The 256,568-nt window shown below is 45.0% G+C and overlaps 9 protein-coding genes across 10 annotated transcripts; 4 read left to right on the forward strand and 5 right to left on the reverse strand.

Annotated features, from left to right (window-relative positions):
• Positions 1-1,745: 1,745 nt before the first annotated feature.
• On the reverse strand, positions 1,746-5,358 carry LOC119181718 (uncharacterized). The gene is made up of 2 exons (XM_037432960.2): positions 3,730-5,358; positions 1,746-2,250 (listed from the first exon to the last, which is right to left on the reverse strand). Exons 1-2 carry the CDS (start codon positions 5,236-5,238, stop codon positions 1,942-1,944), a joined length of 1,818 nt encoding a protein of 605 aa, XP_037288857.2. The 5' UTR covers positions 5,239-5,358; the 3' UTR covers positions 1,746-1,941.
• An 8,369-nt stretch (positions 5,359-13,727) lies between these two features.
• Positions 13,728-16,691, reverse strand: LOC142774712 (uncharacterized). Its single transcript, XM_075875613.1, has 2 exons — positions 15,203-16,691; positions 13,728-15,009 (listed from the first exon to the last, which is right to left on the reverse strand). The coding sequence occupies exons 1-2, from the start codon at positions 16,562-16,564 to the stop codon at positions 14,701-14,703; spliced, it is 1,671 nt and encodes a 556-aa protein (XP_075731728.1). The 5' UTR covers positions 16,565-16,691; the 3' UTR covers positions 13,728-14,700.
• A 4,916-nt stretch (positions 16,692-21,607) lies between these two features.
• Positions 21,608-23,462, reverse strand: LOC119181716 (putative ATP-dependent RNA helicase DDX5). The gene has a single exon (XM_037432959.2). It carries the CDS (start codon positions 23,283-23,285, stop codon positions 21,765-21,767), a length of 1,521 nt encoding a protein of 506 aa, XP_037288856.2. The 5' UTR covers positions 23,286-23,462; the 3' UTR covers positions 21,608-21,764.
• A 2,553-nt stretch (positions 23,463-26,015) lies between these two features.
• LOC142774372 (uncharacterized) lies at positions 26,016-31,121 on the reverse strand. The gene is made up of 3 exons (XM_075874755.1): positions 31,031-31,121; positions 29,125-29,277; positions 26,016-26,366 (listed from the first exon to the last, which is right to left on the reverse strand). Exons 1-3 carry the CDS (start codon positions 31,095-31,097, stop codon positions 26,155-26,157), a joined length of 432 nt encoding a protein of 143 aa, XP_075730870.1. The 5' UTR covers positions 31,098-31,121; the 3' UTR covers positions 26,016-26,154.
• Positions 31,122-35,603: 4,482 nt separating this feature from the next.
• Positions 35,604-167,372, forward strand: LOC119181715 (receptor-type tyrosine-protein phosphatase kappa-like). 2 transcript variants are annotated; one of them, XM_075875614.1, is made up of 41 exons: positions 35,604-35,888; positions 49,022-49,091; positions 49,817-49,880; positions 56,210-56,340; positions 58,171-58,229; positions 59,614-59,769; positions 60,164-60,283; positions 65,057-65,278; positions 72,513-72,644; positions 74,960-75,121; positions 82,821-82,967; positions 86,028-86,161; positions 92,001-92,187; positions 94,971-95,041; positions 97,891-98,092; positions 99,910-100,221; positions 100,790-101,083; positions 102,802-103,061; positions 105,767-105,842; positions 106,888-106,994; positions 108,276-108,456; positions 116,352-116,448; positions 120,781-121,084; positions 122,063-122,105; positions 124,644-124,737; positions 125,531-125,604; positions 128,868-129,031; positions 129,165-129,252; positions 131,723-131,799; positions 131,878-131,914; positions 136,710-136,807; positions 137,478-137,743; positions 138,884-139,019; positions 147,162-147,311; positions 150,126-150,225; positions 153,294-153,352; positions 154,948-155,085; positions 156,397-156,516; positions 162,231-162,373; positions 164,621-164,756; positions 167,249-167,372. In XM_075875614.1, exons 1-41 carry the CDS (start codon positions 35,816-35,818, stop codon positions 167,324-167,326), a joined length of 5,562 nt encoding a protein of 1,853 aa, XP_075731729.1. In that variant the 5' UTR covers positions 35,604-35,815; the 3' UTR covers positions 167,327-167,372. The 2 variants fall into 2 exon arrangements, with proteins under 2 accessions (XP_075731729.1, XP_075731730.1); XM_075875615.1 differs by lacking the exons at positions 35,604-35,888; positions 49,022-49,091; positions 49,817-49,880; ... (3 more) ...; positions 60,164-60,283; positions 65,057-65,278 and having other exon boundaries at positions 74,960-75,071.
• A 9,422-nt stretch (positions 167,373-176,794) lies between these two features.
• Positions 176,795-206,113, forward strand: LOC142774713 (lysosomal protective protein-like). Its single transcript, XM_075875616.1, has 11 exons — positions 176,795-176,859; positions 187,601-187,772; positions 191,480-191,642; positions 193,101-193,346; positions 194,252-194,343; positions 195,935-196,037; positions 197,364-197,555; positions 199,322-199,449; positions 202,429-202,588; positions 203,415-203,507; positions 205,657-206,113. The coding sequence occupies exons 2-11, from the start codon at positions 187,603-187,605 to the stop codon at positions 205,738-205,740; spliced, it is 1,431 nt and encodes a 476-aa protein (XP_075731731.1). The 5' UTR covers positions 176,795-176,859; positions 187,601-187,602; the 3' UTR covers positions 205,741-206,113.
• Positions 206,114-209,007: 2,894 nt separating this feature from the next.
• LOC142774224 (lysosomal protective protein-like) lies at positions 209,008-212,574 on the forward strand. The gene is made up of 3 exons (XM_075874617.1): positions 209,008-209,253; positions 210,447-210,646; positions 212,334-212,574. Exons 2-3 carry the CDS (start codon positions 210,471-210,473, stop codon positions 212,572-212,574), a joined length of 417 nt encoding a protein of 138 aa, XP_075730732.1. The 5' UTR covers positions 209,008-209,253; positions 210,447-210,470.
• Positions 212,575-217,682: 5,108 nt separating this feature from the next.
• LOC142774714 (lysosomal protective protein-like) lies at positions 217,683-228,420 on the forward strand. The gene is made up of 8 exons (XM_075875617.1): positions 217,683-217,949; positions 219,103-219,194; positions 219,789-219,885; positions 220,712-220,873; positions 222,485-222,603; positions 225,116-225,275; positions 227,652-227,744; positions 228,285-228,420. The coding sequence occupies exons 4-8, from the start codon at positions 220,754-220,756 to the stop codon at positions 228,366-228,368; spliced, it is 576 nt and encodes a 191-aa protein (XP_075731732.1). The 5' UTR covers positions 217,683-217,949; positions 219,103-219,194; positions 219,789-219,885; positions 220,712-220,753; the 3' UTR covers positions 228,369-228,420.
• Positions 228,421-229,458: 1,038 nt separating this feature from the next.
• LOC142774226 (facilitated trehalose transporter Tret1-like) lies at positions 229,459-237,517 on the reverse strand. Its single transcript, XM_075874618.1, has 4 exons — positions 237,277-237,517; positions 235,575-235,796; positions 231,711-231,914; positions 229,459-230,013 (listed from the first exon to the last, which is right to left on the reverse strand). Exons 1-4 carry the CDS (start codon positions 237,466-237,468, stop codon positions 229,459-229,461), a joined length of 1,173 nt encoding a protein of 390 aa, XP_075730733.1. The 5' UTR covers positions 237,469-237,517.
• Positions 237,518-256,568: the final 19,051 nt, after the last annotated feature.

A 256,568-nucleotide genomic window follows, 5' to 3' on the forward strand; every position in this document is an offset into this window, starting at 1 on the left:
ATGCAGCCGCCCCTGCGTCCGTTCATGCGTCCATCCATGCATCGGTCTGCGTGTCTGTTCGTCCATCTATTCAGCACTCCAAGTATCACCATCTCGCATCTTTTCATCATATATCCTCCATATAGAAGCACCGCCATCCAGCGGACATTTCAAGAATTAAACGGGAGGTGGCACATGCACACTTTCTTACGGCTTGCGCTTCGGGTTTACTTCCCACCTTTAACCACCTCGAGTTCATGGCATATACTAGTTCACTTTATTCATGGCTATGCGGCCCAACGCTCGCTAAACCTTTCTAAAACGAAGGAGGTTACACCCAGCGAGTATAACGTAGCAACCCTTTCTTGTCAGATCGTGCTCAATGTACATGCCAATAGCTGCTAATGGGGATCGCAGCGTGCGCGTTACCTAAAGGCCGAATGCTCCTGTCTCTCATTCCCCCTTAGCAGCCATTAACATGTGCATTGAGCACATGTGCATTGAGCACTTTTATTGTTCAACAACGCACAGAAGAAATCTCTCACCGGAACCACCTTGGAGGTCAAAATCGTAAGGACTGCTATTTCGGGTATGTGCCACTGGTGGTTACGTACTACGAGGGACGCACAAGCCACGCCATAAGGAGCTTCGCCCCTAAAAACGAATTTTGTTTACCGCTTATTGTGTACTCCGCGACATCTCTTCGGTGCAGTTCCATGCGCTAGCGCTGCTTATCTATCGTACCGGTGTCAAGGCTACAGTTTCCCTTCTCTAAACTGGTTCTTTATTCATGATGCTTCGCTTCTAGAAGAAAAACGAGAGTGAACGCTTAGCGCTCCACCCATACAGCAGAACCCGGAGGTTACAATTTTTTTGCAGAATTGAAGTGCTTTAAGTTCGACAGAACGTCCGTTTTTTCAAGTGCTGCAAAAAGATGATGATGGAAAGACAGGGATGATGTATTGTGACCCAGGATAACCCCACTACGCGACAGAAAAGACTGGCTTATAAGTAACGGTATCGAGAGTTTCACGGGCATTTTGGGTCGTTCTTAGGGCTGTGTCCACTAGCATCCCGGCGACACAGCCTTTACAAAGGTGCACGACCATAAGTTAAGTCTGAAAGCCGTGTGGGCGCGCCTGTGTCACGGGGAGTAGTAATCTGAAGTGGCGGCATGGTTTAAGGAACTCGCTCGCTAAAGTTACACGTGAGCTAGCATAAACTTCGGTTGAATTATGAAGACATATATACTGCCAGTGATAATCAATGACCCCGCCCCTAGCCGGCCCTCAATATAGCCTACATATTTTGGTGCCGTAGGGCTAAGTTCGCAGTGGTCCTCCATGAATACCAGGCGACGCAGTTCTTTGTACGCAGTTCCACAGGTCCAGGTGAAGTCCGCATACACGCACAAAAGCAAACGAGTTCAAACGCGACTCGCACGTACTACTACTATCGCGCGCCCCGCGCCTGAACATCATGGGAATTGCCATTTCATTGCGCCGAAGAACTGCTGTCTACAAAACGCACAGCATGACGGGCAGCAAACGAAAAAAGGAAAACCCGCCGCACGCGTGTAAACCTACGGGCGGCGCTGCGCATGCATTGTTACAACCAAATCTGGTCCCGCCAATTTGTCAGGATATCGCTCGTCGCCATCTTACATCTATCCCATGTCGGTCAAACTGTGTGAAGTTTTAGATACGTTGGCGGTACACGTTAGGCGGTCCACACTTGGTGTCCTCGAGCAACGAGCACACCACATCGCAGAGGAGCAATAAAATTTATTAGTTGTTTGAACATTCGCTCGTTGGCGATGAAAAGCGAGTGTTATCTTCGAGGTGTTACGATGAAATAACGGACATGAGTTTTCGCGACGCACGTCAATCTAAGAGCATAAAAGTGTCTGCCTAAGACTGGGGTGTTGATGCCGCATTGGCCGACTGAGAGGTGATGTTTGTTCTACTGAAGTTCACGGTAGAGCGGCTTTGCGAGGGCCACGAACGTCTGTGTGGAGCACATGATGCAAGGCTTCCCTGGCATCACACTTTCTCTAACCGGTAGTCCTGCTGCTATGCCTTCGGTTCGGCGAATCCAGGTCATGCTGGTGTCCATACCCGTGTGACGGTCCACGTAGTGAATGTGGATGTAGATGATGGATGGTAGCCGGCGGGCCATGGCTTCAACAATAATTCGCACGTTTGGTGACTGCAGCTTTTTCTTTGTGAGCAGGCACACGCGTTCCAGAGCTCTCGCCGGATATAGGAAAGTCTGAAAAAAACAAACAAACAAGAAAGCTTTGTGAACTGATATTGGGCCACTGCAGCGCTGAAATGGCTAAAGTATTTTATATTTTCACACATTTCTTAGTCACCACCTAATAGCCATGCGTACGTTAACCCCTGAAGCTCGCCTATCTCACCGTATTGTGCACTTTCGAACAGGTGCCCACACTAAAATATTTTGTTTTTTTCCCAGAGCAACAAAAGACAAACAACGGATTGCACAATATGTTGCCACCTTCACCTTCCATGAAAAAGAAACCTCATTATTTCACGTCCCGTATACTCAATATCATTACGCAATATGAAGGACGCAATATTTCCCAATAGGCAATCTGTGTAATGTAACCGCCACTGCATATTTTTACAACCCTATTGATTTTATAGTTGTCTAATCTTCAGGTAAAACACTCTCGGCATCATAAGGAGATTAAAATAGAATTGGTAGTTACCTAATAAGTACAAAACACAAAGCTACTAGTGAGGCATGTGTGGTTCTGGGGACCAGGGGGATTACAATCTAAATAGATGGGGCGTGCAGACATGGACACAAGAAGGCAATTGAGTCCGGACAGGACCAACGCCTACTAACAACTGAGAATGCGGACAACGACAGAAAAGAAAAGCCGGGAAGCTCATCTGCGCTTGCCCGAATATTACGCGAACCTATCAATTTGTGTTGTCCCGATGAAAGATAAGCGCTAAAGCATATAATTTCATCTTCATGCAACTTAATATACGGTCGACTCACACGTCTAACACTACAACTGTTATGTAATGCCTCAACGATCGGACGCGTGTGATGATTCTTATGGTAGTACAGCACTGCGTAGTAATGATGAAACGCGTGCGCGCTATAGATATAAAGCTCCAAATTTGAGTACAACCCCATGCACGTCACGTCATCTACTTGCGGTGAAGGCGCAGCTTTAATGGTAAACGTAAATTATACGCGGAAAACTGTAGGAATGTTTCATTTACGTTACCACCGTACGTGATAGCAACGTGATAGCATATACGTGATAGCAACAACGTCGCATTTACACGTCGCATTAACTTTTTCATCGTGGTACCCTATGGTGACATCCCGGGTTTAAAGTGCGCCGTAGTATACAGCCAGAATGACTCAACGAAATTTAGGATAAAATTTGTATGTTAAGTGTACGAATTGCTTTCAGGACAATGTTCTTCATTGTCAGCGATTGGGAACTACGTAGCCGGGAAAGAGGTGGTCAAAATTCAGGACGATATACGTTGACTGGCGCGGGAAACACAAGGTGGCATCTCTGTCCACGTTTTCTTCGTACACGTTTTCCAGCCTGTTAAGTATCTTCCAACAGTGAACGTTGTCCCATTGGCAACGAGAAAGAAGAGCAATTTAATAACACAAAAAAATTGTGTTGTCTTCTCAGTGTGCCTTCTGACGAGAAAGCGCCGCTGGGAGAGAGATGGCTCTCGAAGTACATACCTCGAACGATTGCTCGTAAAAGTCGATGAGGGCCATCTTCACGATGAGGGAGCGGAGGGTTACGCTGGAAGACAGAGCACTCGATAGAGCCCTGTAGTTGAAACGCGGTACGTCAGAGTCGTCAATGTAGCGCACGTGGGAAACCGATAAGCACTGTAAGAAATCCAGAGAAACCAAGTTTGGCACGTTGCTCAACGTAAGACGACCGGAACGGATGCCAAACGCGATCGCATCCGCAGGTTCGATGACCAGTTTGTTCGCGCAGCTACGGCAACTCTTGTGACGGCCGTCCAAGTTGAGTCGGACGTCCAGGTCTTCAACACTGCCGAGCATGAGGGCCAGCCGGCGCACGGCACCTTTCGCGCGTAGGCCACAGGGCGGAAGGGACAGCGCTCGGAGGCACTGCAGAGCGGGCACATCCACCACCTGTGTGAAGTCGAAGCCATCGCCGAAGTGAAAGGAGCTGACGTTTAGCTCAACGAGGTTGAGAAACGTAGCGAAAAAGCAGCGCAGAGCCTCCTTGTGCATACGGCTGATGGTCGGGTACGCCGTTCGATCAAGGCTTTGATCGTACAGCAGGACGCACAGGCTCGGTATCTGGCTCCAGTTGTGCCGAGAGCCGGCATTGAAAAACTGCTTCCCGATATCCGGTGTGTCGACGGCTGCAAGAATTACTGGCTCAAGCGGGAACACCGCATTGCGTGAGAAGGCCAGGTCTTGCAGCTGGGCGCAGTTGAAGGCCTGCGATGTCTTTCGGAATACCACGTTTCCGTGAAGGTTGATGCAGTAACGCAAGTCCACCGGCTGACCACGGTCTAATTGGGCCGTGCAGGGTGCCTCGCAGGTGCACACAAGCGTCTCAAGATTAAGCAAGTGGTCGGCCATGGATGAACACGTCGCCGCGCAGAAGTACGAGTTGACTTCTTGCGCGAAGTGAACGTGTAGGTCCTCCAGAAGTGGGCAGTACTGCAGGAACTGCAGCAGCACCTTCACGTTAACTTTGTCCGCGACCTCGACGTACATCTTGCGAATCTTGGTCTCTTTACGCTCTTGCACGTTTGCCAAATGCCGCAACTTGAGAAGTTCTTCCTTGGCGTCATCCTTGGCGTCGACGAGCGAGAACTTGAGCTCCGTGACGTTCGGCAAGGAGACGAGTAGCCGCTCCAGAAGAAGGCTAGCCTTCAGGGGGCATGCAATGCACGAGAGAGTCCGTAGGTTTTGTAAGTCGGAGACGACCGACAGCAGTAGTGCTGGTACCGCTACGATGCAGTTGGATATGTCCAGGGAATGCAAATTGCTTTTTACTTCGGCTATCTCGCGTCGGAGCACGTCCTCGCTGGCGTTGGCGGGCAATTCGTACGACGACATTGCCAGCACATCTGGGGTGGGGCTTTGTACGGCTTGGTCCGAAGTTACACTGGTCGCTGGTACGACCACACTGCTGCCAGACTGCCCTGCTAGTGACGGCTCACTTGTTTCACACAACTCTCGCGATGGTTGGGAGCCCATGTCGCCAGAGAATATCTTGTGAAGGGGGCGTTTACACCCCTTAAAGAGTGTCTGCTGACTTTTGATAACGTTGAGCGCAACATTTTGTCAATGCGATCATGTTCCCCGGATATCGTCTGTGCGAATTACGGCGCTACAGATAGCAGCTGTTGGTGTGTGCCTAACGCCTGCACATGAACATTTATGGAATGCTGTTTGCAGCGTTTGTTTGTTATGAGTGCTACTCGACGTAATTGGTCGCTATTGGCCGCGAGGGCCTCCACTAGAGAGGCCAGCGCTGCGATCGTTTTGACGTCACATATAAGATGCGTCGTTGTGGAATAGGACAGCCTTGCTTTCGCGACACCACTTGCATCGTCCTCCATGACTGCACCGGCGGTTCTTAGTCACAATTCTACGATGCAAATTAGACACGAGAGTGTCACCGGCAGCACCTACTCGTACTTTGCTCGCCCGTACTATCAGGTCTTACCGCTTCTTTAAGCATTGAGCTTCAAAACAAAGGGAAGCACGCGTGGTGTCCACAGCAAAAGCGCAGGAAATGCTGTTTTCTAGCAGACAAAGCCTACCGGGCATATTATTAATGACGTCATCACGTAGGTGGCGCTACGGCATGTCGTCGAGGCCAGTAAACAAGAACTGGATTATGATTCATGTATACTTACGCATTCGCGGGGACAGTATCGGTGTGGTTAAGCAGTCGCGTTTGATCACCATTTACTGCTTGTTCTATGTATGAAGACGAAAATGCTGTGGGCCCGCGTGCTCAGATTTGGGTGCACGTTAAAGAACCCCAGGTGGTCAAAATTTCCGGAGCCCTTGACTGCGGCGTCTCTCATAATCATATAATGAATTTGGGACGTTTAACCACACATATAAATTTATTCTTAATCTGTGTCTCATAGCTTCTCGTTATTTTTGAGAACTTACCCAGAGAATCTTTCATGGGCCTCACATATCGAGTCTACCTGTGCCACAGCATCACGTTCACTGGGCTACCTACGCCGCAACTTGAGAAATTCCCCTACTAATATTCGAAAACCAGCCTTTCTTACCTTTATGCAGCCAATATTTGAATTCGCCTCAGCAATTTGGTCTCCTCATCAAAACTACTTGATTATTATGGTAGAAAGGATTCAAAATAGAGGTGCCCGCTTCATATCACGAACGAAACTACGACATCACGTCAAACATAACGCAAATTAAATCAGACCTTCAGCTGCCGTTATTGGATAGCCGTCGCAGTATTGCTCTTCTCTGTCTGTTCCAGAAATATATTACCTCTAATAAACGAACGCGGCTTCAGCTTCAAACACCTCACTCTTTTTCACGCAGATTGCATGATCAGTTCAGCTTCATGCGCAAATACGGGTCAACTAATGCATTCAATTCATCACCACTGCCTTGGGCCGTTCGTCTTTGGAATGACCTCCCTGATTGCATAGCCTCCATATCTAATCCCGATACATTTCGCCGTCAGCTACTCACTCTGTTCACCATGTGACCCTGTTTTTGTATTCTGAGTGCATTGCGTAACGGTGCTTTATATTCCCCTTGTCTTTTATTTTAAAATGTATCCCTCTGTCGCCATGTTCATATCAACAAGTGCTGTATTCCCTCAAATTTACCTCGCCCTGTATAGCCTAAAATGTGATCTCATTAATATATATATATATATATATATATATATATATATATATATATATATATATATATATATATATATATATATATATATATATATATATATATATATATATATATATATATATATATATATATATATATATATATATATATATATATATATATACATATATATATATAGTTTTTCGTTGTTTTTGCACTGATCCTGCCTGTAAACTGTTGGTTACCTCTCTTTACCATTCCGATTCCTCCCCCCCTTACCCAATGCCCTGTTCTGTATATATATATATATATATATATATATATATATATATATATATATATATATATATATATATATATATATATATATATATATATTTATATATATATATATATATATATATAGTTTTTCGTTGTTTTTGCACTGATCCTGCCTGTAAACTGTTGGTTACCTCTCTGTACCATTCCGATTCCCCCCCCCCTTACCCAATGCCCTGTTCTGGGGCCTGTAAGGTTTTTTTTGAATAAAGAAGAAGATACGACGTAGCGATTCCAAGCGGTTTCACTTGGGCAGCTGCTATTTTTTGTTCGCGTTTAAGGATTCGCAACACCATCGTGATAATGCACTGAAACCACTCTTGCGGATTGCGCATGTGCTCGAGATATTTCCGTTACTGAGAACCTACATAAGCAGTCTGGATTTATTCTAGGAAGCGGGACGAACCATCATTTATTTTGAAGGAACGTTCCCGCTCTGTAAATCTTAAGAAGGGACTTCGCATATGCTCTAATGTTAATTCTATAACAATTGATGGGGTCGTACGCCTCAAAAGCACGACATGATTTTTAAAAACGCCGAAATTGAGAGCTTCGAAAAATTGAACCTCGTTCACTGGCTTGCCTAGGTTTTCAATATAGGCGAGAATATTTCCATTTTCGTTTTACCAGATGGAACTGTAGTGCTGCGGTCATTCGGCCCTCACGCGAATGATGGATAGTACGTCAGTTTTCCCATAGCATACCTGTTCGAGGCTTCGAACGCATGGTGGATCGAAAATGATGAGTATAGCTTGTCTTAGCGCGGTGCATACAGGAGAAAAAAGTAGAAGGCGCAGACGTAAAGAAAGGCAGGCGCTCAGCTTCCAGCTGTTCGCAGTCTGCTCGGCTTTTGGAATTTCACGTGTCAGCTGATTCCGAGAACGGCCAACAACGATGCAGCTGTACAGATTAGGGCAGCACCCACAATCTCTTCAGTGCGCTACCCATTCGCCCGAGTCCCTACACTTCCGAAAATGACGTTTTGTGCCGTTCTTTTGAAGTGGTCCCCGCCCTGGAAAAGAGGGCGCGTTGTTATTTCCGACCACGTCTGACGAAGTGGGTTTCGCATAATGGGACGTAAGGATAAAAAGGGTGGTCAGTTGGTGACATCAACTACTGCGGTTTGGCAATAAACATTATGAAGACAGTTTGATCGAGTGTACACGTTAACCGTCAGCGATGCTGCGCCATGTACAGTGGTGAGCACTGTTAGGGTGAACACGCGAGCGCGTGGCTGACGGCACTGTCAGCGCCACGTAACAGCCATCGTTGGAAACATTGCACATGCGCAGCAAGTGCTTTGCGAAACACGCTTTCCACCGCGCACATCACGTCATCAATACGCTTGTTCGTCGTCTGCTGGCCGCATTTTTTGTTCGCTGAGCTGATACCTTCTGCATTTTATGGTCCATCTGGATTGAAGATTGGCGCGTGAAGGAAAAAAGTGAGTGTAAGAGGGATAATTATTAAACTTATTATTCAAGAAAATTGCACTTTTGCAATTGAAGTTAAACAATACCATGAGAAAAAATATAAAAACATGAGCAAATCTAATAGCGAGTCATGTGACTTCTTACAGCAAAGCTATTCTGGACGGTAACGAGTCGTAAAGTGATCGAGAATATTCCCGATCGGCTTTCAGCCTTTCCCACTTATTGCTGACTTGCACCCACAAATGGTCCGAAGTCGCGGAATAGAGGGGCTTCCTTGCCAAAGAAGCTTCAGACGGCCCCACACGTTTTCTATCACATTCAGGTCCACTCCTTTCGGAGGCCATTGTATAGCTGCATGTGCTGCTCCACCTGGAACTCCTTGACAGCCCGCGCCGTGTGTAACGGTGATCGGTCCTGTTTAAACAGGTAATCACTGTCTGGGAATAAACTGCTCGCATATGGAAACAGCACATTGTTCAAAATGTTGCAGGATTGTTCTGATGATAAGTGTCCACGTATACGTTGCAGGGGCCCTAAACCATATCTTGAAACAGCACCCCACACGCTCACACTCGATCTCCCACTGGCAGAAACACCTTGCACGTTGTCTGGGTCGTTCCTGCGTGGCATTTTGACGTTAACTGAAACAATTGTTTTTCAAAGCAGGAAGTTTGCCTCACCGTGTGCCTGGTAGTCTCCAAACACGCAATCTTTGGTCTTGTCGCGTCGAAAACGTCGACTCATCCGAAAAGATGACGCGACCCCACTCTTCTGATGTCCATGCTTCGTGCAACTCAGCGAACTGCCGTCGTGCGTCCTTGTGTGCCGCCGTTAGTAGTGGCTTCTGCGCTGCGACGCGACTGCGAAGGCCTGCGACGTCGAACAGTGGTGTCCTAAACGTCCAAATTCAAGCCCTCGCGTATTGCCGGGGCTGGCAAGAAATGGTTACGAACAGCAGCTGCAACTATGAGGGCGTCTTCATCGTCTGTGGTAGCTTTAGGGCGGGGCGCGCGGGGTGCATCCTGAATGCGACCTTCATACTTGTAGGCTTGAATTATCCTGTTCACAGTCTTCAGGGGCCTATTAACTAAAGCGCCAATATACCTCTGGGAATAACCTTTCAGGGAAAGATCAACAATTGAGCGCCGTTAATCATCAGGAACCCTAGCCATAATACGATCTGGCGACAGAATTAACGGCTGCAAAAGATGTTTGGTTGTTTTTATGCAAACACAACAACCAAACAAAAGATGTTTGGTTGTTTTTATGCAACGGCGTTGCATGCACAACAAATTTGAAGGGAACTAATAGACACGCCCACATAGGTAAACAAGTTTTTTTTTTGTCTTGTTCTGTTCAAACACGGATGTTTAAAGAAATCTTAAAATGCAGGATGCATGGGCTTAGAAAACAAAAATGCGGCTAGCAGACGACGAACAAGTGCATTCATGACGTCATGCGCGTGGTGGAACAATTATTTAACGGAAGGCGTGATGCGCATGCGCAATGTTTCCAGTGATGACCGTAACGGGGCGCTGACAGTGCCGCCGGCCACGTGCTCGCGTGTTCACCCTAACAGTGCTCACCGCTGTACAAACACAACTGCCCGAAAAAGAATCTCGTTCTTACGTGCTTTCGCTGAACGAATATAAAGCGGGTGTTTTTCAATTCTTGACATTGCAAGCTAATTCCTCAAGATTATGTCTTGACAAACTGTCGACAGCACGTTGCCCTTCCGGCCAACCTTTAGGAGCGACGTTCCTTAGGGTGCCGGCCTGTCCATCCTCCGACGGTGTATGTAGCCACGAAACTGCACGAATCTATGAGAACAATATCTGCAATGTAGACAGGCCTGACTTGTCATATTGTTGCTGCCATCCGGAACCACCACTTTATAGCAGAATGCCTGTAACATAATGGCAGGCACTTGACACACCACCTGGGGTTCTGTAACGTGCACTCAAATCTGAGCACACGGGCTTACAACATTTCCGCCTCCATCGGAAATGCAGCCGCCGCAGCCAGGATTCGAACCCGCGACCTGCGGGAGCCACCGGTGGCACGTACGCGAAAGAGTGGTCTTTATAATGTCCGCTGGATGGCGGCACTTGTATATGATAATACATGATGAAAACCTGCGAGATAGCTATACTTCGAGTGTTCACTAGATAGACGGATGGACATACAGATAGACAGATAGACGGATGGACATACAGATAGTGTTCCGGCATATTTTTAAACTCTGGCTAACATACGTAAGACACCTTGTATACTTCTATATTCTTAAGAAAAAGTAAGGACACAACTCACGGAGATAAAATAAAAGAGGACAAGATAAAGTGTCAATCTGATACTGAATTAACTTTAAAAAAAAAGGCTTCTTTGCTATATACACGCGGACATGTGGGCAGTTACAGTCGTAGAGGATGATGGCGAGCAATATAAGGCTTATGACATCACGATACTAATGCACTCTTGCTTTACGCAGCGTGCAGACGTGTCACTGAAGCAGACCTCTCGTTTCACATTGATAAAACACGCCCCCGAAAGTTCACCTGCTCTAGCGTTCTTGCTCTTTCCGAGTATGTAAGTATTGGTAAGGTCCGGCCTAGACCTGCTGTGTTCACAGTACATAAGTAAATGAAGACTTATCTTATTTTAATCGTACGTCGTACGTTCTTGACCTACCATAACGTAGCGTGTGGTCTCGCCGATATAAACTTTGCCGCATGTAAGCGGAACTTCGTAGACCACGCACACCAAGCAATGTATAATAACCCTGCATGCTTTTTGCACCAAAGGTGCATTATTCAATAATAATAATAATAATATTATTAATAATAATAATAATAATAATAATAAGGGGGTTTAACCACCCAAAACAACCACATGAATATGAGAGACGCTGTAGTGGAGGGCTCCGGAAATTTCGACTTCCAGGGGTTCTTTAATGTGCGCCAAAATCTGAGCAGACGAGCCTGCAGCATTTCCACCTCCCTCGAAAATGCAGCCGCCGCTGCCGGGATTCGATCCCGCGACCGGCGGGTCCGCATCCGAGTGCCTTATCCAGGCAACGAAGAACTTTTACGGCGCTGTGATGCGTAGACAGAGGTGGGCCAAATTCTGTGGAGCTGAAAAACCAACAGGCATCGCGTATTTGTTCGCATCTTCCATTCAGTATAGAGAATACGGCGAGACCTGTTTTTTTTTTTAATCCACCAGTGGTTTGTTTGCGGCACCTTCAGTTTCTGAACCCCGCCGCGGTGGTCTAGTGGCTAAGGTACTCAGCTGCTGACCCGCAGGTCGCGGGTTCGATTACCGGCTGCGGCGGCTGCATTTCCGATGGAGGCGGAAATGGTAGGCCCGTGTACTCAGATTTGGGTGCACGTTAAAGAACCCCAGGTGGTCAAAATTTCCGGAGCCCTCCACTACGGCGTCTCTCATAATCAAATGGTGGTTTTGGGACGTTAAACCCCACAAATCAATCAATCAATCAAACCTTCAGTTTCTGAAAAAAAATTCCTCGACCACTAATATCAGAACAAGTGTATCCGGCTGACTTTAACCTCTCTATTTGGTGGTTCAAACTTTCCTGCATTTTGCGACCACGGGACAGCGTCAGCGCAGATTCTAGGCACATTGAGGCTATTGCCGTCGCAACAATAAACTTCGTGAGCGTCGATTCCTAGGGTGCGAGGTCTTCAAGAGAGCGAAGGCAAGTAGGCCTAGCAAAATTGTCGTCGACGTGCCAGTCTGATAGCGTCGAGGTTAACTAGACAAACTGCAAATCGTCAACTAAAGGCACCTCAAGGGTGAAGAAAAGCCCTTTCACACGCTATTTAAACAAAAGAACACCGTCCACTGCAGCAGCGATAGTTCCGGAAGGGTTTGATTTTAAGATCACTAAGACATTGTAAACGTATCTCAAAAACGTGTAGCACTAGTGCAGCGTGAGAAATAAAAACCAACTTTCAGTCAACAGCAGCTCGGAGCAAATCGCATAAAACTGGCGCAACAAACAACCTATACAGATACTTTGACGCTAGATATAGTACAAATAGTCGTTCGAGGAAAGAAAATTTCACAAAGCAAATAAATTATCAACTGAGATACCAGCATTGACCTCGACAAAAACTACTCTATTTTGCTCAGTATAAGCTCGAATGAAATGGTAACAGTGCCTGCTTCGAATAAGTTAAGGCCAGTGGCTTAATAAAAAAAACTGCTTCAACGTTTATTTCTGCGGCCGTAGTGTTGGTTGGAAAGCTGCGAAATTCTTACGCCTCTGACAACAACTTCACATATTGTACAGGAACTACAGTACACGTACACTGAACTTGTAATATTAAATTAGACACAGTTGCAGTGTTGAAGTGTTGCGGAATGTGGTGTATGAAAGTTAATGTTAGACTGGAGACAACAGCGCATGCAGAACCGACGAAGACAGAGGCAGTGATGGCGGTCAACAAAAATGTTTATTTTACATGTGCAATAATCAATTTTGCTAAATATACAAAAAACACCCCTGCGCACCAGCTTCACATGTCGCTGTCACTCTGGCATCTTTATCTGGAAAGTCAGAGCTGTTCTTCACACAAAGATACGAATTCGTAGCTTACACAATTTCAACAAGCACGTGAAATGGCGCTGCAGCGACAATTTTTGTTGCGAGAGCCGACTTACGCCGATAAGTTTAGGGCATCTATAAAAAAAGAAAAAGGTTGGGAAAGTGCACACCGATATGCCCTTCAGATTATTTATTTGGTGTAGTGCTCTTGCAGCCGCTCGTTAATACAGTGGCCACATTGGCTGATATTAATTTATTAAAATTTCCAGGCACACAAAAAGAACATAAATATTAGAAGTCCGCAGAACATTCTTAACGTAGTGCAAGATTTAAAAAAAGGGAGTGCCTACATTCCTGTTATTAGCCCGACTTCACTCTTCCGCAGCTCGTGCGCGAAGAGCAAACTTTACCTTCTTTCCGCTACAATAAATTACAATCTTCAGGTGATTGATTGATATGTGGGGTTTAACGTCCCGAAACCAACATATGAATATGAGAGACGCCGTAGTGAAGGGCTCCGAAAATTTCAACCACCTGCAGGGTTCTCTAGCGCGCGTCCATATCAGAGCACACGGACCTACAGCATTTCGGCCACAATCAAAAATGCAGCCGCGATTCGATCCCGCAACCTGAGGGTCAGCAGCCGATTACCTTAGCCACTAGACCAGCGCTGCGGGGCACAATAAGCAGGTATATACATGTGAGGTGACGAACTTGAAAGCTTTACCCTGCACTATGGGCGTGAGATATCTCGACAGACTTGGTGAAAACAAGAATCCACAATACCCTTGAAGAGTGTGGCGAGTCAAATCGAAGTAGTAACTTAGTTTTGCCGCGTTCAAATATCCTGCACACGCGACTTTCCAAAAGCTGGAAAAGTAATCCGTAAGCAGACTTATTTCTCGTACGGAAACTGATATGTCGGGGGGTGTAGAAGCACTTATTAAAACCTGAAGTCATGCTTACCGAAGGCTTCATATGAGAGAGAAGGGCTGTAGTGCAGGACTCCAGAAATTTTGACCACCTGGTATTCTTTAACGTGCACCAACATCGCACAGAATATGGGCCGGTGGCGTTTTGCTTATGCAGAAGATCGTTTAAAATTTGCAGTATAATTTGCACTGGTACAGTGAGGTCCCAGTGGTTAGTGCGATCCTAAAGAAGTCATGAAGGTACCTAAAAACTGTGTGAATGCTTGTCTCCCACAAACTGCTGACAAGATCCCTGCCTCAGATATGTTCAGTTTTAAAAGAGGTCACGTTACTAAGTAACAAAGATACTAGTAAGCAGGAGGTATAAAATGTATATAGCCGTTCGGCAAGTCAGTATTTCGCGGTTAAAAGAGAATGTCGTGCTCGACGTGTACGGACAAAATTTGTGTAGGTGACGATTACGAATGGGTGAGAAATGTGTTACGACGACTCACATAAACCGAAGATCACCAAAGTATCTCTTCAAGACTGATGTCGTGAATTAGCGATGACCTTTTCAGAAGTGCCGTAGCCGTTGTTCAGTCTAGTGCAGCTCACGGTAGTACGGCTTTGCCAGTGCTACGAATGTCTGGGTCGAGCACATGATGCAAGGTTTCCCTTGCATAACTGTTCCTTGACTTGATGAGGCCTCCGCTTCGCCTTCGGCACGGCGAAGCCAGGTCGCAGTGGTTTCGGAGCCAGTTTCAACGTCCACATAGTGGATGTGTATGTAGAAGATGGATTGCAGCTGGCGGGCCATGGCTTCCACGACCTTGTGTGCTTTCTCGGCTTGCAGCTTAGTTGTGGTGAGGAGGCACAGGTGTTTCAGGGCTCTGGCAGGGGATAGCAGGTTCTGAAAAGAAATCATGAACAGTAGGCCAGCTTTGTTAAGCACTTCTACAGCGCTGGTACGTAGTAAGGCTATATTATTTACTCTGAAAGCAAAAAAAAAACAGATATGGGGCGGTGAGGCAGTTTTTCTCTTGTAGAGGTGCCAGCTTTAATAATGCGCCACTGCGAGAGCGATGGAGCTATGAAGTACGTACCTCAAAGGACCGCTGACTGAAATTTATGAAGGCGATCTTGATGACAAGGGACCGGAGAGTTGCATTGGTCCTTAGAGCCCGTGAGAGCGCCTTGTAGTCGAAACGTGGCGCATCAGAAGCATCGATGAACCGAACGTGGGACACCTGCAAGCTTCGGAGGAAATTCAAAGAAACCAGATATGGCACGTTGCTCAACGTAAGGCGGCCGGCCCGTAAGGAAAACACTTGCGCATCCGCAGGTGCGATGTGCAACTGGTTGGCGCAGGAAACGCAACACTTGTGACGGCCGTCCAAGTTCAGGCGTATGTCCAGGTCTTCGACGTCACCAAGCCCGTGAGCCAGGCGGCGCACGGCGCCTTTCGTGCGCAGGCCACAAGGCGGCAGGGAAAGCGCACGGAGGCGCTGTAGAGCGGGCGTGGCCAGGAGCTCCGTGAAGTCGACGCCGCTGCCGAAGTGGAAGGAGCTGACGTTGAGCTCGACGAGGTTGAGAAGCTTGCCGAAAAACTGGCGCACGGCCGCACCGTGCGTTGCACTGACGGTCGGGTACGCGACTTGATCAAGGCGTCGGGCGTAGAGCAGTACGCACAGGCTCCGCAAATAGTTCCAGTTATCCCAAGAGCCGGCAGTGAAGAAACCCAGATCCGGTGTATCAACGGCCACCACGACGACTGGTTCAACCGGGAAAGCCTGATTCGGTGTCACGGCCAGGCTGCGCATCAAGGCGCAGTTGAAGGCCGGCGGCCTCTTGCGGAACACCACGTTACCGTGAAGGTCGATGCAGAAATCTAAGTCCACCGGCTGTCTTGGGTCTGACTGCGCCGTGCACGGTGCCTCGCAGGTGACTGTAAACATCTCAAGATTGAGAAGGTGTCGGACGATGCCCGAGCACGTCGCTGGATTCAAGCCAGATCTGACTTCGTGCACGAAGTGGATGTGCAGTTCTCTCAGGTGTGGACAGTAATTCAGGAAAAGCATGAGCACGTTCATGTTGTGTTTGCCCGCGACCTCGACGTACATTTTCCGGATCTTGGTCTCTTTACCCGCGTACAGAGACTGCATGACCCGGATTTTGAGGAATTCTTCGCTGGCGTGACTCTTGACGTCGACGAGCGAAAAATCCAGCTGCGTGACGCTCTGAAGCGACCTAAGCAGACGGTCCAGAAGTATGCTCGCCTTCAGAGGGCAGGCGACGCACGACAGAGTTTGCAGGTTCGGCAGCTCGGACGCGAGTGACAGTAGGAATGCCGGTATGGCGACAATGCAGTTTGATATGTTCAGCGATTGCAGGTTGTGTCGCACTTCAAGTATCTTGTGACCGAGCGTTGCCTCGCTCGCGTTCGGGGGCAACTCGTACGACGACATCGCGAGCGTGCTCGGGGTGATGCACCAAGCTCGATCGACGGCAGAACTGTGCTCGGGACGACGGTGCTCCTGGCAGGTCGCTCTACGTGTGAGGGCCACGTTGTCTGACACACATATCGCGAGGGCTGTGATCTTATGTCGCAAGTAAGGAACCGGTGATGGGGGCGTTTAAACACGTTTAAAAAAGCCTATCCCCTTTTGATAACGTTCGCTGGTGCCCTTTTTGTCAGTGCTATCATGAACCAAAGAAATCTGAATGCGAATCATCGTGCTACGTATTGCTGGTGTTCCAACAAGACAGTTGCATTCAAACTTGTATATTTTGATGACTTACGTTTGACAAAAGCATTGCCCATTGCGTTTGTTGTTTATCAACAAGAACTCTGTTATGAATTATCTATCGGTAACTATTCACGAGTGGAACATCACTGTTAGTATATCTTTGCAGTTTCCTTCCACCACGAAGCAAATGTATTTCTATTCCTCATGATAGTTGATTAGATTTAAGGAGTTACGGAGTGACCAGATCCTGTTGCGAGCTCTTAATATCACGTGCTACGTAGCGCCAACAGAGAAATAACGGGTGTCCCACACTCGCCGCAATGACAACGGGCAGTGCTCACTGGCGCCACCGTGTTTAAAGTGGACATACATGCCCCCCTAAAGTGGACAGGGGGGGAGGGGGATAGCCCCCAAGGTAGTCAAGTTGGTAGAGCATCAGACACGTGATTAGAATGTCGAAGGTATGGTCCCCACCCCCAGTAAGTTCCACTTATCTTTCTTCACAATTAAATTACGATTACTTCTAACAACATCTCATATACGTTCGATGCGGTGGTCTAGTGGCTAACGTACTCGACTGCTGACCCACAGGTCGCGGGATCAAGTCCCGGCTGCGGCGGCTGCATTTCCGATGGAGGTGAAAATGCTGTAGGCCCGTGTGCTCTGATTTGGGCTCACGCTAAAGAACCCCGGGTGGTCGAAATCTCCGGAGCCCTCCACTACGGCGTCTCTCATAATGACATGGTGGTTTTGCGACGTTAAAACCCACATATCAATCAATCACCTCATATACATTTCTTGGCATAGTTGTCTGTCAGAGAGAGTGAGAGAGATAAAGATGCAAGGAAAGGCAGGGAGGTTAACCAGACGCACATCCGGTTTGCTACGCTGCACTGGGGAAGGGATAAAGGGGAGAAAAGAGGTTGCAGAAAGATGAGAAGGTACACACAATCACGAGCACAGTCGGGGAGTACACACAGTCTACTGGCGGTCGCTCAGGTTTGTTGACTTTAGGTAAAGTAGCAGTGTTTTAGTTAATTTCTGCGCAACTGAGGCAGATGCCCAAGGTCCCAGTATCTTCTGCACACAAAATGGTCCAGGGTCAAGTTGATTTAAAACCATCCGGAGCCGGCATCGCTGTGTGTCGTAGCAATCGCAGCTGCACAGGACGTGTTCGATGGTCTCTTCAGCTCCGCAGTAGTTGCATGTAGAAGTGTCTGCCATACCAATGTGAAAGGAGTACACATTTGTTAATGCAACGCCCAACCAAAGGCGGCATAACAGTGTCGCATCGGAGCGGGAAAGTTGCGACGGTAGCTTTAGCTTGAGCGAAGGATCCAGTTCATAAAATTGACACCTTTGGAAGCTGGTAGACGACCAGAACGTGCGTGTGAGATCTCGAGCCAGCAGGTAAAGTTGTCTTGCTGCATCCTAGTTGTTATTAAGATCCTTCCACGTAACTTTCCTTGGTGACTGCTCTTTTTTACGTTCGCGTTTAAGAATCTGTAAGAGTACATTCGCTTAAGGTAGTGTAGCGGATTGAGCATGCGCTCAAGATACTGCCACGGCCTTATGGAAATGCCACTCCGTCACAGTAACTGAAATGGCGCCGAAAGGACGAAGCTGGAAATGTTGTTTTGGGGCTAAGTATCGGCTCCCCTGTTGACCTGTAATTATGTGCGGTATATCTAGTGTCATTTCCATTAGGTGCTGGCTTACATCCATGAAATAAATAGCACTCGTAGCATACTTACATGCATAAAAAAAGCATGGGCAGTTTGGTTCTATTTTTAGAAAGCCAATCGAATGATCGTGATTTTGCGAGAAGGTGCCTTTTTCGCAAGCTTAAGCAACCCCAAATTATCTTCAATGTTCACTTACTTCGATGAAGTTTTCAATATAGACCAGAATATTGTTTGCCCTTGACCCTACGTTCAAAGCAAGTTCACATAATCTTGACTCAAGTTATCACCTCAAGTGACCAAGTGACCAGGGGAGGTAGTTTCGGTATGATTACGTCACTTGTGTGATGAAGGCTTGGGGTGGTGAGATAAGGCTTTAGAGCTTTTTAAATGATGGCCAGTTTGAAAAGTAAGAAAAAAATAGGGGGCGTAGGTAAAAATATATTTCGGGGGTGTGGGTACCTCTTCAATTTCGGGTAGAGTGGGATCTGCTATCCCCTTGAAATGGCTACTTTTGGCTCCGTATGCGATGGCGAAAGAAATTTCGGGGTTTGGGACACGGCTCCGGTGCACCCCTTCCTGACTACGCTACTTGGTTTGAAAAAATCTATGTGCTACCCACCATTCTGATACTGGCAACTTTGTATACACCAGCGCCGAATCACCCTGTGGTATGATAATGTGAAACTGGCGGTAAAGACAGACCGGATGCTTTTGAGGTCACCCTTTCGACCTGGCATGGTGCCGTCAACCAAAGAGGACTGCGCCTTGCATGCGACACAAAATTTTTGTGTATATATTGCCAGTGATACTGTGACAATATTTCCCAGACAGCGGAATCCAAGTCAATCAGTTTTTCCTCTGACAGAAAAATGAAACCGCCACCTTAAGTGAAAAGAAGATAAAAGTAAGCCCCATAACTGTCTCTCAAGGGGAGGACACCTCAACAGTAGCTCACGAGGAATGGGGGTAAGGAGAGATTAAAAGGATAGGAATAAGAGATATAGAGATAGAGAGAGCGGAAGGAGAAAGCGAGGCGCAGGGACAGCCACATACAGAAGTAAGGAGAAGATAGGAAAGATGGACACGGTCGAAGGAGTCGGAGGACGGCGCAGCACTCAGCGAGAGCTCTTGTCGGCGTCACGAGTTGGCGTAGGGCAAGCCAGTCGGTCAGAGCTGCGCTGTCATCGGAGATCACAGGGGCAAAACCGGTCGGCACGAAATCCAGTGAGCGAGTCCGAAAAATGAAAAGAGTTTTGTGCGCGTTCTTGAATTATGTGATCAATAGGCATAACTGATACAAATTTTTCAAGGCGACGCTCGGCCGGGGAATTTAAGGGTACATACGCGAGGAACCCTAACTGGGTGTAAGGTGTCACTTTTTGTGTTGTTAAAGGGAACAACAAGTATCTCAACAAAACGCGAAGATGAATAGTCGCTTTCGTCCGCACCACAGTGGTTCAACCGGTACAAAAAAGTACGTCCAAGTAAACAAGCCAATTTCGCTCTCAAACCTTCAAGAAAGTATTTTGTTTGGTCCAATGTCACATGGCTTCAGGTTAGTTGAAGAAAGACAGCGCAAAAAAAAACAATGACGGGGATGCAGGGACACAGTACGCTATAGGAGCGCTGAACTTACAACTGATATCTTTATTGCCCCAACCGCTCGTCTTTACAGCACACCAAACCACGTACACCATTGCAACAATACCACCAATGAAAAGCATCAGGCAATCAAAAGTACATTGTCACTGAAAGCAATCACGGGGTCTAGAATTACACTATGCACATGCTTCTTCAACACTCAGACAAAATGAAGACAAGTGAAAAAACAAATAAGCCATCCCTTGACAAGAGTTAAGAAGCAACAAAAAAATCAAAAAGCAATCACCAATCTACTATTTTTGAGGCATGCGTTCAGTGCAATAATACAAATCTTTGTGATTGAACCGATAAAAAACTAAAAGATAGAGGAAGACCAAGAATAAACAAAAAATGAAATGGCCCATTCCCCGCAGTGGATGTGAGCCATGTTTTTTAGGCCATCATCATCATCATCATGATCATCATCATCATGTATTGAAACAATTTATACAAACCCTTCGAGATATTAAATCTCACCATCAGCTAGCGAGAGGGATGGCTTGCATATGAAACTGTCCTCTGCTTCCCTGATGAAAAATGCTTCCACGATTTCACGGTTCGTTTTGCCATTGGCCTTCTTGAAAAATTGATTTATATATGGGGTTTAACGTCTTCAACCACCATACTTTTGAAAAAAAATTGTGTGTCCTAAAAAATGGGGGCAGATCTGCACTTTTTGCAATTAAAGGTTCTCGCTTTGTTACCCACATTCAAATTGTGTTCCATCGCTCCCTAATTGTAAGAACTTCCGGTCAGCCTGGTATACTGGCGTTTACAAGTAACACGTAGTTTCTAAACCACATTGGAAACGCATGATGTGGAGCACGTTCTGTGCTTCGTAGTACATAGCCGTCGTGAATGTATTTGTCAATTCATCGCACATAATGGAATCTTTATTTGCCATCGCTTATCAGACCTGGCTTTTCTTGCGATGCTAGGTCGATGTAACAGTTTCTTAACATGCTCGATACTGAATGTGAAAATAGTGGCGGTTAAGTCAAGTAAACATCTGAATCTTAATGACCAAGGAGGCGTTTTCAGCTCTAGTGGCTAAAGTATTCGGCTGCTGATCCGCAGGTCGCGAAATCAAATCCCGGCTGTGGCGGCTGCATTTTCGATGGAAGCGAAAATGCTGTAGGCCCGTGTGCTGGAATTTGGCTACACGTGAAGAACCCCAGGTGGTCGAAATTCTCGCAGCCCTCCACTACGGCGTCTCTCATAACCATATGGTGGTTTCGGGACGTTAAACCCCACATATCAATTAGCCGTTTTCAGCAGCGCAAAACAAGGGATACGTTGAACTTCACGCATGCAAATATTGTTTCTCGGTTATAGTTAAGTAGAAAAGTCGATTGATGTATTTCTTTCTGGATTTAGTCGTATTATTTACCTGTCATCTTGGACACGACGGAAAAAATAGTGATAACAAGCGTGCTTTGACAATGACCATCATTGTTTCAATTTTATTCTGGCGGGCCTGATACTGCATGTCAATGGGGAGTGGTTACCTTCCTGTGGCAATGCCCCGGGAAAGTTTTCACTCTGCTCGCCACACAGCAATGTAGAACGCACTGGTACAGGCAGTCTGCAGACTATTTTCGCACCATCTTGTTCGCCACTTTACGTAGCCCAGGCGGAAGTGACAGTTTGTTGTCCCGGAAGAACCGCATCAGCTCCCTGGCCCGCACGTGGTCATCGGGTGCTAGGAACGTGTACGTCCGGCCCCTCCCATCAAGTCGAACCGCGTGACCATAGCGGCGTCGGTAGTCGCTCGAGTGTACCGGGTGGTCATAACTGACGACGAAGCGGACGCGGTCCAGCTCTATGGGCTTCGTCGCCATGTCGGTTGCTACCAGGACAGACGCCTTGCCAGAGCGCAGGGCGTTGAATGCTTCTTGGTGTTCTTGATCCGTCTTTTTCGCGTGAATACCGACAGCCGGCCAGCCCTGAAGGCGCAAGACCGACGCAAGGTGTTCTACCGTCTGCTGCCTCTCGACAAATACGACGGTCTGGCCAGTCTCGTCTCTGAGGATGTCCTTTAACAGGCTGACGAGTTTGTCCACCTTCTTAGCCTTCTCGCATATGAGGACAACATGCTCTACAAGCTTATTCTGCTGCTCCTGCGTCGCTGTGCCGACGCTGATGTTGACGGGATTATTAGTGAATTTCTGCGCTAGTTCCCACGACTCCTTCGTTGCGCACGTCAGTTTCACGAGCGTCTGTCGGTCCGGTCGTATGTTGTCCGCGATCACACGAAGATTCTTGCCGAAGCCCATTTCCAGCATGCGGTCCACATCAGCCATAGCCAAGAGTGTGCAGCGGCCCAGATTCACCTTGCCTTCCTCCATGAATGCTGTGAGGCGACCGGGAGTCGCGACGCAAATATCAGCACCTTTCTTCAGCTGCTTAATTTGTGGAGGCTTGGCGTCACCGGACAAAATATACATCGTTCGAATCCCCAACTCCTTGATAAACTCTTGAACAGCGGTTCGAACCTGTAGAGCCGCTTCTCGCGTCAGTGTTAGAATCACAACAGCAGGTCCACCATCGCCCAGTACTGACGACTGATGTTTTGCATGGACGAGGGCTGGAACGAGGTAGGCCAGTGACTTCCATTTGGAAGCTGTGTGATCAACGGCCACGACGTCTCTGCCACTGAGCGCCACAGGCCAGCACTGAGCCTGCAATGCGGTCAGCGACGAGTCAGGGTTGAGTTTGTCGATTGCCTTTGTTAAGGATTCCGACAGGCCGGCTTCGTTTACGTGCAGGATGGGCTTGGGCACGTCGCGTCCTGTGACGATTATCTCGTTAGCGTTGCGGTACGCATCCACTTCTTCGGAGGACCTCTGGGCAGTCCGGGTATGTTCAGTGTAAAAATCCCTCTGGTACGATGGCAGGGGAACGGTGCTCCAGTCCGGAGGGCGTAAGTTGCGTGCCGCCCGGCGGTTCCGCGCGCTGGGATATGGCTCGTATCTTACGGGGAACTTTGGTAAGTTGACTTTGTTGCGGAGTTGCCGATTCCTGCTGCTACGTTTTTTGCCACGCTGAACGTTTGCTTCCGGTGCCCCTTCGTTCGGTCCATTGCTCGGTACCACAACGTATCTGGGGAGCATGGTCGGTGGCGGCTCGAGAACGATCTCTTGGTGCGTTACCACATCCAGGCCTGCGCTTCGCGTCTTACTCTTTCCCTGGATTCTTGGCTCGCTCGTCCAACGTGCTCCTTAGTTCCAAGTGCCTGTCCTCGAGTGCATTTCTTATTCGTCTTCCAGCCTTCGCACCGCCAAGGAATGGTTCTTACCCACTGCAGCAGGGCTCTCAAACACGTGACCCACTTGCATCTGGCTTGGGGCTCGCGGGCTGCAAATGCCTCCAGTCCACAGTTTTTTAAAATGTTCTCAAATAGTAGTTTCGTGAGCTACGCAAGCTTGACTGGTCTAAAGAATTTTTCTCGTGCGACACGCCATGTCGTAACGATGTGTGGAAGCATAAAGATGAAACAAGGACTGCAGCCTACAGTGAACGATGAGACTTTAGTCATTTGGGGGACTGATATCGACACGTAGTTAAAATCCTGGCACCGAATTTCCTGCAGAAATGAGCCGCTTATGACACCGGGAAAGTTTATTTTTCTTTTCAAATGAAAACCTTTGTTGACAATTTGCGCCAATTTCTATTCCCCTCCCGTCCCGCTATTACTTTTTTTAATGTCTTGACCCTAGTGCGATGGTTCGCACATGCAGCATTTATTGTAGACTTAAGTTGCATTGAATATGTTCAGATTCATAGTCCTTGAAGATTTTGCCGCTTGGTTCTTGGTCATACCTTTTTTTGTAGGTGCGCGCCTTCCATGACAGATGAACACCAACACCCCCTTACCTCAACCACCACCGCCATCATCTTCATCATCATCAGTTGCAAACAAGCCTGTGGCTCGCTCGCTCGTGCGAGTTTCAGACCCCTACACTACAGTGTATTGTAAAATGATATTGAATTGAATCTGATATTGACAGTGTATTGTAAACTATATTGAATCGCCAATCTACTATATTGAAGTTTTTAATTCAAGGAAAACCCTTCGAAACATAGTGCCGCATACGATGCCCACACGGAACCAATTTCCAAGGCTCTGAAATTATTTCAGTAAAGAAGCTATATCGCACAATTTTAAACAAACGTTACAAGTTGGCTACGAAAAACAAAGACCACATTTTCAACAGAATTGTCAGCGCTAACTCACGCTGAATTTGTGCGGAATTTGCGGGTTCGTGATGTCTGGAGATTACCCAGAACGCGAACCAATTACGGAACTCTGATGTTGAAATACCAGTTACCGATAATACTCAATAATTCCGAGCAACATACGCAACACCTAATGTACCTAATTGGCATCTGTATGATAATAAAAGTATCTGTGAATGTCTCCCCCCTTTTGTTTTTATTGTGTAGATTTTTTTATTGTGCACATTTTTCAGTTTTATTATCTCATTTATGTTGTTCCAGTGAAGAGAACTGCCATGTGCGTTTTATTAGCTAATTTTGTTTTGTGTAGCTCTATTAGCTTAATAATGTTGTTCCAGTGAAAATAAGTGCCATGTGGGTTTCATTAGCTAATTTATGTTTTTTGCGTACATTTTTTTCATTTTATTAGCTCATTTATGTTGTTCCAGCGAAGAGAACTTTTGTGTGACCGTTTTTTGCTTGACTTTATACTCTGTATAATACACTTGCCAAGCCTGGGGTTATGGACCCTGTCAAGCCCGATCTATGGATTTTTGTCTGTACCCATCAAGCCTAATTGATTGTCTTTGAAGCTGCAAATAAACCCTGGTTGATTGATTGATTGAATGAATTTAGAACCAGTTTGCATTCTTTGGAGACATTTCGTTCCATGACATTAGCAAGGGTGCTTGTGCTTTATTTCGGGAATACTTCTAATAGAGGGTGAAAAACTGTCTTCTTCGCAACGTTGCATTAATTATATCTCCCGGTTGTAGCATCGAGGTCCTGACGCCTTGAAGCTCTCACTGTGCGATTACCCGCCATCAGACTTCTTTGACTGGCTCCCAAGTTTCCTACCCCCGATCTTTTTCTGTCGCTTGCCTGTCGTATTTATTTATCTATATATTTCCACTATTGTTTTTATACCCACTTCCGCCCTTCCTTACTAGGCACTGCGCCATGTCGCCCAAGAGGCAGATAGAAATTGGGTGCCTTTCTCCTCTTCTCAAGAACCACTCACTCATTAAAGCGCATGGACAAGTTGAAGAGCTTGGCATAGCTAACTGTACAATGGTGACTTGGTATACAGCAAAGACGATGCTGCAAATCGTGCTCCTTTCCTCGTGTCGTCGTTCGCGGTTGTCGCCTTGCCTTCTAATAGTGTACCAGCAAGAAAAAAAAGACGCAAAGTGATGATGACACAACAGCGAAGCTTCCTGTTTAAAGACGATAGTCTTTCTGGCAATGCTCCAACATAAAAACTTTGGTACGTGTGAGTATTTCTGTCAGTCTGGCTGTCACTCGAACGATTAAGCCAACCGGCCAATTAGTTTAAGCACTTCCTTAACGCCCAGCCATCTTGATCTGGTGGCGGCGTTCACACTTGCAAACATTGTCGATCACAAAGCAAATATTACGCATCTCTGAGGCACAACATCAAGACGAAAGTATTAAATGCTGTGTTTCTTCATAGAAAACGCATAAATATGTAGTTTTAAAGACGCTACTGTCTCGTACGCTACGCTGACAATGCGATGCTATGTCCATAAAATGGGATGTTTCCCACGCATCACTAGGAAGGTACGGTGCTGCCACCTACGAGTGCACATGCGTTTAACACAAGCTTCTACTTCTCGACTTTAATTCCAGATGGCGTCCATATCTCACGCGGCACCTCCAGACAGGACACTATTGTTTTTCGAGGACATTTGCAGCGAATGATGAAGATACGCGGCCAAATTTTTTTTGTTGTTTTACTTGGAGTCATCGAAACAGTGCTACGGCGAAAGCCACCACTGCCCACGACCAGATGTCACCGGTGACCAAGCGAGGCGCCATGTTGCACGCTTCCGTGAAGCATTGGCACACCCGGAGGTACATTCCCGGCGGGTAGTAGCTGCGGCAGGGCTCCTCGTGTGTGTCCTTGAGGTAGGCGCACGAGCGAGACACCCGGTTCGGCATTTCGGGCTTGTACACTGGGGCAAAACGCGTGAAGAAATGACTGTCCATTGCTATAACAACAAAACCAAATTTCCTATATGCAGGTTATAACTACGTGGCTTTGCCCGCATAACGCCACGAGGACTGTTACAGCAGTCCTTTCGATAATACACTGAAATGTTTTTAAGCGTACATAAGAATAGACACTCGACTGAGTTCGTAAGGTTAGATGATCGTAATTATCATAAACAGCACAAGGAGAATGAGACAATACGAGTGCTCTTCAGCAGAGACTGCCAGGAATCTTAGCCAGGAATGTTGGTCAAGAGATACTCTTGAACTGTAGTGAAGGCTACTGTTCTCGTGCGAAAAGAACTTGCAGCAAGAAATATGCCATTTTCGCGTCAAAAGCAGCTAGAAATCGCTTGTCTTTTATTCTCCGATCTCACCTGATGATGCAGCAAGAAGTCTTGAGCTGGCGAGAAATCTCAAATCTCGATACTGAATGGCTTGAATGCCGACGGAACTTCTGGGTAAGTGCTTCATATTTTGCAATTCAACTGTATACGTTCCACCCAGGTTGTGGCGACAAGACAAAAGAAAAGGCGCACGGATGCTAGCGCAACTCTACTGAAGCTGTGCGAGTAAAAAAAAAAGTGACTGGAAATTCACAAAGCAGCCGAGTTGGTAATGTGATTCTAAATTAAAAAAAACTGTTGCAGCGCCTCTTTAAGGAACACTTCAGTTACCTGTTCATGTGGCGAAGACACGTTAGCTATAGGTAATGGCAATAACATATTAGCTAACAAGCAAGACAATACGCTTCGGTGATCAATAAATACTGTAACATTCATACTTCAGTCACTAGAAGAAGCAATAAGTGTTTTATAGGTCGGCAATTCGTTTTCCGCTTTTGATACCGCATTTGAAACTTTTGCGTATATAACATTTATGCTACAGAAGCTATTACGTCTCATGCAGCATAATACAGAAGCGTGTAGTAAAGTGAAATGAATTAATGGATTTACATCTTTTAACACCACGAATGGTGCGACTATGTGGCACGACACAGTGAACTGTAGCTGGTTTAACAAACTGGCGTTCTATATAGGGTGCCATTCCGTCTACGCATGTATGTCGATAAGAAGTCTGAGAACAACTATCGAACCCACGTCTTCGAACTCAGTAGCGGAGCCCCGTTATCCACTGTATAAGCTGCCGCGGTAGGTCCTGTGCCTGACCCGGTAACGCAGCAGTAGAACAACAATAACCATGCCACGATTATGAGAAACGCCTTAGTGGAGGACTACGGAAATTACGACCACTACCGGGGGTTATTTAACGTGCACCTGAATCTAGGTACACGGGCCTCAAACATATTCGCCTCCATCGGAAATTCAACCGCTACCACCGGGATTTGATCCCGTGACCTTCGGGTTAGCAGTCGAGTGCCATAACAATTATAGCCACCTTAACTACCAAGGCGCGGGCCAACGCAGCAGTATGCTTCTGTTGTTAAAGAAGAATTCGTACTAATGGCGTGAGGCGGGTATTAATCTTCGAATGCGATAACTCACCAGTAATTCAATAACCTGCCTATTTTTTTCATTAAACAGCCAGGTAACGAATAGCCCGTAGGCAAGATAACAGCTAGTCACTATGGGATGTTGACTGGATCTGGATTCCATAAGTAGGCAAACGCGTGAGAGGGAGACAGAAAATCCGGTGGGCAGATGAGATTAACAAATCTGCAGGTATAACGAGGCAGCAAAGAAGCACAGGACCGGGTTTACTGGTGAAACATGGGAAACGTCTTTGCCTTGCTGTAGGCCTAGTTCGGTTGACAATAATGACGACGAATTCCGAATGCCAAAGTGTTACACTAGAATATGAATGAAACGCACAACACAACCATTGCATAATAAAAATGACGCAATGCCAAAATGATGCACGAAATTAGTGTACCAGTCAAATATAAAATACGATACGAAGGCAGAAGATCGTTCATCTACCCTCTTTTCTGATAGTTTCTCTCGTGTATGATACAAAAAAAAAAAGGGCAGACGTCTACGGGGCAGATCGAAGGCTGAAAAGACGAAAAGTTCGCAGACAGGGTATGGGCGCTGGAGCGGACGTTTCGACATGCGGGTTCGTGTTCATCCGTTTTCAGCAGAGGTTCCATAGAGTCGCTCTCGCACGAGATGGTCCACCTCTTCTAGGCCACTCGAAACAAAATACCTTTACTACACTCGCGGACAGCTTTTTCTGGCAATGAAGTGAAAGATACTAGGCGGGAAATTCCGCACATGTGCCACTACGCGAAGTAGTCCGGTATTCCATGCATTCCAGACCGCTGTGGAAAGGGATGGCTCTGCGTGACGAGCGTTTCATACCGAAGGTGACACCACTTGGCGTTCGAGATACACGCAGAGGGCGTGGCTTTCGCACACGTTAAAAAACGTGAAGTGACAATAAACAAGCTAAAACAAATGCGAATATCCTGCTGATGTGAGCTGCGTAAAGTGTCAAAGAGGTACACGCAAAAAAAAAAGAAGGCAGTATCTTTCATATCGCACGTAGAAAATAAGAACACATTTGTAGGGATACATTCATTAGGGGTATGATACGCGCGGTTTGGCCCTGTGTCTTCACTGCATTGCCAAGAGTATAGCATAGGTCGCAAGTGAATTTAGTGCTTCATCGTTACTTTGTAGCACAACGCCTAAGCTTGTTATGTCGTCACGTGGAAGTAGTTAAAGAGACGAAATGTCAACCAATAGAAGCGCCACTCACTTTCGAGCCAGGTCTTCCGGCAGAAGGGCTGGTAGTCGCTGTCGTTGTACATCGCGGGTGGCACGCACTCCGTGATGTACTTCTCGGGCGAGGTCATGCAGTCCTCGTTGTAGACCGAGTTGCACACCGAGCAGGTGAACGCCTGGGCCACGTCTGCAGGGCAAACGAGGAAAGTGACGTCAGAACAACTACTACGAGAATTATTCTCGAATGCTACTGTCAGAATGTCACTACGGGAGCATCCGAAGACTACGACACAATAAAGGGGCGCTAAAAGAAACACCAATTTTTCTCCTACTACCACATTTTTCTTTCACAGTTGTGTAATAATCGTGCTTACCGCAAGAAGATGCTTGTTGAGCGAGAAAACGCATGAAGAAAAAACAAATGTGGATGTGGCGACGCCACCTAGATGTTCCCGCACTAGTGAACCCAAAGTCCTATTTTGACGGCGTCCACTCAAGGCTGATGATTGATTGATTGATATGTGTGATTTAACGTGCCAAAACCACCATATGACTACGAGAGACGCCGTAGTGGAGGACTCCGGAAATTTCGACCACCTGGGGTTCTTTAACGTGCACCCAAACCTGAGCACACGGGCCTAAAACATTTCCGCCTCAATCGGAAATGCAGCTGCCGCAGCCGGGATTCGATCCTGCGACCTGCGGGTCAGCAGCCGAGTACCTTATCCACTAGACCACCGTGGCGGGGCTGTCCACTCAAGACTACGTATTTTCCACTAGGTAAAAATTAAGTATACCGACCATTGAGAGAGAAAGTGAGCACGTCAAGTTTATAGAATTTTCCTACGAACAATGTCGCAAAAATGCGGAAAAAACACTTTCAAATCCATGATGTCCTAATCGGAGACTCATGCACAAAATTTAAGGATGCAACTTTCATTTTGACTTTCCCATGTATTAAGAAATATATGATACTGAAATTAACGTCACAACAGTGACTATACTTCATCATTGTGAACCATTTTATTGTTTGACTTTAGTGTCTAAGCTAAAATGCGAAGACATCCACAGTCGCGACTGCTGTAGACTTGTTGTATGGTTAGTTGGCGCATATCCTTGAATCTATGAGCCAGCCGAACGCATAGAGTGATGGAATACAGAACCGCTGGACTAAAAACTGGTGGTCCAATCGTTGCGTGCCACTTCTGTCTCCTGAGGTTCTTCTCCAAGGGCATGCAAGAGCGCCCATACGGCAGACAAGAATTCTTCGCACGCTGTGGGAAGGTGGACAGGAGAGTTAAAAGATGTGATATAATGACTTCAGCACACTGTTTTCTGGTATTCTACAGACTCTGCAGAGTGCTCGGGCATAGAGGCGTTCCTCACTGTACATGCACCTATGCTTATATGCCTGTTATGGCGAAAAAGACAGCCCTTGTGGCGTATTGCACTGAACGTCTATCGGGAAACACCAAAATTTTTTTTCCGTTACTCCATGACACTGTTCTCAAGTGAACCGTGTGCAACATGTACACATTTATAGTATGAGGAATGAGAGTAATACTAAACTGTTCGAAAATATCCGGCAAATTTCGAAACCAGAACGTGGTAGCTACATTATTCGTCGTAGTTTTGGTTTACGAGCAGTGGGAACTAAAGCAGTGCCACTCGTATCAACCATAGGGCCACCTCGGAGTGAATGGTGTGTTGAGGTGAAACGGTGGTCTCTGACGTCATGCTGACCCCACACGGCGGCCAGTAATACTCTGCAAGAAGTCCGGTCTGAAATTTTGTAACTTGTTACATTACGTAGTCTTCCGTAGGCTTACACCTTCAATACTTGACACAGAGTGAAACGTGTGGGCGATATTTGTTTCTCCGATGATCTCGCGCGATTTGCCCGCGACTACAAGAACCAGTGAAAGAGTATTGCCACTCACGAGGCGACAGTGCCAGCACCACAAGAAGACAGGCGACAGATGACGGACGTGGAGAGCAGGCGGCCATCTTCGATCACTTCTTCTTCTTGCTAGCGCGCGACCGCATCTTCACATGCTTGAGCCTACGGTGAGCGCAAGCCTCGAAAACAAAACCCGAAGAAATCAAGTTTTACACGGCACCATGTTTTCAGGCGAAAACCTTAGACGCCTCATTGAAAATAGAAACTGACCGCCGGGGTGGACGGCGTGGGCACGATTGATGATAAAAATGATTATTATGAAATCACAGTTGATGATGGTTATGATGTCATAGCACGGCATCATCGCTTAGTCTAAGGATGGGTTGATCACGGAGGTAATGCAAACCCAGGTGAGGGGCTGAACGCTGTCGGTGCCTTAGTCTCGAAGGGGAAAAAAAATTCCGAAGCTACGCAAGGCTTAAAGCAGCAAAGCGAGGCGACTCTGAAAATTGACCTGGTTGCATCTATGTTGCTTCTATACGCTGTTGCTTCGGTTTATTTCTAGGTGAAGCCATGTTGTTTATATGTTGATTCTCAGAGGAGAGACGTAGGAGCCAAACCACAAACAACCACAGCCACGACGCGGATATCGAAACTACTGAGACAGAAACACGCCGTTCAACACGCGGTTTGTTCAATGGCTGCGCTGTTAAACATAATGAATGGTACCGATCATTTTGTGAAACACGTTAACTTAAAGTTGCAATTACGAAGCTGTGCTGCAGGTGCCGAAACCGAATTTCTGCCAACACAGGTGGCTCTTTCTCCAATGTGGGCTTTCTCAGGAGAGCTAACAGCAATGGATCATTCTTTTTTTACATGTAGATGATTTACTACAGCCGTAGATCAAAGTTATTAAGTCCCTTACGTCCTATTAGAATGAATTTATCTATGCCCATGATTATGTCTTTCGAGCATCTATTTCTGGGTTTGCGAGTGTGAAGGTTTGCGTGGTTGAGCGGAATTATCTGGCTGAGACCAAACGACTAGCAAACTAATCTATGTCATTATCCCTATGTGTGGACCTATGTATAGCATTTATTGTTTATTTATTTAGATTTTTAGGTTAAGTTTTCTATCTATAAGGTATAATCTATTACTATAAAAGAGATTTATGGTTGCTTCATTTCCGTGAGCATCAAAATTCTATTCTAAGGCTTGTAACTTTTTTTTCTTTAACCTCCGTTACAATAAACTGAATAAGGCTTTATAAGACCACACTATTATTAGCCAATCCCCCACAGTGGGTATGAGCCACAAGGGAAGGTCAACAAGAACAAGAACAATACCGAGAGCTTTTGGAGGGACGGGGGGATCAATACGTTGACTGAGAACAGGTTGCAGAAGGAGATGGTAAAGATGGCCTTGCAGTTTTCTTGGGTGATTTCCTAAGAAATGTAGCGTGTAATATTTTACTCATTATCTATCTACTCAGAGTGGTCATAAGAGCAGCCAAGACGAGGTAATCAAGCAATTAAGACTTCCCGGGCCTTTTTTGAGAAATTATTTACTTCGATTCATTTTTAAATGTCTGTCCCATAAAACAATGTAAATGAAATATCCTAGCAGTTATATTAAAAAGTGTACAAGGTGTAAATTAAGTGCGAAATTGTACAAATTGTGCATCAAAACTCACGACTAGCTCTACGAGTGTAATGCTCCTTCATAAATGGTTCTAACGGTTCGACGACAATATAAATAGGGCTATGCCTCATATTTACAAATAATATATTTTCGATAAAATAACTACAATCGTTGTTATTAAAAATGAGGCTGCTAGTTTCAATATTAAGTTGCACTTTCCATCAATAAGGCTGACTATGCCGATGAGAAGTCGATGCTTTCAAGATAATTGCTTCGTTGACACCATCATCGCAAAAAACGTTTTTTTTTTTTGAAGGCTGCTTCATTGTAACTTATTATTGGTGGTGTAGTCAGTGGTGTGCTATACGTATTCGGGGCATATACGAGAACGGCCTGATCAAAATTGTAAAGTGGGAAGAATGTTGTTTTTGGGGTGAGTTTTAAATTCATTCTTGGAAGGGTAGCCTTAGTGAACATGAACTAAAGGAAGCCACACTGTCGGAAATGGTCTAAATCCTGTTTTTTTTATTGACAATCCATCCTACCTTGTGCCGCATGGATTCGTGTGTGAGAACCACACATGAAAGAGGACAAAAAAGTTCAGAATGAGCTGCTCTTTAAATATCTAGCTAAGGAAGTATTTCATTCATTCATTCATTCATTCATTCATTCATTCATTCATTCATTCATTCATTCATTCATTCGAAGTTTTATTTTTCAACTAATTTACCAGTCTTGTTTTACAGACCTGGCGCTGTGTAGCTGGCGCTGTGTACTAAGCTGGCGCTGTGTACTAAGTGAAATTCTAGTGACATTGGCCTGCCCATGCGCCCAGAGATATTACTCCTCCTCTTTGTCTTGCTGCTCTATTTTTTCGAGTTCGTAAAAAAATTTGCCAGCCTATTACACACTTTTTAACAAATGAGGAAGACAGTTTAAAGTCGTTACAGATTGTGTATGAGTTTTTGATTTTCTGCACTTTGTGTAATTTATAAGGCCGTAAAATCGCGGGTCAGACAACTTCCGTGACATAAGCAGCCACCGTGACATTGACTCGCATTGAATTATTTCGACGTTGCCAGTCACGTGTGTTTGTAAACGAGGTTCTGATCACACTCACGCACGAAGAATAGCCTTGTATTCAAATTTTGAAGAGCCGGTAACCTTCACAACCCAGAGGCGTGAGGTTCATTTTCTTGGAGCCGTGATGTGTTTATGAAAGCGCAAGAGATTGTTTTTTGCCCCCCCCCCCCCCCTTCTTTTCTCTCAGTGGTCGCGCTTTTCTCTTTGGAGATCCGAAGGAGACATAAGCAACAACTGAGGCTGCCCCAGAAGGAATGTTCTGGTAAGGCAGCACCAGAAGAAATGTTCTGTTGCAGTCTCAATTGTTATTTCGCGAACGAATGTGCGCCACTTCACATATTTGCGGGACCGGGAGGCAGCGACTATATACATAGAGGCAAAAGCGTAGGCGAAAGCACCGCCGTTTATCAGCGCCAAAATGTACCCTGACCATGCGGCGGTCGTGTTCGGGACACTCTAGGGTGGGTTTTCCTTTTTCAAGGAGTGCTAACAGAAAATTTTGAAAGCGATACTGTTTGTAGGATGTGTTTGTGGATCTTATCAACAGAAAACAATTAAAATCAATTTTAATGCGCCTATCAAAGCAACAGCCTCCTGCATCATGAATTTGTGTTGACTGTCACGATCGCTGTCATCACTCTCTCACGAAAGACCCCTTAGCGGAGAGAAGAAAAACTTCTTCATGGACGTGCACAGGAATAGTAAGGGTGGTGTCCGTTCTTGCCGGGGAAGTGCTTTTCGGGGTGGGTCTGAGGAGGGGTCCAACATACTTATACAATATCCTGGAGGAGACTCTAACCGCAGCAAGGAGGCGTCCGTGAAATAAAGCTGTCGACGCAGTGTTCACGTACCCGCGATGTTGTGTGCTCACGTAGCTAACCACGTTTACAATAAGACCGCTCTGGTTCACGCCTCACTCGGTGCTCCCTGAAATCGCAACTACGTCTGGCCGCTATAATGTTCTCTCCAAACAATTACTCACCACGAGCTTGATTAAGTGGGTCGGTAGCTACCTCTTATAATGAAAAATAAATCATCTCTTTAATGTCTGGTGTCAGTGCAATAGAAGCTTCTGCACAGCAGTTTGTGAACTTCCTAAAGACTCAAGAAGGTTTGCCTGTAAGGCTTCATCTACTAAAGAAATTCTAGTTCCTCGGAATGATCATTTATTTATTCATTTCAACTAATATATCTTCACCTACTTTATACGGAGGTAACCTTATGACTGTCCAATTCTATATTCCTTAGATGGCCGAATAATTATTTTTTCGTAATCAAAATTTCAAATTCCGTTTTCCTCCTTACATTAGCCACCGGTTTAATGGCCAGTCCCCCGTAGTGGGTACGCGCCACAACATAGGAGCAAGCAAGGAAGCAAGCAAGGAAGCAAGCAAGGAAGCAAGCAAGGAAGCAAGCAAACAAGCAAGCAAGCAAGCAAGCAAGCTGTTTCAACGCTGCTCCGCTCCCCTTAGTATTCCTCGGCAAAATAGTTTCGGAACGCTTTTCTCTGGTTTTCAATCATGCAGCGAACCAAAATTCACCAATGATTACGCATGACCACTTGTTTTACGCAATAGTCCTGTATTTTCACAGACATCGTGCCATATGAACACGTCTCTACCCATGCGTACTCTTCTTTCTAAAGTTGTGACACACAACGTACAAGGAGGCTGTGACATCCTCTTCGGGCAATGCCCAGACACTCAGTTAACATCTTTTTTTTTTGTTTCGAAATAAAAGCAATGACGGCCGCTGAAAAATTCTTTATATTACAAAACCGCGTGTTGAAGCGAGCTCTCAAGCAACGGATACTTCCGGGATGTCACCATGCTGGGCCTCCGTGGCTCTCGGCGTATCGGTCCATCGCGACGAAGGCAACATCCGCGCAAGCCGCCGGATATGCGACATGCCCTCAATCGCGGCAACGGCTTCTCCGGGCGAAAGCTTGGCCGTGGCCAACTCGACGCCTGTGATGTGAAATGCTCACCGCGGCTGCGTCTGCAGATTGTGCCCGCTGCGGCTAACAACGACGGGTTGAGCTACTCACTCACGGAAGGATTATCTCCGTTCTCTGGATTACCCTCGCCACCTAACGCCCATGCGTGGGACACGCGCGACGTGGGTTGCATGCCTGCTAATCGCTTTCCTGACGCCCGTGGCTGAAGCACAGGGTGAGTACTCACTCTTTAAAAAATGTAGAAAAAGGCTTGTAACGACGTGCGAAAAGTCAGTAACTGCAGCTGCTACCAACTTTTCACTACTGACTTTTGCCTACCTTTTCACTGCCTATACGTTAGCAGACACTCACAACTTGTAATGGTCACAACCTCCACCGTACGGTTACTATGTCGTGTCATGCACCTATAACAATACGAGATTTTTGCTACCTATTTACTTGCACAGGAACACACTCCTATTCATTTAGGCGATATCAGTAAACTTAACACACAGTCTTAAATCTTGAAAATTGGGCATCATTGATGTGGTATTACGCTAAGTAGGCATGAGATACTGTTTTTCTTAATATGTTTAATTTAAAGTCCTACGCCGCGTTAGTTCGCCCACCTTATAAATTTAGTTACTCGGCATGAACTGTGCATAACAGCATGACCAAAACTAGAAGGTGTAGACAAAAAGTCCCAAACACGCGTCCTATGGTCATGATCAGACCCGGCCCCAACATGGCGGTGCCCGTCCCATTGCCTTCTTCTTAAAATCAATAAGTATGCTCATGAACTGTGTCGAAGTTGTTTTTATAGAGTAACCCATGTGGTCAGAGAGTGTAGAAACAAAACCATGGAACAAAAGATGTATATGTTGGAATTGGCGTCCACATTCCAGTAACTCTAGAGAACAGCACCAATAAGTTTCTCAAATGGTAATGCGAAATTCCTCTCAAAAATGACCCTTTGAGATTTGGGTGGCGTGAGCCATCAGGCGATGGCTCATGCCACTTAGCCATAAATTTAAGTACAATTACTAAGTATTTAAGGATTGAATTTCACTCGCGCCTCGATTGTAGCCACCAATCAGCCTCCTCCTGATTATTTCTACCCATTTAAAGTCTATTTTTCCTTCAGTGTCCCTAAACCCCTATGCTTTAAAAATGTCGGCGATATTATCTTCGACTATAGGGAGGAGCCTTTTACAGAACATTATCAAATGTTCAGCTGTTTCCTCCTCCTCTTCACGCGCACTACATACCGTGTCTGTGCCTTCGTGTTTTGCTCTGTACGTCTTGTTCCGCAATACTCCAGTTCTAGCCTCAAAGAGCAGAGATCCACGCCGAGAATTATCGTGGAACTTTTCCCTTGCAATTTTTTGCTTAAAAGTTCGGTAGGTCTCCAATGATAATTTCGTAAGCATTCCCATCTTCCACATGTCCCTGTCTGTTTCCTTCACCTTGTTCTTAACCGATGTTTCCTTTTGGCCTGGTATTCTGCTGTTGTCTAAATACTTGCTTGACAATTTTCGAGTTCGTTTCCTCCATTTAGTATCGACATTCTTCATGTACAAGTAACTGAGAATTTTCCTAGCCCAACGCTCGTCTCCCATATTTCTAAATCGCTTCTCAAGTTATATCTTGCTGCTAGCTTCCCTGCACCCAAACGATGTCCATCCCATGTATCTCTTATTTGGGGTATTCCCGTGTGCTCCCAAAGCAAGTCTACCTATGCCACGTTGTTTATTATCCAATCTTGCTTGAACTTCGGATTTCATGCACAAGACCGCATTGCCGAACGTCAAGGCCAGGGCCATGTCCCCTTTCCAAATCCCTCTCACAACGTCATACCTATTGCAGTTCCACAGTGTCCTATTTTTATGACAGCTGCATTCCCGGTGCCCTTAGTCATTACGTATCTTTTATGCTCGCTTAGATACTCTGCCCCGTTATTTATTTTTACGCCCAAGCATTTTTATTTATCCACTACTTCTAGGGTGACTTCCTGTATCTTATGCTCACTGCCTTTGTTATAATTAAAAATCATGATTGCCAATTTTTTCCTGCTGAACTTCAACTTTAACCTATCTTTCTCATCACCACATATGTCTATCAATTCCTGCAGATCTTCCTTGTTGTCGGCTATTAATACTATATCATCTGCATACATCAATGCTTGTAATGACTGTTAAATGTGTTTCCCTTGCTTGACAAAAGTGAGGCTGAATCCGAGTCGACTCACCTATAATTTGGCTTCCAGTCCCTGGAGATACAGCATAAACAACAAAGGTGACAAGGGACATCCCTGTCGAAGCCCTCGTTTTATCTCTATAGGTTCAGATACCTGTTCTTTCGAATATCGCGTTCGATGCTCTAACCACTGAGCTATCACAGCGGCCTTACCAGTTCTTTCCATTACGTAACTACCGTGTTACTTTTATAGATTTCCTTTAGAAGATTAGTTATTCTATCTTTCACATCTAGTGTGTCCAGTATTCCCCACAAGTCTTCTTGAATCACACTATCGTAAGTCCCCTTCATATCTAGAAATGCCAGCCACAAGGGCCTGTGTTCTTTTGCAGCTCCTTCAATAAACTACATCAATGAAAACAGATTGTCCTCCAACCTCCTTCGTTTACGGAACCTATTTTGTAGTTCTCCCAGCACCCCCTCCTTCTCCACACATGTCTGTAGTATTTCCTTTACAATTTGCATCACCAGCCTGTGAACAACCCACGTCGCTGTTATAGGACGGTAGTTGGTTTTTATATCGGCTTTGTACCCCTTAACTTCATAGATTATGCTCATCCTGCGTATCACCCATTTGGAGCTTCACCATTCATTATTGCTTTGCTCGCTGCCTCTCTTAATGTTTGCTAATAGTTTGGTTCTAGATTATTTTATTTATTTATTTATTTATTTATTTATTTATTTATTTATTTATTTATTTATTTATTTATTTATTTATTTATTATTTATTTATTGGTACTGCAATCCCCTGGAGGGCTTTTAGCAGGTGGGTACAAAAGACGTAAACATCAGCATATAACACCAGGCAAACAGATAGAGCAGGCTATCACATTTCACGTAGTAGGCAGCCATATAACACAAAGCAAACAACTAACTATCACTTGCGTTTTACAACGTAAATAAACGTAACAAAATTTTACCGATGACACATCACTCTCAATTTAAGAAAAGAAAACAGAACTAGCACACAAGTAAAATTATTTTCTCTGTTGTTCTAGACCAGCGGCAAAGGATGTTAAAGACTGTGTTGTGACATGATGGTTATTTAAATTATTCCAATCCTCCACAATTCTGGGGAAAAAAGAATATTTGAAGCAGTTTTTGCGGCTACAAAAGGGAGTTATTGTATGATCATGGCGTTGTCTGGTGGCGTAACCTGAAGAAAAATGAAATAATTTTTCCAATATCTATCTTGTAATGCCCATTAATTATTTGATATAAATATTTTAATCGGGATATGCAGTTTCTTTCTGAAAGTGAAAGTAAGTTAGCTCTTACTAACAGTTCATTTACCGAGGTTCGTTCATAACTGTTATATATGAAGCGAACGGCTCTTCATTGTACTTCTTCGAATTTATGAATGTTAGTTTGAGTAAATGGATCTCAGATCACTGCAGCATAATCAAGTATGGGGAGGACTATCAATTTGTAAGCAAGAACACGGACAGATGGAGGGGGAGTTTCGAAGTCCTTCGTAAAAAGAACAGTTTCTGATTAGCCTTGGAAGTTACCATGTCAATGTGTTTTGTCCAGTTAAGATCATTTGTTATCCATAACCCAAGATACTTGTAGGATTGAACCTCGGAAAGAATGGCATTGTTTGTAAAGTATTGAAAATTTACTTTGTTTTTCTTATGAGAAATGGACATGTACACTGTTTTTTCAAAATTGATGGACATTTGCCAAGCCTCGCACCAGGAAACAACCCTGTTAAACGACTCGTTTAACAAAACTTCGTCCTTTGAGGATTCTATTTCAGAATAAATAACGCAATCGTTCGCGTAGAGCCTTATATTTACAGGAATACTGTTTACTATGTCGTTAATATATAAAATAAATAGAAGGGGACCCAGAACCGACCCTTGGGGGACGCCAGAGTCAACGGAAACCCTGTGAGAGGAATGATTGTTAAAATCTACAAACTGTTCTCTGTTTTTCAAGTAGGCCGATATCCATTTAATGAGTTGATCATTCCAGAGAATTTTTTCTAATTTGTATACTAATTTATTGTGCGAAAGCTTGTTGTCAAAAGCTTTTGAAAAATAAAAAAATGCATCTGTTTGTTTTCCATCATTAATTGAAGTAGCGAAGTCGTGTATTGTTGATACCAATTGTGTCGTTGTTGAAAATCCCTTCCTGAATCCATGCTGATGTTGGTTTAAGATACTATGTTCGTCCAGAAAACATGAAATACTGTTGTGTATAATGTGTTCCAAAAGTGTACGAACGGTTGAAGTTAGCGAGATGGGGCGATAATTTTTGACACTCTGCTTGTTGCCCGATTTATGGATAGGCTTGACTCTAGCTGTTTTCCAGTCGTCTGGAACCTGGCCCTCACGCAGCGATTTTGTAAAAAGAACATGGAGGTATTTCGACATCCATTCAGCGTATCTCTTTAAGAACGCATTAGGGATATTGTCCGGTCTAGAGGACTTTCTGATATTAAGGTTCACAAGCATGTTCAATATGCCCTGTTCACTAACAACAATATCGGGCATTCGCGGCGAAACAGTTTCAACGATCAGTAATACAGAGTTGTCACAAGAAAAAAACCGATTTGAAGTGATCGTTAAAAGCATTTGCAATTCGAGCAATATCGTGCGTAAGAATACCATCGACATTAAAAACGTCACACTCTTTCGAAGCGGGCGAAATGCTCCTCCAAAATTTCTCGGGACACGAGGTCAAGTAATGCGGCAAGGATCCCCCAAAATAACGCTGCTTATCTGTTTGAATTTGATTTTTCAGTTTTGCTGAAAGCTTAGCCATTTGTTCTGAATACGCTACGTTCAGACTTCGTTTTTTATTTAGACGCTTTATTTGCCTTCTTAACCTCAGTGTTGTCCGAGAAATCCACGGATTTTTTTGCTTCAATTTTTAATTACCAAAGGCACAAATGATTCAATGCAATCTTTGACAATGTCCTTGAACCAGTTACATAAATTATGTATATAAGTTTCATTATTCGCAAAGTTATCAAAGTTGAATGAAAGGAGATCTATATTAGCAGTATCATCTGCACGATCGAAATTAGGGAAAGATAAACAGGGCAATGTCTTATCGAACACTGTGTCACTTAGAGTAAATAGCACTGCAAGATGATCGGAAATTCCCGGATATATCTCAGTCGTTGCTTCAGGTGTAATTGCCTGGTTAACGAAGAAAAGGTCTAGGGTTGACTGATTGGTCCTTTGAATTCTTTTGTAGCCTTCAACTAGCTGAAGGAGGTCAAAAATGTAGCAAATATCAAGCATAGCTTCACCCAAAGGGACACACTGCTTCAGGGCAAACTTTTTCCAATCTACATTAGGTAAATTATAATCACCTGTCATTACAATCCGGTCATCATGCTTAATATTCAGTTTCCAATAGTTTTTCAATTCATTGAGTACGTCAACAGGAGCGTTTGGGGGCCTATAAACACCTCCTATAATGTAACGGACATCGTTGTGATAAGCCTTCCAAAAAATACTTTCTACTCCTGGCACATCAGCCATTCTACATATTTTAAGGTTATCCTTGAAAAGTACACAAACGCCGCCGCCTTTACTAGCCCGGTCATTTCTGTATGCGCTGTAGCCAGACGGAACAAATTCACTATCAAAAACCGAGTCGCTTAGCCACGTTTCCGTCAAGACAGCAATAGCAGGATCATGAGAAAGTAATAATGCCTCTAATTCAGTGGCCTTATTAAGAACGATCCTACAATTTACATTAGGTATCTTTAGTGCGCCATAGTGCTTGTTTTTGTGTCAGATTTTTTCTTCAGCCGATAGCGTGACCCCTTTCCTTCGTCCCATGCAAACAAGACTTCATCGACCTTAAGCTTATCGTAAACTAGCTTTGTCTTACAGCCACGCAGCCTTTCCTCCTCTGAACTTTTCCACAATTGCTTCCGTATTTCTCGAACTCATTTGGAAAAGTCTTCAGACAGGGACAATGCGCTTCCCTTCAATTTAAATGCACTCGACAAAACGTTAGTTTTTTCCCGGTAATCAAAAACATTTTATGATCACAGGTCGTGGCCCAGCCTTTGTTTTTTTGCCAAACCTGTGACATCTTTCAATGCCTGTTACCGTTATTTCCAACTTCTGCTGAAAAATATCTTCCTCTATTTCAGCTTTCAGGTCCTCATACTTCTCGTCAGGGGGTTCCTCTAACCCGTAAATGATTAAGTTACTTCTGCGGCTTCTATTCTCAAGGTCATGTACTTTGTCAATAAGTGTTGATACCTGCTCTTCAAGCTTTGATGTTGACACCTTCATATTCTTAACGTCGGAAGACAAACTGCTAAGTTCATTCAATTTCTGTTCGAGGCTGTCTATACGATCTGCTAAACTTGAAATTCTTTTTTCAATCTTTACTTGCGATTCCTGAACGCGTTCAAAGACACAAGTAAGCTTCTTTTGTCCTTCCAACAGTTCCTTCAACACGTCTTGGTTAGGAGGCCCTGGGTTTGATTCAATATCCCCACATGCCAAAAGATCCCTTGATAACACAACAACACTGTTAAGAAAGCAATGAACACACTGTGGGCAAGGCAGCAGCACTAAAAATCGGTCATCACTACGTATCCAATAAGCAAGATGGTGATGACTAACCTGAAGCACAAAGCAAAAAGAATTGCTCAGCATGTTGCCCGTTGTGCTGCAGCCATGCCCACTGGCGAACGACGGAACCGGGGGGGGGGGGGAGAGCTTTTATAGCCCTTGAATACGGCACGTGATGTGACGCCATAGTCGTAAATAGCCACGCTGGCACGATAAAGCGAAGTTCAGCCATGTCACACGTGTTGTTCTTGACATCCGCCGTCCATTTCAGCGCAGGCCCCGGTCCGTGTTGTGCGCATGTCCTTTGGAGATAGTCTGGTGCCAGATGGATACCCAGAAAAACCTGAAGCACAAAGCAAAAAGAATTGCTCAGCATGTTGCCCGTTGTGCTGCAGCCATGCCCACTATTAGAATGATTGAGGTGCCGTCTGGGCCTGTTGATGTGCTATTAGGAACTATTAGGAAGAGAAATCGTCGAGCAAGCGAAGAAGTTGGTCTCGTTGTGTCGTCGTAATGTCCCTGACTCTAGCTGGTGTGAAAGATAGTGGTAGTGGCCGAGGAGCTGATGTCTCGAGGGTGGCCATATCAGTGGGGTCATCCATGGTGTCGAATATTGAGGATGGCGCCAGCGGCTCGGCTTTGCCGAGGGTTTCCCGGCGTCGCAAAGGGATTGGCTCTGGCGATGGATTGGTGATTTACATGACAGAGGCACCTGAATAGAACTCGAGAACGGCAAATGGCAACTAGAAGTGCAGACGGTGCGAAAAGCGCTGAGCCGCCGTCTTCAGAGACACAAGAGATGGACACAAGAACAGTAGAGTGGGCAGGCACAATGGTGTCGTGAAAGACTGTGATTTTGCGACATGTGTCCTTGTCATTGATGACATCTGTTTAAAATGGGAATAACTCGAGTTCAGCGCGGGCGCATTTAATGATGGCATGATGTGTAGAGAGAAAATCCCCCCCTAATATGACGTCGTGAGAGCAAGATGGCAGCACAATGAATTCGATCACATAAAAAACATCCTGGATGGCGACACGGGCTGTGCAGGCATCGGATGGTTCGATGGGCTGCGCGTTGGCTGTACGAAGGGATAGTCTATAAACAGGCGTCGTCACTTTTCTGATATGGCGGCAAATGCGGGCATCAATCGCTGAAAGGGAAGTGCTGGTGTCGACAAGGGCTAGCGTCCATGTTCCTTTTATGGCGACATCAATAACGTTTCGGGGAGAAATTTGAGGCCTTATGCATTTCGCCGGAAACGCAGTTCTCGCCTCCTGAACTGCGCTACTTAGTTTTCCTGGCGCACAGGGCTCCGCCGTCGGTGCATGGGGGAAAGGGAGCCGCGGCGAGGAGAAGGTGAGCGGCGAGAGGAGGGTGGAAAAAAAGTGGGCATGGTGAGTGGCGGCGTCAGCGCCATTGTCGCGGACTGCCAGGTACCTCAGTGTTCGTGGCCCAGGGGCAGGGTTCTTCCCGTTGGGCACCAAATGTGCAGGAGCTTCTAGGCTGCTCGGCCCAGAACCCCGCTGGGAAGACACGGAGCCCGACCAGTAACCTTCTTCATTGACCGGAACCCGGGCCGCAACTGCATTTCAGAAAGAGTTCCTGCTGGTACCCTACGATTTCCGGCCCCCATTGGGCCGCTCCTTCCTTTCCCTCAGCTAGCTTGCGTGCTTTCCTCACACAGTTGAGGAGACTGTCTTTCGGGAGCATGGCTACGAGCCACGACTTAACGACGAGCTGCGCCTTGTCAGTGTAGCGTATCAGCACTTGTGTTCTTACATCGCAATCCGCTACCCACGCAGGCCATGGATGGCATGGCAAGCTCGTTCGATAAGGCGGCACCATGACACAAGCAACGAGGTGGTGGCGCATCGTCCGCCAATGAGGCTGCCGCTACCCGAAACGATGTCAGAAAGTCCTGCGATGATCAAGGCGGCTCGCTGGCGCCAAACAAGCACCGAAGGGTGGACGACAAGCACCTCAGCAAAGTGGCTGCATGATGGGATCACAGGGGGCGCACATGACGCGGTGTCCTCGTCCTCAGTGGCTGCACCACAGGACGACAGCAACGAAAGCGGCGACGACGCGTGCGCTGAAGCGTGCCCAGAGAAATTGAATGCCGCGCAGTCCACGGCGATGGTGAAGGATCTCTCCGGCAATGAACCGGATGACCTCCGATGTGGTAAGAAGGACACCGGTGAGTGCCGGACCAGGGAGCAGGATGTCGCTGTATTCAGCGTAGTGGTGGACGCCAGGTGTGGAGACGCCATGCGACGAAACAACGTTGCATATGCGGAAAGAGCAGCCAATTACGCCAACGCGGAAGTCCAGAAGACGAAGAAGAGAAAGAGGAAAAAGAAGAAAATGAGCGATCACACAGGGCGGCGCATTGAGGGGGAGGCGGGAGCCAAGTACCGCAACAGCGCTGCCGAGGAGAAGGACCCCATGACTGCCGAGACCGAGAAAAACGCTGAAGGGAACCTGGGGGGCATTGCTGACATGGAGGAGGTGGGCGATGAGACGGCTCCGGAGGACGAAGACTGGTGCAGAGAATGCGAAGGTGCAGAGAACGCGAGTGGTGAGGAGTATATGGAGGTGGAGAGGAAAATCGTCGAGGAAGAGGCCGAAGAGTCCTAGCAAGGTGAAGGAGAAGTTGGGCAGTCTCCTCGTTGCGAAGAGGAGGCCTGGAAGCGTGATGGTGAAGAGGCCGAGGAGTCCTAGGACATGGAAGAGGCCGTCCAGTGTTGGGGTGGTGAAGAGGAGGTTGAGGAGAACGTGGGAGAAGAAGACGGCGTGGAGGAAGAGACCACTGAAAGCTGGGAAGCAGCCACCGATGGCGAAGTCGAGTATTAAAAGGAGCGCGATGGCACCCCGCCACGGTGGTTTAGTGGCTAAGGTACTCGGATACTGACCCGCAGGTCGCGGGATCAAATCCCGGCTGTGGCGGCTGCATTTCCGATGGAGGCGGAAATGTTGTAGGCCCGTGTACTCAGATATGGGTGCACGTTAAAGAACCCCAGGTGGTCAAAATTTCCGGAGCCCTCCACTACGGCGTCTCTCATAATCAAATAGTGGTTTCGGGACGTTAAACCCACATATCAATCAAGGAGCGCTATGGCATGCCGCAAGACGCTGAATGAAACGAAGAAATGGAATGCGTGGACACTGACAATGTAAAGGTCATGGATGACGTAAACAGTGCCCCCGATGCTGTGGAAGGGAAAACCATTGTAGAAGCCTCAGACAAGATAGCCGAGAAGTTCGAAAAAGCGGAAACGCCGGAAGGGGGAGAGCCCGGAAAGCCCGGGAAGCCATTGCTGCAACTCTGGAAGGGACGATTTCATTTCAATTAAAAACGATGGATGTGGTCGGAGCTGAGCTGCTGCCGAGATACAGTATCAGGGAAACCAAAGGAGTGATCACAGAAGGCACAGGCAGCCAAGCCTTGTATGCCCACGTCACACCTCCATGGCGGCCCAGGTCACCAGTGAACGACGACTACCGTGTGGAAGAGTAGCCGCCACCTCGACACGAATGGTACGGGCAGATACCTTGGCAGGAGATTACACAGCGAGACGTCTGCTACAACAATGGCACAATGTCGCAACACCAGCATCATTAAGTCTATTTTGATTTCTCTGGGCCAGTTGGCTCACCTGGACCGCATCTACACCAGAAGCGTCGGCTTCATGTCATCAACCTTTCTGTGGTTGTCAACTTTAGCGAGTCCAGTGCGCCTCCATTTGCGGGCGGCGGCCTTCACTGCGCTCATCAGCAGTTTCCGCATCCTGCAGACCATGAGGTCCCACAGCGAGTTGTTGAAGAACTTCGCCTGCATGTGGGCTTGTGCGCCACGTGCAGTGGTGGTGGTTGTAGTGGTCAGAAGATGAGAAAAGGCACCTAATTTCTGCAACCCGGTAGAAAGCACGGCGCAGTGCCTGCCACGTGCAGTCCGTCGTGGCCAGGGTTAACTTCTAACACAGCACGTCCCTCTCTACATTTTCGCCGAAGGTGAGGGGGCAGTATGGAAGCGGCGGCCGCGAGCGCGCTCACAACAGAAGGAAGAGGAAGACGACGATCGGGTGTGTGCCGAGTGGCACGTGGCAGCCGCTGGCAGCGGGAAGTTGTGGCCCAAGTTACTGTCAATAAAGAAGGTTCCTGGTCGGGCTTAACGTCTTTACTGCGTGGTTCTGGGCCGAACAGCCTCAAAATTCCCCTAGAACTTTGAACTTGAGTTTGAACATTTTCTAAGCTATACTTGCAATTGATATTTACTGATTGTTGTGTATGTCTCCGCATAAATCTATCTCGCTCATTTTCTCGCATTCAAAATTTCGGGTCAGTGCTCTTTTTACTCATGAAAGGACAATGCACCAGACAGTTTACAATTGAAGAAAATTTCTTAATCTATTCAGGAATTCGGGTTTCAGAAACTTTGAGACGAATTCAGGTGTTCTGAAGAGGATTAGAAGCACCTCCATCAAAGAAAAACTCACTGGATCTCCCTCATGCATTCGCCTAGAAGGCTTGAAGGAGGAAGCTATCTTTTTTGTCTTTTCGGTTGGTGTAATGACCCTCCCTCTATTCTCACCCCGAATTGTTTCAATGTTTCTGCATCCGACGCGGCCTTCCACTGCCTTAGGATCGGAGGCATTGCAAGTTTTTTAGCAGATATCCTTGTTGTGCACTGCTTTTCTAATGGATGCCCACCTTCGACTTGGTGAAGATAGGATGGAATGAAGTCGTTACAGGGCGTCATGGTATCGTCAGAAATACTGGCTACATCTGATTTTACCTGAAGGAGATTTTTTTCCCCGCGTCCCTCGTGTTGACACCGACATAGTGACTGGTCAAATTTCTCATTTGATGAGACACCTACGACTTTCACCTTAAGATATAATGTAAGAAGTTGGCTTATCATGGTGGTTGCGTCTGAAGTAGCAGCAAGAACTGGGTGGACGCAGGCAGCGTTGGAAAAAAACAAAGTATAAGCTCCCAAAGCAACGACAAGCGTCGTCACTGCGGTTACCGTAGCTTGGTGTATCCACAATGCCCTTTTCGCCACAACACCAACACCCACAGTTCCGCGCACGCGCAGAGTTCTCAGGTTGCATCTGTGGTGCGTAAAATGCAACCATTGCTGATTAGCAGGTGACAGACTTATGCAATGAACGAGTATCGACAAGGGAGTGCATCTTGCATAGCATCTTATTACGGCATACGCCAGTCACTGGTTGTTTGTCAACGGAGTCTGCGGCTGCGCCCCGCATCTTGCACCCCGCTCGTTTGACAGGGACCGAATGAATAGCGCATGCACGCACGTGTTTTATTCCCTGCCGCGGCCAAATGAAAAACCGCCTTCACCGGCTGCGCATATTTCCGGTAACGTATACAGCTCGGCCGCGTTGGCGTCGCCCCCGAACTTGTCCTAGGGTTTCCTATAATCGGCTCCAGCTCACAACACATGCAGGAGTGGTGATATGGCTGCAGAACTGAGAATTCCCCCTTGAGTGCACATGGAAACGCCAATATGCGTCCCTTCAAGTAATTACCTATCCCGTCGTAATGCCTTCGACAAATAAAAATGATTTGCACGACCTGTTATTGCTACGACATATATTAGGCCCCATGCACAGTGTTTCCAAACAGTAACGTGTTTTCGCATTTAATTACCCATTCGAAATCAGCCGAAATCAGTGAATCTTTAATGATTTTCTATCTCATATAGAAAACTGGAAACTGACGTAACATCGTAGTTGTAAAGATGAGCATTGGTTTCACTTGTAGATTTCATGTTTGTTTATATTATTTTGTTATGCAACTTTCCCTCTGTTCTGTCATCCTTCAATTCCCATTCCTATCACTGTACAAAGTGGTTTGCCAGTGGTTATATACAGGTGGACAAAAACCTGTTTTTACAATAAAAAGCCTCCCCCCCACCCCTTTTCTCTCTCGATGCCTGTTGGAGGCGCTGTAGGAAGTCAACTGCTCAGTCAGCGTTTGTCCAGCGCTGCTGAAGGTTGGCGTAGTTGGCGTTTTACTCATGCGCTTATTTCTGTGATGCCATTTTCGCACACCATGACTGTGACCGCAGAGTCCACATGCCATTTTCGCATCCCATTCCTAACGTTTACCTAATTACGGCTTTGCTGATTAGCAAGTGCCTAGGAGACCTGAACCGCAGCTATAACTAATACACCGAGACGTTTACTTGAGCGCTTCCTGTTTCTCTACAAACGCAATACGATCCTTATCACAACCACCTCAAAATCTTATTTCGCGAGCTTTGTCTGATAAAGCTACTTCACTGCATGGTTCGTCACGTAGACGCTCTTTGTCATCCCGTTCCCCGCCACTCGAAATGGGGCGATCACTCACTCCAGTTAGCCGAACAACACGATCTTTGCCTTCCAATCTCCGCCTCAATATTTCCTCCCGCAGTTAGATACCCTTCACAAGGTACTTCCTATTTGCTCCCCCCCCCCCCCCCCCCCAATACATGCATGTTGGGCGCGGCTCAGAAGCTTCCCTTGACAGCTACCTTAACTTGTATTTCAGACGAAGCCCAAAGGATTACCTGTCAGACCGACGCTCTAACTTCAAACTGCGCAGAAGATGCTGTTTGCTGGTAAGAACATTTTTCTATGAATGTTTGCTCGTAATAATCGAAACCATTGATTAGAACAGAAGCTACAGCCCCGAAATCTTGCACACATCCAAGCCTTTAGATATGGTTGGTTCACATCTACTTCGTTGAAGCTCAATCCACTTGCATTTTGCGGAAAGGAGCAGTTGTCATCCTAGTAATCAACGCTAACGCTAACAACAGCAGCATTATGAGAAACTTATGTAAGACGGCATTGCTATTTTTTTTTGCCAGAATACAACCACTTCTTTGCAGTTTTACCAATAGAGAGCTTTCTTGTCTCGAATGTAAGCAATCCCGATTCGACTAATGTCAGATAGAGACGTGATGTTCTTATATTGTTTTATTTTGGAAAATAAAAGAAGTGGTAGGAAGGAACAATATAGCCGTTTCTCTCTTGCGTGCGTGCGTGCTTGTGTGTGTGTGACAGTTTTAAAGTTCGAAGGACATGCGGCGAAAAGATCGCCGCTTGTTCGTGACGAGCGCAGTAAGTACATTGTGGTTTTTGCCGCCATTGCCTTCACCAAAGTGCGGCAACAGTGGCCCCCGCGGCAACCCTCCAGCCCAGTAGAGTAACACATTTAACTCAATTACTTACAAATTCAATCGGATTCGAAAACTTATCTGCCTTTTTATTACAGCAAGCATGTATTTTATTGCCTTTCTGGTTTATTTCCTGTGTATTTTATTATTTTATTTTTCTGTAGGGTGACATGTCCGGATAGGTGCATCACAGGCGTCGAGCCTTACGGCACCGAGGTTTACACAGACGTAAGTCTCTCGATCATCATCGCTTTCACTTAAGTGTTGTCACGCATGCGCACAAATGTCACGCGAAAATATAAGGAAAAAAATTGCATAAGCATCTCGGCCCATTGATGCTGGTTACAGCGCCACTGTATAGGGGAAATTCACGCCGAGGGAGGCGCTGCAGAGCCTGGCACTGTCACTCAATGTGGGGCGCAAACTGGTTACTCAAGTGTTGACCCTTCCGCTGTCCCCTTCAACCTGCCTTGAAAATGCGTTGCTTTTCCCGCACGCTGCACGCGTTCTGCACGTGTTTTTGAGAGTTTCGCGACGCGCGGGGTTATGATGTATACGCTTTTGTTCGCGTTTAATAGGATTGCCACAATTGAGAATTTTTTTCTTGGCAGCAATTTGGTAAAAGGGCAGCGTCTGCTCAGCCATGTAGCCGATGTGAAGCAAATTATAGCAGACGACGCCGTCCTCGTCAGAGGGAAGTGCGTTTCGCAAGTAACTCCATGACGCTGTTTACGACGTGGAGTTAGAGGCGAATACAACTTTCTGTACGTTCATAAATATATACCTGTTTTAATTGGTTTGCTATATGTACTATGTACTATGTTTGTTACTGGATGCATGGGTAAGGCCGCTTCTCGTGCTTTAGATTAAGCGGCTCTTGCGCTGTGACTGCTATTAGTTGGGATACCTTAATTTACTAGCACCCACCCAAGTTATCGTGGGGTATATACACAGCACTTCAAAAATAAATCGTCTATTTGGGGCTTCTTTCTGACCCACAACGAAAATTTACATCTGTCTCGCGTGTCCTTCTTTGCATTATCACCGTTCTCATCACGAGTACTTCGAGTTCACGAATAGCGTGCGTACCATCATTATTAGCGCCCAGCTTTCAGAAAAACTTTTTTGTGTGTGTCTAATCCGCAGGGGAAGAGCACATTGCTATAAAGGCATTTTATCTTGGTCACTAAATGCACCGTGTTGTTCGGGCTACCCCTGCACACTCAGTAACAACTAGTTCACTGTGTCTGCCAATGGACGTGCAACAAGGGCTAATGCATTTTTTTTATTTTTTTCGTAGTTGTCGTGGTCGTGTTTACTCAAACGGGAGCTTCACATCTCCAGCGGCAAATGTAATTGCATCGCTGGCGTTTCTAGCGATTCTAAATCACTTGAAAGCGTGTCATAGACATCGAGGAAAACAGAGTTCTCTTGATCTTGCATTGCTGGGTCGTCTTGAGCAATACCTTGCGGCACAGCCTGCTCCACAGAATTTTGTGCTGATCTGGCTGCCCCCACAGAATGACGCTTCCACCTAAGCAAAATAAGGTTGTGGCAGAGATTAGATCGTGCCGTTCACAACAACGTTCATACGTTGAAGTTTTTTTTATTCAGATATTGTAGAGTGATCAACATTGAGCATATCTGTAGTGCGCCAGATATTAATTTTTTGATCATCTTCAGGTATAAAATGTACAAGAAGTCTGAAAATGAGTATACGTACGTTTAAGGGTTTTCCGTGATCCTGTTAGCAACGCCTTACATTCACAAAATAAAACAAATACTGCATATGAAATCAAACTCTATGAAAACATGAACGATGGCAAAATGCCCCATTAAAAAAAACACCAATTGTGTCCATCTGTGAGCACAGAAACATTTTATACGAGAACTTCATGGAGAAAGCTACGTATAAAAAGTTATTGATTAAACATTTTGCGTTGTTCGTTGCTTGAATCATTTTACTTTGCATAAAAACTATCAAAAAAGCAATGTGCTTGTTACTAACCGCGTTTCAATCTTACCCCTAAAATGTGGGGGTGTTCGCCCCGCCGCGGTGGTCTAGTGGCTAAGGGGCTCGGCTGCTGACCCGCAGGGCGCGGGTTCAAATCCCGGCTGCGGCGGCTGCATTTCCGATGGAGGCGGAAATGTTGTAGGCCCATGTGCTCAGATTTGGGTGCACGTTAAAGAACCCCAGGTGGTCTAAATTTCCGGAGCCCTCCACTACGGCGTCTCTCATAATCATTTAGTGGTTTTGGGACATTAAACCCCACATATCAATCAATCAAAATGTGGTGGTGTGAAAGTGTCATGTTTGATCATAACTCTTCTATTTTAGCTTTACTTGATAATTGCGCATACGCGGAATGAATTCTCGCTGAGCTTGAAATCAGAAATCAACAGTCTTCAGGAAATGCTTTAAAATGCATAGATAAATATGCAGTTCACTGCCTATCATACCTCTGCGCCATTTCTGCTTGAGGTGCCCGTTTATTGCAAAATACTGGAAACAATGTAGGCACATAAGACGAGTGCAGACTTGTGTTATTTTTGATGTTTCCCACAAAATGTCTGCTACAAATCATTGTCCAAGCTTTAAATTTGGCAACAACACACTTCCGTCGGCGCTGCGTAGATATAAAAAAATATATAACCACAAATCTCCAACACCACATGTGTACACAGCTTCTACTACTACGTCCCCTACAATATACAATAATAGTAGCAGCATAAATATATTTCTTCGCAATTTTTTAGCATTGCTCTGAAGACAGAAGTTGAAAGTATTATGGTAATTTATACTTTTAAGATGGGGACGCGCATCTCCCAGTAACTCGATAGATAAGAGGAACGGTGACGCAGGAATCGACACCCGTTGTGATGAATGCATTGTGCGCGTGCTAATGTTAATTGAAAAATTGTTTTCTTACTTTGTTTCAGCGCACTGCTTTAATCAATTCCTGTCGTCTGCTTGTTTCGTACCATCGGTTTGGGAATCGGTAGAATTTCACTGGTGAAGTCGACCCTTCGTGTTTGCATGGTTATTGTGACTGTTGACGACGCCGCAATAGTTCCCCTTTTTCTCTTGGGGTGACATCGCGGAACGAGGGACGTTTCACGTGCAGCACGCGCTTCATAAATGCGCGGAAGCCAAAGGGAGCGGAAGGGTCGCTACACGCTATTATTGTGCGCTTTTTCTGGCAGGGGTAAGGCAAGCGCTGGCGTCGCCGGGCAAACTTGAGCGGGTCTCCCCTATTGTCACAGAACGAGCGCTAAAAATGGGGGCGCCGCCAAATTCTTGCGATAACGCGCGGGAGAGACGCCGCGAGGTCAAAAGAAAAAAAGAAAGCAAACATCCAAGGCTATCGGGCGCGCTCTCTCCCCTCGAAAGCGTGGCTTCGCCGACGAACCTCCTCACCCCACAACGGCGGCCGAGCAAACACTCGATCTTTCTAGATGGAAAGGGGCGTGGTCATACCGAGTCGAGTCATGCGTCGCGGAGGGCATTCGAACCGACTCGCCCTCTCCCCAGCCTTCGCTGCGTATCGCGCCGACGAAATGACGAGAACCTTCTGGAATCTCTCGCGGAAGGTATTTAATCGAGCAGCCGAGACGACAAAGCAGGAAAAGACGTGAGGTTTCCTGGAAGAGAAACTTCGGAGGAGAAGACGGAAGTTAGCGCCAGAGCGCGTAGGGTATCCCGCCGTGTAGTCGGCGAAGGTTTTGTCCGTAGGGACAAAGCTGGAGAAGAAGAGGATTTCCACCTGAGGGGTGACGACTCGAGCTACAGGCAAGAGTGTGTGTTTACCGCTATCGAGCGAAGACGCGTGGCAACAGCTGCGTGTGTAAAGCCGACGTGTTTCCGGCGAAGAAGTTTGAAGCTTGGAGAGTGGCCAATTGAAGACGCGAGGTTTCCTGGAAGAGAAACTTCGGCGAGGTTTCCTGGAAGAGAAACTTCGAGGGCAGCGGAACGAAAACCCTGGACTCTGAGTGAGTGATTCTCGGAAGAGTATCATCCAGACTTTCGTTCCAAGAAATTTGGACTGAATAAGTTTTCGAACTCTTTAGTCTTCAAGTGTCTTGGTTGTTGGATGCATGCGACTGCATTGTAGTGCGTATTGTTGTCTGTGTTCGTTGTTTCGAGTGTGGCTGATTGTACCGTGTAGTACGTCGTTTGTTTGGTGACATATTGTACTCAACTATTGTGGAGTGTGCATACTTGTGTGTTGTTCTGATCTGCCATTATTGAGAATATAATTTCGTTTGTTTATCAACTCTCGGCTCTGACTTGTTCTTTGGGCCACAGCCGGCGTCCGCTGGCGCGCCAAAAAGGACCACTTCTAAATTGTCCACGCTTTCGTGGTGTGGTTCGGGGGGCCAATACTTCGGCCCTTGGAATCAGCCCGGCGATCGCCTCCCTAATTAACGGGATCTGTGTGACACCTATAACACCGAGCCCTTTCGACTTTTTCTGTCTGTACCGGCTTTTTGCCTACTGCCGGGTGTCGTTAATAAACCCCTTTGCAGACTGGTGGAGCTGCCGGAAGCAGCTTGCGCGCCGCGTTTGTAAACTGGTTTAGAGGCCGGAACGAGTTGTCATGATGGATATGTGGGGTTTAACGTGCCAAAACCACCATATGATTATGAGAGACGCCGTAGTGAAGGGCTCCGGAAATTTTGACCACCTGGGGTTCTTTAACGTGCACCCAAATCTGAGCACACGGAGAACGAGTGGTCAGGATATCTTGGTGCCTCCGGATTTACAGCGAAGTGCCAACGACATGGGCGTGCAATGCAAACTGGAATTCCGCAAAAGTAGCAGGTGGGCCAGTTCTCAGCAGTGCGCCTGGGATTTCCGGAGTGCCCGACATCGGTAGCGTGACCCAACGAAGACATAGAATAAATGTCAGTGTGAAGAAAACCTGACATAGGCAGCGTTGACACCCCGACGAATTCAAATAATAACTTTCAGGGCCCCTCCAGGAATCAAACCCAAGTATTATGCGTGGAAGTCAGGCATTTTACCACAAAGCTACGCCAGGTCTCGGAACTACTTGTCAAATAGACGCTAATCTTCATGAAACATCAATAGCGGTTGCAGTGCTGCCTACCCAATTTTATAAACATTACATATGTACTTCTTTGACACAGCCGTCACGTCGGGTTAACGTCAATTGTGGTTAGTTGCCATGTGGTGAAGTTGATTTGGGTAGCGGTGTCCAGGGCCAGTATGCTTGCGAGCATCAGCGCTTCATATCAGATTTTGGGTGTTGTTAATACACATGTTACAGTTGGCATCGTTGCGCCAGTGCAAACAACTGGTCATATAAACACCTGCAACTCTTCATCACATGTCTGTGCGTTCAACATTTTTACACATATTCAGCGTCATTTCATGACATGTCGCACAATAAAAAAAATTGCAACACGGTCATCTTCTCTCCGCATGCTTCGCATAACGCCGATTCCCAGGTACGTGGGATCAGCGAATTTTTTTTTACATTGGCATTTGCCTTTGCGGAACCGACGGATAACAGAACAGTCACCTCGTGACAACAGCGTCACCTGATGACGGCAGCCACCGGGTAGCCATAACATCCATTGATTTGATTGATATGTGGTGTTTAACGCCCCAAAACCACCATATGATTATGAGAGACGCCGTAGTGGAGGGCTCCGGAAATTTCGACTCCCTTGGGTTCTTTAATTTGCACCCAAATCTGAGCACATGGGCCTACAACATTTCCGCCTCCACCAGAAATGCGGCCGCCACAGCCGGGATTCGATCCCGTGACCTGCGGGTCAGCAAACGAGTACCTTAGCCACTAGACCACCGCGGCGGGGCATCCAAATTGGAGAATCCTTTAACTACGACTTTAAGAGTTCGACGCGGTAGTGATATTTTGTTTATAGTGCATTCTTCAACCACTTAGTGCACACTCTTTATTGTTTGATGTTACTCGGGAAGTTTAAATTGTGGGTTGCTACCATGTAATTGATTAGGATAAAAGTGGCTTTTTCTCGCTTATTGCTGCATTCGGTGTAATGAATAGCATGCTTTAAACCACGCTCAATTATTCGCGTGCAATCTTGTCCGACTTGCTTTGCCCGGCTCGTTATGTGGCCTTAAGAAATCAGGCGCAGTAAATTGTGTGCCTCTTGCTGACCCTCGTGCAGTGTTACATCTCCAGCGCAGTCCGGTCCATGCCTCAAGGCGCGCACTCAAAAAAAAAAAGAAAAAGCGAGAGTCACCTAACTCGAGGTCGTCGAACCATCTCGCTACTGCTGACAAGAACGCGGTGAACTTGAGGAGCTCTGATAACTGCGAACAGTATATGGTTTATATAAATGGCTTGCTGTTAGCAAACTTCACTACATACGCTTCGTGGCATCATGGATTAAAAGTGAGAGGTAACTGGTTCCACGCTCCGCTACGGAAGCTTTCCTCCTCATTTCTTTTCCTTTTTTATGCTGTAAGCATATATTTTACTACGACATGTTCATGACGGAAATACCTCCGTGAAGCCGGTTAAATTTGCCGACTCTTTCCCTTCCAGAACACGCCCATCTGCACATCCGCGACCCACGACCAGAGACTGAACAGAACCCACCGCACAGTGGCCTTTCGACGATACCAGGACGCCAGACGTTACCGGGGATCGTGGCGAAACGGGATAAAGACGTTCAGGTATCACAAACACAGTAGTGTTCCGAGAACTTCAAGCTAGACTTGAGAGACTGTACTTACACAAATCCGAGCCATTGCATACATACTGCGAATTCATAATTACAGTAATTTACACTGAAAAAATGTATTAAAAAAGCTTTATCAAAAAAGTTTAGCAATAATGTGTCGTTGGTATGCGCCAAAATGCCCATGCTGCCGAGCAGGTTGCCATTGTCCAAGCTCTCATAGATCTATATCACGCAAATATATTTCGTAATTCCAGAGGGCCCCTAGGGCTTTCAGTGTCGGAGTTGTGTTCAAACAGGCCAAAAACGTGCTTGGTGAGAATTCGCAACCCACACTGTTACATGGTTCCCGGCTCATACGGGAATATTGGGAACTAGGGGGAAGTGCTTATGTTTAGAGGATGGAAAAGAAAAGAAAAGTGAGACCCGCAACTGTCTGCATCAGGGTGCGACACCTCAGCAGTAGCTCACAAGGTATGGTGGTGAGGAGGAATTAAAAGGATAGGAATAAAGGTGTAGAGAGAGAGAGAAAGAGAGATGAGGTAAGCCAGAGAAAGCGACGACAAATTGAGGGGATAAGAGAGATAGGAAAAATGTAAACACGGTCACAGAAGTCCGAGGACGGGGCACCACTTGCGAGAGCTCTTCTCGTCATCAGCAGATGGCGTAGAGCAAGTACAGTCGGTCAGAGCTACACTGTCTTCAGAGGTCGGCGTCAGGAGATGACGTAGGGCGAGCCCAGTCGGTAAGAGCTACGCTGACGTCGGAGATCGCGAGTGCACAACCAGTCGGCACGGAATCCAGCGAGAGGCTCCATTGGTAACTAGCCAATGGCTGTTCATAATTTGCCTATGCTATGATCATTTTGATTTAGGACATGATTTTAAAGAGAACCGCGAACGACAGGGAGCCGGTTTTGAGAATTCTTTGTAAATTACAGGACGCGTACTAAACTATGTTTGGTTCGCATGTTTTCAGGAGCCTTGACTACCGGCCGCCGGCTTTTCCTGACCACGATGAAAAAGTGTTACAGGGCCTCTTCTACAGTTTTAAATTAGCATGACGAATGCTTCGTTGCAAAATAAATTACTCCATTGTGGGCTTTGTGCACATGTATTAATAGTAAATGTGCATTATAACACAATTTAAAACGACCTATGTTAGGTTACCTACGTCACTCTATTTACGGCAAAGTTGATGCGTCCGTTGTGAGGCCAAGCCTAGTTTAGAAAGTAGAAGGCAACCGAAACGGGACCTGACTATTTCATCGGCATTTACAATTTCAAGTGCAGCTTATGTGCCCTACACGTTTATTTTTTACATGAATAACACTCCTTCGGGGACCCCCACTGCTATTACTTTACCTATGAGATTTATGTGAAATAGTGTTAGCGTGGGGTCTTTCTCAACATCGCCAGGGGACGAACTGTGCGTACAAAAATCGATTTACCGTACAAGAGCCGACCAATTGGCTCTACAAATCAGTGCTTTTTTCAGTTTAGGTCCTAGCGCGTGTTCCCCTTGGGGAACTATGAAAAGGGTAATACATTATTTCGGGCTAGTTCGTTCACACTAGCACTAAGACAGCGCCAGCGAAAACAATTTGCCTGACGGGAAGGAACAGCGGAAACACAGTGCACTGCGTGCATGTCATTCCTTCTGGTCTGGTTTGTTGTTTTCGCTGGCGCTGTTTCATCAGAACGAAGGTTTCAATGCTAAAACCTGAACTGTCAAACGAGCATCAGTTAAAGACTTGCATTTCGAGTTTTTAATCCATAATACTTCACCACGCATTTATGCGAGTTTACATTTACCCGCATTTCAGTTACATCAGTTCGTACATTGGCCCTGGAAGCTACCGCTTTGTAAGTCCACGTGTCCAAGGTGAGTGTATGTTTTTAAAATTTTAGGCCGAAAGCCATAAACGCGTCATCAACCATAGAATTCGACCCTCGTATGACGCGGAAAATTATTAACGCGATAGCGTTAATGAGCTCGTGTTGCAGAGAACCCCCCGGCCGGCATCGGCCCTGTTGATTGTGAGCGAAAAAATGTCTGTGCGTCTGTGACCGAAAAATCAAGTTACCGAGATAGCCGCGGGAGGCCACTACGTGTCCACGCGGGCACGCGTGATCACACTGAAAAAGCCGTGCATTCGAAGAAAAAAAAGTGCTCAAGGTCACGAGGCGCGGTAGTTTCTTTGCCTTGCCACCCCTCCCTGCTTAGCTTGCAGCGCCTCAGTCAGGATAAGAGAAGATATAATGCAATTGCAGCATGCGACAAACCTTCGTAACGTTAGTCGCACTGGGCGGATTCTTAACATTTTTGCGGTGTTGCATTCATGAGGCAATCAGCTCTTCTAGTGAATTCATTCCATGGTCACTCGAAGAAGTGTTTCAGCGCCCCTTTGCTGCATTTTGTTTGACAGGTGTCACGACGAAAACGAGCCCATTCGGTGATAATAGCGCGCGCTGGTCCAATCTACTGTGTGCGTGTATTGTGGGTACGTGAGCATGTAACAAAACATATGAATAAGTATGCACTTAGTGGTTGAAGGGTGCACTAGGGGCAGGATTTCGCTATCGTGCTTCACTCTTAAAGGCGAAGCTTAAGAGTCCCCCAATTTTTTTTTATCATCGATGACGTCCGTATAAGAGATGATAATGGCATCTCAGTATCTGAAATGTGTGACGTCGCTACGACGTCACATAACGTGAGGTCGCTTGATCACATTGTCGCTTGGGTATATACCTGAGCCAATCCATGAACTGCGTGAGATGCAGAAAACTTGCAGTGCCTCCTTTCCCGTAGGCAGTTGAAGACAGCGCTATACGTACAAGAGCCTTCGGGGCGAGGATCAATTTAATAAATTGACAAGAGGAGGAACACAAGGGAGTGTTCGCCATCAAGTCTTCTTATGCGGATGCATAAGAGAACTAGCGAGTTTTTCTCATGATTAATTTCTTACTATTGCCCCGAGGCGCTTATCGTTGATGACTGGTGCCTCCTCGGAAAGCCTGAGGAGGCCAGTCATGTGACCATGAATGGAACAAAATGCATGGACTCCGAGCCGTATACCGCTTCGCTGCAGTATTATTCGCCTTTATGGCCTCTGTGTCAAAGCACTTCTCCACGAGAGTGAACTCTTCAATTGTGGTGACGTAGAAATTCATTCAGTCCGCCTGGTTCCTGCTTCGCAAGGTTACGAGAAACAGTGGTATCAGTGTGCAACGTGGGCGTTCCGAGTTTTTTCGATTATTTATCCCAGAGCCCGTACTTGACCTGACTTCGGTTCACGTACGGTACCGTTTCGGCCCGAACGAGAGACACGTGCAAGTTTGCTTCGCACCGCCGGGACGACTTGTTGATTTCACGCACTTTGGCTGGGATGTCCGTCCGCACGCGTCAGGATATACGCACGACGGTGAGTAGGCCATGTTTCTTGTTCGATATTGCTCTGTTATTAGAGGCCTGGAATTCCCACCATGTGAGCATTTATTCGTTGCTTTACGAACAAGAGCAAACTGCTGGTTTTTTATATTGAAACGTCATATAAGACTTGACAGGCAACCGACGCTTTTAAGTGTTTCCTTTTTTTTTTTTGGATATGTGGTACACTTTGTTGCCTGTACTACCTAAACATCGAGGGATTTCGTAAGTGTGGGTCCAAATACAGCAAAGTGAAGCACATTCGTGCTCGTATCCTGAATAATTTGCCAATCGACCGTTGTCCGTGTCGCTCTCATTCTTAGATATATTTTAGTTGTCGTGTCTGTCCTTCTGTTTACAAATACATGTGCACGGCGTCTCATACGCAGGTGTGTTTAAAAATGACTGGGTCTCTGCCGACGGCCGGCAATACATTTTCGGGGCGTTTGTCTGCTCAGTGCGGGACAGCGTGTTCACTTCCGCAACGTCAGTGGCCATGCAAAGGACATGTGAGTATACCTAGGCCCTGTATTGTTCCCATAGTACACGATGACAAACACACGTTGTATACAAAAGATTTAGAGAAGCGTTTGACGATATCCTGCGTAAGTATTGGTGGCACTTGCAATCGAATTAACACTCTCACGTGCTGCTGACAGAAATCATTATAGAATTCACAAACGTGTTGCATTAAGTAATCAATCAACCAACCAATCAATCAGTCAATGAATAAATCATTTAAAAAACCAAAGGATAAATTTGTAGTTCAAAGTATCGATTGATGAACTAATTTTTAGATTGGTCAAAATAGCGCAAATGATCGCTCGATGAATCAATCAATCAATATATGAAAGAATTGATGAGTGAAGGAATCAGCCGATCAGCGTATAAGTTCATCAATCAAACAAACGAAGAATCAATTGATAGACACGTCCTAAGGCTCAATTATCGGCAATAATAGCTGAAGAATGCATTGATATCTGCTATGGTCTCAAGGCACAGCATAAGATTTGTCGTTATCGTACCACCTGTTGTCGTCTCCTTCATGCTTACACTGAAAACACGCGCGCACACTTATGCCTCATGACAAATACATACCCGCCAGTGTAAAATTCCCACGAAGCAAAGAAAGATTTTTCAGCGAAAGCCTACACAGACGAGCAGGCAAAATTTCTTTCCAATCGGGTGTCAGTTTGACAATCCAGCTGCTCAAAAAGCAGCGCTGGTTTCTTTGACAGTAGCAGGCGTGTTCAGGCAGTATGAGCTCATGGCATAGCACATTATAAATGTGATGCTCTGCTGGAATCAGCTAACAAGAAGGTCGGGAAAATTCAGATATTTTCACGTGCTTCCGCAAAAAGGAAGAGTATGTGGGGAAAAACTATAAAATATAAAACACATGTATCTTTACACAGAGCTCCGACATGGATACATGCGGGCTTTCCAGAAAAATAAAATGATGTTGTACCAGCTCCGTAGTGGCAGCAAATAAGGGAATTTTCATGTTTCCAGTTCTAATTGTATACAAAGATGGGCACACTTCACTACTATGTAATATTTATCCTTATGAGCAACGCCAAACTCTAGCAATGTCGAAAATGGAGCTGATGGAGAGCTGCGTGAATAAAAGTTTCAGCTTAAGGTTCATAAAACCAAAATGTTTATAGTGTCTAAAAGTAAGCAAATCGTATTTAAACCTATCAACAAGCCCTACGAGGACGTCATTAACATCTTTTTTTTGAAACCAAACCCAGGAGCAGGTTAAATAACAAACATTTCTAGGAATATGGTTCCAAGAAATTTTGTCTTGGTATACCGATGTCGATAGTCTTGCATCCGAACTAAGCAAGACTGTTGGGTGTATATTTAAAATTGATCCACTAATATCATGTTGTCTAAAAAAATATACTAAGCTCTTTTTCATTCGCGTTTTCATTATAGTATGCTTGTATGGCGCACTACAAGTGAGAAAAATATAAACAAACTTGAAATCATACAGAAAAAAGTCCTCCGTCTATTCGAAGATTATTATGGCAACGCACGAAAGATGTCTGGCAGTCCGATATTTATAAAACATGATATACTTAAAACAAGGCAGGTGTATGAATATAAGCTATTACTTTACATTTATAACAACAAACTCTACACTATAACAACACAGGAAGGCGCACACAAAACTCGCTCGGTAGGCAACTCATTCACGTTCCTGCTACCAGGACTGGCTATGGTAGAGCCCTATTTGCATATCGCGCCCCACAGCTTCTATATAATTTAGGTGAACAAGTAAATTATAACCTCTCATTAACGCAGTTCAAATATCACATTAAAGTTGTGGTCATTACTGAATTAATGTAAACATTACGTCTATTCAAAACTCCTGGCTGGGTATCACATATATTAATGTCTTGCTTTTAGGTTGAAAAAATAAAGGTATGTATATGTAATTCAGTACTCTAAGTGTGTTTATTTTGATTTGATTTTATGTAATGAAAAGAGCCACGATGTGTGACTTTGTATATCTATGTATCCTATTTTGTATATGTTTGTGCTATTGTTGCGTTCTGTTATTCTGCTGATCCCTGTATTTTGATAATTATTATTCAATATAGCACTGCTTGCTGAACGTTTGTGACATTTGGCGTAGCGAAGTCACGTCAGGCCAAATGGCCTTTAGCTTCGCTTCGTTTTTCTGTAACTTTTCAAAAAAAAAATATGTTCAGAAATTAAAAAAAAAAACAAAGAAAAGATGAGCTTATGCATACGAGTTGTTTCACAGAGATAAACAAGCAGTGATTAAAGGTGAAAAATACTAAAACTTGGCCGTTACCAAGATGCGACGCTCCTTTTGTCAGAACTATTTATCTGCTTCCCAATCTAACCTTTATGCAAATTCAGGACTATAGATTATGTTGTTAACGCAACAGAAAATTGTTCGGTCACCGGTTTCTTTACAATAGGCAAACATTTCGAATACGGAAAGTCTCACAAAACCTCTACATTAGATCGACCACTGGACCCGAAAAGGGAACAAACCAGATACTGCGAAGCCTAGAAAACCAAGCCATCACAATATGCACGGAACACGTAAACCACATGTGGAAAACTGGCTACGTGCCTGAACAATGACGCACGGCCATAGTAGCCCTCCTCCCAAAGCCAGGTAAATAACTCAACTTTAAAAGTCTACGCCCCATGTGTTCCTAACCTCATGTACAGGCAACGCAGCTAGCTCTGTTTGCTTTCCTCCACCACCTACAGCGCTACATAGACGGCTACAAACTCTTTCCACTTAGTTTGGTAGAGTGCCGACCTCTACACTCAACAAAAGGCGTCGTGTTACAACCAAACAACCAGCCGTTTTTCCTTGCAAGACAGAAGAGCCCCACTAACCGTAACACAGCGCACAGCCGACGTATACACACACTATAGGTCAAAATGGAACCATACAAAGGGTAGTCACTTTTCCGCTCCTTTTGAACGTGGTATGAAGAGACTGTCCGGCAAACTTCGCGACATCCTTAACGTAACAAGTACTCTATGCGTGGACGACATTAAAATCTGGTGCTCGGAAGGCTCCCTGGCGGAAGTAGGGCAGGCCGTTAAAGCCATTTTCTATACCAAAGAAGCCTATTTACAAAACCCCAGACAGTAACTGTCAATCACAAAATCATAATTGCTACTGTAGCGTCAATCTAACCACGGCGTTTGTCATCTAACCCAGTACGATAGACATATCCTCTGCTCACAACTGCACAAATGTAGGAAAGAAAAAAAAACTGAACACACTCATGCACAATAGAATTAAGCAAGACATCGGCCTACCCCAAGACACGAGTGGCTCTCATTGCGACCACCTGTAGACATATCCAATAATATCAGCGAAGTGATTGAGGACATACACGTGCCCCGTACCTTGGACGAACTGTAATCCCCCCTCCCCGCCCACGAGAGATTCCCCAGATACTTACATCGTAAAACCATTCCCATGAAATGTCGACCAAGAACACAACAGACGCGGACGCCTGACCCACTCTCGCGCGATACTCGACCGCAATGCGTGAATCGTTATTCTACCGTATTCGTTGATGCGGCGAAATACGGCAACACCTCCACCTTTGCAGTCCCGTTAGTAAACGGTGACAGAGCCCTACTCTCGACCGCTTCGGACAGGCTAACAACGGGCACCAGAGCCAAGTAGGTCATCATAGCTTTAGCGATGATCGAGCCCTCGCAAACCTGCGTTTTCACAGACTCCTGCACACCATTCGAGCTTACGAAAGCGGCAATGTCGTGAAGCAGCCCACAATCTACGAACACATGGGCTTACACCACCTCTCTTGGTTTCCTGCCAACATGGGCAAAGATGTTCAGTGACGACAACCCAGCCTCAATCAAACTGTTCATGACTGAGCGCGAGAACTCGCCTGCCAAGGTCATCAATCGGTCATGGAAGAGCTGGGCCCAGATGCACACTTTACGAACGCCTTTTCTCATTTTCCTCTTTTCTCCCATTTATCCCTTCCCCAGTGCAGGGTAGCAAACCGGATGTGTGTCTGGTTAACCTCTTTGCCTTTCCTTGCACCTTTATCTCTCTCTTTCTCATTTTCAACGAAATCATTTATTGATATCCTAATGACAAAAGGCAATACGCCTTACCACACAAAGCGTGAACGTGTGCAATGGGTAACCGTTAGCATGGTGCAAACGAGACCGCTCCCGTCCCGGGGCCGACTCAGCCATTGCAACTAAGATTGCACAGAACATTACTGTTCACTCTCGCACGTGTTCTGGCCATGCCCCGTGTTATATCAGGGATTTCTCGAATTGGAATATCCAACTGGGAATAGTCACTCAGAAGTTCCAAGCTACACCACCGCCGCGTTTCCACCTCGACTCTGGTTTCGCCTACAGCTGCTAGGGGGCTCCTCGTGGAACCTTGGAAGCTTATACTCCTTAGGACCTTTCAATAAGTACTTGAAAGACTGAGTGACGACCAAACAAAAGAATATTTCAGCTGGAACTGCTCATCGTATGAAAATGTTCATAATTTCTTTCTCACTATACCGTTTTTTCATACACGTAGTGTTCATCGAATAAGTTTCCTGATGAACTTGTAAACACAGCTCAACATGTGATGAACCTTAGCCAAAATGACAAATGCAAACAGATTTCTGAACGAACTTGAATTTGCGTACTGCCCACACGCTACATGAAACGTACGACTAATTTTTGAACAAGAGTTTACTGTGACATGTTTTGTTCTTCGACCCGGGTGCTTGCAGTTTATTTCCCAACCATTCTGAGCCAGACGATCAGCGTGAATGAAGACACTAATCTACAGGACGCCAATGGAGGACGCTACAATAACTGGTACAAGGATGGAGATAAACTGGCCATCACAGGACACACGATTCCAATCCAGAACGCCCAGCTGGGTGACGGAGGCTTGTACACATTCAGACAGGGGAACGGGTACATGCAATCTTCGAGACTCATCGTGCGTGGTAAGTCAGATTTCTTTTTAAAAATGCGGTGAACATCAAAATTTATCGCCAGTTAGGAAAGCATAAGCGATATTGCGAAATGCCGCACCATGCCGTTTGTAACTAAACGCTTGCTAAATAATACAACCGCCTGAACACCTTACGATTCGTTCATTGAAAAATTACTGCGTACATGATAAAGTCTACCTTTAAAAAATTATACCGTATTCCGCTATAGAAAACCATTTGTAGATGTGAAGCAGCGGACATTAATGCTTAAACTGGCGGCGGCGTTGACGCTGGCGCTCAGCGCGGCGTTGTGCAGGAGAGAAACCTCAATGAAGCAGATGTGAAGCATTGTGCATGCACAATGGTATTGTAAACGCCACTGAGAGAGATGCCTAAAAGAGAGAAAATGGGAGCGAGTGTATCTGCGTTGCTTGCCTTGCTGTTGCCAGGTGAGAGAGCGTGGAGCGCAGGAGAGTTCATTGTGCATTGTTAGGCCACAAAGGCGAAGGAATTAATGCTATAGCAACAAAGTGCAATGTCACGCGGAGAACGGCAAGTAGCCCGAAACATGCAGTGAACCCCTCAACGAAAATGAACGTACGAAAAAAAAAAACATTAACAGGAGGAGCGCGTACTAGCCACTGTCACAATTGTTCATTCTTTGCGTATTAGCCGCATACCTACATGGCGAACGCCGCCGCTGCAGTGAGCGAACTGACTTTTGTGCCCTCTGTAACTTGCGGTGAAAAAATGCCCCGCCGCGGTGGTCTAGTGGCTAAGCTACTCGGCTGCTGACCCGCAGGGCGCGGGTTCGAATCCCGGCTGCGGCGGCTGCATTTACGATGGAGGCGGAAATGTCGAGGCCCGTGTGCTCAGATTTGGGTGCACGTTAAAGAACCCCAGGTGGTCAAAATTTCAGGAGCCCTCCACTACGGCGTCTCTCATAATCATATAGTGGTTTTGGGACGTTAAACCCCACATATCAATCAATCAACTTGCGGTGAAAGCACAAGACGCACAAACCGCCCCCATAACGACATAAGCGCTTTAGCACGCCCTCACTCTCTCAATAGAGAGAGGGAGTAGCGCTGCGTCATAAAGACACGCACTGACGCCCTGCCATGGGTACCAGGCATTACGCCGTGCTCCCCACCGGGCTGCAGAAATTAGGTGCCTTCTTCCTCTTCGAACCATTACCACAACCACCAATGGGTGCGTGTGGTCAGGCCTTAAGTGCTAACCACTGGCACGCGTACGCTCGCGCCTACGCGTCAAAAGTGTCCAGTCGCGCCAGTGGAGGTAAAGAATGCGCAACTACTGGCACGCGTTGAGCGCGTGTACGCTGACGCGTCCAAGGCTGATGCACAGTGTTACTTGATCGTCTAACTTAAAACTGTCCAAGTTAATCACAGAATGGTGCGTTCTCAACTAGAGCGGGTTCGTACGTTGCCGGAGTTATGATAGCATGTTAAAATATTGATTGTGCTTCATGCGCCACAGTTTTGACTATTTAAGAACTAATTGACATCGCACTGAGCGAAGCAACCACACTGGTATGCACCAGAAATCAACATCGCTGCATGCTCCGCTCCTGAAAATGAAAATTCAGGTCTAGGGTAATTTACGTCTATCATAGGCGTGCGCAGGGTTCGCCTTAAGGAAGGGGAGGGATGTTTGCCACAGTGCCCCCCTCCTTATTACGTCTATGTCATGGCTGCCTTAGATCCCATTCCCTAATATAATATTCTATAGAGCTGACATTGCGCCCCTCTTCCTTCGGTGACGAAGGGGGCGGCTGCCTGCTTAATTAGGTTTATAAAACAGGTTTATAAAAACCAAGGTGTATAAATCACCAGGTTTCTATACCTACGCCACCGAATTCATTATTGTTATCGTGAATATCCTGGTACATTCAGTACATTTACACTTCATAATTAAAAGCACTCATTACCCCAATAATCGCGTCTGAAACTTCATCATGTGTCAGATTGAGGTCATAATATTACAACAGAGGCCTTTGTAGAGGGCTTTCGGATGATGTCTGCGATAGAAATATCCTCTGATGCAGCGAACTACACCTGGCTCTTAATGACGCAACAGATATTGGTCATAAGATAGGACCTATACATTGCATATATATCTTGCGGCCTTTTTTTTTGTAGTTGAAATACGCTTTGACACAACTAACTGTGCCTGACGCTTCGTGATGTGACAGATATCGGTCATCAGATTGCAACTGAACCTTGTGCGGAAGACTTTTGAACGCTGCCTGCAGCTAAAATGTTGTCCAAGCCAATAAACCACACCGACACTTCATTACGCAACATATATCAGTCATAACACCGGAACAGAACACTGTGTGAACCGCTTTCGAATGGTGTGTTTGTTTAGTTTCAAACACTGTAGCCCAATGCGGGGCTACTACTGGTGTGGTGTACATAAGTACAAATTGAAAGCATTTAAACAGTAATATCACAATAAGTGTGCCAACGTAACAAATATCACTGCCTCCTGACTGCAGCCCGGTAAAAAATGAGAAAAATAGAACATTAATAAGATACAAGTGCCTCCAAAAAGTCAGATTCATTGGTATCACGAAGCAAACCTAGTATATCTATACAGTGTTTGATAACTTTATTTGAACGTGTTAGACGGAACTAAAAATGGCTCTAAGCTGGATTGTGATCGCAGATAAGTGCTGTGTTGGTGACTTTTGCACTTTGTTGGTAGTTTAAATATCCTTTACCATCTACAAAATGCATCTGAAACTTCTTGATGAGACAGATATTGGTTTTGTGACCGCAGCCAAGCACAGCTTAGACTGCTTTCACATGTCATCAGTAGTCGAAATACCCTATAATGCAATAAAGCGGGCCCAAAATTTTCAATGCGACAGATATTGGTCATAGGATTGCACCAGGGCACTGTACAGAAGTTTTTAGCAAGTTTTTTAACATCGCTAAACTAAATATCTTGATATTTTGAATATGCTTAAGTGCATGCATATATCCTCCAAGTATTGCATATACTAAATAACTGAGCAGAAATGAAGCAGTCCTTGCAAGCACATACAAATTATCTAATAATTTCTTCAGCTAATTACAGTCTGAAGGAACAGATAAATACATGTACAGTTCTGAATGGTCTCATAAGTCACATGAGGCACTGTTTGCATTTCTTTTAAACAAAATGCAGTACAGTACTAGTGCACTTTCATTTATTCTGTTCATACATGTGGTGACATTCTCTTCCTACTATCGTGTCATCGTGTACCTGATTTTAAATCGGGTGCTTCTTACTTACAATGTTTTCAGTTATCTGTTCGGCTGTAAACAAAACGCTTGTTATATTATAGTAAACTGTAAAATGACGGAGAAACATCATTGTATGCCTATAGTTATGAGTATCAGAATGAACTAGAAAGAATGTGTGTGTTAGAATGCTGCCTAACAACGTATGTGTTGCTGAGCGTGGCAGAGAAGCAGAACAAGAATCGAGAAGTGAAATAGCAGGCAACACCAGCAGCAATTAATCATGCCACTTTCTTTTTCGATCACCACAGCAACACACGTTCGAGTTTCTATTTTGTACATGAATGGAAATGAGACCGCTGACAGCTGAATGCGTCGCTGGTACCCGACACGAAATCACATCACACCGCTACCAACCAGCGCACGCTTGTTGTTAGCTTGGCAACACGTGAAAGATTTGCACCGAAGCTGACGAATGTTTCAGCGTCGTACAATCCGCGAATACACTTATGTAAGTACGTACATTTTCACATCATCGAAATGTGTTTGCTAGTGCGAGGTTAACTTTCAGCGATGATTAATACCGATGTTGAAAACAAACACAGTGCAGATAAAAACTCCTCCGTATACACTACGCGATGTTTCGTATATGTTGTCTATGTTGTGACGGAAACTACCGTCGATTTTTTTTTTCAGCGGATGTTCTTCGCATGAAGTGGTTCATACGAACTCGATGGTTGACGCCTACGCTGGAAGCAGATGACACCGCTCTGACTTGCCTCCGCGGTAGGCGAGGGCTCACGCTCAAAGCTCCGAACCTCCGAAGCCTGTTTACACTTGTTTATAGCACAGAAAATCACAGATCGAAGCACAGGAACACCGACATGCCCCAGTAGTCCACGATGTTTTCGCTCGGCCTACGATCGCGCTCAGGACCGGCGCAAGCACAGCCGGCCGGCATTCGCTGGAATTGTCGGCGTCAGTGAAACTCGGCACGAAACCGTGTCACGCTGGTAGCACTCGCAGTCGTTTGTCGTGTCGGTGCAGTTCTGAATTACGAAGCGGTTATTCAGTAACGTTTGGAGTAGCTTACGTGCATGCTTCCAGCACTCGGCCGTGCCTTCGAAGCGGTGGCGATTAGGCACAGCATTCGAAGGCATCAAGGCCTATGGCTGGTTGGGCACCACTGTACGCGTGGTGACGTAGCGTACGCGTGGCAAAAATATTGTTACGGGGAGAAGGCGTCTGAAAAATGCCTTTACTTTTGGTAAACAGGCAGGCATACAATATGAAGCCCAGTCTGCACGAGCTCGCCCTAAACATCGTCCTCTTTTCTAGAATGTTCATTTGTGGCGCCCCGTAGCATCACCCCCGGCGGCGAAGGCACCGTCTCGGTGCTTGGCTGGTCTGAGTAAAATCGTTTCAGCCGAGTGACGTGAACAACGTCAGAACACGATCGCGCGCTGGTAGCGTTAAGAGGTTCAATTTCATATGTCACGTCGGTGACTTGGCGCACCACACGGTACGGACCCGAGTACGGTGAAGTCAGCTTTTCGCACAGGCCAACTCGCCGCGACGGCGTCCAGAGAAGGACTGTATCACCTTGACTGAAGTGGACATCACGATGGCACGCGTTGTAGACCTGTCGTTGTCGTTCCTGCGAATCGCTCAGACGCCGGCGAGCAATCTCACGTGCCTCTAGAGCTCTAGAAATCACATTGCGGGCATATTCTGACGTGTGGCCAACGGCAGGAAGGAGCGTGTCGAAAGGCAACGTAGGTTCTCGTCCGTACAGGAGGAAAAATGGCGAGAAACCTGCAGTGTCATGCCGAGACGTATTATAGGCAAATGTTACAAATGGAAGGGCGAAGTCCCAGTCACGATGGTCGGAAGAAACGTACATGGCGAGCATGTCCGTGATGGTTCTATTTAGCCGCTCCGTGAGCCCGTTGGTTTGAGGATGATACGCCGTTGTGAACTTGTGCTTTGTAGCGCAAGAGTGCAATATGTCTTGGATAACTTGTGATAAAAAGTAGCGACCCCGATCGGTAAGCAGTTGCTGAGGAGCGCCGTGGTGTAATATGACGTCTTCTAGAAGAAAGTCAGCGTCGTCGGTTGCACAACTGGTAGGAAGGGTCCGTGTGATTGCATACCGAGTGGTGTAATCCGTGGCGACTGCTATCCACTTGTTTCCGCTCGCCGATAAAGGAAACGGTCCTAGTAAGTCAACACCTACCCTATAAAATGGTTCGGATGGGATCTGAATGGGTTGAAGGCGTCCCGCTTTAAGGGTTGCTGGTTTTTTGCGGTGTTGACAGGATTTGCATGAGGCGACGTAACGGCAGACGGATCGGTAAATACCGGGCTAAAAGAAGCGACGTCGAACGCGGTCATCAGTTCTTGAAACTCCCAGGTGACCAGCTGTCGGAATATCATGCAACTGTGCAAGGACAGTCTGACGCATATGTTGTGGTATGACCAACAGCAGCTCAGGTCCGTCAGGATGCATGCTGTAGCGATATAAGACGCCATCTTGGAGCAGGAACATACGGAGAGACGGAGGAGTTGTGGGACCACTAAGCCGAAGAACCACTCCAGGTCTCAGAACTATTTTGGAAAAAGAACCAAAGCGCGTGTCAGGTTGATGAAACATCAAGCGGTGTCAAAGTAATGGCTATAAAACTTCATGAATATTACGTAATATGCCCGCTAAAAAAAAGTCGTCACGTCAGGTTAACGTCAATTGTAGATAAGTGTCATCCACTGAATTTGGTCAACGCAGGGCTATCATCCTCGCAAGCCGATGTGCTACATATCAGCGTAGCGCTTCTGGTGTTGGTAATATTTATGTAGCTATTGGCATTTTTACGCAACTGTAAATAACTGGTTACAATAACCGTATGCACCTGTTGAACATAGGTCTGTGCGTACAACATTTGTACGTATGTCTGGCGTCATTTCGTAAACTTTGCTCAATGAAATGATACCACAGTCACCTTTCTTGCGCATTATTCGCATAACATTGATTCTCATAGTACGAGAGATCTGCCAAATTTTTTTATTGCAATGACAATTATAAGGACACTCTCGGCTGGATTTTGCCGTTGACGCCGGTGTCATTTTCCGTATTTGTAAATATCTATTGATATCAAAGCGCAAGAAAAAGAAGTAATCCAGTATAAGATTCCAGCACGCGGAGTAGAACGTCCAACCTCTTGCTTGTGAGTGCGAGGCGTTACCCACTGAGCCACGAAGGAGCACCTCCTTCAACATCGAAACGGCAAGCTATTTATATCTACCACTTACCGCTGGCGATGACCACATCGGGGGAACTACCGTGTTTTCGGCATTACCAGCGAGATGACACAATGAGCGCGCGTTGCCAGATCGCCGCGACACAGTGGCGGCGCGTTCTTGTGTGCTTTGCCCCGCGGAGAGCCAGGGGTATGGGGAGGGGGTTGTGGACGCTCACGTGCGCGCGCTCATCTTAAGAGGGGAGAATCATAACCTTGGGTTTTTACTGGAACTATTGTGTTCTAATTACCGGGCGCACAGAGGTCACTGCACCCACTGCACCATCTCCGTTTGCGAAAAGGGCGCGCTTTGGAAACACAGCGAAGTGACAAATGAGACGCTTATTCGCGTTCATATGTACCTGTGAGCACGTTTCATGCGTCATTTATGCGTGACAAACGCGTGGCATGTTTTGATCTGCTTGCCATTCTTCGCGTGAACCTCCGATTTCTTGCTGTCGCGTTCACCCTTGCTTCACGTTTGCGGCAAAGCTCTGACTTGTTTCATATCATGGCAAAACGGTATTATTCGTGAAACACTCCTGTAGATAGATAGATAGATAGATAGATAGATAGATAGATAGATAGATAGATAGATAGATAGATTGATGGGTGAGGGGTGGGGTCACGTCGATGACTGACACTTCCCCCTTTTGATGGGGAGCCCAGCAGACAGCTATCACAGTACACACTTGCTTTCAGCTTGCCCGAACGGAAAGTATGGTGACGGGTGCCGAAGCGTGTGCCCCACGTGTTTTAACGGAGGAGTCTGCCACGACATCACCGGAGTCTGCGTCTGCCCTCCGGGATTTCGAGGGGAACACTGTGAAGGATGTGAGTATAGCACGTGATGTGGACATTGCGGGCTGATGTGATAACCGCTGAAACCAATCTCAATATATTCCCCACAAATAAAAAGGCACAGCTTAAATCAATAGTGTTGAAATTTTCAAAGAGAAGAGAATTCGATACACCGAAGTTGTGGGGAGGTATTTAATTATACCGGTGACCCCCCCGCCGCGGTGGTCTAGTGGCCAAGGTACTCGGCTGCTGACCCGCATGTCGCGGGATTGAATCCCGGCTGCGGCGGCTGCATTTTTGATGGAAGCGAAAATGCTGTAGGCCCGTGTGCTCACATTTGGGTGCACGGTAAAGAAACTCAGGCTGTCGAAATTTCCGGAGCCCTCCGCTACGGCGTCTCTCATATTCATATGGTGGTTTTAGGACGTTAAAACCCCACATATCAATCATTTACACTGGTGAACACAAGAATTTGCGGGAGGATTGTCAAGGCGAAGAGAAAGTAACAATGTTTTGCTAAGGAATTTCGCGAACCACCCAAGTAGAGGTTCTAATAAATTGGCTAGTGAAGATACTCTTCTTTTGAGAACTTGTTTTCTTCCTAGCAATGTCTAGCAAGCCTCCCTTTTAAGGAGTCTTGAACCAACCTTCGATCATGGTGCGAAAAATCCGGGGAGGTACGAAGCGTATATGAAAAGGATGTTTCAACTCTGGTAACATCAAGCCTAGGAAGGGGTGAAGCACGTTGTATGCACCGGTGTTTGCCACAGCAAAACTTCTGTTATTGGTAATGAGAGACAGAAGAAGAGAATTGGCAATGAGAAACAGAAGTTGTTGATAATGATGATGATAATGATGATGATCATTATGATAATGGTGGTCCTTACAGAAGTAATTTACTCTATGGTTTTGAGATAAATTTCTTGGATGAGGTACTAGTGGTCGGGCACGTAGGGAAGGGCGCCCAAGCTCCACTAACGTCACCGGAAAACTGGAGTGCAGCCTAGCGTAACATTCCATATGTGCTGTCTTTCATTGACCAGTAACATCTATTGTTCCGTAAGTTGTTTTTGTGTTATACACCGCAACATACGACGGAACATGCTTTACAGAAGAATTCAAAGCTAATTAGAAACAATTATTGAGGCAGATTGTAACAACATTTTTTTGGTATTAGTGCAAATAATTTTTACTACGTCGTCAGCCACAAGTTTGGTGAACTGTTGCCTTCTTCGTTTTTAGTGGATGGGTGGCGAGTAGCGGTACATACCCAATTTTTTGTGCGGTGCGTAACCGTTCATAATGGACCATGACGACACCATGACACACAGACAAGTCAAGACCTTAAGGTTCTTCGCACCTAAACCAGGTTCTACAAAGAGCAAACTCTTCTATAAGCAACTCAGTTGAAGTTTGTCGTCGTACATGCACGTAGAATTTACAAGCAGAGCGCGAAGTTCTTAAGCACCCATTCTTAAGGGCCCTGTGTCACACGGAAAACCATGCTCGCTTCTTTGCAAGCTGCTGGCAACAGCTCGAAAAACCGTGACGGCGGGCGTCCTTGCGTCAGAGGACACTTGAGAAAGTGCCAACTTCGTAGCAGCTGTACTTCGTCATTAAGCTCATAGCTGCGATTGTCCTATCAAAAGCGGTGATAGAATCTGATGAATTTCTTGCCATAGAGAAGGGTGGGTAGACCACTTCGTGCCGACACCTAGGGGCATAGGAAAAATTTTTAACGGAGAGTGGGAGAGGGGGGGGGCACCTTTTTAATTTTGAGAGTAGCCCCTCTTAAAAATGGTCATTTTTGCTCTGCATACCACGGGTAAAACATTTTGGGTTGGGGAGGGTGCATGGGTATGGTGTGCCACCCCCTTTATACACAGCTGCCAATACATCGCTCTATAAGATGCAATATTTTTACGATGTAGCAGTCATAGTGTGCACCAAAACCCCACCAGAAGTGAGTCAAGAAGTTTAATGGCGCCTGTTGTCGTGGTCTCCTGAACCTTTTTTGTACGCCCCTCTCTTTCCATATGATTGGACATTCGTGAACCCGAATTTACATTCGAGGGCACGTGTGTTCTTGTTCTTCGCCCTAATCACGATGCGGCTACCTTGTTTGAGTCTACAACCAGAACTTTCGAGCTTAGCCGAGCAATCTATCACCCGAGTTTCCACAGTTGCAATGTAGTAGGTGTAGTGCATGTTCGTGAAGCAGTTATGCACCGCTGCTTCATCGTCGCCACAACTGTAATGTTTATTTTCCGAATATCGCAAAAAGGATGCAAGACCAGATATCAGCCGTACCCGTATCACTCCATCTCTCTCCTTTTTTTCATTCGCAGTTTGCAACGAGTACCACTTTGGGCAGACATGTGCCCACAACTGCACCGAACTTTCAGCCCTGGCCTTTGGCGATCCACGTTGTCGGGGCATGCTGTTCTGCCTGCCTGATCCGTACGGTTGCTCCTGCTATCCGGGATTCCGAGGAGTAGATTGCACCGATAGTATGTGATCGCGCTGCATTCACCATACCATTTTGCGCACAGGGAGCCGAATGAAATTCCTATATCCTGCCTTATAGCTCATTCTGCTGTTCCTTCATATCCTTTTCGTATAATAGAAAGCTTGCTTGTGAGTTTTATGATGTGCCCGCCACAGTCGTTTGTGATACTGAAAGCACCCCGACAAGCTTCAGCTTAAGAAAGAAAACTCGTTGCCATGCTCAACTATAGTCCTATACAACTTAAGATGTCCGGAGAGACTCCGCCCAGACGACTGAAGCGCGATAGGCGGTCGCCTCTGCTAGTAAAGAAGTAGTTCCGCTCATGAACGCGGTGATGTACTCCAAAGGGGGAGTCACTTGGCGTCTGACAAATGACGTCGGTTCAAAGTGCACGTCCACTGGTTCAGGATCGTACCTTAGTGCCTTTCGGAAAGAAATGCCGCGGACTTTTAAAGCTGTATCCGACTATAGTTGTTATTCATTGTGAGGTTCAATAGGGCCTTTACTTAAAATAGATAGTTGTACGAAAACCCGTATCGTAAGCAACAGATATGAAGACAATTTAATTGTATTCAGCACCCTTTTGATCTTCACTTGATCAAACCTCAGGGATTAACTTTCAAGTTGTCGATCGAATTTTTCTCGTCTTGCTGTGAACAGTTCATGGGGGGAAGGGGGTGGAGGGGGCATGATCACATATTTTTCGTATGTTAAAGCACGTGCTTGTATGTGCGTGCTCATATACTCACACACAATGTAAAATGTTCGGGGGGGGGGGAGAGTTTTTCATCCCGCCAAATGAGACCCTCTGTCTACGCCTCTGCTATCAGATAGAGCAGATATAGCAGAAAGTTGCGATACTTTTTCTATCTTCTTGGCATTTTGTTTTAGAATTTTGAACTAAAAAGAGCATATCTGAATACCGGAGACTCTTTCTGATCTTCATGTAAAGTTCAGGAAGATTATTTCTTGTAGACAAACATTTAGATACAGCTTCTTCCCGTTGCTATGGTGCAGTTCAGTCGCCTTTATAAATTTTTCTTGCCCTTTTTGAACTTCTTTAAACATTGAATGACCAATAATTTTCGGAACCTTCCAGCCTGCGTTGCTGGTGTCCATTGTTTGAGTTGCTTATGTAACGTGGTAGTAGGAATGCTTTGAGTCAATTGCTTTTGGGTGCTTCAATTGAAGTGCTTCAAGTAATAGCAGAACGTACGTGTTGCCTTGAACTGAGAAACAAATATTTAGTCGCGAATGGTTTCGGGAGGTGTCCTCCCATTATGAGGGATTAGTGGTAATCCTTTGTAATGAAAGCCCGCCAGTTCCAGCCATTTCGCGCGGCGCGGCCAGTAAGAGCAGCGTCTTAAGGCCATGGCAAACAGCGCCACCAAGCGCCACAGACTGGAAGGTTATCTACCAAATATGAACCATAGAATGAATGGCTATCTACTAAATTTGAACCACAGGCTGAGCACTTGTCTACCATATATGGACCATAGACTGAACGGTTGTCTACCAAATATAAATCAAACTGAACGGTCGTCAACAGAACATCAACCAGATACTGATCGGTTGTCTACCAAATAAGAAGCACAAAGTGAGTGTTGTCTACCAAATGAGGACCATAGGCTCAACGGTTTTCGACCAAATAAGAACCACAGACTGAACGATTTTCTACCAAATGAGGACCAACCAGACGAAACGGTTGCGTACCAAAAAAAAAAGACTGAGCGATAGTCTACCAAATAAGTGCCAAAGACATTATGATTGTCTAACGAATGAGATTCACAGACTGAGCGATTGTCTACCAAATAAGGGCCACAGACTTAATTGCTGTCCAACAAATGAGAACCACAGACTGAGTGGTTGTCTACCAAGTAAGTGCCACAGGCTAAAAGATCGAATAAAAACCACACACTGCACGGTCGTCAACAGAATAGCAACCACAGACTGAGCGGTTGTCTACCAAATAAATGACTGTAACGATTGTCTACCAAATAAGACCCACATGCCACACCGAACGGTCGACCACCAAATAAGAACCACAGACTGAGCGGTTGTTCAACAAATGCAGTCGTCATGTCTCGCGAATGCTTACGCCCTCATCTTCATTCTCATCGCTAGGAGCCCCGCGCTTGGAGTATCGCCTTTCGGGAGAGGCCCCAAGGCTTCTGAACGTACGAACTGCCGTTTTACGTTATTGCTTGAAGTGAGCAATGCAATTGCTAATAATAGACGTCTGCTAACTCCGGCGTATTTCAGGTGTAATTTAAGTCTCTTGATCAGTTTTCGCTGCTTCCTTGGAGGGGATGGATGTAGACCACCCCGGGCGCCTGCCGGCACCAGCGGCGTCAGCGGCGGCCGCCTCCAGGAAGCGGATGGGACAAGCGAGTGACAGCGACCGTGAAGATACTCATGCTTACTACCTCAGCAGTGAGGACTTTTCAGATGACGGTTTCCAACCTGTGCTGAGCCGCAAAGCGAAGAGGAGGAACATGAGGACATTCTCATCCTCAACTATTCAAACTGTAAGTGAAGCGCCAAAATCGAACACTTATACCATCCTGTTTCTGCTTGCACTTCCTACCGTCAGCATGAAACGCCTTAACAGACAGTCTGTGTCGAGGTCTCTGGAAACGCTCGTGCCAAATGAGATCACGGACATAAGAGTGAACGCCAGAAATAATATACTGGCTGTGGACGTTTTGCACGCAAGTGCGTTGGGCGTTCTGCGCAGTGTAACTGACTTGGACGGCAACCAGGTGCGCTCTCATGTTCCCTTGGGATGTGATGTAGTATTCGGCGTGATCTACGACATAGATGTGGCTATTTCCATTAATGACTTACAATTTCTTGTCAAGTCAACAACTGATACTCCAATTGTTGATGTCACCCGGCTAGGCAAGTCTCGCTGTGTGAAGATTGCGTTTAAGAGCACATCACTCCCCTCTCATGTGAAGGTGGGGTACTTCAGACATGCTGTGCGGCCATTCATTCCAAAGCCTCTCCAGTGCCGTAAATGCATGAAACTTGGACATGTGAGCAGCGTCTGTGAGAATTCGGTGGTATGCCACCGCTGCGCCGGGCCCCATGAAGCGGATAAGTGCGTCGCAAATGTCAAGAAATGCTCTAGTTGCAATGGATCCCATGAAGCCACATCGAAGGACTGCCCGCAGATTCAAAAGGAAATTGCCATTTTGAAGGAGATGGTGCGCGATCACTCATCTCATCGAGAAGCCGCAGCTAAAGTCTGAAAGCGTCGTTCACGTCGACGTCGGTCTTCAAGGACGCCCGCTACCTCCTCGACACGCTTGCCAGATCCCTCTTCAGTACCACCTCCTTTGCCTCCCAGACCACATGCCGTGGGAAAGGCTGTAAAGGACAAAGCCAGTCAGCATACCCTAACTGCGACAAAGTGGCCTGCACTTCGAAGGGAAGCAGCATCAAGCGAACCGAAGGAGTTTCATGACGGCCAGTCCGCGATCCCGGTTCGAGATCTTTCCAACCAAGACAGGCAAGTGACTGCAATCGTGCAATCTTTAATTGCCACGATTCGCACGCTACTGAGCAGCATACAATCTCCGTCTGCTAAGAGTGCACTGCAAATACTGGATGCACTGAATCCAGTTCTTGCTAACTTCGTATAAGCACAATGGCTCAACGAAATCTCATCTTCCGCACTGAAGTTAAATGTGCATCGATTTTTCAGTGGAATGCCAGAGGCATGAAGTCCCGTATCTCGGACTTTCGCCAATTTGTCCGGGCCAATCAATTCCCTATACTTGTCATATGTGAAACAAACGTATCAACGCCTTATAGATTGTCCGGTTATGAAGCTTTTTGTTCAGCCGCTTGCGAAGAACGAAGCAAAGTAATTGTTTACATTCGCACAGACTTGACTTATCTCTCACACCCAATAAGTTCAAATGACGGCAATCAGTACGTGTGTCTTCGTGTGAAGAAGAATGCAGTTTCCTTCACGCTTATTGGTGGATATATATCTCCGTCATCGCGATTTGACTGCGACAGATTAAAAGACATCCTAATGAGAACCGATGGGCCTTGGATCATCACCGGTGACTTCAACGCCCATCACATGCTTTGGGGGAGCACTAGGATGAATGCCAGGGGCCGGAACATTGTCACATTCGCTTCCGATTACGATCTTTCCATCATGAACGATGGTACCCCCACGTATCTGCGGGGTCTCACGTATGGCAGTTGCCTTGACCTGACATTGGTGTCACGGTGCTTCTCTCACAAAGTTAAATGGTTTTGCGATATTGAGACTCATGGGAGTGATCACGTACCCACCTACGTGACGATCGATGGTATCATAAAAAATTTCTCTTCCGTTGTTGTAATTGGCACTGACTGGTCGATGTTTACATCGCGTGTTGAGGACGCTTGCCAAGAAGGCCTCGCCTGCAGCCTGGAAAATACCATAGCGGAAGCTATGCAAGCGTCCAAATGTAAAATATCATTTTCGTCTAAAATAACACAGTTTGACATCGAACTGGAAAGATTACGAGCTATACGAAGGCGTGCTGAACGACGATACAGACGCACAAGATCAATTTACGATCTGAGGGAAGCAAGGCGGCTCCAGAAAAAGATTCAACGACGCATTTACAAGCTGGAGAGCGAACGCTGGAAAACATTCTGCGAATCTCTAGACCCTGATAAACCGCTGTCATATATCTGGAGAACAGTTCGTGGTCTTCGCTCCTCTCCGCAACAACGGCACCCTTTCAAAGCTTTGGCACTCCATCATGGAAAAACAGAACTCGAAGTGGCTGAAGAATTTTGCACGAGAGTTGCCGGGAATATTATGAACGAGAGCATCGACGCCGTGATCGTTACTGAGACGTGATTACCAGAAATGGATATTCCGTTCACCATAGAAGAACTGGAAGGTGCTTTAGTCGCTTCTAAGCGCATGTAATCGCCAGGTCCTGATGGTATTACTTATAGTGCGTTGGGACACCTTGGACAAAAAGCCAGAAAACAACTTTTAACATGCTTCAACAACTCCTGGCTCAGCGGCAGTGTTCCCCGAGAATGGAAAATAAGTCGATTAATACCACTTTTGAAATCGGGAAAATCACCATTGGACTTGACAGCGTATCGCCCTATTGCCCTCGCAAGCTGCCTCGGAAAAGTGATGGAAAGAATGGTTCTATTTCGACTCGAGTGGTACTTGGAACGATACACAAAATACCCTTCTTGCATGGCAGGCTTTCGTCGGGGCCGCTCCTCAATCGACTGAACAAGAAAAAAAGTCGCAAGCGCATATCAGTGGCACTCTTTCTTGACGTGAAGGGTGCATATGATAATGTAGCTCACGATGCCATCCTCACTTCTCTCGCAGCAATGGGTATTGGTGGACGAATGTTTCATTGGATAAAAGATTATATAACTGGCAGGTGTTTCTTTGTGCAAACATGTGAGGGTACAACTGCTGAACATTACACCTACTGCGGAGTACCTCAGGGAGGTGTTTTAAGCCCCACACTGTTCAATGTTGCCCTCATTGGTCTGGTGAAGGTTCTGCCAAAGTCGGTGTGCCTATCCATATACGCCGATGATATTTGCCTCTGGAGTGCTGCAGTTACTCGCCCTCAGGTGCGTGCACGAATACAGCGGGCAGCAACCCTCACAACAGCCTACCTTCAGAAACAAGGCCTAACTATATCAACTGTGAAGTGCGCGTTGATGGCGTTCACACGCAAACCAATGACGCCATACCCTGTTTACATCAATGGACAGAGTGTCAAATATGCACGGACGCATCGTTTCCTGGGCATAATAATCGACAGAAGTCTTTCGTGGATCCCACATTGTGCGTACTTGAAGAAGAGACTGCTATCTATTGTGCATATAATGAAATTAATGTGCGGGAAAGCATGGGGAACTTCTGTGGCCTCCATGCTACAGCTGTACAGGGCCCTATTTCTGGGTCTATTGCGCTACAGCTTGCCGGTACTGACTAACACTTGCAAATCCAATACTCAGTCATTGGAGAGTTTGCAGGGTCAGGCATTGCGTATCTGCCTAGGGCTGCCCCGATGCGCTTCTACTTATGCCACAATCATGCTTGCCAAAGACCATCCGGTCAGGACATATAGAGTTGTGGATTGCCTCAGAGCGCACATTCGACATGCTAGCCGTGTCTCCGACCACCACTTGACCCTTCTACCCCCCAGAAGACCACGTGCTATGTTTTCAGACGTAATAGCCAAGCACCTAAACAGCATTCCATCAGGATATACGCCAGCTGCGAGAATGGCATGTCCTTTGTGGTGCCTCGACCAGCCGCAAGTACGTCTAGAAATTCCGGGAATAAAAAAGAAAAGCAATCACTCCAGAGTTGCATTGAAACAAGCAACACTGCTATTATTACATGAGTTGTACTTAGACCGAACGCAGATATACACTGATGGGTCCGTCTCGTCCAGCAGCTCATCAGGTGCCGCTGTAATTCCGGCTGCAGCAATGACAATCAAGTTTAAGTTGTCGCATATGACTACATCTACGGCATCAGAGCTTGCTGCTATAAGAGCTGCTTTACAATATCTCGTTCAAGAACGTCCAGGAAAATGGGTCATATTCTGCGATTCGAGGGCAGCGCTTCAGAGTTTGCAGTCTGCCATGCGTAGGAGGAGTCATGACCAATTCGTACAAGAAATAAGACGTTGCCATCATGAAGCTCTAGCACGAGGGCATGATATTATATATCAATGGCTGCCTGGACACATCGGTATTACCGGAAATCAATTAGCCGATGATGCAGCCCGCTCAGCCCATGAGGGAACCCGTGTAGTCCCGATACCTCTATCAAGGAATGATGCAGCAAGACAACTTTACCTGCTGGCTCGAGATCTCACACGCACGTTCTGGTCGTGTACCAGCTTCCAAAGGTGTCAATTTCATGAACTGGATCCTTCGCTCAAGCTAAAGCTACCACCACAACTTTCCCGCTCCGATGCGACACTGTTATGCCGCCTTTGGTTGGGTGTTGCATTTACAAAGGTGTACTCCTTTCGCATTGGTATGGCAGACACTCCTACATGCGAATACTGCGGAGCTGAAGAGACCATCGAACACGTCCTGTGCAGCTGCGCTTGCTACGACACACAGCGATGCCAGCTCCGGATGGTTTTGAATCAACTTGACCCCGGACCATTTCGTGTGCAGAAGATACTAGGACCTTGGGCATCTGCCTCAGTTGCGCAGAAAGCAACTATACCACTGCTAATTTACCTAAGGTCAACAAACCTGAGCGACCGCCTGTAGACTGTGTGTGCTCCCCGAGTGTGCTCGTGATTGTGTGTACCTTCTCATCTCTCTGCGACCTCTTTTCTCCCCTTTATCTCTTCCCCAGTGCAGGGTAGCAAACCGGATGTGTGTCTGGTTAACCTCCCTGCCTTTCATTGCATCTTTATCTCTCTCTCTCTCTCTCTCTTTACCTTTCTGAAATAAAGACGTTGTTGTCGTGAATCGGCCCTTCAGGACAAACAACAACAACAGAAAACGACAAGAAGAACAGCAATAAGACATTTCTTCCCCCCCCCCTTTTTTTTTAATTGTGCTCGGCATTTGTTTGGGCTTTCTAGGGTTAACCATATTTGGTCATTGTCATCTTGTGCATGCAATGCTGATATTTTTCAGCACTAAAAAATGAAATCCCGCGCATTTAGTGTGTGCAGCAGGAACCTACGGTGCCGACTGCAAGCAGATACGGTTATGTCACTGCCAAAATGGCACCGGTTGCCACCCGCAGTGGGGAGTGTGTACCACCAAGATTTGCGAAGAAGGCTACAGAGACCCACCGTTTTGCGAACAAGGTAAGTTGATTCAAGTCTATTTAGAAACAGTAATATCTAAGCGTGGTACGAGTGATATAACGCAGCAAAATAAAAATAGGGTGATTGTAAATTACTCAAAACAACAACAAAAAAAACATGTCGCGAAACTGCACTGAGAATTAAACACGTGACGTAGCTTGACTTTGCCGTCCAGTAAGAGGGCCAGCCGATGTTAAAGCCAAGGCGGACATCATGAATGCACATTTTGACACGACAAACGAAAATTAGGCTCGAATGCGAAACACGAGTGTTCCGCATTTGCGTGATTCCCTCGAATTTTGTTCCCGTTTTTTTTTTATTTTTCTCTACCTTAAAATGGCCCTGCGACACTTTCTTTTTAACATGCTCAGAAAACGCTGCCGATTGATAATCGAGGCTGCGGTGAACCCGCGAGCCAAACATTACAGCGCAGCACTGGACAAAGAGTTTATTAATTATGCAGTAGCGTTAAACGGCTCGCAGCGCAGGAATTGTGACGTCAGCGTCAGTGTCGGCTTCAATAGCCGTGAGCGAGAAATAGCCGTTAACCATCAGCACAAAAATCGAGACAGGTGCAAAAAAAAAGTTACAGACCTTGAATTCGCGTTGGGATTGAACGCATACGTTTACCTTTTCTAGCAGGTGTTTTACCACAAAGCCACTTCATTGCATAAAACTTGTTCGATTAAAAAAAAAAACCGCTGTGGTACTGTCATATAGAGGGAGTAGTCTCTTTAACATATGAAGGAAAGTTGTGTACACTTAAGGACTCGTTCTTCTTTGTTAGCCTTAATATTATTGATATCCAACCGACAATCATGTCAAGGAAAGTATAGGAAATGTTATATGAGGTAATTGTAATATAAACGTGAAGAAAGAAAGCTGGATGAAAAGATAACTTGCCCCAGGCAGAGACCGAACCTGCGGCCTTTGAATAACGCGTCCGATGCTCTACGAAACTGAGCTACCATGGCGGTTTTGCCTCTCAGCTTTATTGGGCATATATGGAAATTAATCGTTGGGGCGTCAGTCAGCGCCACCTGTAGCCAGGACGGCGAGTATCGAATACATTTTTTCTGCCTGTTTGGCGTCACGTAGCACTTATTACGAACTGTCAGCTTACCAATGATCCCTGATATACTACCTGAAGGCACCAAGTCTGTCAGAACGAGACCCGCGCGCGCTATGCACGAAGGGAAGAAGTGTATACTCACGGACTCGTTTTTCTTTGTTAGTCACAATAATATGTGGACCTAACAGACAACCATGCCGAGGAAAGTATAAAGAATATTGTATGAGCTAAATGTAATGTAAATGGGAAGAAATCAAAATGCATGAAAAGTCAACTTGCCGTAGGCATAGATTTAACCTGCATCCTTCGAATAACCAGAGCTTAGTGCAATTCTAGAGAATTAGTGGCAATCTATTCGTGAGCCAATGAGCTACAATAAGAAGGTAATTCAATGTTCGCTTGGAAACCTTAAACGTAAGCACGTAAGAATATCTTTCTGGCTGGCTGCACTATTCTTGAGCCTACAACAGTAACTGCCAAACTTTAGGGCAGTCTCGATGCAATGCATCCGGTCAAGTACTTTTTCTTGGTCACGTGGTTTCACAGCCTGTTTATGAAAAAAAAAAAAGTTTAATGCACTGAACGTTCTTCATTTGCGTTGAAGCGTCAAACAGAAGGTGGTAAATGTATTCTTTCTACTAAACAATTTGCGAATCCACTACGCGGGTCATAGGTAGACACCAGCCAAGGTGTGGTAGTGGTCGTGGCGCTCAACTGTTGGTGTGACGGTCGCGGGATCGAATCAGGACTGCGGTGGCCGCATTTTCTGTACCAGCGAATACGCTTGCCCTCTCTTTATTTAGATATAAGCCTACGTTAAAGAACCCCAGGTGGACGAAATTTCTGGTGCCTCTCGTTACAGCGTCTCTCATACTCACATTGTAGTTCGGAGGCGTGAACCACTCTCCCCAATTATTATTCTAGTTGGGAAAACAACCAAATAACAATGCTCGATTTGGTTTAAACGTGCGTAGTAGTAGTTCAAATGTGTGGATACGCGACAGCTATGGGACTTGGGCCTAGAAGAATGAAGGAAAAAAACCTCTTCGTCCAGCGCTTTACCTAGCGATAATTCTGCTCAAACATAGCGCTAATATTTTGGTTATGTAGCACTAATACAGTTTTTGTGTAGGGTGTTAGGTAATTTTGGGTCTTGCGCTCAATCATGTGATAATTCTGCTCAAACATAGCGCTAATATTTTGGTTATGTAGCACTAATACAGTTTTTGTATAAGGCGTTAGGTAATTGTGGGTCCTGCGCTAAATCCTGTGATAATGTCGTGCTTGTATAGGTTTTTGTGAAGTTCGAAATCCCGCGCTTAGTGCAGCTCTGATAACACGAAACCATGAAGAGTGCGCACCACAGGCAATCCCACAATTTCTTTGGAAATGGAGTGCTGGCCGAGGTAGTGGCGCCTTCTCTGGCGTGGTGAGGATATGAGCCAGATCTTTCACAACCAAGTTCTCGTAATAATGGGCCAATCATGGTAATTAATTCTTGGTTATTACAGGATTGTATAATACCTTAGACCTTGTTATAGATTATTTTGAACCTGTAATATTGTAAGTCTTGTTTCCGGCCTTTATTCACAGCCGCGTAACCATGTGACATGAGACAGTGGATTGACAACAAACCAGGGCCATGAAGTGCTACTTAGCAAAAGTATTGACGATAGTTACCGCTAAAAGAAAAAAAAATGATTACGTAACGCTCTCTTAAGACACCCTGTGCCCCACACAGCAGCTAACTGTCAAGCCATATGACGAGAGAGTGATGCGATTAGTTCAAACAGTTTGCCGGCTAAGAACCACTAAAAAAGTGTGGTGGCGTTTGGCAATGTCATGTGTATTCTAGTAGCCATGCTCAAATATGGATAATATGCCCGTTGTAATTAACATTCCAAACTTATCCACGGGAAACCTTATAGCGCCACTGGAAGGAGTGCGTGCCCAGTCTTTGACATGCTTTACGAATGCTGTTGTTTCAGCGTATCCCGTATTGACATCATTCTATGTCAGTGTGATCGATGATAAAACCATCAGTGTGAATTGGGAAGCCTGGTCGCCAGATAGAGGAGACAAGGGTGTCGGAGAGCCTAATGGCTACATCGTACAATTCAAGGTAAGTATTACCTCACGGACGTCCTTGTGCCAGATTCTTTTAGAGGATGTCTATAAACATTGAAGACGTCGCAACAGCCTCTAGTTCGGAATACGAGGAGGCGTTACCTTTTTAAACATGGGCACGCGCATGGAAAGTGCCAGCCCCACCTGATCACCTCAGGAGGGGGGGGGGGGGGGCGTGCTTTTACTTAGTTGTACATGCCCCGTTATTCATGAAAGCTGTATTCACACGACGGACGTGATTGCGGACGGATCAGTCACGTGGCATGTGACGTAATTCAGATCTCTCCGCAGGCAGCATTCACAGGACAGGGGAGGAATAACGCTACAAACGCGGATTTCGGCATTGCTCCCCGAGGATAACAAAAGTGATTTCGGCGTCCGTCTTTTCACGAATCGGTTGCGCATGGGCCGAAGTGGCAACGTTGGAACGGCTGACGTATGGTAACGTAGAACGCCATCCACAGGCTCGATTCACAATTTGATCCACCGTGTGAAATAGCTTAAGGAGCAGAGTAAGGACAAGAAGTTTCATGAGAATCATGGTGATCGAGGGCACATGATATTCTGCATGCATTCAAGGAATTGTTCGCTTCTAGTTTTCGCTCCCAGAAAGCCAGGGACCATTGTGAGATCCACGTCATCACATTATTTCAGGTCTTTTTTTTTTCAACACTTATGAAACATGTTGTCCTAGTCGAGTATTCCCCTCCACCAATTTATTTTTCCAAGGGGAGTCCAGCAGACGTTTAAGCTTTCGTGTATGAATAGCGAAACACAGACGGCAACACAGTATGAAATTCCCGCTTTATTCGGACGCATCTCCCAGAGACAGCCATTCAAGCTATTGCATTGCATCGTAGCCTATAACGCGCATCTCGAAAATCGAGTTCTGCTTCATGTGTCAGACGCCCGGCCTTTCGCATCCTTACTTTTAAACTGTCGTGCCTCAGCGCATCGACCCTCCTATACGAGTACGCGATTCTAACACACGTAATGTTCATACAAGAAGCAATGCCTCGTTATGAAGGCCTTTCTTACACCGTTTTTATTGTAAAGCGGCCCCCCAACACTTTTCAATCATTTTCAGAAAAAAGCTGCCGATCGGTAGTCGAGGCTCCCGAGAACATCGAGTCAATCATTACAGCGCAGTACACGTCTTTGAATGTACAGGTATTTCATTGCGATAGCAATTATGTGGACCCTCTCAACTGATTTTGGCCGTCGTCTTCATGCGCCCGGTATGCAGATGTATTTATATATGTAAAGAAGGCACAATGAAAAATAAATCAATGGAAAAAATTTCTAAAGCCTCTTATCGGGGATTCGAACAAGCGAACCCGCGCTCCGCAACCTGTTGCGCCAGGCAACACAGCCAAACCTCGTGCGTGTGCCGGTGATATAACGGTGTACTATTCATAGGCATCCTTTCTCAATTACTTGAGGTGATTTATCGAACGACTGCTTGATTGATAAGTGGGGTTTAACGTCCCAAAACCACCATATGATTATGAGAGACGCCGTAGTGGAGGGCTCCGGAAATTTCGACCACCTGGGGTTCTTTAACGTGCACCCTAATCTGAGCACACGGGCCTACAACATTTCTGCCTCCATCGGAAATGCAGCCGCCGAAGTCGGCAGCCGAGTACATTAGCCACTAGACCACCACGGCGGAACGTTCCTTGAGAGGTTTCACAGCGATTATCTGTACCCATTCTTAGAAACTACGTGCGAAAATGGTGACATAACTAGAACGACATCACTGCCTCTTCTTGATTTAGTTATCTTGATTTAGTTATCTCTCGGTCCGTATTTCTACTAGCTTGGTTTTTTTAGGACAATTTGCTATATTACAAGACCACTCTCTTTATAGCTGTGTGTCTGTGATAGCATCAATAAATCACTTTACAAAATTAAACGATATGTCATGTTTTTTAAAGGAAATTTTATGCAGAGGGTCTGTTTTCGTGCATACTCTAATAACCTTCGCACGATTCCTGGGTTTTATTTGCGCAGCATAATTCCGGATTCGCATATAGTTGTGCACCAGTCAATTACAGAATCTTGGTGCTTTTCAACGAGTATCATTAGATGTCGATCGCGTGTCATTGTTTGTTACTACATTCATTCGTTATCTTTCGCTTAGTGGTAGCATTCATCGCAGGCCAACGATAGTCTGTCTAAGCTAAATGCGAAATAAATCAGATCATAGTTGATACTTATTTACAACAAGAACAACAATTGGTCTATTTCTCCACACAAAACAAAAAATCAAACCGCAACTTCGTTTCGCCGATACGTTCATGATTCTATCCGATAAAAACACCGCGTTTTGCCATGCCTATTCCCCGTTACTTCTCGTTCATATTCTGATGAAGTGATAAATACGGCTCCACCTAACCGAGGAAGAAAAGGAGACACCAAAGCAAAGGAACACGCATGCACGTACGAACGCTTATGCTTCGACGCGATACATTCACACACACAGCATGTCACAGACACCGACCACCCAGCCCCCTTTTATCAAAGCGTGAAGGGCGCTACCGTTTTGTAGCAACGCAAAACAAATCTACGTAGACTAGGCCGCGACGATTGCTGTCTAGAGAGACCACGCTAGCGCCGAGCGTTGGACTACTTTTGTGGGCACGCTCCGCAGGCAAGCGGTGGCGGAGCGTGTCGCTTCCTTATACCCAGAGCATGGTGGCGATTGCAAAAATTGTCCCCGTTTCACTGCAAATCTTGTCGAAAGACGATAGTCTTGCCTCTGGAAAGAGTGAACATAACGTTTATTTGATGTTGTGCGCGAGTGGATTGCTTAATTGTATTCTGTAGGCGCTGCGTTAGAGTGCCTCGATCTGTGCAGCGAAGGCGAACGAGCGCATAGAGGCACGTTAGACACGAGTGCTATCTGGCACTTATCTTCGAAAACTAAGGAAGGTGCGCGCGCCTGTCTCGGAAGCGATAATAAGGAGTGTTAGAATAGCGCACGGCGAGCCTTTGCGGTGCGTTCGCTGCCACTGCGCATGCGTCGTAACGCGAGTCGGCGTTCGCGTTCGCGGACCGCACGCAGAAAATCCGAAACTGCGTGTGGTGATGGCGGCCCGCATGTGACTCGCAAGCACTGGTTTCGAGGCTACGGTGTCGCTGCGATCGTGCTTTGCGGTTCGCAGCAGGGCAAACGCTATTCTAAAACTGTTATGGCGCCCGCAACGCCCACAGCGCTTGCAAACGGTATACTCTAAAACTCCCTAATGTGTAGAGCGCAAGGCGACGAGCAGGCGCCACAACCACGTCGTTTTAGCAAAGCGTTGGAAACACTTGCCTTTTTGAGCATCGCGTTGCGCTGTCAGCGCTGCGTGATAAACGCTGCGGTCCTTAGAATTACTTACATATGCCTTCTCTAGTACAGAGACACCATACGAAATATTGACGTGTTGTTATGGCGCCTCAGATATGCACAATAATTGCTTTTTATTTGACAATCACACAAGTATGAACACTGAAACTTGAGCAATATTGAAGGGCGCCGCCGATAGGGCTGTCCGTTTCGGGTGTCGTTCGGGACCGTTTGGGGTAACGTTACGGCAGACAAACAGACAAGCGTACAGACAGACAGATAATTTTTTTTTTTGCGTCGAAGTAAACCAAGAAAGACTATCGTCTTCAAAAGCAGCGGAGAGTGTCCATATTGGAATAAAAGGAGAAGCATGGCCGCCTGTATCGGCACGCGTCGATACAGGCGATCGTGAGAGAAACGAGCACCGAAATAAACAGCGACAAGCGCGGCAAGGTCGTACTCGGCACAGCGTATGGGTCATGGCATATGAAAGCGCCGCAAAGCCCCCCAAGCTTGCTCCTTGGTTTCATCAAGATCAGAATATGCTACAGAGAACAACACTCACTGCGTAAGGCCCAATTAGGAATACATGACAGCATATCATGCTTCCAGTCACCACGCGCACGATGTCAAAAGTCCATTTCTCCAAGTGCGTATACCGCTTCGTACGGCACCATGTCATCGGCAAGAGGGAGAGGGAGGAGAAGATCGCTGCGTTGCGGCGTCTCTTCCCCACTTCCCTTGCGGAACTTTTATTTTTATTGCGATAGCAATTATAAGGACACTCTAGGCTGGATTTCGCCGTATATATATATATATATATATATATATATATATATATATATATATATATATATATATATATATATATATATATATATATATATATATATATATATATATATATATATATATATATCTATGAAAACGCAAGAAAGAAAAAAAATCTCTAAAAAATACTCCAGCGCGCGGAATCAAAGGGGGACCTCCGCGTCGTGAATGCGAGGTGTTAACCACTGAACCACCGAAAGGTGCCACCTTCAACGTTCAAACGGCAAACTATTCATATCTACCACTTACTGCTGTTGGCGGGCACCTCGAGGGGGGGGGGTGAACTATCGTGTGTCCAGCATTATCAGCAAGATGGCGCAGTGGGCGCCCGGCGGCTCTCATCTCTTACGCGTACTATGGCCCGCGTAGAGAATAAGGGGGTGTACGCTCGATCGCGCACCCTTATCTTTCAGTGGGGAGAACCGCGCGTCTTCGCTAGCCTTTCGGTTTCGTAGGGAGATTCCGTTGTAGTTACCTGGCGCACAAAGGTCACTGGAATCGTTGCAGAGCCTTCGTTTGCGAAAAGGGCGTGCTTCTCAGACACAGCGAAGTAACAAGTGAGACGCTTATTTGCGTTAATCTGTACCTGTGAGTAGGTTTCATGCGTCATTTCTGCGTAAGAATTGTGGGGCACGTTTCGATCTGCTTGCCATTCTGCGCGTGACCTTCAAATTTGTTGCTATCGCATTCATTGCTTCGGCTTTCTGGCAGAGCTGTGACTTTTTTCAATAAGAAGCAAAGAAGCGTACGTTTTAAGGACCTGTTTTCTTTATTAGGCACAATAATAATGAGATCTAACAGACAATCGTGCCAAGAAAGTATAGGGCATGCTAATAGACGTAATTATTATGTGAAGTGATAAAACAAAGTTTGACGAAGAGATAGCTTGCAGTGGGCAGGAACCGAACCTGCGACCTTCGAATAAGGTGCCCTGTATGCTCTACCAACTAAGTTACCGTGACGGCTATCTCCCCGTTCACTTTGTGGGGTAAATACGCGCATTAAACGTGGGAGCGCCAGTTAGCGCTGCCAGTAGCCATGACAGCGAATAACGGGCGCTAAACGAACGGGATGCCCGGAGCAGCTCCGCCGCGCGCCCGCTATCTTGGAGGCCATGGCTCGAATCGGCCAGTTACCGCGGCCGTCATGGAATGCCGTCACGTGCCCACGCTAGCTGTCTCGATGAATGTACATCGGGCGTTGGAAGAAAAAAAGAAGTGTTCAGTGTCATGATGCGCATTCCCTACGGGACGCATCTTCTGGACCCCTTGTCATCACCCTCGTGGCGTGCGATTGATTGTACTGAGAGAATAAGAGGAAGTTAAAAGAAAAGTGCACCCCGCAACCATCTCTATCAGGGCAGAACATGTCAGCAGTAGTGCACAATACAAGGCATAAGTGGCGACGCTTCATCTTAGAATATTTCAGGGACGAATCTCATGGAAGTCACCGGGAAGGCAATTGCTTAGTTCAAGCACGGGAGGTAAACTTCTGCTGAAAGTATTGGTACGCCCGGAAATACTTGTTTCACTGATGTGTAATGCTTGCCGTACGCGCAGTACTGTTCTTTTCATACGTCTGCACGAGGCACGTCTCCAGGATTTGCCTAACCTTGTTCGTTTGCAATTCATCAAATAGTATTTGTCCCATGTTTTCCTTCTCTTCGCAGGAGCGTGCGGCCAACAGTTGGAACCAGACCGATATAATTCCGGACCCTGAAAATGGCACTCTGTTAGCCGACATCACTGACTTGAAGGCAAACACGGAGTACAGGGTTCAGGTGTTAGTGCATGACGTCAGCGGCCACGTCCACTCGCAAACCGCCCCGACTGCTACGGTCAGGACGCAGTGCGGTGGTGAGCACGGCCAAGTACTTTCTTACTACGTTGCGTAAAATACTGTTTGTTGAAACCGTATGATGCAAAAGTGACCTGTTGTACGCAGTGTCAAAGTGATTCTAATTCATAAAAAAGACAAGATCAACCTAACACTGGAAGCTTACCTCTGGGAGGCAGAAAGAAGCACCTTACATATTCCGTCCGTTGAGCGTAAAAGTTACTAGTTATACAAAAACAACTTCGAGGGTACATGAGCTTCGCGAATAAAAGTAGAACGTGATAACGTATTGGGGCCCGTTGCAGATCATCTTCTTAGCTGATAGTTTGGCTCCTGCTCTTTGTGCACGCTCCAAGAGTGCCGTAAGGAAACGAACGACTGTGCGTGTATAGCTATTTAAAACTATCCCTGATGAAAGTACAGTTGTTAAGTGTCAAGTGCATTGTTAAATGCATTTAAAGAAATGACGCTACAGGCACTAAAATCACCAAGTGCTACGCCAAGTATGAAACATTGGCTCATTTGTGCATAGCGCGGTTGGTCGTTACTTGGGCTGCCGCGGGATGGCGCAAGTTGTCCACGCGTGCACGCACAGGGAAGACGCGCATCCGAAAGAGAAAGAGAGAGAGAGATAGCTCGACGTTACGAGGCAAGAGTGACTTATCTTCTTCCCCCATGCATCCCTTCCTGCTTAGCTTCCGGCGTTTTCATCTGGACGGGAAAAAAAGATATTGCGATTTCATTGTGCGACAAATCTTCGTAACTCCGCTCCTACTGAATGAATTCTAGAAAAATTTGCGGCGGTGAATTCTTCAGGCAATAAGCTCCTTTAGTGAATACATTCCAAGGCTGCTTGAAAAAATGTTTCAGGGCTCATTTGAACACCCATTCTTCGTGCAATTCACGTGTTTTGACGCCTGACGCTATCCTGTACTTCTGCGAAACAGTATTACACTCGTTAAGTGGACTCCTTGCCCTACATGACATTGATATATACCTTTTTTCTTTTTGAAGCAGTTTGAGGCACTAGCGCCCCTTTGAGATAAAACACCTGTTTCGCTCGCAGTCATCCTAGATTCAATCCCCACACAAGCGAAAACCTTTATCATTGATTTTATTTATATCTTTCTCATTTTTTTCGTTCACAGAGAAGCTAGTGGCCTCTCTCTCACAACCAACAACATCGACGCAGACACCGACATTTTTTTTTACGAAACGAGCTCTTTAACATTATCTTGTTAATACTGGCACAAAATATGCCGCATTACTTCAACATTACTCTAATGCCCACAAGACTGTGTTAATTAAAAAAAGAAAGAAAATTTTCCCACAATTTTGTTTTTGATTGAATGAATGTATAAGAACCTAATTGTGGTCCTATAGGGGCGTTTTCGATACAGCTGGTCATTCCTACATTGGTAAAACTGCTAATGTACTGCGACGTAAGGTGTGTGTATGTGTGTGTGTGCGCACTTGCACGGCGACGTCACTTCCGGAATACCTAGCCCTGAAGAGGGCGGTGGCTTCTGACCACTGACGGTGCCGACTGCTCTTGGCGTGTGCGTACGTTGCCCGGATCCGCATTGGTTTTTCTGCATTTCGGACCGGGTGGCCACCGCAGCGCTGGACTCCCATGTAAACGAACCTGTTTCACTGGGTGTTTTAGGGTTGAGGCACTTTTAGAGCACTTTTAATATTTCCCCGCCTATAAACCACCACCCGGCATACACAGTAAATGTAGAAACTAAAACAATTGTGAACCACGACAAAGGATATGATTAGATTTGTGGGGTTTAACGTCCCAAAACCACCATATGATTATGAGAGACGCCGTAGTGGAGGGCTCCGGAAATTTCGACCACCTAGGGTTCTTTAACGTGCACCCAAATCTGAGTACACGGGCCTACAACATTTCCGTTTCCATCGGAAATGCAGCCGCCGCAGCCGGGATTTGAACCCGCGACCTGCGGGTCAGTAGCCTAGTACCTTAGCCACTAGACCACCGCGGCGGGGCTACAAAGGATATGAAAAGGCTGATACCCCGAACAAAATAAAAGGCCACAGCACCGGAAGAACACTAGCATTTAAACGCTGATCAATCAAAGCATATAACAGAACAAAAGGTTAACAAGAACAAAATAAAAGGATAGTGAGCGGAACAAAATAGAAGGCCAGGCTAACCTCGACTACGCAACACCACCACAACCACCACCACTTGATCCGATGCAAACTGCTTCGCTCCGTATTCAGCCTTCATTTTGTAGATTTATATAGATTATGTCAGCTCCCCACAAGCGGCGTGGGGCAGTCTTCGCATCACTCGACATGCGAATTTCCAGCTGCGATGACGTCGTCGCACTGGAGGCAGTTTGACTGTAGGGCATCTCAATTTGCACCTGGCGTAGCATCGCCGACTAGACGTCACGAATAGTAAAGGCTTTACGCGCGCACATCGGAATAGTTGGAGTGTAACAGAGCCTTAAGATCGAGCTTATCCGCCGTGCCAATAGCCCGTTGGACAGTCAGAAAGTGCGCATCAACGGTGGGGCTGCGTAGAACGGCATCACAACTTGAAGAAGTGTTGCTTCATCAACAAGTAGCACCGACACAACATGTGATCCAAATCCGCTAAGTCGCTGTACAATGCATATTCATTTGTTGCTTGTATCTCGGGGTAGATCGTATGAAGGAGCGGCAGGTTGGAATCGAAACTGAAAAAAAAAAAAACTTCTCAAGAACTCACCTGAACGATGCTGAATGATTAGTTGGACCTCACAGCGCTTTTGCTTGTGTTTTATTTCAGCACCGCTGTCATCACCTATCAACTTTAGCCATAAGGAAATGACGGACGGGATGGTCAACGTGACGTGGCAGGTGAGATTCGCTTAAAACTGTTGCTTGTGTGCAGATGATAGACATATGGTCGTGAAGAACTGTGAATAAAATATATACTGCGTGTTTTTCGAGCAATACAGATTTTTTTAAAAAAAAGCTAATAGGGTTAGGTAGTAGCCACCTTTACATAAAATTTCTAGGAGGTGGCGGGAACATTTCCCCACTAGTTAGATAACCCACAAATCGTTAAGTAACATAAATATTTCAGGCTACCGAGGAAAATACGTAGATACTTAAAAACGTGGCTGATGTCTCTCGCGCATTGACTCCCGCAAAGGTGCTCGCCGTTGGCTGGACTAAGGTCCCCAGAGATCTTAGAGACCTTTTAGGCGGGGCAGGGCAGGGCAGCTGTTTGCAATTGGCAACACACACTAGCACTGGTAAAGACGATTCGTCGACGACGCAGTTAAAGCATGGCGTCCGAGATTGCATGCCGGTGCGCAAGCTCGGATTGTCACACGTTACCGATGATCTTCTACGCCGGCGTAACCATGCAGTGTTCAACGCAGTTTTCACCACGGTAAGCATGTCTCAACTCGTATTCCGCGCGACTGTACCGATGCACTAAAACCCACACAATCCATGTATGTCCATACGGTGTGCAGTATTCTGGCACCCGTGAATAATCGCAGCCGTTTCTTATAGCGACGAATTACCGCGGGTTGACTGGTTCCTTGAATATCTCACGTGGTCCAATTCATTCTTCTATAGCGAAAAATCTGAATACAACTGACGAACAAGAAACGCACCTGAGATAAATATCTGACATCGGGCAGCTGAATGAACCGATATCATCGGTGGCGCTCAAGAAATTTGTGTCAATTAGAATAGTCCTGAACGCTCAGACGGGAGGCTTCTACGCAATAACACAGGAAAATAGTTCGAACGTTTATTGCAAGTCAGCTTTTACACCATATTTAAGAGTTGTAAACATTCCAACTCGAAGCGCGCAACAGAGAAGATTTGATCTCAGATGTTGCTTAAAAGTAGAGGGGGCTTATGGGTGACGATGCTCTGCTGTTGAAAGCAGGCGCGCGCTAAATCACGTAAAATGAAATGCAAGAAGAAAACAATGCACTGTGGTGGTGCTGACACACCCTGTAAAGTTGTTTTCGCCACGTGGCGCACGCGTTTCGTGCATAAGCCGCATTTCGGGTTCAAAATCACGAGCTGAGCAGTAGGCGGCGTTGTGCTTGCGAGCGTTTGTTATTCTCGCCACTATCATCATCATCATAATTGTGAACCCTAAATGCGGCTTATGCGCGAAACACGTGCGCCACGCGGCAAAAACAACTTTACAAAAGGTGTAGCACCCCTACAGCCCTTAAATTAAAACGTGCGTTGAAGAACACACGATAAAAATGAATCTGGAATTTTCCACTATAGGACGTGCCCCACAACCATCACAGTGTTGCTTTGAGATGTAAAGACTTCGTAAAGTAAGACGTGCTGCTTCTGAGGTGCCGGTAATAAAGTGTGTGCTTGGGTGTTGTGCAGGTGATGTGCTGCAGGGGATAACCAGTGCAGCGCTACAAACGCCGTGATAAGCACATCACCGAGTGAATACGATAAAATGTGTTGCATTAAGGAAGCTGGTGGCAGTGGTAAACTTAGTGGCAAAAATAGCGCAGCGAGTGATTCGGACGGTGGTAAAAATTCCCTCACGCTCCGCGGGTGAAAGAAAAGCGGTGTCTCGCAAGCGGTGAGTGGTGGGCAGGAAAACTGCCGAGCCGCCAGTGCATTTACTTCACAGATGGTATTGATTCGATTGAATCGTTTTACCTTTTGTCTATATTGCTTTGCAATACATTTACTAATACCCCCCTTACTCAATACCCTTTATTGGGCCTGTAAGGCATTTTGAATAAATCAATAAATATAATAAATAAATAAACAAATAAGTACATATATAAATAGGTAAATAAATAAAATTTACCACGTACTATTCAGTGCCCTGTAGTCACGACAGTCCGCTAGGGAAGCTGATTTCGCAACTATAGGTTCTGCTGAACATCGCATGCTGGCTGAAAGGTCAAGATGGGAACTTGGCAACCACCGGCTTGTAGCACGAAATCAGACGAAAATTCACATGAATTTCCTCTTAAGAAAACTACCTACTTAGTTTCGAAATATTCGTACTAGTCCGAGATACGAACAAGGAAAAACATTGGTCCTGGTTTCAATCCCTGAATCGACAGGAATTTTTCGGCCGCTAAGAAATTTTCTCACTAAGAAATTCGTGGTGATTTCGTGCTACAGACGGGTGGTGTTCAATAACTCGTTAAGACGCTGATCTCGAATGACAGGCTTTTGCTGACCTCACGCGATGAAAGTGACTGCTCCACAGGAAGTGCTTCACACAGCGCCATTTTGGAAGCCTCATTCAAGCCTGCGACTAGCACCAGTAGCGCGACCATTTCGCGACTTTCGACCAAAAAAGCTATATATACCCAATGCGACCCATGTCCACACCTGCCTGCGACCTATACACGCCACCAAACCAAATTCACGTCTGGTTGCTTACGGCTCGCATTCTCACTGCCACGCAAATTATGTTGACGTCCTGGTCCTGCGCATGTCATTGGTTGATACATTTTAGATTAAAGTCACGTGAGTACAAGTTCAGTCAGCGAGTGACTGAGCCAAAGCAGTCACTTTGCGATCAAGGTGACTATTCGTGATGTGTTATTTTAAGACTAACTTAGCCGCATGACCATTGCTAGAAGTAGATGGGACCAAGCCTGTATGTAGCCTCTAAAGATATTTATAACAGTGGCGCAGTTCCTGGTCTTCGATTCTTGATTGCTGACCACCACACCTTTGCGCAGCTTCCAGAACGCTCCCAATGGCAGTGTGCTGCGGTGAGCGTCGAGGCGCAGATCAACGACGCGGATCCGCAGCTCTCGAACAAGACCGGGTTCATCTTTCGGACGACGCCTTTCACCACGTACCACATTCAAGCTCGCCTCAGGACGTCCCGCGGGGTTGGGCCCTGGTCGGACCCTTACGAGTTTACCACACCCGAAGAAGGTATATGCTCGCGAATCGGCGCCGTCATTACTTCAAGTCCGACGGTATTATATGGCACCTTCGCAATAGCTGCGCCCAAACTAGAGGAGGACCAGAACATTGCGACCTTTCTTGTTTCTCTATTTTTCTCTTACTTCCTTCTTTCTCTTTCTCCCGGCACTTTGTATCTCCCCTGTCTATTTCTTCTTAATTGTTTTTCTCTTTTGATCTCTTTATCACTATTTTTATCTTCATGGTTTTTTTTGCCTTTCTGTATCTCTCTCCATTTATAACTTCAGTTCCTTTTTAATCTATGTTTTTCTCTCTCCTTGCTTCTTTCCTTCTACTTCTACAGTTTATCTTTTTTCTATCACTTTCTTTATCGTTTTAGTTTTTTCCTCTATCGATGTTCATTATTCTGTTTTTAATTTTCTCTCATTCTTACGTTTCTTTCTTTCTTTCTTTCTTTCTTTCTTTCTTTCTTTCTTTCTCTCTCTCTCTCTCTCTCTTTCTTTCTTTCTTTCACTTGTATCGTAAGGTCTACTTCGCCGGGCTGGGTTTTCGTTTGACGCGCACACCTGTGGTACTCGGTAGTGCGGCTAGCCCGAATCCTAGGGCACATACGCGTATGTCGGACAGAGCACAACCTACCGATTGAGGAGCTTCGGTGTTGAAATACACATACGAGACGCTGCTATTCCAGAGCGCGCTGATAGCAATAAGATCAGCCACATTCCATTTTCCAAAGCGGGCGTGACCGGCCGGTAGCGATCTATCTGAAAGCCTGCCTGTGAGACGACCTCTTATGCGTTATCTTAACGAAGGATCAAGCGCTGCGTATACGTGGCCCCATGTAATAAGTAGACATACTTACAAACATTTGACACTGTGCTGAAACAACGAAATAAACTGTCTTCCGAGCACGTGCATGACGTGCGCATATACGCGAGCATGCTGCGACTACCAGAAGATGGAAGGAGCGTTCCACAACGCGAAGTTTCGTCCCCTCGCCGCTAGGCACCGGCTCTGTTCGATCTCGCGGCCAATAGTGATGAAACCTTCTTGCATCTATACGATGAACAGCCAGAGCGCACAAACGCATATCATCACCATGTAGAAGACATGTCGGCAAAATGCAGATTAGGAAACCGAATCACCGTTTTGTTTGCGCATCACCACAGTAGCATCAGTGACACAATCGTTCCTTCAATTTCTGATACGGTGTGCTTCCATAAGTTTTCTCAACATCCATTGTTTACTCTAGCCCGATATACGGGTACTGGCAAGCATTGCTGGCTCACTATCATTCTGCAGAGCCGCTACTCGTGATAGCAAACTACAAAACGCAAATTAGGTATGGAACATAAAAGGACACACACCACTGGACAAACTTTCGTCCTTTTGCTGTTGGTATTTTTTTATCTGTCGTTCCTACTTTATGCTCTAAAGTCGACTACTATATTCTTAGGTACAGTACTCATAGTAACATGATGCTATGATGACGTTACTGTGATGTTTACCTTGATATAATAATAATAATATTATTATTATTATTATTATTATTATTATTATTATTATTATTATTATTATTATTATTATTATTATTATTATTATTATTATTATTATTATTATTATTATTATTATTATCCTATTTATTCTTGTCGAGACAAGATGGGGCCGAGAATGAACCACATAAACGTGATTCCGTCTCGAAAGCAAGTCAATATGTTTACACGAACATGGTGGTTCATCTTGATCTGCTTTCCTCTGGCATTTTCTTATTGACAATGAATTTTTTACTTCATCGCATGGGCCCATCATGAATATTCGGTGGACAGCTCCGGGCGAAATGAGCAGCCCGTACAACGAACGGCTGTCAGCAAAAACGTACAAGCTTCGCTGGCAGCCACCAGCTGTAGCCAATGGCATTCTGCGGCGATACGACCTGCTATTAGACGTGGACGGTCTCAGGGGTGTGCAGTGTCCCGAGTTTCAAGCCCCAGACGGAATCAACGTTTCTTTTCCGGCCAACGTGACGTCAGCCGTGTTCCAGAACCTCACGGCATCGGCTCGGTACAGTCTACGCATTCGGGCGACGACGGTGAAAGACGGACCCTGGAAGTACGACGAGCTGTCCACTCTTGAGGAAGGTTGGTCACTTTATTAGATTTATTTGCGAAGCCTTCACTGTGGGGACTTTTCTACCACTTTGTTTACCGTTGCAGCAAGCAGCCGTTGTCTAACGAATACATCACATTTCAAAAATTTAAAGAAGCAGCATATCACACCCGCGCCCCGCCGCGGTGGTCTAGTGGCTAAGGTACTCGGCTGCTGACCCGCAGGTCGCGGGATCGAATCCCGGCTGCGGCGGCTGCATTTCCGATGGAGGCGGAAATGTTGTAGGCCCGTGTGCTCAGATTTGGGTGCACGTTAAAGAACCCCAGGTGGTCAAAATTTCCGGAGTCCTCCACTACGGCGTCTCTCATAATCATATGGTGGTTTTGGGACGTTAAACACCACATATCAGTCAATCAGCATATCACACCCGCGCAGCCTTAACGACGTGTATAAGCGCTATTTTATGAAGTATTTATGAATAATCTATGTGGAAGCAAGATTATTGATTCTAGGAGGAGCTGTATTTTTTTTTCATTATGTTGGAACCAAGTATAGAGTACTGTAAGGCCTTCAGGTAATTAATAACGTTTTTTCCACCAGTTCCGGAGGCCCCTCCACAAGCTCTCAATGTGACAAAGGTGACTGGCCGGTCAGCCGTAGTGTCTTGGCAACCACCGGACTGCACAAAGGTTAACGGTCAGGTCACCGCCTACCACTTGAACCGGATTTCCACGGCGAAGTGGGCGTCGAATGAATTCTCAACCACGCAACTTGAGAACGGGCTGGAAATGGACGACCTTGTTCCATTCACGAAATACAAGATCACCGTCTCGGCTGAGAACAGTGCGGGCGTGGGCCCCGCCGCTGCATTTTCGTTCAGGACGGCACCCAGTGGTACGTTAAAAAACTGTCTACAAGCGCTTAATAATTCGGTGCTAGCGCTAATACACAGTCCTAGATGTCGCTTGTAGAATTATTGTTTTAATTAACCTGAACCTTTCTAATTACAACTGCACGCTGTCGCTAGAATGTTTGGGTCTGTAGGCAGGCACATGTCTGCAGAAAAGAAGAATGAACAGCCTTTGATCTGCCTCCGCCTTGTTTTGCTGAGTCTCATGCTTCTTCTCATTTCGTGATGCTGTAGGCTGCTCAATGCGCGTCCGTTGTTACGTCTTTCTGTAAATAATGGCACACTTTAAGCTAGTGGAGGAACTGGAGAAAGAATTGTCTTGATTTATATCAGTTAATCAGTCAGTCAATAAAGCCACTACATGTATTTCTTTTTCATATGCTACATTTACTGTGTACCTTATAACAGTCTTCAATTGCCATGTCCCGTTGCTCCTGTTTTCGTGAGAAACTGGTGTGTCACATGCGAGATCCCTTCAAAAGCTAAAATTATCCGGTGCTCGATTGGTGCAAGAACGTCTCTTGACATTATGTTTACGGGTGTCAATCAATCAATCAATCAATCAATCAATCAATCAATCAATCAATCAATCAATCAATCAATCAATCAATCAATCAATCAATCAATCAATCAATCAATCAAATATTTGGGCAGTAAATCAATAAATCAATTAGTTAAATAACTAGTATACACAGCTGCATGTGAAAGCCACACATTTATTCCTGTTTTTTTGGCGGCACAGCAATGGCAATACTATCTGAATGGTTCGACGCACGCACACTTGTCAATAATGCATGCGCATACATGCGCTGCGTTTTTAGCTATATCCTTACGCTATTAGTAAATAAATGTTGCACTACACTCCACATACATTGGTTCCATTTTTCTGTTGTAACACGTCTATGCTTTTCTAGCCCTTGATTGCCATGTCAATTCGGGCTACAAAATTTAGCTACACTGACGTGCACTGATTAGATATATTTCTGTGACGTAGCAGCTATGACATCGCAAACTAAGAGGTGGCCCATGCAGAGGGCGCACACCCCTTTTGGTTCCTAGTATTACAGGCCACTTGAGTCGGCGTCCTTCCTTTTTTTCGGCGCAGCGAAAATTACTATCGATGCCGTAATCATCATGACAGGAACCATAGGCCTCTCAAATGAGAGCCGATGTAGTAGTAGGTTTTAGGGCTAGCCTCCTAGATAGTTGCGTTGCAACTCCCCACTAGGCTTTTTTTTTTTGTCTTGCTCCGTGGCTTCCATTAAAGCTTGGTTAAGACGATCTCACAGTAGCCGGAGACCCCCGTTCAGGCGGTTTTAACTGCCACAACGCAGCTGGCTTCAATGGAACACGATCGTACGACATAATGGGGTTTCAGGTGTTTTCAGACTATAGTGGAAGCACGTGAAAAAAAAATTATGATTCTAGAATACTTAGGACAAGTGTACCTCACTTTTTGTGTCTTTTTAAAACTGTTCGTATGCATTTATTGCAACGTACATTCAAACAAACTAAGTTGGAAGTTTGCTTTTGTGCACCTTCTGCGCTTTTTACCTCTTCGTTCTGGCGCGAAAACGATGTTTTGGATAACCGACACCAACCAGCCCTAATCCGTAGTCAAATGAGAACATAGATGATAGCGGACTAATCTAAACCCGACATAGACGCTAACGCAAGGTTTCTTTGAACCTTTTCCACGCAGCCCCTCCAGCCCCAACTAACCTGACTGTGTACAGCGCAAGTAGTGAACACTTGGCCTTCAGCTGGCTACCACCGTATCCACCGTACGGAATGCTGGAGAGCTACACAGTGCTCTACAAGCCTGCGCAGGAGTCGCGTTTCCGGTACACACCGGAGCTGCCAGCTGAACAAGCGACATGCGACGGCGATGCCGAAGCCAGAAGCGGCCACCACTGCGCCATCATCGCACCTTTGGTCCCCAACATGGAATACCACGTCGTCGTAAGCGTTACAAAACCAATTGATTAAATGTTTCCAGGAATTAAGTCCTTCAGTAGTTTGGTTGTATTCTGAATTAGTCTACAATGTTTTTCTTCGTGGTGATTCTCACAGAGGCGCTCAGCGTTCGACGTTACAGGGAACTCCCTTGCCCCCACCACACCTAACAATTTGTCCCGCCTGTTCGTTCTTGCTTCCGTCTGTCCATCCATCTCCCGAGGAATTCGATGTGTTCACCTTGTTTTGAAACATAATCGGGGAGAAAAAAATCACGGCATATCCACAAAGTGAGTGTTGATCAGTGGGCGAAGCATTGGGACCGTTCGGCGTTACCGTAAATCACCCGCGACATTGACCATTCACGCTCCTAAATGAGAGCCGAGTAAGTGTACACATATACGCGATGTTTATTGGTCTTAATTTGTATGTCGTACTGAGTTGTGAATTTCATTTTCCCTGAATTACTACTAATTCTTCGTGGTATGGGATCTAAGCTGAAGTTGTGAAATACGATATCTGGACACCTTGCCCTGCCGATGATTGGTAGTTGTTTCCAGTCATACGAAATGCATCGTAGAGCTTATCGTTACGCCATCGGCTGCACACGCCAGTCTTTGTCTGTGATCATCATTGTCATGTCGTCTTCATCATCATCCTCCTCATCGTCGTCACCGTCATGACGTATAGCGGGTACCTTGCATGTGATGTGTCTTGATGGCAGAAAGAGTGTGTGGTCTAGAGCACGCTCGTTCTTCTTAGTCATCAGCATCATCGTCAGCAGCGGCTATGGTGCAGAACGCCCACGCCAACAGACAAGCCTCGAGGGGAACTCCGGCGGCTGCCTTTCCGATGGAGGCGGAAATGTCGTAGGCCCGTGTGCTCAGATTTGGGTGCACGTTAAAGAACCCCAGGTGGTCGAAATTCCCGTAGCCCTCCACTACGGCGTCTCTCATAATCATATGGTGGTTTTGGGACGTTAAACCCCACATATCGATCAATCGAGGGGAATTCCGGTGATTTTTCGATATTCACCAATTTCAACGAAGCTTTGCATATGTCTTCATGTCGGTACCATGGTGATATGTGCCACATAATATAACTGTAAATCTTCAGTTTTTCTTTAGTAAACCAATTTTTAACTAAATACACAATCTCCTACTGAATGAAACTATGACTAGCATGCGAAGCAGCGCATGGGTCGCCTTAAATGTTCCGTTTATCGCGGGCATCTTACCCGATGTAGTTTCTATTGCTATTACTCGTCCCGAACTCTAGTAGGAGCACGCCACGCGGAAGCACATGAGTTCATCGCACGTTGGCTGAATCTCGTTCCCCGACGCCATCACGTGATTGCTGAGAAAGTGTTAAAGGGAGGGGGGAGGTCACAACCTTTTACACAGACAATAACGCGGGCCCGTAAAGAGAAGGTGAAGAAAAGCGAACGTAAAGATTAACGCACAAGTTGGACACATGTGCATTGCCCCAACACCTTCATGAAATCATGGTCATCATGATCGTAGGTCTAAGACATGTTTCAAAAACTCGACCTTTATGTAAAATGCATGATACGTATGAAATGGGCAGACCCAGTTTTTTGTAATAAATAGAATGCTAAGAAATTCCGCTTGCTATTTAGAGCTAGCTCAGCTGAAGCTCACTCAAGTACGAAAAAGCTTGCAGGTTTGTATGTTTAATTAGTATGAAAAACCTATAGCGTCTCTTCTGCTACGTTCAGATTGTAGCAATAGAGTACCATTCATTTTCATCCGTAAGGCTAATCAGGAAATTATTGTCTAAATGAGCTACGATAAAAAAGCTACGTTCCAATTACAATCAATTCCTACTTGTAGGTTCACAAATATCCAAGACAATGTGATCAAAACTGGGCTACGGAGTTGCCTGGTATCTGCGTTTAGGCTACTTGAAATTAAATACAAACCATGGCTGCAATTAACTTCTTTCTATGCACGTCCTCGTAAGGAGTATCAGAAATCACTCTGTTAACACCAGCAACATTTTTTGGTGTTTTAACGTTGTAATATGCCCTTGAATAATGCATATTTATGGGTGAGCCAGACATCATCATTAAACAAGGCGTTGCGGAAAAAAAAGAAAAAGCCATCCACGAAAGGAGAACGAGGACAGGCAGAGATATTTTTTTTTTCGTCGCACTTGTATACCAGCAAACATCAAGTTCTTCGACGCCCATGCGTAAAACCTGCTTTTATTCTGGCGGAATCTATATGCTTTGTCACTGACACAAACATTTCTTCCATTCGTAATGAGAAGCACTCTCAGAGTCAACTCATATGTCAGCTCGTCACAACCGCGTCTGATAACTTTTTTTTCTTGCCAGTGAAGACTGGCATGGTGGGCTGCAAGCAGCCAAGGGGCATGTGCCTCAGAACATGGATGTATTAGAATCTCGTCAGGTTTTTTTCTGCGCAACCACTTGTTTAATTATATACCCTCGTTTCGTTTACTACATTGCTATTTGCTTGAAAATGGCCCTGCATGTAAATTAGGAAGACAGTGGCACACATCTGATCACATGGAGCTACCGTGCTGCGGTGGATAGCACATTCAAAATTTTGTTTAAGAATTAAACCTTTGAAAATATTTTGCTAGACTTATATGGGAAGATTCCTCTGCAAGGCACACGTTTTCTAACGGTATTTCTTTTCTTTCACTCTTCACTAATATACGAGGTCACCGCGAAGAACAAAGACGTGAGTGCATCCAGCCTGCAGAGCAACATGGTCACTGCAGTGACACGGGAGTCAAGTAAGTTCTGCTGGCTATCACTATCACTAGGCTATCGCAATCTAACCAATGCGCGGCGTGCTCATTAAATACACACCAGAAAACGATTAGAAGCAGGCAGATTAAAGTACTTTTTCAATGTGCTATTAGTTTAACGCAATGTTCACAGTCTCCTGATTTCTTATCCTCACCCATTTTGAGGACGTCGGCTCTTTCTAATCGAACTCGTTCTGTCTCGAATGAGGACATCTTTTGCGAGATGCTCTATCCAGAAGCGAAGTAGAAACATACTGAAGGTGCGTACTCTAAAGTAAGGTGACCAAGCAGAAATGGAAACACAGTTGTTGAAACGGACGCCGAAGGCCCATCACGAATGGGGAAAGCAATGACAAAGAAGGCATCTGGGAAGTGCAAAATATGGGCAACATACTATCAAGTATGAAGTCATTCAATTGTCATCGAATAAGGTCTTCAATTAACGGCTATTAAGTGTAGTTCAGTCAATATTTGTTGATTCCGTGAAAACGAAAGAATTTACTGTGGAATGCACAAAAGCACGAAAGAGCCATGGAGAAGGCACCAGAAACGTATTACGGGTGACAACGCCGCCCTTTAAGGCTCTGGTTGATTTGTAAGGTTTTTGTTAGGTTACAAACATCTTTTTCTGCAAAAAGAGCTACTATAAAAGAATCAAAATACTAAACCCCATATTCTACCACAGCTTGTGCAAGCTGCCTACGATCAATTACCGGAACATGTTTGAAATATAATGTTCCATTGGAGTACTGCTGCGAGAGAATTTAAGAAACGGATAAGATTTCCTCCTTTTCTACTTTTAAAGTGGCTACGACAAAGTTACCACCAATAGACATTTGAAATACAAAAACAAGAACTTAATTAGTCTAGACAGACTCGGCGTTTGCAGAGCCTGTTTATGGTTTAAAGTGTTAAGGGCAACGTAGCATCACACAGAATTTTGTTTAGGTCTTTCAAACGTATTCTGTGAAAAGTGGCCCAAAATGTTCATCATTGGTGATTACAGTTTTTATTATGCATCATTTGTCAGAGCCTGGTCCACCCTCTAACATCACGGTGAACAAGCGAGAAGAGACCGAAGTGACCATATCCTGGAAAGAACCGATCTTCCCCAATGGCGTTATTCACGGTTATAGGGTAAGTCGCGATCTTCTTCCGAAGTCAGCTACTGACCTCATTCGGCAAGTTCAATTACTTTCTTTGGCTAGACCTGATTCCTGGATGTTCTGCAAACAACTTGAAGGCACCATTTATGTCCGGTTTGACCTTGCTTAGTGCAATTGTAATACAAAAGCTGTCATCTAGACTCTAATAAGAGATATGCCAAGGTAAAAAAAAAGTGACGTGTGCTTTCGATGAAGCTTCCGTACAATACAGGTTCTTGTAACCAAGTGACGAGTCGATGCGAGCAGGAAATAAAACAGAATGCACTGTAAGAGGTCGGTCCACCTCCAATCCCTGTTTTATCCGTTTACCCCGCTATTAAAGCAAACCGGAAAACCACCTGATTCCGCGTGTATTACCTGGTTGGTCTTTTTCCCCTATCTTGCTCTTCAGACCACCTCGTCCTCTTTTCAAAACAATTTTTCGGAGAATGCGCGCCTAGTTTACTGAATTGGAAGCAAAACAATAAGACCTAAGCGTGACCCTGTTTTGCTATAAACAACACACATGTACTACACGAGGAACCAGCGTCGTACTTGTGATATCCTGACGGGACAAAACCGTAATTGTCCTCGTTTGCGTAGCTTAATGAGCCTTTGCTGCTGCATTTCAATCGCGTGGCGTTTCAGGATGTTGATTGTAGACGTTTTCATAATCTTAGCAAACTTGAGTCATTTTCCTGCAATATATCTTCACACAAGGACAAACGCAGATCCCACCAGTATACTTTTACATCTCTGGAGGAAAACGTCGGATGCTCAAGTACCACCAGAAGAAAGACGAAGCACAAGAAACCAGCGTCGTTCGCAACTGATTTCAATCGCAGGAGAACAGCCGAATGTGTATTCGCCGCAACCCCATATGCGCAATGAGCACTGCCTCACCTAACAACTTCGCAAAAAGTTCTAAGACCTAATTAAAACCCAGTTTTCAGCAAATATGGCACCGTCGTCTGTGCCTGCACACTTCCAAAATCATCTAGTGAGCCAAAAATCAGTAGTCGCAAATGCGTTTAGCTAGCCTTGACATTTATAATTTAGACAAACTGTAACGCAGAGCCACACGCCTTAATCATTACATAGTTTATCTGAGCCTGATCATGCAGTCTCAAATACCGAGTTCTATACGCAATACTGACTTCCTGAACCATTTCTTCCTTGTTATCATTTTTTTCATTAGCCCGTTACAGTGCGTTGTTTAGAGTTTCAAAACTACATCTGTAACAACCTATAGCTATTTGTGAACTTGTTCTAGGTTACCTTGAATAACCTACTTTCTTCTGAGCACAACGTTTCGATGGACGTGTCTGCCGAAGAAAGGCAGGCGCAGTTCAGGAACCTCACACCTGGCACCCCCTACGTCGCTCGTGTGGAAGCAAGAACGTCAGTGGGATACGGGGAAACGGTGGAAATTCCCGTCCACACAAGACCTAGCCGTAAGGAAACAGCCTCTCAATCCCTTGCTCGTGGTCAATTGTTTACTTGTATCTTTCGTTTTGCTCACAGAATTTTTAGCGTGACATTTCATGCGAGTCGGTTACATAGTGACGCTACAGTATATAGTTATACGAGAATAGCTACAACTTCAATTAAGAAGCTACAACTGGTTGAAGAAGTCGACAATCCATACAAAATTAGAACGCAATGGGCACCACATGACACGCAAGCATCGCATGCTTTTAGAAAGTAAACCAACAAAATACTACTCGTATGAGTTCTTTTGAGAGTCGGTATAACGTAGCTGCTAAATATGAAGCAACACTGATATCGGTGAAGCAGGGGTGTGCGGGGTGGATAGAATTCAACAGGTGCGCATGTGGACACAAGCACGCGCACCTACATGGAATAACGTAAGCACCTTATACGCTAAACTTTCATAAAAAAAGATTTCAGGCTGCATCTCTGCCCGTTGTGAACCGAATACTGACCACGAAGTACCAGAACACAGCAGTTGGCACATAAGTCCTACGCGAGGAAGTGAAGTGGGCTCAAGTTGGTATGAGTGAATGTCCCCCACTCGGCTGCGTACAGAATGCAGATACAAAAAAAGTAAGTTTAGGATAGGAATTCCTTGAATGTTTTTGATCTAACCCAGCTAAACATCGTGGATAGAGATTGAATGGCCTGGATGTTCTAGATTTACTCATCATCACATTATCACATCACTAATGCTTATGTTCCTATTTTGCTATACTTTTTACTCCAGTTGAACTCATAACCACAGGGTGGCGTCACTAATGTTTATGTTCCCACGCGACAATTCGTTGCTCTGTTCATTTATGTGCCCATGACGGAACCGCTAGTGCTTACACTTCCTTCTGATTCAGCAATGTTCAAGCGCAAACGAAACTGCAAGCTCTAGCGACATGATTGTGGTACTAATATTAGTGACACCAACTACGAGCAACGCTTTTTTTTCCTTCAAGCAATTCCGGCAAAGCTCTTACTTACAGTTTTCAGAATATTCAGAAGAAAGTCCTAAAAAATTAAAATTGGTGTCAAGTCGATGGTCATGGTTGAAATTAAAAGTTATATTTATGCATGGCATAGCGGAGGACAACGACACTTAATAGACAAAGACAAATAACTCTACGTATCGCCAATGAAATCAATTGAATGCGTTTATTGAAAGTGCAGAGAGTTTTGTTGATATGAGCTATAGGATAGTTACGGAACTAAGTTGCGGGCCTCTGGGATTTGCTTCAAGAGCGCGTCAAAACATAGTGAACCCCAAGAACATGCCCTGGTGTACGAACATCGTTGCACTATACCAGACACCTAAGTTCATAACTTGCCTTACATACTTTTATATATTATGTTTTGAACTACTGCTGTGACGCTTACGGTGTATAATTAAAGAGATAAAAATTTTAGTCTGAGACAGGTATGATTTCATTTGTAGTTTGTGTGTGATAATCCCGAAATTATATCGTAAATCGTCAAACGTATCGTATAATTGAAGCTAGCTTCATTCATCATGGCCCATTGTGGCGTCTTTCATAACAATCACCTAATGCTGTAATAAAATAGCACACCTCCGTGGGGAAGCAACGTAAAGTCGATTGTGTCCCAGTTCTGATGATGCTGACAGTTTGCCCTTTGTATTGGGGCACCATATGCTATAGACGGTTTCAAGATTGCAAGCGTTGTACCCCAGAAAACTTCCGGTCACCTCATTAACCAGCTCCTAATGTCGAAACTGAAAGCACGTTTCCAAGTTCCTTTTAAATGTAAGAAATGCCTCTCTCTAGTTTTTCAGATAAAAGGAACGTGCGTAAACTTCAAGGAAATCTCGTATATAATTTTTTGTAGCTTGAGAGAACATTTATTTTAATATTGCTACATGCATGTGTATTGACATTATAGGGGGCGACGCGCGTGTGTGCCTGACGAGGAAGACGAAGGGTTGTCTCGGCTCGATCGCTGGTGAACCGGGCACGCCATTACCGCTGGTTTGGAATATATTTCATCCCCAGCCTCGTCGTTACGGCGTCTCTTCTTTTCCGTAACATATTTGGTGAAAGTGAAACGTTCCCCGTCTTCACCACGAAGCTTCGCAGTGGCCGCACCATTCAGTCTCCGGCCATGGCTACCAATGACAACAGCCTGCCAGCGTCTCCATCTGTAGCTCCAGCCACCACATACCTGACGATGCCCACACCCCGTGATCCAGGTACATTCTCCGCACAACCTGGGCTCGACGTCGACTACTGGCTCCGTATGTACGAGCGTGTTAGCCACACACACCGATGGGACCCTACCATGATGCTCGCCAACGTAATATTTTACTTGGACGGCACCCCACGGGTCTGGTTCGACGCCCATGAGACCGAGCTCACCAGCTGGGATACCTTCAAAGAGCGACTACGTGACATCTTTGGGGACCCGTCCGGTCGCCAAATGGAAGCGCGAAAAGAACTCGCCACTCGTGTGCAGTCGTCAACAGAGTCGTATGTCTCGTACATACAGGATGTGCTCGCGTTGTGCCGAAAAGTCGACGAGCAAATGACAGAGAGTGACAAGGTGGGCCACATACTTAAGGGCATAGCGGACGACGCCTTCAATTTGCTCGTCTACAATAATGTCACGACCGTAGATATGACCATCAAGGAATGCCGTCGCTTCGAAATGGCCAAAAGCCGCCGTGTTCTGTCTCAATTTACGCGGCTATCAAACACGGCTGTTACATCCACTTGCACCGATCTCGGTGCCGCACCACCCATGCAGGACAGCGTGACACGAATAGTTCGACGGGAGCTTGAGGCGTCAAGTCCGGCACCATTTCCTTCACATCCGCTCGACCATGGCGCCGCAGAAACGCCTCCGCCGGTCTCCGTTATTCAAGCCGTCGTGAGGCAGGAAATTGCAAAGCTTGGTTTTCCTGTGGCCTGCTCTGTCTCCCGACCCGTCTCCAGACCAATGACAACAAATGCACCACGCCATGACTTACACTTTATTCCGCGATCCCGCAATCCGGCGGAATGGAGAACTGCAGACGACAAGCCGATCTGCTTCCGCTGCCACCGAGTTGGCCATATCTCCCGCTACTGCTGCAGCACTTGGACGCCCTCAAACTGGAGCCAATTTTCCTCTAATTGACCATACGAGGACTCCTGTCGGTATTCGCCCAGTCGTGTGTACCCTTCTTCCGACATCCCCAACAGCCGCTCCACTGCTCGTTCACCGCCACCTCAACGTCGCCGTTCCCCATCGCCCCAACCACGCCGCTATCCGTCGCCGGTCAACTGTGGATCCTCTCGAACGGAATACTAGATCATGCAGCTCCGGGAGGTAGTGCTGCATCGCTTGCGAATGATCCAAATCCTCCATTGACGGTCCCCACTAATACGAACTTGATTAAGGTGTATGTGGACGGTATTTCTTTGACGGCGTTAGTCGATACCGGAGCTCAAGTGTCTATAATGAGTGCTCATCTGTGTCGCCTGCTCAAAAAAGTCCTCACGCCTGCAGCAACTAAAGCCCTCCGTGTCGCTGATGGTGGAACTGTGGCCATCACTGGAATGTGTACCGCTCGTGTTAGTATTGCCGGCCGCCATGTTCCCGTTTTATTTACGGTGCTTGAAAATTGCCCCCACGACCTAATCTTCGGCATGGACTTCCTATCGATGCATTCTGCCCTCATCGATTGTGCCGCCGGTACTGTCTGCCTAGAACTTCCTCTTCTCCCGGATTCTCACCCTGAACTCCCAAACAGCTTGTGCACCACTGACTTCTTCCGGATACCGCCTAAAGCTCTCACATTCATCGAATTGGCAACACTCTCTCCCGTGCTCGACGGTGATTATATCGTGACGCCGATTACTGATGTTCTGCTGGCACGTGACATTACTGTCCCACACTCTGTCGTAAGCATGGTCTCTAACCGAACATATTTACCTGTTATCAATTTCGGTTTCATAAAAGAAGTGCTACCCCAAGGAATTTCGGTCGCCACACTAAGGCCCTTAATTGACGACCACGTCACCTGTTTTACGGCAGATGTATGTCCCGAGCACCCACATCACTCGCAGGATGTCACGTGCCTCGATTCGACCTTACGCTCCATGATCACCCCAGACCTCAAACCTGAGAAGTCAACCGCGCTATGCCGCCTTCTGGCTTCATACCGCGACATATTTGACGTCGACCACCGTCCACTCGGCCAGACTTCACTCGTCAAGCACCGCATTAACACAGGTGATTCCCATCCCATTCATCGGCGACCATACCGGGTGTCTGCCACCGAGCGTAAAATAATTCACCAAGAAGTCACCAAGATGTTAGCCAAAGGAATTATTGAACCCTCTTCGAGCCCATGGGCGTCCCCCGTTGTGCTCGTTAAAAAGAAAGATGGCACGTGGCGCTTCTGCGTGGATTACCGTCATCTGAATAGAATCACGAAAAAGGACGTTTACCCTTTACCCCGCATCGATGACGCTCTCGATTGTCTCCACGGCGCCCGAAACTTTTCCACAATAGACCTACGTTCCGGCTACTGGCAGATTGCTGTCGACGAAAAAGACCAAGAGAAGACCGCATTTGTAACTCCAGACGGCCTATATCAGTTCAAGGTTATGCCATTTGGGCTATGCAACGCCCCAGCCACGTTCGAGCGCATGATGGACTCTCTGCTACAAGGGTTCAAATGGTCAACATGTCTTTGTTATCTTGACGATGTCGTTGTATATTCCCCAACATTTGAGACCCACCTTCAGCGTTTGTCAGCTATTCTCGACATATTCCGCACTGCAGGCCTCCAATTGAACTCGTCGAAGTGCCGCTCCGGACGCCGGCAAATTACAGTGTTGGGCCACCTTGTCGACGCCTCTGGTGTGCAGCCGGACCCCGAGAAAATTCGTGCAGTTACCAGTTTTCCTGTACCCCAGTCAGCCAAAGACGTCCGGAGTTTTGTAGGACTTTGCTCCTATTTTAGAAGGTTTGTGAAAGATTTCGCAACAATCGCTCGACCCCTCACGGAGCTTCTAAAGAAAGACATCACATTTACGTGGGGTACCGACCAAGCTGCTGCTTTCTCTCACCTAATCACGCTACTGACGACTCCACCCATAGTGGCTCACTTTGACCCATTCGCTCCGACGGAAGTTCGAACCGATGCTAGTGGTCGCGGAATCGGAGCCGTGTTAGCCCAGCGCCAACGGGGACACGACCGAGTTGTCGCCTACGCTAGCCGCCTCCTCACAGCTGCTGAGCGCAACTATTCTATTACGGAGCGTGAATGTCTTGCTCTTGTTTGGGCAGTCTCAAAGTTTCGCCCATATTTATATGGCACTAATTTCTCTGTGATAACTGACCATCATGCGCTATGTTGGCTTACGTCACTGAAGGATCCTACTGGCCGGCTCGGGCGCTGGGCTCTGCGACTCCAAGAGTATACCTTTACGGTGACGTACAAGTCCGGACGCCTACATCAGGACGCAGACTGCCTGTCACGCTACCCGGTCGCTGGGTCGAGCACTATGCATGACACCGACACCGAGCCTTGCGTCTTTTCCCTTTCACAAATGACATGCATCGGTGACGAGCAGCGCTATGATGCGTCCTTGCGTGCTATCATTGAGCGCCTCGAATCACCATCTTCCAGTCAGTCCTATCGCTCGTTCGTGCTCCACGATGGGGTATTATACCGCCAAAGTTTTGAGCCGGATGGACCGGCTCTGCTGCTTGTCATTCCGAAACACCTTCGCTCGGAAGTTCTACATGAACTTCATGACCTTCCGACTGCTGGTCACCTTGGTGTGTCACGCACTTACGACCGAATACGCCGACGCTTCTACTGGCCAGGGCTTGCACGCTCAGTCAGAAGGTACGTTGCGGCTTGTGAGAAATGTCAGCGCCGTAAAACGCCATCGACACTTCCCGCCGGACGCCTTCAACCACTTGATATTCCGTCAGAACTTTTCCTCCGCGTTGGCTTGGACCTACTTGGCCCTTTTCTCTTGTCTTCTTCGGGTAACAAGTGGATAGCCGTGGCCACCGACTACGCCACGCGTTATGCCATCACACGAGCTCTCCCAACAAGCTGCGCCACAGATGTCGCCGACTTCCTCCTCAAGGACGTTATTTTGCAACACGGAGCCCCACGGCAGCTGCTTACAGACCGTGGCCGCACCTTTTTGTCGAAGGTCATGGCCGACATCTTGCAGTCCTGTAAAACGAGACACAAGCTGACTACGTCATACCACCCGCAAACCAATGGACTAACGGAGCGCCTAAATCGAACTCTTACAGACATGCTCGCTAAGTATGTTTCTACCAACCACACCGACTGGGATCTCGCGTTGCCGTACGTCACATTTGCCTACAATTCTTCGCGTCACGACACTGCCGGCTACTCTCCATTTTTTCTGCTGTTTGGCCGAGAACCAACATTGCCTCTAGACACCGTCATACCGTCCCCTGGAGTACCGACCAGTGAATATGCCATGGACGCTATCACTCGGGCCGCTCACGCACGCGAAATCCCCCGTACTCGCCTTCTGACCTCTCAAGAGAAGCAACGGCGCTTGTATGACCAACGACACCACGACGTACACTTTCCACCTGGTTCTTTGGTACTGCTCTGGTCTCCGACCCGTCAAGTTGGCTTGTCAGAGAAGCTGCTTACTCGCTACACAGTCCCATACCGAGTCCTTCGTGTGGTTACGCCTGTAACATATGAAATTGGTCCTGCCACCCCGTTGCCTTCATGTGCCCAACAGGCTACCGATATTGTACATGTTGCACGCTTGAAGCCCTACAACTCTCCTAGTGACGTTGACATCTAAATGCGCCGAGACGGCGCTTGCGCCGCCGGGGGTTATGCTACATGCATGTGTATTGACATTATAGGGGGCGACGCGCGTGTGTGCCTGACGAGGAAGACGAAGGGTTGTCTCGGCTCGATCGCTGGTGAACCGGGCACGCCATTACCGCTGGTTTGGAATATATTTCATCCCCAGCCTCGTCGTTACGGCGTCTCTTCTTTTCCGTAACAATATATTTTTGCCAAATAAGAGACAAATGGTGTAGAAAACTAGCGGGATATTTTGTAAAGCTCTTCTTGCCCACTGATGCCATTAGACTATATATTAGGGCACATCGGTGGAGAAAGCCGTATCCCTTAGTAGAGTGTCTCGTACTATAAATCGTTAACAACTTTTTCCATAGAGTAATTAGGCGGCTATGTTTTAAAACAAAATGAAAGGACGCCGGTGGTACGATATCAGAGTGTGACGCTGAAGGTCAGGTGCTTTACCGAACTTTCTTCGATGCGCCCGCTTGCCAAGCAACCATTATTTTATTATAAGGGCACCTCGTCAGAAAAAAAAAGTACTGGCATAGTTAAAGAATTACGATTTATTCTGAAATGGTCATCGTCATAGTGAAATATGTCCGCACTGCTCAAAATCCGCCTTTCTCCACGATTTTATGACACACGACGCTTCCTTCTCCTCGAAGGAAAGTTTGATCTCAGAGGATTTTGTTCTTGCCGTACCTGTCGTCCAGGCCTTCACCGAAACACCACTAAAACGGCAGAGGGGAGCACAAAAAAAAGTAAATAGAATATTCCTTCTATGACTGCCGATTCGGCCATTACACCAGGCTCGCCTTCTTTCACCACTCGCAGTGCGGTCAATGCCGTAGAGTACTAGACTTTCGTGTAGTGTTCGCCCAAGAAATAAAATAACTTCAACGTTGCGGATGCAATTCGTACTTGTTCAATAAACTCATGTATATGAGGCTGCCGAATGAAAGCCACATCTCCGTGAAACTTTGTCAGTGCTCGTTAAAGCCAGTGGCGATCATTTTCCCTTTTGGTCATTTTATGCAGTGCCAGTCATTGGGACGAAGGTCGAATTGAAGGATGTGGACGACAATTCGATTACGTTGCAGCTGAAAAGACCGAACAGTCCGCCCGAAGACATAAAGTGAGTATCATTTATACTCGAAAAATATATGCGTTTTTCTGTGAAGAACAACAAAAAGCTTTGAGGAAAGCACTTACCGATTTTTTGATGCACGATAACTGCTGGATAAATTTCTATATATTCTTGTGGTCAGATTATGGCTATAGCACGGCAATCGTTTCGGTTCTGTAGCTACGACACTGCCTAGAAAAGGTGTCGCCGAGCATACAGAGCAAACTTGTTTTCTGCAGTCCGAACAGGAAGTTCTGTTATTTTCAACTTGATGGAGCTACTTCTAGCAAACTTTGCATTATAGAACGTGTGCGTAGCTTGTCCGTTTACGTGTGTGCTTTAACATGCGTATAGATGCCCATTTATTTATTCTGAACGCGCGAGCATTGATCGCCGAGTCTGTAAGCGCCTGTTCCAGGTGTCCTGGTGTACAATCACCGAGAAATCCTAGCAGAAGACACAGTCACATGACTGGTCATAGCAAGCAGGCACGTATTCTCGTTCAGTTTGTAACTGTGCTCCGTTAAACGCCGCTTATCGACAGAGCGGTTGATGCTCAAGCATTCAGGTTTCTAAAAAAATGGGTGGCTGCACATATTAGTTACATCTCACCATTTGCAAGCTATGGGTGAACCCTTCGTGCAACTGGTAGCACATACATTCGTTCACGCTTGCAGCTGTATTTTTTCTTCATCAGCGCCCTGTTCATTCCATCGTTTTTTTTTTTTGGTGCGTCCTCCTGCGCGCACGTTACAGGTGTTACAGACGTACCTAACCGCCCCGAAATCCTTGTCGCATTATATTGCACGAATCGTGCGGCCGTAAACCAGCAACAAGATGAAAGAATTTCGCCGATGCTAGCACCTGTTCACTGTAGATGGATGCAGCTGCTGCATATTGCGCCTACTTCCTGTCACGCTTCTGCGACGTTTATTAACCAACGGTTGTTATTCGAATGAGACATTCCAAATGTGAATGCATAATAAAAACAATATAGGAAAGAAATATGAGTGCTGGGGAATAAAAAAAAAATGCAAAAGATGAAAAGTACAACGGGTAAATAAACGCATAGCACGGCTTTGCGATATTCGACCTGAGGAGGTTAAAAAAAAATGCTGGAGTGGAAATTCTTCTCCACGAGTGAAGCCGTGCGAACTGTAAGATGGCGGCTGCGGCAGCCATATTACTAGAGGCATTATGAGCTGTTCGCGTTCGCCGATAAGGAAGAAGCATTTTTCTCGCACACCCAACGAATTTAATATGACAACCTTTTCGGGTGAGATAGTGCTCAAAGCGCGTCCTTGTGTTGCTAGTTTTCCTTAACAATCCTCAAATTCAAGGTATAACTATCAGTTAAAGCGCACGAAAAACAGACAGGAAGAGAGGACAAGCGCTTCTCGCAATTCTTCTTTGAAATGTTTGGGTGCATCGCATCTCGCGGCTCATTGCAAAGAGTGTGGTTGTTATCCTCTTTTTCAGGATACTGAATTGGTTTTTTGGTCTAAAAATAAAATAACTCGTGAGTTGACAGAAGCTTTTCACATAAGAAAAAAAGGGGAACAATGCGTCAGCCAGCCTTCGGTTTTGCTGCACGATAAAGAGTTTGTTTTTCTAGATCATGTTCCGAGATAATCTGTCTTCTTTTACCATGTGTTCACGATGTGCCACGGATGTACTTTTTTGCCTGCACACGCATGCGTCGCGTTTTTCAATTGCCTGTATTTATATTCTGCCCTTTCTAATAAACAGTTTAGTTGCGAGAAGCGCTTGTCCTCTCTTCCTGTCTGTTTTTCGTGCGGTTTAACTGATAGTTATACCATGCAGATCCAACTAGCCCTACTTTCGACTCTGTTGCCTCAAATTCAAGGCAAATGTGTTGAAGATTAAGTCACCGATAATCGTCTCTGTGGGTTGTTTCATTGGAAATAACATTCTTTTAATTTATAGTTAACCTAACCCTTAGACAAACAAACCAAAGCCACTTGATCTCAAAGTGGGAGCCTCCAGAAAAGAGCATGTTTCTGGGATCTTTGGAGCGCAAAAGCTGGCTTCGCTTCCACTGGCAAGGCATTGCGGGAGCTTCCACTCCAGCATTTCTTTTTAAAACCTCCTTGATTCCACCGCACCACCTACGGCGACAGTAACGGTTATGAGAGAAAAGAGAAAATAAAAAGAAGTAAACTGAAAGATACCCAATTTTAGAAAGAACGACAACAAACTGTGAAGGTGATGTAGAAAAAACCTAGAAAACTTAACGAAAGGGAATCATAGATGTATAATTGATGAATCACGACGCACGATGGAAGGCTGCAGCGGAATCCAGTAGACGTCATGTTTTCGTTCCACTTCGGAACGTTTGCTTGCCGCTAGTGCGATTGGCCAGAGAAGCCAGCTGTTAAACGAAGACAGCTGTGTCCCAGCCATGCGCGCCAGCCCAAACGAAGCTTTCGAAAAGCGAACGCGTACGAGATTACGCCCGAGTTGTATCGCTTTCGAGAGCTGAACTGGGACAAAGTGCGTGAGTATTCGTCAATGTATGTGCCTGTCCGTATAGTTTCGCGCTTGTTCACTACTTCGCCCATGGTAACTGTTAGGCAGGGAAAGAGGAGTAGATGGCGCCACGCTGTGACACCAACCTTCACATCATCATCATCATCATTATCATCATCACCATCATCATGCTATGGTGATGTTCATTGCCAATGCTGCCAAGGTCTCTCCTAATGTTCTTCAATTCACCGTATCTTGTTCTACCTGATTTCATTTTAACCACACAATCTTATAAAAAAACATAGTGGTATTTAGAGCGCTTAGACATACAAGAAACGAAACACAGGGGTATGCGGACCAGCGCTCACTTCAATCTAAAGATTATTCACAGAAAAACAAATGTTCAAGCACAAACTCGCCCAAATTTCAGTAATCTTAGATCTTATAAGACCCACGACAGTGAAATGGTTGTGTCTTTGCTACTGCAATTTGTAGCCTTGTGTCTGGTGATCCCGAAATGGAATTGCGAGTACTCTCACGTGTTGTACATTATTAGGTAGCGTCATTATTAGCAAATAATTTTGTACTACCTGCATCGAAATGACCAACTAAAAACACACGAGACTAGCGTTCCAGAGTAGGACGACGATTGAGGCCCAGTTTTTGATTCGGGGGCCAGTGCACGGTAAAGACTGAAACGATTTGGGTGCTTCGTTATGAGATGAGCCTGTTAATTGCGTGTCCTTTTTAAAAAGTGGAAAGAGTTCCGGACCTAGGCAGCCACAGCTATATTGAGAGTAGTGCGAGGAAGATTCCCGGCACTATTCCTCGCCAGTTGCTACTTTTGGTATTGCGTGCGCCCAGCAAATCTTTTGCGGCATCGACAAAACCAGCCTGACACGTGGAACGTCAAACGAGGCCTCGGTCTACGTCATACAAGAGACGACGTCACGAGGTGCTGCCAACTTAGAGAGGCATTTACGTTTATACTTTAAAACCAAATCCAAATCTCTTAGAACGAACGTCCGCCACTAATATTCTGACAGAAGTGCCCACGTACACAGTACACAATCAAACAACACAAATACCTCGAGGTTTCAGTTTCAGGGTCAGGGGATCTTTAAATTTGTCGGGTCATTTTACTTTCTACTCTTTTTATAGTGTTTTTTATCCTTTTGTAAGCATTCTCTTGCTCTTACATTACATCGGTTGTGTGTCCTACGAATTGCGAGGTAGCCCAGGTTCATTCCTTTTGCTTGATGCCGAATGGAATATCCACTACCTGGTTTATTCCAAGACCCGCTCGGCCGCCTTCCGATCTCTCAATGCCGTTCGTATTGTTTTTCGTTTCACTGCGTGACCTTCAACTTTTTTTATTAGTTGCTTTGTTATCATTCCTATCAAATACCCATCTGTTACCCCCTGAATCACGCAGTGGCTGCTTACTTTTCCTTTTCTTGGCAGTGGCAGGTTTTCTGTCGTTATTCGGGAGTGACTGCCGAATGCGCTCGAGCTTCATTTACATTCCTCGGTGAATTTCTTCTTCGTGACTACGCTCCAGTTAGTTGTCGTCCCAGATGTGTAGAAGAAAGTACAGCCGTGGCCACGTCTGTGCAGAGCACGTGAACAGCCAGTTTCTTCTCCGTGGCGCGAAACCTCGAGACAGTTTCGGGCTGTTAAGTGGTATATATCAAGAGAATTCGTGTCCTTAGTTGTGAGGCTGACCACACCAGAGCCCGATACTGCCTCAAGGTTTCGCCTCACAAAGCAAAAACCAGCAGCTTGCGTGCTCTACACAGACATAGCCGTGACTGCACGTCAAATTGACTCACAGCTTTCGCACGTTTTCAGGTACTACTACGTGGTAGTGCAGAGACACGACCAGAAGATCAATCGCTCGAGACGCTCCACCGATCGTTCGGAAAAGGACGCCGGTGGCCCGCGCGAGTGGACGGAAGGCACGCCCGACTACAACGAGTCGGTGGCCATGAACCTGTCGTATTATATGGCCGCCAAGATGTCGCCCGAGGAAGTCACGAAACGCGGAGACTTCACGGTGGGCGACGGCCTCTACTACGGAGGGTATTACAACGCGCCCCTGGTTCCGGAGTCCACTTACAGCGTTGGGCTCGCGGCCGAGGTGGACTTTGAAGGCGTAAGTACGCTTATTTATTTATTTATTTATTTATTTGTGAAATACTGCAGGCCAAAAAGGCCCAAGCAGGAGGGGCACAAACACAAACACAATATCAGTACATGAGTGACACAGCTTCACTAAAATACATCTGTGTAAGAGGAGAGCGAGTAGAAGAGAAACATCAAACTTGTTCACTTACATGTGACAATATGCAGTGGTTCGCTCGCGTGTCCTGCATTTCAAGCGCCCTGATTCGCGCGTCAACTTGGGTAAATACGCACTCGGCTAATGTTAAAATAAAATTTTTCATTCAATATATATATATATGATTTGGGCATGCGCAAAATGCTTGTAAAGGAGAGTGTTCAGGCAGCTACAGCAAAACAACACGTCAAAATATATATACAACAATATTACTTACAAACAATAAATAAACAAGGAGCACTACAGAAATTGGATAAATATACGACAAAGATTTACACAAAGCTATTCTTAGCAATAAGTATTGAACGAACTACGATTAGCACTATTCCACTTATAATCAAATACATAGAAATTCAAGTGTGATATGAAAAACAAGAATACTATAAATATATTGCATACAATCAATAGTTTCCGCACAAACACTCCATAATTGTGTGGAATCTATTACACTCACAATTGGCTTTCTAAATCATGTAATGATTTAAGCCTCCCTAGCGTATTGAATTACATTATAGTTTGCAATGTACAATAGAGCAATTTGGTTATCAATTGACTGGACACTACAGTTAGTCTGGCACATTGACCCGACAAACGCAAGAGCACACACATTGTCTATGTGTGTGTATGCGTGCGTGCTTTCGTTAAGACAACACAAGCGCTGGCAATAACCATAAAAATTGCGTAGGCCACAAATGTGCCTGAGTACCGCGTTAGAAAATGAACAAATGAAGTATGTGATGTCCAGATGACGCAAGAATAATTATGGAAAATCACGCTTTCCTTTTTGCACAGGACAGGAGAATTTCCTATACACTGCTGTCTGAACCAATCACAGGTAAGGCATTGTTTTCGTTTGCTTACCCACCAACGTATATTGCAACAATCTGCGAAACTGTTTTTAACCAAGCGTGTGCAAACAGGCAAGAAACGTTATTTCCCGATGAAAGTATAAGTGCCTTGTGGCGCTAAAAATTTCTATAGCATTGAAATGATGTCAGCAATTGAGAAATATACGTAACTGTGTTTTTTGAGACATCCATATATGAAACCGATGGACTCGCCATCTATTCACCTATTGAGGCACAATAAAGTTACGAGGCTGTCAGGTGTTATATCTCCAAGAGAAGTGAATGCGGAAGAACAAGAAGCTATAGATTAGTACGTCCACACTCATTCAGTGCATACTCTTACTTCACCGTACTGTACGGCTCCTATTGACTAAGTTGATCATTCGCCAGCGTGATACTTCTTCGAAGCATGAACTTAAGGCAACTTTCTCTAGTAAAAGATCAACTATCACTCACTCAACGCCATGGCTAGTAAGTATACTCTTAGTGAAGCTCCAACTTGAGGCTATAGACAAGTGTTGCGAAGACGTGTGATGTAGGTCATGTGATCAAAACACAAGCGTACTCGCCTTAACAGTAGTCTCTCTATAACTATAATTACTTCTGGTAGACATTCATCTCATGGAGCAAATGGCGCGAATTCAACTGCAGACTGGATTTAGGTAACGTGATTCTAGCTTAATGAAGTTATGAAATGGTTTGGTTGATGCACATAATTTAACGTCCCAAAGCGATCATGGCTGATAGACACCGTAGTGGAGGGCTCTGGATAATTTCGACCACCTAGGGTTCTTTAACATGCGCGCGACTTTAGCATTCCGCCTCTACTGATGATTTGACCGCCACGGCAGGTTTTGAACGCGCGTATTTCGGATCAGCAGCCGAGCACGGTGACCACTTAACTACGGATTCGACAATTTTGGGGAACAATAGTACCAACATATTTACCAAGGATAAAGAAACAATGTGATTACTGCAATCCGTTGTTTATACAAGTAGACTCGTTGCTTCGAACGCATGCCTTCACTTATGAAGTTTCCGCTGTAGTGCTGTGTTATGAGTGGATTATGAAAATCCTCTGCTGGATATAGACCCTTTCACTGTTTACAAACACAGGCCCTTGATGATATCCGATTTCTTTCACCGATGTGCCTTAATATATAGCAAGAGTAGGCAAGAAGAGCTTTAGAAACAGCCCGTTCTAGTTCTACACTTTCCTTCCCTTATTTGGCAAAATATATTCAAATAAATGTTCTTTTGAGCTACAAAAAATGGTAACAGATTTTTTTAACCTCACACACGTTTCCTTTATCTGAAAAACTAAAGAGAGACATTTCTTACATTTAAAAGAAACTTGAAAACGTGCTTTCAGTTTTGACGTTATGAGCTGATAAATGAGGTGACCGGAAGTTTTCTGGGGTACAACGCTTGCAATCGTGAAACCGTCTATATCATACACATCGATGCACGGATTTATTTGAAGTGCGTGATATTGGCCGCAAGGGCCTCCACTAGAGAGGCCAGCGCTGTGATCGCTTTGACGTCACAGATGGGATGCGTAATTGTGGAATACGGCAGATTTGCTTTCGCGACACGAACTTGCATCGTCTCCCACGGCTGAACCGGTTTTTAGTCGCAATTTTACGATGCAAATTAGACACGAGAGTGCCACCGGGGGCACCGATTTGTAGTTTGCTTGCCCGTGTTATCAAGTATTACTGCTTTTTTAGGCACTGAACTTCAAAACGAAGGTAAGCGTGCATGGCGTCCACAGCAAAAGCACAGAAAATGCGGTGTTCTGGCAGACAACACAACTCGACATCCATATAAGTGACTTTCAAAATAAACTGCTATTTCTGGCACATCCCGCTTTTTTTTGAACTTTGAACTTTATTATGAATAAACAACATACAGTAAAGAAAAACATGTTAGCAACATCTGGATCCTTAGCAGAATGCTAGTATGGATCCATGCAATTATAACATACATTAATTAGAAGCAGGAGAAAGAGTTGTATAATGAACGACATTTTAGTTTAAGATGCAGATTGTTTTGATAAACATATCACTTGTACACAGATACCGAACACATTGAAGAGGAAAAATCCAACTGATACACTACACTTTGAACACGTTTCTGGTTTGCATACTTAACGTAATACATCTAATATTTCTGTACATCTGGTAATAGCATTCCTGGTCAGCATACAAAACATTAGTTTAAAATCATGTCACTTTTCATCATTTCACGAAACTTATCAGTAGTCTAATAGAGCTCTTTGTAATGACGTTTGAGCATTAATGTGAAAGCATTATGTTGTTTCACTTCCACTGGTAGGTTATTCCACAATGACGTTCCAACTATAATGACTTCATATAATGACTTCATCACGTAGGTGGCACCCCGGTGTGTCCTCGAGGCCAATACGAAGTAGTGGATGGCAAAGTCGCGGAAATAATAAAGGACAGTCATCCCGCTTAGGTCATTACGCGTGGAGAACGTTAGTTTCCTGAATACTATTTCAGTTCGAAGACAAGAACCTGGAGACCGTGGATCTACACCAGTGGCGGTCATTGTGATAGTCGTCATCCTTGTGGTGGTGCTCATCGCCGCCGCCTGGTGCGTTTTCTGAGTCATTTTCTATGCGTTAGCTTTAATCGGAGAAAAGTTGAACAAGGTGCAAATACGTCTCAAACTAAACGAGTGTTTGTGGCCAGCCTAGCGTATACAGTTGCTTAATACGAGTAAATACGAGTAATAAAGGCAGCATATTTTCTCACGTATTACCAACCATGCTTCCAAATTTTTATCGCTCTCGGCTAGTAGTTGACTGCAATGTTGGCTTTTGTTGACTTAACTGAGTTTTAGGGGTTTTTGTTTTTTGCAAGATTTATGATGCCGTTGCTAGCCATGTAGTAAGCATGAAACACCGGAACCAATCAGATAAACAAGGGCTCTTCAACATCAACAAAGACAAAAAAAAAACAAATATAAGGGTGCTCTTGCTTTAGCCACTGATTAAGCTGCCACAGTAAGTTTGTGTTGACTACCGTTCGCTTGCTGGTATTGGTTACTGTTTAAATAATCAATATGCCGTGACTAATGTTAGCTGCTACTGGTTAATAAGGTAATCTAGATTAAGTGAAGCTGATGAAGGTAACGCTTTTTTGTATAATCACCACTAAATCACCCCAATGTATTTATGCTCTATAACAGATAATCATTCGCGATGGTCCTGTTTACTACATTTCGTTTTCCGTGGGCGTGCGTTAGGTGCCTTGAGGAAGGGAACCCCTGGGCGTCATTTTAAAAGGCGGATGAAATTACGTTATTCATAGGTCCTGCATGCTCCAGAGATGCTGGTTGAATTTTGCCATGGTGGGCAATTCAGGGTCTTTCTTTTTGTGTGTAGGAAATGGCGGAAGAAGATTATAGGGAGGTTACCACGATCGTTCCCTCAAAAACCTGCTGCACCTCCCAGTGATGGTAAAGTATATTACTGCTTTTCATCAAATATTACAGTTTCAGTTCACTGGTGCAATGCACGCCCTTTATAATAGAGCATGTCACAACTCTAGTTTATTTTTCAAGTTTTGAGATATGTTTAAAAATCTGGATGTTGGCTTACATATATGGGAGTTTTGTTGCATTTTACTTTCAAGATCACTTAGACATTCACGTTGCGGATAATATTTTAAACTCATTTGTTATATGTCTTGTTGTCCACATGTGAAGATTCATACCTACGATAACTAGAGGCATTATGAATAATATTATTATATGCATTTTCGACATTATTTTCATGGTGTTAGCTTCTTAATGGTAAGTGCAACGCATCATTCATGCTAATATGTTACTGAGAGACGATTGCCCGAGATATATTATTGTTTCCTGTCCACCTAATACGGTCAAAAAGTGGTGAGTCGTTTGTTCGACCCGTTCAAGAGTTCAGGATTGGCCGGTGCTTTTTGGAACGTCCATATTTTCTGACATCATATGAGTAAAACTAAACAAAAAAAAAATAAAGAAACCCGCATTGCCAATTTGGCCACCGTGACAGGCAGTGGAAACGCGGAGATGTGGCATTTTTCTCGAACCATTTATTATTAAATATGTTTATATATTTATTAATAGAGATTGGTGCCAATACGTGACGCCGGCTAGTCTTCTTCTCTTGCAAAACGGTCGACATTGCATGTTAGATAACAAACACAATGCTATACATAGGTACATAGCACAACACTTACGCACTGAGTCTAGGCATTTCAATTTAGAGATCTCTCGACACCATACACGATTACGAAAAACACAAGTAATCGAGTAATTGAAAGTTCCGCGTTAAACATTAAAGTTCAATAGAATGTCATATGGGATCATATCTCTCAGGAGCAGTATCTTAAATACTGCACTGGCTTCGCAAACGTTTTCACAAAGATTTCACTGCCAAAATGTAAACACGAGATTATCGTATAACAAACCGGTTAACAATAACGCGATTACATTTTTTTGTTTTAGTACTTTTGAGATAGTTCTGATTTCTCAAGAACGTGAACTACTGAACGCGCATCAATGGCTTGTGGGTTTCCTTCTAGTGATGGGTCCAAGATTTTTGCTATTGAACGAGCTCGATTATGCAAAAAATTATTTTTGTAAATGTTTCTTTGGATGGTGTTTAGAAAAAAATGTTAAATGATTTCGAGTACATTGTATCGAACAAAGGGAGCGAAATTATCCGTCTTTAAATTCTCTGAAGAGTCTGCACACAAACCGCCAAGTTCAACGGGTTTGTGTGTTTGCAAAAAGCGGGTAACGATTTGGAGTACTAGGTACTCTATTATGGAAGAGCATAAAGCCGTCGCGTGGGAATACACATCTTAGTTAACAACACGAGAAGCAGCAGCAGCGTTGCTGCTGATTTGTGTTTAGAAAGAGTAGGTAATGATTCAGAGTACCAGGTACTCTACTATAAGAAAGTTTAGAGCCGTTCCAGCATAACGTCAGAAGCTTCGAAGACGGACCGTGTCCGTGCAATGGATTGTGTTTAGAAAAAAAAAATGTTTAACGATTTCGAATGCTTCGTACTCAACTATGAGAGAGCACTGAGGCGTCGCGCTAAATGTCTTCTATAACGTGTTTATATTTGGAGTACTAAGTACTTTGTTTAGAAAAAAAAAGTTTAACGATTTCGAGTACTTCATACTCAACTATGGAGGAGCACTGCGCTGTCCCGCTAAAAGTTCTCCATAATAAGCTGCTTTTAATGTATAATGTCTCCATAGACGCTCCGCATTGGCCAATGTAGAACGACCGCTCAAAGTCGTGTTCAGCTTTTGCAGATGATCAAGTAGCAGTGTCACTTTTCCTTATTCTATACAGAAAGGCCTACGTGTAAGCTGTGCAAAGTCGAAGCCCATGAATGACTCTTTCTAAAGATTCTCTAACATTTATGGGAATATATAATTCCACACCAGGATCAACGCTACATAACTGGGATTTTAGAGACAATCACAGTCCTCGTTGAGCTTGAGGTATGTGTCCACTATAGTGGCGCAAAACGTGAGCTAAGCCACATCTTGTCACTATCGCGTTCCCATCGTTCAGCACTCTGGATTATGTGATCTTAGGTTTGGCTAAACATTGCAGTGATGTTCACTATTGCAAGAAGGAAAACTCATCGTTGAAGCTTATTAACATCGCATGATAATTGATGGTTGCACAGACTAAGGACATGGACAAAAGAAGGCACATTGAATACACTTCCAATGCGCCTTCTTGTGTCCATGTCTGCACTAGCATCAATTATATTATTGCCATACCAACAAGCCCAAATTGCCACTCTCATTGACTTTGTTAACATCAGCTTGGAATTTTTTGTTGGCTTCCGAAGGTCCTCACATTCATGCCACTAAAACAGGTGCCACAGATTGAACATTTTACTCGTAACAAGTTGACTCGTGATTATGCCTTTGCGCATGCGCCACCGTTGCATTAAAAATAATCACATCTCCCATCAAAAATTCACTGAGAGTCAAAGAGGTCAGCCTGAGCTATAGTGCACTCTAGCCTGCTATTCTCCGTAGAGAAAAAGGGAAAGGGGATAAAACTCGGTGATGAGGAGTGATGATGGCTGGAGGGAAACGTTATGCACATATATATGAAATATATATGAACTAATAACACTGCACCGTGCAAGTAAACTTGAGACATGATTAGCACAACTTGGTACTTCGCCTGGAAATACGCCGTTCATACTTTAACGATAGCACTCCGTCTAATTATGACTAATGTTCCTCGTTCTGATTGATATGTTTGATGTGTCAGCTGGAGCAAAAGTTGTAACTCCCTGACATACTTTCCTCAACGCTTCTTTCTTGTTCAATGCCTTTTATTGTGCTTTCCTCAACGCTTCTTTCTTGTTCAATGCCTTTTATTGTGTAGTCGACTTCCTTCCTTCTGGGGCAAAAGTTGTGCCTCCCTGATGTACTTTACTCAAAGCTTCTTCCCTGTACTATGTCTTTTATTGAGTAGTCAACTGTTTTCTTTTTACAGAGAAACAACACCGCTGTCTTGTATATTCTGTCTGGCAACCGCCCTGATACGGTCTTCTGTCAGCAGTATTGATCAATAAATGATAAATTAAAGCGGAAACAAACCTAATTTACCGTCCTAATTATCGCACCATTTCGCAAGCACCTGTACACTCAGAGAAACAGTACTAAGCACTTATAATCATCGCATTTTTTCTTAAGCGGCGAGCCTGTCCATAGTTGATGATAACGACGGCCTGGAATTCGAGATGGAAGAAATGGGAGGCACTGACACCGACATCAGGTCAAAACCACTGCCCGTGTCTGATCTACAGGACTACGTGCAGAGAATGCTGGCGTGCGACGGCCTCAAGTCCGAGTTTATCGTAAGTCGAAAGCACACTTCACAATGTCTCAAGTGCACTTGAGGCGTTTGTAATCGTCAGGCTTTTTCTCTTACAGTGTACATACTTGTCTTGTATGCACTTCGTGATAGTGATTAATATGATTCATTTTCAGAACCAACCCAAAGGCCGACAATTCCCGACGATTGAAGCGCAGAGGATCGAGAACAAGATCAAGAACCGCTACGGCAATCTATTGGCATGTGAGTGACGCTTAACTACAGCTTGGTGAAGGCAAAAGTGTAGCGCTTGTGTTTGTATAAATACCCATTCATCTCTTCCACAATATTAAAGCAACAAGTTTACTATGAGTACTATCAGGATCAAAAGTTTGCGGAATCTGCAGTGCATGACAGAGCGGCGGAAATCTAGAGTTACTGTATATGCTACCTTTAAGTAGCAGAGTTGCGCCACTGTTTTTCGGGCGCCGCTCGCTCCGCCCACAGGAGTTCACCGTCCCTATTCACCGAGCGCTGTCACGTGGTCATAGGTGGTTCATACGCACTGCGGAGAAGCCAACGCTACGCAGATTCCGGGCAGATCAAGAGGTTTGACAACGGCTGTTGTCATTCTCGCAGGGCTTCTTCGGTAATGTAGCCATGCTGCCTGTTGGTCACGAGAAACGCGGCAGCAAATGCATTCTGTGTTGAATTGTACTACGTAGAGCCCATGCGATTAGACGTGGGTGCAGCGGGTGTTGCTATAGAATGGTTAGGGTTCAGTCGTAAGGAATAAGCGCTTGGTCATTGTCGTCGGCAGGATTTTCTCTTGGGGGTGCAAACCATCGTTGCATTGCTGCTTAGGGAGAGCGAGAGCACTGGCCTAGCTTGGGTGAGGACAAGTGCTGTAGTGGCTTGAGGGGACCAAGGACCCCTTTTTCACTTCTCTGCTGACGCCCATGCATTTGGCTTTTTTTTTTTAAATCTGTCTATGGCACTGCAAAACTTCCTCTATTTGTATTAACCCCAGATGCAGTAGTGAATACGTTATACATGCAGAGTTGGGCAGCGTGTGTCAGCTGCATACGTCCAAATTATACAGTCGGGCGGTCAAAACGCTAAAAATAAAGGGCGAATATAAACTAGAACTATTTCAATCGGCAAGGTGTTGCTGCTAGTGCGTGAATTGAATGCAGCTTTGAAATCTTAAGCGAAAAAAATGTTGAACACGGCAGGGTTGTTGGATGACGATTCACATCAATTGCCACGAGCCGCGATTTTAATACGAGATGCGCACTTAACTCGGGCCTCGCACGGCCATTCTCGATCGCTATCCAGCTCGATTCAGAAGAAGACTACAAAGCTTTAGCTGGTTAACTCGCACAGTTAACGAACGAGCCCAGCGCGATGAAAATATTCCATCCCTGGCTTGATAGCGATCAAGAGTGAAAAATAATTTTATATATGTAAATGGGAAAAACAGCGCAAAAGAAGACGAAGCTAATGTGTGGCCTACTATAAATATACATATGCACCACTGGTTCAAGGAGCTGAAGCACTTTTTTTGCATTATTACTTACCAAAAACGTAAACATAATATCAACGCTTCCAGGCGTGACTAGAGCAACTGAGTTTGTCTCAAAGTTTGACCTTCATAAAAAATAGAAAGAAAAGAAAGCAAAAAAATAAAAATAAAGCAACGCTACAAGCGCGAGCGCTGCTCCTACGTGAATGGTGAGTGGCTTTCCCGCAAGACATTTGAACCCAAGATGGCGTAACTTGGCGCAACTCTGCTACCTAAAGGTAGCATATAGAGTAACTCTAGCGGAAAACCGCATAACTGCGCCACCTAGCGTTACGCGGCATGGTGTTGAGGCTATCATCCACGGCTTCGGCGATTAGCAGCGGCCCGTTCACACAATGCGCCGCTGCTATAGATGTACTATCAGCGTCAAATGAAACCCGAACAGCGGCGAGTCTTCGCAACAGTATAGTGCGCGTTGTCCACTTATCACTGCGAACAGGCCCGCATATATGTGCAAAGCTGCCGAACACGATGCGCACGCCTGTCAATGGTGATAACTGGACGGCACGCACTACACTATCGCAAAAGCTTGCCGCTGTTCGGGTTTCCTTTGACACTGATACTAATCTCGGAAGCCGTGGCCAATAACCTGTACATCATGTCGCGTCAGGGTAGGCGGCGCGGCAATAGAGTTTTCTACATCTCCGCCACGCACTGCAGATCCAGCAAACTCTTGCAGCCGATAGTATCCAGTTATCATGACAGAAGCACAGCTAGGGGTTGCTGTGCTCGCGTCATGTGCTCCATCTTGGTGAAAGTAGCTCACAATTTTCAGCAAAAGTGTAAGATATATCTATGCAGCTATGTAAACACAAATTTTAAGGGTTAAAGATTTCAGTAACTACAGAGAGATAAGAAAATGCGCCGCTACAGCACTTCTTCAGAAATGACTGAACCACTGCAACAAGAACTCCGCTATTATAAACGACAGTACAAAATGTCGACCTCAGTAAAAACTGATCGAAGGATCACAGACGGACAATACGCACAGGACTTGAAACTGAGATGAAGTGAGTTAAACACGGTCAAAAACAACATTAAAACTTGGCTATTACTTGCAGGCATGCATCAAAGATTATGTATTCGCCTCATCACACATGGTTTTCACGTCATGGCTAACCTAATGTTTTTGATTAATCCGTCTTTCAGATGACTACACTCGCGTGAAACTCAGATCCATACCTGGCGTACCATTCTCAGACTATATCAACGCCAACTACATCGACGTAAGTATAAAATACATTAATAATAAATGGAAGGACGCTGGGTTATTTCAAGTTATGCTCCATATTTCTTTTTTCCAGGGCTACTGTAGGCCGAAGCGGTACATCGCAACTCAAGGTATTTGCTCAAGTTAAGAAAAAACGAAAGCTTATTTTATTATAGAAACTACCCTTTCAACTAACAAAACTGACAGCGTGCGCTATTCTATATATGGAGTGACGTTCTCTCCATTTAGGGAGAAACGGCGATGTCCCCAATGTTCGTCTTTAAATAGAGAAACGTTGCTCCCTCATTCACGGAGAAACACGGTCCTCCTTATGAAAATCAACATGGATGCCCCCGGCGAAGCGAGTAGGCTTAGCAAATGCAACGATTCTCGACTGATAAGGAGTACACGGCACTGAAAGTTACAAAAAACGGTCCCGCTGAGCTTGATATTGCACGAAATGATTATAAAAACAAGCAGACGAACCTGTGGCGGTGAACAGATCGCGAAAGAGAACGACGGAGCAAGTACGTTTCGTTCGGTCAGCGAAGCCACGTTCACTCCGATAGACACGGATATATACTGCAGAGCCCTCACCTGAAGAGTGCATGCTAGGCATGCTGTATTTATTTCTCGCAGATTCACATAGTGTAGCGAGGTTATCCATGCGTTTACGGGTCCACAGGTCACGAGTTGTGCCTCCAAACCGTAGACTCGATCGCAGCGAAACCATTCCGACTCAGTATTGCAGCTTTGATGGACAGATGTTCAACGTTATATAAGTAGCTGAAGGTGTGAGAGCGTCATAACCGTGAAGTAGGTGGTAGCTGGCGCCACCTGGAGGGACTAAACAAAACTAAAAAAAATTGCTTGCCGCGACGTACGTTGTCATACCCACTTTCACGACTCCCTTGCGGATTTTTACGCCTCAGCCCATTCAGGATTACTTACGTCACAGCCCATTGAGGATTACTCTCACTGACACCGGAAGCCTAAATCAGCGCTGGTGCAATGCATATAACTACACATGCACACATACTGCAATATAGTACGCAACAAGTATACGCTAACATGTACGCTAACAAGTACGCAACAAGAGCACAATCAACCACTCACAGCAACGACCGACACTACGACGTGTTTACTCACATCCTTCTATGAAAGCGCACCAGCTTATATAGCGACGAATTTCGACTGACCATAGTGGCACAGGTTACAAGTAGGTTTTCTTACACTTTTTTTACGTTTTGTATCAATACCACAACATGTGCACACGTAAATATATTGTATCTGATGCTTAGACAAACGCGAGTTTATCAATGGTTGCACAATAATGAACGGAATAATTACTAGAGCTTATCAGGTTTTCATGAAGGTGGATACCCCCAAGCCTTGCATAGAATGCCCACGGCATTCCGAACGCTGCGTCATCTGTCGACCACTGCCACAGTTACTTTTTTTTCTTGAAGCCTCCGAGAGTGCAAACACTTGCCGCGCGTTAGCCATTTCGGAGGTCACGTTTTTTTCATCTTGTTACTTGGAGAGGGCGCAGCATGCAGACCAAACTTTGTCTCCGTCGGGGTAGGTGTTCTGTGGTCACGTCGACCTCGTTTAGGTGCTTCGTCTTAACGTTTGCTTATATTCTTTTTACGTGCGTACCACAAGTGTGACCGTTAGCCATGGATACAGTGCACCACTAGCCCTTCAATGACAAGGTTTTTGATGCGGTAACGACCGTCCTAGCAGTGTATACGTACGTTACAACGCGGCTCTTGCGAGAGAAATAAGCGATGACCTCGCATCCGACGGTATTTTTTCGTGAGCTATGACAGTGGCTGTTGGCGTCGCGGCAGCTCTAATACTTGAGTGGAGGAACTATCGCTGCAGTGCGCAAGCTTACTATAACTTTACAGAATGTTGTGTCTGCATACACTTCTGCTTCAGATGCCTCTCGCGATTCGCCTCGCGAGTCAACTGGCAATCATAGTGCGTGCCACAATTTTGTTGTTAGCGCTGTGGCTGTGGTGGTTATTACTCTGGATTCGGAATACTCTTTCACAAAGGTGAGTGAGCGTTAGTACTTACTTGCTGTGCACAGCTGTTACTAGAAGTGCATTTTGTGTTAAGTTTCTCACGACAAAGGAGAATCATGGACGAGAGGGGCATACTGCACGCGTGCATAATTCCTTCCTACTTCTCAGTGCTGGCATGGGCAATTCAAAACGAATGCGAATCAGAATTTGGTTTAACCTACAGAAGTCATTGGTTCACTTTTCACAAAAGTTTAGTTATGATGATGTTTAAAAAGTTTCTGATGGTTGTAACCTAGCCTGGCGAATAAACACTCGGTGAAACTTCGCAGCCTGTTTCCATTTGTGCTTTCACCTGCCGTGGTAGCGTAGCCTTATTGGGTGTCGTGTGACTATGCTGGAGGACGCAGGTTCGACTTCCGGCCACGGCGGCCGTATTCGAATGGGGGTAAACTGCAAAGAACATCCATATGACGGTAGTGGCACGTATAACTCTATCAATTGTATATGATCGTACTTTCACGCATGGACTGTACAGTGGTATCAGGTTTCCTAGAATGATGAAAAATTAAGTGTGATGCTGTTTTACGCGCCTCGTTGAATTAATGAGTGGTGTTGGTGCCGTGCGAAACTAAAAATGCGTGGGCTTACCAGTACGTCGACACCGAAAAAAATCATTATTTTTTTACACTCTAAGGTAATCGATAAAGCAAGACTGCTTGGGAAGCAGAGCTCCTTGTATTCGTGACAAATTGGTAGTATGAAACAACACGAGACACACATGGAAGTGTGCGGAGCATCGTGCGAGTGCCCGGCGATAAAAAAAAATTGCCCGCAGCTTCCCTCGGGGGAACACTGAGGAGGATGCGGAGCATATAATTGGTTAATGGGGTGTTAAAGTGCGACTTACTTGGGTCGATGGCTAAATTGGTTAACGTGGTTGTGAAATGGGGTGTTAAATTGCGACTTACTTGGGTCGATGGCTAAATTGGTTAACGTGGTTGTAGGAGGGGGTGTTAAATGAGTGAACACGTACACACGTATGCGAAAGGACGGCGCTGGTCGAAGGGACGTCGATCATTGTGTTTGTGGATTCGTTGGAATTCATTTCACCGCGACCTTGGACGTCGACGCGCCGTACAAACCAACCGACGAGCGGCAACTGAGCGAGCGAGCGCCGACCTTGAGTATATATACCGCGCGACGGCGCATGCACTGTCAGCTGTTGAATGTTCTCGAAGGAGAAGCGCGCGCGCGGCACAGATGGCGACGGTGCGACGGCGCATGCGCTGTCAGCTGTCGAATGTTCTCGAAGGAGAAGCGCGCGCGGCACAGATGGTGGGCGACGGCGCGACGGCGCATGCGCGCGCGCCAGCTGTCGAATGTTCGAGAAGCGGTGCGGACGGCGCGGACGGCGCGGACGGCGCACTACAAGGCGCGAGTATAAGATGCTTCCGCATCTAAAAAAAGAGAGGCTTTTACTCTACACCTATGAAACAGAAGAAAACGTCACTCCTGCATTGCTTACAACAATCTTAGGTAAAAGCAACCGCTCGCGACTGGCCGCGGCTGGCTATAGGCTTGGCGTGCGCATATACGCGCGAGCAAGACCCCCGTGATTGAGGAGCAACTTGAACGCTGAAGGAGGAACGTAGCTCCTTTGGTCCTTGCCGCAAGAGGGCGCGACGGGTAAAGCGCCCGAAAGGGAGGAAGTCGCTGCGCCGAAGGAGGAACGGAGCCCGTTTCTCCATTCTCGCTCCCTTTTTTTAAAGTGTAGATGCTCATGAAAATAATTTCTCACGGTTTATTCAGTTATGTGTGATCAAATATGTTTCGTTGCAAGTCATACATTGAACAGTACGTGACGAAAATGGCCATGGTTGGTGCAAACTTCTTTTGGGGCGTCCGAACGTGAAAACGACCATGCTCGTGGTGGCTCATTGGAAAACGGGTGTTCATCACACGAGAGTGGAGAGTCAAAAACTGCTGGGGTGTAGATGCCACGAATATGAAGCCAGGACTTCGTCATCTTAATTACGGAGCCATTAAACCTGAGCTCACCCCGAAGAAAAATTCGCGCTTTCCTCAAACATTCTAGATAGTAATTTTACCCGCAGATACCTTTCGACGCAAAACCTTGTGTTACTGGTTTCCCTCAAAAAAAGCTCATAGTCCTGGCAATTGTGACAAATGACATTAGCAATAATCATCTGGATGCCTCACTTTTTTTTGCGGCAACAGATAATTGTCATTTCACAGTTTGCCTTGCGCTCACGCTATATAGCATCACAAATTCGGTTTATTTCCAACCGGGCTCGCACGAAAAATCCGTGTTTTTTAAGTAAATACATGCCAAATATAGACTCACGCTTGCTGCTAAGTTGTTGTGGCAGATTACGCTCCAGATGTCGTAAAACGCCTTTAGATTTATCCAATACAAATTACTAGGAGGTGCTCGCGAAGTATGAAATATAAATAAGGGTGTCGACCTCAAAAAGGTGTGCCACCACGTTTATTAATGTTGACATTATAGTGGGATGGGCTCTACCGCATGTTTTTTTCATACTAAAGCACCCCGCTTTAATATATTCTGTAATCTTTAGAGCGAAGGCGATCGAACTTGTACACCAACTAATAAAATTTAGCAGAATGGAAAGCCGAATTAACCTTTACCACAAGCAGCACTTTTTTTTTGCTGTGACTGTGTCTCTACACAGGCGTTCCGGAAGCGCGGAAAAAATATTATTACTACAGCGTTTCAAGGAAAAAGTCCCCAATGTGATAGGCGTGGCATTTCGTCACAATTGATTTAGTTATATGAATCTACAGCATAAAATGTCAGCCCAGAGTGACATTAGTCACCATTTTGTCGTGATTTTGATCCTTGTCCTCGCAGGCCCCAAGCCGCTCACAGTACAAGACTTTTGGCGCATGGTGTGGCAGGAAAATGTGTGCAAAATCGTCATGCTCACCGGCCTCGTGGAAAATGGCAAGGTATGAATCACCTATCTGTCTTATAGGAACACGAATTGAGTATTCAATGCTAGCTGACTGGTTAATCTCTTACACATGTACATAACAAAGTTTAGGCTACGCATTACAACCATGCTCATCAGTTGTCCACATTGCGGGATGTCTAACTAAAAAAACAAAGAGAGTGTGGAGCTTCGGCTGTCCAGTTTAGCTGTTGTTCGTCCCTATTCAAATATAAATGGATAAATATAAAAAGGATAAATGCGAATATGTCAATGACATCATGCGCAATATATTTGCCTTACACGCTGCCTTCAACTATTTGTGATTTGCCCCATCTCCCGTAGGCAGCGCTGCAGCTGCACCAGGCGCCACTGTGCGAGATACAGTGACTGCCTTTCTGACAACGCACACTGTATCGCGTACTGGAAGCACAAATGTGCACAAATAAATGAGAATACGAGCCACGTAATAACAAATTCATAATACAGTCCATATCTAGAAGTGGCTAAACATGTATTAAACCACATTAACCTTTACCTTTACTCCTTTTCTCAATGGCACCGCTGGGCTTCTTTCTAATGATAAATATACCTAAACTAACTTAGTGGAATGTGTTCCTTCTTTGATGCAGCTACACTGCACTGACGAGTCAATTAACAACTTCTTAACCACCGGCTCCCTATCGCAGACCAAGTGCGAGAAATACTGGCCGGACAAGACGGCCACCTACGGAGACGTGCAGGTCCACTTCATCGCAGAAGAGACCTTCCCAGAATACTGCGTCCGTCAGCTTCACATGACGATGGCCGACAACACGCGTGAGGTCAAACACTTCCACCTCACTTCGTGGCCCGATCACGGAGTTCCCCTCTACCCAAACACGCTGCTCACTTTTCGGCGGAAGGTGAACCAGTACAGGACTTTCAACGAGGCTCCAGTGGTGGTGCACTGCAGGCAAGAGAAACTAGCGCGCTTTCTCGCTACCACCCAGACAAAAAAAAAAAAAAAACAGGAGTCTTTTTCTTATCGGGAATACAGGGCAATCAAATAATGTGTGCGTGCGTGATTTACTCTGTGTGTTCCATGTATCTTGCTCTCTGCCGCTACCACACAGAAATAGAAACAGGAAATTCAGGAGCCCTTTCCCCATCGGGAAAAGGGTGCACTCAAACATTATGTGCGTGCGTTACTTGACGTGTGTGTTCCACGTAAATTTCCCTCTCCCGCTATCGCACATAAAATTCAGGAGCCCTTTACCTGTCGGAAATAGGGGGTGATCAAATAATATGTGCGTGCGTGTCTTACTGTGTGTGTTCCACGTATTTTGCCTTCTCCCGCTACAGCACATAAAAAAGCAAATTCAGGAGCCCTTACCCTATCAGAAAAAAGGGGAAATCAAATACTGTATGCGTGACTTACTGCCTGTGTTCATGTGTTCCGCGGATTTGGCCCTGTGCCGCTACCGCACAGAAGAAAAAAAAACGTGAATTGAAAAGCTCTTTCTTTGTTTGGAAAAGGGGGCAATCGAATACCGATGCACGTTCGTCAATTGCTGTGTGTTCCACGTATGTTACGTCGACTGGTAATGACTTAAGTCAAAGAGTTCAGAAACCGACTTCCACACAGGAAGTTACATGGAAGTTACACAGGAAGTTACAAGGAAAGCTTGTTTCTGAATTCAACTTCTACGGCATTAAAGACCATGAGTAAGTGCTAAAGATGGGGCAGGTTTGAAGACGAGGCAATGCGATGAACGCAGACTAGTCCGGCTCAGAACCCTTCTCAATCTTAATTAATGTCCTGTACAAGAAACGTGCAACTGGTTGTCATGAACAAGATGTAAATTGTGACATAGCAGTGCAGAAAACGGCATGGACACTAAACAGGGTGGTGTCTTACGGGTTATTCATTCCTTATTCTACGCTGTTCAGTCTCAATGTTCATAAAACAGTTAGCCCACCTAATAACTGTTCTGAAAAAATATGCCGCTGAGTAGCAATTTATAGGTAAAAAAGCAGCTGGTTGTATTCACGCTCATTATTTGCTTCATTCATTCGCATTTGCAGAGTGCATATATATGCATTTGTTTTACAGTGCCGGCGTGGGTCGTACTGGCGCATACATCCTGCTGGAGAACCTCATCGAGCAGGCTCAAGCTGAGGGCGTGGTGGACGTCGTCGGTCAGCTCTCACTCATGCGTCAAAACAGGATGAATGTGGTCGAGACGCTAGTAAGTATGCTACTAAAATTTTCATGGTTTGGCAGAAAGCGTTTTAGCAGGGAATTTCGGTGTTGCATTCTGACGCTATAGAAACACATACGCAAACATAATGAAGATAAAATGTGCTTTTTTCGGGCGAGTCCTCGCTCGGCAAAAATTGAGGAACCCTTAAGCTTCGCCTTTAAAAGTTGAACGCGATAGCGAAATCCGGCCCCTAGTGCACCCTTCAAGCGCTAAGTGCATACTTAATCATATATTTTGTTTTATACACACGCACGCACACAAACACGCACACAATAGATTGGACCAGCGCGTGCTATTATCGCCAAAGGGGCTCGTTTTCGTCGTGACACCTGTCGAACAAAATGCGTTAAAGGGGCCCTGAAACACTTTTTCAAGTAATCATGGAATGAACTAGTTAGAAGAGCTTGTTGCCTCATGAATTAAACGCTGCAAAAATTTTAGGAATCCGTCCAGTGCGAGTGGAGTTACAAAAGTTTGTCGCATGCTGCAATTGCATTATCTCTTCTCTCGTCCTGACGAAAGCGCCGGAAGCTAAACAGGGAAGGGTGGCAGGGCAAAGAAACTACCGTGCCTCGTGACCTTGAGCACTTTTTTTTTCTCGAATGCGCGGCTTTTTCAGTGTGATCGCGTGCGCACCGGCTATCTCGGTAACTTGATTTTTCGGTCACAGATGCACAGACAATTTTTCGCTCACAACCAACGGGGCCAACGCCGGTGGTGGGTTTTCTGTGACACGAGCTCTTTAACGCTATCGCGTTAAAATGCATACTTGCACGTCACGTCACAGACGGCTTCTCCGCGCTGGATTCCTGATGATGGCGGTCACCATGACTTATCTCATAGGAGAAAGTGAGTGAAAAAAAAAACAGAGAGCAGTTCGTTCTCCACGTTCTTTTGTGCTCTCCCCGCTTTCTCCGGTTCGCCAGCCACACCAAGAGTAAACACAAAGGAACGCGAAGGGGCATCAGCCCTCTTATGATGTCACTGTTTCTTGCTTCGCTCGATCGAGCAAGAGTTCACGCAGCATCTAAACCAACTAGTGCCTGAAGATGGCGACCACAATGACGTCAGTGAAAGTTTGCCCCTCTCTTGGTTCCCACCACTCTCCGGGAAGAGCACTAGAATCTCCTAAGAGAGTTCACGAGTCTTAAGTCAGATATGTGACAATTCAACATTCACAGAAATGTAAAATGACTGTTATACTAAGGCGTAAGCTGGCGCGTCGGACACGAGTAATTAGAAGTGATCACATATTAATTGTATATATATATAATGAACTATAAAATGGTCTGAGGAATCAATTTTACTCGTTTAAAAATGTGTTCTTTCTACTTTGTTTTTCCTCCCACAGCACGTGCCGTTTCGCCAGGCATGAAGTACAATTTTTATGGTGTATGAGCCTCTTAAGAGACTCAGGATCACGTCCACATCACTCAACAACAAATCGTTCAATTCAAAATAAATTGACATTGCGTAAAAGCAAGCCTTGAGATTCAAAATCACGTAAAATGACGTCACTAATCACGCAACAAAAATCGTGAAAAATACGCAACTATTCACGTGAGTAAAGATCTCGTATCCTCACGTAACAAGTAGCCTCGAGAAAAAATCACCAAACTTCACGTAACAACTAGTGACGTGACTGTAATTACCTCACATTACGTAACAATGTGACAAAAATCTCGTAAAATTACGTAACTAGTAACGCGACATGTTCAAGCAATAAACCACGTAACGACATGATCAGGCGACAAAAATCACGCAACCTCATCTAACAACTAGTAACGTGACGGAAATCACGTAAGAACTGGTCATTTGACGGGATCACTGTCTAGAGTGCCCCTGCCGTCGCCAGAGGACTCTGTCTACCGGCCCGACGTTGGCGTAGCCTGCAGATTGATTGGCGTGGTTTCCGGATCCCGCTTTAATTCTTTAGACCCCCGGCCTTAATAAAGTTTGTAACCATTCACTTACGAAACTAGTCCCGTAACATGTTCCCTCAAAAACCACGCGCGCAGTGTTGGGAACCAACCGATTCGCAGAACAGCCAAGTCTATCTATACTTAATTCTACCAGCGAAAACTTGTAATTTCTAGTAAACGCTTGTAATTACCAGCAGAACTTACCTAGGCAGAAAACTAACTCGGGTGTCGGTTCTAGCCTTGCGCTGCTCGTACTGTGGCCAACACACATGTCTTTTTGCGAAACAGTGGATCACTGATTACGGTGCTTGGCTGCTGACCCGGGGGTCGCCGGTTGGATTCCAGGCCGCTACAGTCGCATTTCACTGAAGATGAAATGATAAAGGCCCGTTTACAGTGCAATGTCAGTTTATCAGATGACCTAAATGTCCGGAGCCCTCCCCACTATAGTGTCTCTAATTATCATATTGTAACGGGGAGTATTTAATAAGTGAACGCCGGGTGGGCTAACACTGCACACAGTATGCAAGGATGAAGGGCAAGAAGGCAGTTCAGACACAGCCCCACAACAACATCGTCGTCTTCATTCCATCTGCGTCGTTTCTGCACCCGTGCCTGAGGTACCTTTCTATACCCGTGACATTACCCCGGGCGGCAAAGCACCGTCCCGGTGCCTGCTGTTATTAGACAGACGGGTCACTGTGATAGGGCTTCAGGCGAGACACATGCACAACGTCACTTCTGGATGTAACAGTGGTGTTCGTAGTAGGAGAAATTTCATAGGTGACAGGTGTGACTTGGCGCAGAACTCGGTAAGGCCCAACGTATTGCGATAAAAGTTTCTCGCACAGGCTGACACGACAGGATGGCAGCCACAGTAGCACGAGAGAGCCCGGAGAAAAATCGACATCCTTATGTAGGCTGCCGTACAGCGACTTTTGTGCTCTCTGGGACGATGGAAACCTGGCGCGGGCTACTGTACGTGCGATCAGAGCATGGGAGATGGCTTCTTGTGCGTACAAAGTGGTGGACGGAAGGTTATGCGCAAGCGGGGTATCGAAAGGTAGTAAGCGATCACAGCCAAAGAGAAGATAAAAGGGTGAGTAGCCAGCAGTTTCATGACGGGACGATTTGTAGGCGAAGGTTACGAACGGAAGGGCAGTATCCTAATTGGTGTGGTCGTCAGAAACATACATAGCGAGCATGTCCGTCATTGTGCGGTTGAGGCGCTCAGTAAGTCCGTTGGTCTGAGGATGGCAAGAAGTCGTAAAGTTGTGCCGCGTAGCACATGATCTAAAGAGGTCGTGAGCCACACGATACAGGAAGCAGCGGCCACAGTCCGTGAGTAGGTGAGAAGGAGCACCATGCTGAAGGATGATGTCATATAGTAGGAAATCTGCGACGTTCAATGCGCAGTTGGTCAGCAGTGCTCGAGTAATTGCATACCGAGTGGCATAATCGTTGCTTTAGGACGTAAAACCTCCGATTAACACGTTTAGAACGACGGAGAGTTGTACTCGGAACAGCGTGAGCGACGTCTGCAAATCGAAACGAGCCGCATTTGAGCGTGTGCGGCGCGAATGGTGGGCCTGCCTTCCACTTTGCCTCCTTGCTTATCGCGGTGGCCGCGATAACTGCTGTGGCCGTGTCGTGTCTTACGGAATAACAGTTTTTCCGGCGAGGGAATTTAATAATAATAATAATAATAATAATAATAATAATAATAATAATAATAATAATAATAATAATAATAATAATAATAATAATAATAATAATAATAATAATAATAATAATAATAATAATGACTTTATTTCGCATCAAGGATACATGATGCAGGAGACCTACAGAAAAAGCTGGCGTGATACCAGCTTGACAAGGCCGCAGGCCCCCCTTCCCCCTCCCCGAACACATCGCAGCAGCGGTAACACTTTCATAAAAACATTCGGGATCATACGCGTAAAATAAACAGGTCTATGACAAGAAAGAAATCATCACTGTACATGTGTGATAAAACGAAACGTCTAATGCTTAAACAACAACAACAAAAAATCTATTTCAAAAGATGCAAAAAATGTTGGCGTATTTGCCTTAAAAAAAGGAAGCATTTGCGTAATACATCCGAGCGAAGCATACAAACATGTATACGACAAAAATGAGCAATCAACACTGTACAGGTGTAACATATTGGTACATATAATGCTATAAACAAATAATTTATTTTTCCATCAACTAAAGAGGGACGGGCGAACTGCCCAGGACGATATCGTCGATATTGACGCAAAGAATGCACGCGCCATCAACAGTGCTGGAGCTTTTTGAGCCCAGCAAAGAGGTGATAACAGGTGCATCAAGGCAGCGGTGCTTGACACGCTGTGAAGCCTTATCGCGTAGGCGCACGGTATATCAGATGCTGTGAACTGTATAGCACCGAAAAAAAAAAAAAGCCGTGTCACTCGGATCACCTTTTATACTGCTAACCTATTCTGGGTAGAAATATCAAATGGTATCACATCTAGAACGATTCGCTAAGTTTTTTTTTCGCTTTTGTTTTTGGGCTATACCACTCAGAGTGCTTCTACAGCCAAAACGGTTGTTGCATTCACGCTGATAAATGAGGATAGAAAACGCAAGGGAGGCGCGTCGGTGGACCCGCGCATGCTCAGATGTGGCGTATTTGCGACTGCAGATGTCACTCGTTCAGTTCTGAGCTCGACCCTCAGCCATTCTAGTTATGAAAGTTGGCCACTGCGCAAGCTGTACACATTTGAAATATTTTTGTCGCCAATGACGGACATCGCTGACAGAGTGCGAGTGCTTGCAATATTTAGGGAGTCTAAAAAAACAAATTTTTTTTTCGCACCTCGTAGGAAGATACAGAACTTATGCCGATTGCGAAACAGAAAGGGAGAGAAAAGGCACTAAAAAAAATTGGCCCGAATCTACATGTTACACTGTAAATGCCATCTAAAGACGATAGTATTGCGTCTGGAGAGAGTGAACAAAACGTTTATTTGATGTTCTGCACAAGAAAATCGGTTAATGGTATTCTGAAGGCGCTGCGTTAGAGTGCCTCGAGCGTGTAACGGAGGCAAACAAGGGCATCTAGGATGGATGGATGGATGGATGGATGGATGGATGGATGGATGGATGGATGGATATGGCTGTACCCTTTGGATCGGGCGGTGGCTAGCGCCACCAAGCCGTAATACTTAATGAACCCAAAACTATATTTATTTTTTTCCCCTTAAAGGTGAGTTTGAGGATTCGTACTTTGCAGTGAAGAGTTTAATTTTCACTCGTGCCTTGACTTTAGCCACCAATCAGATAACCTCCTTCTAGTTAAGTCTACTTGCTTAAAGTTTATTTTGCCCTCCCGGTCCCTAAACCCCAGTGCTCTGAAAAACTCTGCGCCATCATCCTGACCTATAGGGTGAAGCCCTTTAAAGAACATTATCAAGTGTTCGACAGTTTCTTCTTCCTCTCCACACGCACTGCATACTGTGTCTATTCCTTCGTATTTGACCCGATATGTCTTGGTTCGCAGTACTCCCGTCCTTGCCTCAAACAGTAGAGAACTACCCCGAGTATTATCATAGATCCTTTCCTTGGCAATTTCCTGCTTAAAAGTTCGATAGATCTCTAGTGCGGACTTCTTAATCATGCCCATTTTCCACATGTCAGTCTCCGTTTCCTTCACTTTCTTCTTAACCGATAGTTCTTTTTGGTTTGGCCAGCTGCTGTTTTCTAAGTATTTACCAGTCAACTTCCTGGTTCGCTTCCTCCATTTTGTATCGACATTCTTCATGTACAAGTAGCTGAAAACCTCCCTAGCCCAACGCTCCTCCCCCATTTCTCTCAATCGCTTCTCAAATTTTATCTTGCTGCTAGCTTCCCTGCCCTCAAATGATGTCCATCCCATATCACCTTGTACTCCCTGATTTGGTGTATTCCCGTGAGCTCCTAAAGCAAGCCTACCTATTCCACGTTGCTTAATTTCTAATCTTGCTTGAACTTCTGATCTCATGCACAAGACCGCATTGCCAAACGTCAGCCCAGGAACCATGACCCCTTTCCATATTCCTCTCACAACATCATACCTATTGTAATTCCACAGTGCCCTATTTTTCATCACTGCTGCATTCCTGTTACCTTTAGTCGTCACGTATATTTTGTGTTCCCTCAGGTACTCGGTCCCATTGCTTATCCATACGCCCAGATATCTGTATTTATCTGTTATCTCTAGCGTGACCTCCTGTATCCTAAGCTCACTACCTTCGTTGTCATTGAAAATCATGAATGCTGATTTTTCCTTACTGAATCTAAAATCTAACCTATCTCCCTCATTACCGCAGATGTCCATCAATCTCTGCAAATCTTCCTTGTTGTTGGCCATTAGCACTATATCATCTGCGTACATTATTGCTGGTAGTGCCTGATCAATAAGTTTTCCTTGTTTGACTAAAGTGAGGTTGACGCCCAGTCCACTTCCCTCTAATTTTGCCTCTAATCCTTGTAGGTGCATCATGAATGATAAGGGTGACAGGGGGCACCCCTGCCTAAGCCCCCGTTTTACCTCTGCAGGCTTGGATACCTGTTTTTCCCACTTTATAACTACCTTGTTACCTTTATAGATACCCTTTAAAAGATTAGTGACTACATGTTCCACGCCTAGTGTGTCCAGTATTCCCCACAATTCCTCTTGAACCATGCTATCGTACGCTCCCTTGATATCCAAAAATGCTAGCCACAGGGGCCTGTGTTCCTTTTCTGCTATTTCGATGCACTGCGTCAGTGAGAACAGATTGTCTTCCAACCTCCTGTGTTTCCGAAACCCATTCTGCAATTCCCCCAGCACCCCCTCATCCTCTGTCCACGACTGCAGTCTTTCCTTTATAATCTGCATCGCCAGCCTGTAGACCACTGTTGTCACTGTTATAGGACGGTAGTTGTTTATGTCAGCTTTGTCCCCCTTTCCTTTATAGATCATGCTCATCCTGCTAAGTTTCCATCCATCGGGAACTTCACCATCGATTATTATTTTGCTAGGCACGTTAAACACGAGCGCCATCTGGCAGTTATCTTCGAAAACGAAGGCATGTGCTACTGCGGAGAAAGATGCGCGCCAGTCACGGAGGTGTTAAGGTGTAGTATGGAAAGCGACGGGCAGGTGCCACCACCGTGCCGTCGTGGCAAAACGTTGGAAACACCACCTTGAGCATCGCGTTGCACTGTCAGCGCAGCGCGTTAAACGCTACAGTCCTTAGAGTGTTTTGTGTGTGTCCTCTTCTAGTATAAAGGCAGACATACAAAACATAGACATGTTGTTATGGCGCCTCAGATATGCGCAACATTCGCTTTTTTTTAATTGACAATCGCACAACTATGAACGCTAAACCTTAAGCAAAATTGGTGGGCGCTGCGGATGGGGTTGGCCATTCGGTGCCGTTTGAGGTATCGTTAGGACGGACAAACAGACAAATGTACAGACAGACAGACAAACAGACAGACAGACAGACCAAAATTTTTCTGTCGAAGGTCCCAAGAAAGACTATCGTCTTTAAAAAAAGAGGCAGGGACGATAAGCAGGCTTTAGCCTGTTTGCTACTCTAAGCGCTTGAAGGGGGCAAGTGACGAAAGGTGGAGAACGACAAGGGGGTAGAGAATAAGTGATTCGCGTTCACATATGAGCGTTCACGGCCCATACAAAGACGGTCATCCCAAACTCAATATACGAGTCTGGTTTTTCTGCGGATGTCTCAAGATAAATAATCTTAATGTGGACTAGCCCCCGAAATTGACAAACGCTCCTCGATTCGGATTTCGTTTCACACTTGACTAAATTGAGCGCAGCGTTACTGCTTCACTGAAGCGTTTTTCAAGAATCCTTGCAGATTATCACTCATATGCAGTTAATTGCTGTGCTTAAATCAGCCGCGCATATCGACTTTCTCAAGTCAAGGCGAAGCGTTCAATGAAGGAACGTTCTAGAATATGAAAAAAAAAAAAAAGCTTGCAAGGAGTGGTTGCGAAGAATTGAGAACGTACAGTGCCAATTGAGTGGACAGATTTGTCATTCCGTTAGGCAGAGAGTGCACTGAAAATAGGCGATCCGATGATTCGATTCTCTAGGTGATTTTAAGAGGTTTTGCATCTGATAAGGTCATGATCTTGCAACTGACAATGCAGTGATTTCTTGCGATTGCAGGAGCAGTACAATTTCGTGCACCGAGCCTTGATGGAGAGCGTGTGCATACGGGACCACAGCGTTCCTTGTAGCAAGTTCTCGGACCGTTACAAGGAGCTTATCTCGGAGGACGAGACGACGGGAAAGAGCAACATAATCAAGGAGTTCGAGGTGAGGAGTAGTAAGGAAATCTGCGTGTTATCTAAGCAAACCGCCGACTCATACTGATCCATTAAAGTATAGATTCCAACCCCGCTGTAGCGATGTAGTTTTGGCACCAGAAGTTAGTTGGTTATATGCGAAATTTTTCATAACAGTAGAAACTAAAACCGGCTTAATGGTACGGCATTCTTGGTTCCGTATAAGAATGGATTATTGTGGGCTTCAAGCTCACCACTAAAAAGGTGATCCTTATTTGTCTGGTTGTAGCATTATATTTTAGGAGGTGCAACCAGTCCCATGCATCTCGTTTTAGCTGAATGACTGAATGTTTCGCAACTTTTGTCACCCCATTTTTAAAAACATATAAACCAAACAGTCAATGTCTCAAGCAAATCTTCAAAAGAAGCTGTGGTCGGGAATTCCTTTTCAGCATTTATTTTGCTTGTTATGCTACCTCGCACGTTTGGAGGCTCATGCGAAACAAATACCTCGTTACAGCCGATATCGTTCAGGCTTTTGAAATTAAGTAAACATATTTTTTGAATACGGAACATTTTTTAGTCGCACGAGGCATCTATTGTATAGTTATACCATTGTATGACGATATCGCCATTGAGTTCTTGTGTACATGTATGCCAACATTGTCATGTATATTGGAGCAAATGTCTTCACTGTAACGTAGTGATGTTGGTCGTGATACATAGATGTACCGAAATGTATGTGCCCTGTTACTGGAATGGTATGAAGCCTTTGTGTTCTCTACATACTGTAAATAAAAGTTTTCTAAACACGATGTTGCGATTCGGTGTCGCTGCCGTTCACACCCCCATTACGCATGCTCGGCTCGTCTCGTGTCTCGTGAACGCAGGCGGTGTGTATATAAGCGGCGGAGCGCACGTTCAGAATTCAGTCAAGGGCGTCTTTAGTTGGCTTCTGCTTCACCTGACACCTTGCTTGACTCGAGTAGACGCAAAACTCACGTAATACCCGAACCCGTGGGAATATGCGGGTGCCAATATTCTCCAGAGAGGTGAAATTCTAGTTGTCGCCAAGTTAGTGCAGCGTTTCGAAGAGGACGAGGCGCTACCCAACATGTCCACAACGGTGATGCAAAGAATGCCGAAGCAGCTTAGCTTCAAGAAATGCTCTCGGAACGTATTTCTTATAAAGGTGACACACTTTGCGCAGTGTCACCGCCAGTTTCTGCAGAGCTGCGGCGCCAGGTTCAAGTTGTAATGAGTACGGTGATATGTGAACCCTTCCAACGGTATCACGGCAATTATTACGGGTGCGTGCCGGACGGGATCACTCAGTACCATTGTCGAGAGAGTTGCAAACACAAAAAAGCCGTCCTCTTTTCTGTAGAAAAATAAATCCTTAGATTGATTGGTTGATTGATTGATTGGTTGATTGATTGATTGATTGATTGATTCAATGACTGAAGTAAATATTTTCCCACACCCTTGACCTAAACATTAAAAAAAGAGCTCTGGTACGACAGTAACTCGTAGGAACAAGTGACATTACATATATATAGACAAAGCAGGAGCAGATTCTTTGGAAGACATGTATATATAGGCCCGTTCAGAAACCAAGAAAACAGACAAAGAAAATTCTAAATGCCATCTCGAGAAAGTTAATTGAGTTGATACACGTTTTCCCACACAAACGGGCACTTTTCTCAGATTCACGCACGTGACATTTGCGTATGAACACAATTACAGAGGTGCACTCTGTAATGACTGGCTGAGGGCACTCGTACCTTCCACAGCACTGCCAACAGCTTGTGGAACGGAGTACAGCTGGCGGGATATGTGGGTTGTTGCGTGTCTTTCCCGCGTGCGCATGTACCGTACCGTATATGGCTTCTTCACGAACCCTTGGGAAAGAAAGTCGTACCTGGAATCACTATTTCGGGAATAGTTAAAAATTGCAAGTTTCCAAAGCTTATTGGGTGAAAGCTTGTGGCGTTTCGATTACTTACGCCACGTGTTTTTAAAATTTTTAAAACATTCTTTCACTTTTTTCTTTTTATTTTTTTCGGCATTTTTATTCTAATTTTTTCTTGTACATTCTCTCTGCAATTACCTGGTTGCCGACATAGTGTACGGGGGAGGCGCACTATTCCAGGCACGGACGGAGGGATGGAAGGACGTGAGCAAGAGGGATTCAAGACTTTCGCCTCTATAACTAAAGTGCCTACTTTTGTAACGAGCACAGTTCGACGCACAACAGAACGAAACACGCTTCACTTACTCTGATCACATGGGTATTCACGAAAAGTTCATAGGCTGGACGAACCAGCATTTTTTTTACTGTCAAACTACAATTAACCGCGGAACCGTACTAGAGAAGGGCCAGACGACAGAAGGGCATCGAGGTTAGTCACACACCTGTTACCAGATGCACCAACATGTGGCCTAACTGTCTCGGTCACGCACGAAGAAGTAGCCGCGCACTGAAACAGGCAAGTAAACCTCTAGCGCGAATAGGGTGTGAATCAATGCAGCAGAAGCCACAAAAAGTCATAAACTACAACAAAAAAATTACGAGGAAAGCACAGGAAAGCAGGAGCGCCACCGCTTTTGCTGATTTCACACTGGGTATAACTGAGGCAAGTTCTACCCAGTAAATCAGACGTAACTGAAGTAATTCTATTCTATTAGTCTCACATCAGTTCTCTTGTGAACGAATTCGTGCATTCCGGTACGTGGCCACTGTAGATATCAGTTCGAAATTTATCAAAGCCTTTGCTGCATTTCAATAGGTTTTTTTATTTCACGAGGAAGATAATGTTCTTTTATTTCCTACTGTTTCCTTTAGGAACTCAAGTCTCTCAAACCATGGTTTACGCCTGCAGACTTCGCAGCAGCAAGTGACCCGGCAAACCTAAGAAAAAGTCGGGATGCTTCCGTACTAGCTGGTGAGCGCATGTGTATCGCATACGAGGATAAATTTGTTAAAAATGGGACGATTCAGCGAGGCTTGTTGTTGGGCGAGTTGGTTAACTTCAAAACGATACAGAATAGTACTTACTTGGCAAAAAAAAAAAAAGAATACTTCTATTCTTAGAACCATTCTTTTCCAAGTTTTCTCTATTGTGTCCCCCCTTTAATGAAGCAGCTTGTTCATTCTTCGCACAAATTACGACGGCGTCATCAATCCCTGCACTGAAGAATTAACCTTTCAGAGTACCACAGAGGGGCCATTGGACGCCTCCTAAACCTATAATTTGTGCGCTCAATGTGTCCAAAAACAGTGAGTTCGGCAAAAAAGCACCTTGGGCTATCGTGTTCCTTTCTGTTTATGTTTATGTTTAATACGCTGTTGCTTCCCATGCATTTCTATTACGACAAAATGATGATCTTAGTGATTATGTATGTCCAGTGCTGCTTATGAAAAGGTTCATCGCTATCCGATTTACAGCTAAAGACTGTCAATGAGAAAATTTGTTTTAAAATTTGTACGTCTGGTTTTCTTTCAAAGATGTAAGGGCTACCTGAGGTCCTTGCATGACGCGACCTGATTCATAAGGCAGTAACAAGAGTGCAGAATGGCTGAAACGATTTATTGATTATATCACAATACTCTGCGTGACGTAGATATGTCGATACTTTTATTCCAAATGAGCTGATATCTTCGAAGGGGCGGAGCGAAGCTTTTACACGCTGGCGTGCCACCAGTCTGTAACACACAGAGCTCAGTGAAGTGACGGCAATATCATGGAGGCTGTGGTCTCGGCCTCTGTCGATGATAGGATGGCTGTCTCTCAAGGAAAGAAAAGAACCCCTAATTTTTAAATGCGTACAACTCTAGAAGCCCAGCTGGCTTGTCATCCATGGGCAGAACGCGCAGCACAGTCAAAGCTGGAAGAACGGCCTACCTACAACCTTTTTGAAACTCTCTCGCAGCAACTATTACACGCACACCTGCATGACACCCACTACGCCATAAACCATCATGACTTTTGCGTATGGAGATGCTTTATTATTCATGTTAACTTGATTTCTTACCCAACATCAAGCCCGTATAGGGTCAGTTTGCAACGGAGAATTAAGAACTAGCGTAACTCAGTGGTCGATTTCTCGCCTGCCACCCAGAGGGCTTGGGTTCGATTTCCATTTGGTCGTTGACACTTTTATATGGTTATAAGCTTTTTCTTATTTCGCGCAATAGTTGTTATGGACTGCATCAATTTTTAACACGAAGGTGTTTTATGCTGCATGCTGTCTACCACGGCTCCGCTGATGTATTTCCGTCACAGATATGACGTTGTAAAATATATATTCACACATTGATACAATATATTATACGCAGACGCTATGCCTCGGGGCGTCGAACAAGTGACCTCTCGAACCGCATCAAGCAGCGCTAACTACTACGCCACAATGCACACGCAGTCAACAGCGCTAACGGCAAGCCATTTCTGTACACCATATACCATTTTGCAGCCCTCAGAGCTTTGCAGCGTGAGCGCGTTTTCGTCGTCAGTAGCGAGATGGCGTGACGAGCGCGCGTTGTGCTCGCTCTAAAGTTCTTCATCTCTCGCGTGCCGGAGAGCGCCGCCTCCACGGAGCGTGGTCTCCCTTGTGCGCACGCTTATCAGACTCACGATGCGGGAAAGCTCGAAGGTAACTTCGCTCGCTGCCGCAGCCACACTTACGAAAAGAGCACGCTGCTCAAGCACCAAGTATTAATTGGGACAGTTGTTCACACCTTCCCTGTGTATACTTTACCTGCCCTGTGTATATCTTTCTGTTTGTACAGCGCGCTTTAAGTGACGAACTGTGTCAGCTGTTAGTACGCGCTTGTCCTGTGTATGCTCATTTAGCACGTGGTTTCTGCTTGAGGTGCGCGCTGCAAGTATCTAGTGGCTTGCCATTCTTTGCATGACCTTGCAGTTTGTTGCTGTAGCATTCATTCCTTCGGCCTTGTGGCGAAACAATGCATAATAAGCGCTCAGATACCTCTGTAAAGACATGTTTCACTTTTTTGTTTTAGCGATGCCTTGAAAGAGGAATCAGCCATTTTATTTTTCACAGCGTCCGTCCCGCCCTCCCCCATCTTTTTTTCGTGGTCTAGTCCTGAATTCTTTACAACTGATGAAGAACAAGAATGAAGCCTCCGAAAATGAGGCCTGCCCTTGTTTTCTGGCCTTCTGGGAATAAACTGTTCTGTGAAAGGAAAAGTCAGATACCTTCCGTCATTATCGCCAAGAAGCTGTGTAGCAATTGCCCTTTTAATTAAGCTATGTCGGGGCACGTCCAGCTGGGTAATGCGTCCTCACTTCTACGACATTAGAATACCCCCCCCCCCCCATCACCTTTCTCTGTGCTGAAGCCCTTTCTTGGAAGGCTCTCAGGATCACACCGCAGGTTGTGCGTGGATAAATACGTCGTGAAAATGATTGCTATCGCAATAAAACTAAAATTCAAGGAAACCTCAATGTTCGTAAAGCCAAACACGATCTGTTGAATCTGCTGGCACGTTACGCAACGGGGTCAGGGGCAGCTCTAGCAGGGATATCAAGAACAGGAGCCTCCCCCCCCCCCCCTCACAGAATTTTCGTCAGACCCTTCTTTTCCCAGCCACCCTCCAAAAGAAATCACAAACAGAACAACGTATATGTTTCCATCTTGCTTGCTCCCCTCAAGGAACTTACATGTCTTGTGTGCTCCCGGCTCCTGCAAAAAAAAAAAAAAAAATCCTGGCGCCACTCCTGAACGTGGTCAGATTCGACAAAACACTCTGCATTTTCTTTTGGTCAAAGTTATGTTTTTTCAAGCGTGTTAGTAAAGTGATCTTCTGTACTGGTATGTTCTGTACCCGTAGTTTCTTTCTCGCTATTCCTGACGCTTTTACCCTAACCCCTACCTATTATTCCTTTCTCGCACTGTAGGGTAGCTTATAAGATATTTTCCTCGCCGTATCTGCTCTTTCATTCTCACCTTTTTTTTAATCCACTCAAATATACTTGTCATTCCTTTGCAGCGGACCGGTGTCGACCGCTTTTGAGGGATGGGACATACGTAAACGCTGTCTACGTCAATGTAAGTACTACTTTTGAGTATACGCATTGCAATTGAACTGAAAATTTCTCATCTGAGGCATTTTGATAGAAATAGCAACCATTTCTCGAAACAGCAACACCAATTGTAGAGGAAGCATCCCTTGCTACGTTGTCCTCTTTGGGACATTACTTGAATGGCTTGCCTATGTCCACACTGTTTTCAAACGTTAGTAGTAATATTCATATTAATGAAAATTTCAATAAAGGTGAATTTGCGTATGACTAAGCAGCTAAGGTTTGTCATCGGCAGGCTACGTGTTTCTTCGCTTTCATCTTGTTTAGGAGCAGCCCGTCAGTTATGAAATCAACCTAACAAAAACGGCAGGTGGAAGGGTGTATGAACACATACTGGGTACTCTCCCGCTATCATAGGTTCTTACGAATAAGAATGATAGGCCATGAATGCATGCGCCATTAGTAAAGTACACGTCGTAGCAGATGACTCTCAAACAAAAAGTGCTTTTTGTGCTCGGGTTTACTGGTGGTGCTTTGAGCTTATACGGTATTTTATCGTAGCAGGAAGCAAACTGACACAAAATATGAGAAACGCAGGATACAAACCACACCATTGTCTATTTCCCCACTCAATGGGAGATACCAGAGGCTATACACGTGGCGGAAATTGACTGTACTGTACCGAAATACCGACAACTCAGTCAAAGTGACTCTTGAATGGTTAGCTCGATGGTGGTGCATTCTTCGTGAAGCACATATATCCTTGTGAGCAGATTAGCTTTTCTTCACCTCTCTAACCACGCCCCCCCCCCCCCCCACCCCATGCTACTCAGACATGCTTTCATGGCAAACGTTGTCTTTTTTTTTCAGTATCTCATGGATTCGAGTGAGGCAGATAATTAGAAACCCAACTTTCATATGCCCTGGAAATAGCCTTCCACAGTAGAATATTAGCAAGATATCGCTGTTATCCAGACAAAGAATATAATTCTAATATTGAAAGAATATAGGAAGTATCAACGACAGTTCACTCTACAACAGAATATAACTGGTGAGAGTACCGTACCCACCAGGGTTACATGAGTTCGTATTTCATATTCGATGAGGACAGCAGATGGCCGTAGCCAATCGCGTTTAGCGGAACAAGCGACAATTCGAACCACAGACAGACTGACTCCAACCAATTACCTTTGCGGATATCGACAAAACTGACATGAGATCTAATCTTTTAGCAAGTTGTCTGTAGTAAAAGGCTGAAAGCAAGACGTAGCCGAAGAGGAAGCTTGCCACAATTTGGCATTGCGGTTTACACAATGCGAGGTCACTCGAATGGCAATGACTGACACTCCAAGTTCAGTGACCCTTACTTTAGTGTTTACACAGTGCGTGGCGCTATTATTTTCTTTCTTTGCGTGAGTGCGTGCATGAGGACGCACATGGGTGTAAGTGTGTCTGTGTATGTTTGCGTGAATGTGTGTTTGTGTGAGGAAGGACAGCATGCCGACCTCAAGTTCGTATTATTCGCATTTAGAACGAAGTGAGACATTTGCCGCGAGTGCCAAAGCAATGACTTGAGTAACTTAGCGCACAATTGTTTTTGCCTCCCTTGATGAATTACAGGGTTTTCACAAGAAGGACAGGTTCGTCGTGACGCAGACGCCGTCCAGCAATAATTTAGAGGACTTCTGGAAATTGGTGGTCGAGTCTGGTACAAGGACTATCGTCACGCTGGACGTCTTTAGTGATGACGCTGACGTGGTGAGCTGCATACTGTGTTTCACACGAATAATCAGCGAATATTCTAGTAAAAAGGGTGTAATTTTTTTCATAATTACGATTGCCCTCTGGCTAACTTTTGACGCGATAGCGTTAAAGAGCTCGTGTCGCGGAAATTCCGCCGTCGGCGTCAGCACCGTTGGTTGTGAGCGAAAAATTGTCCGTGAGCAAAAAAATTGAGAAAGAAGCAAATAAAATAAAGAATAAAACATTCGGCCCCAGTGACGATCCAACCTGGGTCGTTCACGCGGCAAACAGGTGTCCTACGCAGGACTGATGGTGGGGCTAGTTGGTGATACATTATTGGGGGTAACAGCGCACAAAATTACGGGACGAATAGAAGGAACGCAAACAAGTGCTGACTCTCAACTGAAGAATTTATTGAAATATGCTTGTGAATTTATAGAAATGTGTCTTCAGATAATTTGTATATTTCAATAAATTTCTCAGCTGAGAGTCAGCGCTTGTTTGTGTCACTTCTCTTCATCCCGTGTGTTTGCGCGTTGTTATCGCCCATCAGGTGTCCTACCACAGAGCCACAATGTTACTTGCAGCTGCTTCGAAAAAAAAAACACTATATAAATGCCATGTAGTAGAAGGAGTCTCCTTAACGCATGTTGTTCGACAGGTGTCACGACGAAAACGAGCCCATTTGGGTGATTTGTAGGCGCATTTTGTTTCTTTTCTTGGGGAATCTGTGCTCACAATGTTACGTCACGCAGATAATGTGTATGCAGTTTGTGATTTGAAAATGCTGAGTGTATGGTAGTAGTGCCAAAAAATGCGCGCAATATAGGTGGGAATTGTAGCTGTTTTTTACTCGGTCTTTATTTAGAGCCTAGCGTGGAAGGCTGCCAAGGCTAGCATGATTACTTACAGCATTCCGTTCGCACCAAGACATACATAATTGTTTTTAGTGGTTGGCGCTTCGCATTACTCTTTAATTGAACTTTACATAGTTCTGCAACTTGCAGCTTAGCTGCAGTGGTTTGAGTTAGTTTTACTACTAATCTGTCATGCCTATCGTTTCTTCTTTACGTTTTATATGTTTTCTTAATGAAACGAATGCGCTGGTTGGTTCATCAGTGCCCGCGTTGTGTGATCCACGTCTTACGTGCATGTTGTCCTGTGGTTTGTTCTTTCGAAGTAACACCTCACAAGATCTTTCGAGCATATTTCATTCGTTCAAATACAAATGGTATAACCATTACAAATTGTTAGTGTATAGGTGCGTTTGCCGAACGCGTAGGGAATGTCTGTTTGTGCTCATTGTATTTTTTTTTCTCTGAGCAGGTGCAATTCTGGCCCACGAGTGGCTCAGTTCGATACGGTGATCATAGGATCGAGTGCACGGAGAATCGAAATGTCAATGACCTCTCCGTACAAGCCTTCAAGATTACATCAAAGCACAAGGTAACACTCGATTCTTTGTTTACATGCCGCAATTGAACCAGTACCGCCAGTCAATGGCAGGCATCAAGGTACGACAGTGATCAAGATTGTTAAGAAAGAAAAGGAGAGATTTTTTTTTTCAGAAAACCATATCAGCTATACGCTCGAAAGAGTATCGCACAGCTTTCAATTGCGGAACGTCGGTGGACGTACACGTGGTGGCTATGGCGTCTACACAAGTAATCACTCGGATCCCAAAGACTTCTCGAAGGTTTTCGCCTTCCGCGCGGAGTGCCCGCAGGTTTTGTCCCGAGTATTCTACGAAAACTTTTAGTCCTCAACTTTCGATAACATCAAAGTGCTTTGCACGCAAGATCGCATCATTTCATTCCAATGATACCCACGTATCAGTTGGGGATAAGGGCCCACGCCGCCCTACCTGAAATTGAGATAGACGGGGTTGTTATTTTACTGAGAATAAATGATGAAAATTAGGGTTTTTCAAGTCTTTCAACAAATGCCTCTCCTCGCAAAAAAAAAAAAAAATCTGGCTATGTGACTGCCCACGTATAAATTCGCCTTATCAGCCTCTTGTCATGCTACTCTGTGTCACGTTTCGTGTGACCATCAAAGTGCTCAGAATGTCTTCTGAAATGAGTACGACATCACGTGATTACGTAGCACGTATCATCTGCCACCTTCCCCCCCCCCCCCTGCTTTTTTTTGCTCTTTGTGTACTACTAAGCATGTTATAATTCTTCCTCACTCTCCTGAAGCTTGATTCTGCCGGTTGTGTTGTACCTGTACAGCCTCTCTTGACACTGCTGCAGAATCACCTCTTCTGTGCTCTTCTGGACACCTTCTGTTCCCCTGCTGCTACCGCTCTTGCGTGCCTTGTGATGTAATTACGATGTCTTCGAAATTCTGCTTCCACCAAACTTCTCTTGCAAAGGTTTGGTACGTAAATTTTCTTTTAATGTTTGGGGCAGTGACTCGCTGGGCTAGTGACGCATAAACAATCCAAAACACCCAAATTTGCCATGTTTCATGCTCAACGGCCATTTCACCACCCCCAAAGTTAACGAGCTAGATGTTCACACTCGAAAAAAATTGTTTTCTGGCTACGCCCCCACCTGTAGTAGACGACAGTAAAACGTGTCACGACTAGTGGTCGACAGAAAATGTGGCAGTAAAATGAGACTCATTCATGATAAATACTTTGCTCGTAGAGCCTATGTCATTCTAAGACACCCCAAATTTCCCTCAGCTGGAACCACATGGATTGAGAATCACTAATATATTACTTACAAGAACTCATTTAGACTAGGCCCACGGCTTGAATCGAGAATGAGTGAGCCTTAGTGAGTCAGCTCATCATTGAGTGCACCAACATGGTCCCGACTATAGCCTCGTCAAACTTTTTTTCTTGAATATGTAACCAGTCGTGAGTTTTATAAGGTTACCATTATATGGATGCCCTAGACATGTTTTTACCATCATCGTCAGTGTCATGTTTTATGTAAAGCCGAAAATGATATCACTGAACGGGCATCGTTTGTTCTACCACGGTAAAAACACGAAAGGATGTAGGGGCGATGAACGCGCTTGAAAGAGGGATAAAAAAATTGGGGGACCCTTAAGCTGCTCCTTTAAGAGTTGAACGCGATAGAAGAGTCCGGCTCCTAGTGCACCCTTCAACCGCTAAGTGCATACTTATTCATATGTTTCATTACATATAAACACACGCATACAAACACACACACTGTAGATTGGACTGGTGCGCTATTATCCCCAAACGGGCTCGATTTCGTCGTGGCACCTCTCGAACAAAATGCTTTAAAGGGGTCTTGAAACACTTTTCATGTAACCATGGAATGAATTCACTAGAATAGCTTATTTACTCATGAATTTAACGCCGCAAAAATATTAGGAATCTGCCCAGTGCGAGCGGAGTTACAAAAGTTTGTGGCGTGCTGCAATTACATTATCTCTTCCCTAGCGTCGATGAAAGCGCTAGAAGCTAAGCAGGCAGGAGTGGCAAAGCAAAGAAACTACCGCACCTCGTGACCTTGAGCACTTTTTTCCCCTTCGAATGAGCGGCTTTGTCAGTGTGATCGCGCGCGCACGCGTAGACAAGTAGCGGCCTCCCGTGGCTATTTCGGTAACTTGCTTTCTTGGTCACAGACGCACAGACGATTTTTCGGTCACAACCAACGGGTCCGACGTCGGCGGTGGGTTTTCTGCGAGACGAGCTCTTTAATGCTATCGCGCTAAAAAAACAGTCCACTCTCTTCGATTAGGGAGCGCTTGCGGTATCGCCAAATTGCGGGCGAGGCCTAGCGTCAAACGCTGCTAAAAAAATGTACCCCATTCCGCCTTTCTTCATAAAGCATGAAAGAGAGTGCGAAAGGGGGGGGTGCCTTCATTATTAGACAACAACAACAACAACAACAACAACAACAACAACAACAACAACAACAACAGCAACAACAACAACAACAACAACAACGACGACGACGACAACGACAACAACAACAACAACAACAATAACAACAATAACAACAATAACAACAATAACAACAATAACAACAATAACAACAACAACAATAATAACAACAATAATAACAACAATAATAACAATAATAATAATATTAATAATAATAATAATAATAATAATAATATCTGGGACTTTACATCCTAAAACTTACGGCATGATTATCAGGGAAGCCGAAGTGGAGCGCTCCGGAAATTTCGAGCATCAGGTGTTCTTAAACGTGCACTGACATCGTACAGCACACGGGCTGCGTCTATCATTTTACCCGCATCGAAATGCGACCAGCGCGGCCGGGAATTCAGCAACTGTGAAATTTGATTATGATGGCGTGAACGCGATCGTTCTGGCACGCGTGCTATCTTGGGAGCCATCAGAGGGCGGCTCATATACACTTCTACGATCTAAGCTGGAGAGGGCGCGGAAAGAGCATTTCATCCTATATGCGGTCGTTTTCTGTTTCATCAGCATGTTGGATATAGAGTAACGCGAGATCAGATTTAATAGAGTTAACTGCCAGCCTTATTTCATATAACGTCGGGATTTGTTGGTATCGCATTCATTTTTTCGCCCTTGTGGTGAGACTGATTTTTTTACTGGTTTGTCTAACTTGTACGTAGTCTTTCTCTGGTTGAGGTCTTGTGTACTTTTAACGTTCCTCTGTAGTGCCCACTTTTGATATGCTTATCTCTAACGACCCATTTTACTCCATGGAAGTTAAAGATTTACAGTTATAAGAGTCTGTTCATAAATGTATAATTGCGTCGCATTATATAGTCATGGGCTTCACGTTAGTTTAACCCATGTTTGTTTAAAACTGTAAGTTGAGTGCGTAACTCCGTATAACATGTAGCTTTGTCGTGTGGCAGGACATAAATAGAGTTGTCCTGTTTGCTTGGTTTAGGTTGAATTATGTCTGCTGTTGCTTCTAAGAGAGGATGAATAGCAGAATGTGCTTAAGAGGACAATGTCTTGTATTAACGCAATTATTGTTAACGCTGATAACCACAATAAAGTACGTCAGACAATACCACCACTATCAAGGGCTTGCCGTCACAGACGCGTTTATTCAACGCGTCTGTGAACACCATGTGATTACTTAGTCATCAAATGGAGTTCATGACAGACGCGTTGAATAAAAGAGTCTACGTGATGATTCGTCACGTAGAGTTCCAGAAGAAATGGTGCAAACTTTTCTTTCATCAGATATTTTCATTTGACGACCCGCTATAAGCTGATTATCACCGCGGAGCGATGTAATGATCCTATAATTTAGCCGGAAAAACTAAAACCGACGCCCCAAACAGCGCACCTACAATTTACTTCGACAAGCTCTCAGTGACGAAAGTCTTTCCCTCGCCGTTATCAACCGTCAATTTAGCGAACGCGTCAATTTAGCGAACGAACCACTGTTGCGAGTTGCGATGCCAACGCGGTCCCGAAGGCGCCACTGCTCCAAAATTCGCCGCTGCCAAGGTCATTGGCTGTTTGGTAGCGTATGTTTCTCAGCTCGCGGCTGCTTCTGTGCAGAGCTGACAGACGAGCGGACAAGACGACGGTGAGTTAAGGCAAGGTTGATGTACAGCATAGAAATAGAGGCGTTACATATTCGGAACTGGGGCCGACAGCTTAGGGACTCGAAGAGCCGAGATGTCTTCTCTGACGCATTAGTCGACTTTTCTCTGATGCATAGATCGGCTGCTTGTCGAAGCGCCGCGTGGTTCTTTATAGGCCCCAGGTGATCCTTTACGTCATCAACGTCCAATCGAAACTGCCGCTGGGTCGCGTCAGAATCCTCCAGTGGAGACTCGCCGCTGGGTGGCGTCATAATTCTCAAATCTGAAGCCGCTGCGCTGGGCTGCACCCAAGGACGAGTGATGTTGCCACGCATTGCGTAAGATTCGCCATACTGGATGACGCCACTTGCTTCACCGGGCCCGTGGGATGAAGGAGCTCGCTGTGCGTTGCGTAAGACAGACCGGCGCAACCGCTTCATGATGTCGTTGAGATGATGGCGTCAGGTGGGCTCGCTCGCTGGCCTTGACACAGATTGCCTTTGCAGAGGCAATGACGTTCGGTGCGGACTCCCAGGCGTTACAGCAACCCCGCCAACAGACAATGCGCCGGAATGCGAGCTGCTTCCACGTGGCTGGGATGTCTGGGCGCGCTCGTTCGCCAGATCCCTCCAGGTTTGCCTCTAGGGCATGGGGAGGATGTAGCTCCAGGCTCAGTTCCGTCAGCTTATCGACGCTCGCTTATTATTCTCCCCCAATGCGAGGGAAACAGTGTTGTCATCGAGGGCGTTGTGGAAGGGAATGATAGATGCGCTGTTTGGTGCTTTGGTTTCGGTTTTGCCAGCTAAATTGGACAGATTGCATCGCTCTGCGGTGAATAAAAGGGACCGCTTTACAAAATTTAAATGTGGCAATGAACTATTCGTAGGAAGGGCTTGAATTCACTAATTTAACTCGACTAGCAATCACCACTGGTTAGGAAGGTAATTATGTTAATTTTTTCCTTACTGCCGTAATTAATGTTTGCACCCATCTGAAGATGCCTTCTGACACAGGAAGGCAACACCGCAAGGAGCACGCAGATACATCTTATCTTTAATAATTAAAGAATATTGGACACATTTCCTTGAATCACCCTGCACACCAATAATACATTTTAAAATATCTGACTTCATGCACGAATATTTCGCTGCGAAATTCAGAAATGAAACTTCAGACTCGATTTATTCTCTAATAATGAGTTTATGATTGTGAAACGTATGGCACTAGAGTTCTCAGAGTGCAGTTTGTCAATCTAAACGAAGTGATTGTTTGACTTTAGTGTCCTTTTAATAAACTGACGAGAGCGTACTTCCTCTTCGCGACACTCCGGATGGGTTATAGAGAGAGAGAAAGAAAGAAAGGTAAAAGTACCTCTGAGGTTATGTGACTGCTGGCAGGATGGTCTTTTACAATGGCGACAGTCTCCGCTGTTGACGTGCAGTGTGGCAGGCCGAAACAAACTCTTGGTTGCCTAGTCCTCAGCACATTCTATTGCATGTAAGCTGCTTTTGCAGGTGTTATCAAGTGCTGGTATAGAGTGTACTGCAGTTACCATAAAAAACAGAGCCCGGTAAAACTGCAACGTACGTCGCTATGCATATTTGCATGCCTCAATGACTGTTTTACAGGCCTTAGGATCCTTCGGCGCGGTGACCGTGAAGCACTTTCACCGCTCCACCTGGGAGAGCGCGGAACAGATCGTCGACTTGGTGGACCACGTGGAGCGTTGGCAGCAACAGTCGGGCAACAAGATTATCCTCGTGCAGTGCAGGTGAGATTTCACACACAAGAAAGATCGCGAAGTCATTACTATGTCATCCGAGAGATATTGTTGGACATTGGAACAACGTCTGCTCGAAGTGCTCTCAAAATACTGGACACCTTAAGCCCAGTACTTGACTAGCTCGAGTTGAAATATAGCTAACAATTGCCATAATTTCTGTGAAGTCAAGGAAGCACTCTTCATTCAGTGTAACGCCGGTGGACTAAAACCACGTCTTTTCGGACTTTCGTCAATTAGTTCACGCCAGCATGTTTAAGGTCATCAGCATTTGTGAGCCCAACGCACCTGCGTGCTCTCCCCTATCTCCTTTTTTCTATCTTTCAAACTCTCCCATCCCTATTCCTAGTGTAGGGTAACATACCAGTCGTTTCAGACAGGTTATAACATCCCTGCATTTCTTTTCCCCCGTTCTTATTCTTCTTCAACTAATAGTAGCTATAAGTGATCCAGCCATTTAGGTGATCCAATTTCATATACTTCGTTTGAAGTACTTATATATTTCAGATCTGTATGTACATGAAAGGTGAAATTAAAAAAAAAAGGCGTTGTTGTTGAAACCTTTCATATGTGAAGATTGAATGACTTTTCTAAATGAGTTACTTGGTCCACCAATCAACTACCACGAAAAAGATTCGAAGTCCCTCAAGTGTAATCGCAGTTACAGAGGTTCGTCGCACTCCGTGACTGCTTTATCTCTTCTCTCATCCCGAGGCTGTGAGAGGTAGGGCTGGTGCGGGGACAGAAGGTACGTCAAGCACACGTCATGGGTATGAGAACTTTTTTTCTTTGAATGCCCACTTTACTCTCATGCGATCTCGAGAGCGCACGCGCGCCCGTGGTGGCCTCTCACGGTGGTGGCCCTAAGTATGGAGCCCGCGATGGTTAAGTTAGCTAACTTTACTCTCATGGGACCTCAAGAGCGCACGCGAGAACATGGCGGCCTCTCAAGGTGGTGGCCCCAACTCTGGAGCCCGTGATGTTTAAGTTATCTAACGGTAGTCATTGGGGTCTATGACATCAATTGTGGAAAGAGGAACGATTTCTAGCTGATTTGGAGGATTAATGATGAATTCCAAGTTGTGGGTTTCGCAAAGTTTGACTGGAATGTTTTCAGAAATCTCGACTACCGATCGGCAGCCTTTTTCTACCATGATGAAAAAGTATTGCAGGTTCACTTGAAACCAAGATTACGAAAATATATACCTATTGAGCCAGATTCTCCCTCAATGCCTAGTTCTGGCGAAGCGGCTACAAGACAGCCTCTTTGGCCGGAGTTGCAACAACGTTATCATTGTTGCCGTAACGTTGCAGTTGCGAGAACAATGCGTGCATCTTGGCTACGTATGGATGGACATATCATAATTGGTATTTATTTATATACAGATATTCAAAGTGAGGAAGGCTTGTGGAGGGTAAGGGTAAATTTGGTGGCTGATTATCGATTGAACATGTTGTGGAGAATAGCACGCTAGACCAGGAAAGAAAGAGGCACATGGACAACTACATGCGGAACTATGCATGTGGCTATTAGCGTGTTTTATTTTGTCCTTGTCTTTTGAATTTCACCCTTAGAACTATAGAATAGGGAGTTTGAACTGCCACTGTCTTCCAGCTACACCTGCAGAAATTACCAAGAAGGCCTTACTATTTTGAACTCTTTAGTATCAAATTAATTCGTAAATGACATCTTAATGCTCAACTTCCCAGATGAATCGGTGCCTCATTACGCCATCTATGCTTCTCAACTGCTATTACGAAGAAAAAACATTTCAGTTCACGTTACCGGTCACACGTTTGTCGGAATATGTTATATTTAACAGCAATTCATTTAATAGTGATTTTATTGTGATTGCCGTTTAACTCACTTAGCAGCTTCTGTTGCCACCAGGTAAATAAGTTTAAAAGTTCTCTGGTATCAAATGTTCCTTATTAGATTGAGTAATGACGAAAATATGAGTTCTATTACTACGCCTATTTCATTGGTTCCCTCGCTTTTGCAATCGGGAACTTCTTCACTGCAACGGCTAGGCAACATTAAACATACCGCTTATTTCGTTCTTTGATCGCCGACCAGTTAAATCTGCTAGTATCTGCAAGTCTGGTTCATTGCTGCAAAAACCTTTGCTTTACCGTTACGGATTGCGAGTGCAAGATTAACTTAGTGGTCCGAGTCAAGCACAGTTTGCTATGCGTGTCGTGGGGCTACCAGCCGGCCACATTTTTTTTTCTCTCCAGGAATGGATGCACAGCCAGCGGACTGTTCTGCACTTGCTCTCTTGTCTTGGAGAAGATAAAATGCGAGCAAGAGGTCGACGTGTTCTACGCGACGAGGATTGTTCGGGAGAACCGGCCACAGTTCATCCAGGACAGCGTAAGGCCCTTGTCGTTGCCTGTATACTGTTAACGCGAAAGCCTGAGATTCCTAGTCGAACGAAAAGAGTGATCGTTGGCGCAATTATCAACGCGAATTGACACAGAAATCACCGTGTGATTACGTCGTCATGTGACATCAATTGACGTCACTTATTGCCAACGTTTGTGACGTCATTGATGGCATCCTTATCAAAATGACAACGCTATCTTAGAGGGCAGCTGGTGTGGAACAGTTGTTGATTCATGATCAGTCATCTTGGTGCGTCCGGTGTGCCGCTCTTGCGGTTACGTTTGGTAATCGTACAGCATCACATCCCGTCACGTAACGTGACGCCACATGATGGTCTAATCACATGCTGTCGACACTTTGATGATGGTGGGCCGATCCCGGAGTCACTGCAAACCTTCGTAAAACGTGTATAGTGTGCAGCTTCGTCGCGCGTGCAGTTCAAGCCGCTCGCTGGCTGGTAACCAGCAGGCACAACTCAGTCAATGTTTAACGCGCGCCGATCGTCTTCGCCACGTGAGAGAGTTGCACAACCACTCGCTTTGAGCGCGAACCACGGCAGTTTTCGACCACCCGTCGGTATTGAACGGTCACATCAGCAGCTCATCAGCTGCTCTAAAGAGTGACCCCTTTGCCTGGTTAAGAAACCGTCCCACTCGTCAGCGTGGGGCCGCGAGAGTTTTCGCGCCGAGTGAATATGACACCCTTGTTCGGGTAGGGCCGTCCACCCAAAATAAAGTGATTCCATTCTCAGCCCCAGGGCGGGAACCCTGCCAGAGAGAACGTAACTGGATGATGAAGGATCACTGAGTGTAACATACTCTAGGACGTGGAGCTTTCGGGTGCCTAGCTCCCCTTCTTTTCTGACAACGGTAGTTCGGAACGTCTCCAATTTTAAAGGCATTTCAAGGCCACGTTGTGTGTGAAATCTTTTGGCGAGGGGTGGACAGAGAATCAAAAGAATCAACCTAGTATAGAAAGACGAATTTCGCCTTCAAGTGTTGGCGACTTCTTAAGCGTGCAATCCGCTGGTGTCTTTAGTGAAATTTAAAATATTTTCTTGCGAATAACATGATACAAAGTTCGAAAACTAGATGAGTCATAAACATAGAGTCGGGGACATCGCGTAATACATGTTTTCATTTAGTATTGGTACAGAAAACACCTTAAAGCGTCTCTGATGAAGTACCTTTGGGGCACTAAACACCAGCAGTTAACGGAAGAGTACAATGTGCCCGCTCGTACGGAATATTTCCTTCGGTTTCCAACTGTTACTAACGTTACTGAGATGCTACTGATATACAGCGTCAATTCGCTCCAACATCCCTACATTATGAAATCCTCAGAAATACGCTGCCTCTCTTAATACTGCGTGTACACCTTTGTATTTCTTGTATATATCACACGAGCGTTAACCACTGGATACTGTAGCGCCTAATATAGGCGAAAAGTAAATATATTTTCTACATGATGCGCATGCGCAAAGTTCAGACTTGTGTTGCTAGCGCCATCTGCTAAGCTGTTTGCTTAGAGGTGTATAAGCACTATCAGCCACACCTGTGTGACAATGTGGTCAGAACACGAGCCCGACGCTGATCCTGTTGTTTCTCGCCGATATTAGAAACTACCTTATATTTGCGCGTAAACTTCCGTAAAATATTTACTTGAGGAAACTGAGGCGCTTATATCGCTCCGTCACCACGGAAAGAATGAGTCTAGTATTTAGTACGTGGATTTGCAGTCTTCGTGCTTTTGATTGCGGACGCACTTTGGGTTTTGTTTATTGCTGTTTTCTGGCTTTCGTTCTGGACAAAAGAATATTTCATTGCGAACCTTCTGAGCCGATTCAAATCCGTGAGCCTAAAATGGTCAAAGTGGTGAAGTGGTGCTGTAGACTTTAGCTGAATTTTGTGTCGTAACATAGAAGCTACAGGACACACAGACCCAGAAAAGAAAAATCAGGTTAGGCTCCCGCATGTTCCACCCATTATTCTCATACTTGCTGAACCGTTATGCCCTGAAGCTCTCATAGACGCTAGCACAAGATTTCCCACTAGTGTACTAATACATGACACGAAAGAATGTGAATTGCTGGAAGGGCTCCGTTCTGCGTTACACCAGATTAATGAAACTAGCCGACAACTGATCTATGAAAAACTGGAGGGACGCCATTTGTTTTTTTTTGCCTGTAGTGTTATGAATTTGGCCTAAATTCATTGTAGTTAAAGTGCATGAGAAATTACCTTCTGCCTTTCCATCGGATTTTTTCCCAATTAGATGAAATTCATTTACCTACAGTTAACAAAACAAAAACACCAAATGATGTCTCCCAGACTTTACTGGGGCTCGCGTGATAATATTAAAGAGTCGCAAGGGTCTACTTGACGCAGACCCTAGGCGACTGTCAGTTGTGAATGGAGAAAACACAACATGTTACCGCAACCAGTACTTATCTCGTTATTTTGTTTTCTTTTCTGTCACAGGACCAGTACAAGTTCTGCTACGAGGTCGCTGCTGCTTACCTCGAATCCTTCGCGTTGTACGCGAACTTCCGCCAGTAACAAGGTTCACATAGTTTCGTGCCACTTAGTAAACAAGGTTGTGTCACCAACAGTTGTCTAGTGTCCTTTCTGAAGGTGATCCTCTGCACTGATTACCGTAAGCATGACGCCATATACTGCTTTTTTTGTTTTTGCAACGCACTCATGCTGAAGTTTGCCTTGTCACCAAGACATTTTGCTATTGAGCAGGCCGCATCCCTGAAGTGCACTGTCGCGGAGGGCGATCACTAAGGAGGTGATTCTCGCAACAGAAGCCTATTAACAAGCAACAGGAATGCGGCATGGAGTCAGAGAGAGAGATAGTCAGAAAACGCGCGCAGGTTAACCAAGCTTGGCTGGGTTGGCTACCCTACACTTGGGAAGGGCGAAAGGGGAATAATAGAAATGAAAGAGATAGAAGAGACGTGATATATCATACCACCTTTTCTTTCTCGCTTTTCGTGCTTTTGCTGCACCCGATTTCAGTTAAGACACTTCAAAAATCACAAAGTGCTTTTTCAGGAATTGTGTGTCACGCTTCCACATTGTTGACGATTAATGTGATCTTCGGGGGACGCACTGTCATTGGAAAAAAAAAATGCGGCTGAAGCACAATGAGCGAGATTGCTGCAGTGGTACGGTAATAGTTCACCGTATTTCTTTAACTTGCAGTAAGAGTAACAAAAATAAAAATAACCACGCCTTGAGCCAATTAACTATACATGAGCTAACCCGTGTTTCGCATTGGAAGGCATCACTGATAGCACAATGTGGTTAGAATCTTAGTAAACTTTCAGAGTACCGCGAAGGGATGCTGCACGCGAGCAACATTGGGTAGCAACGTCCTTCCCGGCCACTCGGCGCGTTGTTAGAGTGCGCGGAGCTGACCTTACTATCACGATGCCGTGTCGCACTCGGCCGAACTGGAATGCTTCAAGAGGAAACGAGGAGTGATTTGGAGTCACCGATACGTACTAATGAACGACGCGGTACACTCTAAAGAAATCGAGTATATGGGGAGTGCTTCTGCTAGACAACAATAATGGTCATCAACTTCGGGTACTTTCTTCACGCTAGCAACGTGGTTCTGGTAGTTCGCAGTCGCAAACGGCGCACGCGTTTTCAGTGTGACATAGCATTCCCAACAAAGAAGTAGCCAGCACCGGGTTTTCAAGAAAGGAAGCGTGAGCAAGTCAGAGGACGAATATTCTTGTGTACCATAACTACTCGCCGAGTACTCTTTTTTTTTAAATTCGAAGCATTTCTTAGCGAACTTCGGCGACTTTGAGCGTATCTATCTATCTATCTATCTATCTATCTATCTATCTATCTATCTATCTATCTATCTATCTATCTATCTATCTATCTATCTATCTATCTATCTATCTATCTATCTATCTATCTATCTATCTATCTATCTATCTATCTATCTATCTATCTATCTATCTATCTATCTATCTATCTATCTATCTATCTATCTATCTATCTATCTATCTATCTATCTATCTATCTATCTATCTATCTATCTATCTATCTATCTATCTATCTATCTATCTATCTATCTATCTATCTATCTATCTATCTATCTATCTGTCTGTCTGTCTGTCTGTCTGTCTGTCTGTCTGTCTGTCTGTCTGTCTGTCTGTCTGTCTGTCTGTCTGTCTGTCTGTCTGTCTGTCTGTCTGTCTGTCTGTCTGTCTGTCTGTCTGTCTAGCCGCTTATGTTTGGGTGCTTCGTGGTCACGCCCTTTACGTGGCGTGAACCAAATTAGCATGGGAGGGTAAAATGGTTTGAAGATATGACGCGCTGGTCAATACATGAATAATGTCACAATACCGTCGCGTATGTTGTCGAACACTTCCCGCCAGACAGTGGCACATATCCACGGGTGGGTATGTGTCGCTGGTATGCGTGTATGTGCCACAGGTGATTGACACTTAGTATCTACCCAGGAACTACGACAACACACATGGGAAATTTTAACGTACGAGCGTTAAGAAATACCCGACATTGGTAGCGTCAAGCCAACGAATGCAAAGAATAAATGTCAAGGTCTCTGCGTGGCAATGCAGCATTTTACCCCAGAGCTACGCCAGGTCTTGGAACTACTTTTCAAATAGACGCTAATCTTCATAAAACGTCAATAGTGGTTGAAGTGCTGCCTACCCACTTTTTCCAACATTACATATGTACTCCTTTAATACAGCCGCCACGTCGGGTTAACGTCAATTGTGGTTTGTTGCCATGCGCTGAAGTTGATATATGTAGGATTGTCCAGGGCCAACATCCTCGGGAGCGTCAGTGCTTCATATCGGCTTCTGGTGTTGCTAATACGCATGCTCCAGTTTGCATTGTTGCGCAATTGCAAACAACTGTTTATATAAACACCTGCAACGCTTCAACATATGTTTGTGCGTGCAACATTAGTGCCTATATTCAGCGTCATTTCATGACGTGTCACTCAATAAAAAAATTGCGACATGGCCACCTTGCCTCCGTATGCTTCGCGTAACGTTGATTTTCAGGTACGTGGGATCTGCCGAACTTTTGTTACTCTAAGAGATGAAACATCTCTTTTTTGTTCCAATGATGCATGACGCTTTTGTGTGAGAACAAGTATGTGGACTTAGTAAACGATTGCTCAAAGTATCGCGCTCTTTATTTTACGGTTATAATTTTGTGGTATTTTTAAATATGGTAATTATTTCTAGTTTTAATTATCAAATAATGTTGCATTGTTTTACTGCTTTTTTTCTTTTCAATGGCTGTCTCAAATGACCACTGTTGTACACAAACTCATTTTGATATATTTTTAACAACTTCGTTATAATTACAAGTCATGTACACTGATTTGCTTTATTTTGTTGTATGCGGTGTATAGTGCATGCTGCTATAAAAGGCCTTCAGGCGCTTTCAAGCTGTTTGGAACAGGTTTTAGCCTGAAGGACCTCCAACAACTTGTAAAAAGTCACAGCAAGCTTTTCCGCAAAGGCGAAGCAATGAACGCGATATCAACAAATTGGAACGACACGCGCAGAATGGCAAGCAGACGTGCCCCACGTTTCCCACTCGCAAATGACGCACGAAACGTACTCACAGGTAGAGATGAACGCGAATAAGCGTCTCAGTTGTCACTTCGCCGTGTGTGAAAAGCGTGCTATTTTTTTCGCAAACTGACACTGCGCAACGATTGCAGTGACCTTTGTGCGCCCAGAAACTGCAACAGAATCGTTCCAGTGAAAGCCCAAATTTCAGCCAAGACGTAGAATTCTTTCTACCGTGACGTAAGGGCGCGCGAGTGAGTGTCCACCCTCTCCTCTCCATGGGGCATAGTACGCGTGAGAGATGAGAGCGCGCGCTGCCGCGTCGTGACGATGTGGCGACGTACACTCAATGCGCCATCTTGGTGGCAATGCTGAAAACACGATAGTTTTCTCCACGATGCCCGTTACCAGCGGTAAGTGGTAGATATAAATAGCGTGCCGTTTGCATAGTGAAGAACGTGCTTCTCTGGTGCTTAGTGATTAACGCCTCGAACTCATGTTTCAGAGGTCCCACGTTTGATTCCGCGCACAGGAGTCTTATTCTGGATGATTTTTCTTTCTAGCGTTTTCATATATATAGGTACGTATGCATATACGAGGAGTGAAGGCGACGCCCACGTCGACGTCTACGCCGGCGGTGAAATCCAGCCGAGAGTGTCTATATAATTGCTGTCGCGATAAACAATTGTTAAAAATAAAGATTTGGTTGGTTGATTAAAATAGAACTCACAGAAAAATTTTAAAGTGAGATAACTATTGAGATAGATTTGTAAACATCATCTACAAAATACCAACTGATAAAATAGCCTAAAACATAGATAATATCAACTTGAAATTGCATGTCGTGTCACCGCACGTGGAACACACTTTTGGTTTTCGTGTAAACCAAGCGCCACTTGCGTCGCGACTTTGCGTTAGCTCCCGCGATTTTTGCGAGAGCTCTCTCTTAGAAAATATTTGCAAACGTAAAAAGAAGGCAGGCTTGAAAAGAAGTTCAAAAGTCGTTATAGACGGTTTTCCGCAGTGTTGAGCGGGCGCTGCCATGTTTGAACACCTGATCTAATGGCCTTTTTCTTTCCACGTCTTCACCGTCGCAGATGGCCGGCTGATTCACCGCGGTCGATCCCGTGTTAAAGGCCAGCAAAGCGGGCGCAGCGCGTTCTACGCACCGTGCTTTTCTCTTTTCAAGACGACAGTCCTTCTTGGGGACATTCGAAAAAAAAATTTGATCTGTCTGTCTGTCTGTCCACCCTTAACCGTACCGGACACTTTAAACGGCACCAGCGGATATCCCAAACAGGCGACCCCATCCGCAGCGCCCACCAATGTTGCTCAAGATTCAGCGTTCATACTTGTGCCATTGTTGTGCCAAAAAGCAATTATCGCGCATACTTCAGACACCATAACAACACGTATGTATTCTGTATGTCCGTCTTTTACTAGAGAAAGCCAACATAAGTTATTCTAAGGACAGTAGCGTTTATCACACGGCGCTGACGAAAAGGGAAGTGTTTCCAACGCTTTGCTAAGACGACACTGTGGTGGCACCTAACCATTGCTTTGCGTTCTACACCTTATCACCTCTGAGAGGAGCGTGCGCACCCGCCTCAGAGGTGATAAGGTCATAAGTAGCGCGTCCATCTCAGAGCCGCGCGTTTCGTTTTCGAAGAAAACTGCCAGATAGCGGTCATGTCTCACGCGTTACGTGACTTGGTGCGCCCATTCACCTCCGCTGCATGCTCGAGGCACTCTAGCGCAGCGCCTCCAGAATACCATTCACTGATTTTCTTGTACAAGAACATCAAATAAACGTTTTCCTCAATCTCTCTAGGCGCAACACTATCGTCTTTCAACGACATTTGCAGATTAACATGCAGATAAGGGGCCGATGTTTCATTTTCTTTTTTATCTTTTAGGCACTGCGCCGTGTCGCCTTATAGCTGACAGAAATTAGGTGCCCTTTTTCTTCTTCAAGAATCACTGCCACCACCGTTTTTCGCTGTAGGCTGCAGGGCAACGTCTGCCCCAAGCCCCATCGCAGCCGTGCAGCCGAGGAGAAGGCCAAGGCGCTTTGGTGTGGTGGCGCCATCTAGTTTTGCATAGACAAACTAGCTGTGGGAACGGTCTATATATGCCTCGGCAGCGCATTTTTGGAAGGCCATGCATAGAGAGAGCCTATATACGTTGAAAAGAGTTGTGGACGCTTACTCATGTGCACAGTGTTTCTCGCGTTCATGTAGCGACCTATGTTCACTCGAAAACCGCTCTGGACGCCGCTACAATCGGCACGAAAACTACGACTAGGTAGTATTGTCACGTTTCTGACGACAACATTGCTTTATTGGGCCCGTTGGGTGACTAGCACAGAAGCGGCTCAGGCAGAGCTTCTTCGTGTTCTCCCACTTGTGGTTTTCAAACGGACAATGTACCATTGGTATACTAACTGAAAGGCTGCACGCGATGCTTGTACAGAAAAAAGAATGCATACACACGCACATGTAAAGGACCAAAAGGGGAGTACCAGTTCCGGCCGCGAAAATGAGGAGATTGTGTCAAAACTTGCGCCAAGCGAAAAAAAAACCGCAAGAATACAGAACAAAAACATCACCAACGAAAAGTCACTGCCCGTTGTAACATGCGGAAGCACAAGGGCTACTGTGTGAATCATGACTTCAGCCTGGCATTTATGGACGGTTTCGGGGTTGAAGCTGGCGACGAGAGAAACTGAACTGTCCGGAAATACCTCGTGGGTGAGGTTTGTGACACGTTTGAGATCCTTGCACGGTCCAAAATGACGTCTTGGACGTTTTTAAACCTGGTCGCCAGACGGAGATCCACAACCACCCTTGGTCATCAGGGGGGTGGTCGACGTTTCGATGGTGGGGGTCGTAACGCCACGTGCCTGCATGTTGTTGGTGACTGGTGTTCATGCGGGCTAGCTGACGAGCTTATTCGGCGTACTGAGTGTGTTGATCAGCGTCTGGAGCAAGTTCATCGCTATTGTCGCACGGAAGCCATGAACATCGAGCATGGTTCGTTCGGACGTTGCGTCCGTAAACAAGGGTGAAAGGCGAAGATCGCGTTGTTTGTTGCGTTGCCATATTGTACGCCAATGTGATGAATGAAAGAATACAGTCCCAGGTTTTGTGTTGTACGTCCACGCACATTAATAGCATGTCTTCTGTGGTCTTTTTAAGCCTCTCTGTTAGCTCATTGGTTTGTGGGTGATATGCTGCCTATTTTTTGATGGCTTGTGCTGCTCAGTTTCAAAATGTCCTCCATCATTTGTGCTGCAAACGACGAACGTCTGGGATCACGCATGACGGAGCATCATGCCATAGCATGCTTCCGTGCACGAAGAACATCGTGACTTCAGGAGCAGCGTAATGCGCTAACGTTTTTCTTTCGGCCGCCGAAAGAAAAACGAAAGAAAAACAAATAAATTACAGTTGCGACAGATCATATCACTCGTTATGATAACGAGTGATATGATCTGTCACAACTGTAATTTATTTGTTACCGTAGGAGGACAAATGGAAGGGTCCTAAAACGTGCATTCCCACGAGGTTGAACGGTGGCCGTGGTGGTGCGATCGGTTGGAGCAGACCAGCGGGTCTCACAGGTGGAGTTTCGCGGCGCTGGCAATCGGGAAAGTCGTTAACAGAGCGATGTATGCTATAGCTGTTTTGGCGGTGGCTTTCTCTGTGAACAGGGGTGTGCACGGGTACGGGGCTTGTGTTCCGGTGACTTGGCGGGCTCTTGTGCACCGGTTGAACCGTGAGGCGTTGTACCCAGCACCTCCATCAATCATGCCATGTTTACGACGACAACTTCACTTTATTGGGCTCGTTGGGTGACTAACCAAGAGTAGAGTCGAGTAGAGCCTTGGACAATGACACAAGCCCACGCCTGATGATTCTTAAGAGCCGGGAAGTTTAATGTCGTCTAGTTAAAAGTGAAAGAAGTAGTAACGTAACAAATTTGCAAAAACTAGCAACATATGAGTAAAAACTAGCCAAGAAGAGGCTCAGGTAGAACTTCTTCGTCTTCTCACACTCGTAGTTCTCCCACGAGTGGACCATGTAGCATTAAAAACCATCTCTACGCAATTAACCATGGCGTGCTCCTGTAAACGAGCCTTCTAGCAGTTTTAAGTGGCTAATTATAAACTTATTAAAAACAAGATGAAACGTTTTGGCATCTGTTGTTTTCACTACATTCGCCCGTTCCGAACGGCCGCGCAGCTGTGCCACTCATGCATTTGCGCTTGTCGCAAAATGAAGCTTCGTAGCAATAATGCGGTTGCGGGCGCGGTAGCTGTCGCGAGGTTCGAGCAGTTTAATAAATACAACAGAAAACTAGTAGCAGCGGAATATAAAAATTTAGGACGTCACACTGCGATTGCACGTGGGGATTCACGGCTGGATATACGCCAGGTGTGTGTACGCAACAACAATGGCCGTATGTAGGTCGCTGTGTGACATTCATAAATCGTTCGGCTGCTCACATGAACGTCCTTGAGAGCTTCCGGTTAGGCCCGTTGGCGGTAACTGCTCGCTTTGGTAGAGAATAATGACAACGGTCGCGGCCTTCATATTTTGCCGGAATACAACTTCACGTATTTTCTTTACTTTGTGATTGGAGCTAATTACGATTGCATGAGGCCATATGTGCCGCAATATCAGCAAACAAATATCAGGCATATTTGTACTTAAGCCATGCTGTGAAAGTTTTTGGGCATACCAAACCAACATGAAAGCGAGGTTAAGTTTTGGTGTTGTTTATGTTTGATTCAATGTGGAAGTTCAATGCCGCCGTGGTGCAACCGAAAGCCTTTCACAAAGCTTTCACGTCATCTGCCTCCGAATCAGGTAGTCAAATATTAGAGTAATTAAAAAAATGACCTAAAAAAATGGGTCCTTTTTGTCTCTGCATCATCAAACAAAACCTGCCGCATTTCTATGCTCGTTAATGATGATCGGTATAGTCGGAATTTGATCACAGTTATTTCTACAATTTTACAGATAAAAAAACGTGCGTTAAGTTCAGAGGAACCTAGTATAATTTTGAAGTAGCTCAAAAATATTTATTCGAATATAGTTTGCCAAGTAAAGGAAGCAAATTGTAGAAAATCAGCGGGCTATTTTCTGAAGCTCTTGTTGTCCACCGATGCTATCAAGGCACATCGGTGAACAAAACCGGATGTCATCAAGGGCCTGTGTTTGTCAACAATGAAAGAGTCTATACTTCTTGTCTGTTAGTTCTCATTATTATTTTGATGAACAAAAAAAACGAACCTTTAAAATCTACATTTTTTCATTCATAGCGAGGGCCTCATTTAGACAGACTTCCAAGTGATTTGTTCATGAGGTGGGAGGGCGGTATTTCTTTAACACGGCTGGCGATAAATATGTTCACTACTACTAGTCGAAGTTTTATGCAAAATATACTTGCATACGCCCCTGAATAAGTCATTCCCTAAACATGCCCGTTTTTATGAGAGAGGAAAGACGTACGGTAAAAAAGAATTAGCCACGAATCAGCGTGCTTCACTGCAAACATAGCCGAAATACGATAGTCGTCTGTCTCGAGGCGCTGCGTTAGATACAGACGACATCTGGCGCGAATGTCAGGAAACAAAAACTTTTGTAGAACGCAGAGCCACGGGCGGGTGGCAGCACCGTATCGTCTCAGCGAAGCGCAGGGAACAGCCGCGTTGCCGTGCATAGCGTCGCATAGTCAGCGAAGCGTAAGAAACAATATGGTCCTTAGAGTTACGTATCTATGGCATTCGTAGTAAAGGAGCACACTCCCTAATACTTGAGTATTTATGTTGCACCACAGATGCTGCTTTTAAATGCTAATGAATTTCTTAGTTGGGCTATCTCAGGCGTCCGTCGGGATCCGTCCACCACCCTCTCCGAGCAACAGCTGCGGACGCATGCATCCCTAGTAACCTCCTAAATGAGATTGCTTTCTCCAAAATGCCGGCGCCCCACCATGCTGGTCTAGTGGCTAAGGTAATCTACTGCTGACTCACAGGTCGCGGGATCGAGTCCCTGCTGCGGCGGCTGCATTATCGATGAAGACGGAAATGCTGTAGGCCCGTGTGCCCAGATTTGGGTGCACGTTAAAGAACCTCAGGTGGTCGTAATTTCCGGAGCCCTCCACTACGGTGTCTCTCATAATCAAATGGTGATTTTGGGACGTTAAACCCCACATATCAATACCAATCCAAAATGCCGGTGCTTTCTCCTAAATGGTTGCTCTCTCCTAAATGCCGCTTTCTCCTAAATGCTGATGATAAGACGACAATCTACCTCATGTCGCATCCACCGAGCAGGAATTAGAAGACAGGCGATCGCGATAATGCCTCCTAAACAAAAGAAGGTTCCGAATGCTTTTATCGTTGCTGTTATCGGGCGCTGGAATTTCACAATCAGAACTCGAACGGACGAGCAGCCGGGTTCTGCGCAGCCTGACTGAGGTGCTGGTAATTATATGATCTCAGTAAGTACCTGTTTTTTAATACATTATTTGTTGATTTTGCGTTCCGCACCACAATACGAATGTATATGATGCCGTAGTGGAGGGCTTCAGAAATTTGAACCATCTAGTGTTTTTCGACGTTCATTGACATGGATCTCTATAGCATTTCGCGTCCCTCAAAATGCGACTGCCATCGCCGGGATGGAAGCAGCGGCTTCTGTCTCAGAAACCGAGCCCCATATGGTTAACCGAAGCTTAATAGTTACAGAACCGTTCTTTCTGTGAGAGAGGTTTTAAACTTGCGAAAAGAAAGAAAATACTTTTTTGAAGGATACGACTCAAGCAGAACGTATAGAGATAACTTGAATTGTACTGTAAAAAAACCCTGCTGTGCGATAACAAAAAAAGTATCATTGCATACAGTGCGAGCAGGCGCGCGCCACGCGCAGAGAGTGATTAAAGAAATGGAGGAGTTCACGGTGCATCCGGTGGTCATAATATTTCTAATCGACTCAACTATTGTTTCCTTGTTTATCAGTGAAAATTTACTACGCCGTGCCATAAAAACAGCTCAGCCCTGAACTTCCCGTATTTTAAAACTGACGATACTTAAAACTGACTAAACCAACCAGATAAACCAGAATTCTGCGAGTTAAAAAAAAAGTTTTACGAAAGCCACCACGGCCAAACCTACACTTTTATCCGGGACGCAGCTCTACCGAGCTACCACTAGTATTTTCACACGGTACTGAAGCTAAGTAAAACAACTATTTCAGTCATATTATATCTTGCAACAATATATCTCATACCCCAATTACCACACATCAAATATTGGAAGAGTACTCGGTAAGCGAAATTCAACTAGCTCCGCTTCGAGAACACTGATTCAACGCCGAAGCTATAGTGAGGCTACCGAATTTCTTTGTTTCGCAGGTTTTTCACTTGTCTACTATCGCTGTTTTTTATTAAACTCTCTTTGTTAAAACTTGAGTTAGTAGTGTATTTACCGCTCTTTGTGACTACGATGTATGACGTGGCAGTACTGACGGTACGTACAATAACGCGCACGCCCTTTTTCGGACAAACTGTCACCTAATTACTATTTACTGGAAGTTGTGCCTAGTAAGATATACGCGATTTCTTTGGGAAATACACGTTCATGACTGTGATGATGAAAGTTTTGTGATAGGCTACGGAGATTTGTGTGTGCACATGCCCGCCTGTTCGGACAACTGCAGCCTTCATTTTTTAGTGGACCAGGTTGTGGTAGTAGGATCTACGCAATTAATGTTGTGCAGAATCATTGATGATGATTAACTGCGTTACCACGGACCCCGGACATAAAACGCTCGACTAAGAAGAGCTTATCAATAAATAAACAGGTATATTTTATCTTTTTGTGTTGTATGTACGTCCAGTTCGCCGCGTAACTTCTACGAGCCTACTCATTACGGGTTTTGGACTCTCAAAGGGGCCCTGCAACAGTTGTTTAAGTTGCCATGACACAGATTCACTAAAATAGCTTATTGCCTGTCGAATTTACAGACGCAAACCATGTTAGAATCCGACCAGTCTCGGCGAATTTATCGGACGCTGCGATTCCATTTTCTCTTCTTCCGTCCCGACGTTATAAGCAGAGAGGAATGACATGTGGGACAAAGGCACGGCACGCGTGCCTCCTGACCTTGTGTATTTTTTCTCTATTTGTCTTTCTTTTGAAACGCACGTCTCTTCATTGTGATCACGCACACACGAGTGGCCACGTCATGGCTTCCCGTGGTGGCCCTAGTAACTCCGAATCACGCCATGTTCAAATCAGTCAGCCTGCGACGGAGTGATTGTCGAGTATATTCGCAACTCCATAAAATTCTTCAACGTTTTGGCATCACTGGTCGTAAAAACAAAGATGGTTGCGTTTAATAGGGTCCACACGGCACTTTCACTTGGAGCTGCGCTGTAGATTCTCGATCGTGGCGTCGCATCACGTTGCTTCGTCGTCAGTGAAAGGGTGCTGACAGCCGGCCACCTTATTCTTATCGGTATGAAGGGTTTCACTGCAGAAACAGCGGGAACAGTTGCACAAGGAGTGCGAGAGAGAGAGTGAGAGAAGCAGAAGGAAAACCTAGCAATATAAGTAGAAGCAGAGAGTAAAAGAAACAAAGAAAGGGATGAAACTGTAATAAAGATAAATAAAGAGAGAAAGATATAGATATATATGTTGCCATATTCTCTGCTCTTGAAAGTTTTGTTATTGCCACTTTTCACTGTCAGTAATTCTCAGCGCAAACTGCGCCTGCAGTGTACGAGAAGCTTCGGGACTGCAGCAAATCATTTTGTTAAGATTACGCCCACTTCACAGATATTACAGACTATTCTGCAACCTACGTGGCCGCTAGCTATAACGCTAGAATTTTCGATGGTACTTGTGTAATTGCCGACGCATTCACCACTTGTCAGTTGATCGACAGCCGATGCTATTTTCTCCGCTATCAGTGTCAGCGTATTGCTGTAATCTGTCTTTACTTTTACGTGGCCACAAGTTCGGCTGAATAAACAATTAAGGTGGAACATCCAGTCTGCTTCCTTCGTTCACGTCATGACCCCATGACACCTGGTGATTGTGGTTTCAGGTGTTTCAGGTGTTTTTATTTTTGGGCATAACGCATACAGGGTTTGCCCGCGAGGTAAGGCAAAAGGAGGACTTAAACCCCGTGACTAGGCCGTACCTCGGTGGGGCAGCAGAGACAGCGGATTCGAAAGCTGCAATTTCACTAGAACACAATACGTCAACATGAACATAATCACTAGTACAATAAGAACATGATCGCTAACTACAGTAAGAACGTAATGACATTGATATAGTAACAGCAAGAACATAATCACTAAGCAACAAGAACATAACAATGCAGTGACCAGTAATGCTTACTTACAGTAACACTTAATACCAATGCTAATGCAGTAACCAAAGATATTAACATTTACACAACACATCCAATTCCGAAGCAAGAAACATGTTCATTATTGACTGTTTAAATTCATGAATTGTTTTACAACTTCTGGCTATTTTAACAACATTAGGATACATATTACATAAAGACATAGTTTCATACTCAATGGTTTGCATACCATAGTTTGTCCTGGCTTTCTTCATTACTATTGATGTGCGGCGTAAACTGTACCCTGTGTCTCGACTGAGGTACCGGTTTGAAAATGTCTCAAAGTTGCTGGAAACTTCTTTAAACAGCCGAATGCAAATCTTCGATCTGTAAGAGTTTCTAATGTCAAGGATATTGTAGCGCATCATTAATTTAGAAGACCCTATGTATTGATTTGAAGAGTTAAGCAAACGAACAGCTCGACGCTGTAGTACTGCTAGTTTTTCTATGTCGGTTTTGTTTCCGTTCCCCCATACTAATAAGCCATAGCTAATATGCGAATGTACAAGTGAAAAGTACAGTTGTCTGACGAACTTGACAGGCAGATAGCATCGGATTCGTCGTAGTAGACCAACAGAGCGTGCTACCTTGGAGCGGACCTTATTTAGGTGCTCTGACCAGCTTAAATTTTTATGAAACATAACACCTAGAAATGAATGGCTTGTCACGTGCTCTAGTTGCGATTCACAGTATAAAAGTTTTACATTGTAGCTTGTTTCCTTATTCTTAGAACAAAAAACCGTAAACTTTGTTTTCTTCGCGTTTAGGTTAAGCTGATTTACATATATCCATTAGTGAAGTTCTTTTAACCAAGAATTTGCAGTAACTTTTAGTTCCTGAAGGTCAGCACCATAAAAAAACACATTAGTGTCATTCGCGTACATGATCATTTCATCTGTGAGTGGAATGTTTGCTATATCATTTATATACGCGATAAACAATAATGGCCCTGAAATTGAACCTTGTGGTACCCCATATTTAATCGAGCTTTTGTCTGAGCTGTAATCCTGCAGGGAAGTATACTGCAATCGAGGATCAAGGTAACTATACTCATAAGTTCTAAGGCTGCGCCGCGAATGCCATATCGTAAAGCTTGTTAAGCAATATTTCATGGTTTATAGAATCGTAGGCCTTTCGAAAGTCTAAAAATATACCAATGGTGAGTTTTTTTTCAATATACTTATTATTGTATCTCTGATTCATTATAAAGCCATTTCGGCTGACTTATTCTTTCTAAAGCCATATTGTTTATCCGAAATAATACCTTTATCCAGTCGAAAGCTATTAAGGCGCTTATATATAATACGCTCAGCTATTTTTGAAAATAGTGGGAGTACTGAAATCGGTCTGTAGTTGTTTAAGTCATTGTGATTCCCACCCTTAAAGATTACTGCAACACGAGCTAGCTTCATTTTTTCAGGAAAAATACCAGTGGACAGTATACTGTTGCAAATATGTTCCAATAAACCGCATATTATGTGAGCAACTGCTTTAATAGGTTGAGCTTTGATGCCATCCTCTCCAGCGTCTGACTTGTTACTCAAGGAATTAATAATGGAAAAAATCTCACTTTGAGATGTAGGCGTAAGAAATATGGTCTCGCTGACACGATTACCAATGTAACTTTCATAATTTCGATTTTGAGAAAAACCAAATATAGAGGTTGGAGCACCAGCATTGATAAAATCGTTATTAAACAGATGAGCTGCATTATTACCGCAGTACTTAACATCATTTACAACAATCTCTGACGGCACATTTTGCGAACAGGAACCTATTAGCTCGCGGTATATGTTCCACATTCTACGACCATCACTCATGGAAGTATCAAATTTACGCGTATAGTCATCAGATTTTGCTTTCTTCAGATCACTGTTGAGTTTGTTTCGGACTTGTTTGAATTCTTTTAATATGTTGGGGTCTCTTGTCTTTAAGAAGTGACTGAATAATTTGTCTCTGTGTTGAATCCGTTTATAAAGTTCATGATTTACCCATTCCTTTCTAACTCTTTTAGGCCTGACCACAGGGGAGAAAGGAAATGCTACATTGTATATTTCTTTCACTTTGGACACAAATAGATCATACGATGCTGAGGGATTTCCTTCAGCATAAACATCAGACCAATCTGCATTGGAAAGTAACGTTTGAAATAGCTGTATACTTCGACTATTTAAAACACGCTTGAAGTTGTGATTTCTATCAATGCGCATAGAGAATGGCAATCCAGCAAATATCGGCAAATGATCACTTATGCCAGAGCTTAGCACTGCAGAACATGTTTCGTTTTTTGTGGAAGAAGGAAAACATAAATCAATCAATGTTTTTGAACTCGGGGTTATCCGCGTATGAAGTTCTATAAGGTTTTCACAACTATTTGTTAACATAGTTTCAATAAGTTGGATACTTTCATTATTTTTTGAAAGTAAGTCAACATTGAAATCACCAACAATATACTAATGGAATTTCTTCATGTTAGCAAGTTAAAGCACTGAGTACATATAATGAAGTAATCTTGTTAGCGCATCTTGCGGGGGGCGGTAGACAGCAACAATCAGAATGTTTCTAGAAACTACAGCAACACATTCAAAATCATCGGTCACACACGTAAATTCAGGCAAGATTTCGCAACCATGGCATTCACGAGCATACAGAGAAACGCCACCGCCTCGTTTTCTGGAACGATAAACTGAAATGTGCTTATAACCCGAAAAATGTATGACGTCATGCTCAGCCGCGTACCACGTCTCTGAAAAAGCTAGGAAGTCAAAGCAACAATTTAGTTGCGATTGGTATGTCTCCATGTCAACTTGCTTATTTCTTAAACTTTGCGTATTCACATGGAACAGTGTAAGCCCTTTGTCACAAAAACAGCTATTCTTCGCTACCAAGTTGTTAAAAGATGCAGCACTGTGATAAGATTCCATATTTGTGGAAGTTGGCGGCGTTTTATAATCTTAAACAATTTTTTCTAAGTCACTTTCCGTGGCCAGCCTTATTGCGTTCGCATTGGGCTGCTTGCGCACAAAGATAGTTCCCTTTGAACTCCAAACGAATTGATAGTTCAATTCCCTTGCCCGGTTTTTCGCAAGCCATAGTAACCGCTTGTTTGTAGGAGTCAGGTTATCAAAGAATTTATTACCTTGTGGTTTGCTCCCGAGATTTTTCTTCTTTTAGAACCACGCAGTTTGTAATGTTCTTGTGGCAAAGTGCACAAGAACGACAGGGTCCCTACCCTCTTTTGCACGCAGACGGTGCATTCCGTCAATATCGTTTTCAGATAGTGACGGCAGGTCAAGCTAAGCGGCAATCTTATTTATTTTTGTTAGCAGGTTCTCTCCTTCTCGTTGAGCCAGACCATGAATTTCCATGTTCCGTCTGCGGCTGTACTGTTCTAGAGCGTCCATTTGTTCTTTTAATTTTGAAAGCACTGTCACATCTTGCGACTGTTCAACAGCCTCTATTCGGTGGCGTAATTCACCGATACCTTGTTCCTGCCGATTTACAGCATCTTTAAGGTGATTGTAGGTATCAGACAAATGCTGCACTGACCTTTCGATGTTCTGCACAGTTTCTTGCAAGCACATCAGTTTATCTAACTTTGCTTCTAGTGCTTGATTTGCGACAGCTTTTTGTTTATTTCAGCAAGCTCAGTTTGAAGGTTCACAGAGTGGCCTGCTGTGTCAGTGTTCCCTTGAGCAATCTTACATGTAGGACATCTAAGCGACTTTTTAGTCGCATCTTTCATCGTCTTAAACGACCTAGCTGTGATGCTGCTACATTTCCCGATGTGGAAGTCACCGCTGCAGTCGACACATCGCATGATGACACCATCATCACTAAACGCTGTTTTACAAAAAGAACAAGCCTTTGCAGTCAATTTCGCTCGAGGGAACTGATACACATGTGAAGACAATTTAAACAGTTTTCAGGACAGCAGCAGCAGCGGAAGTGGTGAGTGATAAATAAGAATGCCAAAATAATATTGCAGACACTTTTCACTAACCTGCAAGAATATCAGGCGTGCGTTTAGATGGAATCCACCCACGCCAACCGCTACCGCTGCTGCCCGAGTGAGCTCGTTGGCCAGATGTCGAACCTTTTGTAGGCTCCGTCAGTGGTAAGGTCACGTGTCTCGGTAAGGGTCACGTGCCTCGGCGATCCGTAGTGGCAGCAGTTTGTTGCGAACCAATTTGATTCGTTAGCGCAAAATCGTCCAGCGATAATTGTCTGCAAGAATATCAGGCGTGCGTTTAGATGGGATCAACCCACGCCAACCGCTACCGCTCCTGCCCGAATGGCTAGCTCACTGATTTCCGGCCTATGTACAGAACGCCCCCCTCCAGCTGTGAGCAGAGCCCACAGCGTGAAGAGGACGTTGAAGGCAACCTCGATCAGTGAGCTAGCCACAGGCAGTGAGGGCTACATTGAGAGTACGAGGCTCTACCCGTTAATATTCGCAAGCCCTAGACGACCACCGCTACAGCGACTACTATGACAGCCCCTGTGCCAATGCCCACCACGGTCGTAATCCAGCAAGCAGAGCACCACGGTCGTAATGCAGCAAGCTGACCTTCCATGGATCATCATGTGAAGAAGCGGAGACCTGGCTGGAGGCGTATTACCAAGTAGCCGCCTTAAACCAATGGGACTTGGAAGAAAGGCTGCGTCACGCCTATTTTTATCTGGAAGACGTGGCGAGGACATGGTGCGAGAACCACAAGTCGTCACTTCAAACCTGGGAACTTTTCTGTGGCACATTCCTCGAGACAGCCACGAGCGTCACCCTAAAAGAAAGGGCGCCGCTTCTTTGATGGAAAGACAGGCGCAGCTTTCGAACGAAATCAACAAAATCTTTGCAGAAGAGATGATTCGTCTTTTCCGACTCACCGACCCTGACATGACCAAGGAAAGGAAGGTGCGTTTAGTCATGCGAGGGGCAAAGCAAGACTTGTTCGCTGGACTAGTGCGGAAACCACCCAAAATAGTTCAAGAGTTTGTCTCGGAGGCTACGAAAATCGAGAAACCCTGGAATGAGTGCCTGCCAGTACGATCGCCGATCGATGCAAGACAGCGCAGCTGTTCACACGCCCTCAACTCTGGCGACCTACGAGAAACGATCCGACCGATCGTGCGGGAGGAGCTATAGAATCTGCTGCCTTCATCGTAGGCTCAAGCGGACGCGATTGCCGACATCGTCCGCGAAGAACTTGGCAATCACTTGTAGTTTCCGAAGCACCGCATGCAGCCTCAGCCGCAAGTGATGAGCTACGCCGCTGCGGCCCGACGCTACGTCCCCCATCCGCACACACATTAACGCACCACTCCGCCGAATTTCTATCGCCAGACGCCGGATCCGGACAGCTGGAGGTCATTTAGTACCAGCCGTAATCTGCACAGCGAGTGTCTCTATTAACAACCAGATTTACCCCACAGGCTTTGTAGTCCTACAACGTTGCTGCAGAGACATGATTGTTGGTATGGAAGTATTAGGCCTCACGGTGCAGTGACCAACTTCATATCAAAGTTCATAACGCTATCGACAGAAAAAGCACTGCCGGCGCACGCCACCAGGAAAACACGCCTAAAGTGTGCTGGAAGGACAAGTCACAATTCCCCTTGCCTCAGCGTCAGCATTTCCGTCGGCACACAGATATAAACAAATATGCAAGGCGTCATTGAAGGCGACCAGTACCTGTTGATCAACAGCGAGATTTGTTTCGCCAGAGGAATAGCCAAGCTGCTAGAAAGGAAAGCTATAGTGACGCTTTCGAACTTCAGCAATGAATTCAAGCACGTGAGCAAAGACACCATGGTTGCCTACATTGAAGACATGGTGAAAGCCAGCAACGCTTTCACCCTCGTCGAGTATACTGAAGCTGCTACGACAACCCAAGCTTGTCAACTAGCTTTTGACGTTAACGCAAGCCTTCCGACGCACAAGCAAGGACAGCTCAGAAGTCTGCTCTGACAATACAAGGAGTCTTTTTATCGTGCCGAACATTCGACAAACCCCAGTCACAAAACATCGCATTCTAACAGAAGAGAGTGCCAGGCCACTCCGAAAAGCTCGTACAGAGTGCCGACGCGAGAACGTGACGCCATAACGAAGGAAGTCGACGTAATACTATGCGACGACATTATCCAGCCTTCAAAGAGTCTATCGTCATTCCCTATCGTGTTAGTCAAGAAGATGGACGCAACCCTACGTTTTGCACTGAATATCGCGGCCTGAAGAATGTCACGAAGAAGGATGTGTATCCTCTCCCCCGGAGAGACGATACCTTGGATCGACTTCACAATGCGAGGTACTTTTCTTCGATGGTCCTCAAGATCGCCTATTAGCAGATTCAAGTCGATGAGAGAGACTGAGAAAAAAACTGCCTTCAATACACCGGACGGCCTGTTTCAGTTCAATGTCACGCCCTTTGGTCTTTGCTCGGCACCCGCGACTTTCCAACGCGTCATGGATTCAGTACTGGCCGGCTTGAAGTGGCAGACTTGTCTTGCATGCCTGGACGACGTCATGGTGTTTTCCTCAAACTTAGACGCACACTTCAGGCGCCTTGAAGCTGTGCTGCAAACAATCAAGAACTCCGGACTCACCATGGTGCCAGAAAAGTGCCACTTTGCATGTGAAACGCTCTTGTTCCTGGGCCACGTCATCAGCACATCTGGCGTTCGCTCCGACCCACAGAAAACTGCTTCTATCGCCTTCTTCCCAACCCCAGAATCGTTCATTAGAGGCAGTGGTGATCCTTACTCAAAAGCACTCATTCGCGACAATTTATGTAAAAGGTATGCAGACACAGGCAGCGCTGCTGTGCAGAAAGACCCCACTGGCAGAAACTTCTTGCCAACCAGCATTAGCTCCGAGGGAGAGTATGGTGGGCGGGGTGGTCGCAGTGACTGTTTGCAAACAAGGATAGGTCTATTGTACGAGGTAGAAAGTGAAAACTTAAGCGCATAGATTCTCGTGTCATAAAGTAAAATAGCATACGAATGATTGATACGCGGTGACACTTGGGCGGGGAAGGCGGGTAAGGGTTACAAGTATAAAGTTGCATTCATGTTCAGCGCTTTGTTACACACTTGGTTCAGAAACTTCAGGCGTGCTATCAGTCTGCACCTCGACAGGATAGCTTCTGATGGTTAGCCATGTGAAGCAACACAGTCACTGATTGCATCCTCTGGTTGCACGAATAAACAAAAATGACTTCTACTCCCTGGATTCGTCGTAGCTCACCAAGACGCTTTTGATTGGACTGGGTCCAGGTAAAACTAGCGTAAATTTGGCTTGGGCGTACTACTGGTTATATGACATCAGCTCTGTTTCAGGCAGAGTATCTCTTACCTTTGGTCACAGGAGGCCCAGCTTACGTGCAGCTGAACGACGCATGTTTTCGATATGCTTCTTCTAGGTTAGATTCTATTATTTATTTACAGTATCTTAAAGAGCGCGCGACAGACATTGTTTGAAGGGGCGGTGCACAATATACGTGAGAGATGTACATACATGGGTAAATATTGATTACTAGAGAAAATACAATTGAACTCATGAACATATATGAGGACAATACATACTAGAAAAGTAAGTTAGAATATGTGAAGGTGTACTACAGAAGATAATAGGTAAAAAAGACACGCGAACATAAATAGCAAGTAATTGCTTAGTGATTAAATTCGAAGTAAAGCTTATCGCCGATACCTTTCCCAATCAAACGACAGTGCTTCATTCAACCTATGGGAGTTCTTGATTACAGCGATTCGATACCCACTACATTAATTGCTTTACCTGTTACGCATTATGATCTCATTTTCTCTTGCAGCTATGCGGCTCTGGACTTTCATTGGTGTTGCCTTGGCAACTGCCTCACTGGTGGGCTCGCAAGGACCACCTGGGGACCAGATACTTTTTCTTCCGGGTCTGTCTGAGCAACCATCTTTCAAGCAGTACTCGGGATTCCTGAACGCAGGAGCGACGCGAAAGATGTTCTACTGGTACAATTTTAAATATCTAATAACGCACACATTCGTACGAAGGAGAAATGCGGGGACCTTAAATTCGATCAATTCACAGTGAAGGCGCACCGTAGCTGTTTTGTATTAGTCAACATAGAATATTTTAACCATTCCCTTATACCACTGAAATATTGTGAAGATTTCCATTCCTTCTCAACTACGCATGAAAATTAATAGGCTGAGTGTTTAGAAAAAATTATGGCTTAAGCAGTGATGCATAGCAAAAAATATTTATTGATTAAGAGTAATTATATGGTGAAGGCATACTTGAGCAACCGAACTTCGTCTGGTCACACTACAGACTTACAAAAGTGGATAAAAGGACCTTTCCACCGATCTAGGTTAAACTTTATGCATGAGTGTAGTTTGTTTATGTGTGGTGAGCCTCTGTTGTTCTGATATATCTTTGTTGAGCGAGAGGGCCGTTTTTCGACTAAAAAAATGTATTTGGTACTCTGCTATGGGAGAGTAGAAACCATCCCAGTTATGTCGAACCTGTGTGTCAGGAGAGAGTGTTTACGGATTACTATGCTGAGTAAAGCTGGGTTTTAAAATTTTCTCTTTACCTAAGTTACTATCAGTAAAGTATCTTTGTGTATACAAAAAGTGTTGAACGATTCAGCCTACTTCGTTCTCTACTATGCGGCAGCTGAAAGCCATCCACTGAGCCTCACACTCAATAAGGCCGTGTGTAATATGTGTTTAGAAAACGTTTATTCTATTGTTGAACGCAACAAACCTATCAAACGAGCGTCTATACAACAAGCACAATAACATACAAATGACAAAGAACAACATACATGACACATTTAAACAAAGGTGTCCAAGGACGTAGGGTGTCCCTAACCCATGTTACTTATGACTACATACACTGAATTTATACACTAATCACAATATGTGTTTAAAAAAAGTGTTGTGTTTAGAAAAAAATTGTTAACGATTTAGAGTACTTGGTACTCTACTATGGGAGAGCGTAAATCCGCCCCGTGGCCTCCTAAAAGAAATGTTTAGCGATGGACAGTGAAAACTGCAAATGTGGCAAGAAGCGCTAACCACGATGACGGCGGCGGCTGTCATTTAGAATGTATCATTGCGACCTGCAGGGTAGCAATAGTGAATGTTCTAAACGTACGCTGAGCTGATTACAGTATTCAGGTCATAGCGGCTCACTAGTAATGCACACTCCTTGATTTTGAACAGAGCAATGGACCTCTATAATGTACTGGTGAAGAACAATAAGTAGAGCAGCTTCACGCTGCCGGTGCGAGGACTGAAATAATCGCGGAGCGGGAAAGCTTTCTTCGTCCGTCAGATTTCTTCGTATTTCGTATTTGTTGTTTATTCTTGTTCTCCTTGTTTCTCGTTGTTTCTTTTATTTCCTCTATTTCCTTGTTATTCTCTTTTCCAGTTCTTTTCTGTGCTTCTTCTTTACATCTATTCGTCTTCCTAGTTGTTCATTGTCATTCAATTTCGTTCTATATCTCAAATCTTTCATCTTTCTAAATTTTCACACGTGGCCTTGCCTTCGCCACGCCAGCATACCACAGTATACGACACCCCGGGCTCCTCCAGATGATATCATCTCTGTAGAGGCCCAGGTCCTACAGTCACAACCACATGCCATCATTGTCAAGGCGCTCGAAGAACAAGAGGCGGAAGAGTGTTCTTTGGCTCTGGCGCTATGCTACGGCCTTGGTATTTATGCTATGCTACGTTATGGCCTAGAATGGGAACAGTTAGGGATAAGGGTTAATGGAGAGTAGCTTAGTAATCTGCGCTTCGCCGATGACATTGCATTGCTGAGTATCTCAGGGCACGAATTGCAACTCATGATTACGAAGTTAGACAAGGAGAGCAGAAAGGTGGATCTTAAAATAATCTGCAGAAAACGAAAGTAATGTACAACAACCTCGGAAGAGAGCAGCGCTTTGCGATAGGTAATAGTGCACTTCAAGTTGTAAAAGACTATGTCTACTTAGGGCAGGTAATAACCACGGAGCCAAACCACGAGATTGAAGTAGCTAGAAAATAAGAAGGGGGTGGAGCCCATTTGGCAAGCACTCTCAAATTATTACGGGTAGATTACCACTATTCCTCAAAAGGAAGGTATATAACAGCTTCACCTTGGCAGTATTTAGCTATGGAGCAGAAACCTGGTGACTTACAAAGAGTTCCGTTTAAATTGAGAACGACACAGCGAGCAATACAAAGAAAATTGGTAGGTGTTACCTTAAGAGACATGAATAGAGCAGAGTGGATTAGGGAACAAACAGGGGTTAAAAATATCATAGGTGAAATCAAGAAGAAGAAATGGACATGGGCCAGGCATGTAGCGCGTACACAGGATAACCACTGGTCATTAAGGGTAACTAATAGGATTCCCAGAGAAGGCAAGATGGTTAGGGGAGACAGAAGGTTAGGTGGGCAGATGAGAATAAGAAGTTTGTAGGTATAAATTGGCAGCAGCAAGCACAGGACCGAGTTAACTGGCGGAACATGGGAGATGCCTTTGTCCTGCAGTGGGCGTAGTCAGGCTGATGATGATGATGATGATGATGATGATGACGACGACGTTATGTTTAGTGATGCCGACAGCGTAGAGTCAGAGCATACTACATCCAGGTCCCCTAATTTTTGCGAACTTAAAATGTCTTGCTCTAAATGGAAATGTAGTTTCAGACATAGATAGTAGAACTTGTCAATCGTGATCTTAGGTAGCGCAAACAGGCACAGCATACTGAGTTGGCATGAGGCTCGAGCACCGATTCCAGTATATAGGTAACGTTTTATCACCATAGAGACGCCCGTATATTTTGTAGATGAGAAGAATATCCCTAGATTCACTTTTCAGTGTGAATATTCAGGTTAATTCAGATTTAAAGAAGACTAAAATGGTTTGACCTGTGACTAATTTCTTCACTTTATTTGCGGTAAATGCCAAGACATTAACAGCTACTGAAGGCCTTTTTTTTCTCATTTAGGTACATATTGCGTGAATGCATGGTTGAGATTGCACGGCAGAGTTGATTGAGAGTGTGTGACACCTTTTGTGCACGCGCATGCAGCTTGTGATGTAGGGGTGAACGATGCAGCTTTGAAAGCCCTTCTCGTACGAATAAATGATGAGTAGTGTATCTGCTCGATGCATATTCATGTTCATGCAAGTTATCCCTTCATCAGAGTATTGCTTTTCTTCAACTGCACTGTCCAACCGCTATTTCGCCGGAATCATATGCAACGTGTACGATATAGATTTGAAGCACAAAACGGAATCGAAGAACGTGTAATGCGCTTAACAGAATAAAATAATTGAAATAGACTTTTTTGATTAAGTTATCGGAGGAAGCAGGTAACAGAACCATATCAGCCTTTCTTCTGTGCACACCGAAAAAGAATGTTCGGGGAAAACGAGGTTCTTCGAGTAGCAAGCAGTCAACTCGAATACTGGCAACATTACGTCATCATAGGCCATAATTACGACGCCGACGTCGACGAAGACGTAATGAGACGGCACAATGATAGCACGCACACATTCGCTCTGGTATAACGTGACTTTTCGGTCACTTTTATTACTCAGGTGTGTTTCTTAACACAGGCAAAGTCCCACGAAATATCGCTTGGTCTCCCAAAATCTCTGAAAGTTCCGTGACCTATGAGAATTTAAACATTGCTACAAAAACTTTAAGGTTTGTAGCGAGTCAAGAAACACCCGAGAAGGACCCCTTGCTATTGTGGCTGGATGCGGGGCCCGGATGCAGCTCCATGGTCACCATGTTCAAAGAACACGGACCGTTCCGTGTTGCCGACAACGGAAAGAGCCTCGTCGAGAACGCTTACAGCTGGAACAAGGTCAGACATGTTAGCACTGTAACCCTGCAAATAGATATTCTACACAGATCTGGGTAGTAGTGTGGCCTTTGTTTCTGATTAACTATTCGTACGGAATGGGGTATGTAGGTAGAGGGCGAGACGGAGCTTCTTTAGAAAAAATTATTCACGATTTCATAACTATTGCTAATTAAAAGTACCGTCAAGTGGAAGGACTGCAAGAAAAAACCGAAAATTTGCACAAAAAATTAAATGAACTTTCTTCATGAACGATTGGGTCGGCTGAGTAGATATAAATCTCGCAAGAGTGTCCCGAGAGTACAATCGAATTAAAATTAAATAATACAGAACGGACTTGTATCTTTATTTGCGTATTAGGAGCTTTTGCCTTAAGAATTAACATAAGGAAAATAAATATGGGATGAAGAAGAATACGTAGACCTAATTGAGTGTGGAAACCTCCGTCATAGGAAAAGAAAATTGAATGTGTGAGCGTTGGGAGACTCTACAATTATTGAAAACACGTATGCCTTTCGCAACGCACCGAAACTTTGTGGATCACGTGACACTTGTGGAAAAGAATATTTTTAAAAATACGATCTGACAGTTCCCTTTGATTCAAGTTTGCAGCTTTGGTCGACCAAAAAAAAATGCTTAGAAAACGAAAGCCATGTCATCCTACCACAGCACTTACCTGAACTCTCCTTTCAAGAATTATAGCTACCATCACTTACGCCTAGAGCGAAAATACAAAGAGTAGTCTCAAAGAACCACTAGACTAGTATTGGCTCAATCATTATCAGTTGAACACAGAGTGCGCACATAATATTATTATGTGGTGTTTTACGTCTCAAAACTATGATACGATTATTAGAGACACCACATTGAAGGGTTCCTGAAATTTCAACCATCAGATGTTTCGAGCATCTGTGCACTGACATCCCACACTACACGGGCCTCTATGAATTCGCCTCTATTGAAATGCGACTGCCGCAGGGGGAATCGAGCCCACTACCATCGGGTCAGAAGCCAGGCACTCTATAGACACGGATTCATGACAATTAGTACTATAGAAAATTTCAAAGAAGGTCATTAGGCTATACAGACGAAGGTTGACAAAATTTTACCAAAACAGGAAGGCCAATAACTAGATGCCACAGAAGAAGCACTTTTCAGTGGTTTTAGTTTTTTGATGTGCTTGTCTTAGTCGAGCTGTTTGAACCTACGTTCAGGATACCAATCAGCTTGTTTTTGTCAACTAGCTACTGTGTAGTTATTCAAGCAAAAAGAAACTTTTATGACGTTCTTTTTTCACATTGGCATACCTTACAAACATTTGTACACAACACGGAATGATGGATAACTTATTAATAAAGAACACATTACAACAAGATTGTTTACATAATACGTAGAGGTGTCTAAGTGAAGCGTATCAATGAAAAACATAAACAAAACAAAACAGCTTGCCAATGTTTACAGCTTGCCAATGTGCTCTACTTGGAGGCACCCGCATCTGTCGGCTTTTCTTACGACCTCGCGGGTAACTACACCAGCAACGACGACTCGACGGTAGACGACATACAAAGTGCTCTGACGGACTTCTTCAACAAGTTCAGTAGCTTAAAGGAGAATAATTTCTACCTCTCCGGCAAGGGAAGCGCCGCCACCTATGTCACCATCTTGGCATCTCGACTCCTGGAAGATCCTAAAGGAATCAAGCTGAAGGTAATCACGATAATTTTTGTTAGTGGATTCTCATTCTAATATTAGACGTAACTTTTGGAGTTTACTTTTATGCTCTGACAGAAAAAAAATTGAAACAGTTCACGTCGAGATGTATATTCACATCGATGCTAAGCGCATTGAAACAATGGAGCCACCCACTCTACAACAATAGTGATAGAACATCATGACGTCATTTTGACGATACTATTAGTTTGCTGATTGTGATTTTATTGGGTCGGTGCCATCCCGAAGTAAGTATAAGCGATTTTACATAAGACAAATGAGTTCCTCCTCTTTGAACTGTGAAGACAATGTTTTCTCATACTTGTTATCATCTTCAAGAGAGTTGATAAAGCCATGAAACGTGAAATCTATGAAAGCAATCATTTTTACGTGTATATGCCCACAGTATTCTTGGGTGGTTAGTTGTTGAAGAAAAAAAAATAGCAAGTTTAACAGCCTGATATTGTGACGCTGACAGACATGCGTACAAGTCATAAAAGCCATTACGGGATGGGGAATCGAGAAGCAGGACGCCTATTTAAGCATTCTAATATCGTGGAGCACTCTTTAATTATGAAACTCAGCAATTTTCCTGTCTTACAATTTCACGCTTTGTAGGGGTTGGTTGTATTACCTTTAATGAATTTTGTACTGTCGTCGTAACCTGACTCCTTGAGTTTTCTTACCTTAGTTAGTATGCCTTGTAAATGTTCACCTGTTTTATCGTTTCTTTGTGATGATACGAAATGTTCACCTTCGACATTTTGCGAGGTGCCTATAGTTGACAGGGCGACCTAAAACGTGTGAAAGTTTCTGTGCGTACACCACTACCTACGTTCTTATGCCATTAAGTAGCCGGTAGTCAGATAAACTAACACATTCACTCGGTTTCCGTTTACCAGGGATATGCTATTGGAAACGGTGCATTAGACTTTCCCTCTAACGGGAACTCTCTGCTCCTCTTCGGACAGTATCACGGGATACTCGACCCAGTGTGAGTAGCCAGCTTCGGGAAACTGGCTTGTTCCTTTCTTGTAAACATTTCCAGTGTGAAAGTGGCACTACGTGTGCATATCCAATGTGCGAATTTTTCAGAATATTTTAATTCTTTTACGGGCATAAACAGTCGGTAACTGATATATGTCTGTTGTTTCATTTTCTTGCCCTGTCTTGCAGGTATGCTTGTAAAGCATGTTTCTTCTTTATTCTGCCTATACTTGTAACACACTTTTTTCTTATGCTTGTAACACTTTTTTCCTCCTTATTCTACCGCGAAGGTCATTTTTACTTTTAAGTCACATCAATTACTCCCTTTAGAACACTTTGAGCTTTATAAATACGCTCATTCAGAGTCATGCGTTTCACGCATGCGTGCACCTCACGAACGAGCTATCCTAGGACCTGTAGCATTTTAAATAAATACAATCATCATTAGATTTTTGTCGCAAAAACACAATATGATTTTGAGCCATGCTGTAGTGAAGGAATTTGAAAATTTCATATAAGCTGGTGTTAGCGAAACGAGCAGCAGAATATAAATGGACGTGCCACTAGTGTTTCGCCGTCATTGAAATGAGACCACTGTGGCTGTCGGACGTGAGAGGTACTGACAATGGCGTGGTTGTGCCAGCGAAGATGAACTTGAGATTGGCTTACATGCAATGTCAAGAAGCCTTCACATTCACAAAACAGCACATGGCAGGAAGCCAGACATTGAACCACACGTTTCGCGTGTTTCTCACGGTACCAAAATGTGACCAGGCGCCAATGTCTCTCTTTGATGTTCTCCAACAAACCGCAATTTTCTCAAGCACAAATCTCTTCAATATACTTCTTTTGTTTCTTTATGTCCGCAGTATTAACAGTAACAGCCGGAGTGCACCTAAATGTACAGCATCGCCCCGGGGACATCGAGCTACGCAAGATGTGGATAGAACGACAGTCTGTAGTTATATCCCCATCGCATGTCCATTGCTGCTGGTTCCCGTTGTAGCAACAGTAAAACGCTTGCTTACGCACTAAGTCTAGGCCAGCTGCGCAAGTAGGAAAGCTGCTCTGGGTAGCGGGCCAGTGCAACTCGTAGAAAATTGTTTGGCAGCACAGGAGGACAGGTGAGACTAATCCCTTCCCCCTGATGTACAAATCTAAACACCTAAGCGTAGACGCCTTGAAGAGTTGTTGCAGTACCTCACGATGGTGCGTACAGTGTTGAATCAGTTTAGGAAAAAGATAGAGGAGAGAGAAAACCACGTTTCTTTAACAGCAGGGCCACACCGTGAGCAGTACGGTCGATGTTCACCATGTGTCGTAGAAAAGGAAATGCTGTGTGTGAGTGCATTTGTACGTGCGAGTGTATGTGAGTATGTTACGGCCCAGCAGGTGGAGTAGAATGTACTACGAATAGCCAGGCTAACATATCCAGCATTTAATTTGGTCATTGCCTTCTCTCTCTTTCTCTCTCTGTCATGTCTCTGCAAGCGTAAATCACTACTTTACTTACGTATATTTGCTTCCGGAGGGATAATATTCCAAGTTATGGAACTCGTAATTAACGTAGTTTTTGCACACCTCTCATTGTACAACAGGACGTGGAACCAGCTGCTGTCATCGTGTTGCAATGGAAGTGCATCCGAAGAGACTTGCAGCTTCGTTGAGCCGCCTTTCATATCAGTGGAATGTGAGACTGCAGTACGTACATATAAATGCTATAACCAGCATAGATAAATCCTTCCACCATTCTGCTGAGACCGGGAAACGCCAAACATCTGTGCGCATAAGATTTATCTAGCGTGCGTAGTGTACCAAATATAGCACACTTCAGAACGGCTTGTTGAAGAGAAAGAAAGAAGTGGAAGTATAAAGGATCATTTTTCTTATTAGGAGATGATATGAATGAGAACAGACATTGATCACAAGAAAAATACAGGGGATGTTATTTGCAGTTCTAATGTAAATGCAAACAAATAAAAGGGGACGACAAGTTGCGTTGCCGTTGGCAGGGGCCGAACCAGGGGCTATTAAATAATGCGTCCAATGTTTTACTAACTGAAGTACAGAGGTAGCCATCCATAAGTTCACTCTATGGGGTACATACGTGCAATTAAGCCTGAGAGTGTTAGCCTTGCTAGTAGCCACGATGGCGAGTGTGAAACACTATCTTTTTCTGACCCCTGGTGCAGCATAGACAGTGCAATTATTAGCAGCGAGCATTTGACAAGTAATTGACAACATACCACTAGAAGGCATCAAGGCCGAAAAAATGAGACTTGCTCCACGAATTAAGGATGAAAGGAAGGAGAATTAAGGGCTCGTTGTTTTATTTTTTGTTGTTTTTGAGAACTGCACAATGAGAACTAACACAAATTCAGTTCAAGGAATGTTGAATGTTAGTAGTAATTGGGATGTAAATTAAAAAAAAAGTTGTCGTCAAACTAAATTTTCTCTCATTCACATAAAGATACTACTAACAATACCCACTGTAATTCCATTTCCATAATTTTTTCTTAGCTCTCATTATTATTTTCATTGAAAGAAAGTGGTTTCACACCAGCTTTCAAAGCTATAGCGCAATTTCGTTACCTAGGTTTAGGTAATAATGACAACATTGAAATGATTATTATTTTTAATATTTATTGGCGTCTTACGTCTCCAAACTGCGACATGATTACGAGTGACGTCGTGGCGGATGGCTCCAAAAATTTTGACAAACTGAGGATCATGAACGTACACCTGAATCTAAGTAGACCGGCCCTAGCATTCCACCTCCATCAAAATTAGGCCACCACGGCCTGTATTCAAACCCGTGACCTTCTGGTCATAACCACCAGACCATCATGGCGGGCCTTACATTTGACTTGTCACAATGAATCATTCAAAGCATTGCTTTGGCAAAAGTGACCTTTTGTAAGCATATATAGTATTTATTTGATTTGTGTACCTATAAACAGAAGCGTATCGATGTAGTTCTCTACTTGAACTATGCTTTGCTACCCAAGCATCCTCTGCTTTCCGCAGGTGGAAATTGCGGCACACTTGATCATCGAGAGAGGCCTCAACAACAACGACCTTTATGATAAGTGTGTCGGCTTTCATCCTAACCAGAAGAGTGGGTCAAAGATGGAGCGTGGAACGCAATACGCCACATTTATTACACCACGCCTCCGGGCACAGCAGTTAGTGCTGCGAAGCCTGAACGTCAAAGCATGGGTGAGTGAAGTTTTATTCTATGGGGGCGGAAATTTGAGAGAACTTAAGGTCACCATGTAGAAGAAAATTAATGAAACTCATTAAATTCAAAATTATGTTCAGGGAAAGCCAGTGGCCATTCGACTGAATATATTGCGCTTTTTTTACTCGTTTTTAAACACTCTTTCAGCAATCACGTGAGGGTGCGAACGGGAGGGGCCACAGCTGGCACCGTTCTAGCACACGGAAAGACTGACGGACGCGAGCATGAGCCATTAAATGCTTTCGCCTTATTATTAGTAAGCAAATCAGTGCTGTTTTACGTGTGCATTGTAATATTAAACGGTAGCAACCTATTGGAAACTCAAACTATTTTTAGCGAGAAGCTAGGCTAATTGAAGAGCGAATGATTCAGCGTTTTACTCGTCTTTGTTCTGTCAGGCGGTGCCTGGTGGCCACTTCAGCCACTTCAGCTGCGTCCAGAAAGTTGACCTCAAAGCTATGTCTGTTTAGTACGTTCCCCCGCGCTGAAGGCGAAGAACAGGACATAAGATTTGGTGGTAGGCCTAACTTCAATGCGAAGAAGATACCGCATATAATCAAGTAGGGTCATGACCTCTTAATAGCCAACGGCCATAACTTTTCAGCGCCATATTGAAAGAAACAAGAGGAATTTGAAACTATACGATGTTAGAACAAAGCTTCTTCCAAAATACGGGGCTGTATTTAAAGCAAATGTTGCTGCTACGTCTAGCAGCACCAGCAAACATGCGACTGGTGACATGGATCACAACACAAAGCATCTGCATTGATGGGCGATACAAAAAGTGCAGATTTCATTAACGCCTATATGTATTTGCAGCGGTAAGAGTATCGAAAGTTCCTTTTTGGTACAGACAGATTGCATGTATACCATGTATAGGCTAGGAACTTGTATGAAAGCCACCTATCACTCGTGATTAGTGGCTACTTTAATAGAACAAGCGCAAATTCAGCTATCACATGTGGATTTATATTTATTAATCATTTCGTTCAATAGTGTACTGACGTGTCCGGGTAGCAACCATCAATTCCTGCGACTAAATATCAATCCGAAATGTTGGCGTTTTCGTCGGAGTTCATGCCAGGAAATGAAATGTAGTAGTTAGTACAGAAGAGCGTCTAGCAGCTGCTACGATGGTGCGACTAGGTAAAAAAAGCATAGGTAAAAAAAACTACGTAAAAAAGCATATGTCTATTTAGCGGTACAAAAAAAAAACTGCAAATTAATGTCACTGAAGAATGCGTATTGTGACTCAATTGGCTGGTACAGAATGATCTTAGAATGGCTAGGTAACATCAACAGGTTCATCTCTGAATCAAATTTACTCTACGCCAAAGTAAAGCTGTCTTCTTTTATATAGGTGAAACGGCTTTGTGTGCGAGGTGATCAGTTTAAATGGACACCATATGGCACCGCACAGTATAGTTGCCCAGTGTGTTTACAGTAGTGATCACGGATCCCGATAACAGGGGTGTGTGGCGTAATTACTGCCGCACCAACGCAATCCTTCACTTGAAGGCCAAACGATTCTAGAGACCACTTCTTTCCAGTTTCTGCAGTTTTCGTCAACCATGCCGAATTTCCCACAGCTTCTGATGGTGTCTATGCATAACGTGTCTATAAGTCACTCATATCTCTTTCTTTCTAAGTAGTGGAATCGGTTTTCACTTACGCTGCCCTAAAGCTGGGACAAATTGAGTCGACAGAATACTCAGGTGATGATTGTTTTTGGCTGTCTTTCCAGCGCCCGAACAATCTTCAATCGAATCCACCATGCGTGACCTACGATGACGTGGCCACATATCTTAATCAGCCCCAGGTGCGGAAGGCTTTGCATAGTGTGGACTCTCCGATGCTATGGACACCGTGCAGGTAAGGACTATGCTACTAATACGTTCCCGTGTAGTGCTTGCGTATCCAGGCGGGAGGGGAAGGGTTGGAGCGGGAGCCTTGCGTTTAGAAAAAAAGTGGTTAACGATTTTGAGTACTTGGTACTCTACTATGGAATAGCAGAAAGCCGTTCCGCTGGCCTCACACTTGGTGAGGCCGCGTTGACAAAACATTTGCAAAATATTTCTTTATTGTCTGTGTATTTACACACGCACGCATGCAAGCACGCGCATTATTCTCAAATGCTCAATTGTACGGATCACACAGGTCTAGTAAAGAAGGAAAGCTGAAGTACCAGACTTCCTTTTCTTCTGTTTTTTCTTGCCTGGTCCTGTGTGAAATCTTCGTTATCCAGTATTAACCTGGACTGTTATTCATTGTAAATCTGTGTCATCCAGAGTTAACCAGGACTGTTATCCAACCAGTCCAGCAATAAAATTTATTGAGTATCCAATAAATTCCGCTTATATTAAGTAGGCTAATCTCCTTCCTCACTCTGTCCCCCCCCCCCCCCCCCTCAAATTTATATTGAGGTACACAGCAGGGCCTACGTCAGTGCTGTGTGCCTTAATTTATCTGTCAACAGTGAGCCCAACTTTACCACCGACTGTAAGGGTAAAGGTCTTCACATGCGAGTAGATCAGGCTCTTTATTCCGATCATTTGTTCATTTATGATTGTGGCATAAAAGAACGCGCTCTTATTCCCAACTAAGCTGAAAGATACGGGTTCAACTACCGGCCGAGTCGATTGCATTTTGATGACATTGAAATGCAAGAACACAGGCGTACTAATATTTAAGTTACATTATAAGGAGCCAATGCGGTTCAAATAAAGATAATACCCCAGTTGCCACGAGTTCCATAAGTATATCTAGGTTTTGTATTACTAAAAAAATAATCCTGCAGAATAATACTACTTTTAGTAAACACGCAGTGCGCTATACATAAAAGCAAACAGACGGACGAAGTTCTCGCGTGGACATTCATTAAGGAGGGAGTTGGTTACATCTCGGTGTCTTGTTGTGGAAAAGTGTGGATGTAGGCTATTCACACTTGTCAACGCACGCATTTCACAATTTCAGTGCGATAACGTTAGAGAGCTCGTGTCGCAGAAATTCCGCGGTCGGCGTCAACACCGCTGATTGCGAGTAAAAAACTGTCCATGAGCGAAAAAATCGAGAAAAAAGCAAATAAAATAAAGAATAAACATTTCGGTCCCGTTGAAGATCAAACCCGGGTCGTTCACATGGCAAGCAGGTGTCCTGCCAGAAAGCCACGATGTTACTTGCAGCTTCTCCGGAAAAAAAATTCTACACAAATGCCATGTAAGGAAGGAGTGTAACGCATTTTGCTTGACAGGTGTCACGACAAAACCAAGCCGATTCGGCGATTTGTAGGTGCATTCGGGAGGCCATGAAACTACGTCAAAAAAGGCCGGGGTAGTGCAACCATAGCCGCTAAAACCACACAGGAACTTCCAGACAGCACTAAAGATGGACAACTATGTGCATCTAGCGGAAAACATATCATGCCTTTCCAGAGACGTTGATCAAGCCAACTGCAAACGCAAAATAACGTGCTGCCATCTGTGAGGCATTGTGAGACTCTTTATGACTTCCCCGAGATGGTGAGTGAGTGGCGTGTACCTTGGAGGCCATGCGACTTTTTCTTGAGATCAAAAACCTCTATGTGCATACCATTCGCGAGCGTGCGCTGGTAAAATCTACTGTGTGTATGTATGTGTGTGTGTGTCTGTGTGTGTGTGTGTGTGTGTGTGTGTGTGTGACAAACATATTATTAAGTATGCACTTAGCGGTTGAAGGGCGCACTAGGGGCCAGATTTCACTATCGCGTTCAACTCTTAAAGGCGAAGTTGAAGGGTTCCCCATTTATTGGATGAGAGATGAAAGGAACAAACAGAACAAGCTCCTTTCATCTGGCGTCCAAACATTGCCTTGCACACGAATTTAGGACTACGAGTTCCTATCAACTACCTCAAGTATCTATTCCAAAGGTGTAGAACAGTTGGCTACCGACCAGTAGGAAAAGTAACCACGAAATTACACACATAATTTCTCAAATGCATATTCTGAGCTCTGGTACCATGAATGAACCCTTGTCGGTCAGTCTGTGGTCTGTTTCATATACAGTCAGAATCACACTAGTCTGGAGCGCCCAGCCGGCTGCTAAATACGGCATTTTCTGGGGGAATACGCAAAGACCGATGTCGTAATAACGCCTCCTGTTGGCATACTGCATGCAAAGTCCTTGTACTATAATTCAAGCATGAAGCTAACGTAAGACAACACTGGCGGACAACGGTATCCACAGTCACACATTAAACCAGTTTGCACCCTTGAGGGTGCTTTGCGTGTCTATAACACCCTGCGATAAAAATGTTTGGACAAATCAAAACACCCATATGAATGTTTTGATTTGTGAAAACACCCTTTTTAGTGTGTTAGCTATAGACACGGCCAAGCGTGTATATAACACCCTCGAATGAAAATGTGTACATATACTAAAACACCCACATAGGTGTTTTGAGTTATGAAAACACCCTTATTTTAGGGTGTTAGCTATATACACGGCAAAGCACCCGGAAGAGTGAAAACTAGTTTACTTTGAGGGCACTCCACTGCTCTGGACATTGTTATTCCGTCCGCACACCGCCATGACACTGCTTTCTTTCTCTAAGCTAATTATACACCCCATCAAATCAAGACGTTACACTGACATGAGTATTTCTTTGAGACTAGTATGTCTGTGACAATAACGTAATTTACCCTGAAGGGGTCATGCTGATGTTGTTGTTGTTGATTATGATGATGATTTATTTTCTTACATTCAAATTACGAGCATCACATGTTGCCTTTTCTTGTTCGTTCATAAGAAGTCGAAATTAGCAAATCCACGCATTCTTTTCTCACCTTTAAGTCTTTCTTTTTCCTTTTCTGAAGTGACCGTCTACTTTACGCCACCCAGTACATCACACTTGGTGACGTCGTGAAGAAACTCATAGATTCCGGAAAACTCAAGTCGTTATTTTACAACGGAGACACAGACCTGACATTCAACGTTGTCGGCAACCAAATGTTCGTCGACAGTCTTGGCTATGAGGTGAGCGCTACTTAATTGTCTTGTTATCTTGTGTACCATTTTCTCTGACCCAGAAGTGACAAACCGCAGCAGCCTACGGCCTAATCAATTATGAACTATAGAGGAAACAGCGCAAGAAATGTGGTGATGTTGATTTGAATACCTTTTGCCGAAATCCATATTTATATGGCCGCGATACCATGACTTAATGGAAAGAATTTGCGTTTCAACCTACATGGATGTCGGTGAACTTTTTGTATGTTTTGAAAATAAGATAGAGTGTAAGTTTGCGCATCATTATTGAAAAACAGTGATATAACAAAGCCGGGTATATAGCAAACAAAGTACGAACAACGGTTCGTGACACTTCATTTCAGTGAGATTAATTTTTTTGATAACGAGACACAGAATGATGGAGCCACCGTGATATCAATCGCAACAAATTTTTGGTCGAGTTGTGGTACGCGGAAGGTAGCATAGAAAGACAGATAGATATAACAGACAACAATGCCAAAGAAAGTTTTTTTTAGATTTATATTAAACTATTACTAATACCTACTACTATGCTTTGTGACCAGATTATCACTGCCGATGATGTCAATTACGTACTCGTTCCAAAATGTAAAGCACTTATAATGCGTCAAATAAGAATACGCTTTTGCAGAAAAAACCGCAATTATAGTATTTCAAGAAATACACGATGGTTACTAAAAAGCTTGAGGATGAAGTGCGTATTTTTCCCCTTTGTGGGTTTTGTTCTTGCAAGTAGAGCAAAATATATAGTGGCCGAACACTGTGGAATTATGTGATGTTCTTGTTACTGGTTCCTTCGAACCCACGCACTCAGGTCCTTTCAGAGTACAAGCCTTGGAAGCTACGTAACCAGGTAGCAGGGTACTACCAAGCCTACAAAGGAAACGTCACATTCGTGACGATCAAGGTGAGTTTTATGCGGGTGCTCTGTTAGCGGTGCTGGTAATAGACGGAATTATGAGAAATCACCATGTGATTCCTAATAACTGTGTGCTTAAAAGCGATCCTCCCACCAGAAAGACCATATATTATGATTATCTTGCCGCTAAAGAAACCCGGTGTTTTGTGTTTTAAAGGCAGAACAGATGGAATAACTGTTCTTCTCATGCAAGCGAAGTGCTCTTTCACAACAGCAAGAACAAAATGCCGCGAGATGGTGGCTTCTACTAGGCCCTACGTAGTTCCTAATTGGTAAAAATGAAGCAAACTGTCTTGGGAGCCAGCCAGAGTAATATACCACGATATAGAAAAACAAAGTTTTAAACAATATTTTGCTTCAAATGAAATGGGAAACGTAAAAAAAAAGACCTTGAAATTCGTTACGTCCGCAACAGAGATGATGGCTGGAAACTTAAGAGTTATTCTTTGGCATTGCTTTGCTGACATAATAATAAACAATGTTGGTGAAACTAATGACACTAAAATTTCAGAGCACAGATGATCAGTCTAAACCTGGAACTGACGATGAGAAACTGCCGTTTTTTTTTTCGTGCTGCCATTTCTCTGCTTACGTTTCTATGTCAACCACTTCACTTCATTTCTTCCTCTACCTATTTCCACCCTTCCCCCAAGTGCCAAGGTTGTGGTGTGCTCGCCTGAGGGACAGTTACTGCATCACTTAGGCTCATTTTTCACACTCAGTTGTTTCAAGAATGTCCTACCTTATTGAGTTCGTTATTTCAATTATGTGTACTTTGTACGCACTTTAGCTGCAGCAATGTTTCTTTGTTTCTTTTTGGTACGTGAGCTTGTTCTCTCGACCTCACATTCGAGAGTCAGACAGACACAAACTTTCTTGGGTCCCGAGAAATGCTACTCCTTTAGAGCAATGTCTCGGTCCACTCTCATGTTGGGACTGGGAGACTTTGCAGCAACGCCACATCATGAGCTCTCTGGACAGCCGTTAGCTGCTGTAGTAACCATGAGCTTCATAAGACAGTGTCGCAATTCTCTTCTGTGAGACGACTTGGGTCCCGTAACGAGGGGCACCGCCCGAGAATATGTTCAAAGTTAATAACCTCACCACAAGCAGGGCAGGTACACCCAAAAGCCTCCGAGGAGACCGTGCTGAGGAAAGAATGGCTTGGAAAGGATATGACCTGGACCATTTTAAACATTATGGCCTGAGGTCTAGACAACTTGCTGTTCGAATGAGAAAATGATCGCCTACTCAACTGGTGGTGTTTGGCCACTTCACTGAATGTAAGTAAAGCGCTCCTAAACAGCCCACTGCCATCAAGCAGGCCTACGTCGTCTCCCCCCCCCCCCTCACCGCGGAGGGTTAGTGCGCGCGCCCGGGAGTGAGCAGTTTCATTCAGATTTACGAGGGAGTCCCGTAAGGATTCGAGATGGGTAGCAAATCAGGTAATGGTATGTAGAGAAAGTGTCCTGTTTTCCACTAGTTTAACTACATGAGCACAGACCAAACCAGAGGCAAGAACCCTGACCGCCAAGCTGGGGTTGGTGAAGATTTGCGACCTGCTGTCATCCAAAAGGGCAAGGGCTACAGACATCTGTCGGGCTCTTGAGGGAGTAGAGTACCTAAGTGACGCAGGATAGATAATAGAACCCACGTGATTGACGGCAATAACTGAAAATCTCGCTGAGTGACTGTCCATTGTGCAATGGATGGGCGTTTCGTGGAACTGGTGAGACCTGAGTGGCAGTACACTGTTCATCCGGCAGTTGAAGGCGGCAATCGTCTACGAGCGCCTAGCTGAGGCCTAAGATGGACAAAATCTGCCTACCAGCAGGCGTAGATGACAGGCGCACCAGCTGTGCCGTCTCTTGGGCTTCAATGATCTCCTCTTGGGTGTTATGGACTCCTAGCTGTTCCTTCAGTGCTTCTCCGCGAGGGGATGCCCAACATTCTCTATATGCTTTTTCTGATCAGAGTTTCCAGCTCCTACTTTTTGAATCCGTACCAGGAGCACATGGCAGCAACGTATGTTGTGAAACTCATGAGAATAGTATGACTCGTGAGAATGGTACGCAATGCATGCTTGTCGGAACGACCGCACCGGCAAATGGTCCCGTTTTATAAATTTATTTTACAGGGAGCCGGACACTTGGCTGCACAGAATAAGGCGGAGGAGGCACTTGACGTCATTTCCCGACTGTTCAAGAGCGATGCGCTATGAAGTGAGATGCACATGCGAACGTTATAAATCTCGGAAAACCAGAGCGGATTATACGGTCCCTGTCACAGAACTTGGTATCCGAAAACTTTCTGAGTTAAAGCTCTTCGGAAAGTAAGTTACAGTGAAACTTGGTGGTTTGTGTAATACTAGCCCAGACAATTAGGCAATTGGAATTAAAAATGCACAGCTTCTTCACAGACTCACCGAAGATGAGTGGGGTGGAGCGTTCATTCGTCTGTCCGTCTGTCCATGCGTCCGTCCGTTTCTATCACACTAGAGAACGCATCGGACGACAAATGATTCATCCCATTCATCATCATTCCCTCCGTGCATATGCTGTGAATTTTTTATTAAACAAAAACCACTAATGCCATTGAGTAATAATATTTCCAAGACGATGATGTAGTGATGGCCTGCCCCTTTGCAAAGGAGGAAAAGTATGTATACACTAAACGCGATCTAGTGAGCAAATGTTGAAACTAACTTTAAGTTGTTAGTGGCTACTACAACATACATCTGTGACGGAATTACTCCCACCCAAAAGAGCTTCTATTCTAAAACATTTATGAATGAAGAAGTTCATATTACGCGTCGTCTGAGTAGATACCATGATGCCTTTTATACCGCAACACCTTTTCGGAAACATGGCTATCTCATTAAGGGTAGGTGTGATGAGAATAAGCCCACTGTAGCTATATTTATTTGTGTATGCCAGACGTTTATTTATAAACAAATAGCACTAGTTGGGCTTGACTGTATCATGGCTAACACTTTGACAATAAACCTTTCTCGGCCTTTGTACTTTACTGAAAAATCGTGGGTAGGTGATTCTTTCGCACGGGAGTTTTATCGTGACTATATTGTGAGCTATAAAGGAAAAAAAAGAAGCAAGCGTAAAGACAGAGAGGTTTTCACTTATTAGACCGACTGGCTACGCGGCGGCGGAGAAATGGAGAAATGGGTTATGGAAGATAATAACAGAAGAAACGCTTCTGAGTAAAAGGAGAGACACAAGAATTGAGGATCTTTCCTTCAATCGGGTAAACGGGGCAAACGAATCCTGACGTCTGACACGGTTTTCTTTGTATATCTATTAATTTATTTTTCTTCTTTTTTCTTTCTTTATATGAACTAGGTGTTTCCAGATTGCTGTTTTTGAAGTGATTCTGCATGACGTAGTTTCACACTATGCTGAGTTTGTCAGCCTCTATAGCGAGTTGACGACCCACGAAAGAACGATATACGTGATAGCGAAAACACGGTTTAACAACTGATTCTTCTCGGGGTCAGAATTTTCATGAATTGCGCTATTGCTTAAGATCGCTTTGCACCTCGTTCAAGAAATTCGCTACTACAACACGCTAGTATGCTTGAATTCACTTCCAATAGGGAAAGCCTGCGTGCGTGACCTATAAGGGTCAAGCAAACTCAAGGCACTCACTTCCAGATCGGTGAGACACGGCTTCGAAACCTAGTTATAGCAAGAAAGTACACTTTGTCTTATTATTTTATTGCGCACCAGATGTGGGTGAGGATGATCATCACAGTTACAAGGGTAAGTCAGCACAAACTTCTCTTGAAACGGAAAAAAAAAATTGGCCCCGTATCTGCACGTTACACTGCAAATGTCGTTCAAAGACGATAGTCTTGCGTCTGGAGAGAGTAAACAAAACGTTTATTTGATGTTCTGTTGAAAAAAATTGGTTAATGGTATTTTGAAGAGGCTGCGTAAGAATGACTCGAGTGTGCAGCGGAGGCGAACGAGCGCATCAAGTCATGTTACATGTGAGACATGAGCGCTATCTGGCTGTTATCTTGGAAAACGAAGCGCACGGCGTGCGCGTCCATCTCCGAGGTGATAAGGTGTAGAGCGCAAGCCAACCGGTAGTTTGCCACCACCGTGTCGTCTTAGCAAAGCGTTGGAAACACTTGTCTGTTAGTGCAAGCGTTGCATGGTCAGCGCAGCGTGATGAACGCTACGCTCCTTAGAATTACTTATGTATGCCTTTTCTAGTAAACGATATCCATAGAAATAATGTGTTGTTATGGTGTTTCAGAAATGCGCAGTAATTGCTTTTCAATTGATCATCGCACAAGTATGAACGCTGAATCTTGGGGAATATTGGTGGGCGCTGCGGATGGGGTCAGCCGTTTGGGGCATCGTCTAGTGCCTCTTAAGGTAACGTTAAGGCCGGACAAGCAGACAAATGCGCAGACAGACAGACAGACAGACAGACAGACAGACAGACAGACAGACAGACAGACAGACAGACAGACAGACAGACAGACCAAAATTTTTGCATTGAAGGTCCCCAAGAACGACTATCGTCTTGAAAAAAAAGCACGTGCGATGCTTTGTAAAATGTGCCTCTAAAAGCCCATTTTCAAAGCGCAACAACGCTTTGAACACCCCCCGTGAGGCGTTCGTGAGGTCTAAAGGCGTCTCGTTAAACGCAGCAGCTGTTTTTAGGGGTGAAGCATTTTCCAGTATAGGCTTGTCTGTTGTGTGGTGTCCACGCTCAAGGCAAAGCACCGATCCCCCAAGAAAGGTTTAATAATTGACAAATACCAATCATAACTGGGAACGAACAATATGAAGCATCTAGAAGCACAAACCCCATACACTTGTCGGTGACTTCAACACGGACATTACGATCCTTACAACCAAGCCTATCTCGCTTGTCACGTTTCACTTCGCGGAGATAAGCATTTATACCATTCGTAACATTCATCTTTATAACCTGGAAAATAAAAACTGGCACGAGGTGGCCTAAGCGCTGGAGTAGGTGGACGTTTAAATGTAATACATGTCTGCACTCGCCTTCTGCGTAACGAGAAAAAGGGAAATGATTGTAAAGAGTCTACACTAATACTGACTACAATGGTCGTGTAGCTGAATTATCAATACAATCAAACTTACGTACACGCAAGCTAAAGATATCGCCCCCGGGTTCGTTGCGTTTTTCACACCTTTTTCTAGAAGGCAGAATATTGTGCCTACTGGATTCACACACAAAGATACACTTCATTTTGTTGCGCCTGGTCAACCTGCACTCAAGACCAAAAGGCTCAGTGACAGTACACCCGTGTTAATGTACAGCCACGGTACTTCTGTCTCTGGCAAATGAAAAGATAGCATATCGAATGATTGGATAGCGCCCTATAATTCTGTTCATATCCGCTGTTTTTTATCTTTGTCGACCACATCAAGCTTTCGCTATATTGAGCTATAAGAGAGATTACACTGATTGTGTACCTGCCACCGTAAAACAATAGCCATTGTATCGTTACGGTGAGCAGCAATGTCCGATGGAAAAAATGATTGCCACGTTACCAACAAAATGGTGGCTCACGCCATTTCATGCGACCAAGTAATCAACTGTAGTATTCGAAGGAATACAGATTATCAGCTTTATAGAAGGTCGACAAATGACACACACTTCGAAACAGGAGTCGCGAACAGCTCTCACGACTACAGAGAGCCTTGAAAACACCACATTGACTTCTTCGAAGGTGCGTAGCATAGCTGTCTTCTGCAACGCATTGTTTTTTCGTGTTTGAAGATGCATGCTGACGCTACTGAAGTTGTTCACATTGAGCACTGCTAGTTGTGCCTTGTCTTTTAATGAAATATTAGGCATAACGAAGGCGTATCTAAAAGCAGGCTCATATCAAATGATATTTTTGGAGAAGGAATGGGGAGAGGGCGCTTGCTGAATGCCGAGACGATTGGTAAAAAAATACAACAGCTTTATTGATTTATTATTTTCCGTAAAATAGCCCCCTACATCAGAGTTTTTAATGGGGCGGGTGAGCCTCAAGTTCACGTTTCTCCACGGACCCGACTACGAACCCGATACACATAGACACATGCTTACAGGTACAGATGCGAGCATTACGTACTTTAGGACAAACTGAATAGTGTAAAAGCTTCTGCGCAGCTGAATAACAATGAAAAAACTTAAACGTGCGCGTTCAATGCTAAATTATATGCCACCGTGCATCTGCATGCTTCTTCATAAAAAAAAAGCAACAGAAAATGTGAAAGCGAAAAAATGAGCAGTTAAACAAATAGAATATGAGGTTAATGAACAGGAAGCGCAATCACATTTTAAAATTTTGAGCACCCGATTGGCACCGCATCTGCATAAACTGGTGTCATTCAATATTACCAAAATGAATAAAGTGTTTTTTATGATAAAGAGGATGATACATGCGGACTGCCGCAATGGCTAAAATACTCTACTACGATAGCCATAAATGAACTAGGGATGAGAAAAATAGCCCACTAACTAAGCAGAGACCTTGCAGAGGTTGCTTATAGATAGTTGATTGTGTTGTGTATTCTGCGGAACAAGTAACCTTTGGCCACAAAGTTCTTGAAAGAGCTGGCCTGTACCCACAAATCACTAGATATACCCCAATACTGCAGAAATGTTATCAATAAAATTTGCATTTGCCATGTCATGTGTGGCGACTTGTCATAGGTCATATTCGTAGGTGATCGAGTGCAAGGACATAAGTGTAGCCATTGAGAGTTTTTTTTAATCTTATCAAAAAAAAACATATATACGGCTGGCATATAAAAATCAGAATACACGCTCGAGAAATTATGCTAATTGAGGTAGCACGAAAATTTTTCTCAAGAATATGTTCTACGAGTTGTCACAAAATTGGTTCTGTATTGTTTTAAACCTGATCGATAGGAGAGAAGTAGAGCGTAGGAGGTGATGTGGTTCACAAAGTTCCTTGCCTTGTTCATCACCACGGCGCCCTTGCTGAGCGTTACGGCCCAAGGGCCAACGCAAGACGAAATCAAGTCACTCCCGGGACTGTCTGTCAAGCCTACTTTCAAGCAGTACTCAGGATTTCTCAACGCAGGACCAAATCGACGCCTGCATTACTGGTGAGCTTATAACTCTTGAAAGCTAACCGTTCCTGCCGAAGAAAAAAAATGAGAGCAATTAGGCAGGGTTACCTGCTCCATCGATGGATAAAAACGAAGGCCTGAATGACCGGTTTGATGGCTCTCATTCGTGACACCGAGCTTGACCCTGATAAGAAAGGAACCAAGTTTCCAGATAATACTGACGACTTTTTTAACTGATACTGTTGGACGATGACAGTGGTTTCCTAATTAGCACGCATTCTTACTAAATAGTTCACAAGAGAAGTGTATCACGAACCCACGTCAAACGCGCTGTGCTTAGACAAAGTGTCAATATATGTCATAAAAGTGTACACTGCAGCCCCGCCGCGGTGGTCTAGTGGCTAAGGTATACTCAACTGCTGACCCACAGATCGCGGGATTGAATCCGGGCTGCGGCTGCATTTTCAACGGAGGCAAAAATGCAGTAGGCCCATGTGCTCCAATTTTGGTACATGTTAAAAAAGCCCAGGTAGTCAAAATTTCCGGGAGCCTTCCACTACGGCGTCTCTCATGATCATATGGAGGTTTTGGGACTTTACACCCCACATGTCAATCATCATAAAAAAAATGCCACTGTGTTCACTGCCCCATTGCCCAGTATCTGTGAACGTTGTTTGGCTTACGAAGGAGATCCAACTAAAAGGCACAGACCGGCCAACACTACCTAAAATATACCGCAATTGAACCTTAGCTAACCAGTATTAGTAAGCGGTAACGAGTTCCACGGCTCTACACGTAAACACGGCTCTTTTAGTTACGTGACTTATCGAAACAATTCATTAACCTGGACTGCTCTTGAAGGTATCGCATGGTTTTTTCTCTGAATATCTAATAATGGACGTCGGCCAGCTTGTTATGCCACAGAATTATAAAAAAACTGTTGACAGTTTCTTAATAAAAAAAAACAAGGCGTATTATAAAAAGTCAAAAAATCGTTCGAAGGCCACAGCGAGAGTATTACATAAACCTGTCCACTAATAATCGTTTCCTGAGCATGCTGAACAATCGCAATGCTAGAGTTTTACACAGTACTGACAAACACATACACACACTAAAAGGCCAAGAGGCAAGTTGAACTCGTGTCTGTGGTACATTTACATACGTTCTTAGTCAACAGTGATGACAATCCACGGTTTCACCTTCAATCTTCGTCGCCCTACAGCTGCTCAGGAGCTTGTCCTGATCCCTTCGCGGGCGAGCAGACGCCAGGGGAGATGCCGAGCAAGCGACGCGACGCGGAAACATTCTTGTGTAAGGGCGAACGGGCCTTATCTTAGAGGCTAAGGGTCTTCTTGACAGTGCTGAAAGGAACTTTTGAAATGAAGTATAGGTTGCATCCCATACATTTCAGGACAGTAAATTTTGCCCGGTAACAAGAACTTAAACCTCTAACTGTACTCGAAAGCGAAATTTGAGGCTAAACAGTGTTCATACAGGCACCAATTTTGAATATAGACATATATAGGCACCTAGAAGAATGTAGGCACAAACTTCTAAAATAGGCAATGTAAAAACACTTTAAAAGCCCTTATAAGCTCCTAATTCATGCTCATATATCAAAGCGGCACGATAGCAACGCAAGAAACTAGATAGGCATTTGCCTATAGTGCGCTATCTACAGTCCTTACGTACGGTAGATATATGACCTCTGCATACAATGCAGGTTTGCAGCGAGCCAGACACCGAAAGCATCTTTGGATCCGGTCGTCATCTGGGTGAACGCGGGACCTAAGGGTTGCAGTTCGATGCTTACTCTAATGACGGAGCATGGACCGTTCCGGCCAACGGACAACGGGCGACGCCTCGTACCAAATGACTTCAGCTGGAACAAGGAAAGTGACGTTACGCTTCCCAATATTTCTGTTTTTTTCGGCCTGCTGACGTATCTCCGTACGTTAGACTAGTTGTCTCTCAAACGACAATGCCCTACCCTGCATCTTTTTCGTTCACTACTTCCGGTCCCTCTACGCTGTGGTGTGCGCGCTAATCAAAATAGTAATAATATCTAGGGTTTTGTTTTCCAAAACAATGATATGATTATGAAATACGCCGAAGTGTAAGGCTCCAGAAAATATGTCCGTTTGGTTTTCTTCAACTTGCACTGACATCGAATGGGGTACCCGCTTTGTTGGTGGTACAACCCACTTTGCTTCTCCATAGGAACTTTTTTCTGTTTCACATTTTTCTAGCTATATGGGTCTTTTTCAGACCCACAGGCAGCCGCCCAAGTTACACTGAATATAGAAGAAACAAATTTTTAAATAGTTGGCGGATCCCACGGACCACGCGAATTAACGTTATGCGAAAAATGCGGATGGAAGGCCGTTAACTACGCGCACTACCAGCATAAACTGTGGCAGTCTGAAATGTTTCATTAGCACGTTGTGGTGGTTAGGTGCACACACATCGTGAACACGCGCACATATGTGACGTATCTGTGACGCCTATCTGTCAATGGGCCATGAATACGCTTCCAGTGGAATGTTGACGAGTGCTTAACTAGGAACAAATCACTGTGAAATGTCAGCACCTTGTGCAAAAGTATAGTTGTTCAACCATCTATTAAGGCGGCAATGAGGAGCCTATGTACACTGATGTATGACGAGTAGTTCAGTTGCTTCAATTTGTTCATGTCGTTTATGAAGGAGAGGTCAACGAGACCTCAATTTTTCATCGAGGCAACGAGATCTTGGGAGGCTCCGTTTACATGAAAATATATTTCATGTTTTCTGCGCACCAGGTCTAGTTGTGATTTCAAACACTCACAGTAAAGTCGCCAGCAGTGATGAGAAGCGGTAAGCTGATATTTATCTCTCAGGCCAGCGAGAAGGTGGACCCTGTACAATGTTAAACAAATGAGCTTCAGTGGATGACGCTTCACTATAATTGCCGTTATCACTATTTAAACCTCCTTGCGTTATCACGACAAGAGAGCTGTATGATAGAAGTGCGTATGTAGTGTGTACAAGATTGTCTAGCCAGCACTGAAATCACAACTGACGTTTCACGAGCACTACGGTCTACTTCAAAAGCAGTTCCGAGACCCGGAGTGGCTCTGTGGTAGAACACTCTATTGCCACTCAGAATGTGAGATTCGATTCCTGCTGGGACCATGATATATATTCTATGCGTTCGTTGGGTCAATGCTGTCGATGCCAGCTTTTAGGGGCGAAGCTCCTTGGGGCTAACCTTGTTGGTGCCCATTCAACCCCACTAAACACAAACCGAAACTGAACACCTGCACAAAAAAAAAAAAAGGAAAACATATGTGTGAACAACAAGACTTTGTGTGCAATGAACTATACGTCAGCATTATACATGACCATCCTAGCCGCTTTCTGTAAGTCTGTTCAGCCATCTGTCCATCCATCCGTCCTCGCATCCGTGCATAAGTCCACCTATCCTTCCATGCGTCTGCCGTTCATACGACTGTCCTTCATACAAGCCGGCAACTTCAACGTAGACATTATGAACCTTAGAATCTATAGCTTCGCCCACTCGTCATCATTAATTTTCAAGAGCCCGGCCGGCATTCCTCCATCACGAAGTTAGGCAGACGCCGTCAGTTCTTTATTCTATGACGCGGTACTGTCTGAGTAACGTCGTCGGCGTGAAATGCAGCATGTCGCATTTCGTGACGGTTGCCGCCAGGCCTCGCTGACAGACGCTGGTCGCACCTAGCATCAGACTATAGAGTGCTCCAGTTTTGCTAGCGTAGCGTCGCTGCGCCCAGCGTCGCGCGCATCAATGCTACGTGTGCTCGCCGCCGTTTCGCTAGCTTCACATATGCCAAGTTTGGTATTACGGAACGTGAATGTACGACGAAGTTATGTGACTGCCGCAAGCATGATAATCATGAGATGCGTGTCATGTAATCACATGGCCACATGCCACGCTCGCGATGTGCTCGTGGCCGTTTCGCTAGCTCCACATATACAAAATTTTGTACTGCATGACGAATACACGACAAAGGTAAATTACACGTCCGAACATGATAATCATGACATGTCATGTAAAACATGACTACGTGCTACCCTCATTGCGTGCTCGCGGTCGTTTCCCTAGTTACCGATATACCAAATTTGGTATCACGTGACGTGAATGGATGACGAATTCAAATGACACGTCCAAATATGATAATCTGGACATGCATGTCATGTAAAACTTAATTATATGCTACGCTCATAGCACGCTCGCGGTTGTTTCTCAAGCTCTTCATATTTGGTATTAGGTGACGTTAATAGAATACGAAGGTAAATGACACGTCCAAAATCATCATCACACGGAGGGCATTTACGTCATGGTTTTACCTGCGCATCCTAACGTTGCGCTGATTTCAAAGTGGCATATCAACCTTCTTCATTCGTGCTTCGCACATCATCGATTCCCACTGTACGTGGAATCTGCCAATTTTTTGATTAATCCTGCTTGGGTAAGCCGCTGTGTCCTCTGCCCCTTAACTTTGTGAGCACGCACTACTTTTCGCTGATGCTACGCTGCCACCCTGACGATCGTGTAGCCCGGGTGGAAGCACCAACCCGGCTGCCCGGTCAGGGTTTTACCAGGAGGGAGAGGTTCATTCTACTTCGCTTGGGATGGCGCCGGGCCGCAGGCCAGGCGCCATCGGCTTGGCAGAGCCTCGTCCCCTTCGTGGACTGCGTGTGCGGCAGATGAAACCATCGAACAACTGTGGTGTGCCTGTTCAGTGCTTCACACACCACATGACGTCTTCACACACCACATGACGTCTCCGTCGCCATGGATTGCCCGCGGTTACACAAAGGAACTTCCTCTTCCCTGCACGGCACCACACCCAGGGGTTCAAGGCGGTTCTTCGAGTCCTTGAGGACACTAGAATGGACAACCGGCTGTAGAAGCCGCCTGCCAGGTCCACGGTCTTGTACGCCATTTCTCTTCTTCTCTATTCTCTACATATTTATTCATCTCACACCATTGCTACAGACGCAGAGCCATGCTCCTAATTAAGGCTGTAGAAGTTGCGTCTTTTCGTTTCCTAAACCCCCCTCTCTATCTCTCTCTGGAGTGGCTCCCCGCCTGCTATCCCTTTAATCACTCTTCCTGAGCATCGCACGCACAATTGCACCAATCCAGGAAAGGCTGTCGCAGAGTGCGGACAGCTGCTTTGTCAACGGCCTGTTGCCTTGCCACCGCCTTCGATATTTCACGGCGAGAGTCTCGGAGACAATGCGCTATAATTCTTCTCGTGCAAATAGGCGATGCTGCAACTGCACGGCTCGCTTTTGGTTGGATTTCACTTAGAGACGTGCCGTGAAAAATGGGGATGGCTCGCACTCATCCGTTTGCCGCGCATCGCTCCCGCGTTCTGCGACTCCTGCCGCTCGCGAGAGCATCGTTGCCGCACGCCGCATTTCACGCACGTTTTTTGACGCTAATGAGTACTTGGCAAGACCCCAACGCGCTAGTGCATTCTGACTATTCAACGCTCGTCTGCCAATCGTTATTCCTCGACGCCATCAGATGATTGCTGAGAGTGGAAGCTGTGGCCTCTCCCCCTTACACTCCCTCATCAATCGCGTGAAGCCGACGCGCGATGAACACACGTTGTCTGTGTGGCGTGGTGATGAACCCGCGTGCCGTGCCCTAAGGGTTGTGGAAGGGTAACCGCTACAGAAGCTACAGATAATTCATGTTGCGCTCCATTTTCAAGGACGCGTTAACATCGAGCAAGGTACCCGTGATGATGGGGACTTTTCGGTTAAGCCATGCGCTGCTTCGAATGCTACTCATGGTTTCGTTTAGTGAAAGACAGTGTAATTTTTCGTACTCCTTTGTTTCTTCGCATTTACATTATTATTACTTCTAACAACATCCCCTATACTCCTCTGGGCATCAGCCTTTTTGTTATTATCAATATTGTGTCCAAGAAAAGAAAAACCGAGGCCTTAAATTTACACTTCTTTTCTTTCATGAATAATAATGGTGCATAAAGTGTAGCACGGCCATATAGGTTGCCATCAATGTCTGTTTGTTCTAATTGTTCATTTACCTTTCTTTCTTTCTCTAGTTATTTCCTCTATTATTCCCCCTATCCTTCACTCCACATGCATGGTAGCCAACCTAGCTTGGTTAGCAGGGAGCTTAGCTTTGTTAACCTTCCCACCTTTCTCCTTCGTCTCTCTCTCTCTCTCAAGAATGCAATGACCACCATCAAATGAGAGAGAGGGAAAAAAGTTTATTCGGTCACCAATGACTGAACGTGGCTGGGTCCCTTATTCCAGGAAACTTCTGGCCTGGACCACCTGCCGGGCCCACGCGACGAGTTGGCACTGGCGAACCTGTAAAAGCGGCTTCGCAACTTGAAGTTCTGTGCTATGCTTTACATATAACGTGGATAAACTAGAATAAACTGATATGCGAGTGTTACTCATCCTGGTGATGGAGCGCCACTGATTTTCTTTTCAATATGGCATATATCAGGACAAAGTGCCCAGTGACGAAAGGGAAAACAATGTCGTCAATTGTAACCTAGTAGTTTAAGATCCATGCAAATATATGTAAAAATAAAAGGAATGCTTTAGTGAAAGCATTACAATTCATCAATGAGTGTACGATTTATTATGTCGTCTACGTAGTGTACAACGCTACAAAATGTTTAATGCAGTCTAGCATGCCGTAAAGAACGGCCTCACGCATAGTTGCACTTGGCTGGGTTCGATTGTTGTTTCCAGATCTCTTTCAGACACGTGTCTATATTTAAATTATTGTTCTGATATTTATGCTCACATACCATATTATCACTCTCGCACAAATGCCCCGTCTAAGGTATTAAATAAATACCAGCGTCTTTTCTCAATTTTCTGTGATGCTAATTATTGCTGGGATTTCCCTGCATGATGAATTGATCTTCAGAATTGTGAGTTTCACAATGGAAAGAGCAGTGTCATTGTCATGTAGGGTTTGTACGCCTACTTCTAATGACATTAAAAAAACTTTGTTACTAACAGGCGATGCTGAGTGACTACTGGCTGCTTCTTCACTACTCTCCTGCAAACAGGTTGCCAACATTTTGTTCCTGGACGCACCGGCAGGATCCGGCTACTCGTACGACGCCACCGGAAACTACGCGACCGATGACGATCAGGCTGCCGATGACACGTACCTGGCCATACTGGACTTCTACCACAAGTTTACTCTTTACGGCACCAACGATCTATACGTCATCGGCCAGGGTCAAGCAGCCACGCACGTGACTCTCGTCGTCGAGCGGCTACTCGAAGAGCCTACGGTCAAACTGAGGGTAATTGTCCAACACGTATTGGTGGGCTAGTTGGTTGTACGTGGATACACAACACGGCCCAGAAATGCGATACAAGGCACTACGTGAAGACAAAAGGCGCCCTTAAAACTCATGTTTATTGTAGGACCCACTGCTGTGCGTACCACGTCAGTGTATTCATCCAGCCTTATGAGTGTTGCCCTGTCAATCAGTATAGCGCCGCTGTAACTTCGCCTTGTTTGGTTTTCACGTCATTTCTTACCTTATGTGCTCTACGAAACCATTTTTCAGTGACACTTAGATACATCATATGTAGGGGACAGCGTTTCAATTGCCTATCACATTTTAATGCGCCAGTTCTCGGGCTGCTGTCCATGCCTCCAGTCCGTTTAACTGTCGGACTCTGACGTTATATATTGATTATAAAGCTGATATTACGGGTAGTGTAAGTGTCTTAAGAACGCTATCTCATCAGACATTGTACGTATCGTCGCTATGCAGCCTAAATAACTGCTGGGATTTTACGTGCCAAAAGTACGACGTGATTATGAGGCATGCCGAAGAGTAGGTTTTCGGAAATTTGGACCAGCAGAGTTTTCTAACGTGCGCCTAAACCTACGTACACGCAACTCTTGAATTTTCTCCTCCTTCGAAAATGCCATCGACGCAACAGGTACCTAACCAGTTACTCTTGCGTCGGCAGCCGAGCACCATAATCACTGTACCAGTACTTTGCTATCTACCTTCACCAATAAAAAGATTTGCTCGCGAGCCCGACTCTGCCGAATCTCGCATTGTAGCTTAAGAATTACATAAAGTAACGTGTGAACGTGATTTTGTGTAATTCTGAAGTGGGAGTGAACTATTGCTAATGAATATCAGGTATTGTTCATGTCTGTAGGATACCGCACATTCTATGTGTGTAGAGTTCACTATCGGCTCCCGCTTTCACTAGAAGGCCATGTCGGGATACACTGGGGATATCACTAAACTTAGCTTCACAATCAGATCAATGAAAGTAGTACCTTGGCTGAGCAGCCGTAATGACGCGCTTCTTCCTATTTTTGTGTTACCAATGTCTTACAAGAGTTGATTCTTCCGATATCATCTCACGAGATTATTTTGCAGTATTATCTTATCAGAACTGATTGAGGTGCTCATTTTTTTATTTTAGGGATATGCCATCAACAACGGAATCCTGGACAATCGTTTCCGCAGAAACGGCCTGATTTTCTTTGGCTACTATCATGGACTCTTCGGACGAAGGTACAGCCCTCTGCTTTTTTCGCATGCAAATGAGTTTTCCAGTAAGCCGCGCTCGAGTGTATGGCGAGTAATATGTTATTACCCTTTAAAATATTGAACGAGCCGCAGTCTGATTGTTACGCAGAAACTTGACACCCTGCTTTGGAAAATAAAGTATCAATAGCCACTCATAGGAAGTAGACTCTCGTGCCCGTCTTTCCGTGAAAAAAAAACAGTGTTGTATTCATCAACGCAGCGTTTATGTAAAACATCACGTTGTGAATATGGTATAATTTGTATCGAAGTGAAGCTAAACACCTTGTATTAATCTCCGATTTCAGTGATGTTTTTTTCGAGCACTGCTCCTCACGCGTCTGTTGGAAAAGACATGAGCAGCCACAGTCCCAAATTATACGGAAGTTCAGTTCAGTAAACTTTGCTTTCCAGGGTGCACACTTTTAGATTCTCAGTAGTCTGTCAAGTTCTCTGTGTTTCTTCAAGTTTTTTTCGTCATAATTGTTATATGTTGTGAAATTTCTGGCATAAACTTTAGAGCCATATACAAATTTGCTTGATTGTTTTTTTTTTCGTTTTATTTTCCTGCTATCTTTCAAGGCTGTGGAAAAAACTGACTACTAACTGCTGCAATGGAGTCGTTACACGACGTTCGTGTAACTTCGTGGATTCCACCTCGGTAACCTGTCAGGAAGCGGTAAGAGCGGCGTCTTCCACTACTACGCATGCATCTCTGATAAATACATATAAAGGAAGCTCTTCTGTAGTGAATTCATATCATGAACACAGATAAAACAAAAATCTGTCCTTGCTATGCACGGCTTGAGTTGTTAGCATGGTTTATTGTCTTATATTTTAAGTACAAATATAGCGACGAAATGATCAGAAGTGCATTTGTTTTTCCCAATAATGCATTCTGTCGAGGATTAGTGATAACTGGTGTTACTTGCGGCTGCAAGCTACATAAGCGTGCTATAGAGATTATTCGCTTTACATTAGCCACCAGTTGCACCTATAGAGTTCATAATTGGAAGTGCTTCACGTACAACATTGATTACCCCTTAAAGAGAGCGAGATAAATAATCCTCAGTGAACAATACTATTTTATGAATGTTATTGTAGATTTTGTAATTTTGATTGTATCAAGCTTATCCTTTCGAGAATAAATGAAGGCTGATGTCCAGTTTCATCTTTTGTTTATAAGCATAAGTTCCGAGTTTGTTCCTCAATTAAATGCAGCCTTGCTTCTTCATGAGTACAATGTAGTCAACGCTTGTTTCTAACTACTTTTTTTTGTCTAAGCGCACACTGTCTATAACCATATAACCACGGCGTCATGAGTTAGTGCGTAGACAATGCACTCCAACCATATTTCGTTCTCGTGCTTTCAGTGGCTAACTACGTCCGCCACGTAGATAGATATACGAGAGACATTTTAGGTGTTTTAAACAACACAATTTGTGACATTTCACCTCATCAATGTTTCAAAATTAAGGTCACCTGAAATGCGTCCCTCCGTACAGGTAAAAGAAGCCGGAAACATATTGGGAACTGAAGGGCTGAACATGTACAATATCTACGCAAAATGCGAACCATCGAAGAACGGCTCGTTTAGCGCATTCGAGAGTCATAAGTCCCGAAGGTCCCGAAAACTGTTCGTTCGGCGTTCAGGGGTGACATATGAGGTAAGTTTTTAGGCACCCATGTCTATACATGCAGTGGAAACTACTCGGCAGAGTCTCATTGCATTCATCATTCAGGCACCTTCTTCCCACCAAAAAAGCAGCACAGCATTTGTTTCACTTATTACTTTTATGCGAAATAAGCGTTCTCCTTCTATGGAAGTTACAGGAATACTTTTTCTTTTCACGTATTTCTTTATGCTCATTTCAGCACCGTTGACGCAATCACTTTTCATAAAGCTGTCACTGTTATGTTATACGAAGTAAGGTGGTGCCTAAGACGCCTGGCATTTACACAATTTGGGCACTTGTAGCCGCCTTCCATTTTTTATCTACTGAACATTTTTTAGAGGTAAAGGTACTTTGCGTCAACCCATGTCCCCTATTTATAGTACATAGTACCCTGACCATCAGCGTGACACGCTATGAATATACATATCCATATGCATATTCATAGGAAAAATGGTAGGTGTAACCTTAAGAGACAAGAAGAGGGCAGAGTGGATTAGGGCAGAAACAGGGGTTAAGGATACCATAGCTGAAATCAAGAAGAAGAAATGGACATGGGCCGAGCATGTAGCACGTAGACAGGATAACCGTTGGTCGTTAAGGGTAACTAACTGGATTCCCAGAGAAGGGAAGCGGGTTAGGGGGAGACAGAAGGTTACGTGGGCAGATGAGATTAAGAAGTTTGCGGGTATAAATTGGCAGCAGCAAGCACAGGACCGGGTTAACTGCTGACGGAACATGGGAGAGGCCTTTGGCCTGCAGGGGACGTAGTCAGGCTGATGATGATGATGATGCATATCCATATTGCCCATATTGGTATCCATATGAATATGAATATCTATAGAGATACATGACTATCCATGTAGATACCCATATATGTATGAGCATATTTTAATGATATATATATGAATATCCATACAGATATTCATTTATATTCCATACAGATATTCATTTATATTTTCATAATATCCATATTCATATATGGGCGTCCTCATGGGTATTCATATGATATCCATAAGACTATCCATACGGACATCCGTACATCACGTGCTTGTTGGGATCAATTAACGATTTTGTATATACTGTAAACACGTCTTGTCACGTCTTTTCATGATCGAGTAGGCAATGTACGATGGTTAGTGGTCCCCCAGAGCTTCGCCCACTGGTCTTCGTTCAATTCGTGGATATGATGTGATTTTTTTTCCTCTCCAAAGAACCTAAACAAAAAAGAGGGCAATCCGCATGGAGACTGGCACCGACTGCGGACGAAGACATTGCGAAACTTGCACACACTTTCGAGGATGCATACCCCCGAATGTCGCGATGAGTGCCCCGGGTGCGGAGGGGAACTAACACTGACACACGTGACATGCCGATGTACCTTCACGTCTGGCCACGGCCAACTCCGTGATAGTACAAGTGCGTTAACCTTACCAAACTGGTCATGGCAGGGTCCACTCTCGGAGCCGCTGATTGAAATCCAATTGGCCACCCGAGATCAGGCTTAGTGAGCCGTTATAGCCGATAGAGCACTGAACCATTGACTCCATCTAGTTTGTAAGGTTTAAAAGTTGCCAATGAACATCTACTCTCTTTCTCTCTAAGGGTACTAGATGGAGCCCTCAGTGCTTGGACACGGGGGACGTGGTTGCCTACTTGAACAGGCAAGACGTAAAAAAGGCGTTGCATGTCGACGAGTCACCTAATCCATGGATACCGTGCAGGTAAGCGTGGGCTTGTATATCACGCCCGTTTTCGATAACGGCAGCTTGTGTTAATATTGGCTACATTACCACATCGTGCAGGGATTCTAAACCATAAAAAGTTTACTAGATTGAGGAGAAAGAGCCAGGACTGAACGATTGATACAGATTGCACACTGACTAGTTCGCAAGTATCCCTTCGTAACATTTAGACGTATCAACCAATCCATGATGGAAAGGCATCTTTATCATCGCCTTCGCACACGAATGTACTGAACCTGCACCTTACCACGGCCTCCTCGAAAATATTCCTGCATCTATCGTGATTTCGCGTGGTCTCCGGGATCAGATGCATTGACAGCTTTACCCTGCACGTCACGTGTTTTTATAGCGACTTACAGATCGGCCCGTCTTCGACCGTGCGACGATGACATATGGTGAAAATATCATAGGAAATCACATTATGCACTGACCTAGCAACGCCCTAATAACGTCACACGTTTCTGGTGATCTGCGATGTACTGTGGTGAAGTAGTGAAACGGGGACATTTTTCGAATCACTCGGTTTCACGCCGAAGGTCGCTGTTCGCGTCTGATGGGGCATCTACAGGTTTCACCCTAAAAAGAAATGGTACATAAGTTGCGTTTTTTGGTGAGTCGTTCCTTGCCGCCAGACTTTTACACATTGCACCAAATGAGTAGCCACTTTTAATTACATTACCTTGTGCAGTTGGCTCGCCACTTTCCGCTAAAGAGTCCTATGTTAGGCTCATAGCTACAGGCCATTCATGATGGAGAAGTGCCGGGTGCACGGGGATAACGTAAGGATAGCACTCGAAATACGTGACAATCATCCTTTGGGCAAAAAGACACCCGAAATACACCCTAATTTTGTCAGAGTGTATGAGACATTTGGGAAGTCTGTTTGACACGAAACCGAAATGGCGGGAAGAACACTCCACAAAGGCTGATTTCTTCGTAGGACGTATGGCTCGGTGCTGAAACCTACGTAGAAAGGAGTAGGCTGATTGGAATGACATGGAAGCGAAACCTCGAAACAGTTAGAGCGACAAACTACTCTTTCAGAACTCCGCTGCAAGCGTTGCGTATCGGGTGTTCGTTGTCACACGAGAAAATGAGAATAATTGGCATTCTTGAAGTTTATATGCAAATCCTAACACGCGCATTTGTGTGTTACGCCACAGATTTCAATGTAGTTGTCGCATACCGACCTCCTCAGCTGAATGAAGCTCCACGAAACACGTTATAGTAATGCTTGCGGTTTCCTCATAACAGAAGTCGTTAGTTTCGAACGACAAGAAATTACGCAGGCCTTACGATACACCGAAAAAAGCATCTGACGTAATGATCATGGGCTCACGCATAGGGGCGTGGCCGTCATCGCCCTTCTAACCGGGGGCCGCAAAGTTTGACCACACCCTTTATGCCGAAAGCCTTTCGTGTGGCGTACCTTTAACTATTTGCTTGCCATCGTTTACTCCCGGAGATCCAAAGACTAAATGGAGACATTAATGTAATAGAATTCACTACTTCATTTTTGTTTTTTCTTTAACCGATGGTGAAGCATGTTTTTTTTTTTTACTCGCGGAACGCGAACCCGGAGGTTTGCAAGAATGATTCAGCATAGATTGAGGACGATGCAGTGAGAAATGGAACTGAAAATGATAGGTGTAACCTTTAGAGAGAGGAAGAGAGCAGTGCGGGTCAGGAAACAAACGGGTGTGAAGCACATCTCAATCGAAATCAATACAAGAAATGGACATGAGAAGAGGTAATAGCGCATAGGCAAGATCACTGCTGCCTCATTAAAATTAACACATCGAATTCTAGAAGCCAAACGTGCGAGGGGGAAACAGAAAATTAGGTTGGCACATAAGATTAAAACGTTTGCGCATGAGAGGTGGCTGCAGGGACAGGACCCCATTTGTTGACGGGACATGACTTTTGCCTTGTAGTGGGAGCAATCAGGACGATGATGATGATGGTGATACGTGTTTTTTTAGACTCGACCAACGGGTTAGATTAGGGGGAGAGATGTCTCGATGAAATACCCCCCGCCCCCCTCCTCCCGTGTGGAATTATCTTTTCGACGATTTGATATTGGAGCCAAAAGGCAAAAGGTGGCGTCATGACCAGTTTCTTTTTCGTTGCGACCTGTCTGGCTTATTAAGCGTCTTCCCGCGGAAAAACATGGTATGTGAAAAATTGCTTTTTTTGCGGCCTTTAAACTTAGTGAATCACACTGTTGCCATGAGTGTGTATATTTTGTAAGCCTAGCGTGCGCCCTCACACGTACAAAAATTTGCGCAAAACGCGCAGGTACGTGCTATACGTACCACACGGTTCATACATCAATATTTAACATGTTGCTGTGTGGACCGCATGTCTATAGAAGAAAGGGGGGATGTGGAGGAAGAAATGCACCTCCAATTGTCGCAGTGACTAATCTGAATACCCATGTTGGAGAAAATACAATGATAAAAGAAGGTTTTGTTCATTTTGCCATTTCCAGTGACGTGGTTAAGTATAAGGTCTTATACGACGACTTGCGGGAGATCATAAAGGAGATATCTTCCGGCGACAAAGTGAGGGCCCTGTTTTACTACGGCGACGTCGACATGGTGTCAAACTTTCTCGGCGCGAAGTGGTTCGTGGAAGACCTTCGAAAACAGGTGAGTGCCGGCAATCTTGTAAAATTCTCGCTCATCGCCGATGAAATATAAGGTTTTGCTACTCGGAAGACAGTAATCGCGTGTGTTCTAGTGCATTTAGTACATAATAATTCTTTGTTTTGGACAGCCAGACACCCCGACACACGGACTATAAAGTGCCCATTGGCCTTTGCGACAAAACATAACCTGTGGACAGCAGCCACTGCTATGAACATCTCTGCGAAATTTTGCAGTCGTGAGCGCGGCAACGAGAATTTGCAAGCGGAGTGCAAGCCGACCATTCTTTTTTTCATTTGCCGTATATTCACAAAAAGGACTGTCCTCACTGTCTTCGCAGTTGTTGGTATTATCGGCCAATACCCGGCATAAATGGAGGGGGGCGTTTCAATTAAATGCCCTTCTTACCACAAAGTGTCGCTACGGGTCGGCGTTGTACTCTATAGCGTGCTAACACAACCGAGTGGGCAACACTCTTTAATGCTAAATTCCAACGAGGGATAGACATCGCGTTATTGACTCTAGTTCAGGGTGACGACGTGTGAATCCTAGTGTCACTCTTACCTTTGTAGCTTCTGGCGCGCTGTTCGCAGGTCACTTGATAATTACTCGGAAATGTGGCTTGTGGCTCCTTTAGTAGAGGCAGAAATTAATTAAGCCAGAAACAAACGTGAGATCACTGAATAGGTTTTTTTTCTTACTCAGGCTAGTAGGCACATGATATGGAAGGCTGAAACTACGTTAAAACGTCCGACAATGTACGGTTTTGCCAGGTTACGTGTTGGGCGCAAACTAGTACAATAGGCCAGCGAAAAAGGTTAAGGCACATGGCGTGAAAAAAATCAAGTTTGACTATGAAGTGCGCCGGAACAGAGGCTCTATAGGGATTTTCTACCCACGTTGTTCTTCAGTGTTCACCAAAATGCAAGCACCGGGAGGCGTTCGCATATCCCCTTTCCTCCTTTCATCAAAAATGAGGCCGGCATGGTCGGGCATAGAGGCAGTGACTACGTTTTTAAAGCTGTTGACAATAGGGGCAAATCCAGCGTTGAAGGGTGATAGTGATGTCAAGCAATCGTGTTATTCCTTCGATGTATGGTGAAGGTTATTACGAAATGGTTTCTAGTGACCCAACGTTAACAATGGTTAACGATATGTACTGATGATGAACGTTCCCCATTTCGCAAAGACGCTCAGCTTGCAGCGTTCCTAGAATCTTCTACCATTACACTGCTGCCAGAAAATGAACCTGCGACCTGTTACGCATTACGCACTTCACGCTTGTTCAAGAAGCGACCGTGGAGCGCACGCCGTATACAACTTGACGAGCAGAAAGCAAAACTGTCCCTTACAAAAACGTTGTCGATTCGCCCTTGGGTACAAGGAATGGTCTATTTTCTAGTCTATGGTCTTGTCTATGGTGAATGGTCTATGGTCTTGGGTACAAGGAATGGTACAAGGCATGGTCGCGGCAGTTGGTGCACCTATAGTTACAGCAGCTGCAGTCGGTGCGCCTAGAATTATTTTATTGGGGTGCATATTCGAAAACACCGCGTATGGACAGCCCTGACAGATGGCTCACGTAGATCAGTGCTTATACCACAAATGAATGCACAAATAAAATATTTTGGGTTGAATCAATGAATGAATGCGCAGAATTTTGTTCCTGGTAAAATATAAGAGGGATATGTGACAGAGAAACACTTGAGACTCGGATACTGCCTATCGCGTTACTATTGGCAGAACCCAATAGGAGTATTTTATAAGCATACTAAAGTGAACAAATAAATTTGTTTAGAATGATGAATTTCACTATCAACACTTCAGTTCACCATAGGTTGATTACAGTCACTTTAGGCTATTCGTGCAAGAGATAATGAAGGCAGAACTTTCATTTTAAAATTTCCCGCCTGATTGACTGCGAGAAGTGTCGCAGATTTGGACGTGTATTTGGCGTAGTTTTGGGCCATTGACTCAGCGAAATTTTTTGAAACTTTGCACGTTAAATTTATAGCACCTTCAAAGGGCAACGTACTTGATTTTTACTGATTAAAAAGTACGTAAAACTAAGTGCAAATGATCAAATCTGTTACGTCATGGCGCTCCATCGTGGCTTAAAGTGGGAACTTCAAGGTAACGTCGCCACCATCAATTTATTTCTTTTGCTCATTTTATCGCTTTACAAGCGCCTTATCGAGGCAAGTGTGTTAAGTTAGGGATGTCGATACGGTTATTTACTAACGAGGAAAAAATAATTTTTCTCTTTTACGTTCTTCTGAGTGAGAATGTAGCGTCCTCTGAATACCTCTCGAGATATTTTCATAATCATTTTAGTAGCCCTACTAGCGCTTATCACAGGTGGTCTTTTTTTTCATGCAGACGTTAGTCACCTACGAGCAATGGCTTTTCGATCAACAAATTGGCGGCTATGTGGAGTACTACGCCGGGAAGATTGTATACCTCACAATAAAGGTTGGTATACAGCGCATGTGACGAGTAAACTTATTTAATATGTGCATTCGGGGTGAAATGAAATACATATAAGAAATTTTTATTATTTATTCTCGGAAATTTGTCTAAAGTGTCACGTGTAAGGCAGGTAAATTCACTGTGTTGCATTTTGTGGCTCTTAGTCGGGACGGAATCCCGGACGAGATCAATTCCGCGCATTTTCGGTCAGGGGCAGTGTACTGTGACCTTGCTACCCTCGAAGCCGGGTAGACACGCCAGTTAACGACTAATACGATCATATTAAAAAACTCAAATTGCTGCAAAATATTAAGAGCTGACTTAATGAGCTGCGCCACCTATCCCTTTAAGAAGACGTTTGCATCGTGGCAGCAAATTCAATACATAGTCTCGTCTTCGAATTTTGAATATTTCGATAACTCCTATTCATCAAAAAGGCGATGTAAGAAACCTGTTGATTCCTCCTGTTTTAATATAAAAATAACAATATTTCTAAGCAGAGGGAAGTGCATGAAAATAACATTTTCTTTATTATTCTTACAGGGCGCCGGACACAGAGTTTCAAGAGACAAACCACCCGTCTCACTCCAAATATTCGAGCGTTTTATTATAAATGCACCGTTCTGAACCCGGCAACGCTAACTAGTTTCCTTGTATAAACTCATATCGTCACCCGAAACGTCGTGTTGTTCCTCCGAAGACAGCAGGAAAAGCAATCATTCAAAATCTTCATAAGTACCCTCTTTGTTGATCTGTCGCAATGATATATAAAAATATCTTCGACTTACTGCATGCGCCGAGGTGTTGCGCTCATCGTCCGGGATTAAGCAACATGCATGGTTCCATAGACTTTACAGAATAAGATACGGCTAAAGCATAGGACCGCGTGTGAACGTTGGTGTAGCTATAGCTAATGGGAATCTTCGAATTGATCAGAGCACTGAGCTCAGCAGCATTTCTGCTGACGAGTGTAAGAAGAGACGGAGGAGGAAAGGCAAGCATGCTTCCGTATTGTATAAGATCACGACACTCGGAATAATAGAACGTTGTATACGAATAAAAAAAATGAGATAATATGAGCGAAGACACCAGTTCTGCAAAAAGGCACTCACCGAAGAAAGTGTTATGCAAATGGAAAGATCTGTTTATTTTAGACAACACAACGCCGAAACTTAAAATTGGTTTGTTATTTTGAACTCAATGCTGCTCACACATATGGGTACTATAACCTGCTTTGTGTAATAACTCTTAACTCTATACTTGCGTATTACGCACGCACTTAGCTCTCCCGTGGTTCATTAAGTGTGCCCTGTTTTGCGAGAGGGAAAAGTTCAGGAAGCACCTAAATACACGTAACAATTATTCTAAACTTAAACAATAAAAAATAATTCTTCTATGCACAGAATAACATTCCCGAACCAACTAATGGTTCATTGAATACGCAAAGCATACGACCACTGCATACGAACACCATAAGTCCCGTATGGTGTTCTGCAAAAGGAACAAGAGCACACGTAGAGGCTAGATTTTTACATATCCACAAATTAACAGAGGACAAGGTTTGCAGCTCTGCATGGTGTAAAATCGACGAATGATCAGTGTTTACTGACGTGTGATGAACGGAAATCGTCCGTAAGGAAATACCACAATGTTACGAAGCCTAATAGGTCATAGTACATAGCACTGAGGGCGACAATAACAAACACGCAAACGCGCATCAGCGCTTCGACCGTCGCGATGCCCTCGATACCCTGGAGCCCGCCGATGCCACGTCATCCCGCCCCTGTGTGTGCGGTTCGAGCAGAAGATCCTCGAGGGTCCTATCCTGGGTCTCCGGCATGAAGAAGGAGACGGAAAGGCCTCCAATGAACGTGAGCGCGCTGAAGAAGAGGCCGAATCCGGAGAGCTTCAGCGTGTTCTGCAGCTGCTCGAAGAACCAGGTGAGGAGGAATGCGCAGATCCAGCTGAAGGCGGCCACAACGGCCGAGTAGACTCCGTTGCAGCGCATCGGCACTAGCTCGGCGCCCAAGAGCCACGGGATGGGGCCGAGCCCCACCGAGAAGCCGATGATGTAGAGCGCCACGAAGACGATGGGCAGCCGGCGCGTGTACAGGATGGGCGCGTTCGGGTCTGTCTCGTCTACCTGAATGCTGAGCTGGAACAGCGTGGCGATCAGGATCATGGCGAAGGCGCAGGTGTAGGCGGACACGGTCAGTAGACGCTTACGGCTGAACACGGTCATCAGCTTGACGCCGGCCGCGGTGGAAGCGACCTGGGCACAACGCGCGAAGACGTGGTAGAGCCGACTCGGCGAATGGCGAAACGAAGATCGAAAACGGCGAATGCGACTGTATTCCTACGCTTGGGTGTCTCACGGTGGCGCTAGCACGTTGAAGTTCGGGCGCCTTCGTGTACTTGTTGGGCTGACTTTGCATTTATACACAACAAGAAGCGCTAAGAAACAAGGAAATTGATTGATTTGTGGGGTTTAACGTCCCAAAACCACCATATGATTATGAGAGACGCTGTAGTGAAGGGCTTCGGAAATTTTGACCACCTGGGGTTCTTTAACGTGCACCCAAATCTGAGCACACGGGCCTCGACATTTCCGCCTCCATCGGAAATGCAGCCGCCGCAGCCGGGATTTGAACCCGCGACCTGCGGGTCAGCAGCCGAGTACCTTAGCCACTAGACCACCGCGGCGGGGCAAGAAACAAGGAAAGCGCGTGAAGGGCGGGTTTTAGTGTCTTCTAATCAAGAGGTTGCTGTGTTGCACTGCTTAAGAGCTGTGAGCTGAGTTGTCACCAGGTAGCCCCACTTTATGCGTTAAATAGTGAACAGTGTGTCTCGTCGCACAGCTTAGCGGAATGGTATGGCTTAGTTTGTCCAGCATAGCATCCGTGATATAGGTGTTCAGACATAGCTATGATTTTTCTGCTGTAGTTAGGCAAAAATAAATCACTTGAATTTGTGTCTCGTTCCGTTCAGTTGCTTATGTGCGTATGCATGAAGAACCTTTGAACGATTTGTATTGACCAAATTTTTTCACAAAAAAGCCACTGCCTAACACTTATGGCCCCGCCTCCTGCATCATCAATTTGCTCTGTATAAACTTTTGCACGAGGTACCTGGCGAGCAGTTAACTTTTTCAGTGGTAAATTTTGCATTTTCGTGATGCTGTTCTGACACTGTAGAAGTTTTTTTCAAGCTACATGAGCGCTTATATTTCAATTGCAATTTCTTTCGCATCTTTGTCGCTGCGTATTACGTTGCAGAACAGGCTTTTGACCATATTTTGTGGCTTAACTTTGCATTTATTTAGCCTTGGGCACCGGGTGTACACAACGTACACTTTTCCACTGTTCTTTTTCCGCCTCATTGTTGGAGAAAATATGAAACGAAGTTCTAACGTTCATTTTTTATTCTGAGGCCTAGCCGTGCGTGACCGAAATGACACACAAGTCAGAGTTTTGTAGTGACGGCGAAAGAATGAATGCGATAGCAACTAATTGAAGCAGTATACGAAGTAAAGTTAATTGCACAAAACGCTGGCGCAAGGGAATACGGCCGCTCCAGGCAGCGAAACTGCTTTCGTGCTGTGTGTTGCTTCAGAGAGAAGTGGCGAGAACACAGGACGTATCTCAAGGGTGGACGAGCCGTCTACTGAGCTCTGTCGAGATAGCATGCGCGACTTCGTCTTTTTGATCCAAACTCGCAATCTCTGCCCTAGGAACGTAGCCTCTCCCTCCGGCACCACTTCATGCTTCATCACACGGAACCAACCTGCGCGTTTAATCTCTGCCTAAACCACGTCTTCCTGAAGCTTTCGCAAGCTTTCTCTCGCCCATGAAACGCCTACGATGTGGGGGGTGACGTCATTGATTTGGAGTTTACATGAAACATGACGGTGACGGCGAAAATTTACCCCGGGATTTCGTGTAAGTGCGAACTCAACAAAAATATTCGCACCAAAAATCCGGAGAGGATGATGCTTGTGTCCTGGCCGCTGATGACGAGTCCGGCTTCGTCGAAGATGGACTGCGAAAAGAAGAGCACCGGGTTGATGCCCGAAAACTGCTGGATGAAGTGCACGAGCATGGCCATCAGAATGTGACCCGGAGGCGTGGGCACTGTAGCATACACCGTTTCCATGTCGGCCCACTCTCGGTCCAGCTGCACATGCAGCAGTTCTTATTTGTATGCGGCAGCCCTTGTTACGTTTCAGTTCTTGTTGATGATTCGCCAACGTTTTCAATGAGAAGCATTTCCTTGGGAACGGCAAGCACTTTCGGCGTATGTTACATAGCTATCTGTCTGTCTAGCCGCTTACTCTTGGGTGATTTCATGATCACGCCCTTAATTTGACGTGGACCAAAATTGGTATGAGAGGCTATACGAGCCGGTTCGACGAATATGGCGCGCTGGTCAAGACATGAATAATCTCACAATCTCTTCGCGTGCGTCGTCAAACACTTCCCGTCAGAAAGGGGCACATACCCGCTGGTGGGTATGTGCCACTGCTATGTGGGTGTGTGCCACAGGGGATTGACACTACCCATACACGACAAGAGCACACATGGGGAATTTGTATGTGCGACTGTTAAGAAAAACTTGACAACGGCAGCGTTTACCCGGCGAGTGCACAGAATAAATGTAAGGTTTCCAGCAGGAATGAAACCCAAGCATTCTGCATGGCAATCAAGCATTCTACCACAGAGCCACGTGAAAGGTTCATTGCAGCTGCAGTGCTGACTATCCAATTTTATATGTATTACAAAATGTTACGCTTGAAAGAAACAGTCAGAGGTTGAAAAGGGCCGCTTATTATGTCGTGAGGGGTGGGCTCAGAAGCAGCCTACCAGTCAAACATCCTCTCAATCCTCTTCTTTCTTTCTAACTTGGAGCGACAAGCATGCTCACCATAGTATTCGTTGTCTTGATCCATGTTCGCAACAATATGTACTCCTGTATTACAGCCATCACGTTCGGCTAATGTCAACTGTAGTTACGTGTCATTAGCTGAAGTTGATTCATGTAGCAGTTTCACGGGCTACCACACTCGAGAGCACCAGCGCGTCATATCAGCTTATCGCTTCTATATAGCGTTGCTAGTGCTTATTTATTTATTTATTTATTTTTTATTTAAAGATACTGCAATCCCTGGCAGAAATTTTAGCAGGTGGGTTACAGTGCATAAAAAGGACACATGGTTTACAACAACTGTACAATTCAACACAGATGAAATGGCTCTTCTTCTCGGGTACAAAAAGTTGTTACAAATAATACAACAACAGAGGATTGGTATACAATGCTAATTAAAGTGGGACTCAAACAAACAAACAAACATGTTCATGTTGGCATTGTTACGCAAATGCGAAGGACTGGTTATATGAACATCTGCAACTATTCAACATATATCTGTGCGTTTAACATTTATACATATATTTAGCGTAATTTTATGACATGTCGCTCAATGGAAAAATCACAACATGGTAAGTTTCCCTCCGGATGCTTCGCATAACATCGATTCTCAAGCTATGTGGGATCTGCCAAGTTTTTCTAAACATAGCTCCTTGTATTTGGTGAACGAAATCATGCGCAAAAAGAAGACAAGAAAAGTATAGCTGAAAATAAAGTGCACAGCTACCAGCAGCTACGTCAGCTTCGACGAGTGGCGCCAGGATTTTATTTGAAAGGGGGGGGGGGAAGGGGCACCCATGACAAAGTAAGCCCCTTGACTAACCACGTCACGAAAAAAAATATTTGGCAGCGCCTCCGTTGTCCTGTCTCAAATATCCTTTTTGCTCTACGTGATCAGTTATGCATCACCAACATGCCCAACTTCATACTTTTGTGAGCTTCTTCGTGGACGCAAAAATGCTGGGATCAATGCATGCGCTCTTTTTTTTTACTGCGTTCCTTTTTGCAAGCTAAAAGAGCCCCCCCCCCCCCTCCCCCTTCAATGTTCCCCATGGGCGCAGCCTCGTATCGACGCATACCTGAACGTATTCTCACGGCACATGATTCGCAACAGATGTCAGAGAGCGTGATTGTCCCATATTGTGTATGGTGTTCCACTTCAAAGTTGTGTTCCGGACTAAAGAACACAAATTTGTAGTTCCCATCCCAACGCCGATACCATCCCAGGCGTGCTCACAGGGGAGTGACCGCCCCCTGGTCCACTAAGAAGGGAGGACACGCAAACTTTACCCCATACGTTATGTTGATAGGGAGGGGGCACTGCGAATAACTCACCCCCCTCCCCCCTGAAGGAGAAACCTTACGCGTGTCTATGCATACAGTATGTATACTGTACTTTGCAGATTTATTCTGTACTTTGCGACTGACTATAGGAACACATTGGCAACGATTGGAGTATCTGATACGGTTGCGAGATAAGCTTAAAACTTCAAGTTGGAAAGATGACACGAGTTGTTCAGTTAGATCAGACATCCATTGGTCTTGCAACGTTTACGATGTCCTTAGTGCCAGTGAAAGGCAAGTATAGTTTTTGAGTAAACTGCTGATCGTACTAGATTGTATATCCTGCGTGAGATGGCTGTGCCAGCATGATTCTTTCCATGAGGCCGCCAACACCCAATCAACTAGTGCAAACCACCACTTTTCGAGAAGTGCTTGGCTGGGCGCGTTATTCATAGTGCGTAATAAAGATGGGTACAAAAGAACGAGGCACAAGGTCTGAACGAGTGCTCATTTGGTGGTCCCGTGTTCTTGCGTATTGTGCTTTTGTGCTCAAATCAATGCCCAGAACTCTTCGCATAATATTTCCTAATTGTACAGGTCCTCCATTTTTGTTGTTCAACCAAAAAATAAAAAATGAACGTCGTAAAGGGCAAATATTATATTGCTACACTTCGCTTTTTATGTATAGTTATACGCTGCTACGATCCCAACTGGGCTTCCCAAACCTAGGAAACAAAAAGCAAGAAAGAATTGCCTCCACCCTGGTGCCATCGACGCATCGATTTTTCACAACTAAATCATGCGATGTTGGCACAGGTTGGCTTATTTTCGCGTACCTACGGCCTCTAACATCGGGTCAATTATTTAAGTCCGTTTAGTTTTGGTACGAAAAATCTTTGGTCCACATAACCTATATGTGCACGAAGGACAAAAAAAAAAAAACACTTGGTCAATCATTTTACAGGCAACAACAGTCACCAAGAGCGCCATGGACGTGTACATAATGTGAGGTGCTACAGACGTTGCGTATGGTGATATAGTAAAGTTGTTTTCGCAAAAAAAAAACACAAAGTTGTAGCCTTGACCATTTGATGAACGAGTGATGGCTTCTGCTGCTCTATAATTCGCATAGGTTGCTTGCATTACTGTGCTGGCTTGAGATGTGCCACCATTGCACAATTTTTTAAAAGAAAGTGTGAAATCAGCGACTGTGTGAATAACAACAGCGGGTCCGAGACACCTTAACGCAAGGAATGGGGTTTGCCACCCTTACGATTTGATCACGCGCGTGTTAGTATGTGTGCATGTATACACAAGGAAAGTTTAAAATTTTCACAAGGTTTGAATCTTTCCTTCTTCCCCATTGGCTACCTCGGTGACGCAATCAGATTTGAACATCTTGAAAATATTGCGAAAAAAAAAGGACAAGAAGAAGAAAGTGTCGAAGGGCACACCACAGCACCCTTGTGTGCTCTTCAATGTACTACTAGTGGCGTGTTTCTTTTTTTTGTCACTGTTGTTTAGACGTTGAAAGAGCATTGTCAGTTCTTCGACAAACAGGTGCACAATGAAGCCAGTACGAGACGTGCACTTCCAGCTCTACACTGCGAACGCACTGAGCTGAAATACCTTGGCCGCTGGCCCACGCAGCTTGCCGAGCACTTCGATGGCTTCCGCCTTGCGGCCTTGCAGCATGAGCCACCGGGGCGACTCGACCGCGAACTGGCAGGCGGCGACGAGGGGGATGGCTGCGGCCATGGTCAGGAACGCGAGCCCGTCCCAGTTCAAGTAGCGACCCATCACGTTCGCGTACAGAATGCCAATAGTGAGGCACACCTGCAGGATGCCGCCCTGAGTGAGCAATAACCACCGCATAAGTGCAAGCCAGCCTTTGTAACTCAATTAACCTTGTTGTGCTTTTTATGGCTAAAAGAATTGTGTTTCAGCTAGCCAATCAAAACAAAAAAAATGTAAAGGGTAGCTTCCACTTATTGGACAACAGAGGCAAACTTTAGAGAATTTGTTGCTGGGTCAGTTGGTGGACAATTGTGAACTGCAGAGCACGAATAACGCACGGAACAGAGAACACACACACCGCACTGGACCAGCGTGAACTCGCGATTGTGTTTATTGCGTTCGGGCGACATGTCTGGTTTACAATTTCGACGGGCAGATCACTTGCTCTATATAGGTGGTACTACAATGCGTATATAAAAAGCTTTTAACGTGCACCTAAACCTAAGTACATAGGCCTCAAGCATTCTCGCTTCCATCGAAAATGCTGCAGCCGGAATTCGATCCCGTGACCTGGGCGTCAGCAGTCCCGCACCTTAACCATGAGACTACGGGGGCTGGTTGAATACTCAGGAGAAGCCCTGGCACATCCAAATGAATTCTGAATAGTGCCTTAAACGCGTCAATAAATTAATGGGGCAAACAAACCGGTATGGGGGAAAACAAACAAAGCCGACGCCATGCTGCGTGCTCTTCACGCTGGTTCGATTCTTCGCAGATTTGTAGTCCCGGCGTAAAATTGCCACGTATTGTGCGGCTTGCATGTAGTAAAATGTCGCAAGCCCAACTTTACAACGCTGTGCGTGCGCGCAGGCTCAAGAGATGCATGCTGAATTTTTCGAGGAGTGTTCTTGTGCAACAGCACATAGAGTACCGGCACGTGCCATAGTGAAACATTCAGCTCCTGCATCATCATACTCATCGTATTCGAACTGACCTCACAGTGACCACGTTCTGCTGGGGATCAGGTGTTTCTTTTATGCTCGGACAGCATTATTTCCCGATCTACTGGCCGAAAAGCGGTTTTCCATTCGTATATATGGAGTTAATGTGCCACTGTGCGATTTTTATAGCTTGCTCAGTAGATATTTGGTGCACCGCCAAACTGTAGCATTTTAACTAACTATACGTCAAAAAGGGTACGTCGCTGTATTGTATACGCTATCAGGCACGTAAAATTTGGAATACTAGTGCGCACACGTGCTAAGACTCTGCGTGCGCACACCGCACAATACATACGCCACATAGTCTGATAGCAACAACAAAGGTTTACTGCCTTGTCGTATTACCAACACGTTCTCTAAAAAAAACGCTATCTCTAAAAACGCGATCTCTAAAACCTTGTGCATGTATTGTAAGGCGCGTCAGACTCAACAACTGCACTTGTGTTCTGAGGCACCACGACACTCTCTCTAGTGTTCCCGACATCTGTGTTCCCATTTAAACTAGCAATCCGAGAATAGCTAAAAATTCCTGTCAACACTCCTTCAACCATTTTTAACTTTCGATGTCAGCAAAAAGCAATGCGCTGACGTACCGCTGTCCCGCGCTGTTCTGGCAGCGTGATTTCGGCCAGAAAGGACGGCGAGCACAGGGAGACCATGCCAGTGGCGACGCCTGTCAGGAAGCGACCGAACAGCACCAGGTAGTCGGAGCGAGCCACCGACATGATGCCGTAGCCCGCAAAGTAGCCGAGCGCGCTGGCCAGAAGCGCGAAGCGGCGCCCCATAGACTGACCCACCAGTGCAGCGATGATGCAGCCTGTTATGGCGCCCACGTGCAGCAATGTCACGAACCTACGTCATAAACTTCACTGAGCATGCTGACACATGAGGCGCCAACGAGGCATCTAAGCGAACCACGCGATATGTCGTCAAAATGCAGGCAACTGCTCAAACAGTGGACGCTATTATACCAACCTTAAAAAGCGTCCCTGCGCAAAAAAAAAAATGAAATGGTAGCGTTCGTAAATGCGTTATGAGAATGCAAAAAGTTACTGCAGCTCGCACATGAAACCTCGAGCATGCATTTAGGCGTGCTCTTTGAGAGGCACAAGGTTGAACAATAGAGCGTCTGTTTAACGAATACACATAAAAAATACAGCAAGTTCCATAAAACTTATTTTGATTACAAAAATGTGAAGATATGGCTGCAACAAAAAGCAAATTTTGTATTTCTCTTTGCATTATCTAACACTGGATCACGGAAATCGACGGGAAAGTGAAAGGCTTCTAAGGGAGTAAGACAATGTTGAGTAATGACCTCACAAATTCAATAACTGTATGTATTAGGGCTTGCAAAGCGGTAAACATAGATTAGTGAAGTATTTTACAACCTGAACTTACCTTACAGTTCACGGGTAAGAAATCAGCAATGTCCTAGAAAGCAGTCAAGCAACTTCATGCAGGCTGTATAGATATTCAAACTTGTGTTATTCACATCCGTCAAATAACGTGCTGGAGGCCAACATGTATTTCGGACGAGAAGAGACCTCATAGTTATTTACGTGGAGACCCAAGAGAGCTTTCAGTACTGCTTTGTACACAACTGGCAAGGGGGAGAACAGAAGGCATTCTTGTTGAACCACAATGAAACTATAAGGTCATCTTAACGCCCTTAACCAACGGTAGCGACACCGAAGCTGACACTGATGCCGCATTTCCTGTGACACGAGGTCATCAGCGCTATCGCGTTGATGTATTACGGTGCATTTAAACAAACCAAACGAACTCAAGGATTCTAAGATCTCTCTTTTAGCGTTTGCGAGTCTGCCCAGTATACTGGTATCACAAAGACGTATCGTTATTTTAGGTAGCGTCTCCTGTAGGCGCTGTGACGTCAATTAGGACTTGCTTTGGAGGATAAAGAACAACTAAAAGATACGTAATCTATGTCTTCCGTGATTTTGGAACAACCCATCACCACATCCTCAGCTTACAGCACCGATTATTTGAGTACGACTTTCGAAAACGGTACGGAACCGACACGAACACATTTTGCTGTCAAGACTTAGGGACTTGATCTAAAACATATAAAACATCACTTTGGAGCTAACGAGCCCGCTCTTTAGTTCTACTGCCTTGCGCAGAGGTCCCCTCTCCAGCGTCTACGTCCTAGTTCATTCCTTCTACCGCTAGGGGAGCTAACAAGCCCGCTCTACAGTTCTACTGGCCTGCGCAGATGTCCCCTCTAAGCGCCTACGTTCTAGTCCATTCCTTCTGCCACCAGGGGATGGAACGTATGAGCGTTGTGGCACAGGTAAGCCCCTGTTTGCGCATGTCAGTTTTAGTGCTCGTGGGGATGTTTCTTCCAGCGCAGGACGTGTATATAATGTAGTTATACATGAATACGAAATGCCTCAAAGTGAAAGTTACGAGAAACGATATTGGATTTCCGTGCATTTGAGTGGGTGACTATAGGGACTTCATTCCTATAGCATGTCTTCGCAATACTAATGCCTGGATATGGCTGCTCACCAGACACCGTGCAGAGCAGTGTCAAACTTGTGACCGGTGGAGCCACCGGCGAGACTCGTGAGCGCTGCTGTGGTGTAGCCGATGGTGGTGCCCACGCAGAGTGAACCGGCCCAGGTACTGCCGAGCGTCATCAGCAGGGGCGCCGTCAACTCGACTTTGTTTCCCGTCGCCAAGTCGGTGAAGTGCCAGGGCATCTTTATCTCGCAGGCTGTGGTATCGTCGTCGAAACTCTCAGCGTAAAGCGCTGTGACTGGGAGCCCGTAATTGATTGATTGCGCCTTTTATCCTGGTGCAACCCACCATGGGGGATCGGCTTCTTGCTCGAGGCGCTGTCTTCTTCTTCTTCTTCGTCTCCGCTTTTGATTGAGTGCTTGCCTAGCCCCTATGATATGGTCCTCACCCACTTCGGAGAATTGGCCATAAAACCGGCTAAAAGCTAAACATCAGACATGGGTGTAGCCCGGGAATGGCACACCGGGAACGTGCCCTCCCCTCCCCCGAAACGTTTTCCCCGTGTCATAGATAGCAAAATATGGTGATATTAAAATCAAGGCGGTGCTACCACCCACCCACGAAAAACATTTCTGACTACGAACCCGACTTGAGATGAAGAAAAAGAAAACTAACCAGAGGCCCCTATCTGATCCCCCACTGTGGGTTGGGTTGCACATGGTTACAAAAATCAATCAATCAATCAATCAATCAATCAATCAATCAATCAATCAATCAATCAATCAATCAATCAATCAATCAATATGTTCAGGTAAGTACAGACTGCCGTGTTAACGACCTTACAGTGTCCCGAGCAGCATATTGATAGGCTCGAAGAGAACAAGGTTACTAGTGATGATGTCTGTTAGGCCATCATGAGGATCATCATCATCATTACCCATCACTGCTCCACTTAAACTTGTCACGACCAGCGATTCTTTCAATTCGCGCAACCACATTTGGTTTTAGCCACAGGAGCGTTTTTAAAGCTGTTACTATTTTTTTTACGAGAGTCCTGAAGAATGTATTGTTAAACGTAGCTAAATTTGGTTGTTTTAGAAAGATATGGTTTTTTGTGTTTCATACGTTTTTTTTCTTCTCAAAGTCTTTTGTTGAATTCCTACAACTTTAAAATATTACCTCTAATACCTAATAATTTCAAATCTTTTCTTCAAGAAGTGAACCAGTTTATTAAGCAAGACACCATCCAATTCATAGCCTATCCTTCCGAGTGGGTTGCGACAAGCTGTTGAGGAAACAAAGAACCGACCAACTAGAAAGCTCCTCTCGGGGCAAGTTACGAATGCAGATACTTGTACATGTAATGAGTAGCTGTTGCGTTTGCCATGAAGCTGCCAAGCTAACGATTGATCTGCTAAAGCTACAGTCACTTGGTAGTGCGAGACTTAAAAAAAAGAGTATAAGAAACGCCAGTGTGTGAAGATGAAACTATGGTCGATATGTTTCATGGCAGGAACGAGCCCGAGGAATTCACAAAAGCCGAGATTGAAGAAGATTTTAATGGTGATGACTAAGATGAGTAAGATGACTATGATGACTAAGCTTGCTCAGGAAAGGTGACTTCTCGTTAATGTTTGCTGTATCTCTCAATCACACTTTGGGCAGTTTAAGTCAAACGATTGGGCTGTTTCTGTGTCTAAATACGAAGTCGTAGTGATCTGCTACAATATTTTATACTTGGCTAGCATGTCGTAGCACTTGGTTAAACTTGAATATAACGTCGTAAAACCTAGACAAAGCATTTAGCAAAGGCTCGGAAGCAACCAATAAACAACTATCGTTACCTAGCTAATACCTAGAAACGTGCTAGAAGCAAAGACATTTGCCTTCAGAATCGTCCAGTTTTGATGTTTTAATGCCTGAGTGGCTCAGTCCTCAGTGCAAGCTTCGCCATTTTTTTACACCTGCTAACTGTAGCTCACACCAACTGCAGGTCTCCGACCAAGAGATGTAAGGTTTCATAAAAAAAATACCTATAAGTCTCAAGAATACGATCACTTATTTGACAGAACAACGGAAAAATATTTAAACATTTTGTTGAAGAGTATACTAAAATAAATTTAATTATTTCGCTATCCATCAATTCTTTCAGTTATGTATTCAAATATGTGTACGGTGCATACGCAGAAATTTACACTGCCCTCATTCTCTTCCCAATTGACTCTTTTAACGCAATAGCAATAAAAAGCTCATGCCACATAAATTCCGGCATTGGCATCGGTGCCAGTGTCGGCGTCGTTGGTTGTGAGTGACGAACCAGCATTTTCGGCCGGAAAACAGAGAAAGATATAAATAAAAAAGTCACAGCTTTGCCGCATAGGCGATGGAATGAATGAGATAGCAACAAATTGGAATGTTACACAAAGATTTGTAAGCAGATCGAAACGTACACCACGTTGCTCACGCACAAATTACGCACGAAACGTACTAAAAGGTTCAGATAAATGCGAATAAGTGTCTTTGTTGTTACTTCTATGTGTCTGAAAAGCGCGCCCTTTTCGCAAACGGACACTGTGCAGCGAGTGCAGTGACCTTTGTGCGCCCGGTAAGTACAACATAATCGTTCCGGTGAAAGCCCAAGGCGTACTATTCTCCCCCCAGCGACATAAGCGCGCGCACGCGTGAGTGTCTACCCCCTTCTCCTCCACGGGGTGCGTGAGATATGAACGCATCAGCGCTAGTCGCAACATCGTGACGATCTGGCGTCGCGCTCTCATTGTACGATCTCGCTGGTAGTGCTGAAAACGCGATGGTTCCCCGAGATTGCCCTCAGAAGCCCTAAGCTTGCCGTTTCAACGTTGAAAGATGTTCTCCTTCGTGTTTCAGTCGCTAACGGCACGCACCTGCAAGCAAGAGGTCGGACGTTCGATTCTGCGTGCCGGAGACCGTAATATTTAGCTGAGCTATTGGTAATAGTGCCTGCTTACCACAGGCAGTGTTCTTTCATCAAGCCTTGGGGCTGGTGTATGACCCCTTTCGGCTTATGGCATTTGTGTGCGAGGTGGCAGAAAATATTTGGTTCCTGTTTTTATTTGGCGATACACTGAGGTACAAAGCTCTAGAGACGCATGCATGTACAAATAGTGACGGAGTGTTGTTGACGTTTAGTTTTTGTTGTTGTTAAAGTACATCTCTCAATGCTTGCAATATTGAGTGTGCCTACTTTTTATTTCTTTACCACCATCTTCTTCTGCAGAACAAACTGTGGTTAGACGGGGCACTTCATATTATTTTCTTGTATTCTTTATTGGCCTTGTAGTCATTCGTTCTGTGTTTTGTTTTGATATATTCGCATTTCTGCCAAAAGACAAATACGTAAGAAGTAAACAACAGAAAGCTTTACACATGCGTTTGTGGTGCCCCTCACTACGTGGGGTAAAGGAGCTTATAGAACGAAAATAGAGCTGGACCCGCAAGAGCTCGGAGTATTAACACCAACGTTTGGCTGTACAGATAGCCTGAGACGCAGTGGCTAGTCTGTAGGTGTAACTGTCCTCCAGGGAATCACCTCTCGGTGTCACCCCGATCAGAATCAAAATACCTTTTTCTCTAATTTGTAGACATGTTACATAATAATAATACACAGAAGTCCTGAAGCGAAAGACTGCAACGGAAGCTCCTTTTCAACATAAGTGTTAAATACTATAGCTTTCAGCATGAAAAAAAAAACATACACACTTTGTAAAATGCGTAAATAGGTGTAGGGGAAGCACAACAGTAAAAAATTGACTAGAAAAAAAGCAAAAGCACACGAAGAAGCAAGAACAAGCTCATCTAATAATAATAAACAAGGAGCCAGGTTATGAAGGAACTTAAAAATGGGAGATTGATAGAATGTATTGTTTTTAAACGTTTTATATTTCACGAATTTCGGGTGTCTTGATTTTGATGGGCACGAAGTACCAAACAGTGATGGAAGAGAAAAATATGCTCTGATTGACATAATTAGTATTTATTTAGGGTACGACAAAGATGTTATTGCTTGCAAAGCTTCATGTAATGATATTCGTTACGTAACATTGGGGTATAATGCATTAATATTGTCCGAAGTTAATTTGTTTGAACAAAAATTTGGTAAGGGTATAGATAATGGGTTTCGAAAGGGACAAACAAAACACGTTATATTCTAAAAGATATGCGATATGTGTTTAAGTGCATATGAAACTATGTACAAACAACTAGCCCCTACTCAGTCCTTTCTTCTGATTAAGTGCACCAAACGTATTCTAATATTTTAGTTTTGCAGTAAAGTTATTATAAATGTAGATGTGTGGTGCTTTTCTTTCAACACTTGATGCGTAGTTAACGTGTCAATGTACAAACGAAAAAAGTGGCCCCGTATCTGCATGTAATCTGCAAATGTTGTCGAAAGACGATAGTGTTGCGTGTGGAAAGAGTAAACAAAACATTTATTTGATGCTCTGCGCATGAAAATCGGTGAATGGTATTCCGGAGGCGCTGCGTTAGAGTGCCTCGAGCGTGCAGCAAAGGCGAACGAGTGCATCAAGTCCCGTCACACGTGAGACATGAGCGCCATCTGGCAGTTTCTTTTGGAAAACAAAGCGCGTGACCATGCGCGCCCGTCTCAGAGGTGATAAGCTGTAGAACGCGAGGCGACGCATAGATGCCACCACCATCTCGTCTTAGCAAAGCGTTGAAAACACTCTCCGTTCCGTGCAAGCGTTGCATGGTAAGCGCAGCGTGATAAGAGCAACGGTCCTAAAATTACTTATGTATGCGTTTTCTAGTAAGAGATGCATATGCAGAATATATGCCCGTTGTTATGGTGCCCCAGACATGCGCAATAATTGTTTTTTAATTGAAAATTGAAGAAGCATGAACGCTCAACCTTGAGCATTATTGGTGGTCGCTGCGGATGGGGTCGGCTGTTTCAAGTACCCAATGCCGGTAAGAGGGGACAGACAGACAGACAGACAGACAGACAGACAGACAGACAGACAGACAGACAGACAGACAGACAGACAGACAGACAGACGAAAATTTTTGCGTCGAAGTTCCCCAAGAAAGACTATCGTCTTTAAAATATGTCGACTCGCTCCCTGGGTTTCGTGCCGACTGGTTTTGCTCCCGCTATCTCCGATGACAGTGCAGCTCTGACCGACTGGCTCGCCCTACGCTATCTCCTGCCGCCGACAAGAGCTCTCGCCGAGTGGTGGCCCGTCCTCGGACTCCTGCGACCGTGTCCATCTTTCCTATCTTTTCCTTGCTTCTGGGTGTCACTGTCCTTGCGTTGCGCTCTCTACTTCCTCCTCTCTATCTATATACCTTTAATCATATTTTTCTAATCCTTCCTTACCCCCATCCCTTGTGAGCTACTGTTGAGGTGTCGCACTTTGATGCAGAGAGTTACGGGGCTCACTCATATGTTCTTTTTTCTCTTAAGAATCACATAAGAAAAATATGTCAGTAAAACGTCAGACTTGATTACGCATCGCAATTTTAGAAGAACTCATATCTCGTTGGTAATCTATTGTTCTACTTTGAATGCGTGATTTATGAAAATAGTAGTGGGTCTAGTTCTATGATTAGAGTTCCTTTCTTGAATGAAGGTGCAGAGAAGATGTTCAACGAGAAAGTGTACAGTCGGTCTGGAAAGCGGGTTTATAGCCTGCTACTCCTCACGCGGGTAAAGGGAAAAGGGAAAGAAAGAGAGAGAGAGGCACGAAAGCAGGTGACCATATGGTAGTGCACAGTGAGTCCCTGCGCACACTGTCACGTGCAGGGTTCGACAGGCATAGAAGTGTGGAGTAGGGCATGCACACATTAGTACGACATTTTCCTTGCCTGTTTAAAGTTTGTAAAACTCTTATTTACGAAATTTTGGTACCATAAAGCAAGATTGTTGTTATGCGGTTGTCGTTTTTTTTGTAAAACATAGCTCTTTTTGCGCATTGGCGCTGGTAATTTATCAGTTAACCATGATGAGGCGATGAAGATTTCTTTTTATATTTGGCGTGATTTGAATCACGATGGAAACGGGATTGAAGGAGAGAAATGTGAATTAAGTATGCACTTCCTGAAAATTCATACATTACACACAAGTGCTTCGGTGTAATATGCCTGCTTCTCAAACTTTCTGGGGATATTGAAGAAAACCCGGGACATATTAATAGTGCAATGCTTGATCAACTCTTACAGTCTCAAAAAGAACTACTGGCTATGGTGACGAAATTCAGAAATAAGCAGGTATCTTCAGAGGTTTTTCTCTCGCAGGTTGACAGTAGACTTACGGCAATAGAAAAAATAATTTGGGTCTTTAGACAATCTTTCTAATTGCTTTTAATTACTAGATGGTGCTGTGGGTAAAGCTGATAATGAGCTATCTCTGTTGTCTAAAACAGTTGATGACGTAGAAAATCACTCTAGGCGCAATAATCTTATAATAAGAGGAAAAGTGCGAAATATAGAAAAACAGATGAAGGTCTTATGCGCAAAGTAAACTGTGACATTTTTGATAAAATACAAAAAGTTTCAATGACCTCTATAGAGTGTAATCACAGGATTGGTGAAAAAAAAGATGAACGGTAAAAACAAGCCCGTTTTATATTGCGCTTGGCTGATTTCCGTGAAAAAAATGAAGGTATTGAACAATTGCTCGAAGCTTAAAGGCCCGCATTTCAGCTTCAAGAAGACGTCTCTAAGAGAGTTAATACTGCACGAAAAAACTGTCGAATTCAGCTGCGGATGATACAAAAGAAAGGTGCTAGAGTCAAGCTTATTTTTGACAAAATAGATACAAACAACATCATCTACGCTTGGGATGACGTAAATCATAGGCGGTACGTGTGCACGAGTCCTACAAACGAGGGCGCGTGGCACCAAACACATCCACATGCCTGGTTTGAGATCAGAAGCATTAATGCTCGCAGTATACTGAACAAATTGGAGATGTTAGAAAGTATTGTACTCGAGCACGAACCAGATATCGTTGGCATCACGGAAACTTGGCTTCGCCAGGAAACACCCGACGCTGACGTTACCCCATGTGGCTACACTTTATTAAGAAAGGATCGATGCAGTAGAAGAGAGGATGTGGATTTTCTTGTAAGACATAATATTCCGTTTACCATTATCTCAGACTCAAGTGAAATTGAAGCTCCCTAGAATAAACTCAAATTTGCAAACTCATCTCTTTCCGGTGGTGTACTTTATCTTCCTCCCCGCTCGACAGACATCCTAATAAAAAGCTTAGAACTTTTATGGAAGGAAATTTATGCCTGATTGGTGACTACAATTTACCTGGAATCAATTGGGCAACGTTGAAGCCACGTTAACCTGAACTTCGCTCCTGCGTTGAACTAGTTAGTTTAACCTTTTCCTTTATTTACCTCAAACTGTTTCGAAACCTACTAGAGTATGTGTACATACTTCATCAATCTTGGATCTCGTATTCATCTCTGATAAAATGAGTCCCTTTCTTTCAAGCTGCTTGGTTGAGAGCCGATTATGTGATCACAATATGGTTATCACATGGTTTAAGCTTGATACAAAGATATCCGAGAGGTGCTCGACAAAAAATATTCCGAATTTTATAGCTGCTAATGTTGTATGCATACTGGATCAACTTTCTTCGTCGTTTCATGATTTCTATACAATGTATCGTTCTGGTGGGAGAGTAGACGAACTCTGGGGTTATTTTGACAACGTGGTTCAATATTGCATAAATTTTTACGTTCCACATCGCCTTAAGAACACTGAAAAAGCCAACCCATGTTTACCTAGAGATATCATACATTTAAAAAGAAGACTAAAGCGTAAGTGTCAGGCCTGTTCTCACTTCAGTAGCCTTCATACCAGTAGTATTATCAAGGATATAAGCCTGGAACTGAAGCAAGTAATCAAAGATTAAAAAAGTCCTACAGTTCTGCCTTAGTGTCATTCCTCAAAAGCTTTCGAAGTAATTTCAGGAAATATATCAACCCCCCTCTTGATGTCCGAACGCACAATAATCAGGTTAGAGCTCAGGTTCTTAACACGTGTTTCACTGCAGATTTTACAAATGATGATGGTAACGAACCTAAATTTGATGCAGTTTTGAATCAGCCGCCTATGAACGACAACAATAAGAACAAAATGGGGGTACTAAATCTCTTATTTAACATAGATATCAAAAAGATTCCGGGTCCTGATAACATTCTTAATGAGTTTTTGTATAGATATGCCGAGTTGTCCGCTAAATACCTCAGCGTTATCTATCAGTCTTCAGTTGCTACATGCTGCTACCCATTTGCCTCGAAATCTACAAAAATTGTGCCTACTTATAAAACCTGTAATGAGTAGGACGTTAGTAGCTACAGAAACATTTAATTAATAAGTACGTGCTCGAAATTGCTTGAACATTTTGTCTCAAAACAACTATCTCTGTATCTGAATATTTTCCATATCCTAGATTGTTGTCAACATGGTTTTTGTAAGCAGCACTCGACCGTCACTCAGCTGGTTAAATTAACTCGTGATCTTGCTAGCGCATTAAACGATCGCAAACAGGTAGACATAACATTTCTTGACTTCGCCAAAGCTTTCGATAAAGTTTCTCACCCTGAATTGCTTTTGAAGAGTGATGAAGATTTCGAAAATCCACTCACCACTAAATGGTTTTCATCCTATCGCTCCAATAGACAACAGTTTGTGGTGCTTGAAAGCAATCGCTCTGATCTTTCAACTGTTCTATCTGGAGTACTCCGAGGCAGTGTATTGGCCTACTGCTACTTTTTAATTTTTAATATTGATATGCCTCAAGATATCACAGTACCCATTTGGCGCTTTGTAGGCGATTATATCCTTTACAATAAAGTAGATGATCCCCATGACCATACTGTTCTTGAATCAAACTTGCAAAAGATTTAAACTTAGTGTGACACTTGGAAGATGGTACTAAACGCGAAGAAAACTTTCGTCATGTTGTTTACAAGAAAAAAAAAAGAAAATCATGCTTCATATATATTTTATTGACGGCACTGTCCAAACAAGAGTGTTCGCACCTTGGTGTCACCTTAACATCTGACTTAAGTTGGGATACTCATATTGATGCCGTGTGGACTAAGGCAAAGAATATACTGTGGCTCTTAAGAAGACGCATTTACAGCACACCTCCTCAAGTTGAAATTCTGGCATGCGAAACGTTAGTCAGGCCTATTTTGGAGTATGCCAAAATATTATGGGACCCTTTCACTGAAACAACAAATCTAAACTTGATAAAATTCAACACTTTGCGCTAAGGTTTGTTTTTATAATAAGTATTGGTGGCATGATTCCCCTTCAAAACTTAACAAAATTGCAAACTTGCAATCCTTAGAATCTGGCACAAATTCATTTTCCTTATTATTCACAATCTAATCCCCATAGACAAGAATGACTACTTTATCAACCAAAATGACACTTACTTTAGGCACAGACACACTATGTACATTCCTCCACCTTCTGCCTCTATCAATTGTTTTAAGTTTAGCTTTTTTCCTAGGGCTATCCAACAATGGAGCGAGCTGTCTGATGCTGTAGGGCAAGCGTTATCATTCAATGAATCTATGGAACGTGTTTGTCTATATATTCTACATAATTTTTATACCGTATTTGTATTGTTCTGAAGTGATTGTTCGATTTTGGGCTCCCTTGGCTGCCGCTTACATTGTATTCCTCACAAGAAACTTAGCACATTATCATTGTACGAAACACTGTATCTTTCTCGCGAAAGGTGCTTTTGTTTTAATATGTGTACTGGTGTTAGTACAGTTCAAGTGCCTCATCATGTTTGTATCTAACATAAACGTTTGCACCTTCTATGAATGTTTCGCATGTACAGCATGCTATTTTAATTTTGGGGGACGTAGCACTCTTGTACCTTATTTTTTGTTCCCCACTCCTTTATAGACCCAGTGTGGGTTGACAGTATCATTAAATATATAAATAAATTGGAAGACCGGTAATATTTCACACGGCTTCAACAAATAATTGTTCACTCAGCACAGCTTTCATGTGCGTGATTATATTGAAGGCCTGGGTATAGCAAACTCCCACCGGAGAAGTGGCACTTCTCAGGATGCTATAAATAAAGCTTTTCCTAACGAGCACACATATCATATGTGCAGCATGTTCTCATGAAGTGACCACTGATTTATTTTAGACAATTGGGGACAAAATGGTTGGTGCGGTCATTACACGGAGATAAAAAGCCACCTCACGCTTTGAAAATGCAGTAGCACCTAAACACAAAACATGCCACATTCAGCCGTCCAGTCAGTCGGTGTTTGAAAAACGGGATCCCCAAGTCTCGGAAACTGTTTTTGCTACCCGGAACTGCCGAAAACGGCAGCTCAGCTTGGCCTCCACCAAAAAGAATAAGAAGGCACTCTTACAGCCTAAACAGATAATAGTGTGCATATTCTGAAAACAGAAGGACGAGGCCAATAGCAAGATAATTTTTAGAAATTTAGCCAGCTCCATCTCGCGATCACCTGTGAAGAAGCAAAGCTCATGCTGCTCCTTCCTCGGGCTTTTCTACGTCTGTGTTTTTAAAACCTTTACTTGGTTAGCGATCAGCGTCGACCTTGTTTGCGCGAACAGTTTGGTTGGCTCAGTGATGACATGCCCGTTCCCAGATCTGCTCTCGCTGACGCTCACGTCGCTGATGTTTTGCAATCCGGAGTCATTGCAAAGCGCCGAGACGTAAGTAATCATCACCAGCAACAGCATCAACGAAGCGCGGCTCGACGTAGCCAAGCGCCTTTGCTTAGAGACTTGTAGTGGGCACTCAGCCAATTCAAGAGAAGGAAGAATTCTGTACTTGCAGTACACACTCTCGGATAGTTTGAAGCAGAGAGTGTTGCGCGCTCAGAAGTTTCTCGCTAAGGAGGCACAGTTGAGGGGTCCACCAAGATGCGAAGTGCAAGCTGCCGCTTGATAACGTGATACGTGGGGCGTGATTACGCTATGCCATTCTGCACTTTAAAACAACGTTCAAACGTCCTCCAATTTCTTGTCGTTAACGGAAGTAACCAGATGGCAGACTGGCATCGTTGCGCATGTGACACGGAAGTGAACAAACCTGATGTCACGATCTGTCCCCCTAAGTGACGTTATTGCTCAGTCAAAGGTAGACCCGTCTACCAGGAGTCAAGAAATAAGGTGAGGTGCACCTATATGCAATGCCTCCAGTCGCGGGCGCATGCAAAACAACACCAGTGGCAGGAAGGTTGCAGGAAGCTGCCGGAGAGTATCAAAACAACGACTGCGAAGCAAAGAAATGGGCGAGTCCCACGTACTTTGGAATCGACGTTATGCGAAGAATGAGAAGGAAAACTCGCCTTTATGTTTCTTTTCTATTGAGTGACACGCCATGCAGTAACGCCAAATATTGTATAAATGTCGCAAACACATACATAACTTGAAGAGTTGCACATGTTCATATAACGAGTTCTTTGAACTTGCGCAACGATGCCAACAACAGTATTAGCAACACCAGACGCGGTAAGCTGATATGATGCGCTGTTGCTCGTCAGGGTGGTAGCTCTTGATACTACTACATAAAGTAACTTCAGCGTACAGGGCAGCTAACTACAATTAACGTTCGCCCGACGTGACGGCTATTTCATAGGAGTACATATGTAATGATTATGAAATTGCATAGATCACTGCAACTGCAATTGATGTTTCATGCTCAATACGGTCTATTTGAAAAGTAGTTCCAAAACCTGGCGTGGCTCTGTCGTATAATGCCTGATTGCCACGCAGAATGCTTGGGTTCGACTCCTTCTGGGATCCTGACATTTATTCTTTGCATGAGTCGGTTCAACGCTGCCGATGTAAGGTTTTTCTTGATGCTCAAGCATTAAAGCTGCCCATGTGTGCTCTTGTCGTTCCTAGGTAAATACTAAGCGTCAATAATCTGTGGCGCATACCCGCATACAAGTGGCACATACCCACCCGCCAATATGTGCCACTGTTTGGCGGGAAGTGTTTGGCGGCGTACGTGACTGGATTGCGATGTTATTCATTTCTTTACCAGCTCGTCACTTTCGTCAAACCAGCTCACACTGCCATACTAATTTCGGTTTACGCCAAGTTAAGGGGGTGATTACGAGATCACAAAGACGTGGGTGGCTAGAAAATTAAGATAGTACGCATATAGACGCCAAAAGCGCTTGCAGTTGGCTTAGAAATGCTTCGCATTTAAAAGAAAATAACTTGATCCTCCAAGTGAAGCAGAGTTGCCATTGGGTGGAACTGAAAAGGCACCATAACTCAAGCCAAATGTAGCCAAAGCAACCATGTCATCGAATATTATAGTCAAACTTGTAGTCGAATAGAACAAGAGTTGTATTACAAACAGAGTATTTGCAGTATGCGACTAAATAAAACCATTTTGAGCTAGCAAAACTGGAACATTAAAAGAGCTCAGCAAAAAGCCATGTTGACAAGAGGAAATTTAGGTTACCAAATTAGTCTAAAATCAGCCAATTTCAACCACCAACGGCAACGCTGGAGTTGACTTGGGTAGCTACATAAGGGCCCCTGCGAGTTTCCTCATTAGACGTTTTTATACTAGAAGTGTTCAATACTTTAATAAAGAACTGAGACCGTCAGAACTGTTATTTCAGACGAGGTAGGAGCGTATATAGGCCTAGCCAGCGAAAGCAGCGACAATTCCGGGGTGAGCGTCTCGTGCTTAGCACCAACGATGTGTTTTCCGAGCTATGCATGACCCACTACTTCTTCATTACATATTTACCCCTTGCTGAAGATGGAGCCAAGTAGGTGTTCTAAGGTGTCATAAGGGCAAGTGGTTCGTGATACGGTTTGAGACGATCCACGTGTACGATTTCATGGCCTCGGCGACGCAGGTCCGGAGTGGGCGCGAGGGGTTCGATGAGGTAGTTGACAGCGGAAGTTCACTGTATGACACGATAAGGCCCGTGGTACCTGCTGACGAACTTTGTAGAGGTACCAGGAGCAGCAGTGGAAGGCACCCACAGCCAAGCAAGAGAGTTGGGTGAAAACTGGTAGTGGGACCGTCCATCGTCGTGACAAAATTTCTGTAGCCCTTGTTCTTGTGTTGTAAGGGTGCGAGCTAATTGCCGACATTCTTCCGCATACCGAGCGGCTTTAGAAACTGGTGTGCCTTCGGATGAGTCGGGTCGGTAGGGGAGAATGGCGTCGATTGGAGATGATGGCTCTCGACCATATAGTAAAAAGAAGGCAGAAAAGCTAGTCGTCGCTTGAGGCGCCGTGTTGTAAGCGTACGTTACGTAGGGAAAGATAAGATCCCAGTTGGTGTGGTCGGAGGCGACATACATAGAAAGCATGTCGCCAAGAGTGCGGTTGAAACGTTCGGTCAAGCCGTTCGTTTGTGGACGATATGTGGTAGTACAGCGGTGAACCACATGGCATTCAGCAAGAAGTTCTTGAATTACATCCGCGAGAAAAACGCGGCCTCGGTCGCTCAAAAGTTCACGCGGAGCGCCGTCACGCAGAACAAAACGTTGGAGCAGGAAAGACGCAACGTCACGTGCTGTCGCGGCTGGTAGAGCGGCCATTTCTGCATGTCTCGTGAGATGGTCGATCGCTACAATAATCCAGCGATTCCCAGCTGATGTATACGGCAGAGGACCATAAAGGTCTATTCCAACCCGTTCGAATGGTTGCACTGGGCACGGTAATGGCTGCATTGGTGCAGTAGGACGGCTAGGATTGTGCTTGCGGCATTGGAACTCTGCGCAAGATCGAATGTACTTTGGAACAAATGTGTACATGCCGCGCCAATAAAACCGAAAACGTAGCCTGGCATAGGTTTTAAACAAACCGGTGTCTGCACACTGCGGATCGGCATGAAAAGCAGCGCGTATGCTGGCACGGAGATGCCTGGGTATGACGAGTAGCCATTTGCGGCCGTCAGGGTGGTAGTTGCGGTGATAAAGTATTCCATCACGGATGGCGAAGTGGGAGGCTTGTCGGTGTAGCGTTCGAGATGACGGTTGGGCGAGTGTTTCTGATAAGTAATGAATCATAGACGCAATACACAAATCTTTGCGCTGCTCCGCAGCCATGTCAATGGGTCCTGATAGTGGAAGTAAGTTGTCTTGGATGGAGACACTCGCAATATCAGTAGAAACGGGCGAACGCGAAAGAGCATCGGCATCGGCATGCTTTTGGCCTGAGCGATAAATGACACGGATGTCGTACTCTTGAAGACGTAAAGCCCACCGTACCAAGCGTCCGGAGGGATCCTTGAGGGAGGATAACCAGCAGAGCGCGTGGTGATCGGTAACGACGTCGAAAGGGCTGCCGTACAGATGAGGCCGAAATTTCATACTGGCCCAGATGATCGCTAGGCATTCTTTCTCAGCTACCGAATAATTTGCTTCTGTTCTTGTAAGAGTGCGGCTCTAGTACGCAACAACATATTCTTGGTAACCAGGCTTTCGTTGGGCGAGTACAGCTCCAAGACCGACACCGCTAGCATCCGTGTGAATTTCTGTGGGAGCGCTTGAATCAAAATTTCGCAGTATGGGTGGTCATGTAAACAGTTCACGGAGCTTCGCAAAGGCACTGTCGCAGGCTGGAGACCACGCAGATAGATTGCGGTCTCCCTGAAGTAGGTCTCTCAGAGGTGCCATGATCGAGGCGAAATCCCGGACGAAGCGGCGGAAGTATGAGCAAAGCCCAATGAAACTACGCAGCTCCTTGAGATATGCGGGCCTCGGGAACTCGCGAACAGCACGTAGCTTAGCGGGGTCAGGGAGAACGCCATCCTTCGACACGACGTGTCCGAGAATGGTCAGCTTGCGTGCTCCGAAGTCACACTTCTTCAAGTTTAGTTGGAGGCCTGATGCAGAAAGGCAGCGTATAGAACCTGTTCCAAGCGACGAAGGTGCGTGGGAAAATCGGGCGAGAACACCACCACATCATCTAAGTAGCACAAACACGTGTTTCACTTGAGGCCTGGTAGGATAGTGTCTATCATGTGCTCAAATGTACCGGCGCATTGCATAGGCCGAATGGCACCACGTTAAATTCGTATAAGCCGTCTGGTGTAACAAAGGCAGTTTTTGGTCTATCATCCGGATTCATGGGCACTTGCCAATACCCAGAGCATAGATCAAGAGAGGAAAATAACTTTGCGCCTTGTAAAGAGTTGAGGGCGGCATCGATACAAGGCAAAAGATAACCATCTTTTCGTGTTATTTTGTTTAGACGACGATAATCTACGCAAAAGCGCAGCGTGCCATCCTTCTTTTTAACTAAAACAACCGGCGAACCCCAAGGACTATTTGATAGTTGAACGACGCCGCGCTTTAGCATGTCAGCTACTTGTTCATCGATGACACGGCGTTCAGTCGGTGAAACACGGTACGGTCGCTACCGTAGTGGTGGGTGATTACCTGTGTCGATCTGGTGGCGTACAGTAAATGTTCAACCTAAGGTAGCACTGTTGCTGTCAAAAGATGGCCGAAACTTGTCAAGAAGGTTCAAAAGTTCGCACCTCTGTTGTGGGTTTAGGCCTTCGTCGATGACACTGTTGAAAATGTCGGCAGTTGAAGGGCCATTCCCGGAACAACAGGAGAGGGCGCTGACTTCCAATGATCCATCAGGAACGTCAAGTGTAGCGATGATTTCGAATGATTCGATTGAGCCGATACATTCGCTCCGGAGACGCGTAATAGTGAATGGGAATGGATTCTCCACAGGCACGTTGGTCCCACCACCTTGAAGAGTAATGAGAGCGGTTGGGAGCGGTGATAGATGGCAATGAACGAAAGCAGCGGAAGGTGTGAAGAATGCGGTAGCGTCGATGACGGCGCAACACGACAAAGGTGTGAAGACAGTAGCGCGCGGAGGGATCTGGGTGTCGTCACTAATGACCAACTTCGCGTATGAAGGGTGATCGTCCGCAGGTAAAGCATCACCAAGGGGACAAAAAACAACTTCGGCACGAGCGCAATCGATGACGGCTTGGTGATGGGAGAGAAAACCCTAGACTAAAATTATGTCGTGAGAACAGTGCGGGTGTACTACGAACTGCACTGTGTAGGGCACTCCTTGAATTACAAGTCTGGCGATACACGAGCCCACAGGCTGCACAGGCTGTGCAGTGGCAGTACGAAGACACGAACCCAAGTAAGGAGTTGTAACTCTACGAATTGATCGGCAAACTTTTTTGGCAATTACAGAAATGGCGGCACCAGTATCAATAGGGGCAAGTACAGGTGCACCTTCAAGAACGGCATTAATTACATTCAGTGGCGAACGAAGGGGGCTAGTGCTTTGCGACGAGGACGCAGTTCTTGCCTCGGGAACTGCGTCATTTAGTTTTCCGCGTCGATTGCAAGGGGGCGTCAGCGCATTGGGGAGGGCGAGAGTCGACGTGGAGAAGGAGATCGGCAATCAGGAGCTCGTCGGTGGCTTGGTCGAGGAGCGTACATTCGGGGTCTGGAGTGTAGGGAGTGTACGTGTAATTGTTCTCATATGGACGTGGGTTTTCACGTGAGTGGAGTGGGTGGCGGCAAAGACGTGCGACGTGTCCAGGTAGACCACACTAAAAGCAGATTGGTCGGTTGTCGGCAGTGCGCCATGGATTAGGGACAGACCACTGACAGACCGCGCCGGAGCACACGATGGCCTGGGGAGCCATAGGCGGAGGACTTGTGGCAGATGCAGTGGTCATAGCGGCAGGTCGAGTCCGGCTTCGTAACTCCAGGATTGCGAGGAGACCCAGCAAACTCCACCAAATATAATAAAGAACTGTGACAGTCAGAACTGTTATTTGAAACCAGGTAGGGGCCTAGCCAGCGAAAGCAGCGACAATGTCCGGGGCGAGCGTCTCGTGCATAGCCCCGACGACCCACTACTTCTTCATTACCCACTACTTCTTCATTACAAATACATTTCAGGTCACGTGAGCCTGTACCGTAGCCCTTAGAGTTTCCTACAGTGTTTACAATAAGGAAACTGGCGCTGCGATTGTTCAGTCACTATGGAAATGATGCGTTCTATATACGTGTTTATCAAGTCTTCAGGCTTGCCGGTTTCAAACGCACTTGCTCCTTTGTTTATTGTGTGTTCAGCCTGTTTCGGACGAACTAGTGGAGCATTTCGATTTACGCGAGCAGATTTGAGCTGTTGAGCATAAAAAAAGGCTAAGGCCTTAAAGTGGAACTGCTGAGCATTTGCGGAACTCTGCCTTGTGAGAGAGCAGCTCTAGGCCACACGGAGCCTAGCGGAGCTGAAAGAACGAAGTGTAGACTAATGTAAGTACTAGCCTCAAACCTTTAGGGCTGAAGCTCCGCGCATTGCCGCTTTCCTTAAAACTAGAGCCACAGTTAGAGTT

Source organism: Rhipicephalus microplus, chromosome 10 (genome assembly GCF_043290135.1).
Source record: "Rhipicephalus microplus isolate Deutch F79 chromosome 10, USDA_Rmic, whole genome shotgun sequence".
Classification (NCBI taxonomy): domain Eukaryota; kingdom Metazoa; phylum Arthropoda; class Arachnida; order Ixodida; family Ixodidae; genus Rhipicephalus; species Rhipicephalus microplus.

Bases quoted from the DNA above. Each gene is read 5' to 3' on its own strand.
- LOC142774372 (XM_075874755.1), bottom strand. From the start codon at position 31,097: ATGGCCGCCTGCTCTCCACGTCCGTCATCTGTCGCCTGTCTTCTTGTG. The intron at 29,278-31,030 runs GTGAGTGGCAAT...TTTGCCCTGCAG, and splicing joins GGTGCTGGCACTGTCGCCTC to ACGTGGCCCAGGCGTTCACC. The intron at 26,367-29,124 runs GTGAGTGGCGCT...GTTTTGCCCCAG, and splicing joins CCGGAAGACCTGGCTCGAAA to TGTACAAGCCCGAAATGCCG.
- LOC142774712 (XM_075875613.1), bottom strand. From the start codon at position 16,564: ATGTCGTCGTACGAGTTGCCCCCGAACGCGAGCGAGGCAACGCTCGGT. The intron at 15,010-15,202 runs GTACGTACTTCA...ATTTCTTTTCAG, and splicing joins TCAGTCAGCGGTCCTTTGAG to AACCTGCTATCCCCTGCCAG.
- LOC119181718 (XM_037432960.2), bottom strand. From the start codon at position 5,238: ATGGGCTCCCAACCATCGCGAGAGTTGTGTGAAACAAGTGAGCCGTCA. The intron at 2,251-3,729 runs GTATGTACTTCG...TGTTTTTTTCAG, and splicing joins TTTACGAGCAATCGTTCGAG to ACTTTCCTATATCCGGCGAG.
- LOC119181715 (XM_075875614.1), top strand. From the start codon at position 35,816: ATGCGTGGGACACGCGCGACGTGGGTTGCATGCCTGCTAATCGCTTTC. The intron at 121,085-122,062 runs GTAAGTACGCTT...CTTTTTGCACAG, and splicing joins CCGAGGTGGACTTTGAAGGC to GACAGGAGAATTTCCTATAC. The intron at 129,032-129,164 runs GTAAGTCGAAAG...ATTCATTTTCAG, and splicing joins GCCTCAAGTCCGAGTTTATC to AACCAACCCAAAGGCCGACA.
- LOC142774226 (XM_075874618.1), bottom strand. From the start codon at position 237,468: ATGGGGCGCCGCTTCGCGCTTCTGGCCAGCGCGCTCGGCTACTTTGCG. The intron at 231,915-235,574 runs GTATTTCAGCTC...CTGCATGTGCAG, and splicing joins TGCGTGGGCCAGCGGCCAAG to CTGGACCGAGAGTGGGCCGA. The intron at 230,014-231,710 runs GTGCGAATATTT...CGTTGTGCCCAG, and splicing joins TCATCCTCTCCGGATTTTTG to GTCGCTTCCACCGCGGCCGG.
- LOC119181716 (XM_037432959.2), bottom strand. From the start codon at position 23,285: ATGCTCCCCAGATACGTTGTGGTACCGAGCAATGGACCGAACGAAGGG.
- LOC142774713 (XM_075875616.1), top strand. From the start codon at position 187,603: ATGCGGCTCTGGACTTTCATTGGTGTTGCCTTGGCAACTGCCTCACTG. The intron at 187,773-191,479 runs GTACAATTTTAA...AAAAACTTTAAG, and splicing joins ACGCGAAAGATGTTCTACTG to GTTTGTAGCGAGTCAAGAAA. The intron at 191,643-193,100 runs GTCAGACATGTT...CAATGTTTACAG, and splicing joins ACGCTTACAGCTGGAACAAG to CTTGCCAATGTGCTCTACTT.
- LOC142774224 (XM_075874617.1), top strand. From the start codon at position 210,471: ATGTGGTTCACAAAGTTCCTTGCCTTGTTCATCACCACGGCGCCCTTG. The intron at 210,647-212,333 runs GTGAGCTTATAA...CATACAATGCAG, and splicing joins AATCGACGCCTGCATTACTG to GTTTGCAGCGAGCCAGACAC.
- LOC142774714 (XM_075875617.1), top strand. From the start codon at position 220,754: ATGTACAATATCTACGCAAAATGCGAACCATCGAAGAACGGCTCGTTT. The intron at 220,874-222,484 runs GTAAGTTTTTAG...TTTCTCTCTAAG, and splicing joins GTTCAGGGGTGACATATGAG to GGTACTAGATGGAGCCCTCA. The intron at 225,276-227,651 runs GTGAGTGCCGGC...TTTTTCATGCAG, and splicing joins TGGAAGACCTTCGAAAACAG to ACGTTAGTCACCTACGAGCA.